The sequence below is a fragment of the Sceloporus occidentalis genome, unplaced genomic scaffold (genome assembly GCF_023333645.1).
Source record: "Sceloporus occidentalis isolate IW3139 unplaced genomic scaffold, rSceOcc1.0.p SCAF_2, whole genome shotgun sequence".
Lineage (NCBI taxonomy): Eukaryota > Metazoa > Chordata > Lepidosauria > Squamata > Phrynosomatidae > Sceloporus > Sceloporus occidentalis.
The window spans coordinates 102,900,967-103,189,324 of record NW_028316982.1 but is presented as its reverse complement, the minus strand read 5'-3'; the positions used below and the strand labels follow the sequence as shown (position 1 = coordinate 103,189,324).

General features: G+C 40.1%; 7 protein-coding genes and 1 non-coding gene across 29 annotated transcripts in view; 4 read left to right on the top strand and 4 right to left on the bottom strand.

Annotated features, from left to right (window-relative positions):
• The window catches only part of MYPN (myopalladin), a 112,391-nt gene extending 1,284 nt beyond the window's left edge, over positions 1–111,107 (top strand). Inside the window, exons 1-23 of one of the 6 annotated variants that reach the window (XM_089510507.1) lie at positions 2,509–2,595; positions 4,502–4,565; positions 10,899–11,092; positions 38,835–39,707; positions 52,566–52,741; positions 57,576–57,627; positions 59,071–59,197; positions 61,985–62,056; positions 62,900–63,041; positions 64,848–64,871; positions 68,679–68,795; positions 71,235–71,604; positions 72,698–73,312; positions 77,917–78,061; positions 85,668–85,760; positions 91,922–92,143; positions 95,140–95,289; positions 95,508–95,590; positions 96,089–96,215; positions 97,179–97,386; positions 101,012–101,177; positions 103,796–103,929; positions 105,294–111,107. In XM_089510507.1, the coding sequence (XP_089366633.1) occupies positions 38,836–39,707; positions 52,566–52,741; positions 57,576–57,627; positions 59,071–59,197; positions 61,985–62,056; positions 62,900–63,041; positions 64,848–64,871; positions 68,679–68,795; positions 71,235–71,604; positions 72,698–73,312; positions 77,917–78,061; positions 85,668–85,760; positions 91,922–92,143; positions 95,140–95,289; positions 95,508–95,590; positions 96,089–96,215; positions 97,179–97,386; positions 101,012–101,177; positions 103,796–103,929; positions 105,294–105,463 (4,065 nt within the window). In that variant the 5' untranslated portion in view covers positions 2,509–2,595; positions 4,502–4,565; positions 10,899–11,092; position 38,835 and the 3' untranslated portion in view covers positions 105,464–111,107. Of the gene's footprint in view, positions 1–2,279; positions 2,334–2,377; positions 2,596–4,501; positions 4,566–10,898; positions 11,093–24,372; positions 24,559–38,834; positions 39,708–52,565; positions 52,742–57,575; positions 57,628–59,070; positions 59,198–61,984; positions 62,057–62,899; positions 63,042–64,847; positions 64,872–68,678; positions 68,796–71,234; positions 71,605–72,697; positions 73,313–77,916; positions 78,062–85,667; positions 85,761–91,921; positions 92,144–95,139; positions 95,290–95,507; positions 95,591–96,088; positions 96,216–97,178; positions 97,387–101,011; positions 101,178–103,795; positions 103,930–105,293 lie in introns of those variants that run through there. The other 5 variants (XM_089510505.1, XM_089510506.1, XM_089510509.1 and 2 more) reach the window with 5 other exon arrangements.
• Positions 62,490–62,596, top strand: LOC149318810 (U6 spliceosomal RNA). The gene has a single exon (XR_016280343.1). It is a non-coding gene; the product is annotated as a U6 spliceosomal RNA (small nuclear RNA).
• A 2,910-nt stretch (positions 111,108–114,017) lies between the features above and the next one.
• Positions 114,018–114,467, bottom strand: ATOH7 (atonal bHLH transcription factor 7). Its single transcript, XM_089507886.1, has one exon. It carries the CDS (start codon positions 114,465–114,467, stop codon positions 114,018–114,020), a length of 450 nt encoding a protein of 149 aa, XP_089364012.1.
• Positions 114,468–152,867: 38,400 nt separating this feature from the next.
• Positions 152,868–168,109, top strand: HNRNPH3 (heterogeneous nuclear ribonucleoprotein H3). Of its 8 annotated transcripts, XM_089510496.1 has the most exons (11): positions 152,868–153,019; positions 154,704–154,805; positions 161,116–161,234; positions 161,748–161,886; positions 162,415–162,599; positions 162,950–163,036; positions 163,481–163,596; positions 166,709–166,844; positions 167,340–167,420; positions 167,501–167,590; positions 167,811–168,109. In XM_089510496.1, exons 2-11 carry the CDS (start codon positions 154,789–154,791, stop codon positions 167,885–167,887), a joined length of 1,047 nt encoding a protein of 348 aa, XP_089366622.1. In that variant the 5' UTR covers positions 152,868–153,019; positions 154,704–154,788; the 3' UTR covers positions 167,888–168,109. The 8 variants fall into 8 exon arrangements, with proteins under 8 accessions (XP_089366622.1, XP_089366624.1, XP_089366629.1 ...); XM_089510498.1 differs by lacking the exon at positions 154,704–154,805 and having other exon boundaries at positions 152,869–153,019; XM_089510500.1 differs by lacking the exons at positions 152,868–153,019; positions 154,704–154,805 and adding an exon at positions 153,197–153,218.
• Positions 168,110–173,832: 5,723 nt separating this feature from the next.
• Positions 173,833–185,367, top strand: PBLD (phenazine biosynthesis like protein domain containing). 3 transcript variants are annotated; one of them, XM_089510493.1, is made up of 10 exons: positions 173,833–173,921; positions 175,620–175,832; positions 178,600–178,699; positions 180,615–180,713; positions 180,802–180,911; positions 181,013–181,042; positions 181,995–182,083; positions 183,037–183,215; positions 184,621–184,683; positions 185,015–185,367. In XM_089510493.1, the coding sequence occupies exons 2-10, from the start codon at positions 175,749–175,751 to the stop codon at positions 185,125–185,127; spliced, it is 867 nt and encodes a 288-aa protein (XP_089366619.1). In that variant the 5' UTR covers positions 173,833–173,921; positions 175,620–175,748; the 3' UTR covers positions 185,128–185,367. The 3 variants fall into 3 exon arrangements, with proteins under 3 accessions (XP_089366619.1, XP_089366620.1, XP_089366618.1); XM_089510494.1 differs by lacking the exon at positions 175,620–175,832 and having other exon boundaries at positions 173,854–173,921; positions 185,015–185,364; XM_089510492.1 differs by lacking the exon at positions 173,833–173,921 and having other exon boundaries at positions 175,346–175,832.
• A 2,568-nt stretch (positions 185,368–187,935) lies between these two features.
• RUFY2 (RUN and FYVE domain containing 2) lies at positions 187,936–223,500 on the bottom strand. 7 transcript variants are annotated; one of them, XR_016280090.1, is made up of 19 exons: positions 223,320–223,500; positions 218,929–219,102; positions 217,526–217,643; positions 215,555–215,656; positions 213,534–213,657; positions 210,860–210,921; positions 209,864–209,929; positions 208,841–208,910; positions 207,394–207,495; positions 207,018–207,134; positions 206,716–206,883; positions 204,556–204,653; positions 201,099–201,218; positions 198,038–198,167; positions 197,169–197,263; positions 195,132–195,180; positions 194,003–194,080; positions 190,647–192,528; positions 187,936–189,839 (listed from the first exon to the last, which is right to left on the bottom strand). XR_016280090.1 is itself a non-coding variant. In XM_089510489.1 (18 exons), exons 1-18 carry the CDS (start codon positions 223,456–223,458, stop codon positions 192,385–192,387), a joined length of 1,956 nt encoding a protein of 651 aa, XP_089366615.1. In that variant the 5' UTR covers positions 223,459–223,500; the 3' UTR covers positions 187,936–192,384. The 7 variants fall into 7 exon arrangements, 2 of the variants coding, with proteins under 2 accessions (XP_089366615.1, XP_089366617.1); XR_016280091.1 differs by having other exon boundaries at positions 187,936–189,025; XR_016280092.1 differs by having other exon boundaries at positions 187,936–188,273.
• A 1,696-nt stretch (positions 223,501–225,196) lies between these two features.
• On the bottom strand, positions 225,197–253,935 carry DNA2 (DNA replication helicase/nuclease 2). Its single transcript, XM_089508357.1, has 21 exons — positions 253,829–253,935; positions 252,529–252,702; positions 251,946–252,129; positions 249,300–249,442; positions 247,384–247,527; positions 245,833–246,046; positions 243,776–243,893; positions 241,008–241,173; positions 240,085–240,276; positions 239,662–239,892; positions 236,809–236,925; positions 236,604–236,713; positions 235,154–235,263; positions 233,517–233,741; positions 232,230–232,423; positions 232,061–232,150; positions 231,781–231,973; positions 230,724–230,813; positions 227,404–227,586; positions 226,813–226,959; positions 225,197–225,962 (listed from the first exon to the last, which is right to left on the bottom strand). Exons 1-21 carry the CDS (start codon positions 253,933–253,935, stop codon positions 225,867–225,869), a joined length of 3,228 nt encoding a protein of 1,075 aa, XP_089364483.1. The 3' UTR covers positions 225,197–225,866.
• A 2,622-nt stretch (positions 253,936–256,557) lies between these two features.
• Positions 256,558–288,066, bottom strand: SLC25A16 (solute carrier family 25 member 16). 2 transcript variants are annotated; one of them, XM_089510487.1, is made up of 9 exons: positions 287,775–288,066; positions 282,668–282,760; positions 277,025–277,158; positions 274,562–274,625; positions 272,306–272,427; positions 271,468–271,534; positions 263,411–263,573; positions 261,558–261,626; positions 256,558–259,822 (listed from the first exon to the last, which is right to left on the bottom strand). In XM_089510487.1, the coding sequence occupies exons 1-9, from the start codon at positions 287,887–287,889 to the stop codon at positions 259,666–259,668; spliced, it is 984 nt and encodes a 327-aa protein (XP_089366613.1). In that variant the 5' UTR covers positions 287,890–288,066; the 3' UTR covers positions 256,558–259,665. The 2 variants fall into 2 exon arrangements, with proteins under 2 accessions (XP_089366613.1, XP_089366614.1); XM_089510488.1 differs by lacking the exon at positions 287,775–288,066 and adding an exon at positions 287,297–287,751.
• Positions 288,067–288,358: the final 292 nt, after the last annotated feature.

Below are 288,358 nucleotides of genomic sequence, written 5' to 3'. Positions count from 1 at the left end.
GTCAAATTAGGTAGAAGGCAGAGCAGGCCTTCTTTCAGTGTCAGTAAACCTTGGTGGAACTTAACTTATAACACTAACTAAGCCAAGAAAGACATACACTGAGATCTGAGTATGCTCACCCAGTATTTGCTACATTCCATGTATTGGTCTAATGGTAGTGCAAAACAGATAAATATTTAATTGACAGGACAAAGGTAGGAAAAGAGCATAATTGCTCTCTGGGGAAGACATTTGATTACTTCATGCCAAAATCTAATTAGTAGCCCCAAAAAGAATAGGCTCTGTCATTTAGACATATGAGAATTTGAGCTGACAGGGCAATATACTTCTGCCACAATTCATGGGCATTAGTTTAACTTGAAGGTATTATCATTGTAGGCAGAGAAGCCACTGAGGAGTAGTAGGCTGCCACTCTGTAATCACAGGGTCTTACCTTCAGTTTCCTATGTCCTTGTGTTGATGCAGATGGTAGCAGACTAGGAAAATGGGCAAGGTCATGAGTGTCTCTGGTTTGAATCAAGCCTTCTTGCTTCTCAAAGACCAAAATTCTGCAAATGTTCCCCCCCTCCCTCCACGAAACACACACCAGGAAATACCACCAGTACCAGTCCTGAAATGTAGGAAGGAAAGGAAGAAAAAGATAACACAAAGACACACTGATTCCTTTTGCGTACTAGTTTTACACAGCTACAGTACAAGAGGCATATTTTAGGAAACAACCACAACCCAAACCCAGTGGCATGGTAGCCTACTAATTCCTCTGGTTCTCTCTCCGCCCTCATTTCTTAAACACAATTGCATCTATTTTTTCCATAAAATTATCTCTCCAATGGTATATTACCAGTATTTCTGGCAAGGATGACAAATATACAGTAGATACAAAAATGTTGGATGACTTATAATCACCAGGTTTTACCCATCTGTATATAATTGTCATGTCTTGTGGTGCCACTGTTTTGGGATAGAATATCTGTAGAAAAGGGTAATGTTGCATGTCCAACTGTAAACATCACATGATCATTTTCACTATTTAACATTTTGGAAAAAAACTAAATTGTCAATAAATTTAATACTACAGGATGGAAATAAATATTATAATTTTAAATTTAGAACTACTTGGTATCATTTTGTTTACTAGGAAATAATTTAGGTTGTCTATTTAAGCAATGTAAATATAAACATCTATTTTAAAGTTTATTTGTTTGGAGTTTTATCTTACCTATTACCTCTTTTTAGTCCTCTGAGTTATGCAGTAATATTTTTAAGCAGCAGTGTCTTTGCTTGCAAGCAGAAGGAATCAGACTCATAACCTTACATTACAAAATTAACAGAATAATTACTGTCAGGCCAAATGGAAGCAAATGGCAATAAACCTAATAGTTGAACATTAGAAATAGTTGGCCTTAAGTAACCTGAAATGTACAGAATTATTAAAGACACACGACAGTGTCTCATTACAAGTCTACAAGGGATTTTTCAAGTCCAGCTAGGTATTGGCAATACTTTCATCTTCGGTTATTAGTATTGAATGAAACAAAATACTGTCAGTCCATGCAACAAAACAACAATTTTCATTCCTCAAACTTGAACATCAAATTCTTTAAAATATTGTAATTGTCCAAAGTTCCTTAAATTTAAGAACTGTATTCAGATTTAAAAACAAGAAAGTTCATGGCTGCAGGCTTACAAACTAAAATAAATGGCACAGCATAGAAAAAGGAGAAGAATTTTGTTTTTGTTTTATTTTTTTAAGTAAAGAAGCAAACTTGGGGCTAGATTGGAGCTAACACTAAAATCTCCAGCAACTCACTACTACCTATTGCTTTCAACACCTGTGAGGCATTTGCCTCAAAGTGCCTCATAGTGGGGCCAGCCATGGTGCAATTAAGGGCCCGAACAGACAGGCCCAAATAAAGCTGTTTCGGGTCACTTTGGAGGTATGCTGTTTAAATGATGCATGTGTCCTAAGGACTGGAGCGTTGGCTCAGCTTCTGGCCTCTTAAGATGTGTGTATCATTTAAATAGCATACCTCCAAAGTGACCTGAAGCAGCTTTATTTTGGCCTGTCTGTTCGGACCCAATGTGAAGAAATAAATGTCAGAGGCAGGGGTATATTAAGATATGGGCAAAGAAAAAAGAAAGATAGGGAAGTATGCCATGGAGCCTTATGAAAGCAAGGACAAGATGGAGGTTTGGATGGAGTCACAAGTAATGAGTGGAATAAGGCATTTGTTTCAAATATCTGTCTACATAATTATTTCTTTTCTATTTCCCCTTAGAATAAATGAATGCCAAAGTAGCATGCATTCCCATGACATTCCAAATGCTGTCCTGTAAGTAGATCAAAGTTTGACCACCATTCTTTTCCTCTACTCAGAAAAATAGCTGCCCAAAGCAATGCAGATGGTGCTGATTTTGAAATGACACCATGCCTTTCCATGGCACTATGATGAAGTACCCTAAAATTAGCCTTCTTACTACTTTGTCAAGATTGCATGCAGGGAAGCAGGCAGCCCACAGTGAAGATAGCAAAGAGGCACCGGAGAGGAAAGACCTGGGACACTCGCACACACAGGCAGGTCACGCCACTTTACGGTGAGCTGTGCTGGCATCTGTTCAAATTTCCACAATGGATTCTTTAAAAGTCATTCACTGTGTTAAAATGTTCTGGGATGGAGTAATGGAGGATATTATAATGAAAGCAGAAAACATCAGAGAGCAGCACTAAGAAAGGAAGAAGTTATTTTCACTGCTTGAGAATGAGTGGTGTGGGCTGTAAGAATAAAGCAGTTTAGCTAAATAGAAAGGGCAAGGTATATATCCTTTGATGTGTACTAATAGTTGCTGTAGGAGTGGTAGCTATTAAAATATTAATAGCATTGCATTCACTACAAAAGGAACAGAAGTGATTTCTAAAGAAAGGATTTTGTTTGAAAACTAGGTCAGCCTTAACTGGCTAAAGTCAGGTTGGTCCTCCAGAAATTTTGGACAATGCCCAGAATGCCTTAATACTGGCCATGAAGGCTGGGGCTTTTGGTAAATGAAATCTGAAACATCTGGTTCCCCATGGTTTGTCAGTTAATCAACTGAAGCTTTAATTGACTAACTGGTAGAGATGAAAGTCGAGGAGACACTTTTTATTTTTTGAATTGCCATGATTCTGATATGTGACCACAATAGGAAATAAAAATATAAAATGATTCTTTGTTTTTAACACTGAGTGCTTGTTAAACTGGAAATTACCTCATACCTCCTTCAGAAAGCATTCCTGTGCCTACTTACTGGAAGTAAGCCATTTATATCTCAGTGGGACTTACTTCTGAGTAGTCATGTACGGGATTGTGCTGATAGTATCTCAAAAAAGAGAGATATAGATTTTGGTGTATTTAAATATAATATTCTGCTCAAAAATAGGTAACTGACCAAATTAAAAAAAAATAATGGGTTGATAGTCCTAAATAAAAAGCAGAAGTGCAATTTGCCTTCTATTTTCTAAATACTGATTTTTCCCTCAGAGTCCTCCTCGCCCATCAAAGTAGTTATTGGGAGCTAATTACTGATTTTGAAACAAAGAGTGTCATGATAACACAGAAGCAGTTATATGTAAAATGAGAGGAACGAAGAGTGAGTCAGGCTAGATGAAAATAGATGGAAGTGTGGCAGAGGGAGGTGATCTGGCAGGAGGAAGACATCCTGAAATCTTCAGGAGGAAAAGAACCTTAGAATATTTGTGGAAAGACATACAGAAAGACAATTGTTGGGGAAGCTAGATGGTAAAGAAATGAAATAAAGAAAGTGGGGACCTTATCTACATATTGTAATTTTTTTTTCCAAATCTGGGTTTTAAAAAACAACCTTAAGACATGACAGGACCATGGTAATATTCTAAAAAGCTTCTAGCGCTGAAGGAATATGTTTCCCAGAAATGTCCTATAACCAATTTCAAAAAAGTATGCAGCAGGTCATTATATAAATATAGTTGGCCCTTGGTATCCCCTGGGGTTTGGTTCCAAGACCCCCTGTGGATACCAGAATCCATGGATGATGCAACCCCATTATGTACAATCCCACAGTAAAATTATGTGCCTTATATAAAATGACAAAATCAATTTTTACACACACACACACACACACACACACACACACGTGGATGGTTGAATCTGTGGATAGGGAGGGCTGTCTGTAGTTTTAACTCCAGAATTCCTCCAAGAATACTCTTTCAATTCTGTATGGTTCCATTCTAAGCCCCCTTAGGGCTCTTTTCTTATTGTCACAGAAATGAAAGAGGCATTCTTAGTAAACCTGCTTAGTATCTAAAAATTAATCATAAGGGAAAGGGAACTTTTGCCCCTCTTGAATATAGGAAACAGTCTAGGATACTTATGGACATAATTCCTAAGTAATTGAACTTTCATTCTTATGTAAGAAGGAAAAAGCCATATGTTATGATTCAAACAATGAAATGCTTTTCCTTGTTTTCACCTATTTTATGTCTCCAAAGGCAGGGCAACATATTCGCCAACCAAAGCCATGTTCCTCAGTTGATCTTGAGCAGTGGAAAACTGGTGAGTGGTCTATAACTTGTGCATCCTCACCTAAAATCTCAGTGGTTTGATGATGCTGTACTCTCCATTAGAAGTTTAGATGGCTGAATTTGCCATGTGCAACAACAGAAAGAATCAAGATATTCCATAGGTTATGATGACTGATCAATAAATGCATATTATTTCTTGTTCATTAGTGAATGAAATAAAGTGTTTTGTTTTGTATGTTCATATTATTCAACATGGGAGAGACTCTTCCTGCACTTCTGTACTGAAAAGGCAAAGTTTTGTGGAGGCAGTGTAGATATTGACTTGATACATAAACCACAGCAGTTACAAGGGAACAAATCTGCTTCCTCATCCCCTTCCTTCTTCAGTCCACATAAGAGAGAGAAGAGATTTTTGGTTTAGTTTTAAGATAAGTACAGTTATCATGTCATCCAAACTGTGTTTTCATTTTGCTTAATCTAAATGTTGTTTTAAGTATCATTTTTCCAAACAAGCCAAGATCAAAACACACAGTTTAAAGATAGTTTGTTTGGACAAACTACAGTTGAAATTCATGAATGAACTGAAAAATAGCAGTTAGCTGAAAACTCACAGATGCTAATCTCCTCCTCATATCTGAATGTGGTGGGGTGTGTGTAAGCCACAGACTCAATGAGGGAGTACAGTACTAAACTATGATTTAATATTACATTAGGACTCAGCCAGTGGCTAATTGCTGACATCTCACAGAACCATTGTTTGAATTACGGTAACTCTACTTTAGAATGCAAATAATAGTTTAAGCCTCCAAACATGTAACAGGCAAATCATGGTTAAGGCTGTTTGTCAGCCTCAGGCGCGTTACAGACCGCCCAGAAGGGGCGGTCTTGTGCTGCTGCCAGTTGCAGCGTGGAGGAGTCGCAGCAGCCAAACCGCGCGACTCCTCTGTGCTGCAAATAAGAAGCGCCAAAATGGTGCTTCTTCTTGTGCCCCGGATGTGATGCCGCGAGGTGCTACTCGCGCATTCGCAGCGTCATATCGTTGGCGCAACGTGCGGATGCTATGCATCCGGCATGTAATAATGGCGCTGCCCGTGTGTATAGGGCGCCGCCATTATTATGCCCCCGTCACGTGCTAGGGGTGAGGCCGGTGTGGACACTAGATCCTCAACCAACTCCTAGCACGTGACAGGGGCGCCAGAAGGGCCCGTCTGTAACGCGCCTTAGTTTTCTGACCTCTAAATACTCAGCACCATACTGTGCTGCATTTGTGAACAAACTATGTAATGCTTGAAAGAAATGGGCCAAATAAAGTGGCTTCTAGCCACTTCAGGGCATGGCGTTTAGACAACACATGCTGCTGAAGTGGCTGGAAGCCACTCTGAGACTGACAGAAGCAGCTTGAAACCACCAGCAAAAGGAGCAGCAAAAAGTTTCTCTTGCTAGTGGCCAGTTGGGGACCATGGCAGCATCCCACTTTGGGAGTGGGCCATCCGGTCACCATGCTCCTGTAGCAATCGGGTTCATAGCGGCCCCTGGCCTCTCCTTTTGGGCCATCTGCTTCGCCCCTGTGATGTACTTTAAGGCCTCAGATTTTGAAGGACCTCTAAACAGAAACTAAATACCCACTACCACCAATCTATTAAAATAATACACGTTATATGGCAAAGTTACAGAGACTCTTAATCTTGACAGCACAACTAATTTGGTCCTAGGTTCCTAAGTCTCCCATATGAATCAGCCCTAAGGTGAGCTTTAGAGGAACTCCTCTATTTCCTACCTTTGGTAGTGAATGCAAAAGGCAAATATCTTTCAGGATTCATTCATAAATTGTGGAAACCTGTCAGTTTCTTTTGCTATTTTACATTAATGTTTAATCCCCATCTCTTTATTGTTGTTTTTTAAACATATTGGCTGTATCTGAACTTTGAACTGAATTATTATTTCAATTTTGTCTGCATTTCTATTGTAAAATGTAATTTGGAAATGTTTGTTTTATGGAGGATTTATGGAAGATTTTTATTATTTGTTTCTTTAAATGGAAATATCAAAATATTTGCTGTTGCTGTTTGTGACCTAAGTATCCCTGTATTTCCACAAATACACTGGCCCACAATCCACCAGTGAATGTAGTGTGTTACATTTATGTGAATACTTACTTGGAAGTGAGCAGCATTAAACTCTGTGGGATTTACTTCAGAGTACACAAGTACATCATGCTGCACAGTGCATGACATTCCACCTTTACAAAAATAACCAACTCTCTAGATGAATCTGAACAGTCCATTAAAATTATGCATTGTAACTCTAAGCTGACCCCATCATCATCACCACTGATTTCCCCATTCTTTTTCTTGAAAGATTGCTGGTTCTATCCATTATAAGCACACTCATCTTCTTTGTGGAACTGTCTTAAATACTTACATAGCACATGAGAAAAGAAAGCCAAAATGGAGCGAGAGAGTAGCAGCTTCCTCCCTTCCAAGTAAGTAAGCTTTTCTGCATGCTGTTGTAGCATTTCTGTTCTCTTTCCCAAAGGAGACAGTCAAAAGGATACCTTTTGTCAAATGGATTTTTCCAGTACGACAAAAGAAATGCTTTTACAACTGTCTCTCTTGGGAAGGAGAACGAAAGTGCAGAGAGGCATAAAGAAAGCCGCTACTCTCCTGTTCCATTTTGGCTTTCTTTTCACATGTAATAAGGCTTTTAATGGTAATCATAGAGGTTTTGGCTTCAGTAATAAGTTTGTAATAGCAAAAATGTAGCCAATATGCAACTTGAATCAACAACACTACTTAGAAGTGAACCTAGAAATCAGGGTGTGAGTTTTTATAGCTACTGTTTTGGCTTCTCCAGATTGGTAACTTGTCCCACATTTGTTCCATAACAGCAAACTGCTGCAATCTCTCCAAATTTGTCCATTCTTTTTCATTTATAACTTTTGGCATCTTGCCCGCACACTGATGTTGCTTGGCCACACATATCCCAAATTTCATCTGTGGAATGTTGGAGAATATGAAATGATTGTAAAAAGTGATCTTTAAAATGCTGTGTGGACATTCAGCATAGTTCGGAATGTATATCTGACTTTACTCTAATATGTAAATGTGTCATATGATGTGTCATAGATTCTTAATAGATACTCATAACCTGTGTACAAAAATACATTTGACATCATCCTCATCCTCTAAATATGTGCTAAAACATTGGCTCCCACGCTCAAATTTGTCAAACCTCTACAGGAAGGCGTTCCTTAGTTGTGGAGTGGCCAGCAAAAGCAACTTTCTAAATTACTGTTGTGTCTGCATTTGACACACAGAGGATACTGTCAAGTGTCCAGCCTAAGTTGATCATAGAAATTGTGTGGGAATGTAAAAAAAATAAGATATTTATAGGCAGACTTGATGTAACTTACAAAAATCTGTCACCTACTTAGAATTTTAGACAGGACAGCTGTTATGTCCCACTAGTTCATACCAACCATCTTTCTTCATATTTCAATTAATTGCTTTTGATTAGTGTTTTTCTTTTGAATGGAAAAAAGTGGAGATAGGGGAACAAACTGGATGGGATTTCCATTTATTACACTGACGATTGTATATTCTTGTCTTCATGATAGATGGCTGTGCCATAGGAGATTATCAGACAGAGGGGAAATGCTGGGATAAAAGGCATACTCCCAGCAAAGTTGCTTGATCGTGCTGAAGATTTTCAGACACATCACGCTTATCCAGGACTTAACCTATGAATATCTAGGAATGCTCCAGCAACAAACTGTTCATGAGGAAGTCCCAGGAATGGTTTGTTGCTGGAGCATGGCTGTTGGAGGATAAGGCAAGGATGCTGCATAAAGCCAAGGTTAGTAGATAACCATATGAATGAGTATTGGGATGTAGTGTGGGAGCCAAAAAGAAGATGTGGTGAACTGGCCAAGGGAACCCCCATGAGGCTGGGGGATTAACTAGTGTCATGTGTGCAGTGTAAAGACGGTGATTATGAAATGTTTTATTTTAGCATGATGAATAAAATCTTTAAGACAAGGTGTTCATATATTCTCCAAATCATTTCTAAAAACTATGAGAGAATACAGCTGGGTCCATGGTGCCTGTTTCCCCCCCTACTAACCTTGGCTTTATGCAGCATCCTTGCCTTATCCCCCAACAACCATAATTAAAACTGAACTTGTCATCTCATCTCTACACCCACAAAGTTTTGCATTTCTATGGACACTCTCTCACACAAACTATTATATAGGTCTGTCCCTGGGCTTTACATTCCACTCCATGCATGGTGCTACAAAATTTCTTAGCATACTGATTTTAGAGACTAACATGGCTGTGTCTTTGAATGGAATCATACTGTTTGCTAAATGGGAGGTCCAGAATATTTAGGACTGTGTTGTTCCCTGTAGCTTATAGCAGAAACCTGTTTTGCACTCATAGAAGACATCTGATTAAATTATCAGCAGAACCTTTTGCGTGTCTGACACATTCTACTTTTTTGTGTGCAACTTGAGTGCCTTTTGTAGGGGTGGTAGAAAGAAAGGTTGTAGTTTAATTTTATTTATTTGATTTAATTTCTATCCTGCCTTTCTCCCCAAAAGGGACCCAAGGTTGCTCACAAATAAAAGTTCTAAAAACATATTACAATAAAACAAATAAAAATATCATCTAAAGCAATGTAAAATTGTAGATATTAAAACCACACTCAAACCATGATACCCACCCTATATAACAAACACCCAAGCCACCCCATTATTATACATCAAAAGCCTGCCTGAATAAAGCCATTTTTTGCTTGCCAATGAAAGTCAAACAAGGAGGGCCTTGCTTCTCGTGGAAAGGCATTCCAGAGGGCAGGAGCAGCCACCCAAAAGGCTCTCTCTTGTGTCCTCACCAGGCAAGCCTATGATGGTTGTGAGACCAAGAGAAAGTCTTCTCCTGAAGATTTTAGAGCTCTAGCAGATTTATATGAGAAGATATGGTCTCAAATAGTCTGGACCTAAGGTGTAGGGCTTTATAGGTCATGACCAGCACTTTGAATTGTGTCTAGAAGTGGACCAGTAGTCAGTGAAGCTCTTTCAGCAAGGGAGTTATATGCTCTCTATAACTGGCCCCAGTTAGCATTCTCACTGCAGTGTTTTGCACCTGCTGAAATTTCCAAACAGTTTCCACTGCTAAGACCCAGGCATCCAGGCTCACAGTAAAATCCAGGAGCACACCCAAGCTGCGGGATTGAGATTTCACAGGGAGTGTAACCCCATCCAGCACAGGAAGAGTCCCTATTCCCTGATCTACCCTATGACTTACCAGGAGCACGTCTGCCTTGTCTGGATTAAGCTTCAATTTGTTTGCCCTCATCCAGTCCATTACTGACCGGAGACATTGTTCAGTACAGAGACAGCTTCCTTGTAATCAGATGGGAAGGAGAGATATAGTTGGATGTCACCTGCATACTGGTGACACCGCACCCCAAAACTCTGGATAACCTCTCCCAGCTGTTTCATGTACATGTTAAATAACATAGGGGACAGAACAGAACCCTGAGGAACCCCAGAGGCCAAGGGCCAGGGAATTGAACAGTAGTCCCCCAACACCACCTTCTGAGTTCGCTCCTCCAACAGAGACCAAAACTACTACATAACAGTGCCCCCAAGTCCTATCCCAGAGAGGCAGCCCAGAAGGATATCATGGTCGGTGGTATCAAAAGCTACCGAGAGACCCAGTAGAACCAACAGGGACACACTCCCTCTGTCCAATTCCCTGCAGAGGTCATCCACCAAAGTGACATAAGCTGTCTCTGTCCCATAGCTAGGTCTGAAACCAGATTGAAATGGATCTAGATAACCTGTCATTCTACCAAGTACTGCATTCAGTATCACAAAAACCAACAGGTTATTGTTGCACTGGAATCAGAATAGTCCATGTATTCCTTTCTCCATCCATATCACTAGAAATGCCCTAACAATCAATTGACTAAGCACTTGCTGCCTTTTAATTTCACCCCAAATCTCCTCTGTGAAACAGCCACCTTACCCTGCCTAATGATAAAATCAGCCCTCCCTAAAGTAGGTTGCATCTGCCCAATAAACTTCCTTCTTTCTGAAACAAGAGAGAGAGAAAGAAAGAAAGAGAAGGGGACAGGAGGAGAAACAAAGGAGGAAGATACATATGTAATGTGCAAGATGTTGTAGGTTAAAGTTAAAGGTGGATTTTGATACAGAAAAGACAGAAGACTGTTAACAATAATGGACAGACAAGTTGAAGACCTATCCTGTAAAAGTAATTACTTCCACATCCTTCTCAGTTTTAAAAACGATGGGAAACATCTTCAGCTTTCTTCACACACAATGTTTCTTCCCCTCTAGGCCTCTCCTAATAGATTCTCCATAAGTAGTGGGAATCTGAACAAAAGACTTCAGTTATCACCACCTGGTGCCTTTGCATAAGAAATCAGCAGAAGAACAATTCACTTCAAAAATTATTTAAAAGTTACATACGCATGCAAGCTGTCACTGTGAGTGACGAACAAAAGGAAACACCTCTTCTTTTTTAATAGAAGGTAAAATACAATGCCATTTTTTTAAAAAAAAACCCTGCATTTTAAGATTAGGATAACAAAATCTTCAAGTTTCCTCCCAGTTATATTTTGTACACATTCTCTAAAGTTTATTTCAAAACCTAATTGGAAGGGTATAATTATTAATAAATATTTAGGACTGATTTCTAAGTATTGTTTGAATTTATAAAATACATAATGTAAAATGAAAGTGATATTATGATGTGATTGAACCTAATGGCACATATACATTTGTACAATAATCAGTTCCCTCAAGGCTAAATAGTTTCCTCATAAATAATTCGTGTTAATATTGTCTTTGTTTTCCTTTGCACCTTTTCTAGAATATTACAATTTTTCATAAATAATAAAATCTTAATTAAAAACATTACTCTTAAAGCCTTTGTTTATTTACAAAAGAGCAATTTTTTTCTAATAATTGGAAGTGACAGTTGCCAGTAGATTTTATGTTTTGCTTTTGTTTAAAAATTTCTAATACCTTTGTTAAAATTTAAAAGACTTACCCAAACAACTTCTTCTTTAAATAATTTGTTAGAAGTCTGTGAGCTTTATCTGCCCTAATGGTCTTTCTGGAGAAAAAAAAATAAGTGTGAGTTATCACTGGGAAGAAAGAGTTCATTTCATAGCTAAGGGGGTAACCAACATACTAATAACTAGTCTAAAAATGTTTGTGTTATAACATGGTATATTTTAAATGCTATGATTTATTCTGCTTAATCCAACTGGAATGAGTCAGCTAATAACTTAGCCATTAGGAAACTGAGTGCCTCAGAAAACTAATTTAAAAAGCACAAAATATTATTCTTTGTTAAATAAACAGACTTATACCATAACTTCCAGAAACATATCCAGGTGTAGCTGTGTTGGCCATGTAGCAAAGTATAATAACATTCTAGTTTGTCTCACTTTCTAGTGGTGGAGGAGTGTATAAGATATTTTTGTTTGTTTGTTTCATGAAAACCAAAGTGGTGTTTTAATTTTCTCACGACCAAGCATCTTTTTGTGATAACTGAAACTAGTTTTTTTTCAACAGTTCTTTGGTAGGCCTTACAGAGAGAAGCTCTCATTGACATCTAATAATGAAGGCACTCCTATCACCCCATATTATAAACAGATGGCAGCACTCCATTCTGAATCTCTGGGCTGCTCCAATTAGTTGTAGCCTTGGCACTATGTTTTCTATCCAATCTTCCTTCTTTGTACTAATATATCACTAAGGGCCCGTACAGACAGGCCAAAATAAAGCTGCTTCAGGTCACTTTGAAGGTACAGTATGCTGTTTAAATGACACCCACATCTTAAGAGGTCAGAAGCCGCTCCAAAGCTACGCTCTAGTCCTTAGGACTGGAGCATGGCTTTGGTGCGGCTTCTGGCTTCTTTGGACACATGCATCATTTAAACAGCATACCTCCAAAGTGACCTGAAGCACCTTTATTTTGACCTGTTGGTACGGGCCCTCATATAGCCTTCTTCATATATCACAGAATAAATTAGAGTTCTCTATCTGTTGACGTTAACTGAAGGCAAACGAAATTAATCAGCACTAGGGCAATGTTTCCTGAATAGATATAGCCATTTCTCTCACAAACATTTGTTTTCATTTGGTGCCATCGGCTATCTAGTTGGCTAAATGATAATCCTGCTGCTATTTAGAAAGAAGAGAGACATCTTTCTGTTGTGAGGGGCAGCATCAAAGCAATGAGAACCAGTGTGATAAAGTAGTTTGAGTACCGTACTAGGACTCTTGAGAGATCAGGGTTTGAACCGTTGCTCAGCCATGGAAACTCATAGGGTGACCTTGGACAATGAACATTGTCTCAGCCTAAGTAGCTTGAAGATGGTGCCATCTTGAAAGCATATAACAACAACAAATGAGCAGTAGCTGTCTTCAACTTTGATAAGACTGGTAAGAAAAATGTGCAGTTTTGAGGGCATCTCACGTTGTCTGAGGGAGCCAGTGTGATGTAGTGGTTTGAGTGTTGGACTATGACTCTAGACAGCAGGATCCGATCCCAGCTTGGCAGTGGAAACCCACTGGGTAAGTTTGGGCAAGTCACATTCTCTCAGTCTCAGAGGAAGGCAATGGCAAACTCCATCTGTGCAAATCTTGCCAAGAAAACCCTGTAATAGGATTGCCTTTAGGTCAGAGCAAATTGAACATAATGTGCAGGCACACACCGCCAGACTATCTGAAGATACTTTTTTTAAATATTGAAAATATTTGCTGGAGAACACAGGACTGAACCCTACTTTTTACAATCCTACTTTTTACTAATTCAGGACAGGAGTACAAGAATCAGGTTACTTAGGCTGGGTATGTTGCATTGTAGGACCCCAGCAAAATTAAGAAAATCATTTTTAGGCCTTACAAGAGGCCCATAGGACTTTTAATAATTGTGCCACGCTGCTCCTTTTTTGGTTTAATTGATACATTTTAATTAGTCTTATTTATAATGATACAGTAGTTCATTGTATTTAGCTTTTGTATATTTTCTTGACAACAATTTTCAATTATATCTGTTTTGATATTTGTAAGCCACTTTGATTCCCAGGGCTGGGAAAGAGGTGAGGGTTAAATAAAACAATAAACCACCACAGATGGGACCAAAGACCACTGTCATCAAATGGCAGGGGGACAAATCCCATCTGTGCAGAAAGACTCTGAATTGCTATAGGAGATCACAGATATTGTGTATCATAGGAGGTATAAGTATGTAATAAGTATCAACAACTAAGATGTACTTAGCCATGTATTAACATGCCCCAAACAAACACTGAAAATGGTGCTTTCAGTCATGAGTTCTGTGTGGAGATATGCATCATAGAGGTGTGTACAAGAAGCAAGTTGCCTACAAAATACCCAGTCCAATAAGGATCTCTCCCTTGATGGATGTGATTTTGCAATGATAGCTTTAGTCGATTCATTGTCTTCCCTGGCTTGGTTCACAAGCCACCTGTGGTTTTAGCATCTTCTCAAATAGCAAACAGTTACTACAACACTGGCAATGTCTAGTGTTTCTTGAACTATTGAAATATTTTCTTGTTGTAGTGTGCCTAAAATCCACAAAACGACGATACTTTATTGGACCAACAAAAATGCACAAAATACATGTTACAAGCTTTCGTAGTGGATATTCAAAATCTTGCAGCATTATTTTGTGCATTTTGGTTAGTGCAATAAAGGTATCCCTGTTCTGTGCATTTTGGATGTTATTGTACTTTGTTATATGGCCAACACAGCTACCCCTGGATATATTTAAATATTGTTAGAGCATGCTTGTTTCTTAGATTTATAGGAGTTATACCACTTGACTTTTTACATATAAATTTACAAAGTAGTGATTCAATAGCTTGAGAGAAGAATAAGAGGATTCCATACAAATGAATGAAATAATTATAGATAGAGAGACGGTGATGAGATCATGGAAATTTAGAAATGTGTGGGTTTGTTCATGAAACACTCATAATTATTTAACTGAAATGAGAAGAACCTGAAAATTCTTTAGAATGTTCTGTCCAATCTTAGTTCTTCTATCACTTTCACAAAAATAATTAACGAAGGTAAAAGTAAGCATTGCACAGTAATTTAATTTAATTACTGACTGGAGGTTTCAAGAGGTGTAGCAGCTGCTTAGGAACAGTAGAGGGAGTGTGGCAAGTAATCAGAAGGAAAGGAAAAGCAGTGCTGAACCTCTAGCTCAAATAAGGTTAAACCTAAAAATCTAGTAGCTCAGTAAATAACAGCTTTTTGACCCTGTTTTCAGTGCTTAGGAAAGCCAGTTGGTTTGGAAGCAATTACACTAAAAATGCATAACATTACCATTTTCTAAAAAGATACCTGTGTTAGTGATTTGTAGCAAAAACAGCAGTCACACAACACCTTAAAACTAAGAGTTTTATTATAGTGTGCTACAATAGATTTGTTAGCCTTTAAGATGTCACATTGTTCTGTTTTCTAATAACATAACGTTACACTAAAATGTTAGTCTATTTAACTATGACCATTTAATACCTTTAAAATATTGTATGTTTTTCTTTGGAATGATTAATGCTAATTTGGAAAGCCTCTATTTAAGAAAATAACTGTATATAAATGAAAATGCCCAGTGTAAAATATTTATATTTGATAATTTCTTCTCAAATGTGTTTCCTGGGATGCAATATTTTAAAATAATATTTCTAAAACATCTTTGGAAGGGCATGCCACCCAATCCTAGACAATCCAACTATTTTCTTCTTCGACTTATTTCCAGCCATGTGGGGGAGACAAGGGATATAGGATTAAGGGCATCCAATATGGCCCCAGTATAGAGGTCCAAAACATGCTGTAGAAATAATCCAGTTTGAGACCATTTTAACTGCCATGGCTCAATACTAGGAAATTCTGCGAATTAAAGTTTTGTGAGACATTTAGCCTTCTGTATCAGAGACCTCTGGTGCCACAATAAACTACAATTCCTAGGATTCCCTATTATTGAACCAGGGCAGTTCATTATTATTTCTTCAGTGGGTTTTGGAACTCAGACTCCAAGAAGAAGACACAATCTTCAAACAGTTTTGAAAGTAAGTTGTTGTTATTATTATTATTATTATTAACCTTTATTTATAAAGCGCTGTAAATTTACACAGCACTGTACATACAATCTTTCATAGTGTCTGTGCTGGACACAATAAGAATGAGAAGCCAGCAGGGAACTATGTGTGTGAATGTGTATGAGTGTGCAAAATGGGGAGAGAGAAGAGACAGAGATTTGGAAAAGTCAAGAGAGATGAACAGTGTGGGGGACACAAATCCACCTTGTTAGACTATAGCATCAGTGTTTATTTCATTTTCTGTGGCATTTAAGTCCATTAAATTGTTGGGAAGGGATACGTTAATACACATACTAATAAAATCATACTTACAGGTATTGTTTAGTTATGATGTGAAAAATAGAAATGATTTCATATATCAGCAGCAGAAATATTGTGCCCAATTCCAGGAATGGTATCAAGGCATGAGTCAGATGGTATAATTAATAACTGCAATCCACAGAAAGTACTAGGCCTTTCTCCCTCTCTCTCACTGTGTGTGTGTGTGTGTGTCTTTGGAGAACAATACAAGTATCTCATTGCCTTTTTTAAGCTAGAAGAAAGCAAGTTGTGGGGATCAGGGGACCACAATAGCAACACACATACGCCCTTTTTCTGATGCCACTGATGCTAAAAAGGCATGTTTGCTTTAAAACAAAGTTGCACAGTAAGCATGCTTTGTTTTGAAAACAACATTTCCAAGTGTTTTCAGGAATTTTTGGCTTCAAAACACAGTTTATATCCCACTTGCCTTGTTTGAAAGCAGAAGTGGGTAGCTGTTGATGGTTTAGGGTCCTATTTTTGTCCTTCTCTTTTCCTTTACAGGTGGTGTGCCCCACTCTAACTTCACTCCTTTGTTGTTGTTAACTGCCCTTGATTTGGGTCCCTGACTCATGGCAACCTTGTATATGGGATATCTCCAAATACCTTATCCCCCACTACTCTGCTTAAGGCTTGTAGATTCATCGTGATCTCTCTAATTGAGTCTAGCCATCTGGTATGTGGTCTTTCTCTCTTTCTACTGCCCTCCACCTTTCCAAGCATTTATGTGTTTTTGAGTGAGTCCTGCCTTCTCATGATGTAGCCAAAGTACAACAACCTCAATTTTGTCATCTTGGCATATAGGTAGAGTTCTGGTTTAATCTCTTCAAGGAACCATTTGTTTGTCTTTTTGGCTGTCCACAGTATCTTCAGCCCTCTTCTTCAGCACCACATCACAAATGAGTTTATTCTTTTCCTATCCGTTTTCTTCACTGTCCAGCTCGCACATTCATACATGCTGATGAGGAATATTATGGCTTGGACAATTCTAACTTTAGTGCTCAGCTATATGTCTTTACTCTTCAGGATCTTATCTAGTTCTTTCATAGCTGCCCTTCCCATTCCTAGTCTTCTTCTTATTTCTTTGCTGCAGTCATTATTCTGATTGATGTTTGATCCAAGGTACAGGAACTCTTTATTTCAATTTCTTCATTGAATTTCTTCTGTGCTCATTATTCTTGTTTTCTTTATATTCAGCATTAATCCTGCTTTTTCACTTGCATCTTTGACCTTCTTTAGTAATTGTTCCAAGCCCTCCTACCACAACTAGATTTTCAAAATTTGATCCCAGGAGATATGATATAGGCTGCATATTGTTATCACTGAGAGAATTATTTCACATAACCAAATACTATATATACTCATGTATAAGTTTAGAAATTTTAGTCAAAAGTGGCCCAAAAAATCTGAATCAGTTTATCCATGGGTCAATGTAAGTACTGTACCTTAACTCTCATAAAAATAGAAACCATTCCCTGGTATAACACAAGAGTATAATCTGTCCTGGAAGCACTGACCCCTCTCTATTCTTTCATCTACCCATCCTTAAGTGTGAACACAAACAGTTATGCCTCCTGCAGTTTTGTAAATTGTTTGGCATTGTCTTCCTTTGCTCCATCTTTTAGATCCTTTGTTACATGTCTTACTCTCAATTTATCCACGGGTCATATCAAAATTCATCATTTTGGCCCCAACATCTGCCCTCACCTTATACATGAGATCAACTTATAGTTGAATGTATACTGTAGCTGAAGTGGGAAACGCATACTGGTAGAAATGTGTAGAATTTCTGGACTGTGTGACTGGGATAATTTGAACTTGAAAAAGGCAGAAATATGTTTATTCTTCCTTTATAAAATTTCCTCAAACTGCAATATTTAAGAAGGATGGCAGTGTTCATCTGCCTATAATAATGATTTTGTTCATGAGCTGAAAGCTTAGGTAACCAAAAGAATTCCAGACAGATACTGGTTAGCTGACAAATGGCAAAGAAATTCAGGGGCTCAAAAGACCGCCCCTTTCCTAGCCACATCGGAGTCACAGCAACCTCACACCACTGCCCCGATCTGGCCTTTCGAGGGTGCAAAAAGGAGCCGCAAAAAGCAGCCCCTTTTTGCACCCTCAAAAGAATTCCACAGCCATGGCAGCATGGCTATATGGTGCTCCTTCCGACTGCATCATAGGAATGCAGCATCAGCCGTGTTTTTTTTTAAGTGCCGGAGCAATCCAGATCTTCGGTAGTGTGAGTATGCTACCGAATCGATCCAGATTGCATGGTAGTGGTACCGGAAATGGCGATGGCGCCATTTTCTCTCCAGTGGGTATTAAGTGTGAACAGAGGCAAGGTTTAAATTGCCTCGGGGACATAAAACATAGTGAGAACATTGCTCCGGTATTGCACTACCATGGAAATCTGGATCTCCGTGGGACACAAACGTGTGTGAATGACCCCTTCATTTCTCAACCTTTTCTTGACTATTTTTAAGCCCCTAATCATTCAAGTGAATGCCTATAACCTTACAACTTCATAACCGTAACTCTGTCTTCAAGAGTTTTGTGTTGAAGGTATTTAAATTATGTTTACACATTACTGTGTGACACCCTGATACATATTATAGGTTTCAAATGCTGGGATGTATTTATTGCTGTCTTTGTGGAGTGCTAATGTGCTATAATCCATATCAGGATTCCATGGTGGATTTAAAACCTCCGGAAGAGTTTGAGTGGGATTTTGAAACTCCTCAAGGGTCTGCAAAGCTCTGTGTAAATTGTGAGGATACATTTTTACAATAATTGTAAGGTCAATACATGCCCCTTGAACAATTTAGGGACATTTAAATAAACATTATAGGTCTTCTTAGGGACAGGAATTTTTGTAGGCTGCTAAACTAGTATTGCTACAGTAGCATGCAGTTTCAGGAAACTGAAACATATAGAGGCTACTGCAGCCCTGGAACTGAGTCCCATTATTCCTTGGTTGTGTTTCTTTTGGTTTTAACTAAGTTTTCTAAACTAAGTGGCTGCAGCAGCAGTTGGGGTAAACTAGCCAGGGCAAGAAAAGAAAGACAGGATTGCAAAGGAGCCCAGCTCACCGAACATGAAGAGGAATCCCTATGACAAAATATCTCAGCCCTAGTGGCCAGGACCAAGTTAATGGAAGTGAAGCATACACACAAAACACACACATGTTAAGCACCTATGAGGATGAAGAGGCCAGCCCTTCCCAAACTTCTGCTAGTCATTAACTCGGTTGTTAGGCAAATGAACTGAATTTTTTTTAAGCAGATAGACGCCAATAAGAATGTGAGAGCATTCCAGTTTATTACACTAGGTATCATTGTAGTTGTTAGCGTTCAAGTCATTTCCAACTTATGGCAACCCTAAGGCGAACCTATCGTGTGGTTTTCTTGGCGAAATTTGTTTAGGTGAGATTTGCTATTGTCGTCCCCTGAGGCTGAGAGCATGTGACTTGGCCAAGGTCACCTGGTGGGGTTCCATGCCCGCGTGGGAATTCAAACTTTAGTCTCCAAAGTCATAGTTTAATTCTCAAGCCACTATACCATGCTGGCACTAGGTATCACACGTGTGAGTAATTACCTGCTGGACCAACATCATGGGTGTATGCATGGCGTTATGAGCTCCTGGTTCTTAGGGAACCAGTTTATTCTGCGTAGGATAAAGTTGGTGATAAATAAAAATAAGACCTTAAGGGATAAGATAGTGGTGGTATCTCATTCTCAGCGTAACAATACAGCTGCTGTTGTAGAAAATGAGAATATTGAGGGGAAGGGGCATCGCTCCAAGGCGCATCACTACAAGAAGGAAATAATTATTTCTTTGATGGATTAATTAATGTTCTGTCATCCTGAGAATATCCCTGTGGGGCTGGCCTTGTAATACAGGGGGGTTCAATCATTCAAGACATAGCTGTTTCTGTGATGGCTCTATGATGGAAATGTAGACCGTGCAAACGTTGTGGACCCTGTACATTGTCTACATAGTCTGGCTGATAATGTTGGAGTGGAATTAGTAGTTGTGGTGCACAATGACAGTAATGATCTGAAGATGTCTAGTTATGAAGTCTTGAAATTTCCATCTTCTTAGTTGAAGGTAGAAAGCTAAGACCTCCTTTGGGCCAGTTGGACAGTTGAATTTAGGGGCCTGTTTGAATGGATAAGACTCCTTAGCTTTCACCTGGATAAGTTGGCCCTACACATGGAACGGGTAGCATTTCAGAGAACTGTGCTTTTAAGAGACCACAAAATAACATCACATTTTATTTTTGATGTATTGGTTTTAGCATTCACACATAAGCAAGAACAAAATGCACAAGTATTTACTGAATCACATAATATGATTGGCAAATGCAACCATTTTCTAATGGTCAATGTAGCAATGAGTTTTTGACAGATCAGTAAGGAGCTGAACAAACGTATACCGAATAATGAATATTTTCCAGAATGTTACTTACCCAGTTTTCCAGTACTGTCAGCCTGTATTAATAGCAACAATTTATACTGAGTCTGGAACATATTCAAGGAAAAGGTGCTACATACTTCTCAAAGCACACTGCACTGCAAACAATATCCAATAGCATCATCTGACAAATCAAGCAAAACCCCATACTTTGAATTCTTGACATTAGTTATGTTCAACAATCCCTTTTAAAGTTATATAACACTCTTTAAAAATAAAGTCTTCCTCCAAATTCTGATCTTGCAGAAATTTAGGGACACTAATATTTTCACCTAATGAGAATTTTAACTAATCATTTCTAAAAGAGACTGTTACGTAAACAGAAAGTGCCACACTCAGTTTATCTACAATGCACATGGAATTGTTTTACTTCTGTGGGGCTGGAGAATCTGTGGGTAGAGATGGAAATTCAATTTCAGATTCACCACAATTCACAAATTTCCTCATTTGGGTTGAAAAGAGCTTGAGGGTTTTTGAGACTTCTGTTGACCTCTGAATAAGGCATCTCCTCCAACACACTCTATCTTTGAAGAAGCTGCTCAGTTCCCACAGACCTAGGGCTGTGTCATTTTTCATTCTATCCATCTGGCGTATAGTCTTCCTCTCTTCCTACTGAAGAGTAGGAGCCATGGTGGCACAATGGTTAAATGCCTGTACTACAGCCACTCAACCATAAGGCTGTGAGTTCAACAGCCAGGGACTGAGGGTCGACTCAGCTTGGCATTTTTCCAAGGTCGCTAAAATGCGTACCCATCTTGTTGCATACGCATTATAATCCACTTAGGGAGTGTTTAAGTGCACTGATAAGCAGTATAGAGATGTACTTGCTCTTGCTCTTGCTACTTCTATCTATCTTTCTGAGCATTGTAGTATTTTCTAATGAGTCATGTCTTCTCATGACATGCCCAAAGTATGACAGCCTCAATTTAGTCATCTTGGCTTCTTGAGAGAGTTCAGATCTGGTTTGTCCCAAGACCTATTTGTTTGTCTTTTTAGCCATCCATGTTATCCACAGAACATCTCAGATAAGTTTATTTTCTTTCTATCAGCTTTCTTCATCGTTGAGCTGTCACAACCATACATTGTGATGGGAAATACAGTGGCTTGAAAAATCATCTCTTAGTGTTCAGTTTCATATCTTGGCACTTTAGGTTCTTTTCTAGTTCTAGACTGCCCTTCCTAGTCCTAATCTTATCCTGATTTCTTGACTGCAATTTCCATTCTGATCAATTATTAATCCAAGGTATGGGAAGTTTTTAACTACCATATACACTTAAGTTGACTCATGTATACTGTATATACGCATGTTTAAATCTAAAAATTTAGGTTAAAAAATTGACCCAAAAAAATTGAGTCAATATATCCACGGTCAATGTAAGTACTGTCCTTTTACTCATATGTTGTGTGTGTGTGTGTGTGTGTGTGCGTGTGTGTATGTACACACATATATGTATATGTAACTATCTCCTGGTGAACGAGGAAAATTTAATTTGTCCTGGAAGCACTGACCCTCTTCTACACTCTCATCCATCCAACCTTTACTATATGCACAAATAGTTATGCCTATAGGGTTTTTTGGTACTGTTTTTCTTTGCTTCATCCTTTACATCCTTCATTACATGCCCCTAAATTTTACCCTCAACTTAAACATGGTCATATCAAAATCCATAATTTTGGCTCCAAAACCTGCCCTTCACTTATACATGAAGTCGACTTATAGTCGAGTATATACGGTAAGTTGAGGGCAGGTTTGGGGGCAAAAATTATGGATTTTGACCTGACCTATGGATACATTGAGAGTAAAACTTAGAGGCACGTAACAAAGGATGTAGAGCATGAAGCTAAGGAAATCAATGCCAAAAGTTTACAAAATTGTGGCAGGCGTAACTGTGTTTTTCCAATCCGGGAATTCAAAAAAAGTCAGAAGTAGAGCCATGGCAGAGAGAGTAGAGGAGGTTAGTGCTTTTATTAGGTGCTCCTGGGATGGACTAAGCTCTTGCCTTTTGCCACTCTACTCAGAAAAAGGGGGTGGTTTCTTTCTTTTCTTTTCTTTTTGACCCATGTATAAGTCAACCTAGTTTTTTTGGGTCAAGTTTATTGACTAAAATTTCTAGACTTATACATGATTATATACAGTATTTCAGTTTCCTCATCACATTTCTATAGAACCTCCGTGGTCATTACTTTACTTTTCTCAATGTTCAGCATTAAATCTGCCTTGGTACTTCCTTCTTTGACTTTCCTTAGTAATTGTTCCAAGACTTTGTTATCTTCTGCGCTAGTATTACGGTGTCATCTGCATATGAAATGTTAAAATATGAATATTAATGAATGCCTGGATGAAAATACGCTCACTAAACAAACAAAATATTTTTTATTTATTTACTGCATCAAGTTAGAAGGGGGAGATATCTGCATGTAGATGTAGAGGGGATCACAAGGGTAATAGGTTTGAGAACCACTGGTGTATAGGATTAATCCATAGCCATTGAGCATGTTTTGGACTACTTCCAGTGAATCATAATAATTTCTGTATTTATTGTGTAATCATATGCAAAAGTCTTGATGAAAAGAACTTCTAACAACATGTCAGATTAGAGATAGCTATATGTATCAGGAATGCTATATTAACATGACATTACCATTTTTTGTCCCTTTATTTTAATGAAGGAATTGTATTGCTAATTGTAAGCCATTATCTGTTGACACAGCATCTACATGCCATTATATATTAATATAATTGAATTCTTCAGTTTTTGGAACTTTTCACATTTGTTTTCATTGTAGGTGCAACTTCTCCAATGTAGGGTTAGCCCTAAATTACTGACATTTTTCAGAACTATGTTAAAAGATGTTTTTCAGTATACAGTAAAATTCTTTGTTGTCATATTCATTTTGTACATTTATCCTTTCTGGATACAGATAAAAATGTACATTTAAAAATGAATATCCCTAAAATCCATATCTCCAAAATGCGTTTTCTCACATTTGGAAGCACACATGGGCAAGTATAGTAATTCTCAATGAGCACAGTTCATTGTACGGACTTCCCACTTTCACAAGGAAATAAAATATGCCATTGGATTCAAACCTCAGCTATTAAATACTTTAGAGGAAAAACAACTCTCACCCTCATTTTCCCATGCATAAAATGGATGCAACAGTTTTTTGCATGGACTGCTTATGAAAAATAAAAAACAAGTAACAGCATGTGTTTAAAGTACTGACCCAACAATTACATGAAAGACAGGAATTCAGTTCCTTGCCAGATAGCACTTTCTCCCCCGTGTTTCATGGAATTTGTCTGATTTTGAAACCTTACCTTCTTATTTGATTTCTTTTTTAAATGCACATGATCTTACAATATTTCTGCTTACAAAAATAAGTGGTTTTATCCTAAGGCATGTTTGTGCGTTCCAATTCAATTATATTTAAAACATTTGAGTTTTAATTTTTTTAAAAAAGCTTATTAATATTAAAATAATAAGGAAAAACAGGTTTCTTTATTATTGGTATATAAATGTTAGGCATCTTACATTCTGATAATAAGCTGCAGCTAAACAAACAAGGAAGAACTTAAATCTCACTATTTTTGCTTATAAAATAAATCCCCTGCTGTGATAAGCTTAGACACGGAACAACAAAAAATCAATTTTATGCTTTCTTATGAACGAGTCACGCCAAGAATGTGTAAGCATGTACTGAAGATATTCTGTGTGGGGAGAGAAAATGATGATCCCACCCTCTGTAGGTGCTATTGCAGCAATGGAATCCCTTTGCTCAATATTATCCTGTCCAATGAGGTGGAATGTTTCACAGGCACATGGTTTATGTGTCTCAAAATAACTTGGGACCTGCAAACTGACAAATGCTATTGCTTCAGTGGTGACAGGTTGTCCAGCTTGTTACAGCCATCTTCCCTAAAACGAAGGTTAACGCCTTCTCCCCTCTGCTGATGGACTCCAAGACACTTCAGTTCCAAAGGACCTGAAGGAGTACCATCACTTCGTACTTAGGATTCATTGTCACCGTGATTGTGTGCCAGAGTTGGATTTCAACATCTGGACAAACTAGAAAAGGTAACTTCTTCAACTTTCAAAATGTTACTGTGTTTTGATGACCAGGTGCACAGAGGGTCTCAAAGAGAGGGTGGTGGTTTGTGTTGTATTTGAATGCTCTTTATTGCTGATAAATCATATTACAGGAGCAAGTAACTTTTATTTACTGTCTATCTTAAATTACACAGTGGATTCAAGATTAAAGAGAACAGAATGATCTTCAGAATCATAAAGAGAGAGGGGAGAGGTGTTCCAAATTCCTTTTGTCCATGTTTAGTTATTCTAAGTTCACAGAAGACATAAGTATAAATGGCGTGGATAAGAAAGCTTCCATTTTTTATTCCCCCTTTTCAAAACAGTAGTTGAAAATGTTATATGAGTCACTAGCATTAAACCCACATTAATCATCTGTATTTCCTCTGCAAAAAAATAATAGAATCTAATTTAATAATGCCATGTATTTAAAATCTTTATTTTTCATAGTGTGTGTGGTGTATGAGTGTGCGAGAGAATATGTGTCATGTAAAATGATACTGCCAGCTAAATTTAGGGTTTGGAGATTTGCTACGTGGATTAATGTACACAACAGCTGCAGGAACAGTTTTGCTCGAAGGGCATTGCTCCCTCAACCCTCGCCCTTCTCTCTCTCTCTCTCTCTCTCTCTCTCTCTCTCTCTCTCTCTCTCTCTTACTCCCTCTCCCAAAAAATTTAAAAAACTTTTTTGACTGTCAGTGGCAAATGTTTGGCATACTGTATTGCAACATTAAGCAGTAATTGAAAGGGTGTAATGAAGCATAATAAATAAGACTTGAATAACATGAAACAAATTCTTAGATTATCTGTGTAGCCACTATTATTTTATACAAATTTTATGCAGAAATGCCATTCTCTTCAGATAAGTTTTAATAGAAATTCCTGGGTTTGTAAAGTAAATCCAAATAAAAATAGAAGAAAGGCAGGCGATTAACAGAAAACATTCTAACTATAGACACATGTTTAAATAATTCATAGTGGCTAAGGATAATTTTTGCCAACTTTCCCTTAATGAATATTTTCAGAAGTAAAATGTGGTCCTTACAGCCATGAAGAAACATTTCTCAAGGCACCTTCTGAGGTTTTTCTCTAGAGATGACTGAACAGCAGTTTGAGGACAACAGATCAGTCCTTTCAGGAACAAAACCTCATACATTTATAATAAATAGTATACCTTGGAGTAGGATGTACACACATACACACAGCACAGTTTTGTCGAATACTGCAACTGGAATTTTACTTAGTTGTAGTTTTACTATAGAGATAAGCGGTATTGCCCCAGCTTAATGTAGCACCAATATTATTTTTAATGAGGCAATATTAATGTACAAATTTTTGCAAAGTATTCAAATGTATAATTCAGGAGTGAAGATTTTGGCTGCATTAATAGGCAATTAATGACAACATTTATAATAACGGGAGATGCCAGAGTGGTTAGCAATTTGTGGCTACAACTTGAGCTCCCTTAAAAAAAATCAGTATACAGCAGTTTTTCTTAAAATCTGAGATTACAAGAGACTGTAGTCCTAAAGCGATTTGCTCAGTAGTAATTCTGTTAAATCATTGCATTAATTTTTTTCTGTGATGATTAGGCTGTGAATCTAAAGTAAGCTATTCAAACGTTAGTTCTAATGAAATCAATTAAACTTTTGGTAATTTGTAGTTTGAACATTACAGCTATGTTATGTTGGGAGAATCAATTATTTTATGAGATAGCATTATGAATTACATTATGTCTCTTTTCCCCCCCAGTTTATAGCAAAGGTCCCATAGCACTAGAAAAATATGCTTTTAAATTAAGCCAAAGCCTGTTGTTGTTGTTGTTGTGTGCTTTCAATTAATTTCTGACCTACGGTGATCCTAAGGTGAACCTGTTAGGGGTTTTCTTGGCAAGATTTGTTCAGAGGAGGTTGTCTTTGCCTCCCTCTGAGGTTGAGAGAGTGTGGCCTGCCCAAGGACACCGAGTGGGTTTCCTTGGCTGAGTAGGGATTCAAACTCTGGTCTCTAGAGTCATAGTCTAACACTCAAACCTCTACATCACACTGGCTCTTTAGCAAAATCTTACATGAGAAAAAATATAGGTAGACTATGGGTCATTGCATATCATACTCCATCCCCATCCCTGTCCAGTCCCATCCAAACTGGAGTATCTTTCTAATATATCAACATTAGCTCCTCTCTACTAAGCAGATGGTAGATTTAATTCTTTTCTCAGATCTAGCCAGGGAGTTCTCTCACTGTGTATAACTGTAACAGAACAGAAGTTAGTATAGAGATTAATGAAGATAAAACATAAAAGTAGCTTCCCTAGTTTTTAGCAGCCCCCCAAATGCCTCTAACTGCATACACAAGAAAGCATTGAGTAGAAACACTTTAGTGAGTTTTTTTAAAGCTACAGTGGAATGTGGTGTATGGCCTATATTTGGCAACAGTAAAAAAATGATGTAAAACAAGAGATGCATTTTTTCCAAGAGGCAATATATAATTTGAGCCGCATTCATTAGCCCTACAATCTGTTTTCCAGGCCAAAGTGAAGAACTAGAATGCAGCAGGTGAAATAGTAATGAATTAGATTGTATATCTCTTTATTATTATAGTACTGTACTGTACTGCCATTTAAACTGAGACAGTGCCATTGACTGATCTGTTTCATAACAACTTAAAGCATGCATTATTATTCCTATTAAAAATAGATATGCAGATGTATAGGACAGAATTAATATATTGTATTGGTATGTAGAGGAATCTTGCCTGCCAATTTGTTTCTTGCAGCCAAGTCATTTTCCCAACGAAGTGGGACCAATATAGAGGGAGAATGTAGACACAGTTTAATCTGAAATAAGAATGATATATTCCAACTCTCAGAATGATTTTTATAAAACTGATAAGGCCTAACCTAAGCCTTCTGAGTTAAGCACAATAAGTGACTGTTTGTATCTGCATGTTGTTGGGAGAAAAGAATGCTGCTATGCACATGTAGGGTGATCCTTCACAATAGTGAGTCAACTCAGAGTGGCCTAGTGATGCATAGGAAGTGGGGAATGACAGTCCTGTACAATCTGACCCCAAGCGCTCTCTCAGTCTTTCTGGTACAATAGCTCTGTGCAGGTAAGAGAAGTTCTTGCCTGTATATTAATATTTGATAACTCTGAACAGTGCCTGATGGTTTATATGTGTGTGTGTGGGGTGGGGGGGAGACATCAAGCACCACAAATGACATTTTTGCATCATTTCATCTCAAATACAATCCTTTTCAAAGAAGGTATAAACAAAGAGTGATATCAGTGCATTTTAAAATAAATTCTACAGCCCGTTACAGATGGGCATAAAATACGGACTGGGTTCATATTAGGGTTAGAAAGGGGCATCCCTTCCGGACGCCCCTAACCCTAATACAGACCAAGTCCGTACAAAATGGCAGCGCTCATTCCACACGGGGGCTGCCATCTTTACATAACGGACGCACTGCATCCGCACGTCACGCGACGCATATGACGGTGCGAGTGCGCCATTGGCGCCTCACGGCGTCATATCCGCGCCGCAAAGAGAAGCACCATTTTGGCACTTCTTATTTGCAGCACAGAGGAGCCTCACGGTTTGGATGCTGGGGCTCCTCTGCGCTGCAAATGGCGGCGGTGGCAGACCACCCCTTCTGGGCGGTCTGTAACGTGCCCTGGTTACCTCTGCTTTTTGTGCCTGGATTTGAATAGAGCATTTGTTGGGAATTGATCGACTCTTTTGAGATAAGCTGCTCAAAAAGAGTGCTGAGAATATTAGGGATCAAACCTGAGCTCTCCCTGAAAGCCAAGAGGACCAAATTGAGGCTGTCATATTTCAGCCACATCATAAGAAAAAAAATGACTCATTAGAAAAGACAATGATGCTATGAAGGGTAGAAACAGAGGAAGACCATGTGCCAGTTGGTTAGGCTTGATCAGAGATGCCATGGGCATGAGCCTGCAGGATCTAGTCTTGGAGATGTCTCATCCACAGGGTTGCCATGAATCAGGATTGACCGAAAGGCAGTTAACAACAACGATCAGTTGCATTCATTTTTGTACAAGGTGGAGAACCTAGGACACTCCATATGTTTTGGACTACAACTTTCATAATCCCTTACCATTTTCTATGCTGTCTGGGATGTCTAGCAACTGAAGTCCAAATAGCTAGAGGTACAGCAAGGCTGCATTATCAATGGTGCAATTGGAAGAAACGATCCAGGGCCATCAGTTTTTCTTCCTTTCTCTCTTGAAGCTCACTGCAGACTGGTAGCCAATAGCTCGTAGACTGGCTCCCGGTCCATGGACTACCACTACGAGTAGCAGTGAACTAGATAACAATTGTTAATGTGTTGTTTTTTTTTAAAGTAGGACTTAAATTCATAAATTATTCCTACCTACTCTTCATAGGAGAACAACAGACTGAAAATTATATCAAAAGGGTAATGCTCAATTATTTTTTTTCTCAGTCTTGGAGACTGGCATCTATGCCAAAGCTTTAATTAGGAGCTATTTTCATCAGAAGATTGTAAAGGGTTGTAAACGCTGTGAAAGGCAGGATTAAAACAATCTTGGAAAACCGGACAGATGTTTAAAAGAAAATACAATTCCAGTACTATACTCGTAAAGGGAAAGAAAATCAAATGTACATTTTTAGAAAAAATATTAATGTCCTAGCAGTCATTTTATGTAAAAGGACCCAGGGGATTGTAATTGATCACAAATAATAAATATGAGCCAGCAATGTTTTTGTCTCTTGTAAGCAGAGACTATTTTTGGAAGGCATGGCAGAAACTTTACAAGCAGGATGTGATACCCTCTAATCAGCACAAATCACGGTTAGGTTGAATATTCCATTGCTCATTCCATTCCTAAGAAGAGCCAGAATATTTATATTGAACAACCCCCCTGAAGTTTATTTGAAAATGTGCATCATTCAACAACCTTGTGCTGCATTGCAACTCTCATCATACCCAGTTGTGTTGCTCTATAACCTCCATTCTCCCTACCCTGTCTGACTATTGGTAAGTTAGGAGAGAGATCATGCCACAACAACTCTGGCTTGTTCCACTGTTGTGCCATATCTGCAAGCTGTTGCCTCAGATTTAACCTGAGTCAGGCCTTTAAAATGTGGCTCCTTCCTCAAAGTAATCAGAGCCCACAAATGACTTCACAGAATTCCAGCTGTTGTTGCTGGCTTGGTCCTAAACAAAAAGGTCTATGGCATGTGTGTCAGATACACTGCAGACAAGAAGACATAGCTGGGAGTATGTCTTTGATGTGGTACAACACACTTGCAAGTTTTGCATTTATGGATTAAATATACTTTCATTTATATCCTCTGTCATGGTCTCAGTGAACATGAATCCAGAAAAGCCGAGTTAAGTAACCAAGAAGAGCTGTGCTAGACATGATCACAAAGTCATCAAGTCTAGCAGTCTGTATCCACAGTAGCCAAACAGATGGCTTTGGCACAATAGAATCCTCCCTGTCTAATTTCCCTAATGACCACTATAGACATATTTCCTCTGGTGCTGGAGGGAATATACAGTATATCCATCATGACAAGTAGCCATTGAGACACTGTTCCCCCATGAGTTTGCCTAATCCACATTTAAAGCTATCCATCAGCAGCCATCATTACGTCTTGTTCTGAATTCCACAATTCAACTTTGCAATGTGTTCACAAGTATTTCCTTTTGTCTTCCTTGACTCAGCTTCATTGACTGATCCTAGTATGGAGAGGGAGAAGAAATTATCCGTGTTTACTTTCACCACACTTCATAATTAACACATCCGAATTCCTATGTTAGCAGAGGCACATAGAGTAGTTAATATCTTCCTTGTTGTCTGGTATACAATCAGCCCTTCATATTCACAGATCTTTTATCCACAGATTCAAGCAGCCATAGTCTGAAAATATTTTTTAAAATATATAAATTCCAAAAAGCAAACTTTCATTTTGCCATTTTTATATAAGGGACACCATTTTATTATGCCATTGTATATAATGGGACTTGAACATCCATGGATTTTGGTATCCATGGGGAACTAAACCCCAGCTCATACCAAGGACCCACTGTATATATTACTGTACTGAAAACAGTTTATTCTTTTTCTGATGGAGAGGGAACAGTAATTGCCACGTTTGGGGGGTAGCTTTAGCAGGACAACTCTGTTTTTGATAGGTGTCAAATGAGTAAATAGATGGAGCTTTTCCATCTGGTATGTGATCTTCCTTTCTTTTTTACTGCCCTCAACCTTTCCTAGCATTATTGTCTTTTCTAGTGAGTCATCTCTTCTCATGGTATGGTCAAAGTATGACAGCTTCAATCTGGTCATCTTGGCTTCCAGGGAAAGCTCAGGCTTGATCTGTTCTAGGACCCGTTTGTCTTTTTGGAATACTACTTACTCTTGGCTGCTAAACTGCAGTCCTGCTGGAAACTACAGCCCTGTTGGAGGGGAAAATATGGCAATTCTTGCTATGAAAGTTCCAATTCAGTAAGTGACAGTAATTCAAACTGACTCCAAATTAGATTTTTCAGTATACAACTGCCCTGACCTATTCACAGACTTTGGGGAGGAGGAGACATTTTCCACTTGTAACTTTATATGTTTTCCTGTAGCCTCTTCTACCCCCCCCCCCCTTCCTTTTTTCCTTTTCACAAAAAATTCTATTAAAGATGGGGGGGGGCAATGTCTGTACAATGGCTTTTTATTGGTAGCACTAGCAGCTGCCCACTTGAAGGAGATTAAAAGCTTTAGAGGGAAAGCATCTCAGAACATAATGCCTTGGATGCTAAGATAAGTTAACTTCCAGAAGCTCAAAGAATGTGTCTCATCCCCTCCTCCCACTGCAATCATTTCTATTACCATACAGGAGTGTATTACTGAGAGTTATTTAATAATGTTCTTCTATTATCCCAATGAGAGACAGTGTGATATAGCTGTTTGAGCATTGGACTAAGACTCTGGAGACCAGGGCTTGCTCAGCTATGGAAACCCATTTGGGCATGTCTCAACCTCAGTACAAAGCAAATCCAAACCCATTCTCAACCAATCTTGTCAAGAAATTCCCATTATAGGATTGCCTTAGGGCTACCATAAATTGGAAATGAAGCCACATCACAATAATCATCCCAAATACAGTGGTACCCCGGGATACGAATGCGCCGCCTTACGAAATTCCCGGGTTACGAAAAAAAATTATTTAAAAAAACTGTTCCGCGTTACGAAAGTTTTTTCGGGTTACGAAAAAACTTTTGGTGCTTTTCGGCGCGATTTCACACCAAATCGCGGCTTTTCCCCATTAGCGCCTATGGCAATTCGGCTTGCGAAAGTCTTCCGGGTTACGAAAAGGGCAGCGGAACGAATTAATTTCGTAACCCGGGGGACCACTGTATTCCTCTTTAAAACTGTTGCTGCTGCTGCTTTTGTAATAAGGCCACTTTTAAAAGTGATTTAAGAGAAGATAATTGTGCAAATCAGAATCACTCTGCACTATAGCAATAATATATGATTTCTGCATTCTCCTCCAAGGCTGTGTTGTTCTCTTTATAAAATGCAGAGTACCTGAATTGAGCCAGAGAATATTCTTTATCTTCTTCTAAATAAAGTTTGAGAAGTACAGCACTTTGATATTCAGAAAGAAAAACTCCTTCAGGCCTTATCTATTGTGTATGTACTCGGGCTGTAATCCTAAACATGAGTAATAAGGAATTGTAAGTTCCACTAAACTCAGTAGCTATGCTAGGGACTGCACAGTTAGTTGTATAGTGTACAGGATCTGTTGGCTAAATTCATCTTCTTTTTTTTTTACATTTTATTCTGGCACATCTTACTGACAATTTCCCCCTTTCCCCAACAAATCAGGGAGGGATAAATATTTCTCAGCATATTGTTTGGCTGCTAGCCCAATGCTTACTTACTAAATACAGGGCAAAAGAATCGTCTTCCAACACTAGCTGAGAATAGCAAGTAAAATTTGCTATGCTATGACCTTGTATGATCCACATTAAAAAATTAGTTTCAAGCTAAGTGTCAGACAGTAATGTTTCTGCATGTATGGGGAAATGCATTTTGTGAAAGCACCCCAGCCTCTTAATCTGCCTTAGATATAAAAACAACTTGGATTCCTGCAGCTAAACTATCACAACTCATAATCCCTTCTGGATTCATTCTCAATTTAATCTTCATTTGTTAAGTGTGATCAGACAGAGTTACTGTTGTCCTTGCAACTGATGCTTCTCAGTATCTTCGATGTCGGTGTCTGTCTAGTCTAGTTTATATTTTATTAATCTATGCAATATATCTTTGCTACGAATTCATCCTATGATCAGTAAAACTAGTAGGTTAATCTAAAACCTTAGTCAATTAATAAAAAGAGCTGGTTTCAATCAGCAAATTTTAGTTGGTGGAGTGAAAAATTAAGGAGGACTGCTGAATATTTTTAGAAGCTATTTTGTTTCTAGTGCGTTACTGTACAAGAGAATGAAAATATATATTAGCTCTGTTACTCATTTAATTGTAAATCAACATACAATTCCTACAATATTTCAAAATGATCCTTAACATTGTAATTTTCATAACAAGTAAATTCTTTTGGAGAGAAAGTGTAGTATAGTGGTTTGAGTGCTGACTAGAATTTTAGGAGATGAGGGTTTGAATCCCTGCTCAGTCATGATAATCCACTGGGCAGTCTTGGAGATGTTACATACTCAGAGGAAGGCACTGGCAAATCTCCTCTGAACAAATCTTGCCAAGAAGACCCTGTAATATGTCTTGAAATGACTTGAAGGCACACAATAACAAATTCATTTAATTCTAGTCAACTAATTTATGTGTTGAATTTATTATTCACCTCAGAATTATTTGTTTGAAAAGCCTGATATTTACCCATAAATAATCCTGATTATAAAACAATAGTGTTTAAATTAAACCAGGAAACATCCTAGAACCAATGTGGTATAGAGATTAGAACATAGATGGCATCTGTGCAGCTGTCCAGATGCAACTAGCCAGCATAAACCATTTATGCGAAATTTTGGTTGTGCAGTTCAGCAGCATCTGGAGCTGTACAATCCCTGCACCTGGACTAGAGTGTCAGAATAGGTTTTAGGATGCTTGTGTTCAGTTTTGTAGTCAACCTTGGAGATGATTAGTTCAAGCCAGTCCCCTTCTGTCAGCCTGGTTACCTTTATCATCACAATTGTGATGATAAAGTGATGCAGGGGGAACTATGGAGCTATTTTGGAAAATGGGGGATATGAACATACAAAATGAATAACCTGGCAGATCACTATCCCAGAAGAAGTCTATAAATATCAGTTTTATGTACCATCCTGGCAAAGTTAGACACGTTTTATGTCATACTGACTTCTGTGGACACTTAAATTCTCCTGAGGTGAGCCAGAAGTAGGACTACATGGTGTAGCCTCACAGCCAGTGGCATGCTTGCCTCATGTCCTCTCTCATTGGCATGTACATGGGAGGGGTCACTCTCAAAATTTACAGAGTGAACCCCAATATCTGTAGGGTGGACATCTTCTCCACAGGTGCCTAATAATGAGCACCAGCAGAAGACTAATATAACAAACACACCATTGGAAATGGAACTATGCAAAACAGCCCCAATACATATGTCTGCCTATACTGTATGTTGAATACCTGAACAGGGCTTCAAGCATGTGCTTTAACAATCACCTGCTGAAACAGATTTTAACATGCCTGACATCTTTGCTTTCATTTTACCTAATCTTTGACCAGTTGTGCTTTGCGTTGCATAGGCACAATTTTAGTCACTTGCAGCTTCAGCTTTCAAGTATATTCCACTCCCTAGATTCTTGTTGCTTTCATCCAAATGCCCTGGCACATCACATCAGGTCTCCAGTATGACAGATGAGAGATCTTTGCTAAGATGTGGATGTTCCTGAGGGGGCACGACTCAAGTTCTGATGCATGCTGAGTATGGCAGTTATGTATGCGACTCATAACGAAAGCTGTCTGGACTAAGAATATGAGAGCAACAAAATTACATGTTCACAGTGAATGATTCACAGCTTTTTCATTAATGTCTCCAATTTTCAAAGTATTTGAGAAAATTCCAAATTGATTCAGGGATTCTTGGTGCTGTAGTTGAAAAAGTATCTAAGCGCTCAGCTGACTGCTTCTCACTGAACTGCTCACTTGGCTCAAGAGTGCTTCTTTGAATCAGCAGTACTGGAGAGCTGTCAACATTTCTCATGCAGCTCTTATTCATCTACTGCAACTTTGCAGGCACAGACTGGCCATTTTGACACCCTTGGATAATTTAGGGGCATTATACCTGGATTAAGTACATTATTTTTCCAGAGTATCTCTAAACTTCATTCAAAAGAGCAAACAACATATTATTTTAAGTGTGTCTTTGCACTTCAGGGTTTGAGTTTAGTGGTGGTGTGTTGTTGTTCTTTTTAATGAAAATAGCACCAGCTAGGGTAGGACTGGGAAAGTTCCTTCCAGAAAGTATATAGTTACACTTATATTTCCAAAACTCAAGAAAGTAAATAGCTTCTGTGACCATTATAATTTTGAAAGGCTATTTGTTACTCTTCCAAGTTATCAAAAGCATCATTAATAGTTACTTCAAGTTACTTTTTGTTTTTCAGAAAGAGAATGCAACCAATTGTAGAGCTGTAGTACAACACATGTTCTCCCCTTTTTCATTTTCTGGTTGCCTGGATACCTCCAACAGAGTTCAAAGCCACCTCATGAAATACCATGAGCCAACACTTGAACCAGATAATCTTTGTCCTCCATTTTGTGAGGCCACACACTGTATAACTATAAAAAACCAACCAGAATATTACAGATGCACATCAAAAGGAGAAACGTTATCCCTCATTATATTATACATTTAATCATAGTTATTTGGTGAAGAATCTAATTAGAAATAACTATTTACTTCTGAGCCCTGAGGTGGGGATGAGAACACACGCAATAACTACCTTCTTCCTTGCTGTGGGCCTGAAGGGAAAAAAATTCCAAACCTAGTATTTGTACTGTGGGAGAGGTTTCCTTATGAGTACTTGAGATGAGAGATTTTCTTCAAGGGAGGAAAGAGTAAAGTCCTTTTCTGGTACCATTACTTATCAGGCTCACCTAGAGCTAGTATTAGTTGCAGTTTTAAAAGCAGGCATGTTATAATCAAAGATGTGTTGAACATCTTGTCCTCTGTGGCCTTCATTTTGTGTTAGGAAGAAATGTAATTCCTTTTCTCTGCTCCATCCCAGAATAAATTTGTGGAACTTCATATTTGCCCTTCAAGATCAGCTTTGAGCCTGCGGGTATCTAGGGCTGGCCTTACTATTAGAGATGTGTGGTCACCTCAGGAGACTGTTGTTGAGGGGTAGGGAAGGGGCAATGCTGAATGCGACCCACCCACTACTGCTGGCAGAAGCTGCCATCTCATCCCTAAAGCTGACGTAATATTTCGCTGCCAATGTAGTCAAGTTGTGCATGGTATGCAGAAGAGGCAGAGGGAGATTCCATCTTCTCCCTCACCTCCGCCAATGAAAGCTCTTGGGCTACTCTGCAGTTGCCCTGGGGATATGACTTAGGAGTGGGGATGGATCCCATGCAGAAACTTGATTTAAAGTGAACCCCCCCTCCAAAGTGGATTGTTTTTCACACAGTGTTCAGGGTTAACTTGAACAGAAATTAGAAATAACACGCAAAAGCGAGTAGTTTTTCAGACAACATTTGTATCAGTGAGAAATAACATGACATTAATCCGAATGCAAAGTCAACAAAACCCATCCCTTTTTACTTTCGGGAACTTCTGACCCATCTGAAAAACAACCCACAAAAGCAGATTTTAAAATCCCGTTTCTGCATGGGATTTAACCAATTTGCCTCAATGTGATAAAGTCCTTAGAAAAGTTACTTTGGAATACAACTCTCAGAATCCACCCCCTGAATGATGTTTCAAAACTCTGAAAACACATTCTTTCAAAGTCTGATTTGTACAGTCTGCCCTTCTTATACACAGATTTTTTTATATACGGATTCAAGCATCCACGGTTTGAAAATGTTCCCAAAAAGTATAAATTTCAAATATCAAAGCTTGATTTTCCATTTTTTATAAGGGACACCATTTTGCTATGTCATTATATTTAATGGCACTTGAGCATATACAGATTTTGTTATAGACGGGGATCTTGGAACCAAACCCCAGGGTTCACTGTATAACATTTTGTGTACCATCATCCAAAAGAGCCGGCATACAGGTTTGAGTGTTGGGCTACGGGTGATAGGAGTTCAAAGCTTCACTTGGCCATGGAAATCCACTGGGTGTTCTTGGTCAAGTCATACTCTCTCAGCCTCAGGAAAGCAAACGGTTCAGATGATAAAATTTCCTCTGAACAAACCTTGCTAAGAAAACTCTTCGATAGTGTTGCTTTAAGGTTGCCATTAGATGGAAACATATTGAAGGCACACAACAACAACCATCATGCATCTTAAGGCACTGCTGACAGTCAAAAAGCCTTTTAGACATTGCTAGTGTAGGAATCATTTGTTATGTAGATCTGGGATGGCCAGCTGCTTTTTATCTTATTTGAGTCCTGGCAACAGTGATATAGTAGTACATTCTCAAGTTTAGGTACTCATTATAACTATGACCATTTCCCATATCCAAGCCCTTGAAGAGAGTTAAAAAATGCAGGCAACTGTTTTGATCCATATCAACAAAACAGTGCTAGAATGTCTCATCTCCAACATGGGCAGGTCTTTTGTAAAGCTAATAGGTCTAAATTGCCAATTCAGGACCAAAACAGCTCAAATATACAGTGGGCCCTTGGTATCCACTGTGATTTGTTTCTGGGACACACACACACTCATGGATACCAAAATCCATGGATGCTCAAGTCCCATTATATACAATGGCATCGCTTATATAAAATGGTAAAACCAAGGTTTGCTTTTGGGAATTTATTTTTTTTTCAAGCCGTGGATGGTTGAATCCATGGATGTAGAAACCATAGATCTAGAGGGCTGACTGTAAGAGAGAGATCACAACAATATAAAGTGGGTGGGAAAATCCAGCCTTCCCACCTTCCACTACTATAAGGTCCTGCAGGTGGAATGATGGAGCCTGGAAGAGTGAGTGGCAGTTGACATTTTTGTCCCAGCTAACCAAAATATAATAGCCCTTTGTCACAGTGTGTCTCACATCCATTACACTACTGCCTGTCAGTTTTAATCACAGTATAGTAAAAAAAAAAAAAATTGTTCACGGTGATAGCCATGAGGAAGGAAAGGATTTTCAAAATAAAATAGATGAGGTGTGCTTTTGTTTTCATTACTTGTTGACTGCATACGCTGTATAAACATGTAAATAAGTAAATATATAGAACTGCATGACTTGTTTGAGCACCTGCACTCCTCAGATGTGGAACAGACACCCCTAAGAACAGCCATAGTTTAGTAACAGGATGTTCTTGATTAGGGAGGGGAAGGGAGAGAGCATAGTAGTAATGCTTTGCATGCAAAAAGTCCAGCAGCTAGTGTCCAGTAACACTAATTAAAAGGATCTCAGCCTGCAGGGCTGGGAATGACCTGTTCCTGATGCCCCTGACAGCTGCTACAATCAGAGTCAACAGCACTTGGACTAGAAAGATGAATCAGTATAAGATAGTTCATGGCACCAACTTTGTTGTGGCACCCGTAAGCAGGCAGCTCAAAATCTCTTAACACTCTCAGCTCCAAGACCATTGTTTGTGGAGATTACATTTGACTTCCAAAAATGAAATAATAATAATTGCACGCACGCACACACACACACACGTATTAGATTGTAATATAATATATTATAATATTATATATTGTACATTATAGTTTGCATTATTATCTTATATATTATACTAAATTTGTAATAGTAGTAGTTGTTGAGCTCAAGGCACTATATGGCTCCAGTCATCTTCTTTCCACTCTTTTCCTCACAATAACCCCTGAGGTAGGTCAGGCTGTGAGAAAGTGAGTGGCTCAAGACTGCCCGAGTTTCACGGCTCAGCAGTGAGTAATACTTGCCTCTTCCAAGCCCCCATCCTAGTCCCACATGTAACCACAACCCCCATAGTTAGCTACCCATCCCAATAAGGTTATGTCTTGATATTAAAAGAAGCTATTTGTCTAGTAGAACATCCCTGTTTTCTTCTTTTAATTCCATACCAGCAACAGACTTGCTATTGATGAGGTTATGGTCCTATTTGTACTCTTTGTTAACAGCATGCAAGACAATACTTCAGAAGCTTCCACTTCAATAACTCAACTGCTGAGAGAGAGCTATCTTGCTGAAAACAGCCATCAAGGGAATAGTGAAAGGAGTAGATCAGAACCATCTCCACATTCTTTCCATTGTGGTGATACTTCTGGGACTTCAGATGAGGTGCCTGGACAAGATGAACTTCCTGATCTCTCTGCTTTTTTGAGCCAAGAAGAGTTGGATCAAAGTGTGAATCTGGCTAGGCAAGCCATCTCTCAAGATCCCCTTGAGAGCAAGCCAGACGAACAGATTCATGTGTTTTATCCCTCTGAGTTGAAAAACTCTGGAAATACAGTTTCTAATAAACCACAATTCCAGCCTGCATCTTCACCAACTTTGGACAGCGGTCTAAAGAAACAGCCACTTGGTTCAGAAGCTGAATCCAAAAAGGAATTTCTCAACAAGGCTGCTGATTTTATTGAGGAGCTATCTTCACTTTTCAAAGCGCACAATTCCAAAAGAATCAGACCTAGGACATGCAAAAACTACAAAAGCAAACTTGAATCTAAAAATAAGGCTGCCCAAGAAAGCAGTTGTGTTTTTTCAAATCTATCTGAAAGTCGAGAAAGGCCTCGTGTTCCAGTACCTCAAGATTTAGATAAAACTGAGCACACACTCGAACACCCAGATAACCTTCAGCAGACAGACTTGGAAGCTGTAAATGCATTAGAAATTTCAGGTTTAACTACAGATTCATCAGCTGCATCTTTTGATTCTGAGGAGCCTGTAGGCCAGCCACCACATTTTACTCAAAAACTGAAGAGCAGGGAGGTCCCTGAAGGAACCAAAGTGCAATTGGACTGTATTGTGGTAGGAATTCCAACACCTGAAATCAGGTAACCATATCCCTCTTTTATTTCTGTAATTGTACCTGTACATAAAGGTAGATTAGTATAGTCAAAATAATCTCAAATGTGTACTCAGATTTTACCCTGGAAGCCAGGAGCTTCTCATTTATAAACTTGCTCCTTTCTGTGATCTTGGAAAAATGGATCGCTTGTGACAAACATAAGATGAGTATTTGGTCCAGCTGTGGAATGTCTTGGGCAAGAGATAAATGGGCTGATCCCCTGTGTGTGCATGCGCACATGCATGTGCATGCCTTCAAGTCACCTGTTAACTTACAGCAACCCTATGAATTTCATAGGGTTCCTTAGGTAAGGAAAATATTCAGAAATTGTTTCCTTCCTCTGAAATATAGCCTGTGACATCTCGTATGGATTGGTGGTCTCCCATCTAAGCACTAACTAAAGATGGCCCTACTTAGCTTCCATGATCAGACAGGATCTGGGTCCTTTAGGGTACTTAGGCCTCCCTTCTATGCATTCACCTGGCCTCTCTGTCTAGTCCTGATCTACAAGAGGATAAGATTAGATTAAAGGCAATGGTGTGTTTGAATGAAGGCTGCCCAGACTGGAACAGCAAGTGTTTTTGTGTGTAACGGGTGATTACAGCATCATCGGCCACAACCTCTAGCTTATTTGTTCCCTCTGAATTTTCCCGTAATCCCCTTGGTAGCCAGGAGAGGGTAAATGTGGATGTGTCCTACCAACAATATGTTGTGGGAAGCTTTCCTTTTGGAATGCCAAAATGGTCTTGAATGGGCAATTAAAATACAGTAGCTTAAGAAAAGTCTTTTTCTTGGCTGATATGAAAACTGTTCAGATTGGTTTGTTGATATGGATCAACACAATTGCTTGTATTTCTGGATCCTTCTTGAGGATGTGGCTGTGGGAGCTGTCATGGCCTGCGTTTACCACTGTACCACTGATTGTGGGTGCTTTCAGACAAGGCATTTCTTGTCCGATTACCCTGCCATGTTCACAAAATTTTTACACAGGATCCAAACATTATAGCCTTTCATTGGTGACCAACCCTCTTTTTATTTTCCCACCTCTTCTTCATTCTTGTTTGTTGCCAAAGAAATCTGTTGAGAAAGAAAAGACGGAATAGCTATATGATGCTTTTTGATTGGGAGTTGCCTACATCTAGAAACATTCTTTAGTAAAAAGACCTGGAAGACTAGGATTTAAATTCATCTCAACCATAAGAAGTATTAACAAATTCATTGGACTCTTTGGTTTTACCTGCTATTCCCAATTCCAAATATGATTTGAAGTGGCTCATCTCTTAGCATTGTTGTCAGTGTGATAGCAATGGTAAAATGCTTCCGTGCATTTAGAAGTGCTGTGTGTTACTTATCAGTTATAGATAAACCAGTTCCTAGGCTTCTCTTTTGGTAACGCTCTAGCTTCAGATCAGATATGGAATCTAGGGTAGGGCCATTCAGTTAGCAACAGGCTCCAGTTCTCAGTGCTGCTCATCATAGCATACTGGATAAGCATGCAGGAATCAGCAACATCTGGGAAAGCAGAAATACCCATCTCCCAACATGAAGTGGCGGGTGTTCAAGTGTACAGGACAGCAGTAGTTTTCTGCCCAGTTGTCTCTTAGCATTTTCATCCCTTAATAATAAATAAATAATAAAAGCTTTATTTTTATACCGCCCTTCTATCAATCAGGGCGGTGTACAGCATAACAACAACACAGAATACAATACAATAATAAAAAATACATTAAAAATCACATTAAAATACCTATCCAGCCAGTTCACTATTGCCGTCATGGGGGGGAGACTAACTAGGACTTATTTCGGGGAATGCTTGCTTGAACAGGAAGGTTTTTAGTTCCTTCCTGAACTGTGCCAGGGAGGTGGCCAAGCGGAGCTCTATGGGCAGCGTGTTCCAGAGGGTCAGGGCCGAGATGGTGAATGTCCTCCTCGCAGTGGAGGATAGTCTTGCCCCTGGGACCCTCAGTAGCTGCTGCCCAGATGTTCTGAGTGTGCGGGGCGGATTATATGGGGAGAGGCGGTCCTCAAGGTATCCTGGGCCCAAGCCATGTAGGGCTTTATAGGTTATAACCAACACCTTGTATTGCGCCCGGAAACGAATGGGCAGCCAATGCAGATCTTTAAGTACAGGTGTTATATGACTGGCCCTGGATGTACCAGTGACCAGTCTGGCTGCCATGTTCTGTACCAATTGTAGCTTCCGGGTTTGGTACAAGGGTTGCCCCATGTAGAGCGCATTGCAGAAATCCAGTCGAGAGGTTACCAGAGCATGTACCATCGTTTCAAGGTCCCTCTGGCCCAGGTAGGGACGCAGTTGGCGGATCAGCCGAAGCTGATAATAGGTGCTCCTGACCGTCGCATCCACCTGAGATGTGAGGTGGAGCGACGAGTCAAGGAGCACCCCCAAACTGCGTACCGAGTCCTTTATGGGAAGCGTGATCCCGTTCAGGACAGGTGGAACCACCGCCATCCCTGGGCCAGGTGAACCTATCACGAGCACCTCCGTTTTCTCTGGATTCAGACTGAGTCGGTTTTCCCTCATCCAGCCCATTACTGACTCCAGGCACGCCACGAGAGGAGAGACGCCATCCCCAGTCACTGCGTCAGTCGGAGACATAGAGAAGACTATTTGGGTGTCATCAGCGTACTGATAACCCCGCGCCCCATGTCTCCGGATGATCTCTCCCAGCGGTTTCATGTAAATGTTAAATAGCATGGGAGACAGAATGGCTCCTTGAGGGACCCCAGATGTAAGGGCCCTCTTATCGGAGCACACGTCTCCCAGCTGCACCATCTGGAACCTCCCAGAGAGGTAGGATCGGAACCACTGGAGCGCAGTGCCCCCGATTCCCACCTCTGCCAGGCGCTCCAGAAGGATACCATGGTCTATGGTATCGAAAGCCGCTGAGATGTCCAAGAGCACCAACAGGGACACGCTTCCCCTGTCGATGCCCAGACGGAGATCATCGACCAAGGTGACCATGGCCGTCTCAACCCCGTAGCCCGCCCGAAAGCCAGTTTGAAATGGGTCTAGATAATCCGTTTCATCCAAGATCGATTGAAGCTGGATTGCAACCGCCTTCTCGATCACCTTCCCCAAAAATGGCAGTAGCGAGACTGGCCGATAATTATTATGCATCAGGGGGTCGAGGGAGGGCTTTTTTAACAGCGGTTTTATAGTGGCCAATTTCAAGCTGGATGGAAATTGCCCGTCCCTCAGAGATGTATTTATAATCCGGTGTAACATTGAAGTTACTACCGGTCCCCCCTGAGCCGCTAGCCATGAGGGACAGGGATCGAGGGAGCAGGTTGTCTTCCGAACGCTTCCAAGGATCTTGTCCACATCATCGGTACTGATCGACTCAAACTGATCCAGTTTAATGGAGTCCACGGAGGCTCTGAATACCTCTACCCTAGGTTCTGCCCTAATGCCGGCGTCAAGACCTTCGCTTATCCGAGAGATTTTATCCGCGAAGAAGTTGTTAAATTGGTCACAGCAGGCCTTTGAAGGTTCAAGGATCTGGTTCGGGGCAGGAGGGAGCTGAGTTAGCTCCCTGACTACCCTGAACAACTCTGCTGGACGCGACTCCGCGGACGCGACACGAGCACCATAGAACGAATTCTTAGCTGCTCGTATCGCTTCTCCGTAGTCCTCCAAAAGGCGGTCTAGGAGAGCCTTGTCGGATAAGCGTAGGTGTTTCCGCCAGCGGTGCTCTAGCCGTCGCAGGACCCGCTTCCTCGCCTGGAGATCTTCCGTGTACCAGGGCTTACGTTTGGAAGCAGGCCTGAGAGGGCGCTTGGGAGCGATGCTGTGTATAGCCCTAGAAAGACTGGTATTCCAGATACCAGTCAGGGCATCAACAGAGTCGCCGTCATTTCCAACCATGTGCCCCTCTAAGGCTTCCTGGAACCTTTTGGGTTCCATCAGCCTTCGAGGGTGGACCATCCTAATAGGTCCGCCACCCCCGGGGGGGATCTGGGTGGAAGCCTTGATTTTTGCCTCCACGAGGAAATGATCCGTCCATGACAGGGGGGAAATATTAATTATTTCCGCCCACGGATTTTCCACATCCGTGCAAAAAACCAAATCCAGTGTATTACCCGCAAAATGCGTAGGACCCGAGATCAGCTGGGACAGGCCCATGGCCGCCATGGTATCCATGAATTCCCGAGCCGCACCGGATGGAATATAGTTGGCAGCGAAGGGGATGTTGAAGTCACCCAGGACTAGCAGCCTGGGTGTTTCCAACATCAGCTCCGCTACCAACTGTGTCAGCTCGTTAAGGGAGTCCGTTAGCGCACGGGGTGGCCGATACACCAACAGAATCCCTAGAATGTCCCTAGCCTTCAGGGTCAGGTAGATACACTCGATAAAGGAAGTTTGACGGATGTGGTTCCTGGTGAGAGACAAGGTGTTCTTATGAACCAAGGCAACCCCCCCCCCCGCCCACCTAACCTGGGCTGGTCCTTCACCGAAAACCCGGCAGGGAGGGCCTGCGCCCACACAGCATCTCCCTCAGGCCCAAGCCAGGTCTCGGTAATGCAAGCCAGGTCGCATTTACTATCCTCCAACAGCTCATGGATGATATGGGTCTTGTTGTTAACTGACCTGGCATTGCACAGGAGCAGCGACAGGGTTTGTGGCACAGTTGGAATGACCCTCAGGTCCCTTTGGTTAGGAGGGGGACCTGAAGGAGGGATAGATATAACGCATCGATCTCGCCTTCCTCTGTAACGCAAGTCCACCCTCCTACCGCCATACCTCCCCTTGCCCCACACTACCTCAATAGGAGCTCCGCTCATGCAGATGCTACCCTCTCCCTCCCCAGCCAAAGCATTCCCCACATCCATATCCTCCCCCTCCCCTTACCCAGCAACTAAAGGAGCAAAGGTATGACACAACCGACATCCTCTGCTCCAAAGCTGGCATGGACACAGCCTCCCTCCAGTCCCTTGCGCCGCTACAAAAATGCGCAGCTGCGAAGCTGCGGAGTCCCCAAATGCAGTCCGTGGGCGGCCTCCCCGGGCCGGTGCGCAGCTGCGCACCTCCGACAACCCGAGGAGAACCGCCCGGCAGCAAACGCAGGTCCCAGCAAGGTCCGGTGGCAGGGGAGGCGTGACGGAGGAGGAGACCAGGCAGCCTGGCTTTAAGCGTGCCGCTGCCTCGACACGCCCCTCTCTCCGCCTTCCCCCCAGGTGTCTGAGAGACTCACATTTTATTCCTATAGGAAAAAGTGCAGCATTGGCATTGGAGGAAATGGATAGCCTGGCCTTCAAAAGCAGAGGATTGCATGGGGATAGGATGTTTACAGAGAACATTTCATTTCCCCCCATAATTCCTAAAATAAATTTATATCCCCAACCCACCCTAGCAATTTGCTTGTAATTTATTTAAAATTGTCTTTCCTAAAACAGTATTTTTTTTAAAAAAAAAATCTAAATTAAGTCAACTCCTCCCAAGGTATCTTAATGATTAATATGATAACATGATTGGGTTGAAACCAGGCTTAGTTATACTTAGAGTGAGCCTAATAAAATGAATGGGACCAACATTAGTAATAACTAGTTTAGATCACATTGATTTCAGTGAATCTGCCCTGAGTAATCTGGATTTAACTCACTAATAGCTCAATCTTAAAAAGAGTCTAGTATGTCTCATAGAAGAATATGTGAATTGTTCCCACTTAAAAATCTAGTGTTTGATATCATGCCAAAGCATATGAAAGCTCCCCTTACGGTTTTGGATCAGTGACAGCAATTTCACACACACGAGTCACTACCCATGATGTCACAGTCAGTATCTGACGGTGTGTATGTATGATAGCCTTTAGGGCTGAAGAGCAGGGTATAAATACCACAAATAAATAAATAAAAATAAACTTGATTTGAATGATTACATCTGCATAGTCTTGTAAATTTAAGGCAGGCAAAAACTTATTAAATCTAGTGCATATTTGTGTGATCTTTGTATCCTATTGTAAAAGCAAATTCAGCTGGATTTAATAAAAAATAAATATATTTTAGAATGAGTTCCTTGACAGTTTCAGAGCCCAGCATCACATGTTGTGGATACTGTGACAGTGATATCTGAAAACACACAAAAATGCATGATGCGTAGAAGTATCAGTGATCATTACTTAAAATAATGAGTGATTGTTTCAACATGTTTAGACCAGCTTGCTCCAGCCTTCTGCTTTCCAGATGCTTTGAATGACAGCTTTCATCACTACCGTGCTAACTGGGGATGGTGGGAGTTGCTATTCAACAGATCTGAAAGGCAGAAAGTTGGTAAATGCCAGCTTAGAGAGTCTCTGAATCACAGCATGTAAAAGAAAATTTCCCCCGTGAATTTCAGAACCCAGATCAATAAACAGAGTGATTACAGTACTTTTTACCATTGCAGTTGATATGTACAAAATACAATTTAGGTACCAAGATAAGAGCCTAAATCATGTGAAGTCAAAGGCTTTCACGGCCAGCATCTATAGTTTTTTGTGGGTTTTTCAGGCTATGTGGCAGTATTCTGGAAGAGTTTATTCTTGATGTTTCTCCTGCATCTGTGGCTGGCATCTTCTGAGAATGGTGGCATGGAGCTGTGTGGGGTATATATATTGTGTGACCCTACACACCTCCATGCCACCAAAACACGGCCACATAGCCTGAAAAACCCCATAAAAAAAGCCTAACGCATGTTTGGCACTGGAAGTACAGCAGTATTGCAATGGAAATTCCTTCATTTATCTCCCCCTCCCTGATTTGCAGCTATCAAAGCTTCCCCCAAACTTTCTCTGGAAGATTTTGCAGCCCAGTGGGATACATTTTCAAGATGCACAAGGGATTATCTCCTCCTACTTCTGATGGATTATACTGTGCTATCAGTTGGTGCAGTGCTGGGTCCTGTCCACAATTTCTAAATAAAAAATACAACAAACTAAGATCCAAAACACAAAACAGTAGCTACTTAAAATATGCAGGCTTTTTTTTTCCTTCTCTGCAAGCCATGACCAAAGATGTATGAATATATCAGCATTCAAATGTGACTCTCAGAAGCTAAGAGACAGAGAACGAGAAAGAGCAGAGATTTTGTACGTAAACTTGTATTCTAAACCTAGGTGTAACTGAATATCTGGGGAAATTATCTGTTTTATCTGCCACAAAATTAACATAGGATTATCAGCATATAAATATTCCTGTCAGACTTTAAGAAATGTCACTCTTTCACTTCAAGGCATTATACAAAAATGTTCTTCTGAGGTAGATCATTCCTAAAATCTACTAGAAAACCATCCTATGAATGGAACCTGTTCATCTTAGGATGCTGTCTCAGTTTACTGAAACTAGCCCTGGGGTAGTTACATGATTGATGTTCCACTGAAGCAATTTTCCACACAAGAATTATTTGCAGACAGCTTCTCATGAATGCAGTATATGACGTCAGAGCTGGCCCATTGGGATGCAGCATGAATGTGAAACCTAGTAAGGCCAGTCTTAGGAACTTATGCATTTCCTCCATTGGTCATAAGTGACCCATATTTGTCATCTCTACTGAGAGGTGCCTGCATTTTTTCCACTCGACTTAGCTCACCTCTCTTAGATTAATGTTACCGTGGCTGGGTATGCACAGCTATTCTATAAGTATCAAGGGAATTTGAAGCCCTATAAACAGGTTCTGTGTCATTCATTTTCTATGAGAACACTCTCTAATACATGTATGTTAATGAGAAAAACACATTCTGATCTTACTTGGTTTGAGAAGCCAAATATTCCATGCTTAGACAAGTTTGATTTTACAGTCCTTGGGAAAACACACCCCAGAATCCATAAAACAGATTGGGAACACCCCAGAATCCATTAAAAAGGTCTTCTAAGACTGGAGGCAGATTTCCAACCCCTTTCCACACATAGAAAGGATCCCTCCTCCCTTCCTCATGGTAGCTGGTATTTCCCATGTCAGTAGGCAATAAATCTGCTCAGGGTCTGGTTTCCAACTTTGAGGGAGCTATCATTGATGCTGAATTTATTTGGGGAATGATGGAGTTTAGTACATTGGATAGCTCTAATAGAGTTCAGCTTAAAATCTGGAGTGGATTCAGTACTTCACAACCACCAGCTGCCACTGCCCTTCCTGCACAGAAACATGAATACTTCTTTTGGCTCTGACACTGACAGAAGTTAAAGATGGTGAGTTAAGAAAATCTAAAGGTATGCAGCATCCATAGGTATACAGACCTCTCTCGGCCTCCCAAGATGGGGGAAGGATCTAGACCAGTTTAGGAAGCTGGTTGAAATATTTGCTTCCCATTCCTGGCAAGATAAAGGATGGAAGGATAGATTTTTATTGTCCTACCACACGATAGTCCTATCCGTGCTCCATCTGTGCTGCAGGAATAGAAAAACCTTTGTCTGAATTCTTGGAGAGTCCAAGCCAGTGAGAAGATGCTATCATGGCTGGGGATGATAGATGTTGCAGCCCAACACAGCTGTAATGCATTCATTTGGGGAAGGCTGGAGTAGCCAGTGCTGGACCATATGGATCAATGCTTCATTTCAGCAGATCTGAGCATAGAGCCATGTTTGCTGGGGATTATAGTGTCTGAAAAGAACATTTTCAAGTTCTGTTATTCAGTCTAAGGAGATTATGGCACATATTTTTCTCCTGAGCTGGGCGTGGACATAAACTGCTTAAAAACTCTTTCGTGCCCAGTTCAGAGGCATTGCGTACCCAATCCGGACTTTTCCCGTTCTTTGTGGAGTCCAAGTCGGGTATACAATGCCTCCAAGATGGGCATGGAGGCATGTGAAAACATCAATTTTTAAGCGGTTTATGTTCATACCCAGCTCGGGTATGGGCATAAACCACCCAGCTTGAGAGAAAAACGTGTGACATAATCTCCTAAATCAGCTTCACGTGTTCCTAGACTACACTGTGTCTTTCTCCCAGCGGTGCAATGGATTCTCAGAAGTGACCTAGCAAAAGTGCTTGCAAATCCTGAGGGTCATCTTCCACTTGGGGAATGTATGGGTTGCTCTAATTTGCTTGGGGTGAGTAGGCGGTGGGGATTTTCTGTTCATACAAGTATTAGCAATGAAGCACACTTTAATTTCTCAGGGCCAGTTCCAATTTCATTTGCTGATTCTACATGAAAGGTTTGATATGATTCATGTTGAGTCTCCTTCACCTGCAATTCTGAAATCCGACATATTTCAAAATTCAAAACAGTTCATATGGGTAGCTGAGATGGTGACAATTTCTGATAGTTCAGTGTACACAGACTTTGTTTCATGTACAAAACTATTTAAAATATTGTGTATAAAATTACCTTCAAGCTATGTGTATAAGGTGTATAGGGAACATAAGTGAATTTCATGTTTAGACTTGGGTTCCATCTCCAGAATATCTCATTATGTATATCCAAATACAGTCAGACCTCCATATCTGTGGGGCATCCGTTCTGGACCCCCATGTGGATACCAAAATCCATGCATGCTCAAGTCTCATTTTTCTTAATGGCAGTGTGACATGTGTGCACCCGCTAGCATGGCTGTGTGCATGCAACGCCATTAAGTAAAACGAGGGCTTACCATCTGTGGATGGCAAATCTGCCAATAAGGAAAGTGGATTGTATTCCAAAACAAAAAAAAAAATACATTGAAATCCATAACACTTCTGGTCCCAAGATTTTCAGATAAAAGAGACTCAACCTGTATTTCCAAAATCTGTATTTCCAAATGCATCTGAGGAAGCAGGCTCAAGGCTACGAAAGCTCATGCTACCGACATCTATCTTTCAGTTACTCTCAAAGGTGCCGCAAGATCCCTTCTCATACTGATTTTACAGACTAACCCAGCTATGTCTCTGAATTCTTTCAAAACTAAGTTTGTTTCCTGTAAATCAAATTATGCAAATAGACCCCCTCTTGTGATATCGCATATAAGTATTTCTGGCAGTCATTCAGACATTCATTCAGGAATACAAAGCCTTGTATCAAAAATAGCCAAAGTGAGATCAGAATTAACAGGTTAACAATTTGTCCAGAAAAATCATATGCCTGCTTAGTCAAGAAATAAATTACTCTGTATTCAATGGCATAATTCCCTGCTAAGTGTATCAAAAGATGCAGTCCTGTACCCACTTATTCAGAAGTAACTTTCAGTGAATACAATCAAGCTGGCCTTCTGAACAGAGAGGATTTCCTTTATAATTGTTCGTGTTAACCAAGGGTGGCAATTCTGCCCCCACAGCAGGCCATAGTATGTCATTTTCAGCTACATAATGAACCATATATTCCAGCTTGGAAATCAGTTCCATCTGCAGTGTCCAGGTTCAGTAGCCAGTTTCAAAGAATTTGGGTGGCTGTGGGTTTATCCCAAATGGAATCCACCCATCTTGGATGCTTTTAGTATGAGCTTGTGTGCATTATGAGATGAAAGAGCGGTTTATTCTAGGTTTTTTTGTTTTTAAAGTGATGTATTCAGGAGCCAGGGATGCAGCGGGGGGGGGGGTCCATGGGGTCCGAACCCTCCCTTCCATTAGATACAATGAATGGCGTGCGCTGCTATGCCGCCATGCCCAAGCCCCATTATAATGGTGCAACTTACTCTGGACCCCCCTTCCCTTCCCAAAATCCTGGCTACATCCCTGCAGGAGTTTAGAAAGCTTCAGTGGCTACAAAAAGCCACAGGAGGCTGCTTGCATCCCACAGGCCATAAAGTTATATCATGAATCTCAGGATATGGAGCCCTGGTGGCACAGTAGTTAAATGCCTGTACTGCAGCCATTCACAAACACAAGGTTGTGAGTTCAATCCCAGAGACTTTAAGGTCCACTCTGCCCATCTTTCCATTGGCCACTAAAATGAGTATCTAGCTTGTTGGGGGCAATTGGCTTACACATTGTAAACCATGTAGGTAGGGTTGCCATAACTGTCTATCTCCAAACTGGGACAAATGTAAAACAAAATGTAGGACAAAATTTAGCCATAACTATAGGACATATTTTGTAAATGGAGGACAAGAACAACTAAAAAACAATAAATTAATAAATTCAAAAAGCATTAATATAAACGCATGCTTCTTAGACATGCTCAAAATGGAGGACATTTTGACATTCTTCCTGGATAGAGGTTTGGGATGTAGCTTTGTGTGGTGGACTAGGACTCTGGAGACCAAGGTTCATTTCCCTGCCTATTGAGTGACCTCAAGCTCAAGCAAGTCACACTCTCTCAGCCTCCTCAGCAGAAACCCCTGGCAAACCTCCTCTATACAAACCTTGTCAAGCAAACCCCAGGATAGGTTTGCTTTAGGGTCTCCATATGGTGTAAAACAAGTTGAAGGTAAACAATAACAAAGAATAACTGAGTACTGTACCTTTAAGTGCAATGGAGGGTTCAGCATGGTGTAGTGGCCTAGGACAATGGAAGACCAGGGTTCAAATCCCAGCTTGGCTATGGAAACCCACGGGGTGACTTTGGGCAGCAAGTCACACTCTCTCAGCCTCTCAGGGGAAGCTAAAGGCAACCCCCCCCCCCCGAAGAAACTTGCCAAGGAAACTGCTTGGGTCACCATAAGTTGGAAAAGAGCTGAAGGCACACAACAACAACAACAACAACAGAGGAGGGAGAAGGGGGGAGAAGAAAAATGAAGGAGAAGGAGAAAGAAGAAAAGGAGGAGAAAGCAGAAGAATAGGAAAAAAGATAAAAATAAGGGGAGGAGGAGGGGAAGAAGAGGAGGAGTAAGAAGAAGAGGAGGAGGAGGAGGAAGAAGGGGAGGAGGAGGAGAAAGAAGAGGAGAAGGAAGAGGAAGAAAAAGAGGAGGAGGAGAAGAAGAAAGAGGAAGAGGGGAAGAAAAAGCAGAAGAGGAGGAGGTGAAGGAGGCCCCCAACCCCCCTCCCCCCGCCACCGGAGAGAAGCCTATAGGCTCAAACTGGATTGTTTCTGCATTGTGTTTTGGACCAAATTTTATTATTATATTATATACTTTAGTAACTAGTAATTGTTGCCAAATTGATAAAAACATATTTTAAAAGTTTGTTAAAAATTAATAAATAGCATTAACTAAATGTTTATTAACTTTTTTCTCATGTGTTTTTGCATTTACAGAAACAGTAGACCTGAATACAAATTACAATATCATTAGAAAAGCATAAGAAACTGATACACATACTTTACCCTAGTGCCCTGGTGGCACAGTGGTTAAATGCCTGTACTGCAGCCACTCGTTCACAAACCACAAGGTTGTGAGTTTGATACCAGCCAAGGCCTCTGGGTCAACTCAGCCTGGCATCCTTGCAAGGTTACTAAAATGAGTACCCAGCTTGTTGGGGGCTATTAGTTACACATTGTAAACCACTTTGGAAGTGCTTAAGTGCACTGATAAATGGTTTAGAAATATACTTGCTACCCTATATGCATCTGTTTGTATATTTAGGACACTTTACCTTTCCTCCAGCAACCTCAAGGTAGCAAAGATCAAAATCCCAATATTTGATTCTCACAATAACCCTGCAAGGTAGCTTTGTCTGAGATATAAGCTTAGGTGAACCATTAAGCCTCATGGCTGAATGTGGACTGGCCCTGAGTTTCTATGGTTGTAATATAACACTCTAAACATTACACCATGACAGTTTTATCTTCTGTTATACAGTTTTTTCTAATAATCAAGTAGGACTCAAATGCTCCATTAATATTGGCAACTGAAAACAAAAGATGCCTCATCCTTTTGTCTCAAATGCCTGTGGGCCATTTCTGGCTGGGTTGATTATGCAGCTGTTTTTACAGCAGTTGTTGCAGACTGGTTCATCTGTGAAGTGGTTCTTATGGTGACAAACAATACTTTTGTTTTTCAGGTGGTACTGTGAAGGAAAGGAGCTTGAAAACTCACCAGATATTCAGATCACCCAGTCAGGAGACCTGCATTCATTGATCATCGTTGACGCTTTTGAAGAAGACACAGGGCGTTACTCCTGCTTTGCTTCTAATATCTATGGGACAGACTCCACTTCTGCGGAGATTTATGTAGAAGGTAAGGGTGGAAGCCTCTTTGGAACAGACACTGTTAGATACTTAACAAGCTAAAAATGGTACTGTGAGCTGAGTTTATATAGCTTTGCCCATTGGAAGGTCTGTGGTGGTATAATGGATGCAGCGAAGAAATTACACTTCTCTGTCACTATTGCTTCTGCACAGTGTTGTCCAGCAGAGCTGTTGTGAGTGGTCAAGGGCCTTTTATATTCTGGCCCCCAAGAAGAAAACAAAGACCACTCGAGAGCTTGCTGTGAAGAATTTGCAAGACACTTTGCAGACAAAATTTGCTCTGACTTGTATGATGTAGTTGACGCAGGTCCAGTGGATGTAATTATGGCACCTGCTTGTCCTGTTTTATTGGATAAGTTTTGATCTGTGCAGCCTGATGATGTGGACAGGATCCTTGGAGAAGTGAGGACCACCACTTGCATTCTGGATCCTTGCCCTTCCTGGCTCCTGAAAGCTGCTAGAAGGGGACTGGCCGAGTGGGTAAAGGGAGTGGTGAATGCTTCACTGCAGCAAGGCAGATTTCTATCCTACCTAAAGAAGGCTGTGGTGAGGCCATTACTGAAAATGACCTCCGTGGATCCCACCATCTTGGATAATTATCGGCCAGTCACTAATATTCCATTCTTCGGCAAGGTTCTGGAGCAAGTGGTAACTTCCCAGCCCCAGGGGTTTCTGGATGAAATGGATTATCTAGATCTATTTCAATCTGGCTTCAGACCTGGCTATGGGATGGAGATAGCTTTGGTCACCTTGGTCGATGACCTCCGCAGGGAACTGGACAGGGAGAGTGTGTCCCTGTTGGTTCTCTTGGATCTCTCGGCAGCTTTTGATACCATTGACCATGGTATCCTTCTGAGCCGTCTCTCTGGCATGGGATTTAGGGGCACTGATATGTGGTTCCAGTCTTTCTTGGAAGGGCGGAATCAGAAGGTGGTGTTGGGGGACTCCTATTCGACTCCTTGGCCCTGTCCCCCATGTTATGTAACATCTACATGAAACCATTGGGAGAGGTCATCCAGAGTTTTGGGGTGGGGTGTCACCAGTATGCAGATGACACCCAACTCTGTCTCCCTTTTCCATCTGATTCCAAGGAAGCTGTCTCTGTATTGAACCAGTGTCTGTAGTCAGTAATGGACTGGATAAGGAAAAACAAATTGAAACTTAATCCAGACAAGATAGAGGTGCTCCTCATCAGTAGTAAGGCAGCTCAGGGAATAGGGATGTTGCCTGTGCTGGATGGGGTTACACTCCCCATGAAATCTCACAGCTTGGCTTGCACCTTGGGTGTGCTCCCGGACTCCACTCTGAGCCTGGATGCCCAGGTTTCAGCAGTGGCCAGGAGTGCATTTGTACAGTTAAAACTTGTGTGCCAGCTGCACTCATTCATTGAGACATCAGATTTGGCTACAGTGACACATGCTTTGGTTACATTCCTTTTGGACTACTGTAACACACTCTACGTAGGACTTTCCTTTGGAAACTGTTTGGAAACTTCAGCATGTGCAAACCCTGCAGCCAGAATGCTGACTGGGGTCAATTATAGAGACCACATAACTCCCTTGCTGAAACAGCTTCACTGACTACCGGTTTGTTTCCGGGCACAATTCATAGTGCTGGTTATGACTTATAAAGCCCTATGCAGCTGAGGTCCAGATTATTTGAAAGATTGTGGCCTGTTACAGACTTCCCAAATAAAGCTGCTTCGGGTCTCATTGGAGGTATGCTGTTTAAATGATGCATGCATCCTAAGAATCCGGAAGCTGCACCAAAGCTGCACTCCAGTGCTTAGGAATGGAGTGTGGCTTTGGCACAACCTCCGGACTCTTACGCGGGATACAAACCGCCATATAGTACGTGTTCTATACGTACTAGGGTTAGGAAGGGGCGGTGCTTCCGCACCCCCCTAACCCTAGTACGTATAGAATACGTACAAGATGGCGGCGCCCTTTCCACATGGGCGCCCTTTCCATCTTTACGTACTGGACGCATAGCGTCCAGACGTGTCGCGGCGCTAATGACGTCACGAATGCGCCCTTGGCGCTTCGCGACGTCATCAGTGCGCCGCGGAAAGAAGCTCCGAAATGGAGCTTCTTTTTTGCTCCACGCGGGAGCCGCGCAGTTTGGCTGCTGCAGCTCCCACGCGGAGCAAATGGCGCTGGCGGGAGACCGCCGCAAAGCAGCAGTCTGTATCCCGCCTTAGGACCCATGCATCATTTAAATAGCATACCTCCAAGGAGACCTGAAGCAGCTTTATTTTGGCAGTCTGTAACAGGCCTGTATCTCCCTATACAACCCTGCTAGAGCCTTCTGATCTTTCAGGGAAGGCTTTCTCTTCATCCTGCCACCATTACAGGCTCGCCTGTGAGCAAGAGCCTTCTCAGTAGCTGCTCCTGCCCTCTGGAATGCCCTTCCATGGGAAGCAAGGCTGCCCCCTCCTTGCTTTCCTTTTGTTGGCAAGCAAAAATGACTTTATTACGGCAGGCTTTTGATGTATAATCATTGGGTGGCTTGGGTGGTTGTTATATAGGGTGGGTATCATGGCTTTAGTGTGGTTTTAATATCTGCAATTTTATATTGGTTTTAGATGATAATTTTGATTGTTTTGTTGTGATATGTTTTTAATTTTTTTATTTTTGAGTCACCAAGGGTCCCTTCAGGGAGAAAGGTGGAATAGAAATCAAATTTGAAAGGGATATGTTACGGCACAGAGCTTGAAAGTTACTTTTTAAGAATAATGAAGATAATAGCATGATGAAGCCATCCATAATTGACCACAGGTAGAGTGATGCTGACTGTTTACTCAGGCATGAGTAAAAGGCTGAAATTCATTCCTACATTACTACAATGAATATCTAGTACCTTTTGGATAATGACTGCAATATTATGACAACACACTTTTTCCTGACTGTGCATACTGGAGCAGTTTTCCTTTACATATCTATTTATCAGCATGGATATTTACATAATAATTTAAGAAGAAGAAAAATCAACATCATTCTACCTCTGGTCAATTATGGATTGCTTCATCATGCTATTATCTTCATTATTCTTAACAAGTAACTTTGGGTTTAACAATGTTTAATATTCTTAAAAGCCATTCTTTGAAATAATTAATTGGTCCCATTCCAATCCATCAGCGAGAGTTTGTGTCTTTCTTTTAACTTTTTAAAGATTTCCCTTAGGAGTTAAATTAACTACTAGACCATAAACTTGTTGTCAATTTCAATCTAGTGAGTTTCACCACTCTATTGACTTGTGGGAGAGATGGTGAAGCCGTGTCTGGGAAAACAGTGAATGACTTTTCCCACTGTAAGAAGGTTCACCTTTCCTTACGTTTGTAATACTTGTATGGTTACTGAGGAACAATCAGACTATTTCTTCAGAGGTTACCCCTCTTTTTGCCCTCTAACCAGCAGGAGGGGAAACTGAGAAGAAGCAGAACATCTTACTCAATCAATCCTAGAGTTGTTTGTCCTGCAGCAGCTGGCTAGATGATTCTGGGTGCATCTGCTGCCTTGCAAATAAAATTATTGGAAAATGTGATACAACAAAAGTGGTATCTTGATAGGATTGATTAAATGACTTATACTTCACCTTTTGATCAATCATCATCAAGGTACCTTAGATTATAATAACATGCATGCTCACACAAGCACATTTTAATTTATTTGTTAGTTATATTTACGTCCTACTGTTTCTTCAGGAGTTCAATGAGATATACAGCCTCCACCTTTCTTTTCTTATCTTCACAATAATCTAGTCAGGTAGGTAGGGCTGAGAGAGAGCAGTAGGCTAGCTTATGGGGAACAATACTAGTTAAGTCACACACACAATTCTGTCCTTCAAAAACTGTTCTATGTACCTATGTACAGAGAGAGAGAGAGAGAGAAGCTGTCTGTCTCACTTTGTCTAATGGTAAAGCTGGCCCTAGATGCACATTTATTACACATCAAAAATGGCATTATTGAAAATATCCTCTTGGTGTTTACCCAGATAATTAAATCAACATATGTCTAGACTCTTCTTTATGAATAGTGCTAGGCATTCTGCTTCTGTTACAGAAAACAGAAGTATACATTGCCTGAATGAAGCTGAGTAGAAAGCAGTGGAGTCAACAGTTCACCTGTGGCCCGCAACTACGGTAGCCTCTACATTCCAGTACAGTGCTACTCAGTGGTGATCTGTGGACTGATGCTGGCCTGTGAGCTATTAGTTGACAGCCTGCAGCAAATTTCCCAGAAAAAAGAAAGAAAGAAAGAAAGAAAGAAAGAAAGAAAGAACACAAATGGTGCCAGGCCCTGGCATATGGGGTGGGGTCAAATAGCTTAAGAAGCAGTGCTCTACTTGGCTCTTGTATTTGTATTTGCATTTGTATTTGCTTGTGGGGGAAATAGAACTTTCATAGTAATATTATAGAATAATAAAGTTGGAAAGCCATACCTGCCAGTGCAGGAATCCAGACTAAAGCATCCCTGACAGGCAGCCATCTAACTGCTGCTTTCAAATCTTCAAAAAAGGAAAATTCACAGTCTTCCAAGGGAATCTATCCCATAGTCAAACTGCTAGAACTATCAGGAAGTTTTTTCTAATGTTTGATCAGAATCTTATTGAATCTAAATGATGATATGCACAAGGTTCCTGTAAAAGATGCACTGCCTGAAGGAAAGAGTTCAGGATCTACCCCAACTACAAAATAGTTATAATCAAAGATTTATCCTGTGAAGAAATAGTTATCCAGAAAGAATGGCAATGTAAGGGTCAACATTGTTCTGAGATTTTTAAATATATATATATGTGTGTGTGTGTGTGTGTGTATTTTACAGGAGCCTCATCTTCTGAATCTGAAACTGACACCAGCAAAGAAGAAATGGATCAGTGAGTGTTGTATAGATGAGTGTCTGTATGAAACGCTGGACCTGCATGATCAAGTGCACTATTCATTTAAATTTCTTTTTAAAAATTGCTTTTCAAAACAATAGCCGTGCAAAAGGTGAGTTTAATCAGGAGGCCAACAGCATGAGGTTTGATTTTCTAAATTAAAGTCACACCACTGTCGGCTGCTATTTGCTATTTGTTCCATTAGAGAAAATTTACATATAGCTATGTGGATTCTGAAATTGAATAAAAAGCAATTTGTTTGGTTTGATTTTAGCTGAAGAAATGGTACAGAATGAAAGGGATGAATATCTCTGCAGCACTGTGGTCCTGTTTCAGTTCATACCTCACCATGGCTCCTTTTTTTAGAAGCAACTGCAGAGTGTATGTGAATTCAGAAGCAGTTCTCCAGTGTCTTTCCAATTTGGCACTGAATTCTTCTCATAATGCTTTTTTCCTGCCCAGAAGATTAACTGTGTGTTTGTGAGAGAAAGAGGTGTGGGGTAAGATATCAAGAAGTCAGAAATAAATCTCTTTCAGTACTGGTGACGTGGGATATCCTCCATGTGAAAGCTTGTGCTATAATAAACATGATGGTTCTTAAGGTACCATAAGACACTTATTTCTGAAGTAAGGGGATGTGCGTTAGAGAAGACATAAACTAACATGAAGTGTTCATATAGAAAAAGGAAAAATTTGTAAAGTAGTGCATGCAGTCTACAGTTATTTGCACTTGCATTATCATACAAACACATATTAACACAAGCACATTAATTGAAGCATCTTTTTAATCAACACAAAGGTTTTTAAAATTAATCCAAATCAGTTACTGGTTGAACTTTGTAGCCTTAACAAAATGAAACAAAGTTTGTGTACTTTGAACCATGAGAAACAAAGGTGTCACTATCTCATCTACCCATGAAAAAGCTTTCAATTTTGGAGTATTTCAGAGTTCAGAGTTCAGAACTCAACATGTATCACTAGAATTAAAAGCAACTGAAAAACATATCTATCAGAAAGCAAGACATAATATTAACAGTATAGCTCAGCACATTATTGAAAGCCATTTCCTTAAAAACAGTCATCTCCCAAATAAAGAAGTCTTCAAATGGGTGACAGAAGGATACAATGGTGGGACACCAGTCTAGTATTTCTGAGAAATGAGTTCCACAATAGCATTTGGATCTCCTTGCAAGAGTTGCTTGGAAGAAGAGAGAGCTGATGTCTTGCAGACCCCATGATCTGAGCATCAGCTACTCCACTCTTCCTCTCTTGGTTTTGTTAACCATCTTTCTAGGTGGAGAGTCTTGGAGTGCATGAAAGCTTGAATACTTTTTGGTTGGCCTAATAAAGATGTTACTCTATTAAAATTTTTGATTTTGACTGACATATCAGAAGGCATATTACTTCTTTGGTCAATTTACTTTCTCTAATGCTTTCCAGATATCAAAACCACACAAAGATCTCTTCAGTTGTGCCACCACCTCCTGTTAATACTACTATTACCCATCAAGAATCGCCCAAACCACAACCATCAATGATACATCCTGTGTCGATACCTGTCCTCCACGTAAGAGAGATGGATATACTACTTCATTCAAGGAGAAACGCAATGAGCTTGTATTTTCTGGACTTTATTTACATCCTAAGAATTGGCCTTCAGTTGTGACTGCCACAGTTTTAATTTTATTGCTGTTTGGGAGGAAGTTGAAATAACAAGATTAAAATAAAGAAACAAAATAGCCTTTTTTGAGAAATAGAATAAGAATATGGTTATTTTAGTGTCAAAAATTTAGAAAGTGGGGGAGCTCTGGAATTCTGTTGGTGTAATGGTCCAGTATTTTAATAGTTATACTACTTATTGTCTTTTGTCCCTCTGACTACCAGCAGTTTAGCAATACCAAAATGCCCTTTCCCTTTTCTAGGTTTGGCTGCCGACATCCAAAACAACAACCCAAAATCATAGGGGTGGAGTGGGGGAACAGGAGTAGATTTGTATGTAAAAGAATTAATGTGAGAGCTCAGTTCCTGGGCTGCATTACTCAGTATGTACTCACCCTTGTTGCTCAGTTTTGTCCACTTTTCTGAGCCACTGTTGTATACTTGTCAGTGAATCTTCTGGTCATAGCAGAAAATAAGGTAGATCCCATAAGTCTTACATCTGTGCAACCCTAACCTAAGCTTCATCTATTCACAATTTAGGATAAATTAAATTAAATAAATTAAGAGGGGCTATTTAAAAAAAATAAAAGCTTATCATCACTGTTTCATCACTAATCTCCACCTGTACTCATCAAGTCAGGAGGGAATAAAGTTAGGCAGAATCTAAGACAGTAGTGGTCAATTTGTAGTCCTCTAGATGCTGGACTATGAAACCCATCAGCTGTAGGCAACAAAATCAATGACGGAGTCTGTTGGGAACTGAAGTCCAAAAACATCTGGAGTGTCACAAGTTGCCCAACAGTGAGCTAGAAATTGGAAACATTTAATTTAATACTGCTGGGGAAAATGCTGAGTAGGTCTAACCTGTAGGCAAATGTTATAGGAGGACCTTGGAGGTACAGATGAGCATTGCTAGATGATATAGTGCTGTATGGTGTGCTTATGTAAAACCTCCATTTTAATTCACTTCCAGATAATTTTGGGAAAACAATACCTCTGCAGCATTAAAGGGCTGTAGTGTGTAAGCTGCCTTAGTTTCTGTGTCCTAGACTGCATCTACACTGCAGAATTAATGCATTTTGATATTGCTTTAACTGCCATGGCTCAGTGTTATGGAATTCTGGGATTTGTCATTTTGTGAAACATATAGCTTTCTCTGTCAGAGAGCACTGGTGCTACAACAAACTACAGATCCCAGGATAGTATAAGATGGAACCATAGTAGTTAAAGCAGTGTCAACCTGCATTAATTATGCAGTGTAGATGCCGTCCTAGTGGTGCAAGAAAGTTTTTCTGGCTGATCTCCCTATAGTGCTTTGCTTTGGCTAGAACTAGTTGGCTTAATATTTCTAAGGCCACCACTTCAAGATTTGCTGCCAACCTATGGAAAATGATGAATTTTTATGGGCTTAAAATATCCAAAAAGTGTGAAATGTCTCCCATAAGTAGCTCAGGTTTTTTTTTATGCATTCTTGGACAATTGCTGCAATCTCTTTGAATTACTGAATATTTGTGCTCATAGAATATAACTTGAAAGCTCATACATGAGGGTGGAGGTAGAGATCTCTCTATGGAGTTTATCAAACAAGGGAAATTGGAAATATAATCCAATGGCAATCTGAACGCAATCATGGGGTTTAACGTTATTGCATGATAGATTACCACATGCAATTTTGGGCGATGGGAAGTCAGTCCGAACGCAATCATGGGGTTTCACGTTATTGTGTGAGAGGTGATCACATGCAATTTTGGGCAATGACAAGCTATTTTCGGGCAATGAGAAGTCAGTTTGAACGCAATTCAAATTCACGTAAATTCGCTGAACTAGCAAATTCACGTAAATGCGTTCTGGCCCCACTTTCTTTTCATTCAAAATTAAGAGAAATTCCTCCCGCGTGATAAACTCCTGTGAGTTAGCAGCCTTGAAGTTGCAATGGCCACCTGGAAGGAATGTTCCTTTTAGGAATGTTAAACATAGGTGCAGTTAGTAATTTTGGACTAAGGATTTTAAGATTTTTTTTTATTATTTAGGTAATAATATGGAAAGGCTGCTTGTTCTGCTAAGGCTGCTGCCACACTGTAGAATTAAATGCAGCCTAACACCACTTTAACTCCATCCTAATGAATCCTGTCATTTGCAGGTTGTTGTAGCATTAGAACTCTCTGTCAGAGAAGGCTAAATACTTCACACAACTACAAACCCAGAATTCCATATCGTTGAGCCATGGCCGTTAACATTGGGAAATCCCTATAGTGCTTTGGGGAGCACATAGGGCTGGCTGCAGTTCACTGCAGAATTAATGCAGTTTACCATGACTTGATTCTGATTTAATAGCTTGAGAAAAAATGGCTGCTGATTTTTTTTTCCTGCAAAGTTTGCTTTCCTATGTAATGTATTTTGTGTCTGTATGTATGTGCCTTCAAGTCACATGCTGACGTATGGTGATCCCATGAAATTTTCATAGAGTTTTAGTTAGGCAAGGAATCATCAGAGGTAATTTTGCTAGTTTCTTCCTCTGAAATATAGCCTACAGTACCTGGTTTTCATTGGCGGTCTCCCATCTACTTACCAGGACTGAAGATCTTTTCTATTGTTCTTGTTCTAAAGAAACAGAAATGTCACATCAGAATTAGCACTTTGTTTCCCTGATACCAATCATGTGCCTGTACCTCAATTTTTGCTTTCTAACTTCCAGAGTCAAAGTCCCACTAATTATTTACAAGGATTGGATGGAAGACCCATAATAGCTGCTCCTGTGTTCACTAAGGTAATTTGTTTATATTATCCTTTCAAAATCAGAAACATTGGGATAGTAACTATATTCAGGATATTTTTCCAGTCATAAAATATCCTCTTAAGTTCATCAGAAATTACATTACAGCATTAAGCTTGGTGTTTGAAGGTTACTTGTCTAGAACGAATCTGTCTATCTTCAAACAGGCCTCTTTGAAAGCTTTGGATATTTTAGCTTTGGGGAACAAACAAAGGTTCCAATGTAGCATCCTTCAAAGGCATCTCTTGGCTGTAGTATAGAGAACCTGCATGCACTTTAAACCTAATTCAATAAAAGCTTTTTAAAAATCAGAGGTGGTCCTTGGCCAAGTTGGTGGGAGAAATGCATCATTCATTTAGAAGAGGAGGGTCTTCTTTCCAAGGAGATACCATTAGCACAAATCTTGAACACTATGGAAATGAGAAATGTTCTCGCTTCGGCAGCACATATACTAAAATTGGAACAATACAGAGAAGATTAGCATGGCCCCTGCGCAAGGATGACACACAAATTCGTTAAGCATTCTATATTTTTTAAAAAAGGAAATGCCAAATTAAAATGTTCATTTTGTTCAAGGATTCTAAACTTTATATTTTAATTATCTGTTGATTAAATGGCTGGCTTTTTTGTTGGTCTGCTGGTAGGAGAAATTTTATGCCTCTAATTTGAAACTGTAATATTGTATTTGTCTTTTAAAGTGTCACATACAGACTATCTTGTGATCTTAGTGGATCCACTGCTCTGTTTTTAAAAATCAGCAACACTTTGAACCCAATTATTCTCTGCTTTAATTCCAAAAAAATATTAAAACAACACCATGGTCTGTCTCTATGTTAGATGTTACAGAACATATCTGCCTCTGAGGGTCAGCTGGTTGTGTTTGAATGCCGTGTAAAAGGAGCGCCTTCTCCAAAGGTTGAGTGGTACCGAGAAGGCACGTTAATAGAAGATTCTCCAGACTTCCGAATATTACAGAAAAGTATGTTTGACAGCTAATATGAAGGTTTATTTGGAATGGTCAATGAAACAGAGAGTTGTGGCAAAGTTACAGTGATTTCCACATCAGTGGGGGAGTGAATCTGTTGTAGACTTTATTCTGAACTTCATAAGTGCTGTCAAAGGTGCTGATGTTATGGGGTCATGTCTTTTGATAGTTCTGCACCTGGATAGCTCCCTTAAAGTTCAGGTTAAAATGTAGAACAGATTCACAGGACCACTGACATGTGGGAAGACCCAGGACCAAGGAAAGATAACTCTGAGGTCACTGGAGAAAAGAGAAGATGTAAATGTAGTAAATAAAAATAAAGTAAATAAATAAATGTAAACAAAATTCAGTGAGCCATTTTGCTCAAGGATATTTTCAGCTACAGAGTTTTTGCCACAGTCCACAATATAATTTATGGCAATAGAAACTCTGATGATATGTAATAGTGTTGTTAGAGTGCATTTAAGTGTTTAAAGTGCTTACTATGTATTTTATTATAATAACCTTGAAAATTGTATAGGTGTTGTTACTGCCATATTACAAATGATAGCAGGTAAAGCAAAGAGTATAGCGACTTGTGAAAAACTCAGGGTTTTTGTTTTTTTAAACCACTGAGCTCTAATGGGATTTGCATGCCGGCACAGGCCAAGCCACCAATGGTGGAACCATATACAATGTGTAGAACCACCTGTGGTAGGCTGGTACTCAAAACAGAGGAGACTGAAAGTGCAATTGTAATGCATAGACTCTTCTGCTGGCAGGATTCTCTTATTCTGGTGAATCTCAAAGATCTGTTGACAGTGTTCTGCTGGCTAAGGCCTGCTGGCAGAAGAACCCAGTGAGGGACAGAGAAGGGGCCAGGCAACTGAGGAACTGGTTTATACCAGATCCATCCCACATTTCTCTAAGAGAAGCAGCCACAGTGCCAGATCAAAGTTAGCCCAAGGTGTGGTAGTCTTAGGCAACTCCAAATATCCCCCAACTAGGTGGGATATAGTTTCAGGGAAGCTTCAGATGGTCCACTGTCTGCTCAGCTGGCCCTTGACTGGTTAGCACTCTAAATCCTGAACTTCATACCATTCACATAAGGCTATATACTAACCTATGTAGATAGGAGATGCACCCAGGATGCACTCATGGATAGACCCAGGATGACATTTAGAATAACATATGTACAATTTCTAAGCTGCTCCAACACACTTCTGGGTTATTGCAGTCCAGTCCAAATAGATACTAGAGCAAGTTTTAGAACTGATTTTCCAGACTGATTCAATAGACGAAGCCACAACTCTGAGCATGCATGACCTGAGTAGGGCTGTTGCTGACCAGGGCTCTCAGATTGCTCTCATTCATAGGGCCACCAGAAATTGACATCATCTTGACAACATATCAGAATTCTGGCAAGTCCATTCAGAGATCATTATTGCAAGTTGCTTCTAAAGAGTTCCGTATTTTGCAATTAAAATTGTAATATAAGTCCTAACTATGCTATTTTCAATGTCTGTCTGAATCCAAAGGAAAAAAACACCCTGGCTTTAATAAAGCAAAGTTGGGAAATTTTGGGCTCTCCAGATGGTTTAGACTTTAGTTCCCAGAAGCATCAGGCAGTACAATTCAGGGCAAAAAATTATTGGAGTTATAGTCCAGAACACTGGAAGAGCAAATTCTCATTTCTGATATACAAAAACTAGCTGATATATATATACCCAAAATACATAATTTCCTCCTAGGACTTTGGAAAACACTCTGTATATTGAAATAAATATTGAATTGTGTAATGTTTCTCTTTCTTTCCTTTAGAACCTCGTTCTATGTCTGAGCCAGGTAGGCATATTCCTTTATTCTAATGCATGTGAACAATCAGTTATTTCATCTCACAAAATCCTCCATTGTGACCACAAATGAATGATATGGAACATTATGAGTCCTGGTTCATTTGCCAAAAACGTGCAGAAGGTGCCATGGCTAGCAATATGTAATGCAGTCTTACATATTTTTACTCACAAAAAAGCACTGCTGAATTCAAGGGAATTTACTCCCAGGCAAGTAGGTACAAGATTGCACCTTAAAACTTAGGAAACCTAACAACACCAGTGTTTTCTCTGAGTAAAGAAGGATTAAGCTTCCATTCATTTCTAAGATTCCCTATATTTCAGATCTGAGAATTCTTTTCCCAGGCCAGAAGTGAATGAAATAATCAGTATTAAGACCTTATTTTCTTTGGGGCCAAATGTACTCCAGATGATATGTTGTGCTATTTTTAACCAACTTGCCAGTTGGAGATTATTGTGTCACTCCTCAGGCCATGCCAGTTTTTCTCTCTTAACCCCTCAGCTCCCACCCTACTCATGAAATATGAGAGTACCCCTGTAGGCATTCCATCTCTGAAACTGGAGAATGCCACACTGAGCGTTCTACCCAGAGAGGTGAATTCTGACTCTACTAGATTTTTAGGGCCTTCAGGACCAGAGCAAACTATCTGCAGTCAGGGCTGAATGAAAAGACTCAGAGTGAGAGAACCCCATACAGTGCTCTGTTCTAGTGATCCATTTCTCTCTGCAGACTGAGAGATGGGCGAGGACTCAGGAAAGCAGGCACACTTGTTTGTACTTTATGTGAGAGAGCACCTCATAGAAGTGTCACAAACATACTACTCCTCCAAAACTGACAGATGATGTGCCACCTGCCAAAGAATGTTAAGAGCGCTCACCTCAAAGCAGACATTTTACTTTCCAATGAAAGCACTCAGATTTTCTGTCCAGAGGAGCTGGTCAGATTGAAATCTATGGATCTAAAAAGGGTTTAACCATGTATTAGATTACACCCCTATATATTTAGACATTGTTGCTGGGTTTTGTTTTGTTTTAAAAAAGCAGACAAAACAATATAGCTTGTGCATCTCTAATTCTTCAGTGGAAATTTCAAAATATTTAGAAGTCTTGAATCAGAAATAGTATCTTTGGAGTTTATCAGACAAAGAAATTGGAAGTATAATCCAATGGCAATCCGAATGCAATCATGGGGTTTAACATTATTGTGTGATAGACTACCACACATAATTTCAGGCAATGGGAAGTCAGTCCAAACGCAATCATGGGGTTTCACATTATTGTGTGAGAGGTGATCACACGCAATTTTGGGCAATGGCAAGCTATTTTCGGGCAATGGGGAGTCAGTTCGAACGCAATTCGAATTCACGTAAATTCACTGAATGAGTGAATTCACGTGAATGCGTTCTGGCCCCACTTTCTTTTCATTCGAAATTAAGAGAAATTCCTCCCATGTGATACACTCCTGTCTTATTTCTGTTCCCATTGTAAGGAAAGACATGCCTTTTTCCAGAAAATGTAAAGGACATAAAAACAATGTTGTTTCCCAACTCAAGAGGAATCTGAGGTCTGATTAGCGCAGGACAGCAGAAGTTCAGTGTCAGCTTGTCTGTAGCTGGCTTAATTTTTACAAAAAGACAAGCAAATAGATCCTGGCCACCTTATTTCAAAGCCATAATCCTTCCTGCTCTTCTGCAACCACCACCCAATGAATGTCCTATATATGTTTAATTTCGTTGAGGGAGAAGGAATGATGTGGTGATTTAATTAAACAGAAGTAATTAATCGAAAGGAACTTGATTTGGGAGCAAGATCTAGATAATGTGGTGTAAATTCATTTAATAAGAACTGAATTGAGTGATCTTGGATGGAGTGTACATTAAGAGGGTGAAATTTGAATTCAATTGATAAATTTTAAATTTGCATCTATGAAAGCCCACATGGTGTAGTGGTTTGAGTATTGGGCTACAACTCTGGAGACCATGGTTCAATTCCCTGCTAGAGCCTGAAAAGCCCTGGGTGACCTTGGGCAAGTCACACTGTCTCAGCTTCAGAGGATGGCAAAAATGGCAAAACCCCTTTGAAGAAACTTGCCAAGAAAACCTTATGATAAGTTTGCCTTAGGGTTGTCATAAGTCAGAAATGACTTGGAGGCACACAACAGCAAACAACAGAATTTGGATCTATACATACAGGTGTTGACACTTGTAAATTCTGTACAAATTTGAAGTCGAAGGCTTTCATCGCTGACATCCATAGTTTTTTGTGGGTTTTTCAGGCTATATGACCATGTTTTAGAAGAGTTTATTCCTGACGTTTCGCCAACATCTGTGGCTGGCTCTGAAGATGCCAGCCACAGATGCTGGTGAAACATCAGGAATAAACTCTTCTAGAACATGGCCACATAGCCCGAAATACCCACAAAAAACTCTGTACAATTTGTCTTCAGCTTTTGTCATCTTTTCTGGTAGTGCATAACCTACCTTGTTAACAAGGCCAACCCTAGATATGCTGCTGTCCAGAGTGGACAACAAGACAGCACCCTTCCTTTTTCATTTACAAAAGCGGATAGGACTGGGACTTGGATGTTTTTGCATTAGGACTATCAGTAGGAAAGCATCTTGCACTGTACTTGATGGTAGCCACTGTAGCCGGCTGTGTGGCATACAGCTCTCTTTTCTAATACCTAGCTGCTATCTCCCAGGGTCTGCCACCTAAGGCAACTGTCTCACTCTGGTAGGTCTGGCCTTATAGATCATGACCTGAACTACCTGCTCTGCTGCTTTCAAGAGTGATCTAAATTAGGCCCTTAACTGACAAGAGACTGGGCCAGCTTTGAAGGGCATAATAATTCTCTTCCCAATGTTTTACCATTTTCTTCATGTCTGCTACTTTCCTGTCATGCAATAAAGAAAGTGCTGCAATGTTGTCAGCTATGTGGAATTCTAAATCAAACAAAGTAAAACACACTTAGGGGAAGAGGGTGAGAGCGAGTCTGTGAGACAAAACTTACTTTATAGCATATTATGTGTGTACTTGCCTTCAAGTCAACTGTTGAGCTAGGGCAGTGATGACGAACCTTTTAGGAAACAAGTACCCAAACTGAAAGGCCTTCTACCCCTGGGTGTTACCTGGTGCAGGAGGCGGGACTTTTGGGGGGAATGGGGCAAGATTTTTGCCATCTGTTAGTGGGACTTCTGGGGCAGGATTTCTTCCCCCTGCCCTCCCAGCCCTTTAACTACATCTCTGGTGGCACCTGAAGACCCAGGAAGAGGAGGAATAGGCACACACCTGTTTCTCCTTATCCACCCAGACCCTGCCAGGCCTCAGCTGCATCTCTGGGGGCAGTTGAAGATCTGGGAAGAGGAGGAACAGGCAGTGATCTATTCCTCATCCACCTGAACCCTTCTGGGCCTTCAGCTGCACAGGACAGAGAAAGAGGAGGAACAGGCATGCCGGGAAGGAAGAGGAACAATCCCTCCATGTGCCATGAAAAATGACTCCGCGTGCCATCTCTGGCACACATGCCATAGGTTTGGCATCACAGGGCAACTTCATGAATTTTGTAGAGTTTTCTTTAGCGAAGAATACTTTGAGGTGGTTCTGCCATTTCCTTCCTCTGAAATATAGACCACAGCAACTGTTATTCATTGGCAGTCTCCCATCCAAGAACTAACGAGAGCTGAGACTTGTTAGCATTCAAGATTAGATAGGATCAAGCACCTTTAGGGTATTTATAGTTGAATGGATATGTCACACTTGATTTGAGAGGAAATGTGCTCTAATTTGTTGTTGATTTTAGAGGAAATTTGCACGTTGGTCATCGCTGAGGTATTTTCTGAAGATTCTGGGAGTTTCACATGTACTGCAAGCAATAAATATGGAACAGTCTCCAGTTCAGCTCATCTAGCTGTAAAGGGCAAGTGATTATTTTAATAACTCCTGTAAAATTATTTGGGACACATCAATGTGTAATCTCAGCATCAGATAACATGCAAAACATTTTAGATTAAGCATTTGAGAACATTTTGCAAATGTATTAATTCCACCTTGAATTAAAAAAAAACAGGCCTTTTCTGTTTGGAGATTATCACACCAGGTTTTATTGCAGAAATAAACTGTATGAAATCCAATGCTGTAATTTTTTTTATCATACGACATAGTGCCTGTCCTGTAGTCAAGCTGTAGTTCCCCTGTTTGCCTAGCAGATCTTTTCATTCATGGAAAGAACCTGTGAATTAGTGCAATATCGCAGCTTTTCTAGTAACAGTTCCTAATGCAATCATTCAGCGCATTGCAGTCATGATATAACAGTGACCATATGGTCCTAGTGGGCGTGGATTTCTCTCTCTTTCGGTGTCCTTCCCAACCTAGGTGAAATCATTCCATTTCTGGTACCTGGATAGAACAAAAGATGGCTTACAGCAGTAACTTTGCAAGTTATCTCTTTCCCAGTAATATATTTTTTTAAACGGATTTAAAAAACAAACTTGTGTGATTGTGCAAATTTGTTCAATCAATATTCCTCAATTTCTCATCCTCTGTTGTTCATGTGGATGGAATTCCAGAAGTTTAAAAAGGTTTTTTTAAAAAAAAAAAAACAACTACTGCACTTGTGCATCATATAGGCAACAGGAGGTGGGGCAGAGCTAATGCATAAGTGCAGTAAGTAGATTGCAATATTGTAAAAGGTTGATTTTGTAAAATTGCAAATAAAGTGCAATATTATACAATGCTATATTGAAATGCTTCCATGATCCTGTCTATCGGTTGAACCGCAGGTTATTCTCATTGGTATTGACAGTGTGATAATCTCCTAAATTCTTCCAGGGAACCTCTTTGTGGGATGTGTGTATGTATTTTATTTTTAACTGCTGTTTTTGAATGTGTGTGCCTGTTCAAAATTCTGTTTTAAATATTTTAGTTTTTAATTGTGTTTTAAATGTTGTTATCAGGTGTTTAGCTGATCTTGTTTAAGCTTTATGAGCTACTTGGTCCCAAACCAAGAAAAAGGCAGCATATAAATGAAACTGAATGGATTAATAGTTTACTGATACAGGCAAAATCCTGTAGAATTGTCTCCAAGGCCCCATACAGACAGGCCAAAATAAAACTGCTTCAGGTCATTTTGGAGGTACTCTGTTTAAATGATGCATGTGTCCTAAGTGTCCAGAAGCTGAGCCAAAGCTGTGCTCCAGTCCTTAGGATTGGATCGTGGCTTTGGTGTGGATTCCAGACTCTTAAGACGCATGCAGCATTTAAACAGAATACTTCCAAAGTGACGCAAAGCAGCTTTATTTTGGCCTGTCTGTATGGGGCCCAAGATACCAATCTTATTTAAGTTAGTATCCTGTAGAGGGATCCTAACCCCACTCAGCTATTTTTGGGCCCAAACAGACAGGCCAAAATAAAGCTGCTTCAGGTCACTTTGGAGATGGACACATGCATCATTTAAACAGCATACCTCCAAAGTGACCTGAACCAGCTTTATTTTGGCCTGTCTGTTCAGGCCTTTAGGAAGGAATAAAGCAACCCTTCTGCCAAAGGAAAGGAACTCCACTGATGGCTGGGATCCATCGTAATCTTGTCTTCTATTCCATCTTGGTAAATATAAGTCCCCCAAATTGTGCATTCTAAGGGTGCTCCAGAGCATGTCTGGGGTCAGTTGAATCACCTGAAAAAACTGGCCCCTCAGGTATGAACAGCTTTGACCCAATTTTTTCCAGAAGTGTTTTGATAAAATGACATGCTGCACTGCAAAGTATGGCAAAATAATTACCCTGGCCAGCACAAGCTACAGTGCTTCTTGGCGACTCCAATTATAGTACTACTGACAGGTTTTATTTATTTATTTATTTATTTATTTATTTATTTATTTATTTATTTTAATAAGCATCCCTCCCCTCTCCAAAGTTTCAAAAATCTGCAAACCTCGCTCCCCCTACAATATGACCTCTCTACATATTTAGAATGAAGCTTGTGGGATAACTTGAAGGTCAGACAGCTATAGCTGATTCTAATCAGTCATACCCGCCAAACAAGACATCTTTACTCCAGGTTCAAGCCTTAGAGCATTTCATGTTTCCTGAGCAGTACATTTAAGATGGCTTTGTAGTTCAGTTTAATTTGTTTGGATTATAGGTTGTACCAAAGGGAAATTGAGGGGAAACAACCAGTAGTTTGTCCTCCGTTTCCCAGTATTTTTTTATTTCAGATATCAAACTTGTTAGACAAAGATTTGTTTCCCCAAAAATGTATGCTGCCCCTTCTGTGCCTCCCCTCTCTATAAATTTTTTTTTTTTTTTTTGGAGTTGCCAGTGGTGTCTGTAATAAAACAATATAATGTTTGCTATTCCAGGACCTGAGGATCAGAACAATAATGCTGCTCTTCACAGTGTAAGTTCCATCAGTTTAGTTGCTACTGAGCAGCCACCTCCATCACTTGTCCCTTCCCTCCCATTGGTGGATCAACCACCAAAACCTAAATTGGAAGGAGTTCTTATTAATCACAATGAACCGCGGTCAAGTTCAAAGGCTGGTCTTCATGTGCACTTTAAATTACCAGAAGATGATAAAGGAAGTGAAGCATCATCAGAAGGTGGCAGAGGGCCTGGAAATCAAATCAGACCAAACAGCTTCCCAGACAAGATGAATGGACAGATATTTAAAATTCAAGAGCCAACTTCCCCTTCAAAGGAGCCACCTCCTGTGCTGGCTAAACCAAAGCTGTGAGTAAGAAGACGTTTGTAAAGTTTTAGCAATGTCAGCAACTGTATTCCATTTTAATGTTTGATTTGTTGTTTTTACATGCCTTCAAGTTTAACTTACAACAACACTGTCATAAGATTTTCTTGATAAAATTTATTCACAGGAGGTTTGCCATTACCTTCTTCTTAGTTTGGCAGACTGCAGCTTCCCTAGAGTCACCAAGTGACTTCCTCAAAGTCACCCATGGTTGACTAGGAATTCAATCCTAGTTTCCTGATGCAGCTCTCAAACCATTACACTATACTGACTCTCTAATGCTTAATTAAACATTTACAAAATGCAATATTTTACATAGATATAAAAATACTGTATTTTGAATTGCTGAATATACTGTTGTATTGTCTTGAAAAGTAAGAGTCAGGCATATTGCCTGGTATAGGAAAGCCCTGGGCCATTAGGAATTTTCCTTCTAAAGAAGCAGCCCAGCCACTCTCCTCCCCAGTTGTATGACCATTTTCTTTATAGAAATAGAAGGCCAAGCTATTCATCTTTATAAGACTAAGCTTACAATTAAGCAGCACAAGGAAGCAGATATTGGATGGTGAGCAAAAAAGTATGTGTGACAAACAGGCTTCTCTGCATCCCTTAATCTGCCTTTATGTGCAGTGGAGGACACTGCCTATTGATAGTACTGGAGTAAGATTCAACTGATAGTCTCATCAGATGTTGTACATGAAATGGAGAGAGGTACCATCTTATCCTTCACCATAGGCAGCTAAACATTTTGGGTCAGCCTTGCATCCTTGTTCCATAGAATCCTGTTTCCCTTTGCACATACAGCACAGAACAGCAGAGCAAAGACCAACAGAAAAGTTACTTGTACATAAATAATCCAACCCAATGTGTTGAGCCTCCTCAACTAGTAATGGTAACACCAATATCGTGAGTCATCGCCAACAGTGTGACAGCCTCTAGTGGGAGCCCGTTGACCCCCAGAGGTTACCTGCCCCAGTGTTATTTGGCAACTCATAATCTTGATCTGGTTTCAGAAGCAGTCCCTGCAATCTCTTTGATTATTCCCTTCTGGCCCATATTTTATTTTTTTGTGTACAGGGATCCTACCCAGCTAAAACAGCTGCACAACCAGGTCATGCTGGAGCAGCAGCAAATTCAGCAGCCATCTCCCCCACCTCCACGAGAGACATCATTCAGTTTTGCCACAATGAACTCTTCTACTTTGCCTAACCAACAGCAGCAGCCACCACCACCTTCATCAACAACATACAAGCAGAACAAAGCTCTTCCGACACAGACATTCAATTACACCCGGCCTAAACAATTCCTGACATCTCAGAATGCCCTTGCAGCAGTCAGCTCCCCTTCTAGCTCCCCAATGCCTTCTTTCGCTAATGTACCTCAAGGAACCCAGAGGACAACCAACAAGGAAAACTTCTTAGGATCTCCTCCACCATCCCAGACAATGTCTCCAGGAGGGCTGGTGATCCAAACTGAGCAGCCTCTTGCAAGTCCCAAAGAACCTGTGTTGCCACCACTGTTGCTTTCTGTTTCCAGCATGACTCAATTCCATCCCCAAAATGTGCCTCCTACACCTCTGTCTCCAACTGGTCGGATTCAGAACCCAGTAGCCTTCCTCAGTGCTGTCCTTCCTTCACTTCCTTCCACACCCCCAACGAATGCCATGGGTCTACCTAAAAGTGCACCAGCTGTGTAAGTGACTTAAATGCTGCATGTTCAGATCAATATGAGTGAGTTATTGTGGAAGAATCAAATAGGGCCAGAGGTTTTTTGTGGGTTTTCCAGGCAGGGTATGTGGCCATGTTCTGGAATAATTTATTCCTGATGTTTCACCTGCATCTGTGGCTGGCATCTTCAGAGGGTGGTGGCATGGGAGTATGTGGGGTATATACTTGTGTGACCATTGGTTGGGAGGAAGTGATTTACACAGAAAACTATGGACGCCAGCCATGAAAGCCTTCAACTTCATAAATAGGGCCAGGCTTGCTATTAGGCAGGCTGAGGCTTCTGCCCCAAACAGGGGATGTCAGGTTTCATGAAAAGGCAGCAAATTGTTCATTATATATTTCCTTCTTACTGTATTTTTACTGCGAAGTAGAGGAGAAGTAACTATGGGCATTTTCTACCTCAATTGCCAAAATATTTTGGCTTTTGTTAGTTTTGTTGTGTGCCTTCAAGTTGTTTTCAACTTATGCCTACCCTAAGGCAAACCTAGCACAGGATATTCTTGGCAAGACTTGTTCAAAGGTGATTTGCCTTTGACCTCTTCTGAGGCTGAGAGAATGTGACTCGCCTAAGGTCACTCAATAGATTTCTATGGCCCAACAGGGATTTGAACCTTGGTCTCCCAAGTCATAGTCCAGTACTCAAACTATTACATCCCATTGCCTTTGGGTACTGTTATGTGCCTTAATATGGATGGGGCCAGGGGTAGCATTTGTTGTTCAGGCAGCAAAATATTTTGCACAAGCGGTCACATACGAGAAGGTTTGTTCACAGAAACCACCTGTTGAATAGGGATTATGAAATCTGGTGTTTCGAATTCGTTTAACTCATCTTGGATTATGAATGTGTGATGATTCCTCAGTGGCTCCCTGAAGCTGTCTGGAAGCCTATGTGAAATATCACATAACATAATTTAATTTATAATGTTACTTACAGTGGCCTTCCATATTCACTGGGATTAGGGGCAATGAGCCCTGAGAAAGTGGGAGAACTTTTCTAAAAACCCAACTTTTATTTTAACTGAGAGAACACCTCCCTAAGAATCTCTAGGTCCTCCAGCGCAGATCTGTGGTGAACATCTGCTGGATGTTGACTGTAGAATTGCACTGGAGGACCTACAAATGCCTAGAAAAGTGTTCTCTTTAAAAATCCTTAGGTCATCCAGTGTTGGGTCTAGCAGATGCAAAAGGATTCTAAAGTCATGGTGGAGGATCTAGAAATTCCTAAAGAGAACATATTAATCAAATCTGCAAAGGTCAAAGCCACAAATATGAAGGGATGACTGTATTCAAAATTGTTCTACCACATCTCAGAACATAACCTTTAGTCCTCTTCAAAAATATAATAGGAAACTGGAGGATCTTTTGACTATGCATCCATGTTCATTCTATAAGAATGCTGTTTGTTTACTTTAAAGTTGTGAATTCCACATAGCTCTTTCAAATGAAATAATACCTTGTTAGTCTGGGCATATTCCTGTTTAAGAGGTGGACATCCATTACCTTTTTGTTCTCTGACAGCTACAGATTTATTATTTTATTTTATTTTATTTTTTATCACCTTTTAAAATTTACCTTTTAATGCCTCTGTAACACTTTGATCTCAATCTGATCCACTGGCTACTGAGATTGTAAAAATGGAACTCATGAAAAGAAGTACTTCCCTCCTGTGCTGATCTTTGTGGGCCTTTCAGCTGTTTTTGACACTGTGGTCTGAAGGCTTCTCAATCTTTGGTCTTCTAGAAGTATTGGACTTAAACTCCATTGCCAATGGTCAGGAACTCTGAAAGCTGAAGTCCCAAATATCTGGTGGACCAAAGTATGAGAACCCCTGGTCTACACTATTCTCCTGGATCCTTCACAACATCAGGTGGATGTGTGCTTGGGCCTAAACAGATTTGCTAGTCCCAACTGGAGTAAAGCCATTGCATCAATAGTAATGCAGTAAAAATACTTAAATAAGTTGTTTTGATTCAGTAAGTCTACTCTATCTGCAACTAATAATTAGTTTTAGACCTCGCTCTTTACGGGTTCTGTTCCTTTTTGTCCATTCAGACACAGAGGTAACGAGTTGGTCCTCTGTGCCTTTTTTCTAGGGGGTGGGGGCTAGGCCAGTGGAGGATTGCTACTGGAAAAGCCATATTAGTCCCATGATGAGAAATGGTATGTGAAAATCCCCTAATTTGGTGCTCTTGGAATGTGTTGGATTACATTTCCCATCAGCCTCTTACTGGAGAAGAGAGGTGTTATAGTTCAGTATATCTGGGAGGACAACAGGTAGCGGGAGATTAGTATACGTTATGTTGTAGAGTTCAGCATTTTCACTGGTGTCATTTATCAGTGGTAGATATCTTTCAGAGCTTTGGGGATGGGTGTTATTAGGATTATCTGTATCTAGTTAAGGCCCAATCCAGATAGGCCTATAGTGCGCCCTCATCACGTGCTAGGGATTGGCCAAGTTCGCACCGCCCATACGTGCCTCACCTCTAGCACGTGACGAGGGCGTCAAAACGGCAGCACCCTGTACAGATGGGCACCGCCATTTTGGCGCACTGTGGCATCATTATGGCACCGCAAAAAGAACCCGCTTTTTGCAGGTTCTTTTTGCTCTGCGAGGGAACTATGCAGTTTGTCCGTTGTGGCTTCCTCGCAGAGCAAAATAAAGCGCGGGCAGACTGCCCTTTTTGGGTGGTCTGTACCCTGCCTAAGTTAACTAAATTAAGCTAATAAGTTAACTAAACTAATTAAAGTCCCAAACAGTGGGGGCAGCATGGGGGTATGGCGTTTAGATGATGCACACCTCAACAACACCCCCTAGCCAGCATCACACTACCCGCCCAACCAGATGGTGGACAGCATTGTTGCTCCCTCCAGCAGTGTAGCGTTTATACACTGCATGCCTCAGGAGCACCGCAAACCTGTAGCGGTGGCTGAAAAGGTGCCCTTTTGCCAGCTCAAAAAGGAGCGGCATTTTGCTGCCTCTTTTTGAGCTGGCAAATAACTGGATTGGGGCAGCAGCGTGCGGATGCCATGGCTCCAATCCAGCACTCAAAGGGGCAGCTGTCTATTTTGGCCCTAAATCCTAAAGTTGTCATTGCTGGTTTTAACCATTATTCAGAAGTTGCCATCAAAGGAAGAGTCTAAAAGTAAATCAAGAAAAGTTGGAGGCATTATCCAAAAGTTTGGGAAGAATTAAATATGTATATTGATGTATAAATGGGATAAATTTACACAACTGATGACATTGATTGTTTTCTCATCAAAGCATCTTCTAAGCCCTATTGTTATCCTTGACTCTCGAATGGCCAAAGAGTGGCCCGCAGAGCACATGTGTCCCCAAGTAAGCTACCCCTTGACAGCCTCCTTTCTAACATAAAAAATCTCCACATGGAATACAATTTTCCTATGTTCCCGCCATGAGCTGTTAAGTCCTGGGTATGCTCTATTTAAAACCAGAAACAAAAACAAACAAACTTCATTTATATACTGCTTCATACCACCTAAACAGTCTCTAAGCGGTTTACAGCTGTAAGCTAATTTGCCCCCAACAATCTGGGTACTCATTTTAACAACCTCGGAAGGATGCAAGCCTGAGTCAAGCTCGAGCCCTTTTGCTGGTCTTGAACTCATAACCTTATGGTTTTGAGTGAGTGGCTGCAGTACAGGCATTTAACCACTGTGCCACCAGGGCTCCTAGAAAGGGTCTCTGAAAAAGTGCCACAATTGCCCATGCTCCCTGGAGCAGAAGTGGACAGCTGCTGGTGTTAAGAGCTGCGCTGAAAAGAACATCCACTTCACCCCTGAAAAAATTGAGATTTTTGCCCCAAACCCCAAAACAACCAACACTTGAGTCATTTCCTTTCAGAAAAGAGACCTCTTCTGGGCCTAAAACATTCTGGAGAAAGGGACATGCTAAAATTGCATTACACAAACTAGAGGGATTAGAAGAATTTTGCAGCAAATAAATAAATAAGTATGGGATGAAAGTCCAGGGGCACAAAGACATCCCTAGGGTTCCATATGGCCCACAGGTTGTACTTTCTTCATCACTGCCATATAGGGTGTGAGGGACCTTTTAAAGTCTAAATGTAAAAAATGAGATGTTAGGGAGCTGTGGTGGGTGCAGCCCTCTGAGGTCCAGGAGGAGTTGTATGCAGATCTCTAGAAGTTGCTCACTCCAATTTTAGAGGCTGCCTTACTATGTGAAAATGTGATTGTTGTGGTCTATAGAGCAGCTTTTTATTATTTCACAAGCTTTGCTTCTTTATGGAGGACAAGGAACTCTCCCTATCATAGTGCATGCTGATGTCAAGGCCTTATAACTTTAAGGCATTTGGCTTATACAGTATTATTCTTTAACAGACTTAGATTTTACCTTTTGTACAATCATTTTAAACAGAAGTTTGTAATCTTCTTTACTGCTTTTTAGTTGAGAAATGCAGCAGTGATTATTATGGTAATAATAATACTCATAAAAACGATAGTTGTCGTCATCATCATCATCATCAGTGTTGAGAAAATATAGTGATAAAAGTGATAATAAATAAATTAAAGCAACATTTTGTTTTCTAGAGGAAGTCAGGGAACAGTGAAGAAAAATCCCAGGATCTCCCAGTTGGCAACAGAGGATTCGATTAGAGATCACAAAGCGGCTGTTGTAAAAGATTTGGAGAAAAGACTGCACTTACGGGATGATATATTTCCACAAAGCCAGCAGGTAAAAGTGCTGCTATTAAAACTGGTAGTAGGCATGTTCCTCTTAGAACATCTTGGTGCTATTACAAGTTGTTTAGTACATGGACTTTATCACACAGGGAAAATTGGGGGTTTAAACAGCGATTATCCCGTGAAAATCATGCAATCATGTTTAAGATTTTCACATGATGTCACAATTAAAGAGTCATTATCCCAGGAATAAGCAGGCAATAACAGCAACAAATCATTCGTAGAGAAATCCCGTGAATGATTTGTTGCTGTTTATTGCCTGTTTATTCCCGGGATAATGGCTCTTTAATCGCAATGTGTGTGAAAATGTTGATCGTGATTGTGCAATTTTCATGGAATAATCACTGTTTAAGACCCCGATTTTCCCCATGTGATAAAGTCCTAAGCCTTCCTTTGCCAGTGCTTAGGGTAGGATTCTCAGATATGCTACACCTGCAAAAGGTCATTAAACATGGCATTGTGTCAAGGTTATTGTGTAATACATTATTTCATTGGTTTTATGAGCACATACACTGCTCTCGTATAACATTTTAGGATCAAGATGCTATTACATTTAGCAGGGTTGTTGCTGATCAGATTCTCTTGTATATATGTAGTCCTGGCAACAGCACCTAGAATGGTGAGGCAAACTCTGAAGAATGCATAGGCATATCCCAGAGGGCCTGCTACAAATTTTTTCCTCTGCTTTTTAATAATAATAATATTTTTTAAATGGCAGTGTTCAGCCTGGCACTGTGAAAATGAATAAGTACTGTATATCAGACAAAGCTGTGCCTGCCATCTTTATTTCCCCATCTCTGGGCTCCTGGACAAGATTTGCTATAGTTTCTTTATTTGGTACTTCTCTTTTCAGCACGGGACTAAATGCTGTCCATGCTGTTACTCCCTACTGCTTGGAAAACACATTGGAGGTGGTATCATCATATTGTAGGGTGCATGGGAAGCAGAAGACACCTTGCCCAGAGCCCCTTCTAAGATAGTACTGGGCCTGCATAAAGTTCCAGGGTTGCCTTTATTCAATCATATTTTATTTCTCAATAGCAACAATGGCGCAATACAGACCTCCCAAAAAGGGAGGCCTGCTGGCACCTGTTTTTCTTCTGCAGGGAAGCTGCAGCCACCAAACCATGCGGCTTCCCTGTGGAGGAAAAAGAACCTGTGAAAAGCAGGTTCTTTTTACCCTGCGGCGACAGTGTAAAGAGTGCGCCACTGGTGCACTAGGTACGTAAGTGTTATGTGGCGCTTACATAACAATGGCGGCACCATGTATACAGGGCGCCACCATTGTTACGTCCTCATCACATGCGAGAGTTGTGGGACATGGGCGCTCCGCCCCCAGGCAACCCTAGCACGTGATGAGGACGTCATAAAAGGCCCATCGGTACCAGGCCAATGTTTTACAAAGATCACAGAAAAGGGACTAATAAAGAGTCCCCTCCCCAGCTTTCAGTAGTGTTGTGTAATGAAATATTTACTTGGCAAGATTTAGTGATAAGGGTCAGGGCATGGCCAGGGCTATGTATCGTCTTCAATAGCATCTGAGTGCAGACATTGGTACCTTGCACATATAACATCTTCTGGATTTTTAAATTTAAAAAATATAATTTTCTACCAGTACTGTAGTTCTTAATGGAGCTTGGCTGGGAGGTGTGAGGGCATTTCTTGGAATGTGAGCTAAGATTTCCATTGATAAGGTGGTAGGACAAAGATGAGTAATCTGTGGCTCCATGGATATTGTTGGATTCCCACATCTCAGCCAGCATGGCCAGTGTTTAGGGATAAAGAGAGTTGTAGTAAATATCCAGAGAGCCACAGGTTCCCCACTACAGGGTAAGGTTTCAAGACCATATTTCCTTATTATAGGTACTGGATTCCTTCTTAGATCTTTGGGATGTGAACTTTCTTAAGTGATCAGCATGCCTTTGCGAGTAACTGTTACACCTACACAGCGGAGCATCGAAGCTTGTCAGACAGATTTCAAATTATGCTGATTTCTGCTAAACGTAATGAACTATCCAGGTTAGAATGGTACGTAGTCTGTTAGTCCATACACATACTTGGTAACTTTCCAAAACTGTTTTCCAAAGGAGAGAATATCAGAAAGTTTGGAGGCTGAGATTTTCCTCTCAGGAAAGAGCTGTGGAAATACATTATAGTCCTACTTAAAACAAGACAGTTGAATGGTATGTAACTTACTCATTTGGAGAGTAAGTTAGTTATACTGATTACTCAGTGATAAATGGGTTCTGCACAAATTATATTTTCATTAATTATTTTTTAAAATGTTTATTTTAAATATTATTTCACTTGCCCCAGATTTGGGACTTGTTGCTGAAAATAGATTCCAGGGCCACATGTGGTGAGGCAGGCCAAATTAATACTAGCCCTTGTTCCTAGAAATAGGCTGGCAGCAGTTCTAATTGTGAAATGGCAAGAAGGGAATGCATGGGAGGAGATAACAGAGAATGTTTTTCCCCTCTGCAAGTTTGGGGAGCTTCTTGTACCAATTTTGGGGTAGTTGTCATCTAGTGAATGTAAATGATCTCCCTGCCCCATGGTCAATGTATAGAAAAGGAAAAGGAAACCAGTGTGTATGGAAATAGATTACTTAGAGGCAACAACTAAAATTATACAATCTCTCTGGTTCCTTGATTGCTCTGGGGACATTTTCTCTGATGGAGTCACCTGTTGAATTTCTTCTAGGCAATCACAGGCATGTGATACTTTTTTATAGATGAACCCTGGATACTCAAGTTCGCACTGGTTGGAGCAGTGCGATAAATAGTTTAGGTAACTGTGAAACACATGCGGTCTTTTATATTAATGGCATGGTAACTTCCTCAGAAGCCACAGTGACTCTGTGGTGGTGGCAGAACTACCTGCTGATATTATGAGCTATTTATACACTGTGTGATTGAATGTAGACCCAAGAACGTTAAAGCTATGTTCTTGTGCGTGGTTACCTAGTAGGCCCACTGACTAAAGTGGGACCTATTTCTGCATAAGCAGGGATAGAATTGCATGATATGAAATGTCTGTTTTTACTCATTTTAACTGCTATGCTGATCAATTAGATCTTATCGTCATTTGTTTCATCAAAATATTTTCCTTGTTCTTTGTATCTATATGCAGTCCGCCCTCCACATTTGCGGGGGTTGGGGGGCAAGACCCCCATGAATGTGGAAAAACCATGAATAACTCCCTCTCCCCCCAGGAAGCCAGTTAAAGGGCGGGGAAAGAGGAGCAGGAGCATATGCGCAGTCCTCTTCTTCCCCTGCCCTCCTGTCCCTTTAACTGGCTCCCCACCCCTTTCCCAGGCAGATATTTTCCTTTCCTCATGCAACTATCCATCCTGGAATGCGGCATGGGGGTTGATCCTCCTCCCCTTTCCAGGACAGATAGCTGCCTGGGGAAAGGCAGCTATCCAGCCAGGAAAGTGGTGGGTTGGTGCATGCAGCCTTCTTGGCTGCTCCTTCCCTCCTAGGTGTTTTTTTCCCAAGGGGAAAGGCTCAGGAGGAAGGAGGAGGAGGCAGCCTTGACCTCACAAATAATAAAGACTGTGAGTGTCAAAGCCACAAATGTCAAGGGACGATGCTATATATTTTCAAGAATAGTCATCAGCAAGCTAGTTGGAATGGGAACTAGCGACTGAGGGGACTGCTATCATGAGGACTGTGCATACACAGGCAAACATGCTACTGGTGAAGAAAATAACAAAAAGGGGGGAGTAGGAAATGGCATAAAATATACCTGAGAGGAAGCATGGCTGGCAGGCCATTTCTTGAGACAGAGCCATTTTTTGAGACACTTCTGCAACTTTATCCTATACATGTCTTTATACTGGGTTGATTGGGACACACCGCTACACACTGTTCTTACAACTGAGCAAAACCACTTCCCTCCCTTGTAAAACATCTCTGCTTTCCAGAAAGGCACATGCATAACCAGAGTTGAAAACCATGAAGGAGCTTGCAGCACCAGCTCTTTCTTCTGGCTTCAGTCCTAATAGGACATTGATTTCTCTTCTGAGGGCAGGTGGAACCAAGAACATCCTGCATAATGGAATTCCCTTCCGTTGGGAAGGATGTGTTCTGCTAAGCTGCTGATGACTGCAAAGCATTTGCACTGAAACTGATTTGTCTTTTGCCAGTCTTATCACTTTGACAGCAGGAGGGGCTGCATCAGACAATTCATCAGGAAAAAAATTTATCTCAATGTTTATTTGAAAAGATTTATTTTTCAAAGTTCCTAAAGATGAGTGAACTCACAGGTTGGTGTCAGCTTTCTGTACTGATGAATCATCTTTAGGGTTTGCCTATTGTCATAGGAATTATTAGTACCATTTAATTAACAATCAACGTAACAGATGAATGACAAATCACTTGGTTAGCATGGGGAAAAAAGCCATAGGTCAAAGGGAATGGTCCAATGTTTTTGCATAGGTTTGAAACATTAGTCAGTTAAAGGGACTAATGGTTTGGAAAAATTACATGGTTTGGAAAAGTATCTAGACAGGTTGTTTTTAAAAAGGACACAGAGACAAAATGTTAAATTATAGTATTTAGGCCAGATGAACCAAAATTGAGTGAATGGTGTTCCTTTACCATCTTGGTTTTGGCAACAAATCCATGTGAGAAAGCTAACAAAAGGCTGGAGACTTTGAAGGAGTTAATGTGGAAAGGGGAAGAAGGGATATACAAGGGCTGCAAGATATTCTATAGGATGAGAATTTGAACTATAAGGAACTCCACCTGGCAATGAAGACTGTTTTAAGGACCAAATTAGATGTCATGTTACTCATGTCTTGAACCCTGGCATGCTTACTTCCTTTGTGCTTCGCTGATACAAGCAGTGCACTGTATGAAGACATGGGAGAGAGCCTTCTCATCTATACCACCCTAGAGTTCATTTGGCACTGCATTTGAGCTTCATTCCAGCACCATGTAAAAACTAGGTTTTTTTAAGTAAAAGCTTTTGAGCCTAATTTATTTATTCCAAATGTGCATACACTCGGCTTACAATAGTTAAACAAGCCAAAAGTATATTAAACAATATAAGAAGCTAAAATAGATTTTTTTTAAAAAGCGATAAATTTATTTTAACTAACTAAGGGGCAAAACAGATGGCCCCGAAGCAGCGGCTTGACACTACCCCTTTCAGTACTGAATTGGGGCTACAGCAGCCGCACGCCATGGGCCCAATCCAGCACTTTGCCAATCCTAAAAGAGTCGGCAAAATGCTACTCCATGGTGGCAGCTTTTCTGCATTTCTAAATGCTGTGCCAAAGAAATAGCGTGATGCCAGCATCGGGGGGGGGGGGGGAGCAGGGGCATTGGGCATGCGGTTACCACACCCCCACTCTACACTGATGCCAGCGTTTTATGCTGGTCTATTTAGCCCCTAAGTTATTTAATGTACTTTTAGTCTGTTTAAATTATTTTTATTCTTGTGGTTTTTCAATTGTTTTAAACTGTGTTAATAGGTTTTATGTGTACACTGAGACCCTATGATATATAGGATGGGATACAAATAATATTTAAATCATAAATTAATTCAATTCAATTTTTAAAATAAATAGCTAGAGTGAAGAGGTTAGTTAGCCAGATTAGAGATGTGATATGAGATAGGGGTATCTCAGATCTTTGTTTCTACCATGTTCCTAAATAGTTGTCTGCTATTTATATTAGGAGGAAAAGCTATTTAATACTTATATTATAAAATATATTTTAATTTTCCAAATTTTACATCATAGATTTTACTCAGTTATTTTATATTATAATTGAAGAGTTCTTTGCATGCTATTTGACTAAAAGAACTGTGTTGCTGATAACTGATGATGATACAGATACTAGCCAATCAATGTCCATGACCTTTATATTGCAGCATTCTGCACAACACATTAGATCAGAGTGGAATGCTCTTTCTGAGACTATGTTCAGAAACTCATTTAGTGTGTCACGTACAGGGAAATCCATAACATGTCTTCCTCGCAAGAGATATGTTTTTCCTTGGGGTAGAAAATGTGATCTGAATCCTATAGCATACAAGAAGTTGGTAACCTCTGCTTACTCCAAGTGTGAAAACAGCATTGGGATTCTCTAGACTGGCCAAAGGCCTTGGGATTTTTCAAACATTATATCTGTAGCTACTGGAGGAGGGGGATATTTCTGCTATCCATACAGTATTGGAACTGGGATGTGACCATAGCTACAAACATTTTCCACTTACCTTTTTTCCATTTCTTCTTTTCTCTTTCTTTCTGTTATAGTTATAGTGCTAAAGTGATATAGAGAAACATTTTTTAAAAACTAAACTTGCAATTCAGGAAAATGAATATTTGAGAAGAAGCATGGGAAGGAGATGTTGAGTTCATCTATAAATCAATCACTTTATTCATATTCTATCTTTTCCCCAAAACTGGGGTGCAGGGGAGTGGAGGGAAATCATGCTCACACCTTGGATTAAGGACACCACAAGTACTACAGAGATTTTTCCACTGGCTTTATTTCCCCCATCACATTTCTAGCTGAACATTTCTCTTTTCCTTTTTTTCTTTTCAAGCTATAGTGCTAAAATGGCATAGAATTTTAGCACTATAACAATAACAGTTGGCCTATCAGTGTAAGTTGTGCTAAATCCTGGCTAAAGTCACTAATTAAGTATTTCTTCAGGGATTACCTGAAGCAGTTGATGGATCATCTCCAAAACCTTATTATAGTTTCCCTTTTGATCCCATTAGATAACACACCAGGTCTAGTGACTCCGTAATTCAAGCACTTGGGTTAGTATATCATGACAGACAAGGAGGCATGAAAAACACATCAAATTATAGCATAGATGTTACTTTGGCCAAATGATAGGAGGAGGGAGATTAGAATTTAACAAGCTGGGGAGGATAAAGTTTTTATTATATATTCACTTATTCATTCATAATGAAATAAATAAACTTGTGACCCAGTGACAGTATCTTGTGATTGAAATGATTTTATCTGGGACAAATCACTGTATTTGTATTTCCCATTTGCCCCATTCTGAGGAATGACCATGTTTCTCTACTTTTATCTTGGTCAATTAAAATGTATTGCATTTAATTGCATTGATTCTAATGGATATATTTGTTTTATTTTTTTCAAATGATCAAACTTATCTGGAGATCCAATACAGTGGTAATCCATATTGTTTTTTAACATGCTGTTAGCTGCACCTCATATGAAGTTACTAAGTTTCTTGGAATTCAAGCGTTATGTCCCTGAGCTTAAAGCTGAATGCCTCTCCATCATGTGGTAGGAATGGACTGAAGGATTTTCTCCTCAGAATTTGCCATCCAGCTCTGTTTTAACTAAAGGAGATTTTTCAGTTGCTGTCACTAGGATAGCCAGCACCAGCAATTTATAAAATACTCTATCCTATCTTAATTATTTAAATATATTATACACTCCACTGATACATGATTAGTCTAAATCTAGAGTTTGTTTCACCTCTGAAACTCCTTTCTATATTCAGAATCATTTCTCCTTTTTGTAATTTCTTTCTTAATTTTGTTAAAATCATAAGTGTCATAATAACTTTTTCATCATACAATTACTTCCCTTCACCAGAGAACAACTTATGATGAAAATCTGGCTCGCAAGCTTCAGGGACCAAGCAATGATACCCCAGCCTTCAACTTTACAGCTCAGGATGTATCCAAGGTACAGCCATCCTAACCCACCCATGGTGCCCTCTTGGTAAATCTGATCACTAAAATTTGAACACCTAAAATTCACTCCTAGCCATTACTACAATACTGAAGGGAGCAGTACTAATTTGTTACAGAAAATAGGTCAGTAATCCTTCTTGAACATTAGTATTAAACATTACAAAGACAGCTACAAGTACTCAGAAAAAGGACATACTGCAAGGGTTTCTACTTCAGAATTACTCTATAAATTATTCTAATACAAAGAAGCTCAAAATACTAAAAAATGTTCAACCATAGAATGAGTGTAATACCATTATCATCATTATTAGCATTATTAGTAATGTTATTAACATATATACTCATGTATAAGTCAAGGGCAAGTTTTGGACCAAAATTATGGATTTTGATATGACCTATGGATAAATTGAGGCTAAAACTTAGAGGCATGTAACAAAGGATATAAAAAAGGATGAAGCAAAAGAACACAATGCCAAAGAATATACAAAATTCCAGCAGGCATAACTGTGTTTACCCTAAAGGCTTCATGGATGAGGAGGGGACTACTGTGAATTATTACTGTGCAGTGTGTGGGGGAGGCAATCAGGAGTGGACAGGTCTAAGCAAGCACTCACATGTCAAAAAGGATGTAAAGGCAAGAGTTAAGATACAGTATTAACTCTTATCCAAAAAGGAACCTTTTCTGAGTAGTGAAACATAAGAGCTTAGTCTATCTCAGGAGATGCTAAAAGAAGCACCAAGTCCCTTTACTCACTCAGCGCTCCTTTGAGGGAAAGTACCAATGCTCTTTTGAGGGGAAGTCACCTCAGCTATTTTCTTACCCAGGCATTAAAAAATCCCAGAAGCAGCACCACAGCAAAGAGAGTAGAGTGGGGTCATTGCCTCTTTTAGGTTCTTCTGGGGTGGACTAAACTCTTGCCTTTTGCTGTGGTTCTTCTTTTTAATAAAGGTTAAGGTACAGTACTTATATCATCCCATGGATAAATTGATCCAGATTTTGGGGTGTCGAAATTTTGACTAAAATTTCTAGACTTATACATGAGCATATAAAGTATTGTTGTTGTTGTTGTTGTCGTCATCATCGTCTATTTATATAATGTTGTCAGTGTACATGGCACTTTACATGAGTGGCTTACAATTGTTAATTTGATAGCTCCTTGCCCTCAGGCTTACAATAAAAAACATCAGGAATCACAAGGAAAAGGGGATGGCAGTTGGAGGGGGGGATTAAGTCCAGAAGATGCTGGCTGCTCTTCTCTCCCTTAGTGGCTACAACAGTGGTCTCTAGAAATGAGAAGGGGGCTCTCACTAGCCACTGACAAACATTATATGTTGTTGCTTTTTTAAAAAACATATAACTCATTTTATCACTAACAATAAAGTTAAGTAACAATATTCCCATACTTTATTCATCCAATATTAGGGGGAGTGATTTTTCCCAGTTTATAGATAGGGAACTGATACTAATAAAAACTGATGGACATGTTACATATCAGAAGGATACAAAAGTGTCAATTTAAGCAGAAAGTACATACATAATAGTATGAATTGGAGATGACCATGGTTCTGCCTAGAGCCTAGTGTTGTTTGACCTCTTTAGAAATGACTTGGATGCAGGAGTAGAGTCGGTTCTCATCCAGTTTGCAGGTTCTACTGGTCTGAGAGAGGTAGCTAGAGGTTGCAAGTAATGCATACCACAGCCCTTGACAGTGAAGCTTACTTTTACAAAGTATTTTTCCCTATCTTTTTCCTTTTCATAAGCACAAATATAAGATGAGTAACACCCAGCTTGGTAGTAGTGCATATGAAAAGGTCTCGGGGTCTTAGTAGATTAGAAACTAAACATGAGTTATCAAGGAGGGCATCAGCAAGGTGGAAAGTGTCCAGATGAAGACAGCTAAAATGATTAAGGGGCTGCAAATCAAGCTCTGTAAGGAACCACAGAGGGATTAGGATATTAAGCCTTGAGAAGTGAGATTTGAGAGATGATATGATAGATTCAAAGATTCACTATTATGTGGAAGATGGAGCAAGCTTGTTTTCTGCTGCTCCAAAGGATAGGATCCCAATGAATGGATTCAGATTACATAGACAGAAATTTCAGCTAAACTTTCTACTAGTAAGAGCCAGCAGTAGAATTATGTATGTTGGAAGGCGATGGACTCTTCTTTGTTGGAGGTTTTCCAACAGGCTGGTTGGTCATCTGTCAGGGATGTTTTGGCTGTGGCTTTCTTCCATCAGTAGCAAGTGGAGTAGATGATCTTTGAGGCATTTTCCAGTCTTTCAGTTCCATATAAATGTTGCACTTGCTTCTTGAAGACATGTTTCCATGCAATAAGCACAAAGAAGTGACAGGCAAGACTGATCTCCTTTGCCTCTGTTTACTGTAGGGGAAAATATTCATTAATACCAATAGGCTGTCATGCATATAGCTTGCCATTTATTCCCAATGATTCATGTTCAGGTTCCAGAAATCAGCACTGATGAGATATCGCACAGCATTTTCCTACTGGGCTGGGCATGGGATGTAACCTGAACAGAGTGAATGTTATTGCACAGCCCCATTCTCATTCAGTATTCATCCCACACTAGAACAGCAAAGGGTGTGCAATAGTATTTGTTGTCATCATGTTAACATAGTGCTATTATGAGTCAAATATGGTAACACCCTTTCCCCTATCCTTGGTTTAAAGAGTGTTTCTGGGACGCTATCAGAACATTATGGACGCTAGTGCGATAATGTCCTGAGTCTATAGGCTGACCTAGGATAGGTCCACTGGTTTTCTGAGATTCATCAGTATCCCAGGGTTGTTTTAAGTGTGCAGTCATTGGATTAGTCTGCTAGTTAGTGAACTAATGCAGATTTATAAATGCTGCATAGTGTTTTTTTTTAAAAAAACAAAACACTAATTCCTGTCCAGAGAGTGCTACTGGTGGAAGGTATAAGCAAGAAGCAAAGCATGCCTTGTGTTTATTTGGTTTCTTTCTTACTTTCTGTAAGGGAATTTTTGCAATCAGAATATCAACTGAAGTCCTCTCATTCAGACTGGCCTTGTTTTGAACTAGAGCTTAGGAGAGCTATTTCCAGAATCCCTACACCAGTACGGGAACCATCCATGGGATTTTGGGAGTTGACATTCCATTTACAAGCTCTTGTTTTACTATTTTGGGGGCAAAATCATAGAATCATAGAATTGGAAGAGACCGCAAGGGCCATCCAGTCCAACCCCCTGCCACGCAGGAAATTTAAATCAAAGCATCCCCGACAGATGGCCATCCAGCCTCTGTTTAAAGACCTCTAAGGAAGGAGACTCCACTACACTCTGAGGAAAGAGTGTGTTCCACTGTCGAACAGCCCTTACTGTCAGGAAGTTCCTCCTAATGTTGAGGTGGAATCTCTTTTCCTGTAGCTTGCATCCATTGCTCCAGGTCCTAGTCTCTCGAGCAGCAGAAAACAAGCGAGCTCCCTCCTCAATATGACATCCCTTCAGGTATTTAAACAGGGCTGTATAGCATTTGACTCATTTTCCCAGAAACTATTGCTCTGGAATAAATGCCTTCAGCCAGGAGTTATCAGAAGCTCATGCCTTTCTATTTTTAAAGGCATTCTGTAACAACCCATCAGAAGCAAGTAACTGAGATGGGAATTCAGCCTGTTTGTGTAGAGCTATTTGCTGACACATGCTACGTGAAAGAGAAAACTAAACAAGGTGAAATTCTATAAGCTGAGGTGTTGCCTGCCAGCTGGTTAAAATCCACAGTGTGTTGCTCTCCAAAGGACACTGGAGGCACAGTGACTCCCACCTAGTGGCTGGACTCACTGTTTCATGTATGTACTTATCACAGCTCTGTGCGCTTGTGAACACTACTTTTTTTTAAGTCTGCTTAAAGATCAAACTAGACATGAATCAGAAAGTCTGTAATTAGGATCTTGAAGGAAGGAAGGAAGGAAGGAGCAACACTGGGAAATGAGGGGTTTAAACTTTTACCCATTATATTTTTTCTAGTTAAAATTCCCAGCTCCAAAGCTATTTGCTCTGCAGAATAAAATAAACCAGGAACATACAGGTATTTGTTACATTTGGTCACCACCATGAAGCAGACATACTTTGTACAGGGACAGAGGACGAAAGTTTTCAGTTAGGAAAATGGCACAGTTGAACTCCCCTTTCCCCAACTCCATGGTCCTGATCAGTAAAGGGAGTGCCAAAACAGCTAGTTGTTATTTGTTATTTTAACCAGGTCTGTGATTAGGGTCTTGTGCATTGCAATGTACCCCTATCATTTGGCGGGATGAGGTAACTGCTTCTATCAGGCAGCAGATTTGGAATGTCACAAAAAAGCACACTGGAAGTTATTCAATATGTTGTTATTTGTGCTTTTACCCCCCACACCACACCATAGCCCAGGGAAGATATCCTTGTCTCCATTGTCAAAATAACTTGCCTGTCTTTAGAGAACTATGCATCTTGACTGCAGAGAGTGAAGGGGGGGGGGAACGGAACAATTTGCTGTTTTGATTCTGGAAGAAAATTTCTTTGGCTAGCCTTGCCACAGGCCACTTCAGACCCACATGTTGCTGACTTCACTCTTCATGGTGTGGAAGAATAACTGAGTTCATAGTTTACTTACCCTTAGATGTAATGCTCCATGCTGAAGCCTGACACCTTTTTTGGGCAACACTCACATCCACACACACTTTTAAAAGATTCACATGAATTCTAACAGGAACCCTTCCACACTATGCAATTTGCAGTAGGCTCTGCAGTTTAAAATTCTCAGTCAGAGAGCTCTGATGCCTTACCAAACTACAAGCCCCAAGATTGCATAGGATGGTGCCATGGCCATTAAAGTGGAATCATAGTGCTATAATTATGTAGTTTGAAAGGGTCCATGGTTTGTTAACTGCATGAAACTTGACATTAACCACATTAGATGGGCATATTTACCTCCCAGTTAATTCCACATAAGTAATTTCGTCTGGAGACACAGTATATCAAATTTTAAAATGTCAATTTTGAACTAAAGCCAGCATTACTCTATCAATAACGAAAGTGCAATTATGTAATCTATATGCATTGATTCTGCCACACCCACCCACACCTGTGATCTCTGCCATTATGTGGATTAAATTTGTTCTTACATGCCTTCAAGTCAACTCCAAGTGATGATAACCCTTTATTGTGTGCCTTCAAGTCATTTCTGATTTACGGTGACCTATCATTGGGTTTTTTTTTTGTTTGTTTGTTTGTTTTGGCAAGATTTGCTCAGTGGCCAAGAGAGTATGACTTGCCCAAACTCACCCAGGGATGGCTGAGCAGGGGTTTGAAACCTGGTCTCCAGAGTCATAGCTCAAACTATTTCACCATGCTAACTCATAGGACTTACTGCCAGGGAAATGTATGGAATTCTCATTTATGTTTCTGTGTGTCAGACCTGCCTCAAGCAGGGCAGCGGATTGGGAAGAACACCTGGACAGTGAGAACAAGAGACAGGACAATATGAATTATTTGTCCTTTTCTTGGGTGAGGTAACTATACCTTTGCTTCCAGATGGATCTTTAAGCATGGCAGTATTGTCATTAGGTCAGATAGAGGGAGACATTCTGGCTCCCTTTCTACCAGCCAGATAAGAGCACAAGACTGCCCTTAGGGTTTCTGCAGCTATGTAGTTCTGTGGTATTGTTTTATGGAGAGCTTTGCGACCTGGCTTAGCCTCCATCCCATTCATTGTGATAGTATTAAAAACAAAACTACATGATAAATTAAATACATTGTGTGCAGCTGAGACCTGTCTTCCCTTTCATGTCAGTACACCTGGTTTTAGTCTGAACTGGCACACATATGCGTAGACAGGAGAAATTTAAACCTCTCCTCATAGAATCATAGAGTTACAAGAGACCATAAGGGCCATCCAGTCCAATCCCCTGCCATGCAGGAAATCACAATCAAAGCATCTCTGATAGATGTCCTCATATTATCACTTTTTTCCCTTAACTTGCACCCTTTCATGATGATTAAAATTTATTAATTATAATGATTATAATTTCTTAGCTGTCTTGAAAGTGCTGGTTTCATAGAATATATGCCAAAAGATATTTAGAAGGTTGAAGTGAACTATCTAGAGATTTCTCCCCCAACTCTGTTTTTTCAGGAATACAAAATTTCCAGCTTTGAGCAGAGGTTGATGAATGAAATAGAGTTTCGACTTGAACGTACCCCAGTGGATGAATCAGATGATGAAATCCAGCATGATGAGATCCCTACAGGCAAGTGCATTGCTCCAATCTTTGACAAGAGACTCAAGCATTTCCGTGTCTTGGAAGGCTATCCTGCTACCTTCACGTGCAAAATTGTTGGAATTCCTGTACCCAAGGTAGGTGTTTCTCCTAAACCCAACACAAAAATTTCACTGTTTCCCCAACCAATTCCAAATTCCAAGGTCTTTGTGCCTTGGATCTTACATTCCTTTGTATGTAAACACCACTCGCAAGATGCTCCCACTGACAGAATCATGGGAGGTAATTATCATGTATTTCCCATTTTCTTTGCCACATCCTGTACTTAGGAATGGAAAAGAATTTTGTTGGAATTGAGATTGTCAGCGAAAGCACTCCTTTCAGAGCTCTCAGGACTTGTTGAAACACAAAGCACACCTTGCTTCAAAACCTCTCAAATTTGCAAGGCTTCGTAGTGCTTTTCAGAGAAATAAAATATACAAAAAACTATTATTAAAACATGAGTAGTTACAAATGCAGAAGTTGAAAATGTGCACAACCTTACTTCATTCAAGGAGAAAACAGGACAGAAATGTGTATGTGAGGAAAATAATGTATGTACATTTTTCCTTATATGTAACTTAGGGCAGTGGTTCTCAAATGTTGCACCTCACTGCTCAACATAGTATATGAATAAAAACTGTTTAGTGTGCGTATTTTCACTCACACATCCATGTATATTCATATTTTAACATTTGTAAGGCAATCGCTCTCCTCGTCTTCCCCTCACCCTCAGGCAGAGGCTCCAAGCACTTTCCTTATCTTTTTCTTTCCCTCAGGACAAATAAAATTTGTGAAGCAGAGGGGTGGGGATCAGGACCTCTAAGTATCACACATTCCCATGAGAAATTCTTGTGCCCCTCTGGGGGTCCCGCTCCACCATTTGAGAACCATTGACATAGGGAATAGACATATATTCTTCTTGCATTCCCCTGTGAAAAATTGTAAAAAAATTCTTAGTGCAAACTTCATTGAGTTTCTCTGCAGGAAGAAAAAACAAGGTCTTGCAATCTGATACAAAAAAAGGATGGGATGGGATGAGATGCAGGTGCTATTCAGAGAAGTGCAGTGAAATTTGGGCCAATATGGGCAAACAAGATCCAAGTTAATATGTCTAGTGTCCTTAATTATTCGTTGCCATGGATACAGTGTTTCAGAAGCCATGTTATTTTCTAATTCAAGCTTAAATTATAAGATTCCTGTCCCTTAGTAGGAACTTTGGGCTTCAGCAGAGCTAGTACATTTGGGCTCTTCTGTCTCCCCACCCAAGACTTCCATCCGCCCATCTTCCTTTTGTGCTCTGTAGGAAAATGGGAAGCATGCTGATGTTTGTATATCTTTTCATCATAAGCAACAAGATAAGCATTATTATTATTATTAAGCTTTATTTTTATAGTGCTGTAAATTTACACAGCGCTGTACATACAATCTTTTTAATTAGACAGTTCCCTGCCCTCAGGCTTACAATCTAAAGAGACACGACACAAACAGAGAAGGGAATGGTGGTGGGGAAGGGAATAAGCACTCTTAGGACATGACTAGAAACACTAAATAGACATGTCCACAAACAACCTTTCCTAATCAAATGCCCTTCAGATGTTTTAAACTTCAACACCATTAACCCTGGAGTGATGAGAAATGTAATTGAACATATTTTGAGAGACCAGACTAGGGAAGTCTCCTTGCTTTTCCTATGCACTTTATGGTTCTGGTTGCTTCTCTGAAAACAAATTAACCATCAGGATTAACTTAGAAGAAATGAACATTAAAAATGTATTTGTCAAAAAAAATACAGTCTCCCCCAGTTGCATGGGCTGTCCTAACAATGACTAGGACACTGTGTGTAGGGAAAACAAGTTTATCATTTTCTGCATGTTAACACTACACACTGAAATCAGTTTCAGACTAAGTTACTTGTTATAGCTTCCAATCAAGGAACCCTCAGGACTGCTATTCTGTGAAGATTCCAAAATTATATTTTTGTATTTCTTTTGCTATATTTATGCCCCACTTACCCTACAAGGATTCTACATTCTTCTGCCCTGCCCATAATGTTGTCTTCACAACTGTGCAAGGCAAGCAAGTTTGAAAGAGTGTCAAGATGGACACTTACTGAGATTGTGTCTCTGTGGGGATTTGAATCCTGAACCCTGTTAGCATGGGCCAAATAAAATGTACTCCCCTCTTCTGCTTGGCAGGTAGTCTGGACAATGCAGAGTCCAAAACCTGAGTCTAGTGAGAACAGTCCAGGCAACACTGAAACGAAGGACCTCATGTAACAGTGGGAGGTTGGGGCAGCTTTGGAGCTAGGATACTCTGGGCTGCTTTCAAAGTATCCTGGCCTGTGCAGAAATCATCCATGTCTCTTCATCTTAGTCTGACATGATACTCACTTCATCACACAGTAGCTTCATAATTCTATAAAGTCTGTAAGAAAGTCTTGGCATTTTCAGATGATCTTGGAGTTCTTGAGGGAAACCTTTGATTTGTATATAAGTTCAAATATCTAAGTTAAACATCTCAATTTCCAATAAGCTTCAAGATACTTTAGTTTAACAACCACCTTAAGTAATAATTTAGTGCTTATATAGTACATTATACATAGCACTTACTATATATACAATGCACTACATTAATCCAGTAAGTCCAGCAACAGTTTAGCTCATATTGTAGAAGTGTGGGTAGAGATGAAACTAAGGAGTATGCGTCTTCTGATCACCTAGCAAGTTAATTCCAAGTATGGGATTTGAACTGAAGGAACCAATCATTACTAGGTAAGCAAGAATACAAGAGTAGTAATGCATTCATATCTTGTTTGTGGGCTTTCCCTTCAGACATGTGGTTGGTCATTGAGGGAACATAATGCTGGACTAGCTCCGCCTTTGGCCTGTTCCAGCTTGGCTCTTTTTATGTTCATGTGAATGATTAGTACATAGATCTGTCTCATCTAGCATCATGTTACTCTAATCCTGTTTGCTAACAAGGAAATACCACTCACCCTAGTGGGATCTACTCCTAGGAAAGTACCCATAGTATTACAGCCTTGGCCATTATGTGATGTATACTAGTTTCTCTTGCTTTACCATCTCTCCAGGTATATTGGTTTAAGGATGGCAAGCAAATTTCAAAGAAAAATGAACATTTCAAGATGAGCAGAGAAGGTGATGGGACTTGCTCTTTATACATTGAATCTACTACAAATGATGATGATGGCAACTACACAATAATGGCTGCAAATCCACAGGTAAAAGTTCATTCCCCTTTTTAAAACAATTTTTCTTTCCCCCACCTGCAGACTTTGAGAAAGATATAAAGAAGCTTTGTTTTGTAAAGGCAAAGCATACAACTTGTTTGTGCAGTGTTAAATCCCATAAGGTAAAAGGACCAGAGAAGTTTAGCAGTGAAGGAGGAGATAACATATGATGAATAATGTTACTTCTTTTCTGTTACTTGTTCTGGCAGGGAAGAATCAGCTGCTCTGGTCACTTGATGGTTCAGACTCCACCATTGCGTAGTAGACTTACAGCAGCTGTCCAGACTCACAGGTAAACAAACAACCAGAAATCTGACACCTGATGTTTATTTACTATATGGATTGTGAATTCTACCTGAGTATACTTGGAAATGTGAACATGATGTGGGTTCTTAAGCAGGTTCTTATTTCTAAACTAGCCTTCTTCATTTAGCACCCTCCAGGTGTGTTGGACTACCCCAAATTGGCTGGGGACAATGAGGTTCCAGTTCAACATGTCTAGAGGGCATGTTGGAGTTTGTTGTGGCACCAGAGCATTCTGAAAGAGATAGCTAAATATCTTACAAAACCACAAATCCCAGAATTCCATAGCACTGAGTCATGGCAATGAAAGCAGTGTCAAAGTTCATTATTTCTGCAGTGCAGATGCAGCCCTAGTTGGGAAAGGCATCGAAAGTGAGGGAATCCAGGGCTCACTCTTTCCTGAAGACCACATTTTTCTACAAAAGAACCTATCCAATTATCTTAACACACACACAAACACACTCGTTCACATTTTTTTTAATTGCAGGGGACGGTCCCGCGTACCTGAAGGAGATAAGGAGCCCCTACAGGAGCGCTTTTTCCGGCCCTATTTTCTACAGGCACCTGGGGACATGGTTGCTCATGAGGGACGGCTTTGTAGACTAGACTGCAAGGTTAGTTGGCTTTCTTGGCTCACCAAGTTACATTCATATTTGTTCTGCTTTCTTGAGAAAATGTGCTCAACTTCCTATAAACCCGTCATGGCTGGGTTTAGTTGATTTAAAGGAAAAATAGCATGTGCCTTTTAAAAACACTGTCTTTGAAATGTAACTTTTCAAACCACACGAAACCATAGGCCTAGAGGGAGACCAAAGGCCATGCCCTTGAACATTCTCTATAATCTGCCTTTTCTCATATATCCAGAGAAATGTGTGACACAAGCAGTGCATAGAGATTAACCAAGATCACTTTACTAGGAATACTTGAAAAATAAATAAAAGCATAATGTGAATCAAAAATGTAATTTGAACAGATTCATATTTATGGGTTGGTCATTCTTGATGGGATGTACAATTCAGAATATCACAAAAAAAAAAGAGGGGCAAAGTGAGTTAGTTCCAGAGCCTGGAAACATTTCTTACAAGATTAAAAATATCAAAATGTCTCCTAGCAAGGAGATGTTACTAGGAGAGATGGGAAAATGGGAAAGAAGCAGGTATCAAATATAGAGTATTTTCCATGTAAGGTTTACATTTGGGCTGGCCTTAGACTGGACTATAACATAAATATAAGCAAAACCTCCACATCAGCCAAATATATATTCATTTTCCCTTATATCTAGAGTTATTATTTATTAAAACATTTTAATAAATAATAAATAAACATCTCACATTGACCATATTAACATAGCGCAACAGAGGCTTATGGGTGAAAATGTCTGAAATCCTTTGAGTGACCACTTCATCTGTAACAAAAGGAAGGTGTTCTTTTTCTAGATAAACTCTTTGCTCTTGTTTTTCCACTTATATTACACAAGGCAGGTGGAATTTAAAAAATACAATCAGCAATAAATCAGCCAATTGCCCAATAGGATGGTCACAATATCACTTACTTACAGCTCTTGTCTTATCTGTTAGGTGAGTGGCTTACCACCTCCAGAACTGATGTGGCTTCTGAATGGCAAGCCCGTATTACCAGATGCCACTCACAAGATGCTGGTCAGAGAGACTGGAGTCCACTCATTACTAATTGACCCTCTCACACAGAATGATGCTGGGACTTACACTTGCATTGCCACCAACAAGACGGGGCAAAATTCATTCAGTCTGGAGCTTAGTGTTGTAGGTGAGTTTGCTTTATATGTTTTAATACAGTGAGTACATAATTAATTGTAATGTCATGTTTCCTATCTTTTCATTTTTATGAATATATCTGTTGTTGTTGTTGTATGGAGATCTTTAGGTGAAGCCATCACAGGGTTTTCTGTGGCTGAGAGGGTATGACTTGCACAAGGTCACCCAGTGGGTTTCTGTGGCCAAGCAGGTAATCAAACCCCAATCTCCAGAGTCCTACTAGATTACCACACTACACTCTTATAGTGCTGCTATGCCACGTTTACTGCTCTATTGCCTCCTGTTGCATCCTGGGATCTGCAGTTGATGGAAGAGCATTTAGAATTTTCAACCAGAGAGCTCTTAGGCCTCACTGAACTACAAGCCTCAGAATGCAACAGGAGGCAGCCGGTAAAAGTGGAATACAGCGCTATAAGAGTGTAGTGAGGTAACGTGACTAGTCTTATGCTCAAAAAACCACACTGTGCTGGCCCTTGAATATATGTATACTGCACAGTTATATGCTATGCTATACCATTATACTAGTTTAATACCACTTTAAATGGCATGGATCTTAAGGTATCTTGGGATCTAGTAGTTTGATGAGGTACTTAGGATTTTCTGCTTGAGAGTGCTAGGGTATTTCCTCTCACCTAAGACCCCATAATAAGTTTGCCTTGGGGTCACCATAAGTCAGAAGCAACTTAAAGGTACACAACACAACAAATACTAATAGCTCTCTGGAAGAGAATTGTAAGAACCACACCAAATTACAAATACATAGGAAAGCAATGGAAGTTAAAGTGGTATCAAACTGCTATTACAGTGTTATGCAGATATAATCTAGATACACTGAGCACCAGTCATAGTTTATACACACATTACAGGAAGGCCTCATTGCTAGAAACTCAGTTGTAAGACAGTTATTCTTGTACAAATGTATTATAATAATTATTATTATTTATTTCTAACCCGCTTTTCCAGTAGATCAAAGCGGGTGACAAGCAGAGTGCAATATATTATGTTGCGTGAAAGTCTAAAGCAGAGGTAGGGAACCCGTGACCTCCAAATTTGATAGGAGGCCAAACCCCTTACTTTTGGCCATGTTGGCTGGGGCTTATGAGAGTCAGGACATTACTACATGAATGCTGTTCTTGCCTCAACTGCACCAGTTAATAAAAATGGAAATGTGCAGATTTCAGAGCAGCCATTATCGCATGCCTTGTCGTGCACCTGGGGCTGTTTCTGCCATAGTGTTCTCTTCTGCACTCCACTTTAACCCCACCTCCCTGCCTTATGCCCTACCCAGTATTCCTTTTGGGTTTCTTTTATTTTCATTTTCACTTTTTCACACAATTCCAGAGTTTTGCTAATGCAATTTAAGTTTTAAAAAAAGAAGAAAAGGAATAGGGAAAAAAATTGAAATCAGCCTGCTTGGGAATAGTGAAAGGGAGGAGAGAGGAGGAGACACTGACGCCATTTGAGTGCCAATATTGCTGTGAGCTTATTGATGGGTTTCCTCCATCAGTGAAAAGGAGTGCCCTAACCATATTTCAGAGACATAACAGCTATGGACTGGAGGCATCACCATGTCATAAGTACAGTGGACCCTTGTTATACGCTGGGGCTTGATTCCAAGATCCCCCGTGAATAACAAAATCCGTGGATGCTCAAGTCCCATTAAATATAATGACATAGCAAAATGGTATTTCGTATAAAAAATGGAAAATCAAGGTTTGATATTTGAAATTTATACTTTTTTGGAACATTTTCAAACCATGGATGCTTGAATCCGTGTATAAAAAATCTCTGTATAAGAAGGACTGACTGTACAATCCACCCTTGCCTTACTTGGGGGATCTGTTCCGCCCCCCCCTCCGCATAACGCAAATTGACTGTATGCTCAAGCCCCATTCGTTTGAAAGGGGTGCGCCTCTGTGGCGTGCGGCACGGCATGTACCACGGGTGCACACCCCATTTACCATATGAGGGCTCACCGTCCCTGTGACCTCAAGTCCACATATGGTAAGCCCATGTACAGCATGGGCTCACTCTATCACCAAAGATGCTTTGCTTCGACTGTACCAACTTGTGGTTTAAAAACCATGTGTAATAATCTCCTTGGAGTCCAACAAACTCTAGAGAGTTAAATGTTCTCTGCTTATGCTGAAAGGCTAGAGTGGATTGGGACCATGCAGCTTCTAGATATTGTTGGGCCGCAGCCCACATGGTCAATTGTGAGGCATACTAGGAGTTGCAGCAACATCCCAGCTCTAAGTGAATGTGCCTCTTCTCCATAGCTCTTTTTCATGATAGTAGCAGGAAGAGAAGCTCTGTCTGTCTGTCTGTCTGTCTGTCTGTCTGTCTGTCTGTCTGTCTGTCTGTGTGATTAAACCATATAAAAAAGTCCCAGAAATAAGCATTGGAAGCATTTGTTCACACAAGTAGGCCTTTTGGCAATGTGGAAGAGAAGGGAATGCAGGCTCCAGTTCCCACCCAAGGATTTTTAAAAGGAAGATCAATTCCCGTACCCTTGTGCCTAAATTGCAAGGGGTCCCAAGAGGGCGACCCACTTCTTGAATTCAACGGGGAAATTAATTTAACTCAATAGGGAGTAGTGGGAGTGCCAGGGTAACACTAGTCAGAACACAAGCCTATTTTTACCAGTTCCAGAAAACTAGAACTCCAGAATACTAAGAACAACTCAATTTTATTATTTGAACAAGAGGAATGTCAACATTCACACGAAGCACTTACACACAGATACACACAAACAAGAACTATTATATATAAAAAGGTGCTAGTAGATAGCAAATTAAAGTTCGAGAAGCCAGACTCCAATCTGGGAGAAAGCTGGCAGTTGAATGTGACTCAGTGTGCTTGCTATGTGGCACCAATAGCATTAGTGAGGGGGCAAGTTTGAATCTGACAGAGGTTCTACCTTATTTCAAACTGGACCAAAGTGGGAGTGCCCAGTCAGGTGTATATATGAACCAAATGTGACTTGAAGCAGTTTGAGTTGATTTTCCAGGAATCCCAGAAACAATGCGATTCCCAAGTGGTTGATGGTTTTAGGCTGACAGACCTCTTTGTCTGAGACCTTAAAGAAGAAATGCACATGGCACGGGGTTAGAAAGCAGCAATCCTAGCAGCCGTTAAGTTTCATGGACCCTTTCCGCATGCTTTCAGGTCTTATGTGACCACTCATGAAAAGTTCACTTAAAGGTCATCATGAAATTCCAGGTTCATGCTTTTTAGCCTCTCTGTGACTGCTATTATAACAAAATATAACAAACTATTTGTACCCTAAAATAAAGTTGGGTGTGCAGGATATGGTAGCACCCTTGTTCTTCAGTAACCAATGATTCTCGTGTAGGAAAGGAAGGGAGAAGGAGAGGCCTCCTTTCTTCTTCCTCAACAGGGTTAAAAATGATCATGTAGTGATTTCTCATTTCAGCAATGTCTGTCAAGGAAAATGATTGTATATGTAGCTGAGACCATGTCCCTTCTCCTTTCAAGATACCATTTTTCAGAGTCTTCTAGACATTTGTTTTTATTTGTTTTGTTTCTAGTGGCAGAAGGGAACTTGTTAAATAAGACTGGAGAATCACAACAGGGTTTTCATCTTTCTTTTTCAGCAAAGGAAGTTAAAAAGGCTCCAGTGATATTGGAGAAGTTACAGAACTGTGGAGTACCAGAAGGCCATCCAGTCCGACTAGAATGCAGAGTGATTGGAATGCCACCTCCTGTATTTTACTGGAAGAAAGACAATGAAACCATCCCTCCCTACAGAGAAAGGATGAGGTGGGTGTCAGCGTTTTGAAAATGAAATGATGTCTCCTCCTTTTATAGCTGGTAGTCTAAAGGGGACCGTGGGAAGAATTTTCTTGCTCAAAAAAGGTCATTTTGCATGCGACCTGACAAACAACAGGAAATTTGCCCTAAAATGAAGTCCCTCACATCTAGCAACTCCATTTTTATCCATTGAAGTATGAAACTATTATTGGGGTAGTTATCATCATTATATTTATTTGTATTCCGCCTTCCTCCCAAACTTGGGATTCAAGGCAGCTTACAAGATAAAAAGAGCAATACACCTAAAAACATACAAAAAATGAATATTAACATACAATTTAACTAGTCATTGTATTAAAACAATTCAAATCTACATTTAAAAGTATAAAAATGTTATACAAAGCTATTAAAATCAGTTGAATTTAAAACAATGCAGCATTCTTAATCTGTTCTTTAAAAAACAATGTATTTTAAAAGCCTGCCTGACATAAGAACAGCAGAGAAGAGATAATTCTGTCCTCCTCAGAAGAGAGCTCCAGAATCTAGGGACAGCCACCGATAAGTCCCTCTCTCAGCACCAGCCATACTCATGATGGTGGTAGAACTGAGGAAAAAGCCCTTCTTGAAGATCTCAAGGCCCAGGCAGGCTTGGGCTGCATCTGTACCGCAGAAATAATACAGTTTAACATTGCTTTATTCAATGCTATGGAATTCTAGGATTTGTAGGGAGGTTTTTTTTAGATATATAAGCTTCTCTATCAGAGAATTCTGGTGCCACATGAAACTCCAAATCCCAGGATTCCATAGCACAGAGCCATGGCAGATAAAGCAGTGTCAAACTACATTATTTCTGCAGTGCAGATGCATCCTTATATAGAGAAATACTGTCTGCCAGATGGCCTGGACTTGAGCTATATAGGGCTTTATATGTCATAACCAGCACTTTAAATTGTGCCTGAAAGCAAACAGGCAGCCAGTGGAATTGTTGTTACAGGGGAGTAGGTTAATTCCTGTAACCCGCACCAGGTTGCAGCTCTCTATACTAGATGAAGTTTTCGAACACTCTGAGACTTTATGATTTCTTTTTTATATGTTCTGTGTAGGAAGATTGCTAAAATGAGAATTTTCTCTAACAAGAGCTCAGATACATACAAAATTGTATGTACAAATACACAGTACTGCTAAGTTGGCCACATCCTCCCAGCACCTGTACATAGAAGCACATTCACTTTCATTGGACTTAGCGGGAGTTATTTCCAAGTATACATGCACAAGGTTATATTTGCAAGCTGCTTTATTTGTATACTATTTCCTGTACACAACAAAACTCAGAGCAGATTGCAACAAAACATCAATACACGTATAGATGCCTCTACAATTCACTGTTATCCACGTAGCACCTCTACACGTTTTAATAATAAACACCTAGTAACAAATCGCTCTACTGAAATGCAGAATGAACAAAAGGAACTTTTAGTGGTTATTGCACTAATTAGTCAGTCCTGTCATGGGACTCTATTACACATAACAATTTTAGCATGGTGAGTGTACTTTAACTGCCATGGCTCCATCATATGGAATCCTAGTTTTGCAGTTTAGAATAGTGATGTATTCTGGTCTTTTTCTCCAAGTTTCAAGTTAAATCTCATGTCTTTGCAAGACACTTTCAAATCAAGCTTCAAGTCTGGGAGCCAACATTTAACAGAAAAAAAGGATGCGGGGTGAGTTTCTCAGAGGGGGACAGCAAGCATGTTAAGCAATGGGCTTGAGGTGAGAGTTGAGGTCTGCTTGGCAGCCTATTCCCTCTGCACATAAGAAGCCTTTTAAAACTTTTCAAAAGTTTTTTTTCAAAAAGATCCTTCTGCCTCAAGACCACTGCCTAATGCATTTGCTGTTCACCTCCAAGAACTGCCCTCCTCTCTCTGGGGGCAGATCTTGCTTGCTGCTTGAAGTGAATGGTGCCAGCAGATTGAATGCTAAAAATATACAAGGTTCAAGTCGAGCCAATATGTCATTCATTGCCAAGTCAAATCCAAGTCACTGAAGCAACTTGAGTCCAAGTCAACTCACTCACGTCTATATCACTGGATTAGGAGGGGATACTTAAAATTCTTCCTTAGATTGCTTTAGTGCCTCACCAAACTACAAACCCCAAAATTGCATAGGATGCAGCCCTGGCTGCTAAAATGGAATAATAGAGCTATAACTGTACAGTGTGAAAGAGCCTAAGAGCATGTGCCAGAAAGAGCGAAATTCAGTACACCCCATTACATTGGAAGATCTTTCAGACCTGCATGGTATGAAAGTTTGTAAAATACCGTATATCAGAATTGCTTACAGCACCAATTTGGTTGCTGAGCATACACAAAAAGCAGAGTTGAGAACACAGAGGATGGTGCCTTAAAATAAGCCAGACCATTGCTACCAATTGGAAGCTGTCTCAACTCTACCTTGAGATTACAGGGAATGAAAGTAGGGTCTTCTGCATCTTCAGCATATGTCCTTCCATTGAGATATAACCCCTCTTCACATTCTGTTTTGATGTACTTTTCCTTCTATGACTATACTGTAATGTCAAACTGAGCTGCATATTACAGGAGGGCCATTTGTTTTTGTTTTGTTTTTAGCATGCATCAAGACGCTACAGGCTATGTTTGCCTTCTGATTCAGCCTGCTAAAAAAGTGGATGCTGGTTGGTACACCTTGTCTGCAAAAAATGAAGCTGGTATTGTCTCCTGCACTGCTAGACTGGATATATATGGTAAGCAGTAATGATTTAGTCAGAGGTCCATGTATGGTGTTGGTTCATGGATTGTGGGCCACAGTGAGAAAACAGCACTCTTGAAATTGGAAGCTGAGAGAAATTCAGCATTGGTGGGATTTGTGAAATTTAGCCATTAATGCCTCTCTAGCCCCCCAGATATCTCAGAAGGCAGGGGCATCTCTATTTTTCTAATGCAGCCTAGTTGGTCAATTGAAGTGGAGGGCAATAGGTGGGGTCCCACCAGCTTTGGGGGCTTTATTAGGAGCGGGGGTGACACCTGGTTGGGCTCTCCCCCTGCACTGTCCCTGCATGTGTTCCCCCATTCACCTTCCTTACAAGTGCTCCAACCTCCCGTGCCATCTCCACACTCCATTTCACACTCTCTCACCTCCTTCACAGTCCCCGTGCTCCCTGCACTCGGTCATATCCCCACACCATCCCCATGCTCCCTTGCACTCCCTTCCCCCATGCTGTCTCATCCAAGAGAGTGTGCATGTTCCCCTGCACACTCCTGGATGAGACAGCATGGGGGGAGGGAGTGCATGCTGCCCCTGGAACCCAGCCCTTGCACCGGATGACACCCAGTGCAGGGATGGCACTGCATAGATAACCTAATTTCTAAGCCTAATTACTACAGGGGAGAAAAGAGGGGAAACCAAGGGAGAAAGATAAATGGAGAAAGAGAAGGGGGAAGGAGAGACAGAAGAGTGAAATGTTGCTCCATGGCTAGTTGTATCCCCACATGATTTTGACCTTAGCTTCATTTGTTGGTGATTCCAGCCCCATCCATCCAAGCATGTGTCCCTCAAGAGTCTCCCAAGTGAATGTAACTCTCCACCAGCATTCAGAAGGACCTCTGGGGCCCTCAGGAGTTCCCTGCAAATGATAACCTTATAGCATATCCAGCTACAGTAAAATAGCTGGGCATGTCGCCACTGATTTCTCCTCTTTCCAGTGACATGGAAATGACTGTGTTGGGGAGAATGCATCACTTAAAAAGTGTATTGGGGGACAGTTTGGTGGTTGTGTGGTTGGCAACAAAAAAGTAAATTATGATAGGACTGACATTATTGTAACTCATTGATAAGATGCCAGGATGTCTCCCAGTCTTCAGTTTGGGATCATCTCATGTGAACTTCAACATGGAAAAAAGGTTCCATGTCCTTGAAGTGGTGTAACTTGACAATATTTTACAAGCACCTAGAGCTAAAATGAATTTTATTCCTGGGCAAAACACTGACTAAAGATCATGTTGACACTAGTTCTTAGATTTCCATTTCTGAACTAGCGGTAGACATGTCTATGGTTTTTATGTAAGATGTTGGAGATTTTGTCTTGTGCTTGTACTTTTGTTTCCTCAGCTCAATGGCATCAGCAGATTCCTCAGCCGATAAAGATTCGCCCTGGTGGCACCCGATACGGAAGTCTCAGCGGACAAGGACTTGACATTTTTTCTGCTTTTTCTGCTGTTGAGAATCCAGTGAAGTTTTCATCACCATCCCAGCCTGTGGTAGAAAGTGAAGAACTTTAAAAAAGAAAAAAAAAAACCTCACCTCTAATTCCAGTCCTACCTGCAAAAAAGGAAGCAATGCTAGAACTGTGAAAAAGAAAGGAAAGTATAAGCCAGGAGACTCAAGGTTTACAAGTAACGTGAATTTGTAAAGTAACTATAAAGTTGCTGAAATGCCTATGAGTAGCATTCAAGACCTTAGTTCAACCTCCTGCTGTGGAGCTGTGTTGTTTTTCCCAAGTGTTATGAAAGAAAGTGATCTAGTTTCGAAAGGTTAAGAGAAAATGTTCTACCACTTAGCGCTTCAGTTTAAAAGCTACTGCATCACCTTGAACAGGCAATGGTATGAATTTCAGGTGTTCAGCTGTAGTACCAGCAGAAGTACTGACACTGTGATAATTGGAAAGAAAGCAAATCATGTGACTTTGAATATAATTTCTAAAAAGTGACTGATAGTCAGCACTAGTCAAAGGCAAGAAAAATGCTGAAGGATCTGTTGAATAGAAGTAGATATAATAAACGACCTGACAAACCTGAAGTTAGATAAGCATAACATTTCAAATAGAAACTGCTATACAGTAGAACTTTTAAAAGTGTGAATTTGTTTCATGAAATGCATACTCACGGTGTACTCAATCCTGTTGTAAAACACCGTTCATATATTTTGGACATAAACACGTGCAATTGAGGCTACATTCCTATGCTTACTTTCCTGGTAGTAAGCCTCATTGAACTCAGTGGGACTTTCTTCTGAGTAGACATGCATAGGATTGTGATGTAAACAATTTTCAGCCCACAAAAAACATATTATGTAGGCATCACAGTTATCATTGCTATATACATTTTTGAAGTGTGCTTTCTTGTTCTTTTTCCATTTTAGGAATTCGTTATTTTGAACCAACAAATAGCATATATGTTATTTTTGTTTTATGGGGTTTAGGATATTAATTCCTTCCTCAGCCAGGGTTTTTGACCTGATTAATATACAGCACTCAAAATGGGGCATGATGCCATCCTTTTTTCAGATGGATATGTAACCATGCCACCTTTTCATAAATGAATCCCACTTCCCTCAAACTCATCCTAGTTGTCTTTCCTCCCAGTCTGAAATCCTTCACTTCAAAATCCCTAATTTTTCCCTCCCATTTATGGCATTGATTGTGTGTGTGTGTGTGTGTGTGCACGCACACACACACACATATACAGAAAGAGAGAGAGAGAGAGAGCACACACATGCATACTTTAAAGTAATTAGTTAAACCACAATTAGTTGCCTTAATTTTTTTGTGCAATAACTAAGCGATAGGTAAGTTGTATTACAAATGTAATGAGGGATAATGTCACTCCTTTTTTGGTATAAATGTAACTTTTGATAGTTGCAGGGTCTAGTAGAGGAGGAATATCACATGATTTGAGCAATGGTTCATGGTATGCTTCATGCTGCTGCCTCAGGCTCTCTTGTGGGAGTTGTGGTGGTGAAGAGATGGATGGGACAGGAGAAGAGTGTATTTTGTACTACAGGTCACAGGCTTGTAATATTCAGATTTTTTTAAGGAACTAAAAAATGAAGTTCCTTCTGAGGAATGGGAAAATAAAGAACTACTAGGAAGATTAGAATTATAACGGTAACTAACTAGCTTTTGAAAGCCTTGAAACTAGAATTGTAATAAACTACATTTTAAAGTAACTTTTATATTTTGGTATACACTGAGGAGGTACTAAACAAAAAGGAATTGTAGCCCTGTGCAATCAAATATATTTTAGCTTCATTTGGATACTGTTTAAATTTTGGATACTGCATTCACAATTCTAGGACAAGGCTTTAGCATGTGGTTAAAGAGCAAAGAAATGTTATTAATCAGTGGTAAAATGAAGTTAAGGAAAGGTATTTGGGGGGGAAGAATTTTACTAACGCATCACTTAACCAATTTTACAGTATTTTTATTTTATATCGTATTGTAAAAGGGGAGCAGCCCTTCAAGTGTCAGTGAACTACAAATTCTATTAACTGTATTGACTTGGATCCATGAGAACTGAAGTCCAACAACATCTGGAGGCACACAAGTTTGCCTGTTCCTGGTCTTATCTCCATGGCCAAAAGTCTTATTTCATCCCACCCCACCCCTATTCTGCCATCGTCCTGTTCAGACAACACACAGCCCAAACCCTCGTTCTGATGGAGGCAATCCAGATGATGTCCCACACATCTCACACCAGAACTGGGACATAACAAGGTTAAAATGAATTAAAATAACTTACCTGTTGCTCCAGGTCTTCCAGGAAAACCCAGAGCCCTCCATTTCTGCCTGAGCATCCCACTGGGCCATCTGGCACATCCACTGCCAATGTGGGTCACTTGTTCTGAGTGTCCATCACTGGGCACCTTATTCTGACCTCAGAACAAGTGACTCACAGAAGTGGCAGACACACTAGGTGACCCAGTGGGACACTTGTGCAGACAGCTGTAGCAGCACAGAAATAGTGGCCAAGGGCAGGGCAGGGCAGGGCAGGGCAGCTGTGGGGCCCGGATAATTCAGGCTGCCCACAGAGTATCCTGACCAGTACAGACAAGGCCCCTGTGCAAAATTACCCATACCTTTTCTAAAACAACTTTCCCTTGAGAGTATGATGTTACCAGTTTGTTTCTATTTAAACTACTGGCCAGTTGTGTTATCCTGACTTCATTACCAGGAAATTAACCTGAAATTCTCAGATCTTCTAAAGACCTCCATAAAACACAAAAGTAATATCACACTTAAGTAGTATTAGTATAAGACTGTCTGTTGCCGGTGTAATCTGTATCAAACCCCAGCCCTTTCCCTAAGTACGATAATTAATTGTAAACTGAAACCAGGACCTGAAGAATCTCTGCTTTTGCTCTAGTGCTAAACACCAACCCTCATCTCCAAATCCAACAGCATTAATCATAGCTTTCAAGAGAGGGAATGAAGAACTGAGCTCCTGGTAAGTCCATTGGTGATCCAGTGATTCTGCATTGCCCAACTGTAAGTGCATGGGAATTTCTTTGGGTGAGAGAAGAAAGAAGTCTCTGGGAAGACTTTGTAGGAGGAGTGAGTTCTAAAGGGAGAATACAAATGAGAGGCACACCATTCATTGAGGCAGAATGAGGTTCCTGATGTCACATGATTCAAAGACTTTGTTCAGTTGTTTCTGGCTGTGTCCTTCCACCAATGGAATAGTTACCCCCTGGCAGATCAGATTTTTTCTCATATATCTCTTGCCTGTCTACTTGGGAGATTTGAGGGATCCTTCAGAGCAGATTGATAGGGGCAAGGAGAGGAGGGAAGGAGAAGGATGAAAGCTCCATAACCAGACAACTGTCTGCTTGCATTACACTGAAGGCAGCTCATTACTAATTAATAATGTGCAGTCTAATCTCAAGAAAATCAGAATACAATGGAAAGAAAAATTACCGAAGGCTAAAGTCTAGACAATTTAAATGCACAGTTACCATGGCAGCTGTCTGCTGTCACCTGTACTTCAGTTCTGTCACCTGTACTAAAGCCACATTCCCATCCACCCCTTTTTAAACAAAAAGTTACTTGTTAGTCCTGACTAGAACAGACTCATTGAATCATTGCGATTTACCTAAATGTTGACTCGCCATTCGACACTTATGAGTGCATGGGAATAATCTACTTGCAGCTAAACAACAGGGTTCCAGCTTTAGACTATTTATTTGAAATTAAATTATTACTCTTGACTGTCCTTGATATACTATTACACACAAATGTGACTGTATCCTTGTTGCTGTGAAAACTGTTGTACACAAATGTATAAGATGTGTGAAGACTGCTTTTTTGAAAAACCGGGGAATGTTGTGGTCAGCTCTGTCAACAACAGAGACCACTGAGAAGATCAGTTTGGTCACTGAGTAAATGTGTTACAACGAATGCCCACAACTTTGATCAAACCTGACATTCATAAACATTCATATATAAACTACACTTGTGGTAATATATGTTGAAGAAGTGCAGTTACTCACTGGAAAACCCTTTATAGCCATGTCCTCAGGGATAGTCAAAAAACGCAGGGAGCTATGGTGATCCATATCAACAAACAGAAGATGTAAGTCTGTTGTAAAGTTAATGGGTAATATTTTCCCATTCAGGATGAAAGTGGCTGCAGATACTTGCATGTCAACAGAGGTAGCTCTCACTAAATTGCTGCTGAGAAAATCCATTTTTACTTCAGTTACTGTAAGGGCTGCAGCTAAGGTCAGAGGAAACCGATACCTGGAGGAGACTGCAGGTAACATTATTGTTTCTACTAACTGAAAAGTTCTGGATCCACTCTGTAACAGATAAATGCACCAGATAAAATTTAATTATGCTTGAAGAGTCAAATTAATAATCACTTAAATGTAATTGCCCTCAACCACTGAAGGGTAAATTTTTGGGAGCATTCTCAGTATTCACTTGCGTTATGTCAACATTCAGCTTATTTTGGACATTCGCTATATTAATGATCCATTTAAATACAGAACATTTCAGTTAATCCAGTTTAATCATCATGACTGACTTGCTTGTTTGTGCCAAATTTCAAAAGGACAGAATTTTATTGTTAACAAAATGATTCAATTATCCTGTAAGTCTTTACTTAGGATTTGATAAGACTTGCTGAACACACATATTAAGTACATATTCAGTTCAAATATAATACCCCTAAAATGAATGTGTAAAATCCATTTTTATCCATCTAACAGAATAGATTTCCTCTCCTCACTGCAGCTCCTTATGACCCCCAGCTTTTTTGGAGGGCTGCCTCCCCAGAACAGATCGGGGGCATGTGTAAGGAGCTGCTTTGGGGGGAAAACCAGATGTATGAGCAGAAGTCTAATATGACCCACACATATATTACCTTCTGTTATTTATTGTGTGTTTCTTAAGGTGGCAAAAGAACTAAGCTAATTAGACAATGCATTAAAAAATAGAATATTGTATATGAGAACACAGAGAAGTCAGAAGCCCTGGTTTGAGAGTGTTTCTTACACAGCAGTCCAAATCTTAGCTCGTCTATTCCAGCAAAAGGATGGCATTGGCAGTACTTACTATTATGGTAGCACAAGCACCAGAAACAGCACATCTTGGATGTGTGGCGGAAATATTAATGAATCTTTTTAACGTCACCAACACAGAGTCCCTGCTTGGTGTTTTTTCTGCGAAAGCAAAAATGAGCATAGCAAACAATTTGGGCACTGACATCCCTGTATTTCTGAACTGAAAACACATGTTTAAACAAAGGTTAACTGATCAATTGCCTGCCTCAAAATACAATTTAAAGAAGTGCAATATATAGTACAAATCATTAATTTTTTTGAAAGAAATGCAATAATTTGGCAGTTTTCAAACGCAAATTTCTAAAAAGAGATATCTCATACCTTCTATAAACAGTGACAGAATTAACAACACAGATACATTAATGAAATGTTAAATGAAATACTGTGCAGTCGATGGCCTTATATTCTACAGTATAAAGTTGATATTTTTCCATTGAATTTGAGGATTTTTTTTTAAAAAGTAATGATATATGAAGGTGCATACCTTCTTTAGGGGTCAGGGGGGTGGGGATAAATGGTACAATGTTAAAGTATATATTAAATGCTAAGGGGAAGTGTCACACTGTTCAGCAAATGTATTTTCCCTTGTCCATTAAATAAAGCTTCAGAGTTGCATTATGCATGTTTCTCTTTGACAATCTTCTCAGGTAACTGTTAACAAGCAAAACTCAGTGCCAAAGCTTCTGTCAGATTTGTCTTTGAGACAAGTGACTGGAATTCCGGGAGAATCATTTCTGCAAAATCTGGTGTGAAGTATTTGGGCCCATGACCAGGAAAGGAGATCCATGCATCAAATGTGGTTTCTGCACTCAGGCTGAGCCCTAAAACACTTTTTGTATCAGAAACTGCAAGTGCATTAGACTAGCTATACCTCTGAACATGAGACATCTTGGTGTGATTCCCTTTCTGCAGTGCATAATTTGGATGGAAATTTTCATCTGATGTGGCACCTACAAAAAAATGAGGCTATGGCAGCTGGTAGGAATAAGGCATCTTATAGACTTTGTTTTCTGCTGTGTTTAATAAATCAATATCTCTCAGTTCAATTCCATGCTTTGATCATGCTTTCTGACCAAAAGCAGCAAAGCATGTTGGAAGTCATAGTTTAAAGGGTGGTTAAGCAAAACCGTTCATCCCATGGTCTGTTCAAACCACTATAATGAAGGAGCATGGTTTCCAGTAGTGAATAATCTGAGTGGAGGGGGTGCATACTTGTTATTCTTAATGCATCTTTATGGGGGCCATTAGACATAGAAATCTGCAGTCAAAACCGAAAACTTCAGTGAAGTGTCTGATGTGGTTTCTGACATCCCAAATCTGAGATCCAGCTGTCCTAGGAGCTACTGTATGCATAGAAAGTGCATAAATAGGTAGGTCTCCTGTCACATCAGTCAACAAAACTAAGCAGTTGTAAATCAGAACTGCATAACATCAGCACTGCTGCCACACAACTGAAACAAAGCAATTTGACACCACTTTTAACTTCCACAGCTGAACACCATGGAATTCTGGGATTTGTAATTTAGTGGGGCACCAGAACTCTGACATGGAAAACTAAATATCCCACAAAACTACAAATCCCTAGATTCTATAGAACTGAGACATGGCAGTTAAAGTGGTGTCAAGCTGCTTTATTTTTGCCATGTGGCAGCAGCCCCAGGGGATCATAAACTACTACTACTACTTTAGTAGAAATGATATGGGCATTTGGGGTTTTTTTCCCCCCTGCGCTCTCTCTCTCTCTCTGCCTCTCTCCCCATTGGAGCAACTAGCATCCTGAGCGGTGTGATGAAGACTGGGAAAATACAGAAAGAGTTTTATGCCTCTAAGGGCACTGTCCTACTTCCGTGACCAAAGTAGCAGCATCCCTTTAGCTGCATTTAGTGGGGGGGGGGGGGGAATCTTAGCAATATGTATAGTTCAGCCAACATATATCTGTGGTAGGAACAAACATTTTCTGAAACTCCTAATATAGAACTCCCATATAAATACACCACGGTCATGACCCTCAGCCATTGGAGAACTGAGTAATAGAACACTGTTCCATTGCACAAGAAAGAATACCACCATGTGCATGTGTACTGTTAAATAGGCATATCTCTACCTTTCTGGGCTGAAATTTTATTGTCTCATGCCACTTCATAGCCCTCCCTCTTTGACTTTCTCTCTTTCAATCATTCATGAGGAAATAGACTTTAGTCTACGAAAATTCATGCTGCCAACTTCTTTCAGTTAGTCTCAAAGGTGCTACAAGATCTCTCTCTTTCAATCATATTAGTCTATCCTGACAACACATATGACGAAGATGAGGCAGGTCTGACTGAACTCATTTTGTTTCCTAAGGTAAGAACAAGGACACATGCTCTCTCTCTCTTTCTCTCTTTCTTTCACTCTCTTTCAATCATATACAAAAACCACCTGGGCTGGCAGTTTAGTTTTGTTCAACACTGGCTTAGAACAGCAATATTAACTGCACCTGAAGACAGTGGCCAGGCTGTGGGATGCAGAGCAGGCTATATGGCACCCAGCTCTCTTCAACACCTTCTTGCCTCTTGCCACTATTTGCCACCTGGGGCAACTGTGTGACTCTTTCTAATATTAGGTTTACTACTTTTTATAAAAAATCAGAATATTTTGTATGATAAAACATGTTTATTTATAGTTTACAAAATTTCTTATGGCTTCAAGGAAACAGAACAATGTAAAAAAATCAGCATAACTCTAAAATCACACACTCTAACAATTCAATCTCTATGCTTTCATGCAATTATTTTATCATTGTGTCACACAAACGAGTCTATCCTTACTATCAGCATAAAGAATGTATAAACATTCTAGATACACTATCTGAAATTAGCTCTGTTTTGAGCATACACCAGAGAAACTGTAGGTTGTAGTCAAGTTAAACCTACACAATTTGGTCTGGAAAAATCAATTTCAGCAAACTTACAAAGTTTAAAAAAGTTATTTCTCTGAGGACTAAACAGCATAATTTCTGTCTTTTATATCATGATATATAATTCATGGGGTAGGAATACACAACATCCTCAAAGTAGAAATTAATGAAGTAGTGAGATTATCCTTAGTTCTGTGATGGCTTCAATTGATTTAACAAGCAGCCCAGACACTATTCTATGTATCCAGTTTGACATCCATTGATCCATCATGTTAAAAAATGTAATGACAGAGTTGTATCAGCAATGAAAAAATATGTTTAAAATGTCAGGATGCAACACAAAATATGTCATGCACATTTCATGGGAGGCGGAGACAAATGTGATGCATTAACAACAACAAAATGTTCCAAATTGCTTTCTTCTAATGAGACAAGCATGTTACTGGCAAAAAGCAAGAAATACATCAACCAGAGATTACCTTATACAGCTGTCCTGTACCCAGATAGATAGGGAGATAGATAGATAGATAGATAGATAGATAGATAGATAGATAGATAGATAGATGATAGAGTCTCTGCCTTCGCAGTGTTCTGTCACTTCAGTAGTGGTCAGGCTGAAAGCTGAAAAGTCTCTGTGCATAAGGGTCAGCTTCCCCAGCTACTTTCTGTCCCGTATAAGCATGGTGGCAGTTCTCCTGGTGGAAATGCTCACAATGGAAGTCAATCCAGTCTTTCTCAGTGCTGTACCTCTCGGCTTCAGCAAGGATCCTTGTCAGTGCCATGATGTAACTGAGGGCCATCTGGAGGGTCTCATATTTGGAGAGCTTTTTGTCTTGTCCCCACTGGGGGACCACTTTGCGTAGGCGGTCAAAGGCTGTGTTCAGCCCCTGCATCCGTCTCCTCTCCCTGGCATTTGCAGCTAGCCTCCGCTTGGCAGCATTTTCCAGGCGTTCAGAGCCACACTTGGCTGCACAGGCAGTTCCATTTCGGCACTGGATGCCAGCTTCCAATCCGGAATCCATATTATTATTGAGTTTGCAGGGTTTCATGTGGGGATGTTTTTGTAATCAAACACACACTGGCAGAAACACGCAAAAAAGTTAAAATGCAGATAAGAAACGTGCTCGGCAAATAGAATGCTTTTAGGTTAGGTTATGCTTTTTTGAAAGGAGAAGAACCAGCTTCATCCAAGGTTCAATGAGATGGGCTTATCGTTAAAAAGAGCATCCTCCCAAAACTGACAACCAGCATCCGCATTTGAAATTGTTCCTTTCTTCTTAAATCGGAGGCTGAAATCAGAAATGTGCCGGACAATCATTCAGATGTTCTTATTTTTCAGTTCTTTCAGCTTGGCAACAAAAAGGAAAAACAGCATCACTCCTTTCCAAAGTTTAGACTAGAAATGGACCAAAAGAGGGAGACAGACAGGGAGAATGAAAAGACCATATAATCCAAAAAGTTGCTGTGCATAGCCTAAATAATATTTTGTTCGAATGCCAGTTCCAGTGGACTGTTCATTGACGTTGGACCAAGAGGGAGAAGGTCTGAGTAGCTCTCCTTCAGGACAATCGCCTGCCTCTAGGGATGCTGCGTTAGCCTGAAGCTAGGAGGAGGAAAATATTCTTGGTCCTTCATCAATCACTAGCACTGATCACTAAACAGAAGTTATCAACAAGGGAAGTCCTTTATAGAAACAAGAGCAAAAGCTGAACAGGTGGCAGCAGGTGGGTGGGCGGCTCTTATGATTCCCTCCCAGCACCATCACACCCTGGGAACTGCAAACACACACATACACACACATACAAAACCCCGTTCCAACAAAATCCTGACATTGCAGTCTTCATCTGTTGAGAAGTCTCCCAAAGCCCTGTCTGTCCAGCACTAACAATTTGCCATCTGGACTGGTGTCTGCCTGCTGGGCCCCCAAGAATCACGACAGCTAAGCAAAAGGTCTTTTCAGTGAATAACCTTCTGCAGCTCAGCAAAAACCTTTCCTGACACATCACAGCAGTGTTGCCTTGCCATGCCTAAAAGTGCTTGGGTGGGAAAAGGAATTGTTAATAAGGATAAACTAAACCTAAGAGGAAGAGTGTCTGCTTAATGCTACTATACAAGAAGAATGTGTACACCTAAGAGGAAAAGAGGTACTAGGAGGCACATGGCCAAGTTTTAAAATGTTCACATTTACCATGCCGTGCCAAGTTTCATAATACACCTAAGAACCTCAACAGCTTGAATTTTCATAAACAATTGGATTTTTATGTATATTTGGCTTAAAATATAGTTATGCAGATATAGGTGTAGATGTTCCAATTGCAAAATTAGATTTGGAAATCCACCAGACAGTAACTGGATGATACATAAGAACACAAACTGTTAATCTCCATCAAAACACTCTTTTTTTATAATAATAAAACAGGTACACGTTTAACAAAACGAATAGTGCCTTTATAGATAGATGGAATCTGTAATGAAGAGGTTCATTAAAATAAATCATAACAGGAGGAATACTTCTTTAAAAAGCCATCTAATCATCCTGTGTTAGCTTGTTATACTACTTAAAATAGTTAAGAGGATGAAAAGTTAATTTTTCAAAGGGTCCTTGTAACCCATTTTGGTTTTCTTTTAAAGGTGATTATTATGTTTTCTTGCTTTTTGAAAATATTCTGTGAGTCACAAAGCAAAATGATGAAGTTTTGTGTAATATCCAGATTAATTAAATTGTTACCGAGTATTCATGAACGAGTCATGTTTTCAGTCAGACTTGTAATATGGCATTTTAATCTAAAACTGTAGACCAATTGTTCCCATTATGACTCTAAAACCTCAAGTGGTTGCAAACAGTTGATTAATCCTTCAGAGAGGCAATGACAATGAATGAGGTTGGGTAATCTGAAGACAATGGGATGCAATTGAACATTAGTGGAGTCCAGCATAACAGATGTTAGGCGCAATCACTTTGCTCTTAATATTCTGCACCCTGAATGGTCTTGTTAATGGCTGGGTGGTAAGGCATCATTATTTCATTAGCAAAACATCTGATGCGTTTTCCATTTTTCCTTATATTATATTCTGATATCAGAAAGGTGCCCTACTTGTTCTTTTCTGGGCATGCTGGGATCAGCCCACAGCACTGAAAAAATTCTGCCCTTGAAATATTTCAGCACTGCTTTCCTAATGACCATTTCTGGCTGTAGTTAGAAGCGTGAAAACTGGCACAAAGAGGTCGATATTTTCTGATGACGAAATCTGTATATTTAGTCCTCTGAAAAGGCCAGTAAACAGTGAAAAAATTATTTTCATTTTGAATAAGAATTGCACATGCACCTCCAATTTTCACAAAGAATTATACATACACCTAGAGTGGCTCACTGAGCAATTTCATTATTTAAAATGTTGCATCTGCACCTTAAATACCACCTCTTTGGACAGGACTAGGATATTATGGCTAATCAAACTGCAACTCAGTCTTATTTACCCCCTCATGGTTTGCACTGTCTGACTCAGTTCTCAGGCTCTTTTATTACTTTGCTGTGGTTTCATCAAAGCTTTGCTCATGCTGGGCTGCTTGATCCAATTAGAGCTCATGGGAAACCAAAAGTTTTGTAAGAGACAGTGTGTGAATGAAATTATTATTATCATTATCATTATTATTATTATTATTATTATTATTAGCAGTAGCAGAAACAGCAGTAAGGAGGCAGAGCTTGGGGAGTTACTTTAAAGAAATATTTAATTATGTCATAGTTCCAAGACACAAAAAACATATTTATATATTGCAAATGTTACAGTTACAGTTATATAATTTGTAGTTGCAAAATTTAACAGCAGCATTACTTTTACTACTGAGTCATTAAAGAACTACTTTTAAACATATTTCCATTTCTCACTACATTCTTCCCGTGAGTTACTTTAAAGAAAAAATTAGTATGCTAGGAGCTGCTGGCTTTTAGAACAAGACATACTCTCTGCTCCCATCCGTCTTATTTGCCATCTGAACACTCACAACTGAACATTGGACAAGATCATCAAGCAGTACTTTAACCATGTGATATTCCTCCTTCACCATTTGCTGAAGCTTGTTGTTGTTGTTGTTAACTGCCCTTGAGTCAGCCTTGAATCATGGCGACCCAGTGAATGAGACATCTCCAAGACCCTCTGTCCTCCATTGCTGTGCTTAAGTCCTATAGATTCAGGCTCATGACCTCCCTGATTGAGTCCATCCATCTGGCATGCGGTCTTCCTCTCTTTCTACTGCTACCTTTCCTAATATGATTCTTTTCTCATGATTCATGCCTTCCCATGATGTGGCCAAGATACAACAGCCTCAATTTAGTCATCTTGGGCTCCAGGAAGAGTTCAGGTTTAATATGTTTTAGGACCCATTTGCTTGGTGGTTTTTTTGTTTGTTTGTTTGGATGGTTTGTTTTTTGGCTGTCCAGTTTCCTCAGCACTCTTCTCTATCACCACATCTCAAATGAGTTTATTTTCTTTCTGTCTGCTTTCTTCACTGTCCAGCTCTCACATTGATATATGGTGATGAGGAATATAATGGACAATTCTAACTTTAGTGCTCAGTTGTATATTTTTACATTTTAGGATCTTATCTAGTTCTTTCATGGTGACCCTTCCCATAACTAATCTTCTTCTTATTTATTGACTGCAGTCTCTGTTCTGATCAATTCTTGATCCAAGGTATGAGAAATCTTTAAATATTTTAAGTTTATCATTATCTAGGTTGAAAATTTATGTAGATCTTCCATGGTCATTATTTTTGTTTTCTTTATATTCAGCAGTACGTCTGCTTTGCACCTTCTTCCTTGACTTTCCTTAGTAATTGTTCCAAGTCTGTGATGTTTTCTGCTAGTACTATGGTGTCATATCCTGTTAAATATAAAAATGACTGTCAATTACGTTAGGCCAGGAAATGGGGGGTTTTGTCTGCCATTTTGCCTTATGCCATCTTGCACAATGGAACTGCTTGGTGTGTTTAAAAGTCCAGCTATATAGGATGCCCCAGCAAAGTCCTGCACCTTCTTGTTAGGTTCTGGGTGGAGGGCAGAGAATAGGAGACAGGAATATGGGACATTATCACACAAGGCTTTTAAACCAAAATTAAAGCTGGAGAATAGCATTTTTCCATCATATTTATCTCACAACGTTGTTTTTGAGTGCATCTGCACAGTAGAAATAAATCAGTTTGCCATCACTTTAACTGCTATTCTCCATCCTACAAAATCCTGGTATTCATAGTTTTCTGAGGCATTAGCACTTTTTGGCAGAGAAGGCTAAAGGTTTTATAAAATGAAAAATCCCAGGATTCCATAGTGTGGAGATACATGTCTTAAAGTCATGTCAAATTACATCATTTCCACAGTTTAGATGCACCCCTTGCTGCTTTGCCTTTAGAGCTTTGGTAGAGCATCCTTTTTAATTGACAGGAAAACCTGTCAATAATTTCCCATTATTGTTGCTTTCCCATCAGTCCTCAAACCTATAGTGGGAATGAATTATTTTGAAAAAGTAATTTTGTCATCTTTGCAAAAGTTGACTTATTGATATTACTAGTCTCAAGGTCAGCTCTCACAATTTCAGGCAAGGTTCTGTAGCAAGTGGTCGCCTCCCAGATCTTGGAGTTCTTAGCTGAAATGGACTATCTGGATCCATTTCTGTCTGACTTCAAGCCTGGCCATGGAATAGAGACAGCTTTGGTTGCCTTGATGGTTGACCTATGCAGTGTGAATGTGTTCCTGTTGGTTCTGCAGTGGCCTTTGATACCATTGACCATGGTATCTTTCTGGGTCGCCTTTCTGGCATGGGGACTGGAGGCACTGTCTTACAGTAGCATCAGTCCTTGGAGAGGTAAACTCAGAGGTTGGTGTTGAGGGACTCCTGTTTGACCCCATGGCCCTTGGCCCGTGGGGTCCCTCAGGGTTCTGTTCTATCACCCATGTTAAATAACATGTACATGAAACTGCTGGGAGAGGTCATCAGGAGTTTGGGGGAGTAGTGTCACCAGTATGCTGATAACACCCAACTTTATCTCTTCTTTCCATTTGACTCCAAGGAAGCTGTCTCTATACTAAACCAGTGTCTGCTGTCTATAATGGACTAGATGGGGGTGAACAAATTGAAACTTAATCCAGGCAAGACAGAGGTGCTCCTGGTCAGTCATAAGGTAGATCAGGGAATAGGGATTCAAGCTGTGGTGCATGGGATTACACTCCCCCTGAAATCTCAGGTTTGCAGCTTGGATGTATTCCTGGATTCAGATCTTTGCCTGGATGCCCAGGTTTCAGCTGTGGCCAGGAGTACATATGCACAGTTAAAACTAGTGAGCCAGTTGCACCTGTTCCTTGAGAAGTTGGATCTGGCTATGGTGACCCCATCCCATTTGGACTATTGTAATGCACTTTATGTGGGGCTGCTCTTGGAAACTGTCTGGAAGCTTCAGCTAGTCCAAAATGCTGCAGCCAGGCTGTTGACTGGGGCTGGTTACAGGGTTCATGCGATTTCCCTGCTGAAACACCTACACTGGCTAGTAGTTTGTTTCTGGCAGAATTCAAGTTGCTGGTTTTGACCTTTAAAGCCCTAAATGATTTGGGTCCAGACTATCTGAAGGACCGTATCTCCCTATACAAGCCAGCCCAAGCACTAAGATCAGCAGGAGAGGGCTTTTGCAGGTGCACTTGGTGAGGACTCAGGAAAGAGCCTTCTCTGTGGCTGCTCCCAGATTATGGAACCCTTCCATGAGAGCTTATGTTGGCCCCCTCCCTACTCTCTTTTTGCCTGCAGCTGAAGACGTTTTTATTTAGGCAGGTGTTTGGTGAATTACTTTTACTTCGTTGTACTTATGTGCTGTAAATGCTTTATGGTTTTTATTGGTTCTATGTGTTTTTAATTTATGTTTTATATCAATAGTATTTAATTATTATTTTTACCTTTTGTAATTAATGTTTTTACTTCTTTCTTTTAAAATTATTATAACCCACCTTGAATCCCATTTTGGGAGAAAGGCAGGGTATAAATCCTTGAGTAAATAAATAAATAAATAAATAAAATGCCTCTAAAATGGCTTAAAATGCCCTTTACAGGTTTTTTTTAGTAAGTAGCTATGTAGATGTAAACTTATAGTCCAGTCAGCCTCTGTATATGGAATGGAGAAATATATGCTGTCATGTCTTTTTAAAAAAATATATTCTTTATTTCAATATAGCATAAAATACAATGATAAATTGACATCAGTTGCTGTCTTGTCTTTTGAATCAGGGAGCAAAATATCTTAAACGATCCCTCTTGCTGAAGCAAGGCAATCAGATTAGATGGAAAAAATCCTACAACACAGAAATCAATAACATTAATAAATGACTATCTGGAGTGGCAGGGAGAATGAGGAGGGGTCCTGCAAGAGGCCTAAAGTTATTTAGAAAATACCATTGGGGGGATAGTCCTTACACTTGTTGTTGTTGTTGTTGTTGTTGTGTGCCTTCAAGTCATTTCTGACCTATGCCAATCCTAAGGCGAACCTATCATGGAGTTTTCCTGGCAAGATTAGTTCAGGGGAAATTTGCCATTGCCTTCCCCTGAGGCTGAGAGAGTGTGACTTGGCCAAGGTGCCCCAGTGGGTTTCATGGGTGTCCAGAGTTGTAGGCCAACACTCAAATTACTACACCACGGTACAAATTATTTAAATGTATAAAAATAAAATTTGGCAAGAAACCTGATTTTTATTTTTATTTTTTTAATTGTCCTACTCATCACACCAGCAAGAAACAGAAGAGTGAGACTCATTACATTGACTTGAAAGTGGCCAAAAGAATATACCGCTCACCAGGTTTCATCCAGCTGGACACATTCAGTTCTGGCAATGAAGAGATTGCCTTGCCTACCCAGTATGTCACAATGAATGTTACTCACCAGTGCCTCATTGTGTCTGTCTTGCCCAAGTAATGAAACCAGCACTTTAAGGCCAAGACCTTTCTTTTTTAAATTAGCAAGGTTCCCATAATGTCATCTGCCCTGCTCCTCCTCTTCCAACAAGCCTCCCTGTCCTGTTGGCTGCAAATCTCACAGCAGTGAGTGGCTGGAATGGATTCTATCAGGAACAATATGATGCTGTGAGCTATCCCTGTTGCACTGCAAAATATATTGGTGTGGCTTGGCCTTGAAAGAGCAAAAGACCAATTGGCTTTGCAAAAGACTTGCTCCTGTAGATGTGAAAAAGAGTGCTAATATTTTAAAATGTACACCGTTGCCTTGTAACTTTGCTATTTCTTGCTTTTAAATTGTAATATTGTTTAAGCTGTGGGTGGTGACCCAGTGTGGTGTGGTAGTTTAAACGTTGGACTAGGACTCTGGGAGACCAGAGTTCAAATCCTTGCTCAGCCATAGAAGCTCACTAGGTGACCTTGGGCAAATCACACTCTCTTAACCTCAGAAGAAGTCACTGGCAACCCCCCCCCCCCCCCCGTCTGAATAAATCTTAGCAAGAAAACTGTGATAAATTCACATTAGGCTAGCCATCAGTCAGAAATGACTTGAAAGTGCACAACAACAACAAATTGCAAGTAACAATATTACTTGTAACATGACTTCTAAGTTCTGCTTAAATGTCACGCTTTCAATTAGATCCATTTCCTCTGTCGTAGTTTCCAAGAGCCCTTGGTCTGTTGGTGGAACTAATTAACTGGTAACTACTCATCTCATAAAGATGAGGCAGGCACAGTGCTGAACCAACTTATTTTGCTGTCTGTGGCAAAGAGCAGGATGGTATCCCATGCCAATTGCATCCCAAGCCCTAATATATCCTGGCCCAAAGCTGAGACCTAGGGATGGCTTCTGGTGATGTCATGGGGGAAGACCCCACTGATGTTACAGTGGTTGACCCCTGGCAAAAGTCATTAAGGTGATACATAAGCACCAACAAAAGCTTCTAAAAGTTCATCATTCAATTTAAAAAAGCAGTCCACCAAATTAGAAAACATTTATGTAGTTGGAAATTACAGGCCTGAACAGATAGGCCCAAAATAAAGCTGCTTCAGGTCACTTTGGTGGTATGCTGTTTAAATGACACACACATCTTAAGAGGCCAGAAACTGCACCAAAGCTGCACTCTAGTCCTTAGGACTGGAGTGTGGCTTTGGTGCAGTTTCTGGCCTGTTAGGATGCATGCGTCATTTAAACAGCATACCTCCAAAGTGACCCAAAGCAGCTTTATTTTGGCCTGTCTGTTTGGGCCCTAGGTTTTCCAAGCTCATCGCTGAACAAAAACAACCAAAGCTATATTTTTAGCATTTTGCAACCACAGTTTGTAAGAACAAGTAGTTGTTAACTGCTGCCAAATCAACTTCAACTTATGTCAGTCCTATGAATGAGAGACCTCTGAGTCACCTCATCATGAACAGCCCCGCTCAGGTCTTGCAAACTCAGAGCCATGGCTTCTTTGATTGCATCTATCCATCTGCAGTGAAATCTTCCTCTTTTCCTCCTGTCTTCTGCCTTACCAAGTATTATTGTCTTTTCTAATGAGTCATGTCTTCTCATGATATGTCCAAATATAACAGTCTCAGTTTAGTCATCTAGGGAGTTGAGGCTTCTAGGGGGAATACAGGCTTGATTTGCTCCAATACCTGTTTATTTTTAGCAGTCCATGGTATCTGTAGAACTTTTCTCCACCGCCACAATTCATTTTTTTTCCTATCAGCTTTCTTCACTGTCCAGTTTTCACAGCCATCCATAGAAATTGAAAAAATTATAGCATGGACTATCTTAACTTTAGTATTCAGTGGAGTATCTTTACACTTCAGGATCTTGCCTAGTTCCTTCATAGCTTCCCTCCCAAGTCCTCTGGTTTTGTTTTTTTTTTACTGCAGTCTCCATTCTGATTAATGACAGCCAAGGAATGGAAAAACTTGAAGTATTTCAATGTCTTCGTCACCTACTTTACAATTACATAAATCATCTATGATCATTCTCTTTGTTTTATTAACGTTCAATTGTAAAGTTACCTTTGTACTTCTTCCTTCATTTTCTTCAGCAATCCTTCCAAGTCTTTACTACTTTCTGCTTTTAGCGTGGTGTTATTTGCACATCTTATACATTGCTGATGTTCCTTCCTCCAATTTTCATGCAGCCTTCCTGCTTTCCTCATTCTAACCCTGCTTTAGATATGATATGCTCAACATATAACTTAAACACATAGGATGATAAAATGCAGCCTGACCCCCCCCCCCTTGCCAAGTGGAAATCATTCAATTTCTCTATGTTCTGCCCTCACAGTAGCCTCTTGTCTTAAGTACAGGTTACACATGAGAACAATAAAATGTTGTGGCACACTCATTTCTGTATTTTCTTAGAACTGCACCCCAACCAACAGGGTATCCAGGCTACATTCCATGTCTGATACAGGAATATACTTTGCTGTTGATTAAGGAAAGCATCCAGATGTCATTGAATCCAGGAAGGAGGTGTGTTGGTGATTCAGTGATTTCCTCCTCCATCCAGTGATTCCCAGTATTTTATGGAGAGTAGAATGGTAGATTTTGGTAGTGCTGCAGGAATGGGGGTTATTTACAAAATTCCCCTTTCTCTCTTCTGCCTACAGACAGCTTTGATTGATGGAAGGAGGACACTAGCTGATTCTACCCCACTGTTTAACAAGTTCCCAAGGTGACTTAGGAAAAAAGTCACAATTGGAATAAAATAGATTAAATTAGACAATTAGAATAAAATTAGATAGAAATTTAATTTTACAATTAGAATAACATCATAGACTCATGGAGTTGGAAGTGACCACAAGGGCCATCCAGTCCAACCCCCTGCCATGCAGGAACTCTCAATCAAAGCATCCCCAACAGATGGTCATTCATCCTCTGTTTGAAGACCTTCAAAGAAGGAGACTCCACTACACTCCGAGGAAGGAGTTTGTTCCACTGTCAAACAGACCTTACTGTCAGGAGGTTCCTCCTAATGTTTAGGTGAAATTTCATTTCTTGTAGCTTGCATCCATTATTCTGTGTTCTAGTCTCTAGAGCTGCAGAAAACAAGCTTGCTCAGCCCTCAATGTGACACCCCTTCAAATACTTAAACACCTCTTAACTGTCTCTTCTCCAGGCCAAACATACTCAGCTCCCTAGTTCTTTTCTCATAAGGCATGGTTTCCATGCTGGCTTCAGCTAGTAAATTGTGCAGATTCTCATGTAAAACCAAGGTGATCTTGTGTACCTCCACTTTGCCCATTCCTTTCTAGGGTTTCACCATATAAGCAAATCCCTAGTCCATAGCTTGGCTCATCAACCAGTTGGCTGGTAGAGGCGTGTCGCCATCATGGTACTGTGATAGTAAGTGACATGGGCCCATTATTTTTTAATTCAGAGCTATTTTCCAGTGCAAGCGGGCATAAAATTCCGACCTACAACCCTTCGTTTCCCATTGATTTCCAATTGGCAGACTATGCCAGATGCTGTTTGGTCTAAGTGCTGCTCTGACTTCCACTAGTGACGCTGGCTGCCTTTTGGCTTTGTTGCCCAGTGTTTTCTCAGCAGGGAGGCTCCCAGCTTGCATAAAAGTCTTCTAGGGCTCCCCATATGTTCTACTGCTCCATTTTTACTACTGACCTAACTGGAATTAACTCCAAAGTGGCGTCCAGCGCTATGGCTGGAGCTGGCCCAGAAGAGGTTACAGATGGCTCCAGTCTCATTAAATATTTTGCCTCCTGCTGATAAACAAAAGGAAAGGAAGACAAGAAAACATCAGAAATGCCCAATTTCCCTGAGATCCTTGTTTAAGCAGTAAGACAAAGACAACCCTGGAGGTCAGTAATGCATGCTTTAAAGGTCTCTAATGGACCAAAGGAGTTACACAAATGAGACTTGATTATTTATTTATTTTGAATGGTGTACTACCAATTATCATTCAGACCAATGCACAATGGGATTCAAACTATCATCCTATAATAGCTCATTCAGTCTTCTGAGCACATGAAAAACAACAACACTATTGAATCCACAACGTTATCGCTTTCAGTGCTGACTTAAACCACGACCATGGTGTTTGGAAATGCATTGCCAATGGACTCAGATCTTGATAACTTACCTTCAAAAAATCAGTAAGTTACAATTACATTGACAGAGTCCCCCAAAGCAGCTATCTGTGATTGTAGTTGCAATTTTAAAAAGTAATTATTTCCCCAAGGAAACCAAGATAACAAAAATAGTTGCATTTTACTTATTTTAATATATATATATATATATATATATATATATATATATATGTACTGTAAACCCTTGTCCAAAACATACCTCTGTCACAAGGTCACTCTGTAAATGCACTGCAAAATGAAGTTAGCACAACTGCATTATAATCTATTAATACCTCAGTTATTAAAAAAGAATTAACAAATAATAATAATAATAATCCCGCCTAATCACGTAGAATCCGGGCGGGTTACAGCAATAAAAAGTACAAAATAATTCAATACAAATCAACAAAAATCAAAAGAAAAAATATATTACAATTCAAATAAAACTCATAAACTCATAAATAATTATACGTAAATTGTTACTTCCAAGATCTGAATAGGCATTTGTTGTTGCCGAAAGAAAATAAATCTTACTGTTTTGCATTATTTTCCGTATTTTTCTATTCCTTCAGATCTTACCCTTTCTTTCAAAATCAAAATATTCCAGCCAAATTTAAGCCCAGTTGAAAAAAGCATATAGTGAACACTCTCCAGTTGAAATCAATGGGATTTTTAACAGCTTGGTTTTAACTAGATTGTGCCCATTTCTTTTGACAAATTTTGAATAGGAAAACACTAGCAAGAAAAATCTATGTGTGTAGAACAAAGGTTTCATTATCATCAACCAGACTTAGAAGCAGACCAATATCATGGCAAGGCTTTGGTCTTATCTCTGTGTTTAACTGTTATCCACAAGGATTTTTTTTAAAAAGCATAGTGATACTTCACAAGTGTTTTTGACAGTACAGGAATTCCAGCATATTTTAGGAGATAAAAATATCCTTTGTGCCCAGGAACACTTGTAGATGCAGATACAAAGGTGTCCGTCCCATAGTAGCCAAATAGCCAGGGCCAGAAAACAATATTTCACCTGGGGCAGAACATTTGTTTTGCGTTTTGACTCCCTTTTCAGCATAATATTAATAATAATAGTTATTGTTGTTATTGTTATTGTTATTGATGTAGTAATTGACATGGTTGGTGTTTCTGAACAATATTAGCACTCTTTATTTCCACACACCCATAATGTCTGAATCTGAAAAATTAGGAAATGGACATAAACTGTGAGGTAAAACTGCTGTTTTTATATCTTTGCAGGAGGATCTAACATTCATGGGGTAATTTTCTATCCTGGTTACAAAATAAACCATGACTCTCATCAAAAGGCCATTCTTAGTGCCACTGTACAAACAACCAAAACATGTCACATGGAATTCTGCAATGATCTTGGCAAACAATTTTCCCACATTGTGTTCTCTGTTTGCTTATTTGCTTCACGGCTGAAAAAGCGACTGTGTGGTTTATTCAGTCAAATGACACCAACATACATTAGGAGCATAACTTACACTGTACAGTTATATTAGTCTGATACTATTTAAACTCTGTGCTTAGAAATCCCAATGATAGTGTAGTAAAATGATGTCTCTTATATACAACAGCAAAACCAAAGTTTGGGTGGGGGGGAAGTTGGAATGTTTTAAATATATATTTTCAAGCAGTGGATAGTTGACTCCGTGGATAAAGAATCTGTGGATAGTGAGGACTAACTGTATTGTCCATTTGTCCCTTTCAACATACTCATTCAATTTTAGTAACCAATATTCTTCAGTTTGTATCTCAGCATTATTCCACTTCTGAGTATACACAGTTCTCACGGCCAATATATAATCATATATTGTCTCTCTCTGCCATATTTTGTCTCCAATTGTTCCTCCAGCCTTCCTAACAAGTACAATTCTGGCTTCCTGGATATTGGCAAATAAAAAACGTCCTAGTCCCTCACTCAACTTCCATAGGAGCCTTAGCAATTAGGGTCATTTTGAACTGTTTAGTGTGGAAACAGTCCAGGTCTTTGATTAGCAGACTTTCTAAGCTAGTGAAAAATGTTCTCCTACCACATTTCATCTCAAGAGGAAATACAATTCAGCCAGTGTTATAATCACATTCAAGCTGAGCTGCCTGTGGTGCACTCATCACAAACATGAACTTCACAGTTGGGTCTGATTAATCCTTTGAGCTGTCTGAAGTTCTGTCTCATCCTAAAGTTCAATTTTAATTAATTAATTTATTTATTTAATAAATGTATTTACTCCTTCCATGCCTTACAGCTTGTGGAGCATGGTATGAGGAAATGGGTAAGATCTTTGGTGGGTTTCAGCCTATGCCTATCACATGTTTGCTTGATGCTTTTTCCTCATGGCTGATCGCTTATTTTGGGTGGAGAGATGACTGTGTGCAGGATCTAATGAACTTATAGATAAGAGACAGAGTGGCCCCAGCTTTCATAAAAGACCACTCCTGAAGACAATTTTTCAATTGGACCCAGCAGATTTTAATGACTGGATGGTGAATGTATATGATGGTGAACTAGATCTAGAATGGTGAACTAGATCCAAGCTTTCTTAGATAGAGTGATTTTCTAGAGTTAATTTCAGTATGAAATTGGTTTTGGAACTGACACTGTCTTAATTGCTTTCTGGGATGATATTTATCAGAAGAGAGATGGGCAGAGAAATCCTGTTTCTCAGTCCTCTCAGCAGCTTTTGATACCATTGACCAAGAGATCCATCTGAAATGGCTATGTGGGTAGGACTGACTTGTATTGTTTCTGCTCATCATCTATACCCCGCAATTTCCAGAAGATGTTTGTTGTTGCTGTGTGTCTTCAAGTTGTTTTCCAACTTATGGTGACCCTAAGGTGAACCTATCATGGGGGTTTCTTGGCAAGATTTCATAGAAATTTGCCATTGCCTTCCCCAGGGGCTGAGAGCATGTGACATGTCTAAGGTCACCCAATGGGTATAACAGGGGGATTTCTTTGCTTTAGGGACCTGCAGCGTTCCATCCTATCTCCATGCTGTTCAGTATCAACATGTAACACTTGCTGGGGACGAGGAGAAGCATAATCCAATGCATCTGGAGGGCAAGAGATTAGGGGAAGGCTGCTGGATAATTTTCTGTTGTTACTGTGTGAGTCCCTTTAAGCATAGTTTACCATGGAAAAGGTGAAGAAACAGCATTGCTAAATGGTGTCATTACTACTAAGGGTGATTCTGTGGAAACCATACTGGAAGGTGATGGTGTGTGATCAGTAGAATCTGAAATGCGGACATCAGTTGCGTCAGTCATGGACATCAGTACATCATCTGCATAAAGAAAATTCCTGTGCAGGAGTGTTGCTTCAGAGTGATTCCATCACAGTTAACTCTTTAAAGGTAATTCTTTCTTACTCTTCAAAAATGACTCAAATCACCACTCCTGTTTCTCAGTGGCAGGGTTGAGGCTACCTACTTCTTGACACTCACCACCTGAGTTCTTTATTATTGGGACTGGTATCTGCTCCAGAAGCTATTGTCCATTGCTGAAGCCTGTTCCCTAATTGTAAATTTTCAATCTTTTAGAAAGATTAAAACCAAACAAAAAGCAAAAGCTCAAATTAATTAGCTTTCCAGTATCTTGGAACAGAATGTTCAATGTGTCAGAAGCATCACTTGGCTTAAGATTGATGATGGGCTGCTTAGGTCATGTTTGTAAATACAAAACCATCTGCAAACTCTCCTGGGCTGGGGCCCGTAGCAGAGTAATTTTCCAAGAGCAGGTGCTCATTTTGAATTTTCTTTTCTTTTTCCTCCCTGCTTTCTTTCTGCTGAAATGGTTACCTTATCAAGGATATTTCTGGCTCATTATCGGCAATATCTTGCTGGTTCTTACTAGTGAATATTTAAAATTTGTCCCATTTGGAGTCTCTTTAGGAAATCCTTGGCAGGAGCAGTGGCATCCCTGGGGTTGGTGTCACCTGGCACGGGAACTCATGGTGCCACACAGCCCTCATTGACTTCCTCCTCCCATTTCCCACCCTACAGAATCCTTAGAAATGCTTTTTTGCACAAATGTTCTCCCTCAGTCATAATTCCCATATACCACTGAGTGTAACGTTAATGGTTGTGACATAAAGAACTTGCAAAATTAAAATTATACCTCCAAATTACAATATCATATGCATAACCTAAATGTATTTACATTTACATAGTGAAGATGTGGTTAAAATGTAATGCTTTTAAGGAATTTTATAAAGAATATTTTTTCCTATCAGGCACGAGCATACACAGATTTCCCCTTATGCAGGGGAATGGATCCCCCACGTAAGGAGAGGGCACACTGTATTACCATATACATCAGTGAAAATATCCCCACAGTTACCCTCCTCTCACAGGGCTCCTTTGAGCTATAATTTCCCCAAAAATCTATTATTATTATTATTATTATTATTATTATTATTATTTTCCCACCTTCCTCCTGGTACATGGACTCAAGGCAGCTGGAGACACTGGCATTGCTGGTGGAGACCCCTAACCCCCCCCACACCTTTTAGGGTAACATTACTGTGTTCCACTTTGCTGGTTACTATTTCAGAGAAGACCAAAGGGATCTGCAAGAAAATGTTGGAGTATATCCTCAGCCCTCAACAGGTGCGCCTGTAATCAAAGTGCCAGACGAACAGCCATGCTCTACTCCAGGATGTTATGAATTCTTAGGAGGCTGAAGCACTGGTGCCATTCCACAAGGTTTTCTTTTCCAGTTCAACATTCTGTTGTCACTGAGCACACACAGTCCTTATTGGTCTGTTTGGAATTCCCTCTGCTCTTCCTCAACTTTGCTTTGGCTTTAAAGATATTTTTGTTTTGCCTGTAATTCTCCAGATCTTGGGATTTCCACCACCATGCTGAGAACACCTTCGAGAGGGACAGTCACACTGCCCCCCCCCCCAGAAAAAAAACACACTGATGCACGTTCCTGCATGAATAGGCCATGCTGATAAGGACCACCCAGACACAAATAGGTTCTGTACACAGGATTCCTGTGAGTATCTGTATGCTGGGTAGATGTGTCTTTGGTCTGATCCAGCCAGGCTATTTTTACGCTCACAGATCCTGGCCTGGTGCCCAGTGCCTGTTTTAGTCCATGCACAGAGCTCCAGATAGATAACTGGCAGTCTTGCCAATCAGCTTCTAGGGGTAGTGATTGCAAGGGGACAGATAAAACTTAGGAGTACACAATTTGGGGGGCGGGGGGCTGAAGGCCACACCTGGGGTGGGCAGGGGAAACTAGAAGACATACATGCATGCGTACATTCACATGTACACACTTATGTGTATGCATGCATCAATCTTTCCAGTGTGGATATTTTCATCTGCCAAGTATCCAAAACACAGCTCAATTCTTTGCTTGTCTGCATTCAGAAAGAAACTCCAGTGCCACAGTGCTGAAGGGTCCTGTACCAGTAGAAAGGCAGAATGTATAACATATAATAATATAACATACCCTCTTCTCTTCCTATCAGCACCCCTAAACAATTGGATTGTTTTCCTCACAGGCTAGGTTTATTAAATAGCTCTTCAGGCTTGCAAAGAACTTTATCTCATTACTCTAAATGATAGATAGATTAGATAGATAGATAGATAGATAGATAGATAGATAGATAGATAGATAGATAGATAGACCAGGAGTTATTGATGATGTACCCTAGGATTACCCAGAAGCTCTTGAGGGCAGAGGTTCCTGTCAAGAGACACAAGATAGTGGATGTATAACTGTGGATATACTAGTGAACAACTCATTCAACCTAAGCGAAGAGGCAAGCTGAAGTCTTGGAGCCTCTACCTCCAATCCACTTCGCCTAAACCCTAGTCCTGTACTTGGAAAATGGAGATTCCTATAGGGCCAACACTCTACAGCTGGGTGCTTTGCTCATCCATGGCAGCCTGTCTGGCATGTGCCATATATTGTTGGACAGGTGAATACAATAAAAGGCAGAGATCTTCAAAACAGTAATGTATTCAAGTGTTTTATTCTAAGTCTCAAGTCAAGCCAAAAGTCTCCACCTTCAAGTCTCGAGTCAAGATTCAAACCCTTGTAAGACATTCAAGTCAAGTCACAAGTTGAGTTTCAAGTCTGGGAGCCAACTTTTAACAGAAAAAAGGAAGTGTGATCCAAAAAGTGGTGATTGGGTGAGCCATGTAGAATTTCAATAACTAGAAAATCAAGAAGGCATGCACAAAGTTAAGTAAAAAAATTAAATTCTCATAGGCAATTTATCAAGATTGCATTTTAGAAAAATGAGACCTACCAGAGGAGCCTTCTAAAGCTTTCCTAAGAACAACAAGCAAGCTTTACCCCATAGCACAGCACGCGTTTGTTGGAGAGGAACAGCAAACATGTTGAACAGTGGTCTTGAGGACAGGGTTAAGGTCTGTGATGAAGCCTGACCCTGCTGCACAAATTTTGAAAAAGTTTTAGAAGTATCCTTCCACTTCAAACCCATCGCCTAAAGCATTTGCTGTTCTCCTCTAAGAAGCATGTCTCACACTAAGGGGGCAGGTCTTGCTTACTGTTTAAAGTGAATAATGCCAGCAAGTTAGTCACTAAAAAAATACAAGTTGTGAGTCGAGTCAAGTCAGTGAGTCATTATCCCCAAGTCAAGTCGTTTAAGTGACTTGAGTCCAACTTGAGTCTGAGTCAATCAATTCAAGCCAACATCACTGTTTCAAAAAGTTATTTTGGATCACAGCTCCTGGAATTACCATGCAAGCCTAGAGGATTCTGGGAGTTACGGTCCAAACAATAACATGCCCATGCTTTGGAGGGAGACACTTGACTCCTCGGGATGGTATTTGAGAACATCCTTGTTTTCCTGCCTCCATTTCTGCTACCTCTTGCCCACCTACCAGCTTCAAACTATATTGGCTCATGACTACCAGTTTCAAGCTTATTGGCAGTAAACCAGCTGGCAGCTTTGCACCCTGAGACTTGGCTGGCTCCTCCTCATCCTTTGAGCATGAGGCCATGAAGATTCTCTGAAAAGATTGGCAATGACAGATGAGTTTCTCTGAACACAGCTCCCTCACCCCATGGGATTATTTCATAATTTATGCTGACAGAGTTTAACATCGGTAAACAGGATAGTTCCATTAACAGCAGCAATTGTCTAATTTTGAGAACTTGATCTTTCTTGGGTGCTTTCTGTTTCCTGTTGGTACTTAATATTTTGTTAAATAGACAGTTTACCCACAAATGAGGATATGGACAAAAACAAGTTGCCTTCCTTCTCTACATAAACTGTATAGATAGTGGCTCTGTATGACTATTTATGTATATGATTGTAAGTCCTATTACCATTGCTACTTAATCTGCATGGGTTGTGACTAGGTATTACTACTTGTGAATTTTGTAATTTTAAAAAACAGTTTGTGGTAATTAGTCTGTTATCAGCAAGCAGCAAAACAGGATCTGCCATAGCAACATTGTGTCATATTTATTCTATTGATTCATTAAGATCAAAGTGCAATTATATCAATCTTATTACTGTTCTAGCTGACTTTCTTGCCTAATTTGGCAGCACCATCTTCTCTTCCTTCCCCACCCCCTTTAAAAAAGAAAACCTTCTGCCCTGGGAAAATTGCCATTGTTAGCATAGGTTCCCTTTGTCACGTAATGGTGAGACAAAGAAATCAGTTAGTTTCTCAGCAATATTTGCCTCAGCTGTCACTAAACGTTCTGTTTTATGCCTTCTGTAAGCTTAGTCTGTCATTGACCTCTCACTGAGACCGCAACTTCTTTTATTGGTTTCTTTCCATTGCTGACAACTAGTTACTAATTTAGACATAACTTTTTCAAAATATTTATAATGCCTTCCACCAATTTTGCTTGATTGTAATGTCCCAATAACTTCCACATGCATATTGAAGGCTTTACATGTGAAATGCAGGCTTTTCTGTGCTTTTCTTTTACATTCTTTCCCAGTAGTCTTTATTTTATTTTATTCCCCCCACCCACCATCTCCATTAAGGGCAAAGTTATGCTTTCTAAGTCAGACATAGCCCTCAACCCTTCACCTGCCCATCAGTTTTTCCCTACAAATGGTCTCCAGGTGATTTTGGCCTCCTTTTTCCAGGCAAAATTTGAGATGGCAAGTAACCCTGACAATAGGAGGGTAGTAGGAGGCATTTGCAAGCATGATATAGTGTGGGAAATACTAAGAACCCCATTCATTCCCACCAATCCCACTCTCCCATATATGCTCCCCACCTGTACATTTTTGTTACCAAAGCCAGTGTGGGCTGGCATCCTATGCTTTCTGAAATAGCATGCAGGTTCCATTTACCTCTCCACAGCATTATACAGTGCGCCCACTCCATACGCGGGCTCACCATACGCAGCTACCACTTTACATAGAAGCTGCGCTGCAATTAAATGAATGGGACACGCGTCTGTGGTGCATGCGCCCTGTGCCGCCGTGAGCACAAGCCCCATTCAATAAAATGGGGCTTATGTGGAATTTGCCTTATGCAGGGGGGCGTCCGAAACGGATCCCCCACGTAAGGAGAGGCTCCACTGTATCTTGTGCTGTATATCAGATATGTTTTTTTCCATTCCCACTTCTGAATTGTGCCTCAAAAGGGTCACAGGATTTTACCACACAAGGCTATAAGGTGGGATTTTAACAGGATAGAAGTGTCTTTGGCCAGTACTTATCACATGACATCATGCCTGTCCTGTTGCTCTCTTGCATTCCACGCATATGCTGCACGTATTGCGTCCGCGGAGTCACGTCCGGCAGAGCTGTTCAGGGTAGTGAGGGAGCTTACCCAACTGCCCCTCCCCCTGAACCCTATTTTGGAACCATCCAAGGCCTGCTGTGACGAGTTTAATAACTTCTTCGCGGATAAAATCTCACAGATAAGGGCTGATCTCGACGCCGGTATTAGTTCAGAATCTAGAGTAGAGGTATCCAGAGCTTCCATGGACTTGGTTAAACTGGATCACTTTGAGTCTGTAAGTACCGAGGATGTGGACAAGATTCTTCGAAGTGTTAGGAAGACGACTTGTTCTCTCGATCCCTGTCCTTGATGGCTGACAGCTCAAGGGGGAACGGTTGTAACTAATATGTTGCACCGTATTATTAATTCATCCTTCAGGGATGGGCAGTTTCCATCTACTTTGAAGACGGCCATTGTAAAACCTTTGTTGAAAAAGCCCTCCCTGGACCCCCTAATTCGGAATAATTATCGGCCTGTCTCGCTGCTACCATTTCTAGGGAAGGTGATCGAGAGGACAGTTGCCTTTCAGCTTCAGGGGATCTTGGATGAAACGGATTATCTGGACCCATTTCAAACCGGCTTTCGGGCGGGCTATGGAGTTGAGACTGCCATGGTCGCCTTAGTTGATGATCTCCGTCTGGGCATGGACAGGGGGAGCATGTCCCTGTTAGTGCTCTTGGACATCTCAGCAGCTTTCGATACCATCGACCATGGTATCCTTCTGGAGTGCCTGAGGGAGTTGGGTATCGGGGGCTCTGCTCTGCAGTGGTTCCGTTCCTACCTCTTGGGTAGATTCCAGATGGTGGAGCTGGGGGACTGTCGCTCCGATAGGAGGGCCCTTACATCTGGGGTCCCTCAGGGAGCGATTTTGTCCCCCATGCTATTTAACATTTACATGAAACCGCTGGGAGAGTTCATCCGGAGACATGGGGCGGGGTGTTATCAGTATGCTGATGACACCCAAATATGTTTCTCTGTGTCTCCGACTGATGCAGTGACTAAGGATGGCATCTCTCCTCTAAATGCCTGCTTGGAGTCAGTAATGGGCTGGATGAAGGAAAACAGACTCATCCTGAATCCAGAGAAAATGGAAGTACTGGTGATAGGCTCTCCTGGCCCGGGTAAGGAAATTTTTCCACCTGTCCTGAATGGGATCACGCTCCCTGTGAAGGACTCTGTTCGCAGTCTGGGGGTGCTGCTGGACTCGTCGCTTCACCTTACTTCTCAGGTGGATGCGACGTTTAGGAGCACCTGTTATCAGCTTCGGCTGATACACCAGCTGCATCCCTTCCTTGGCCGGGGGGACCTTGAAACCATGGTACATGCTCTGGTAACCTCTCGATTGGATTTCTGTAATGCGCTTTACATGGGACAACCCTTGTACCAAACCCGGAAGCTTCAATTAGTGCAGAATATGGCTGCTAGGCTGGTTACTGGATGTTCCAGGTCCAGCCATCTAACACCTGTCCTGAAAGATCTCCATTGGCTGCCTATTTGCTTCCGGGCCGAATACAAGGTGTTGGTTATTACCTATAAAGCCCTAAATGGCTTGGGCCCAGGGTACTTGGAGGACCGCCTCTTCCCATACAAACCGCCCCGCACTCTCAGGTCGGGTGGGAAACATATTTTAGGAGTTCCAGATGCTCGCTATAACTCATCTCGGAGGGCATTTTCAGTCTCAGCCCCTCAGCTTTGAAACTCTCTCCTCCATGAGCTCTGTACAGTTACCACCCTTGATGGTTTTAAGAGGAATCTGAAGACCTTCTTTTCCCCCATGAGCCTATTGGTATCTTTTTTCCCCTGGCGATGTAATTGGTGGATTCCATCTATTCAGCCATTTGTATGGGGTTGTTTGTATGGTTTTAATTGTTTTTAAGTATTAACTGTTTTATTGTGATATGATATTGTGTATGTCGGGGGTGCTGGGGTCTGTGATATTTTAATTGTTGTATTTATTTTCTGTTCACCGCTATGATCTTCGGAATAGCGGTATATAAATAAATTATATTATTATTATTATTATTATTATTATTATTATTATTATATGTTAATACTAAAGTTTGGCACTGTAACTTGTAGTTGCATGATGCTGTTACTGTTCTTACACATTTGCTATTTATTTAATACAATTATTATCCCCTGCCATCTTAGAAACCAAGGAGGGCTCCCAATATATCTTCCATCCATACGCTACTTAACTTCATCCCAAGGCCAGCCCCTCTAATAAATTGGGGCAACCATCTTAGGCAGCAGATGCTGAAGGTCAGCAGTAGTCCCCCAACCATTGCCCTCTGTTTAAGGACAGAACAATGTATGCCATTTAGACTCTCTAGACCAGTGGTGGCGAACCTATGGCACGTGTGCCAGAGGTAGCACTCAGAGCCCTCTCTGTGGGCACACACACCATCATCCCAACACAGAGTTCACTAGAGTTTGTCACTAGAAAGCCAGAGGGATGCAGCACTTTGCGATAAATAAGTGGGTTTTGGGTTGTAGTTTGGGCACTCAGTCTCTAAAAGGTTCGCCATCACTGCTTTAGACTATCCTCCTGGCCTCAGGCACAGCCCAGGAAAATGCCCCACCATCCCAACCAAAATAAATTTCTCACAGCATTTTAGATTTTAATTGTATTTTGGTCCTTTGAAATGATTTCTGGATCTTAATGCTGAATCCTAGTTGTGTGTGAGAGAGAATGAACGAGTGAGCAAGTTCACATATGGAAGCCCAAGCTGTGGGATTAATTTTTTTGTTGCTGCAGCTGTCACTGTTTTACCATGGTTTGACTATTGTGTCTGTGGCATGTGAAGCGACGGTCTGCTAACTCATCAGTACACTGCACTGCACTGTGGTGATACTGCTCACTTAAGGAAACAAGGTGCAAAAACTATTCACTCTGGATTGGGACTGGGAGGAGCTGTAACTATCATCCCCTGATTTCTGCATTACCGAAGCCAGATAAAACACGGGCTCCAATTGGACCTGTGTATCGCCTTAGTTTTGTGGTATTTTTAATGCTGACAAGGGGGAAAAACCCCTAATGATGCATTAAAACAGGTCTTGGCAACTAATTAGCATGGTTGGGTCAACACTGTAATATTTCATGGGGAATAAAGTTTCACTGCTCAGAAAATGAGTGCTTCTATTCTTGCCACTCTCAGCAACCCAGGCCTTGTTTTGCCCACGGTTGCATGTTTAATTAGCAGTCCTTCTGTAAGTGTCTGCAATTAGCACGACGATGATTAATAAAATAACCTCTTTAAAGCTCCATTTAGCCAGCAGAAATGCAAAATCAGGGATAATTAATTCATCATTAATAAATCACGGCTGATTAACTAATCTGTTGATTACAAACACATTTAGAACTCCAGACTCCCACCTGAGCTCTGCTTGGTTTCCTTTCCCCCTGCACTAAACAAAAACGGTGACAAGGAAAAATAAATAAATTATACCAACAGATCCGCAGACACATCGACGAATGAAAAGTGCATTAAGCAGCAACTATATTGGTTCAGTCAGGAAGATTTGGATGGGAAGTGCTTTAAAAATGATTTTAGACTTGGTTGATTATTTCATTCCCCCCGGGAACAAAAATGGCATTGTGTATTTGTTAAATCTGGACAAGTGAACAGTAATTGCCTCCTTAATGCAGCTACAGGAGTCCTACAAGCATCTCACACAGGGAAATTATTGTCTATATGTCACTCCTGGGTAGGCTTGCTAATGCAAAGTGATGGTTTGTGACTGGTTTTGTGTTTCAGACCAGAGAGTCTGAACTAGAGGGCAGGCTCCAGACTGGATTAGTCAGCCCCATACAGGCAAAAGCCATACTTGGACGTACCTTTCTGAAGTATGAGTTTGTTCCCAACCACAGCCAGCCTTAAAAACCAAAATGCCTTCTTACCTCATTTGGAGACCACATTGAACCTCAACCTTTAAATCAGAGCGGGGAAACTTCCACATTGTCACACATGCGTCATTTTTCACGCTGAACAAAGACATGGGTTGAATCTGTGAGGCTTAGTGGGTTTTTTAAAATAAAAAAATACAAAGTAGATTAAAATTGATTACTTTCCTATTTACGTTTTATTTAATATTTTACATTTTCATTATTAAATAAAATTTCTCCTACTCAGTATTCACCACTAAAATCCTTCCCTTTATATTTTATTGAGTACTTTGAAAGATACTATTAATAAATAACGATCCTGCTCATTATTAACAAATTAAAAAACATCTGTAGTTGGATAATTGTATTTACATATATATTTATATACAAACGAACTTTACATGCACTTAAATTGACTTTAATATTAACTATATGTAGTGTAATCACATGACTCTGGACACCAGGGTTCAAATCCCAGCTCAGCTATGTAAACCCTCTGGGTGATCTAGGACAAGTCTCACTCTCTCAGCCTCAGAGGAAGACAAAGGCAAACTTCCTCTAAAGAAACTTGACAAGAAAGTCCCATGATAGTGTCACCTTAGGGTCACCATAAGTCAGAAATAACTTGAAGGCACACGACAACAACAACAACAACAACAAGAAATTGACTTTAATATCTATGATGATATTGACTATTTCACTGACTATAATCAATGAGTTTTCTTTGTTGCATTTGCTGACAAGCCAACCTTGGACATGTGGCTTTTAAAAATGCCATTAATGTTGGGAAATAGCACCTTTGGTGATACTTATCACACAGTGCTATGTCTGTCTCAGCTCCGCCTTTCACTCAAAGCATTGTTAGAATGCAGTTTATCATTGATAGGGAAAACCTATCAATAAGCTCCCAAATGCACAGCTGTATCCCTAGGTGTGATCAGTTCCGCCCCTGGTAGTTCTAGCATTGGGCAGTAACATGGTGTCAGTGTTTCCTCCTCTCCCGCTCATTATTCCCAAGCAGGCTGTTTCCCTTTTTAAAATATATATATTTATTTTTAAACAAAAATTATATTACTGTACCTCCAGAATTGCAATAATAATAATAATAATAATAATAATAATAATAATAATACTTTATTTTTACCCCATCTCTCTGTTCAGGATCGAGGTGGCTTACAATAAAAATCCATACAATTCAACAATAATCTCAATTATTCCCTCCCTCCCCTAAAACATCAATTAAGCATATTTAAGCATTAAAATAATCCATTAAAACAAACAGAGACAGGCAACGGGGTTACAGGATATTCAATGTGATGGTCGATACAATGGGTGGCAGAGTTTGCTATTCAGAAAAGGCCGGCCAAAAGAGATCCGTCTTGACAGCCTTTTTGAAGCTGTCCAAGCTTGTAATATGATGGATCTCTTCCAACAGGCCATTGCATAATCTGGGAGCAGTAGAAGAAAAGGTCCTCTGGATAACCGCAGCCAACCTGGTCTTTATAGGCTGTAATAGATTCTTCCCAGATTATGTGAGTAAGGTGGATTGTATGGAAGAAGACAATCCTATAGATAAAAATTTTAAAAAAACCATTTAAAAAACCCAAAAGGTATGATGGGTAAGGGTACAAGCCAGGATGATGTGGTTAGGGAGAAGTGCAGAAGACAGCATGAGAGCTCATTCACAATAATGAAGAGATGTGTAATACAGAATGCTGCCAAATCAGTATCTATCCTGTTCTTTTTACTAATGCAATTGCATTGAGAATGGGGCTTGTGTGATCCTACGGTGACCCTACAAATTAGAGACCTCAGGTGCCAACTCCAAAACACACAGGCATGTTCAGGTCTTGCAAACTCAGGGCCATGGCTTCCCTTTTTGAATCAGTCCACCTGTGATGCTGTCTTTTCCTATGACCTTCCACTTTACCAAACCTTATTGTCTTTTCCAATTAGTCACACAGTCTCATGACATGTCCAAAGTATGACAGCTCCAGTTCAGCCATCTTGGCCTTTAGGGAGAGTTCAGGCTTGATATATTTTATCTTATTAATAGTCCACGTATCCATAGAACTGTTCTCCAACACCACATTTCAGATGAGTTTATTTTCTTCCTGTCAGCTTTCTTCATAAGCCAATTTTCACAGCTATGCAATCAATCAATTAATGAGATAGTCAATTTCATAGTATCTTTGCCTGTGATATATTTAGCAGTTAGGAGCCAAAGCTTAGTTACAATCAGCAAGTGGCAAACACCTGCAGACTGCATTTTGTCGGTCTCTGCTCTAAATCCAATTTTCCAGAAGCTTGCCCAAAAGTACAAGCTTTTCTCTGATTTATCTAATTTGTCTCCAGTGACTGAGGCCTCTTAAAAGATGTGAAGTCTGGCTGAAATCTTTGGAACCACAAGGGGAAACCATCACATTAGCAGCTTCCTATTTTTAATGGCACCCCATGGAGTAATTCTGATCAATTTTCAAGCAACCATCATGTCATTTGGTGTATGAATTTGTAATTTTGAAGAACATGAAATATTTAAATGTGGGCTGGTGTTTTCAGAGCTAGAAGAGGTAGCTCCAAGCACAGCACTGCATTACATGGAAATTTGATGCTCCCACTGCATCTGGTTAATCTAAATGAATATAAATCTCCAGAACCAGATGAGCTACATCCAAGGGTATTAAAAGAACTGGCAAATGTAATATCGGAGCCATTGACAATAATCTTTGAGAACTCCTGGAGAACAGGAGAAGTGCCAGCAGACTGGAGGAGGGCAACGTTGTCCCCATCTTCAAAAAGGGGAAGAAAGAGGATCCCAACAATTATCGTCCAGTTAGTCTGACATCAGTTCTAGGAAAGATTCTGGAGCAGATCATTAAACAGAGAATCTGTGAACATCTAGATGGCAATTCCATAATCACAAAAAGTCAACACGGGTTTCAGAGAAAGAAGTCATGCCAGACAAATCTAATCTCTTTTTTTTTTATAAATTACCAGCTTGTCAAATGATATAGTATATCTTGATTTCAGTAAGGCCTTTGACAGAGTTCCCCATGACATCTTGCAAACAAATTTGTAAAATGTGGGCTAGACAAGGCAACTGTTATGTGGATTTGTAATTGGTTGACTGGCCGAACCCAAAAGGTGTTCAACAATGGCTCCTTTTCATCCTGGAGAGAAGTGACCAGTGGGGTCCCACAGGGCTCTGTCCTGGGCCCAGTGCTATTCAACATCTTTATCAATGACTTGGATGACAGAATTGGGGGCATACTTATCAAATTTGCAGATGACACCAAATTAGGAGGAGTAGCTAATACCCCAGAGGACAGGATCAAAATTCAGAATGACCTCAATAGATTAGAAAGCTGGGCCAAAGTTAAAATGAATTTCAAGATGGAGAAATGTAAGGTACTGCCCTTAGGATGGAAAAATGAAATGCACAGATATAGGATGGGGGACACCTGGCTGAATGAAACTACGTGTGAAAGGGATCTGGGAGTCCAAGTATACCACACATTGAACATGAGTCAACAGTGGCAGCTAACGAGGCCAATGTGATTTTAGGCTGCATCAATTGAAGTATAATATCTAGATCAAGAGAAGCAATAGTGCCACTGTATTCTGGTCAGGCCTCATCTGAAACACTGTGTCCAGTTCTGGGCACCATAATTTAAAAAGGATGTTGAGAAACTGGAGCGTGTCCAAAGGAGGACAACCAAAATGGTGAAGGCAACAAAAAAAGGTACTGTATAATACAGTTCAGCCTTTATCAGAGTTATTAAATAATTTTAGTTTTATAGGAATGTGAATGTCCACTTTCTACCACTTTAATTCTTAGGGAGGGGTTACAAACCGCCGCTTTGCGGCCGTCTCCTGGTGCTGCTGTTTGCTCCGCAAGGGAGCTGCCGCAGCCAAACCGCACGGCTCCCTTACGGAGCAAAAAAGAAGCTCCAAAATGGAGCTTCTTCTGGCGGCGCGCTCATGACGCCGTGAGGCGCCAATGGCGCACTCGCGACGTCATTAGCACCGCGCGACATGCGGATGCACAGCGTCCGTTACGTCAAGATGACAGTGGCCATGTGGAACGGCCGCCACCATTTGTTACGGACAGAGTCCATAACAGGAATAGGGGCGTCTGGAAGAGATGCCCCTTTTTTAAACTGGGACGTCCTGAGGACGTCCCAAGTGGCGGTTTGTAACCCGCCAATATTTGATTAATAGCGGCAGAGATTCTACAGCATTTTATCATAGCATAAATATCTGCCCACTATGTAATCCTTACTCTAAATACCACCATAGCAAAATGTATGAGAAATGATTAATATAACACCTCACTGCACAATACACAATGCGCATGTAGATTGACACATTACTGTATTGTGGCGTATCTGCAATGGCTTTGCTTAAATATGTATTCCTGCCAACACCTCCTGCCCTTGCACTGTAAACAGTCCAGACTTTCCTTTAAGAACAACCTGCTCTCAGGTATGACGACTACATGCCAATTAATAAAGATGGGAGGATTCCCAAACAAAGCTGATATCGTACCTATGACAGATTGCTGCCATTCTGAAAGTGTCTACGTTGAGATACTTTAGAATCCTGTTGGTCCAATTCTTTCTTTCTCTTGGAGCTACTCAAGTATGAATAAGGAGCTCTGACCATCTCTGAGTATACATACAGGTTCTCAGATGTACTCAGTGACTTGGATGATGAAAAACTTGTTGGCTTAGGAAGACTGCATCTGCACTGCATAAATAATCCAGTTTGACACCACTTTAACTGCCATAGCTCAATGCTATGGAACTCTGGGAACTGTAATTTTGTGAGATCCTTCTCTGTTAGAGACTCTAGTGCCAGAGCAAACTATAATTCCCAATATTCCATAGTACTGAGCCATGGCAGTTGAAGTGGTTGTCAAACTGGATTATTTCTGTAATGTGGATGCAACTGAAATGTGATATTTCTGCACTATGTGCAACTCTGATACAAAAGACATAAAAAGACTACAGCAAAATAACACATTCGCTGTGTAATGAACAACTGCACAAAAAACCCTTGTACAATATTTGCTCAGGAGTGGTCTGAATGGAGATGAGGATCCACCCGTGACTCTTTACAATTTTGCAACTTTCCAAAGGAGCACCTGCTGACTGACAGAAGTTATACTGAAATAATTGAGCCATGATCTCACCCAGCAAGGAAGCTCTTATAATTTTAAGCAAAAGTAAATACTTGGGATTCGTTGTCATAAATCCGAGATGCTCTGAGATCCTTACTTTGTAAATCTAAGAACACACCAAGCTACTATGGAGATTCTATTGGAAAAGATACCAGACAAGACAGTCAACCCAGCTCCACCTGTTTACAGCACAGCTGAGCAAAGTGAAAGCAAAACACAGTCTGCCTTACGTACAATTGAAAAGAGGTTTTTAAGTACTGCCATCATGTGGCAGATTTAAAAAATAGCAATCCCTCATTTTCTCTTCATTTTACTGCAGCACTCACTTCATGATGTGTCAGACAAATGGCTCCAGATCTCCTCCCATGATTGCTAGGGTATTCCTCTACTTTCTGTGGAGGAGGTATGTTTTATCTATAGACGGCCTTCTGAGCCACCTTGCTGAAACAAAACAAAAGGACCAATCATGAAGCTGGGGGTGAGATAGGGAAGGAGGGTATGATATGGGTACTGCAAAAAGGAAATCTGTGTGTGGAGCATTCTAATGGTGAAATTACTGCAGAAAAGGAGCAAGGTGCAGTACAATTCACTATTCCTGCCACACATCGCTGATTAAATGGTGGATCAATGTGATATAAAGGAGAAATGTGTTAAGGCCCTTAATCTTTTCACTAAGAATAAGGGCCGTTGGATGGCTATCTCTGTGAATCTGCACACATTTGCATGTGCAGTGCTTCACCAGGACAGGGCATCAGAGTAGAGGTGTGCCCATGCAGATGCCAGCAAGATACAATCATGCCCCCCTTCACACACCCCTTCACCCCCTCTTTGACTGCCTGTTTTGTATATGTTGTACTCATCTCCATGAGAGGTGTCACAGTTTCTCTTTTGGGCATTGCCAACCTCACTGCTAGGGTACGGCAGGTCTGTCCCTGTTAAATGTGCTGCTGCAAGATTGTTTACACACACAATTAGGGTTAGGGTTTGGAAAGAGTGTCCCTTTAGAGCCGCCCTGGCATCAATGCATTTATACATACAAGCGAAGGTGTGTACTTTCCAGGTAGAAGTGGAAAAATCCAGCTTCTTTTTAGTCTGGCTTTTCTCCCCACAGCGTGGCTTGGGTGCTCTTTCTGGCTGGCGTCAAGGCATGCATCATCTAAATACCCCACCTTGAAGCCAGTCTGAAGCCTATTTATTTTGATCATCTGTTTCACCCCTTAATTAAATGTCTAAGTGATATGAGAGAGAAATTCATCTTGTCAGAATAGACCGAATCAGAGTCCTAATGTAGTGGTCTCCAACAAACTTTTTCAGGCTGCCACCCACTTTCTCTTGGGTGACAATCCCAGCACCTCCCTGGATATATTTTTGATATCAGCTCTACTGCTTTACTGCAAATTCAAAACAACCAATCTCAATCGCTGCTCCCTTTGCACCCAGTCACCCTGGGAGCAGCAACTGAGCAGCGACTAAAGCTTCTTGTTTGTGCCAGTCTTGCATCAGACGCTGGCACAGGTGAGAGTCTTTTTGGTTGCTGTTTGACTAGTTACTCAGTCTCTGCTCCCTTTGTGCGCTGTCATCCTGGGAGTAGCAACTGAGCAGCTGGCTAACCAGTGACCAAAAAGCCTCTCACCTGTGCCAGCCTTGCAGCAAAGGCCAATGTGGACAAGAGGTCTCTTGGTTTTTGCTCAGTTGCTGCCCCCAGGGTGATCAGATGCAAGGGAGAAGCATGTTCCCAGAGAAGAAGGACTCTCAATCCTTCATCAGGACAGAGACAGGCAGAGCTAGTGTGTATGTAGGAGGTTTACAGAGACCACATACTCTGAACTGCAAACTGGTGTGGATTGGGAAAGGGAGAGATTTTAAGTACAAGAGCCACACCCAGAAGAAGGACTCCTTCCAAAAATTGAGGACAGATACTCCTTCCCTTGAGAAATCATCATTTATTTTCTTTCTACCCCAATCTTTAGAAATGCTCTCAGAGCGGAAGACATGTCTTCCCCACACAGCTTCAAGTGCCCACTACCCCACAAAAAACTGTTTCATCTGCTACATTTTCTCTCAGCCTGTTGATGAAAGAGAGCAGGGGCAGGAGTGCAACTCCAACCTATTAGCCAAGTCCCAGAAGAGCTGACAGAGCTTAAGAAGGCTTGCTCCATGGAAGGATGTTGCACTAGGTGGCTGTTGGCATCTCTTCCAGTTCTAAGAATCTTCCATTGTCTAGCTGGTATTTTAGAATTATAGTGTTGGCAGAGAATTTGAGGGCCTTCCAATGGAACCTGGAGGTGTCATGTAAAGATCCTGAGTGAAAACTGTGCTGGTGGATGGGAAGCCAGGATCCCTGAAATCACCTGGAAAGAAGGAGGCTCCGCCAGCCTCGAAGAAAACATCTTTTGTTGGGTAAGATCTCTTTCCATGAGGAAGTTCCTTGTGATGGTCAAGTGGAATGTGTTGTCAAGTGTTTGGAGCCTATTTCCCTGTTTCCCAATTTGTAAAGTAGGGGAGAGTAAACTCACTGTATTTTCAAAAGTATATCTCTTAAAATATGTGAAGCCATTTCCATGAGAGGCTGTGGATGTATAGGGAGTTCTACATTTGTAGGGCGTGTCCTACATTTTCAGGTCAGCCCAGATTTATAGGGCACATGCTTCATTTTTACATTGGTAGAGCCAGAGTTGTAAATCCCATCACACCAGAAGCAATTTCAATTTGAAACAAAACCACCATAAACCAAACACTTTCACATGTCAGCACAAGACCTATTCTTAGTGAAATCGATTGTCTTTGACGGTGCTGATGTTTCCTTATTTGGAGTTCTTTCCACCCTAACCCTAATCCTAACCCTAAACGCAAACCCTAATCTGAAACCCTAACCCTAACCCTAAAACCTAAACCTAACCATTGATCCTAACCCTAACCTTAACTCTAAACCCTATACCCTATACCCTAAACCTGAACCCTAACCATGGTGTGCTGGTGTGGATTTATAGGGAGTCCTACATTTGTATGATATGTCCTACATTTTTAGGTTGCGCCATCCTATCAGCTGAAGACCTATACCTTAATGATATTGATTCTCTTAATGGTGCTGGGGTTTCTGTTTTTGGAAGTCTTTCAACAGGGGTGGACAATCTTCAGGATAGGTGAATATATTTCTCCATGGAAGGATATAAACTAGGTGTCTGTTGGTATATCTTCCATTTCTAAGATTCTTTCATTGTCCAACTGGCATTTTTGAGTGATAGTGTCAGCAGAGAATTTGAGGGCCTTCCAATGGAACCTGGAGGTGTTATGTAATGAGCCTGAGTGAAAACTGTGCTGGTGGATGGGAAGCCAGGATGCCTGAAATCACCTGGAAAGAAGGAGGCTCCACCAGCCTCAACGGAATCTTCTGTTGGGCAAGATCTTCATTAGGAAGTTCCTTGTGATGGTCAGGTAGAATATGTTTTTAAGTGTTTGGAGTCTATTTCCCTAAACAGAACCCAAACCCTAGTCCTAACCCTAAACCCTAATCCAAACACTAAACCTAACCCAACCCTAACTCTAACCCTAATCCTAACGCTAACTTAACCCTAATGCTAACCCTAACTAAATGCTAACCCGAACCCAAACCCTAACCTTAGCCCTAACCCTAACCCAAACGTAACCCTGACCCTAGGCCTAACGCCAATGCTGACACTAACCCTAACCCTAACACTAACCCTAAACCATAACCATAAACCCTAACCCTAACTAAACCATAAACCTAAACCTAACCCTAACTAAACCCTAACCATAACCCTAACCCTAACCATACCCCAACCCTAATCCTAACTAAACCCTAAGCCTGAGCCTGCCTAAACCTAACCCTAACTAAACCCTAACCCTAAACCTAACCCAACCCTAACCCTAACTAAACCCTAACTTTAGCCCTAACCCAAACCTAACCCTAACCCTAACCCCAACCCTGACACTAACACCAACCCTGACACTAACCCTAATCCTAAACCATAACCCTAAACCCAAACCCTAACCCTAATCTTAACCCGAACCATAACCCTAACCCTGACCCTAACATCAACCCTGACCCTAAACCTAAACCTAAACCCTAACACTAAATCCTAAACCCTAACACTAACCCTAACTAAACCCTAAACCTAACTCTAACCCTAAACCTAACCCTAACCCTGACCGTAAACCTAACTAAACTCTAACCATAACTATAAGCCTAACCCTAAACCTAACTAAACCCAAACCCTAACCTTAGCCTGAACCCTAACGCTAACCCTGAGCCTAATCCTGACCCTGACCTTTACCCTAACACTAACTCTAACCCTAACCATAACTAAACACTAACCCTGACCCTAACCCCAACTAAACCCTAACCCCTAATGTTAACCTTAACCCTAACCCCAAACCCTAACCTGAATCCTAAACCTTAAATCCTAACACTAAACCCTAACTTTAACCCTAACTTTAACCCTAACCCTAAAGCCTAACACTAACCCTAAATGTAATCCCTAAGCCTTAACCCTAACCCTAATCTAATCCTAACCCTAACCTAACCCTACCCCGAACCCTTACCCTGACCTTAACACCAACCTTGCCCCATCCCTAACTCTAACCCTAACTAAACCCTAACCCTAAGGCTAACTAAACCCTAACCCTAACCAAACCCTACCATTAACCCTAAGCCTAACCCTAACTAAATCCTCACCCAAACTAAACCCTAACTCTAATGCTAACCATAACTCCGAAACCTAACCCCTAATGCTAACCTTAACCCTAACCCCCTAACCATAACTATAACCCTAACCCTAACTAAACCCTAGCCCAGGGGTAGGCAACCTGCGGCCCGTGGGCCGGATGCGGCCCGGCAAGGTCTTGGGACCGGCCCCAGCCCAGTCCTGCCACCGATTGCCACTGGAGCCTTTGGCCTATCAGGAGGAGGCGGGCAAGGGGGGGCAAGCGGCAGGCAAGGGAGCAAGTGGTGGGCAAGGGGGGCAATTGCCTATAGAAGCCTCCGAAACATGCATTTATATTAACATTTTTTAAAAAATCAGCAAATTTTTTAGCGTGTCCTCCATATTTTTAAAAAAGTGTCCTCCATTTGAAATTTTTGTCCTACATTTGTCCTGGTTTATTCATTTATTTATTTTTTTAAAACATTATTTAATTATTTATTTTTTGGCTTTGGCCCCCCAGTTGTCTGAGGGACAGCAACCCGGCCCCCGGCTCAAAAAGGTTGCCTACCCCTGCCCTAGCCCCTAACCTTACCCAAACCTGAACCCAAACCCTGAGCCTAACACCAACTCTTACCCTAACCCTAATCAAACCCTAACCCTAACTAAACCCTAACCCTAATCCAAACCTAACCTTAACCCTAACCCTGACCTTAACACCAACCCTGACCCTAACCCTGACCCTAACTAAACTCTAACCCTGACCCTAACCCTAATACTAATCATAACTCCTAAACCTAACCCCTAATGCTAACCTTAACCCTAACCCTAACTCGCAAACCCTAATCTTAATCCTAAAATTTAAACCCTAACCCTAACCAAAAATTCTAACCCTAATCCAAACACTACACCTATCCCTAACTCTAACCATAACCCTAACCGTAAAGCCTAACCCTAACCCTAACTGTAATCCCTAAACCTTAACCCTAACCCTAACCCTAGCCCTAACACTTACCCAAACCTAACCTAACCCCAACTAGATCCTAACTCTAACCCTGACCCTAATACCAACTCTGACTCTAACCCTAACCCCGAAACACAAACCCTAACATTAACCCTAAGCCTAACTCTAACTAACCGTAACCCTAACTAAACCCTAACCTTAACCCTAACTAAACCCTAATCCCAACCCTAACTAACCCTGAACCTAACTAAACCATAACCCTAACCCTAACTAAACCTTAACCCTAACCCTAAACTTAACGCTAAACCTTAACCCTAACCCTGATCCTAATCCTAAACCCTAACCATAACCCAAACACTAAACCTAATCCTAATTCTAACCCTAACCATAAAGCCTAACCCTAACCCTAACTATCATCTCTAAACCTTAACCCTAACCCTAACCTTAACGCTAAACCTTAACCCTAACCCTGACCCTAATCCTAAACCCTAACCATAACCCAAACACTAAACCTAATCCTATCCCTAACCATAAAGCCTAACCCTAACCCTGTCATCTCTAAACCTTAACCGTAACCCTAACCCTAATCTAATCCTAACCCTAACATCATAACCCTAACACCAACCCTGACCCTAACCTTAACCTTAACTAAACCCTATACCTAACACTCACCCAAACCTAACCCTAACCTTAACCCCAACTAGACACTAACCCTAACCCAAACCGAACCCTAACCTTAGCCCTGACCCTAACATCAACCCTGACCCTAACCCTAACCCCTAAACCACTGATGGCGAATCTATGCCACACATACCAGAAGTGGCACTGGGCACCATTTCCTCAGGCATGGGGCAAGGGAGAAGGCGGAAGAGGCACATGCGTGCCTGTTCCTCCCCTTCCCTGCCTTTTCCTGGCCTCCAGCTGTCTCTCGGAGACAGCTGGAAGACAGAAAAGGGCACTTCAGAGAAGGAGCCAGAGGAGCATGCCTCAGGCTCCTCCTCACAGCAGTCTCTCGGCCTCCAGCTGCAAGAGAACTAGAGGCCAGATTAGGTTAGGGTTATGGTTTAGGTTAGGGTTTGGGTTTAGGGATAGGGTTTAGAGTTAAAGTTAGGGTCAGATTTAGGGTTAGGTTTGGATTAGGGTTTAGTAACGGTCAGGGTTAGGGTTAAAGTTTAGTTAGGGTTAGGGTTAGAGATAGGGTTTAGTTAGGGTTAGGGTTCTGGTTAGCGTTTAGTTAGGTTTAGGGTTAGGGTTTAGTTAGGGTTAGGGTTTAGTTAGGGTTATGCTTAGGCTTAATGTTTGTGTTTAGTTAGAGTTATGGTTAGGGTTTAGTTAGGTTTAGGGTTAGTTAGGCTTCGGGTTTGGGTTTACGTTTAGGGGTTAGGGTTAGAGTCAGGGTTAGGGTTTGGTTTTGGGTTAGGGTTTAGTTGGGATTAGGGTTAGGTTTACGTTGGGGTTGGGGTTCAGGTTAAGTTAGGGTTAGAGTTTAGTTAGGGTTATGCTTAGGCTTAATGTTAGCGTTTAGTTAGGGTTAAGGCTATGGTTAGGGCTTAGGTTTAGGGTTAGTTAGGGGTATGGTTTGATTGGTGTTAGGGTTAGGGTTAGGGTTCGGGTTTACGGTTTGGGTTTACAGTTAGGGTTTAGGGTTAGGGTTGGCTTTAGAGTTACGGTTTAGTTAGGGTTACGGTTTAGTTAGGGCTTATGGTTAGGGTTTAGTTAGGTTTAGGGTTAGAGTTAGGGTTAAGGTTTAGTTAGTGTTAGGGCTAGAGTTAGAGTTAGGGTGAGGGTCAGTGTTAGGGCACCTCCCCTGTGACTGGAGTGAGGGCTCTTTCATCCCAATAATAATCTCTCTCATGCTCCATTCCCATCTATATATCCTGCCAAGGGTTGTCAGATCTCAGGGCTTGCATCCTTTTCTCCAGCTCTCAGGACAAGTGCGTGATAGGGAAGAATCACAAGGCAAGACCACTGCCTTGAAAGGTGTCTCTGTGCGTAGGTGGATATGTATATGTTTAAATGTATGTGTACCTATACATATTGTCCTATTTTGTTTTTCACTTGTTTTTGCATTTAAATACCATTATACTTTGTGCAACAGTGGTCCATGCTTAATTCCAAAGCCCTAAAAGCCTCTCCAGAGGCTGCCCTTTGTAACACCACTGGGGTGTGCAGACATCCTCCTTTTGTAAGGCGTTTCCTCCATGCCAGCTTTCTGTCCAGGAGGATGGTGCCGCCAGGACTGATGAACGAACCAAGCCAAGGGCCTCTCCTGCACTCCTGGCCTCTGGGGAAATGGGTAAGACCATTAGAAATACAGCTTCCCACCAGGGCAACTACAGCTGCCTTGAATACTGTTTCCTTCACGTAGCTGATAATGGCAGTGTTTGTTGCATGGAGGAATCTCCCTCCTTTAGTCGGTCCTTTTTAAGGATGAGAGCCTCCACACAAAAAATGAGCCTATAAACTCCGGAACGATCCCTTTGTTGGCTTTCTATTTCTAGAACCCGACTGTCGATGTAACACCACCTTCAAAGGGAAAGGGGATTTTACACAGGGGAAGATTCACAAGAGGGTTTTGTGTCTTCAAAACTTCCTCCCAGGACAGGCATTTCACTACTGTATTTTTAGTGTTGGTATTGTATTTTAGTATTGTATACTACTGAAATATATCAAGTACTGTATTCTAAGTTATAGCCATGTTGGTCGGTAGAATCAGTACCTAGAGAGGCCTGTAGCCCCTTTGAGACTCACTGAAAGAAAGAACTTGGCAGCAGGAGCTTTCCTAGATGTAAATCTACTTCCTCAGATGTATTGGGATATAATGATAGTAATAATAGAGAGGCCTTGTAGCCCTTTTAAGACTGGCTGAAAGAAATTGGCATGAGCTTTCCTAGACTTGAGTCTACTTCCTCAGATACATTTGGATATAACGTAGAGAGATCTTGTAGCCCCTTTGAGACTCACTGAAAGAAAGAAGTTAGCCACAGGGGCTTTCCTAGACTTAAAGTCTACTTCTTCTCCAGATGCATGTGAGGAAGAGGAAGCAGACTTTAGTCTAGAGAAACTCACTGTTTACTAATACCCCTGCTGCCAACTTACTTAAGTGAACCTCAGAGGTGCCATGGGCTCTCTCTACATACTTATGAATGCATTGTGGGAGCATGACTTGAGGCACTGATGTTGTTGGGGTTGTGTATAACTGAGAAGCGGGACAGAAATAAATATTATGGGCCTGTTACAGGCTGCCAAAATAAAGCTGCTTGGGGTCTCTTTGGAGGTATGCTATTTAAATGATGCATGGGTCCTAAGACTCCGGAGGTTGCGCCAAAGCCACACTCCATTCCTAAGCACTGGAGGGCAGCTTTGGGGCAGCTTCCGGTTCTTAGGACCCATGCATCATTTAAACAGCATACCTCCAAAGAGACCCGAAGCAGCTTTATTTGGGCAGTCTGTAACAGGCCATTGTTAATTATTGTTCCGTTTGTGAAGCAGGCGGCGCTGTGTAAACGCATGATGGTAATAAGGTTCTAGGTCGTTTTCCTCTAAACCAATTTCAGGAGGAAGGAAGTCCTACACAGCTTCCCTTCCAACCATCAATCAGAGCCGCCATTTTGTTTTCTCTCCCGCCCCTCGTCCCGCCGCGTCTCCCATTCGCTATCCAGCTGCGCATGCGCCGCCGCCCGTCGCTGAGCGACGGGAGTGAAAGTTCCCGTCAGGAGCGCCGAACTCTCGCGAGAGGCGGTTCAACAACGTCATCCTGCTTTAGCTGCGCAGTTCCTCCGCCCGGAGCTTCCTTATCCTTTGTCCAAGGGGAGGAGGTTGTTGAGCCGCCATTTTGTTTCCTCGCGTCTCTCGTCTCTCATTCGCTACCCCGTTGCGCATGCGCTGTCGCTAAGCGACGAGAGCGCCGAGGTCTCGCGAGAGGCGAGCCGACGACGCCATCCCGCTCGCTCGCCTGGGCTGCGTAGCTCCTCCGCCGGGCGCTTCCTTGTCCTTTGTCCAAGGAGGGGAGGAGGAGGAGGAGGAGGAGGTTCGGCGCTGCTCCCCTTGGGGAAGTGGGTGAGGTGCTGCCGGTGAGTGGGAGGGAGGCGGGAGGTAGGGCGGGAAGAGGAGGAGAGGACGAAGCGGCCGTTGGTGGGGCGCGCGAGCCATCGAAGGGAAGGCGCGAGGCTCCTCTTTCTCTTCGGACGCCATTTTGAATGCTTAGAAAGCGGGGGGGCGCTGAACAGAGACACCCGGGGAGCGAAAGAACGGGACGTCGTCGTCGTCATGGTGATGGACGAGGGGCGGGGTAACCTGAGGGAACGGAATGACTGGGCCCCAGTGAGGCTAACCAATAGAAAAGGAGGCGCGTGGCCTCCCCCCCCCTCTCGCGCCACTGCTGAGCGTTGGGCCGATAAGACAAGAGAGCCACACCCCTTTCGAATTCGTAGATTCGGCCACGCCCCCTCCTTTTCCACCGCCCTTTTGTGACATACGCATGCGCGATATAGGAGGCGACAGCGCGCGCGTCCGTGTGCGCATGCGTGCGCGGTCTGAGCAGGATTTCTTGCGTAGCGCTTCTTGTTGTGACGTGTTGTTCTACGTAGAGAGCGGAAGGCGCCTGAGAGAGCCAGACTGAGTCCGTGCTCCTGAGGGTCCCAGGTGCCCTTTTGTTGTGGCCCCAGAGCCCTCTTGACACGCCTCCTCCACAGTTGCGGATTTGAACATTAACGGTTTTATTAATATGTTCCTCTCTAGGGATATCTAGGTCCTCCTCCAGCGCAACTCTATGGCCAGCCTTAGCCAAAGTCGCACTGAAGGACCTAGAGAGCATACTCTACTAGTTCTATGGCCAGTGTCTGTCGGAGGTTGGCCAGAGAGTTGCCCTGAGTGAGGAGCTAGAGATTCCTAGGGAGATGTTCTTGTCATTTGCCGTTCTTCCGCATTCGCGGGGGTCCTGTGCCCCCAACCCCAGCAGATGCGGAGGGACAGGTGTAAATCTCAAGAAGCTACAAGCAGTGAGCCATAGCAGTTAAAGCAGGGCCAAGGTGGATTATGCCTGCAATGCCAGCGGGAATTATTTCCGACATCACTTACTTACATGTTTGTTCATTTATTTATTATGGTATTTATACCCCACCCTTCAGCCCTAAAGGCTCTCAGAGCAGCTTGCAATTGTTATTATTTTTAATTAGATGGTTCCCTGCCCTGAGGCTTACAATCTAAAAAGACACAACACAAAAGGAGAAGGGAATGGAGCTGGGGAAGAGGATCAGGTCCAGCAGTTCTTCTCTCCCTCTGAGGCCTGGACCAAGGCAGATGGACTGCAGGGAGGGCTCTGCTTCTTAAGGATAGGCCCAATGGGATAGGCCTGTCTTCTCACTCCCTCTCAGGCCAGATGGAGGGAGGCTCTGAAGTTCACAGAAAAACTTACATAGCATAAGGTTATGCAAAGGGTAAATCCCATCCGCTGTTCAGCAGCACAAGAACACTCTCCCAGATGCTGAGTAAAGAAAAAACTTCCTTCCAGCCCCCCATACAATGCCTCACAAGCAGCTCTTTATATCAGAATAGGTTTTGAAGCTCTATAAATGGCAAATCAATGCCATTTATACCAAGAAAGCATTTATTTTTTGTTCATACATTCGTAGCACTGCGTTACCCTTTTAGGCAATGCAATGGCTTGATGTGGTTGGCTTGGCTAATTAAAGCAAATGTTAGCTTTGCTCTGCAGTACAGTTCTGAAGTAGTTTTTGTTATTTCTTATACTGACAGATACCTTTTGTACATCAAGGACAGGCCTGATTGTGCAAAGAACTGAAGCCAGGTTATCTGAGAGAAAGCTTTGCTGCTGCGTGTGATGAAACCTAACCCCAAGTAAACAAGCGTATGGTTGTGCTGTTTGCCCTATTCTTAGACAAGCAAAAGTAGAATGGGATTCGATGTACTTGGATAACATATATTCAAGTTTATTCAAGCAGAAGGGTGCTTTGATTTTTGTTGTTGTTTTTATTCTGCCCAAGGGAGACTCTGAAGTTCAAAACCTTTGGTAGACTTCATGTGCCAGTGTTATTATTTAAGAAGAATGCTCTTAAATTCTTTGTGGAGCCATTCATCATTTGTCTCTGTTGTCATATTTGTTGTGTAGTTGTGAGTGTAGGAAAACCCTTAAATGTTTTTTTATACCCCCAGAGTGTGCTGCCAAAAAGGAGCTGAGAGAGGAAACTACAATCATTTTGCATACAGAAACACAACCAAATCCATTTGCACCCTTGACTGCCCTTACATTCGGTTCACTTATGCATCTTGCTATTGGCTTCAGGCTGGAGTACAGAATTTTCTTCTGGAGACTTTAATAAAGTCAAATATCCCAGGACTGATAATGGGAAAGAAAGCCATCGCAAGTAGAATGAAAGGACAGTGAAAAACGTACTCCGTGGTGCTTCCATTCTCTTTTACTGTATGTAAAAGCTACTGCAAGTAGGGCTGAGGATTCTGTGGACTAGTCCCTTTTGCTTTTTATTTCCCAGGATAAAAGTCAATCAGTAGGATTATATGTCTGTGTTTTCTTAAAATAGTGGAGATTACAGGTTATGGAACAGTGTCTCCCTTGACAGTATAAGTTCTTGCATGAATTTGGGCTCCTACCTCTTTGGACGCTTTTGTGGGGAGAAAAAGAAACATTGAATGCACTGTGAAGTTTCATGGTTGGTGAGAGAGCCATTAATTTCAGGAAGATGTTCATCCTTTGTCGCTTTCTCATTGGAAGGGCAGAACAAAGGTGACCTCCTCCGTCAGAAAATGTATATACATTTCTAATCCATCGAGTTGGCACTCTGAGAACTAAGATGTAGTGCAATGCGTGTCTGAAAGAATTACATTAAATAAATTCCAGTAGTTCAAAGCTGGGAAACCTGTGGCTCTCCAGATGGCCATAGCGGCTGAGTATGATATTGGAGTCCAACAATATCGGGGGCCACAGGTTCCCCACCCATGTAATCAATGCAAAAGAAGAGCACAAACTCCAGAGGCAAAGATTGCTGGGTCTAGGTTAGAATCTAGCAAACTAGAAGTATATCTCTCTGGAAGGATGAACAAAGTGTGAGGAAGAGAAGACATAAAGGATAAATACCAGTGTGAGGGGACTTTTGGAAAATTAGGGTCTTTTCCCCCCGCTATCAATATCTCATTTTTCATGCTAGTTTTACTTATATTTAGTATGCAAAGTGAAGAAAATGGCAGAGTAACGTTAGATGCCTATTAGTATCCAAAATGTTTTCACAGTAACCAACCTTAATTGAAGCAAGGCATTTGACATGGGCTGGAGAATGCAGTCAAGTGCACTTACAGGGCAACCCCATTTTCAGAAGTGACTTCAATTGAATTCAGTGGACTCCAGTTACTTCCATGGGAGTGGGTCTAAGTACAGCCCTAGTGTAATTTAAGCTATAGGTTTCACTCAACCTAAAGTGACGTTTATGCATTGAACAAAGTGTTATAAGTGCATTTAGGATTCTGTTGTTTAAGTTAATATTTAAACAGCTGTATTGGATTCTTGTGAATATTTTTTAATATGGAATGAAGGCATTGAGGATTTAGTGTACTGATTTCAGTATGTCTGGAAAACTGTGCTTCCTAGGGACTTTAATCTGGATGCTATTTGTATCTTTGACTTTATATTTCATTAGGATTGGATTCATTCCACTGACCTGAACATGATTTATATTGTTAATTTGTAATGTTACGATTAAACCTTTTAAAAAGTGGAAAGATTTCAACTCCACATCCCTGATTAAATGGAGTATAAACATTGTCGGTCCCAAACAGAATAGAGGGAGGAAAGATGGGGCTAATATCATAGGAAACAGCTATTTTTTTTTATTTTGCTTTTCTTTCTGTTGTTATATATTCATTTTTAAGAAATGTTTTAACTGTTGTATTTTTCTTTTATTGTTGTCACATAACTCATAGCTGCCTTGTGGATCCCTTGTGACCGAAAGGCTGGGTAAGAAGCACTGTAAACAAAAAAAACCATGTCTACCCCACCTCTCTCTCAGGGCTTGTGCAGGATAAAATACCTGCTTGCCCTGTCATAAAAAGTAAACTTCACAGTGACTTCGCATTTTCTTTTTCAGAGCAGTTTGCTTTTGGATGATCAAGAACTCTGTATCTCTGGCAGACTATTACTGCTCTAGAAAGTTTCTCTTTGTTCTGTGGAGGTTGCGGACTAGGAATACGGCAGTCACTGGTCTCGTCAAAGATTATTATAATACATTCAGCCTCTGTGTGACAAGTTAAGAAGAATCGGGTAGAATAGTTGAGAGACAGTATCCTACTAATGATCTACTTTGTTAGGTGAGGCCTTGCTGGTTTGTGATACAAAAAAGTCCCTTAACAGAAGACTCTTGTTTGCCAGTTACTAGGTTTAGTTAGCATTCCATGTTGTGTGGCTGTTAAGAAGTTGTTAGTCTCAAGCTCTTTTTGTTAAGTTTTCAGGTTGTCAGGAAAATTAGACAAATAAGTGTTGATGGATAAACTCCTTTGGGCAACTTCCAGCAAGAGCATGTGTGCCTTCTGCTGTGCTAAAGGGTTGATAAATAATCTCATTGGCTTTAAGTTCAGTTGTGATTTGAAGACCATATATATATATATATATTTGCAACTATGTTGGTAACTTGCATTGTGCAGAAACAACTCCAGTAGGTGGCTAGAAGTATTGAGGTTTCCTTGTTCCTGGTCTCCTCTGCCATCTTCGTGTCCTGCTGAAATTCCTTCTAGCCAGGTGCAAAGGGCATGCAGTGGATTCCTGCAGCTGCCTCCAAGTCCCTAATGACACAGGGGCAGTTTCCTTTAGTCCAAAGTGTCACCAGATCTGCAAACTCCACAACTAACAGGTGTTGCTTCAGCTCTCTTCCTAAGGCTCACTCATCACAACCACCATTTTGATCAGCATTTCTCTTCTCTTGTCATTTCTAGGCTGTTCTTATTCTACATTTGGCTGTCTAGCAAAACCTCACTAGGAATGTGTGCAGGACCCACTTTGTTATGATAGAGTGCCAGCTGTAGTTGAACAACTGGGGGCTTCTTGACAGAAAGCTGGCAGGTTTTCTCTCTAGAGCTGCGCTGTGGCCCTGTTGTCTTTTATAGTGATATTTTTTAAGTGGGACTCATCTACGCATATTCAGGGAAATAGAGTACTTACCACACATGAAGGGGAGTGTTAAGCTGCTTGGGTTGCAAGCAGAGAGCCTTTTCTCCTAAACTTGGTGTCGTCAGATTGTAGGTCTTTTAAATATATCTCTGATGTGTTTGGTGGTAAGGACAGATTCCCATAGGCCCACAAGAAACTACATATCCTTGTATAAATATAGAAATCAACTCAAAAAACTAGATTGACATACCCACAAGTCAATGTAAGTGTTGTACCTTAATTCTTAGAAAAAGGGAATCATGTCTTTCTCTGAGTAGAGTAGTGAGAGCTTAGTCCGTCCCAGGAAAACCTAAAAGAAACACCAACTCCCTCTACTCTCTCCAGTCTGGCACCACTTCTTCCCTTTTTGAATGCCTGGGGAGGAAAATAGCAGAGGTGGCATCAGCTCTTTGGCACTTCCTCTGAAAGGATCACTGAGAGAGTAGAGGGGGACAGTGGTTTTTTAGGTGTTCTCAGGATGGACTAAGCTCTCACCTTTTGCCACCCTACTCTGAGAAGGGGATGGTTCCTTTTTTGATAAGAGTTAATACTGTATTTTGAATCTTGCCTTTACATCCTTTTGACATGTTCATATGTTCTTAGCCCTGCTCATGCCTGGTCACCACCACCACCACCACCACCCCCCCAAAATGTCACAGCCACAACATACTGTAGTTCCTTCCTCATCCCTCCACTCTTTAGGATGAGCACAAACAGTTATGCCTCCCAGAATTTTGTAAGTTCTTTGGCATCATTTTCTTTTGCTTCATCCTTTACATTGTTTGTTACATATGAGTCACATCAAAATCCATATTTTTTGGCCCCAGAACCTGGTCTTGTCTTTAAACATGAAGTTGACTTATATATGAGTATATGCAACAATTGCAGAAAGTCAGAAGAGGTCTCTGCAGGAAGCAGCCATAAGGGGTAGTTTCTGATCTCCAGTATTACTGGCCTCTTCAGTTATGTTGGGAGAGGGGGCAGAACTACATAAGTTGCACTGAACAAAACTGAAACAGGGATAACTCAGGTGGGCACATAGTAAGACAAGGGGGGCTACATTGTCTGTTGACACATGTAGTAGGTTTGATGTTAAATATATCCTTTGTAAGTGTGGTACGTCCACCTCATTTGAGTGGTTCCATTTCATGTTTAAAGAAAGTGCCTTTTTTCTTTTTGGATGTGAGGTATACAGCATTGTGATAAGCTTCTGCATTAGTCGATGGGATTCAAGTTCATTGGGGGTGTGGATTTAACGCCTCCTGGAACAGTACTTACTGAGTTAGCCATATAGTCTTAGTCTTGGGTAGCCAAGACAAATTGTGGAAATCATATTGTTGTGGAAATTGTAGTTTTACCGTGAGACTATTATCTATCTCCTTCAGTGCTGTTTGTGGCTTTATTCTCTGCATTTGCATCTACCTATTCATCTTTGCCCATTCTTTCTTTGTACTTCCTTTTCATGGGTGGTTTTCTCAGCCTTGCTAGAGACAGTATATTTTATGAAAGTATAATGCTGAGCAAGCAGTTATGGTGTACTTATTCTTTTTTATGCTTCAGGTCTAGACTAGAGAAGTGGCTTCTTGCATGTGATCTGAGTCCATCAGTGTGAGAGCAGGCATGATAGTGTCCTTCTCCCTCTGCTTGAGAGGTTTTCTTCCCAGACTTGTTTGATGAGGAATAGAATCCTTTGTTATTATTATTTTTTCTCATGGCTCTTTGCCCTGCCCTATAAGGGGAGATAGGGGAAACTGTTTAGTTGGTGTACTGGCTAGTCTATAGAGCCAAATCAGGCAGGACCTTCTCAGGACAAAAGTGGGAAGGATCACTCCTCCACTATCTGTTCCCATGTGGGGAAAAACAATCTTTCTGCTTGTAAGAATAAATGGAATTATATCTCAAAGAAAACTGTTCTCTCCCACCAACTTAGAATTGCCAAATGAAAATAGTATAAAATTACCAAGTGTCTTACTGAGTAAAATTGTATTAAAGTTGGGATTCTCACATGCATCTCCAGTTGATAACTAAATAGGTTTCAGGCATCTCTGGATATACCAGTTTCAGTTGTTGAAATGGGAAGATGCTGCTGTGTTCTGTTTGGGGCACATGTGTTTGAGAGTCTATGTGCTCCACTATGGAGTTTATGCGCTGTTGTTCTGCTATTTTCCAGAATAAAAATTCATGTCACTCCTGATCCCTCCCTTATTAACTTACACTTGATTTTTACATTTAGTATGTTGTACATGTCACCTTTTCGTTTTAAAAAATAAATCATCTGTGTAGAAGCTTTCAAAATAAAGAGGAAATTATTTTGTTTGCGTCTCTCTGTCTGGCTGTCATTCTGTCCTGCTGGTGAAACATGACCTCTTGTGCACCGCCCTGTTTCCTTTTCCCAGTCTCCTAAATTTTACCCTATGCCTGTCAGTCCCTTCCCAAGATCCTGGTGTTTTGCTTCCCATTCACTACCTCACCTAGTTGTCAGAACTCCAGTCCTGTAGCTGGCACTGGAACAGAATGTGCATGTGGCTTTTATGTGGGCATAGGAAAGGTATGTGCACACTGTTCATGTGTATTGTTAGACAATAGCTTATAGTGGCTTTACCAGCCTGCAGTGTTATGAGTTAAAGTAGCACACACTGAAGTGATTGGGTGATTGTAGTGCATGGCTGGGCTAACTGAAAGGAATTGGGGAGATACTATTACTTTCTCAAGCCATAGGTGCATCTCATTTGAGGGCCAAAGGTGTTGAGGGTAGCGGTGTGGCAGGCTGCATGAGAAGGTCATGCTAGTTGTCATGTATGTATTAAAGGCAATGGCAGTTGTAAACTCTCATAGCATTGTGCTTTCAGTAACATCTGAGCAGCTGTTGCATTTTTTTTAATGTTTCAAGATATTGCTAATGTATACAGTCCTGCTTACAAAGGGGTGGGGGTGAATCATGATTCTCAAATGCTGAATTTGCTGTTTATGTTTTTTATGGTGTTTGATTTTAAACAGCAAAATGGACTGGGCTGGGAAACATAATGGTCCAAATGATTCATCTAGTGATGGAACAGTACGATTGCGTGGTCTGCCATTTGGCTGCAGCAAGGAGGAGATCGTTCAGTTCTTTCAAGGTAGCTCTAGTGTTAATGTCAAGTGACTTTCAGTGTTTCTATGTCTGCAAGACTGATATTTGAAATAGTTTAATTTTTATTAGCTATTCCTGAGGGGGGAGGGGGGAAATCAGTCTTTAAAGTATAGATTGCTAATTTTGGTATTCTTTATTAAAATACTGCTAAACAGTTAAGAGATACATTGGTAGTGTAGGCTATAAAATCTATACATATTTAGATATCTTGCTAGGAATCAGGATTTGGAGCATGTAGCTACTAGTATAGTATGTAGTACAGGTGGGCCTTTGTGATGTAGCTGTTGCTGTGTAGTCTGAACAGAAACAGTAATAGAATGTCTAAACCCATAAAGTTTAATGAAACATCTTTAGTGTGTGCATTTGGGTTAGGTGGGGGGGAAAGCTAAGCTATTTTCTTGCATTTGTGTAGATTTGCTTTAAGTATTTTCTACAAATGGGAATGTTTCAGACTTTAACACTCTTCCCCTTGATGGGGTTATTTGTCCTTGGGTTAAAGGGTTGGAAATCGTGCCAAATGGGATAACATTGACGCTGGACTACCAGGGGAGAAGCACAGGGGAGGCCTTCGTGCAGTTTGCTTCAAAGGAGATAGCAGAAAAAGCTCTGGGGAAACACAAGGAAAGAATAGGGCACAGGTGGGGATGGAGAGTTTGGGATGGTATTAAATCTTCTTTGGGGGGTTGGGGGTCAGTGTTGCTTTTGGGGGGTTGGGGAGAATAAATTAACTGGCTATTTTTTAAAAAAGAATCACCCTAAGTAACTTGGGAAGTACAGTAGAATTGGTGGGAGGGGGATTGGTAATATTATGTAGCTTCATAAAATTAGATTGTTTCTATTTGTGTGGAGGGTGTTCTGTGATAGCCAGATATTTTTCAAAAGTTTTTGTTCTGGGGTAGGGGGGGAGTGTGGTTCAGAGGTTTGTTATATTTAATGTGCAGTTAGATTGTTTTTTAGTCAGTATAATAAATCAGAGGAATGCTTGCTTTTGCATTTAAAATTTCTAAATGTTAAAGTGACACTTGGAAAAACAGTGTACACTTCTACTGAATGCTGTATCTAGCTATAGAATTCAGAGTATTTGTGCAACATGTTACTGTATTTTGTTCCAAATATCTTATATTTGTATTCTTACATTTGTACATTGTAAATCTTTTTTTACTCAGATATATTGAGATCTTCAAAAGTAGTAAGAGTGAAATCCGAGGATTCTATGACCCACCACGAAGAATGATGGGACAGCGACCTGGACCATATGATAGACCAATGGGAGGAAGAGGGGGTTATTATGGAGCTGGGCGTGGAAGTATGTATGACAGAATGCGTCGAGGAGGTGGTGGATATGACGGTGGTATGTGTATCTAATGACCACAGGCTCTTGTCATTTTCATGTTCCTGACATTTTGTCAAGAAATACAGAAATGACAGTAATTATAATACATACCAAGTCTGAAATCTGGATACCACTCAGTTTATTTTTACAAGCCGTGTGACTAAAGTTTGAAAAGGTATGGAAAGGCATCTGAAATTAGATTTTGACTGTAGAAAACTTGGTTTGCATGTCTTTGAGCCTGACCACATTTATGTACTGATATTTGTTTTTATATTTGATGTGAAGAAATGTTGATTATATGCATAATGTTAATGTCTGAAGCTTGCTTTTAAAGAACATTACATTATATGTCCACTTAAATCTCACAGGGTATGGTGGCTTTGATGACTATGGTGGCTATAACAATTATGGCTATGGAAATGATGGCTATGATGACAGAATGAGAGATGGGAGAGGTAAGATCTAAAAGCTGAATAATATTCTTCAACGACAGGTTGCCTCATGCAAACTCTAAGCAGAGAAAGCAAGGAGGTGTATTGTTTTGTATGAACAGAAATTCTAGCAAAAGTGATGATTGTTTATTTCTAGGGATTGGTTTTAATTCTTTAGTAGTAATGTTAAATTCATCAAAGCTGAAGGAAATGGTGTGTATTGCTACATAGTTGTAAGTCCCAGTATATGGTTAGATGAGGAAACTACTTTTCTTTTCCATTCTTCTTGAATGAAATGAAAAAAATATTTAGCCTGATGGGTACCAAAAGATGCCCAGAGAAAAGTAAACTGTAGTAGCGTATTTTTCAGTACTTGTTACTCCAGTCCTATGCCCAGTTTCAAGAGAGGTAAGTGTACATTGGATGTCCTTCAGTAAACCATACATTTACAGACATTTTTGTTTCTAGGAATGGGAGGCCATGGATATGGTGGAGCAGGAGATGCCAGCTCAGGCTTTCATGGTGGTCACTTTGTTCACATGAGGGGATTGCCATTTCGAGCTACAGAAAACGATATTGCTAATGTAAGTGTTGTGGACATACATCCTTAGTTGAAACAAAAATGTCTTTTCATACCTGGTGAATTGTTTTACTTTTGAAATCAGATGCATGCAACCATTTTAAAACTGAATAGAATGCAGCTACTGTATGGTGCTAGACTTACACACGCACACTGCTGCTTCCATTTTTTGTTGAAAGGTTACTGGCATTGGAAAGTAGCTAGCGGTGCATTCTGATTTGAACCAACACTATTCTTTCCATCGAAACCTAAGAAAGCTCATTTATTTCTGCACCATAGTCTGGTGCCACTTATCATCTGAAACACCGATCAATCAATAGCTATTCAATCTGTGCAGGATGGAATCATGCAACCCCTGAAGAGGCAGGTTTATTGTTTGTATGTACTGTCGTATTCAACTCTGGCAAGGAATGCATTTGCACAATTAAATCTAATGTGTTGGTCTGCTCGTTCCTGTCTGGTCTCGCCACATAACATATGCCTTAGTTAGATCTTATTTAGATTATTTTTACTGTATTGTACATATGTTTACTGTATTGTACATATGTACATACTCCTTAAAGAGTATATGACAACTACAGTTGGTCCAAAGAGCTTTGATCAGACTGTTGACCAGTTCTGATTACAGGTATTATGTAACCCCTGATAACAGCAGCAACAGGTCAACTTCTGGGCCAAATTTAGTATGTTAGTTATGGGCCTATAAACTATTCTCCACGATATGTCAATATCTTCATGGCCAACTTAGCTTCTTTAACCAGAAACCCAGAAACTTCTCCTCTACCTGAGATACATCTTCATAATTTGGAGTCATGGAGAAGATCCGCGCAAAACATTTCACCAGAGTTTCCACAACTTCCACCCTACAATCAACCTCAACCTGGAACTATCTACAGAAGAGGTTCCCTTTCTGGACACCACAGTGTAGCTACAAAATGGACATCTAAGCCCCACTGCATATTGCAAACCCACAGACCACCACATGCTTCCAGTTTCCATCCTAAATACGCAACCAGATCCATAGTCTGCAGCCAAGCCCTGCAATACAGTCACATTTGCTCAAACCCACAAGATAGGGATGTCAAACTCAAGGAATTACAACAAGCATTCCTAAGACTACAGTATCCACCACATGAAGTTAAAAAACAAAACAAGGCTTGTACCCAGGATAGCTATTACAGAACAGTTGGAAAAGAGAAAATGACAGAACCTCACTAGTGGTCACATACAGCTCCCAACTGGGACCACTCAGGCATATCATCAATAAACTACAATCCATTCTGGACAATAATACTACTCTTTCAAGGGCTCTGGGTGGCAAATCTTTATTTGCCTACAGACAGCCTCCAAACCTCAAACAGGAAGATACATAACACACATGACAACACAGGTACTAAGCCTTGTCACAAACCTAGATGCCAACTCTGCCTGCACATTTATCCAGGAAATGTCATCACAAGACTTAATGGCATCACCCACAATACTAGGGGGGCCTTCACATGCTCATCCTCCAGTGTGATTTATGCCACACTATATCATCAGTGCCTATCAGCACTTTACATCGGGCAAGCAAGCCAGTCCCTGAGACAGAGGATAAATGGACATAAATCAGACGTTAGGAATGGAAATACCCTCATGTTAACTGGATCTGCAGGAGCCAACTTTTTTTTTCTTTTCAGTTTTCTTTTAAACTCATGTCCCTGGCTTCCACTCCACCAAAAGCATCTGAGGAAGTAGACTGAAGTCTACGAAAGCTCATGCTGTCAACTTCTTTCAGTTAGCTGCTACAAAATCTGTTTAATATATTCCCTCATGTAAGCCTACTGAGACTTTGATGTTTGTAGGGAAGGGCTATCTTTTGGTTCCACTACCTTCAGAGGTATGTTTGGTGCAGGCACGAGAGGGCCTTTTCAGTGACTGTTCTTTTAAAAAAAAACTTTTAAAAACCCTGGGATTTTCTCTACCCTAGTAGCCTCATGGGCTGTGTGTCAATTTTATTTATTAACTCATCTGTCAAAATAAAGCTCACTTTGAGCTGAAGCAACACGACAGGTGAAATTTATTCCCTGTGGTCTATTCGACTCTGCGGTCTTTGCAATATTGTAGGTATTTTGGCACATAGAGTTCAAGGAGTCAGGATTCACAAAACTTGGGAAAAAACGATTAAGCCAAATTGTTTTTAAAATTAAAATATGGATGAGGGAGGAAATAAAGCACCACAGGACAGCTGACCTCAAAATTGTTATGTGGTTTGGATTTGTTTTGGGTTTTTTTTTAAAAGAAAGATGAAATATTACACACAGTGGCTGCATTCCATGCCAGACCTGTTAACATAAGAATGAAGTAACTTTTTAAAAAGCAATCATGCCTATTCTTGCTTTTTTCTTTCTTTTTTTTTTTTTTTTCTTCTTTTTAATCCTTCATGTTCATTGGTCTTCTGTAACCAGGTCTTTCTGCAGTTTTTCTAACCAGTTCTAGAGCTATGTATACGAATACATGATCTATAGTATAAATCCAGTCAGTTTGTACTTGTACATGCGGCTCATCCCAGTGTGAAGTGGATGAGGTAGTTGACTCACTTCTCTGAGATGCCATTTTGTCTCTGGCTTTATTCCCCCTCCCCAAGATACAGTTTTACAAATAGTTCGTTTGTAGATCTAGAGATTCTAAAGAGAATAAATCCCATGAAGCCTAATCCAGGCTACTGTAGCACCAAGATTTTGTACATTATTCCAAGTACAAAAATAATGTCCAAAAGGCTCAAAGAAAGTAGGTATGGGCAGCTGAAGTTGGGCTATGCGGATTAGGAAAGCTCATAACAAATTTGTGTGTTTTCTAGTAAAAGGGCTTTTTCCGACATATTTTCATTAAAATGAAAATAAATAAATGACTTCTCAATTATTATATACAGTTCTTAAACTGATATAAGAAATGCCACTTTTGCTTTTATCAGAATTTACAACCATATATCCATTTCTTTTAAAGATGTTAACAGTTTATTTTAACGGTTGCAGTTTAGACACTGAAGTGTGAAATACTGCAATATCTGGGCGTAAATTCGATTTGATGTATTGAAAATCTTCTATACTCATTAATATACAATTTTTCACTTTTAGTTTTTCTCACCACTGACCCCTATAAGAGTTCACATTGACATTGGAGCAGATGGTAGAGCCACAGGTGAAGCTGATGTAGAATTTGTGACACATGAAGATGCAGTGGCTGCCATGTCAAAGGATAAAAATCATATGCGTAAGTATAGCAAACAGAAAAATTAAATGATCAGAATTGGTGTCTTCTGGCTGATAGAAGTACTGTAATATGAGTTTTATTTTCATAAAACCGAAAGGCAAAAGCAGTATTGCAAACTGCATTACTAAGATTAATATAGACAATCTAATACCACACTTTTTACAGCTAGCCAGCATGAATACCTGAGGTGTAGACCTCTTGGATTGTTTGGAATACTTGCATACACTGTACATTTTGGAAGAGTATTGCCATTTCACATCTGTGTGATCTATTTACAGAGCCACACATGCTGATTGGCCATCTTTCTGTAGCATATGTGCTTGTAAAGGAAAAGGAGGTTATACATCTCCAGATTCTTTATTAATTATGATGGGCAAAAATATGTTTATACTTTTGTGTTACCAAAACGAAAGAAAAAAGATGCATATAGACTTTAAAGTCATCTCCATTAAATTTTCACTTATGGACTTGTATGTTTTGATTGTTCTTTTAAAGAGCATCGATACATTGAGCTGTTCCTGAATTCAACTGCTGGAGGTGGTTCTGGCATGGGAGGCTATGGCAGAGATGGCATGGGTATGCTTGGTTTCACATTTTAAATTCAAATTAAATATACACAGGATTTCTAAAGACTAACGGTGAATGCTGTTTTGCAGATCAAGGTGGTTATGGTTCCGTTGGAAGAATGGGAATGGGCAGCAGTTATAGTGGAGGATATGGTACTCCTGATGGGTTGGGTGGCTATGGTAAGTTGTCTTAGTAGTCAAACTATATTGTTACTTTACTGCTAAGATACTTGCTCTTCTTTAAGTACCTGTCACCTGAGAAAAGTAAAGAATGAAGTGTAAATTGTGTGCACATAATGCATGTACAGCTAATAATATAAATGATGTAAGCTATGGCTATGTAATGTTAATAGTTAAACAATATGACTGTCAAAATAAACATTCTCTTTTTGCTTCATAGGTCGCGGCAGTGGAAATAGTGGTGGATACTATGGGCAAAGCAACATGGGAGGAGGTGGATGGCGTGGAATGTATTGAGGAGCCACATTGTGTCTGCAAAGCATATTGGAAGGAGACAGTACCTGGTCTACTAGGCTTTCTTACAAAATTTAAATTTCTTTTGTATTGAAAACTTTATAATGACTGAAGGAATGTGTTTTCCCATTATTTGGTAAGCAACAGAGTGTGATGGGGAAATCTGTTTTCTGTAGGTTTTATTTGTTGCATACTCTGACTTTAAATAAATTTTTTATATTCAAACCACTGATGTTGATACTTTTTATACTAGCTGTTCCTAAAGGTATGTTGCATATTTCAGAACTCTGTTCATTTAAGAGATTCAAATCATTAAAACTGTTGTCTCATTATTGATACAACACTCTGTAAACTGAAACAACCATCAACTTGATAGTACATTTGTTGAGATTTGAAGCAAAAGCATAGGGTAGTTTCCTGCAGTTAAAGTTGTTATAAAATGCCTGCCAGGGAAGACAAGTTCTCATAGCAGAATGTCTCAAACTGTGCTGAGCATGACGGCTGTGAGTTAAAATTCTGGAATGACCTAGTGTGCAACTGTTATATTTTAAAAAGCCAGTTGATGTCTAAACTATGTGCATGACAGAAATCTCTTAACCCTGAAAAGTGTATATAAAGTATTGGTACAAATCTGTATCAATCTTCATATTCATATCCTTGGTAATCAGATTTTCAGAGAAGTTGTGAATAATATTATATGGGTAATAGAGGATATGAAGCATTTAACTATTGCTCTAGTGGACTAAAGTAACATCCATAGATTCAGTAACTGTCCTCTTAGAAATAAACATGAATTAGAGTTGGGGATACTGCTCCTATTGCTAAAGACAGGCATTTCAAACAGAGATTGGCAGATGATTAGATTACACAGATACATGGTCTGCTTGCTGTGCATTTAACGTGTAAGATGTTTGGATAAAATGCTGTTTAGACACTTAAGCATCCTCTGTATTGAAGAAAAGGTACTACATATTTATGGTTGTTGTTTATTTCCTTCATTTCAACTGCTTGAAGTCCTCCAAATTCTTCCTGATAATTTGTCAAGTGTGAACAATTACTGAAAGTTTGTTGCCTGTTTTTGCTAGTAATGTTATGTATGTAATAAATGTCTTATTGTGGGAGATAGCAAAATAGACTTCATTCTAGGAACTGTGTTGTGTCAATTTATCTAAAATGTATATAAACTGAGGGTCAAAATAATACATTTTAAAGGTTTGATTCTTTCCTGCTTTGCTATTAAAAGAACCCACAGGAAATCACCTTTTTATGATTAATCTATCAGAAAATGTCATTTGCTCATGTAGGAGAATTTAGGGTATATTTTTTCTATTAAAAATCACAGATTTTATCATAATTTGCTCATCAAATGCAATTCATTGACTGCAAATAGGCATTAGGACTTGATATTCAGGAAACAGAAGGCTATGAAGTGGAGAGGAGGAGGTATGAAAACTTAGAATGGGGCCGAAAGGATAGGAGACCAAGCAGAGAGACATGTAACATGCCATAATTCAGTAGCACCAGTGTTTGTGAACAAAACTCTAGTTTGCAACATGTCAAAATAGTTCAGCTGCAGCAGATGGATTAGCCATCCACTGTACCAGTATTGTCTAAGGATGCATCTGTGCTGCAGAAATAAGGCAATTTGACACCACTTTAACTGCCATTGCTCAATGCTGTGGAATTCTGGGGTTTGTAGTAGCACCAGAGCTCTGCCACAGAAGGCTAAATATCTCACAAAACTACAAATCCCAGAATCCCATAGCATCGAGACATGGCAGTTAAAGTGGTGTCAGTCTGCATTGTACATGTATCCTAAGCCAGTTGTTCTCAAGCTGTCAGACGCAGGGGGTGGCAGGTTTTTTTCCATTGTGCCAGTGACTGGAACCATATTTATACCCACTGACGAGTTGCTTTTTTTCTTTACTGGAAACTTGTCAGGGAATGGTAACCAGGGACTAATGCACCAGCAGTGGTCCAGGGACAACCATGTTTGAGTAGCACCACTGTAAAGTATTATTCTTGTATGTTTGCCAACCTTTAAAAGTTTGCAAGTTTTCAGAAGTTGAAGAGGAAGAAAGTCTGAGAAAGGCGCTATTGAATAACACAAGACAGGATAAGATGAAAAGTTAAAAGGTGTGAAGAAATGAAGTGGGAAGGAGAACTTGGTTTAATGAGGGATGTATAAGGGAAGGGCATTGTATGATAATAATGTTTCTCCCTTAAAATTTTCTTTAAATGGAGCAGAGGGAAGGAAAGAATGACAAGGTTTTGTAACTTGGATTTTTTTTTTTTAATCTAAGGCAGAGCAGTGTGATAATAGTGTTCTTGGCCTTCATGGGCTGTCCTTGGGTGTTTTAGGGAGTCTCTTGGTTTCTGTTGTCAAAGTTGCAAGGAGAGGCAACAAACTTATCTATTAGCAGAAGTAACACTGTGTTACTTGGTGATACAGTTGTAGGACTAATGTAATGATGAGGTAGTGCTCAGAGCAAGGAAAGGGGGATTCCAGTGTCATTGCCAAGTCTGTTAGGTGAGCAGAGAACAGATTAAAACCGGTACCTATCTACTCAGAAGTAAAACCTCTTAAATTCAGTGAATTGTAATTCTAGGTAAATTTATACAACACTCTAGCCAAAAGGTATTACCAGTCACCTGGAAATTAATGAGCAGAAAGAGGGTTGAAAAGCTTTGTTACCTCTTCTTTTAATACTGCTAAAAAGGGTTAGACTTGGCATGTCAGCCTGCGAACGTCGGACTGAAAGTGCTGCCTGTCAAGTCATAACTCCTCTGTTAACATGAGACATGGAAAATAGCACTTCCTCCACAACATGGTCCTATTCAAAATAGTCCCCACTAATGCTAATGTATTTGCTTCACCTTTGAACTAACTCATCAAATCCACTTTGGAAAAACCCTTTGGGGCATTACCTGGTCCAGTATCTGACAGCGTCTTTTACTTTGTATGCATCTTTGAAGCACTCTCTCTGAAGACTTTCATTCATCTAACCAGATTGGGGCTATACGACAGATTGGCACTACCGGCTGTCGCATATTTGCAAGCACCTGTGATGTTGCCAAAGAAATGTGCAGTTGTGCATTATGTTTCTGGTCTTATGCATGGCTTCTCAAAGTTTCCAAAGTGACACAATGTAATGGTCTATGTTCTTTGTTGCCCCACACTCAAGGTAATCAAGCAAAAGCCAACCCATAGTCATCCCAGAAGACATTCACCATAATCTGTGCTGAGTGCTGGCTTTTGAATTTCTTTTATCTGGGGAGTACCACCACTCCATACACTGATTCTAGGTCTCTGGGTCATATAGTTATGCCAGAGCAAACATTCCCCCCAAAAAGGTGTCCCTGGCAGGTTACAGACCGCCCATTTGGGGTGGACTGCACCCGCCCCTTTCCCCGGTGTATCGGGGCCTCAGTGTTCAGAACGGCAGCCGCTGAGGCCCCAATCCGCCGCTTTTCAGGCTGCGGGGAAGCAGCAAAACGCCACTTCCCCACAGCCTGAAAAGGGGTGTCCCTGGGGCTTCAAGCCCAAAGGACGCCCCGCGGCGGTGGGGAGGAGGAGAAAGGGGCCACTTGGCCCCTTTCTCCTTTGGTCCGCTGGGCGCAGCTGTCTGAAGGCTGCGCCCAGCGGACCAAACCAGGAAGGAGCTCCGAAATGGAGCTCCTTCCTGCTCTGCGCTAAGGGCGCACTAAGCGCCCTGGTGAGGACGTCACGTCCGCGCCGCCCTGTATAGAGGCGGCGCGGTCGTGACGTCCTCATGGCGGCAGCCATGTGGAACGGCCGCTGCCATTTTGTGTGGAGCGCGCACTAGGGTTAGGGGTATGTGGAAGCACCGCCCCTTTCTAACCCTAGTGCGCGCTCTGCGCGTATTAAAGTGCCCATTTGTAACGGGCCCCAGTGGCTTCAAATGCTGCTAACAGTTCCAAACACACTTGCAGTCTCCTTTCAATCATCAATTAATTGATGAGTACCCACTTGGTACACGCTTTCCTGTATCCAAAGTTGTAGATAATCTCCCTGACAACACTGTGATCACAGCCAAGTTCCTCAACAGTCTCTCCCACAATCATATGCTGGTCAGTCTAGTGTGTAATAGCATCACGTTTGGATTAACTGTTTCAGAGAAAATTGCACCCAGGGTTAATTTTGGTACAACCCTCACAGTAAGTAATCGCCTCTGCTCATCCCGTATGTGGTCCTACTTTGTCTTTGGGCCTACTTGTCTGGATCACAATGACAAGCAACTAATATACTTGCTGCAAAGTTAATATTGAACTTGTAAATTGGAAGAAATTGAATGTAAGTAACATCTGAAGGAATGTGAATTTATAGGTTCATCTATTGATGTGGATCATTATGTCAGCTGCCATAAATTGGCTGTTCTATATGTCTTAATTGCACTGAGAGTAGTAAATGTACAGCACTTTATAAATAAAGCTTAATAATAATACAACACTGATACACAACATTAATACAGGATTTCATTTCAGTATAAATGACCATGGCAAGCTAGAAATAGTTTAATATTTAATTTTCCAGTACATAAAACCATTTATTTTTGTATTTAAAATTACAAAAAAACCAAACCATTAAATCAATATTACCAAAGTTGCACTAGTACCTTCTGTGTCTTGGCACAGATAGACACAGGTAGACCACAGACGTTGTGAGCATGTTCAGAAATAATAGATGTCTGGATACAGGAACAGATTATGAACCCTTTGTTAAAAAAGAGATGAATACATTTCTGTTTCTAACAATTAAGTGTAGACCTGTGGTTGAGATGCTGGTTATGCAGCATTTAGAAACCCCCTTCCCTTATATCCTAGTCTCATAATAGTTATTTCACTACAGCTGCTGATGCTGGCAATAAACTGGATAACAGTAAAGTTTATTACAATGGCTTTTAAGAGTTTCGAATGTTATTACATTACAGTGAAACTGGATTTACCAATGCACGACAAAACTGCTATTTGACATACTAGTAGTTCACAGTTGTGAATTATTACAACATATACATTATTTCAGTTATATGGTTTACTTTTCACCGCACCTCAAATGAGTTGATTTTCTTCCTATCTGCTTTCTTCACTGTCCAGCTCTCACATCCGTACGTGGCGATGGGAATATGATGGCTTGGATTATCCTCGCTTTAGTGTTCACTCTTGAGTCTTTGCACTCCATGATCTTGTCCAGTTCTTTCATGACTGCCCTTCCCATTCCTAGTCTTATTCTGATTTCATAGAATTTCTTGACTGCAGTCTCCATTTTGGTCCATGTTTTAACCAATAACAATTTGAATAATGATAAACATAGATATCTTCTAAAACATGGCCACATAGCCCGAAAAACTTCCTAAAAAGTATGGATGCCAGCCATGAAAGCCTTTGACTTCACAATTATAAACATATCAAAGGAAAAATAATGACTGTGGAAGATTTGCTTAAATTCCAAATTAGACAATGAGGAAATTGAAATACAGATTTCTTGTAAATGGGATCAAATATTGACCAGAAGGGAGACTGTAGTCAAGAGATAAGCAGAAGACTGAGAGTGGGAAGGGCAGCCATGAAAGGACTAGATAGAGAAGATCCTAATGAGTATAGATACACACTCCTCCCTCCACATTTGCGGATTTGATTATTCACGGGTTTTATTAATATGTACTTTAGGAATATTTAGGTCCTCTAGCGCAACTTGTTGTTGTTATGTGATTTTCTGTATTGTAATGTTGTTAGGGGTATGCTGGGGTTTATGATGTTTTAACTGCTTTTAACTGTCTTTTCCACTGTTGTACACTGCTGTGATCTATGGAATAGTGGTATATAAATTATTATTATTATTATTATTATTATTATTATTATTAACTCTTATGGCCAACTTTAACCAAAAGTCACACTGAAGGACCTAGAGATTCCTAGAGGAAGCACTCCACTAGGCATTTGTAGCTCAGTTCTATGGTCAATGTCTCACAGAGTTGCACCAGAGGAGCTAGAGATTTCTTGAGAAGTGTCCTCTCAGGTAAAAAGTGTTTTTGTCATTTGCTGTTTTTCCGCATTCACAGAGGTCCTGTGCCCCTAACCCTGACTAATATGGAGGGACGAGTGTGTACCATTGAGCACTAAAGGCAGAGTCTCCTCCAAGGCATTGCATTCCCCATTATTGTATATGGATGTGAGGGGTGGTCAGAGATAGGAAGAGTTGTGAAGGAAGTGTAGTGCTTATGAGACATTATAGCTTCTCTGTCAACTCTGGGGCAGGGCTTGAGGGAAGGGGAAGGAAGAACCCCCGTGGCCTCGCGAGATTCAGCATAAAGCGCTCCCCCTTTTCTGAATCTCGCGAGGCCACGGGGGTTCCTCCTTCCCCTTCCCTCAAGCCCTGCCCCAGAGTTCAATCAGTTTTGCCCGTCCCCTCGGTTATTCAAAATGGCGCCCGGGGAGAAAAGGAGCCTCGCGCATTCCCCTCACTCCCTCGCGCATACGCGCGCGCACCAACCGCCGCTTCACCTTTCTTTGCCCTCCCTCCCCGTTCTAATGGTGATTCCCGCTTCAGTTTACCTTCAGGCCTTAGGGCGGGGCCTGTCCTAGCCGTGACTGCGCATGCGCTGTAGAAACAAGGCGCTTCTGACGCCACCCAAACTGTCATGGCGTCGTTCAACAGAATCCTGGGATTTGTTGTTTTTTGTGTGTTTGTGTGAGGCGCCAGGGCTTTTTGGTAGAGAAGGCGAAGGCGGAAAAAAAAAACACATACAAACTACAAATCCCATGATACCATAAGATGGCGCTGCAGCGCTTTTAAAGTGGTGCCAAAATGCATTATTTCCACAGTGTAGATGTGCCTTGTGAGTGACAGGAATCTTGGGAATCATGTGCCTGAGGGCTTCAATCTGAGACAAATAAATAAATAAATAATAAAACACATAGTAAATAAAATAAAGATGAAATACGCATAGTAAATAAATAAAAAATAAAACAGTAAAATAAAGATGAAACATAAAAATAAAACACACATAGCAATTAAAATAAAGATAAAACACACATAGTGAATACAATAAGAATAAAACATCCATAGAAAATGAAATAATATAAAAATATAACGCATATCGTAAATAAAATAAATTAAAAATTAAACACAGCAAGTAAAACTAAAACGCTCATGGTAAATAAATAAATAAAAATAAAACACACAGAAAATGAAATAAAATAAAAATAAAACATATAGTAAATAAAATAAATTTAAAAAAACACACATATAGGACTTTACTGGTCTCTGCATTTCTATATTGAGATGAATAAATGGGGGGGGGGGAATGCTTCAAAACTCCATGATTATGTTAATGAAAATTAATTATCCATCATTGATAATTAACATATATATATATATATATATATATATATTTGTTTTCATGTTTCCATACACAATATCATTATATATTACATATTGTACTTCAAAATGATATACTACCATGAACAAAACTTCAGTAAATCATACACATTTCTATACATCTATATAATAACCTCCTTTATGATGCCACATATTCCCTCCAGTACCTTACAACTGGAGCCCATTCTGTTTCTCTTTTTTTCCTTGATGCGCAGCCATACCACCTACGGCCATACCACCCTAAACACGCCCATCTCGTCTGATAATTAACTTTTCAATTGATTTTTTTTTCTAAACACAAGGCAAAATGTGGTAAAAAATGTCTTATGAATGCAGATAAGCTTGCCAGTCTTTTCTCTTGTCTGGGTTTAATATTAACTCAGACATTTATGCAACCGTTGGAGAGTCAGCAGCACTTTGCAAGAACGCCTTTTTGAAAAAGCGACAAGACACCAAAGGGAGAAAATGCAGATTTCTATTTTCACCATTGATGCATTTACAGATCAGCCATTTCGTGGCAATCCTGCAGCGGTTTGTCTTCTTGAAGATGTGAGTTTTTTACATTGGCCTTTACCTTAAATGTGACTGTTACTTAATAATATCTCTAATCTTTGGTTGGTGACTTGATGCTGGCTGTATTCATTTCAGTATGACTTTGACTAGTGACAGTTCAGTTCTCACCATACAGAGACTAATCGCCAGTACTATTTATTCACATGTTTGCAAATTATTAAATGAAGTATTTTTTAAGAGACTTATTGCACCGAGTTGCACCCCAAAGAATTGCTTGGGATGCCTGCATTGCAATGGCTGTTTTGATAGCCTGGTCTTATGGCATGCTATGTCAGTTACAGATGTTTATGACAGTGATATGGGGAGCAACAACAAGTAATTTGGTTAGAATTGACCCATCTCTCTACATTGCTTTGCCTTTTTACAAAATACATACACATTTGGTTTGAATTAACCACCCATCCCTCAAGGAACAAAGGAATGCAGTAAATGTAACCCTAGTGTTTCAGAGAGTTTGCAATGTCACCTAGATAACTTTGGCATAAACGTATAGAGCTGAGGTGACAACTGATAAAAATCTAACCAGCTAAAGTTCCCTTTGCCACCAAGAAAACAGTTGCCAACAAAGATCACATATTGTACCTTTATGGAGAGCAGAGGCAGCGACCTATGGACTTTGAGATGTTGCCATAATTCCTATCCAGCATAGGCTCCCATGCACTTCTAGACCTTCTAGAGCTAGGAAGGGCAACACTCAGATCACAGGTTTGCATGCCACCCCAGCCCTCAAGCCATAATGCCAACATTTATAGGAGAGGGGTTAAAATACCCCCCCTGGTCCTACCTAAGAGGTTATTTAGACAGTGAAAACAATCCAGATAGAATCTGGGTTGAATATTGTTCATGTGCATTTCAAGTGCATCCAATTAAGTTTTGGGTGGGACTGCCAAAAAACTCCTCTTAACCCAAGATACTCAATTTCAGTATTCTAGGTTTTTCTAAAAGATTTGCATCATCAACTGTGTGAATAACCAATGTGAATAGACCCAGGATAAATCAGGTTCAAACTCTGCATGCGATGAATGTGCTTAAAATACATTTGCATCATCAACTCCATCTTTATTTGAGCGCTGACACATATAAGTAGCAGAACCTGCAGGGATGTACATAGATGTAGTTCCATAACAACAAACCCGGACTGTGGGGAAAATTATTTGCATTGGGCCCATACAGACAGGCCAAAATAAAGCTGCTTCTGGTCATTTTGGAGATATGCTGTTTAAAGGCTGCATGTGTCCTAAGAGGCCAGAAGCCATGCCAAAGCCATGCTCCAGTGGCAATGAACTATGAAGGAGTCCCACCTGAAAACCTAGAAAGGTGTTGCCTGTTGACAGTTTTGTTGTAGGTGGAGTGACACTCTGATTCAATAAAAGGCAGCTTCTTATTTTCCTGCAGCCTGCTCTGTTCACTGTACTTTGGTAAGGGCACCCAAATATAAAGCAGTCCTCTGACACTAAAGTTTTGGAAGTACCCACCCACCATTTTTTATTTATAGGTGTCTGGGGTTAGATAACATGGCATAGTGGCAACTCTGGACACCAGGGTTCAAATCCCAGCTTGGCCATCAAACCCACTGGGTAGCCTTGGGCATGTCACACTCTCTCAAATTCAGGGGAAGGAAGGCAATGGCAACCCTCCTCTGAAAAAAATCTCACCATAAAAGCCCCATGATAGGTTCGCCTCAGGGCCATCATACGTCAGAAATGACTGTTACACTTGAGAATGTTATACAGTAGCACTTTTAAAATTGTATTAAAATTATGTAGTTTCCAATCATAGGTTGCTACTGGATAACCGTGCGTTTATAATTTGTGGTGCTCCAAGTCTTTCTTTCTTTATATATATATATATATATCGCTGTAAATTTACACAGCACCTTAATTCCTTACTCATACATGTTTTGGCAGTCCTTGATGTGTAACATCACATTACAGTTTTGTGGCAAATGAGGAAGACAAGTACAGAAGCTCCACTTCCCATACCTGGAAGTAAAAATAAAGTGATAAAGTAAACAAAACAACAACATTCTGCCCTTTCATGACCCCTGAGACTTTGTTCTCTCAGGCAGTTGTAACAGCAAGGCTGGTCCTATTAAAGCTTTATAGTCTGAGATGTTTATTCCAGTGTTTATTTCAATGTGCCAGAATTAAATTCCATATATATATATATATATATATATATATATATATATGAGAGAGATAAGCATTATATTTTGCAATTAATATAATTTAATTGTTCACTGGGTGCTATTAAGGTACTTCACGTATAGAAAGCACTGTTGGACAAGTCAGAGGGCTTGGTGCTACCATTGGGGACACTCTCCCAGGCAGCAGAGAGACCTACAGGTCATTTTTCTTTGTTTCTTCCTCACACAGACTCAGTGTTTTTAATAGGCTGCAACCACACTGCAGAAGTAATCCAGGCTGACAACACTTTAACTGCCATGGCTCAGTGCTGTGGAATTCTGGGAACTGTAGTTCTGTGATGCATTTAGCTCTGGTGCTGCAACAAACTACAGTTCCCAGGATCCCATGGCATTGACCCATGGCAGTCAAAGTGGTGTCAAACTAGGCTATTTCTGCAGTGTGAATGCAATGTAAGTTAAATAAAGAACTGAGAATCAGAACCATCTTGACCTTCAAGTCTAATTATGTTTTTTTATCAGGTAAATTTGATGGAAAATGTTTGAAAACATGTGTGAACCATTTTTACCATTGCCATAAAATGCTTTCTCCTCAATTAGGAACTGGAAGAAAGTTGGCACCAAAAAATAGCAAAAGAAATGAACCTTTCAGAAACTGCGTTCATCAGAAAACTGCAACCCACAGATGACTTTACCAAAAGTAAGACCTTTTCAGTATATTAAAATCAAATAATTAGTGCAAATTTTTTTCCCACTATCGGCTTCAGGTAAATATAGTCTTTACTGATTAATATTGAAGAATGATGGTGAATAGAAAAAAAATTTGAATAGAAAGGTGAACTGAAAAGGTGTTTTGTGACCTCACACTTATTATTCAATCCATGTTGAAAAGGAACTGTTCTAGTATTCTTTAACATAGGCTTTGAAGGATGGTAAATCAACCCATCTTTAAATAGGCTACCAATTTAGTAACTGAAAGTATAATCCTAACTCAACATGTGGTGCCTATAGGGGATTAAGAGGGGGCACAAGGCACTTCTCCCATTAATCACACTGATCCGCCAGATGAGTGATCTGATCTGCCAGCAGATCTACTCTGCTGTCTAAAATATGCTGCCTAAAGAGCCAAAAAACTGTGGAGAAGGATAAAATGAGGGAGGAGTTGAGTCACACCTGATCCAAACTTCCCAGGAACATAGCCACAATGCTGACACAAAGATAGACCAAAGTGGTGGCAGGTGTGAGTAGTTTCCTGCACCCCTAGGCTGGGAGTGGCTTGGATTCAGTGCTCCCTCAGCTGGTGTAATTTTGGCCCAGCTGGCCCTTGGCTATCTTGGCCTGTAAGGTCTGTGCTTCAATCAAATAACATAATCCTTAATATTTCCTTATGTAAATTGACGTATGCAACCTTATATACTGCAGAAACATTAAAGAAAGGAGACTTCAAAAATATTGATGGTTAAATACTGTGTAGAATAATTGGTTTAATATAAGGTATGAAAACATAGTGTAGGGCTTTGAGATGGGACATGAGAAACTTATAAGCTTTTCTTCTTTCAATTAACTATGAGGCAAAACAGACGGTCAAAATAAGCAGCTTTCCAGCCAGCTTCCAGGTAGGGCATTTAGTTGACGTAAGCCTTGAAGCCGCTCTCAAGCCGCCCTTCAGGGAGAAGAACCACACTAAAAAGGAGCTGAATTTTCTCACTTCTTCCTGGAAAATGCACACTTTTGCTCATACATTTAAATGCAGCACCGCTCTAAAGGGGTGTTCTATCCTAACCCTAACCCTAATTGTGCATATAAACACCCCGTTGCAGGAGCACATTTAAAAGGGACGGAGCTGCCATACCTAAGCGTTGAGGGTGGCAGTGCCCAAAAGATAAACAGTGACACCTCTCCTGGAGATGAGTATAACATACACAAAACAGACAGACAAAGAGGGTGCATGGGGTGAAGTGGGGCATGATTGTAGCTTGCCGGCATCTGCACAGGCACACTTCTGCTCTGATGCCCTGTCCTGGTTAAGCGCTACACATGCGAATATGTGCAGGTTCACAGGGACAGCCATCCAATGGGATGGTAGTCGCCAGAAGTTTGCTTCTGTGAAGGAGCGCAGGGATGGTGGGGGTGTGAATGGTAAAAAAAAGTACCCAGCAGCGTGGTTTGAAACTATGCTGTGTGGTCAAGACATGCGCACTCCAGTTGCTTTGAGAGTGAGCGGTGCGATTGGTGGGGTTTCAATGAAGCTTCAGAAAAGGCAACTTCAAGATGCTTTTTCTTGCCTGTCTGTTTCACCCCTGTGGCAGCCAGTGTGGTGGTTTGAGAATTAAGATTAGGACTCTAGGAGACCAAAGTTCAAATCCCCACTTGCCATGGAATGGGCAAGTCACACTCTCTCCATCTCAGAAAATGGCAATGCCAAAGTCCCTCTGATGAAACTTGCCAAAAAAACCCATGATAGGGTTGCCTTAGGGTTGCCATAACTCAGGAACAACTTGAAGGCACACAACAAGAACAACAACAAATGAAAATTTAGTTCCAGTCTTTTTGAAGGGGCACAATATGGCCTAAATTTGATTGTTATTTCTGACTCTCATAATGTCTTTTCTTAGGTTCTCGTTTTGGATTGAGGTGGTTTACACCAGCTAATGAGGTCCCTCTCTGTGGTCATGCTACCCTTGCATCAGCTGCTGTGTTATTCCATAACAAAAGTAATTAGCATTTACCAATTCATTATTTAATATTGGGAATACTTTTCAAGCTTATGTTACAATTATATTTTTCTGATTTTAAAAACAGAAAATGTGAATTCCACCCTCACATTTGTAACTCTGAGCGGAGAATTAAATGCCAGACAAGTAGACGATCATATTATCCTGGACTTACCGCTTTATTTCACCAGTCCACAGGTTAGATTTAAACAGCCCTTTTCCCAATTGGCAGCATTTCCACAAAGGGAAAGAGAAAAGCCACATATTACTTACATCTTACTTTCTTTTCTTTTTTCCAGAATGTTAAGGACACGGAAGAGTTAGTGAAGGTAACTGGCATGGTCTTCATATTACATTGTACTACTGTATATAGGAATGTGCTGTATTAAACCATCCTGTCTGTCAAAGGTTTTTGGCATGATTCCTCTCATTTTCCTGGGACAGTATGGCCTAGATATATCTGGCATGTCTTCATGATGCCCTCATTTGAGCAGTTGTTATTGACAAACAAGTGATCTGGCAAAATTAATGGATCACATACTGGCAATAAAAAGTGCAGCTATGGGATCTCAGACCAAACTGGGACCACACTGGTGGGAGGGTTTAAAGTCTCCATCCTCATCCAAGCTAGGATTCAATTCCAAATTGAGTCTCTTGTGCTTATTCTGAAGTAGGGTTGGACACTCACCGAACATCTGGTTGCCACACACACCTCTCACCACACCTCAAAGGATCATACACATCACAATTTTGTGTTTCCCACCCACATTTGGGAATGTGTTTTCTTAATTCAAATACCCCTGAGTCTTCTAGGGGAATGAGGGCATATTTGCCACATTTTTGCCTTTCTGTGTATATTTGACCTAGGAGATTCCTTTTTCAAAGATGATAATAACCAGAAGTCTTTTATGGTATTGAAAATATAGACCCTCAGCCTTAAAGCAGATTGAAGGCCTGATTATTTATTTATTTATTTATTTATTGGGCTGCAAATTGTTAGCTATGCCCTTAGAGGATATGCAGGGGCATTTTGAATGAAAACAACATTGAGAGCATGGGGTCCTCTTGGGCTCCCCAAATGGCTTTAGGAGCCACACTCTCTCACACCTTCACTAGAGTAATGGCATCAACATGGCGGCTTCATATGTTTCCTTGCCAAGGCTGCCTTTTTTAGAATTTTGCCTTTAATAAAATGGTGCGTGAAATGGTGCAATGTGGCAAGGATGTGTGAATATGACTTATAGTTCTTCCTGGCTTATTCTGATATATTTTTTTCACCAGGCAGCTGTAGGTGATATGAATGTTCAAGATGTTCGCTATTCTCCTGACACAAAAAAGTTCCTTATCCGTCTCAGTGATACTTACAAGAGGTACATGCATTTTTGTTACACATTTCTTTAACTGGCTATGTGTAAACTGATTGTGTCTCAACCCTCCTTCTTCTGTGTATTCTTCAATTTATTTGGCATTGAATCATAGAATCATAGAATTGGAAGTGGTCTCATGGGCCATTTGAGTCTAGCCTCTGCTCAATGCAGGATCCCCAGCTAAAGCATCCCCAGCAGGTACTCAGCCTCTTTGTGAAGACATCCAGAGAAGGAGATCTCATCACCTCTCTGAGCAATTGGTTCCATTGCTGAACCGCTCTCACGGTCAAGAAGTTCCTTCTAATGATAATTTAAAATCTATTTTCCTGAACTTTAAAACCATTCGTCCTAGTTTTATGCTCAGAAGTATCACAGAACAAACCTGCACCATCCACCTTGTTGCAATCCTTGAGATAAAGAGTACAATCATGTTACCCCCAGTCTTCTCTTCACCAAGCTGAACATGCCCAACTCCTTGAACTTTTTCTTGTATGTCTTGTTCTCTATATCTCTTATCATCCTTATTGCCCTTCTCTGAACCTGCTCCAACTATCTGTTTGTATGGTTCTCAGTACAGGCTTTTTTTTAGACTGCGAAGTCTCTTTTGTTGTATCTGAGCAAAGTTTTATGTGATCTTCTTCTGTATGGCCTTTCTCCTTCACCCTTTACTTTATTTTATTCTATAGATTACAGCCAATAATCTTTATGCGACAGGCTAGAGAATGTTGTTGAAATACAATGCCTATTAGCCCTCACAACTGGCTGTGCTGGATGATGAGAGATGTAGTCCAACAACATCTGGAAGGCCACACATTCCCTAATCATGCTGTAGAGATAATGCCACTACTACAGGCTTGGATTTAATACTTCCATCTTTGTCCCAGTTATCTGCAAGTGAAATACATGTCAGATTGTTACTGTTCTTAATGCTTCACATTCAATGCTTGAACATCAAGGTCTGATCTGGAGAAACTGAAAGTGAATGCTGAACAACTTCTGTTGGCTGAAAAGACTGGAAAAATAAAAGGAGTAATAGTCACACTTAAAGGAGATGGCCACGGGAAGCATGAAAGCTATGACTTTTACTCCCGCTACTTTGCACCCTGGTATGGTGTTTCAGAAGATCCTGTCACAGGTGTGTTTTTATGTGAGCTAAGAATGTTTGCTTGTGAAAGGAGAATGAACACTTCCTAGTTGATGCTTTGTTATGTAAAGATTGTATGTGAACAGCCACATTGCCTCCTGTGGAATCCTGGGATTGGCAGTTTAAGGAAGGGCATTTAGAATTCTGTCGGAGAGCTCTTAGGCTTCACTAAACTACAAGCCCTAGAATGCCACAGGAAGCAGCCATAGTAGTAAAAGTGTAATAATAGTGCTATAACAGTGTAGTGCAGTATTATCATTGGTAGTAAATACCTACTGGGATGGCACCAATAGCCTGTGGACACCTTCCAGATGTCTTGGCTGTATTGGATTTTGGCCATTATTTATAGTGAACTTTGACATAATTTGGGGTCTAGCGTGTGATTTGGAAAATAATAATTTAATAGAATTTGTTCATTAGTCAGGTACCTTTAGGCTTTCAGTATTTCATCATGCTCTTGTACGACCAACAAAGCAATCTTATGGTGGAGCTAGGTAGATAAAGAGGTGGATCTGTGCAGGTGAGATTTAATGCCCTCCCCCCTCCATGATATTCCTGAGCGCACCCTTTGATTTTTCCCCACAAAAGAGACTTCAGTTCATTTTATGGGCATATAAAGTACTACATTTGGGGACAACAGGGCATAGTGAGCTTGACAAAATCTACCCTCCCTTTTTACCTCTGGATAAAAAAAAAAGCCAATAGAAAGAAAATAAACTCATTTAAGATGTGGTGCTGGAGAAGAGTGCTAAGGGTACCATGGACAGCCAAAAGGACAAATGCATGGATTCTAGAACCGATCAAGCCTGAACTCTCCCTGGAAACCAGGATGACAAAATCGAGGGTGTCATATGTCTGACTCATCATGAGAAGACAAGACACACTACAAAAGGCAATAATGCTAGGAAAGGTGGAGAGCAATAAAAACGGGTAGGCCACACACCAGTTGTCATCATTGGCCATCCATCTGTCAAGGAGATCATGGCCCTAAGCCTGCAGGACCTGAGCAGAGCAGTTGAGGACAGAGGGACTTGGAGGTGTCTCATTCACAGCGTTGCCATGAGTCAAAGTCGATTCGAAGGTAGCTAACAACAGTTAAGCCCTCATTGGTAGGCTTTATGTGGGAGTGGATGGCCAGAGTTGGAACTACACCAAAAGCCAATGGACACGCAGTGAACCTGCAAGAGTTCTTGGCAGTACACTAGTTGTTGCTCTGCTCATTAGTTCACAGCCACTTTCCAAATGGTAGATAATAAGTCTTTACTTGCTTTTTCATGCTGTCAGTAATTTCTGAAATACTGCACATGGTGTGGTTTAAACACTCAAATGCTACATAAAGGCTTATTATAACTATTATTGCTACTCCAATGTTATCTTCTCTCTGTTTTCTTTGAAGGATCTGCTCATGCAGTTTTAAGTAGTTACTGGTCACAACAACTGGGGAAAAAGGAAATGTGTGGTAAGAATCTCTATTTGTAGCAATTTTATTTTTATATGAAACAATGGATTGCATCCAAAGAAGTACAGTCATACATAGTAAACTAAATATGATCTGGATCAAATCCAATGAAATCAATAGGTCTACTGAATAGGATTCAGTCTGGATCAGAACCAATGAGTAGATGCCTTTGTTTGATTGGCTCTGAGTAACACAGACCTATAATGGCTGCTCATGCCCTCACCCATCTGCTTCTCAGTGATGATAACAAAGTATGATGGTATGTTAATTTTCAAGTATAGACAGGAGAACTAGATGTACAAATACTAACCTCTCTGTTCTCTTTGTTTAGCATTTCAGTGTTCTGCCCGTGGAGGAAGGTTGAAGATTTTGCTCCGGCAGGACGGAAGAGTAGATATTGGTGGTCAAACAGTCATTGTATTAAAAGGCTCTTTGACCATTTGAAGAAAACAACAACAGCTTTCAATTTTTTAAAATCTATTTGTTCAGATTTTTATTGCTATAGATGCATATTTTACTTACCAGAATGCAGCTACTTAATTTTAAAGGGATAATATTCATAATTTGGAAGCTTGTTTCCAAATCAATAAAAATTAATTGTAGTCAATTAGATAATTACCCATCAATATATACCGGTAGTCAATATCACAGTATATTAGTCGCTAAAGTGACTTTAAGTATTGTAGTTCATTCATATATAAATATACATTTAAATATAATAATTAAAGTATCTGTGTGATTTTGTTAACAGTGAAAATATTCACAGGAATCTTTTTGAGACCTTATGTCTTTGTAAATGGACTGCAAGAATTAGAATTACACAGTTGTATAATATCAGTATCTGGCAGAAGGTTGCTATTACATTACTACATAGTAGAGCCAGCAAAAGTGTCTGGTGCTTATTGACCTGTGATACACATTGGTGCTTAGTGTGCATCACACATTGATGTGGATTGCATATTTGCCAGTGTCCCATACACATCTTTATAATTCAATAAATCTGTTTCTTATCACTTGTGCTACGTAGCTAGGTATATGTAAAGTTATATAACATAACAGGTCATATAGGATTCTGTCTGATGTTTCCAAATATTATTTACTAGTAATTGAACATGAAGGAGATTTTATTTTTTACTAACGATTAGGGGTTCTTTTATTTAATAACAATGAAGTGGGTAGCCTGAGTGGCACCCCTATTGCAGCATGCCATATTTGGAAATCTGGATGGCTGCAACACAGGAGGAAGCAAGAGTACCCACCACAATGAGATAATCCAAAGATATCAGTATAATCCTTTTGTCCATGGAGGGTGAAGATACAGTTCTGACCCGAGAGGTTGGTTGTGCATACACTAAGGGCTTTTTCCCAGTAGAATATCTTTGTCTGAGATATTTATGCCAATTGTCCAAACATTTCCTCAGTCTCCTAAACATTTTTCTTCCTTGGGAAGACCATTTAGCACCAAGGTAATCCATTCATTCCAAAGTGGTTTCCCGGGACATGATTTTAAATATAAATATCACTGCCTGAACACTGTCAATTCAGATTAGTCTGAAGCAGGACGGAACCTCTGTTTGACTTTTACTAGATTCTTCAATAAGCCAGCCACCCCACTTGCTGTGTTTGCTATTGAGCCATCTCTGTTCCAGATACCCCTTGATTGGAACCAAGCTTCAAGATTGGTACAGTATTACCATTAGCAAGGCCTCCGCTTTGCACCTTCTTTCACCTTTGCTTCATTAGCTCTTGTGTGTGCATGAGTGTTGATTATTTCACTAATAAACTACAAAACCTATTTGGAATTCCCTCTGGAGTTCTGTGTAGTTTGGAACGGATATACAAAGGGAAAGATCCCAGGCTGAACATTGCCACAGCCAAGGGATATTCTTATTTGAGCTATTAAAATTTTCCTAAAATATATTAATTTGTGGGTGCCCTCTCAGGACCCCCAGCTTTTGGGGTAACTTATATACACACAGAGATTAGCTCCCCTGATAGCCCTCTGCCTTACCAGGAACTTTTCTCAGGTGTGGTTGCTGGAGACTCATGCTTTGTTTCAGGAGTGGAATATATAACCCTCCTAATGTCCAACTTCCATCACCTGTAGTGAGCATGCCCAGTGGTCAGGTAGGGGACATCTGTAGGGCTACATGTTCCCCATCATTAGCTGGGTGATAAGGAAGTAGCACTTTATATATCCTTTCAACTAGATCTCTCTAAAAACAAAAACAAAAAAAAACCCCTTACTCAAGGATGTTCCAGAGCTGCGCATCAAGGCTACTACAAGAAAAGACTGTTAAATAACAAAGAGGACAGTGAGGAATAAATACCAAATAATTAGGGCCTTATAATGGAAGGACATTGCATGATGTCCCTTCACATCCCCCTTTTAAAAATAGTAGTAAAGAGCAGAAAGAAGAGAATCACAAGAAGGGAGGTTTCATGAACTCAGATGTTAGGTCCTAAAGGATATGGGTACTTTTTATCTAAAGGACATCAATGTGAAAATAGTGTTCTTGGCCTTAAGGACCTGGCCTTAGATATTGTAGGGAGTTTCTTAGTATCTGTCAAAGTTGCAAGATGGGGCAACAAGTCATCATCACAAGCTGTTATTTGATAATACGGTTAAATTAGGACTGCTGTGACAAAGATAAGATGTGGTTAGGTGATTCTCAAAGCAAGTGTAGATCTTATAATCTCATTGCCAAGTCTGTCGCTTGGTGAGCATAGAACAGTTTTATTTTAAGCAGTATCAATGCACATTAGCAATAAAATTCTATGTAGTGTAAATGTATACAAGACTTTAGCCAAAAGGCAACCTTGGAAATAATGACTAATAAAGTAGTTGGAAGGTTTCCCATTCCATCACGGCTAAAAAATTGTGAACTTGGCATGTTAACCTAGTAAGCAATCTCATCATCTGCCCATCTCACATATAGCCTACTTTATCATTATTACGGTTACATGGACTCTGTTCAGAGGATAAAGTAACATACTTGAACAAAGTTAATGGTCACCTTGCAAATAATAAGAAAATGAATGTATCTTCTGAAAGAATGTAAATTATCAATAGGTCAATAATTCACCCAATTTGAATCATAATGTCAGTTGCCATAAATTGGTTGTTATTCCATATATCCTAATTTCACTCATATTGGCATAATACTGACACACAACATTAATACTGGATTTAATTTTAGTACAAACCAAGGCAAGCTGAAATTTGTTGAATATTTTATTTTTTTCCCTAAACCACATGATTACAATCTTTTTGTATTTAAAGTTACCAAAAAATCCTCATGTTAAAGCATTATTACAAAAGCTTCATTAGTACATTTACTTCTTGGCATAGATATACCACAAACGTTGCAAACCTGTTCAGAAATACATTTTAGATGCAGGAATGGATTATGAACCACTGATGGAAAAAGAGATGAATCCACACAGTTTCTAATAGTTAAGGTTAGACCAAATGTAACACCTGTTGCTGTGATGCTGCTTATGCAGCCTTTAGAAAACTCCGTGATCAGATCCTGTCTTGCAGCAGGTAGTTATTCCACCACATGTGGCACACCAATGATAGTTGTGAGCTGCGGAAGGGATAGTCAATTTGTATTATAATATGTTCTGAGGTTTGGAATGTCATTAAATTACTGTACAGTGAAACTGGATTTACAAATGCACGTCAAAATTGTTATGTGATGGTCTTAATTATTAACTACTAAATAGTTCACTGTCATGAACTATTATAACATATAGTACATTCAGTTGTATGATTTTATTGACATTTGTTTTAAACTTTAAACTTGTCAATTTAGGAAGCCCAAGTGGCATAGTGGTTAAATGCCAGTACTATAGCCACAAGGTTGTGAGTTTGATCCCAGGGCTCCAAGGTTGACTCAACCTTCCATCCTTTCATAAGTTGGTAAATTGAGAACCCAGCTTGTTGGGGGCAATTGGCTTACATATTGTAAAGTGCTTAGAGAGTGCTGAGTTCACTCATAAGCGGTATAGAAATTTACATGCTGTTGATGTTTTGACAACGGAAGTAAAGCCTTTTCCAGTGTGTATAACCAAGGCCTTGAGATTCATATATCCATCCTAAATGTACTTTTGGCAATCTCTTTTATAAGAACATTGAAATGGACCATAGTTATAGTGATGCACTGCTGCAGGCATAATCCTGGAAAGAAAACTATCTGAAGAATTTGCAGGCAGGCACTTCTCAGGCAGCAAGAATCAAGATGGTCATAACAGAGAATCTGAGATACGAAAATGCAGGACATATCTCTTCCTGTAGTCTCAGGGCCCGAACAGATGAGCCAAATGAAGTGGCTTCTGGCTGCCTTGGAGAACAGATTTATTTTAAGCAGTATAAATGCACATTAGCAATAAAATATACAGTGCAATTTAATTAAGTGGGATTTAATTCTATGTAGTGCATATACAAAATGCTTTGGAGGTGTACTGTTTAAACGACGTATGTGTCCAAAGCAGCCCGAGGCCATGGCAAAGCCATGCTCTAGTTCTTATGACCAGAGCAAAAAGGAGCCAGGATAGTCCAACTCCTGGTGGCATTGGTTGGCCCCTGCGTCCACAGCCTGCCTTGGGAGCAGGCCATGTGGACGGTGGGGTTCCATCCCATTTCCAGCCGGAGTGGACCCAGGCTGCTCTTTTGTGCCCATTTATTACACACACACCTCAGTGGGAGGAATATGTGAAAACAAGGGTCCCCATTTTTAATAAACTATATATAAGTACTCTTGAAAACAACTGTAGTGGTTTCCAATAGGTTTAACAGTAGTGTATACAGTTTATTTCTGAGTATTTTATCAAATGGCCACAGGTTTCCATTTCTGCATGAAGTATCTTTTTTGAACTATAGCTAATAAAAATTAATGTTTAATTCTCTCCTCTTTCAAGTTATTTTAGGGGTAAGGAAGTGATCCATTACATCAGCTATCTGCACAGTTGTGCTTTTTACACGGTACACTCTATTCCTGATGGCAATCAAGTATTTTAATATCTACCACTACTGCTGGAGCTACAAGGCATGCACAGGGCTCCTGTGCTTTTAACAGCTTAGACGGCTGGCAGAAATTCAGCAAGTGAAATTGTGGCATTATTCAGGGAACAGTTTCGTTTGTTGAATTTTTCTATGTCATGACATAAAACATGAGAAGGAAATTAATACTTACTGAGGAGATAAGTTAGCAACCCCTTACCCTCAAATATTTTTCTATAACCATAGTTCTTATCACAGTTCACCTTTTCAGGTAACAACTATCAAAGCTAAGGTTAGGCACTAGTGGTTCTAGGCAGACTTTTTATTTTTAAAATGAAACAAGGTATCAAATTGGAGTTAAATTATGAGAAAAACGTTTCCTCTAATCCTTATAGATCAGATGAGCAAGTGAAATAAAATGTCCTAAATAATTTCATCTTTGTATGTTTCATTATGTTTACTGTATTAAAGGTTTTTTTTAGCTGTGCTTTGAAGTCTACAAGCAGCTGCTATTTCTGAAATGCTAATGAAAATATGTGGTTTCCTTATGCACTCAGTAAGTGTGGAAACAGGGGGTGGAAAAATGGGTCTCTAGATGCTGGACTGCAGTCTTACTATAGCTTTAGCCAGAACAGCCCATGGTGAAAGATCAAAGGAATTGCACATTATCTAACTACAGATGCTCACCACTAATGTATATGATATACACTTACAGATAATCTAAAGTAGCAGGTGGGAATCATATATTGCACTACAGCAACCAGCCTTCCCTACAACTGGCTCTGCTGGCAAAGGCTGCTGTGATTTGAAGTGCAACAACATCTGAAGGAATGTTTGATTTTCCCTCTGATGTAAAGGTAAGAATTCTGAAATGAGGCTGTATATATCTGCAGAGTTTTCATGAGAGCCAGAGCTCATAAAAGTTCTTTTAGGAACCACAAATCACAGAATCTCTCACCCAACTTGGCCGGTGCTGGAGTCTCTTCAGTTGCAGTAATAATTCTGGGAACTGGAGGCAAAATGGCAGTATTTCCAAGCCCTGATCAGACAGCATATGCATAAAAACTCTATAACAACAACAAAAATGTTTGACCAGACTTGTTTCTAAAATAATTACTTAAAGCAAAGTTTAATTACTCTTAAGAATTAGGCTTTATATACTCTAGTGTTTTTATCTTCCAAACTTCAGTAATTCATCTCTCAGTTACCTCTGTCATTCTGTATACACAATTTCCACATAATCCAACCCAAGGCACTCTGACAAACATGTTCTTACCATACTCCCCTTTCAGTTGGCCTTCTTGCTTAGTCCCTCTCCTGTACTCATCATGCAAATCCAAGGGTTCCTCTCAAACAATGCATTGACAGATCTCCAATACAAAGTCCAGTGATTCCTAGCTATTCAATATTCCCCTCCAATTGCCTGAACCTACCCATCAATCAAGTCAAAACACCTCCTTTCCTATATCAGCCACACACACAGATGGCAAAGAGGCTGAGATTTTTACCCAGGACTCTATTTAGGCAATTTGTTCCTGTAACATCCCTTTATGCTAGTGGTTGAAACTTCTATGGAGTCACATAGGACAAAACAATAGCAGCGGCTGAGATGCAATAGGAGAAGGAGGCTGTAGGCTCCAACAAACCACCTGTTTCTCAATGAATGAGAAGGCCACAGAGTTATGGAAGTATGGGAAGGATGGCTTGGAAAATCTTCTGTACCAATGGAGAGGCAATAGTCCCAGAAGACAAGAATCCAAGAATCAGGCAACTTGGAGCAGCTTCCTTCCATTGTGTTGCAATGAGCCTTTTTATGCTTCTCACCACCTCTGTCATTTTTTCCCTCCACTATCGGTGTAACAACATCAATCGAAACTATAGGGTCCTAGTATGGGTGGGGGGGACCTTCACTGTAGAAATAATGCAATTTGACACCACTTTAAGTGCCATGGCTCCATCTACACAATCCTGGGATTTGTAGTTTTGTGAGGGGCCAGAACTCTTTCACAGAGTCGACTACAGACTTGTAAAACTATAAATCCCAAGATTCCATAGGATGGAGCTGCAGCACTTAAAATGGTATCAAACTGCATTATTTTTACAGTGTAGGTGCACCCTAAGTTAGTTTTTTAGATATTTATAGCAGGGAGATTATGTATTTCCCCACCAAAGCCAACTAAATTCTGTTTCTGGTAGATCCATTTGCTTACTTTTTCATCTGCCCAATTAATTTTGACTCCAATTAAAGCAATTCAAATATTGGGATACTGCACATGATAGTGTACTTCAGTGTACAATCCTTAAAACCCCGTTCAGTTCTTGACTTCAAGGCTTCCTTGGCCACAGTCAACTTGTTCCCAAATTAAGAACTTGTAAATTATAAAATAATAATGCAGAATTCTACATTTTCTATTGGAATGGTTCTGCTGAATGATAAACATTCCTGCCTACTTCATAAAAGATGGATAATAAAATATGTTGCACAAGCAGATGCATATCAAACACTCACAAAACTTGTCATCATGCTGGTACTGCAGGAATATGTCACAATGGCACAAAAATTCAAGAGTCCGTATGTTCTTCAGATGTTTTTAACAATCCAAATATTGTATTGTTGCAGAAGTATGTATAGCGATATTAGAATAACTCATCCTAGTTGTAAAGTGACAGTTTATAAAATCTTCTTCAGATGACTCTTATGGCACATTAGAAGAACACCTCTGTATGAGCAGCGCATGACAAGAATCACAGACTCGTACAGGCTTCGGTGAAGATGGCAAAGGCAGTTCGTTGTCTGAACAGGCATTACAGAATATTTCACCACAGTTCCTACAGTGATGCTAAAAAAACATTTTTAAAAAACCCAAAAGAAATTATTAGATCAACGCAATCTGTGAACTAAACAACAGATAAGCATCTGAAAGTATATCTAAAGACCCTAAAGGCACTAGATCCCATCTGTTCTTGGAAGCTAAGCAGGATCAGCCCAGGTTAGTACTTGGATGGGAGACTACCAACAAATAGCAGCTGCTGTATGCTTTATTTCAGATTAAGGACCTGGCAAAACCACCACTGAAGATTCTTTGCTTAAGAAGCCCTAAGAAATTAATGGAGTGGCCATAATTCAATAGGCAACTTGAAGGCACATGCATACACACAAACATAAACATTTGAAATTAAGTATTTATTTGTGTGTAAAACACATATGAGAACCAGTGTGGTGTAGTGGTTTGAGTGATCAGGAGATCAGGGTTCAATGACCCACTCTGCTATGGAAACCACTGGGTGATCTTAGGTGAGTCATAAACTCTCAGTCTCAGAAAAAAAAATCTGTCAGCATCATATTAGGGTTACCATAAGTAGCAAACAATTTGAAGACATACAACAACAAAAACACATATGCAGATTTCCTTAAAGATAAGCTTTACATTCTTTGAGAGAAGTATACAGTGCACCTGTGTTATATGCGGGTGCATTTTACGTGGATTCCAGCATACACTGGAAGCCGCAACGGAAGTGAGGGAGGCGCATGCTGGAAGGAAACAATGGCGCACGCTCCCGCAGCGTGTGCTCTGTGTGCCGCTGCTGCACCTCCATGGGCATGTAGCCCCATTCATTTGAATGGGGCTTGAGCAGCCGCATTTTTTCCTTTACGCAGGGGGATCCGGAACGGATCCCCGTGTAAGGGAAGGGGCGGACTGTACTATCAAAGCCACTTCAAACATCCAGTCTGGGTTGTGGATGGAAAGTATAAGCAACATAATGGTTGTCTGAACACTGTAAGATTGAAGGTTTGCTCCAGGAGGCAATAAAACATTTGCATTATGAAGTCGAAGGCTATCATGGCTGGCATCCATAGTTTTTTGGGGGGGTTTCGGGCTATGTGGCCATGTTCTAGAAGAGTTTATTCCTGATGTTTCGCCAGCATCTGTGACTGGCATCTTCAGAGAAGATCTTCTCTGAAGATGCCAGCCACAGATGCTGGCGAAACATCAGGAATAAACTCTTCTAGAACATGGCCACATAGCCCGAAAAACCCACAAAAAACTATACATTTGCAATACTTTGTTACAATATCTATATAATAAAAAGTTTGAACAGAATAAACCAAATAGTTTGAGAGCATTTCTGTAGCACAGTTCATGGGTCTTAAGTAGGAAAATAGTGTTGCTATTTAAATAATAATGAATAATGCTTAGTCCACATGAACAAATCAAAATATAGATAATAATCACTATAAAATGGTATCCAATTACACAAGATTTTTATCACTCTTAGTAAATAGAAACAATACAGTTTGTAATTCAATCTTACCTTCCTCCTGGAAAGAGAAAACTCTATTTCACATAATTTGCAGTGAGTAGCATCTTTGTCCTTTAGCCATACTTGCCCCTAGTCGGGAGGAAAAGTATTCAGAGCTATTATTTATCACAAACACTAAAGTACCATTCAAGCTATACAGAAAGGTAATATTCTTTGGGATACGACTCTGTCACCTCCTAAAAGATGGTCTAGCAATCTTATAAACAGACACTTTTTGGGCCCATACAGAAAGGCCAAAATAAAGCTGCTTGGGGTCACTTTGGAGGTAGGCTGTTTAAATGACACATGCATCTTAAGAGGCAGGAAGCTGCACCAAAGCTGCACTCCAGTCCTTAGGTTTGAAGCGTGGATTTGGCACGGCTTCTGGCCTCTTAGGATGCATGCATCATTTAAACAGCATACCCCAAAGTAACCCAAAGCAGCTTTATTTTGTCCTGTCTGTACAGGCCCCCTCTCTCATTCTCTCTCTCACACACACATCTTCTTTAGATTCCATGAGTTTAATCTTCTTTAGATTCCATGAAAATCCCCAAAAGCTAAACAAATCATGGGCTAATGCTAATGCTTGGACAGTAATAGAATAGACTGGCTTGCTTCATATTTTATAGTTAAAAATGATAATACACCTTGAAATATATGTTACTCCAGGGCATAAGAATAAGGGTGAAAAGTTAAAATACAAGTAGTTTTTTAATAAGCCATATGAAGAACCGCTTAAGAAGCTGGTTATGTTTATCTTGGAGAAGAGGTGACATGATAAGCCTCTTCAAATAGCTTAGATGTCATTAGAAGACAGCTGAAGCTTGTTTCCTGCTGGTCCAGAGACCAGAATATGAACCAACAGACTCATGAGAGATGCCACCAAAACATCAGAAATAACTTTACTGTAAAAACTACACATTAGAATAGACTGCTTTGGAGAGTGGAGGACTCTCCTTCTTTGGAGAACATTAAACAGAGGTTAGATGCGCAACTTTCAGGAGTGATTTAGTTATGTATTCCTGTATTTGAGAGGGCTGAACTAGACAGTCCTTGCAATCCCTTCCGACTCTGTGATTCTATGACGAATTAATAACATATTTTATCTTGAGGTCTGTCCCCTTTATTCCACATTACTAACCTGTAAAGCTTTGTTTGCTTCTTTTATATCTTCTATTTTAAGCTTTGATCTGAATAGAAGAAACAATTTAAAATCAAGTGTGAATAATGATAAACAAAAGAGAAAATACTGTATACTAGTGCTTTCAGAGACTCAGCAATGGATTTAAGTGATGGAGGAACATACTCCTCCTTCAGCTTATCAGTAGAAGTGACTCCAGCAGATGTGTACTCAGTTAACAAGCACTTCCTGCCATTTTCGGCATCTTACCTAAATGTTCCAACTACATTCCCTCCTACCCTCCATGCACCTCAAAGTAGCATACATTTCATCATTCCACAAACAATTCTCAAACCAGAACCCCGGAAAATTACTTCAATCCAACAGTGAGGACCATATGATACTAGTGAAGCAAATCCCATCCAGTTCACATTTTTGTAAGGACAGGACTCACTCACAAATGCTATCCTTGAATTGAGACAGGAAATGTCCTCATGTCAGTTAAGAACATCTACAATGGGAAGCAGAGCTCTGGAAAAAATTAGTTAAAGTCTTTGGTATGCTACCCCATGTGAGGGGGCAAAATGTAACCCTGCAGGTACTGTTGGACTGCAATGCCCAGCATTATTTATTTGGGGAAATGGTTACACATGGCTTTTAAACTGAGATTAGTGCCAGAAAAAAGTACAGTGTGCCCTTTGTGTCCGTGGGGGATCCGTTCCGGACTCCCCTGCATAAAACAAAAAACGCCTATGCTCGAGCCCCATTTAAATGAATGGGGCTTGTGCACACGGTGGCATGGTGGTGCGGTGGCACACGCACACCACAGGCGCACACCTAATTCATCCCTATGGGACGCACCACCCACTCCTCCCTGTGCATACGCTGAAAGCCACATAAAGTGCACCCACGTATAACACAGGTGCACTGTATCTTTGGTGATACTTATCATAGGACAACACCTCCAACCTGTAGCTGCTGTGTTCTCCAACCACAATTCGGAAATCTCTTTTCACAGATGGGAGAATCTATCAGTGACCTCCCATTAACACTAGTTCTCATGTGCAAAATGTTGCTGCCAGGGTAATTGTGATGTTGGCATTCATGTGGTGCTAGTCTCTTTCTCTCCCCCATTCCTCATCCCTTTGCTATTCCTAAGCAGGCTTGATCCCCTCTTTTTCTGTTTCTTCTTTTTTAAAAAAAATCAATGGCAGTTGCAAAGTTCTGGAATTTCATAAAAAAGTTAGGGCAGGGAAGTGGGGTTAAGGCAGAGTCTGGAAGAGACTGAAATAGCGGCAGCAGCCCCAGTCGCACAATTGCAAAGATATGAAGTAATAGCTATTATAAAAACAGGTAACATTCGGCTTTCATTGACAGACACGATCACAGTGACAACGGGGCTCATGCGGTAATGTCCTTGTTTACACTGACTAGGCTTGAGGAGAGTGCCATACACAAACATCTGGAGGGCTGGCTTTTGCCCAGAGATGCTTTAAAATGTGAAGTGACTCTGGACATGTCAGGCTGAAAGAAACTCTGGATTCTGCAGATACATGAGCAACCCTAAGGAACTCAAACAGACTACAACACTGGAAAGACCCAACTCTGTGCAACCTCGGTGAACATGGAGACGTTTCTTGTTGGTCCAATTGTTTTTTGAGCAGACAATCCCTTTTACATAAACATCACAATATTCCCTAAAAAAATTAAAAGGATTTTTTTTTATCAGAACAGATAGTTAATTTAAACAAAATATTTCCCCAGCATGTCTTCCTCTGTCCATGAGCATTTTAGCATTCAATTAAAGGCACCTCCAGAGGCTGACATTTACGTGATGTGTTTACCATGTCCTCTGGTTGTTAATTTTTTATATACTAGCAATGTGGGAAGAACCAGGGAGTCAGAAGCAAGATTGTGCCAGAAAGAATGTACAAAGAGGGTTCATAATGATCAGCTAAAACATTACTCCTGCTCAAAGCTCAATGCCTTGTTTAGTAAATTCTTTATTTCAAGGGTATGCATGCCCTTCCCTTAAAAGAAAAGAAAAATGGGAATTACTCGCTAAGTTTGCCAGCCAGTTCTTGGAGAGTTTCTTCTTGGTCATGACAGAGATTTTTCAACTGCTTGTTTTTTTCCTGTAACTTTAAGAACTCCTTTAAAATAAGGAAATATATACATTAGATATAATATTCACTAAGAGACTTACACTGTTTTGACTACCATTTCCACATTCCCCCAGTCAACTTGGTGCCTCCCTTGAGACAAACCTCCCTTGATAAAGGAGCACATAAGCGAAGTGCTACAACCATAAGGTTCCTCCCCTACATTCAACACCCTCTTTGCTTCAAAAGGTTGTGGGACTTGGAGAATACAAAGATGATATAACTATATAGGCAGACTCTTGTTCTGCAATGATAAGGGCTGTACAGACCAGTCAAAAGGGCTGGCATCGGAGTGGAGTTGGGGGCATGGTGACCACACACCACACACCCCGACTCCAGCCCCAAGCCACTGTCACGCCATCTGCCCAACCAGACAGCAGGTGGCGTGAGTATGTTCCTGAGGCACAGTGTTTATACACGCTGCGCCAAAGAAATGGAGCAAAAGTGCTGCCGCCGCAATGACATCTTTTTGCTGGCTCAAAAAGGAGCAGCATTTTGCTGCTTCTTTTTGAGCCAGCAAACTGTTGGATCAGGGCCACAACATGTGGTTGCTGCGGCCCCGATCAAGCGCTCAAAAGGGCACTGAAAAGCTGTTCCAAAGGGGCCGTCTGTTCAGTCCCATAATTTAGACTAACTAGGAACTGTAAGGAAATTTTAAGTGCTACATTTTACTTTTCCCTTATTCCCTACAAAATTTTACTAGCTGAAAATTTACTATTTTGTTAAATCCATTAATGTTCTGTGAAATTTTGCTGCTGAGTTTACTTTTTTAAGAGTAATGATTTGTTGAGTCTCTGTCTTCAGGGAAGATGACATTTCTTTTTCCTTTTTAAGGTCTTCCTCCATGGTCTGTCGCCATTCACTTTCTATTTTCAAATCTGTTTCCAGCTGACACCTAAAAATATGGAATATTAAAAAAAAGTAATGGAAGCCAGAATCATGCTTCTAAAACAGTAACTTTTTAGTTATCCTGTTGCAATTGCTTAAATATCCCTTTTCAAATTCTTCAGCAGGAGGTTTATTCAATAGATGTACACATTATTTCTCAGAAAGTAATTTTTAATTACTCTGAATAAACTTTTGCAAAACTACATCATAGAAAATTAAGAACCCTGCTTATACTTTGAAAAGAAGATCAGATAGAAGGCAATCTTTCAATTTGACTCAGACAACACTAAAGTTGATGTACTAATTCCTTCCAAGAAAGCCTCAAGCAAAGGTAATAAAAGTCATACAGGAGAAATATTCCTCTCTCCCTGAAATTCAGTGTTCTCTTCCTAACAAAGGAGCTTGTAGTCTCACAAAGGATTTGAGACAAAATGGATCTCAAAGTCAGTAGCTTTTGGGCTTGCTAATGGAATTTAAAGTTTATTTTAAAGTTTATTCCCTAGACTTTTAGAATCTCCCAGTACCCACAAGGCCAGAAAGAAGAGGGGCCTGCCTGCATGGATATCCTTCCATGCCATCTGAATTGAGGAAAATAAACACAACATCTTGACAAAAATGCAGGCCTATGACTAACATCGTACCTTTTTTTTTCCTTTCTCCTCTATGAATTTTAACACCTTTGCCTGATGAAAAAGCCAGTGGAGCTTTGAAAGCTTGAAACATGTATTTTGTGCATTTTGGTTGGACCAATAAAGGAATCGCTGTTTTATGGGTTTGGGACGATTTTTTCAAAAATATTGTTTATCTTCTTGATGATTATATACCATTGATATTCAGTCTGGTTTTTTTTCATATTGGTTCTAGAAATTATTTTTATTTCTTAATAATAATAATAATAATAATAATAATAATGCATCTGTTATGGTTGTTTTGTTTTGTGCATCCTAAGTTGAGATCCTTCCCTTTTGTTTTTTGAAGCTGTAACATATAAGCTCCCAGTGCCAATAATTAGTACATGTATTCCACTATTTTACATCCGGGGTTCCACTTTCAGAAAGAGTACAAGCATTTGGATCTGTCTCACTAGGAAAGGTTTTTTGGAGGGAGGGAATTCCAATAGGACTTTGTTTTTTACCCTCTTAACATTAACTTTGCTACAAGCAACAATTTCATGTAATCAGATTCCTCACTTCAGTAATACTGACAAATTAGGCCCATATGAAATGAGAAGATGTGACTGCTGATATGTCAAGGTTGATATGTCAAGTCCACAGCTTTTTAGCAATGTTAGAATGGGAAGTAACAAAGCTTTTCACTCACCAATGTTGCCTTTAACTCTTTTTGGTTATATTTGTGAAGACATTTACCTAAAATTAAACCCCAATGAACCCAAGCAGGTTTACTTTTGAGCAGACTATACTGGGCTGCACTGCAGATTTTATTGCTAATCTGCACTGATAATGTTTAAAATGCAATCTCTGTTTCCTAGCAATGGACTGGAAGATCTACCCTGCCTGCCACCCTGGATCCACAGATTCAGGATAACATGTCCTTGCTTTGAGAATCACCTCGCCATTTCTTTACTGCATCAATCACACTCCTGTATTATCGAATAATACCTTGTGTTGACGATAAGACAATCTGTAGTCATTCTTTGCAATTCTGATAAATAAGTCTATACTCCATGTGTTCTTGCCAAAACAAATGCCAAGAAACTCCCTATAATAAGACACTTTACAGGGGGTCCCAGTGGTGTCATGAGAAGGGTGCAGGAGGTGCAGACCAGACCAGATGACACGCCATAGGAAGGGCAACACCCTGGCAGGGTCCTCCTCATGCACACCCCTCATGGTTTCTTCACAGCCCCAGGGCTGCAGAGGGACAAGTGCATCCAAATGTCTTTGTCGTTGGCCTGGCTCTCTCCCCGAGCCTAACAGCGAGGGACAGGATAAGCCACTGTCACTGTGGCCCCTTGTTAGCCCCCTGCACTAGGTGTCACCAAGCCTGGAGACGCCACTGCTGGGCCCTGGCATCACATTCGCAATATTGTTGTTCATCTTCTTTTTGACATCTTTATGGTTCTTTCCCCCCTCTTTAGGATTCCTTACAATCCAAGCCTGCTTCTTCACTTTTCCACTCTATACTGAGTGTCCTTTTTATTTTTGTTCCTTTTGCTCATCCTGATCTTTTTTCTTAATTCTTAATAGAGTTTAGGCTTTTGGAAAACAACTCTGGAATATTTTTCATTAGGTGGCCTTCAATCTGAGAGATATCCAGTCATAAATATATGTAGAGAGAACACTTCTCTTCAATTATAAGTGACCACATTCCATAGGTATTTGTGTGAAGAGGATATTGAGTTACAGGCTATGATTCCCAAGCAAAGTTTTATTAAAAGACAGACCAATGCCACCTATAAAGAGAGGTTAGTGGAAGGAGAGACATACAACAGACATATGAAGAACACAATCCTGCCTCAGCTCTATTACTTTCTTCCCTTTTCCTAATTTGGTTGGTGGAAAAACCATGCAAGATCCTAAGGTCTGCAAATGGGGCAAGAATATCGAAAGGTTCAAAGTACAGCTTTATAATGGATGGCTTTTCATGTCACCTTAGGTTCACACTCGCTTCCCCAAACTGCTCAGATGTTTTCCCAAACAGGAGTTTTGACAACAAATGTTGATGTATTTGGAATTCTGTCACCTTATATGAATCCCTACCTGCTCTTCCTTTCCATCTGTTTTTTTTTCTTTCAACCAACTGTTCTGTCCCTTCTATGCCTGTGTAAATTCTCTGATCAAAAGTGTACCTGTGGTAGCATCTCATCCCAAGATAGCTCAAGAAATTAATAAACTATTTTTATTATAATAGTCAACAATAAAAACATATATGTAAATATAAACATAATTGTACTTCTCCCAAAACGTAAATTACTTACACTTGCTTCTCCTTTTGGGAAATTTCTTTCTGGAGACTTTCAGATTTACTCATATAATCTTGTTTAAATTTCTTGTCCTCACTCTCTGCCTCCATTTGAGCCTTCTCTGCTTGCTGCAATCTGGTGTAATTCAAATCAACTTTGGGTAAAACTGAAGCTAGAATTTGGGTGTAAAGGGTGAAGAAGACAAATAAAAGGAAAAAAATGGGGAAATAGAAATATTTCTAAATGAAAACAAAGTTTGGGGTAAACTCACAAACTCAAATGAGAGACCCAGACAATGCCTAGAAATCCAGATTATTTTTCTCACTATAACAACAAAAACATCCATACATTTCTCTAATTTTTTTTTATTTGATGCTTGTAAGTAACAGATGCCATCAATGCAGAGCAATACAGATTTTATGATTCATGTATACAGAGTTTTGACTGTGCATTCTTGTGTTACTGTGAGCTTGATTTGTATTATTTTTTAAAAAAGCGGGGGTAAACCCTGTAACTAGTTGTGCCTTAACTACAGAAATCAATCCACAATACAAAATAAGAAAAAGCAGTGGTCTAAAATTCGGGACACATAGTGGAGTAGTGCAATCTAGGCAGCCAAAATAGTGTTGTATTAAAGCAACACACCACATGGCAAATAACACTCTCTGTCTAACATAGTGCACTTGGTAAAAAGAAAAACACACATATCATTTCTATTCTCATTCATAGATTTGGGGATGAGGACCAGATGGGGATGGGCCCTAATGTGCTCCTGAAGCTCTCAGATTGGTAGGAACTGCCCACCTTTATTAATCCACTTAAGAAGAGGCAGCTCCACACACCTGTATCTCTTTGTCCACAGGAAAAATGCCCCCTCCAAAGGCTTATCAAAACAAACAGGAGGCCCTAACAGAATGGTTCAATTACATTCATTGGACAGGATGTAGATATAGAAATGTGATCCACAAAAGATTCTCTTCAGCCTCTTTTGCTTTCTGTTCCAGGAATGCTTTCTTGATTCATAAAGACCTTTCTGTGCCACATAATGGCCAGCTACTAGCCTAGACTGAAAAACCTCTTCAGCTGAATGAAAAGTGGCTTTCAAATTTTACTAAGGTCAGGAGAAGCCAGATAAATATGAAGTTCAGCAAGCTGTACAGTTTCACTTATTACAGCAGACTCTGTGCAAACTAAATATAGTACAGGAAGATATTCAAACTAACCATGTTTGGAGTCTTTAAAAGTGGAGGGGAAGTTTTGTATAACTCAAAAGATTTTTTTTTATCTTTCTAAACTCACCCAATAAATAGTAATCTGGAATATTTTACCTACAAATTTCACTGAGTGTAAGAAAAATCATGCTAGCTGCTATCTACCTAATGTTTTTAAAAGTTGTAGCATCACATTTTTTAAAAAAAAAGATTGTTTCTAATTAGTAAGTGATATCTTAATGTTTGTGAAATGCGATCTTGTATCTTTAAAACAAAGTTGTAGGTCTGTGTTAGCAACACTGACTGATCAGAAAGCCAAAATGATTTTGCTACATTTATACTCTGGTCCACAAAGCAATTAAGCCAGAGTACATGGACAAAAGGCTAAAATCCCAGCATCATGATTTAAAATCTAATTTTTAAAAAGATTTTCTGGACTGATTTGTTTTTTTACTCCATTAAAGTTTTCAAAATGATATATCTTTAACAAGCTTGTACTGTTGCTGCCCTTCATTGCTGGCACATTTCACCAAGGACATTGCAATAGTCCTTGTTTGCGTTAACAATTCTTTGTCACTTCAGATGGGCAATGGACAAAAATCAAAGACAAATAAAGGTAATAAAAACATCCAAGAATGTAGAAGTTGGGATTAAGGAGAAAAGAAAAAGAAAAAGAGGAAAAAAGGATGTCAATAAAAGAAGATTCATGCCACTAACGCTTTAATATAGAATTATGTTTTTTGTTGTTAAGTAGATTGGAACTGAAAATTAAAACAATGGCAAGACATGTCAACAGCCACGTGATGAGGCTATGGATGTTAGCTTTTTAAACAAACAAATTAGAAAATGAACACTGTATGTTAAACGTATTGCTTCTGTGGTTGTTACAAAGTAAGTGCGCTACACATAACATTACATTTATAACAATGAACTTATGTCACATGTTATTTTTAAGTAGGTACAGCCTTAACTCAAAGAATTACTTAAAATAGTTCAGTTCTTGCTCATGGCATGGACAATATTTGATGTCTTTTCTTGAAAAACTATCCCAACCTGCTTTCATAGCACTTCAGTTTCAAGTGCAGTATGCTTCATGGGGAAGGAGAAGGTGTTTTTCAGGACCCACAAATAGTATTTTTTTTTAAAAATTGCTGGGAACATAGTGCTAGTTCTCTGGAACTCTATGTATATGAATTTTAAATGAAAGACTGTTTGCAAGTAATTTTTCTCCAAATGAAGAACTGTGTCACCAAAGACTCCAAAGCAGCTGGCTAGAGCCAAACTATATGAGGCAACGGAAAATCTGTGATCAGCTCCCCTTTATGTTTGGTTTTCTTTATCGTAGTGATAGATGTGAGACGAAACTTCCAATCTAACATTCCGGTACACACCATTTCTCTACCTATAGAAGGCACCTCCAACCAATTTGTGGGGAGGGTCCCCCTTCCCTTCAGTCACCAATGCCACAGGCTATCATATTCAGACAAACCCCCAACCTTCTATGTGCCATTTTCAAGAGAAAATGTCCACTTCTACCACTCCTATTGCATATGTTTAAATCAAGATCCTTCCCAATGCAATAACTATATATGGAGGTATGAAAATGTTGAGTTAGGACTGTATTTACTCTCCTCTTGTATGAAACATATTTATAACGTGTAAAGGTCAGCAGTAAAATTTACTTGATCTTTCTTTAAAATGGAATCCTATTTCAATAGCAACTACATGACACTGACCCAGTTGCATATAGCACTGAACCAAGGTTTAGCCTTACATATATAAACTGGAACAAACCTGAGACTCTGGTTCACAATATCCCCATTCTCTCTTCTTCTCCCATGCAGCCAGAATGACTTCACCAGTGTTTAATGTTGCTTCCACACAGTTTCATCTTCTCTTACATAAGAAACATAAACTGTGGTTTATAATTCTGATCAGTTTCAAACTATGGATTATGAAACTGGCTTATAATTTAACCAGTGTTTGTTACAAGCCTGGATACTGGCCTGAATGGCAAACAAAATCCCTCCAAACCTTTGAGATTCAGTGAAAAGAAAACTAAATGCTGCTAAAGCCTAATTCCTGGAAGGTTGGGAGAGGAGTGGAGAACATGGAGTCTCAAGTACCACTTGGGCTCCTTCCATCTATGGCACACAGTGCTAAACCATGGTTTGGTGTTACATACAAATGCAACCAGTCTGGCAAATGAAAGAAAGTAGAAATGAATGAAAAGAAAAACAAAATAAAACAAGATGCTGTACCTTTGCTCCAGCTGCTTCATAGTTGCATTAATCTGACTGGTTTTATCCTCCAGTCGCCCAATTATTTCATTCTTTTCTTTCATTGCCTCATCTGAAACCTATTATTTAAAAGATTAATATATTATAGTAGACTATTTTAACTGGGCACCAGCAACTAAGTAGTAATAAGCTCTACAACCTTGATGTATATAGTCTTAATTTCTTCCTTGTCTTAATGCTCAACATCGCTCCCCCTTGTTCAATATTGGACCATAAACTATTAAAAACCAGGGATGGGCAAGCTCTAGGGATTCAGATCCAGCCAGGAAATCCAAAAAAGGCTTTGGGGAACACATGATTTCCATCCCTGTTTTAAAGTAACTCTTAATATACTGCAAGCATAGGCTTGCCATAGCCCGCCTGTGGGCGGGACTTTCCCGGTTTTGGGCGGGTCCGCACGGTCCTGTCCCGGGTTGGCCCCGCCCCCGGGATTTCCCCCGCCCCCGGGCTTTGTTGCAAAGTGTGCAACAGCGGTGGCGGGAGAAAGAGAGAGAGGCCTCTGTAGGCCTCTCCTTTGGCGGGGGGGGCTTCCCTCCCCTCTTTGGCTCCGCTGGAGCCGAGGGAGGGAAAGAAGCCTCGCCTGCCGAGGCCAGACTTCTTTCCCCGCCCCCGGCAAAAACGGAGCCCAGGCGGGGGGAAAAAAGCCTCCCTGAGGGGAGGATTCCTTCTCCGCCTGGGCTCCGTCCTTGGTGAGAACGGATCCCAAGCAGAGAAGGAATCCTCCCCTCAGCGAGGATTCTTTTCCCCCGGGCTCCGTTGGCAAAAATGGAGCCCAGGGGGAAAAGAAAGCCTCCCTGGGGGCGGATTCCTTCTCCGCCTGGGCTGCGTCCAACGGAGCCCAAGTGGTGAAGGAATCCTCCCCTCAGCGAGGATTCTTTTCCCCCTGGGCTCCGTTGGCAAAAACGGAGCCCAGTGGGAAAAGAAAGCCTCCCTGGGGGCAGATTCCTTCTCCGCCTGGGCTGCTTCCAACGGAGCCCAGGTGGAGGAGGAATCCTCCCCTCAGAGAGGATCCTTTTCCCCCTGGGCTCCGTTGGCAAAAATGGAGCCCAAGGGGAAAAGAAAGCCTCCCTAGGGGGCAGATTCCTTCTCCGCCTGGGCTGCGTCCAATGGAGCCCAGGCAGAGGAGGAATCCTCCCCTCAGAGAGGATCCTTTTCCCCCTGGGCTCCGTTGGCAAAAACGGAGCCAAGTGGGAAAAGAAAGCCTCCCTGGGGGCAGATTCCTTCTCCACTTGGGCTCCGTTGGAAGCCCTTACTGAGAACGGAGCCCAGGCGGAGAAGGAATCCTCCCCTCAGCGAGGCTCTTTTTCAAATGCAGGACCCCCCCCCCAAAGGTCCTACATTTGAAAATTTTGTCCTACATTTGTCCCGGTTTGGAGGTCCGGACTAATGGCAACCCTATGCAAGCAGTATATCAGCATGCAGCAACATTAGTAACAAAACCAATAGGTGCTTCCTTTCAATTTACCCCTGGAAAATACAGTCATCCCTCCATATCCACAGATTCTTCATCTATGGTTTGAAAATATTCCACAAATATATGCATTCCAAATAAAAAAACATTGATTTTGTCATTTTATATAAGGAACATCATTTTACTATGCCACTGTATATAATGGGACCTGAGCATCCACGGATTTTGGTATCCACAGAGGGTCCTGGAGCTAAATCCAAGCAGATACCAAGTGTCCACTGTATACTAATTTACTAACTTAATATACTAAGCAAAAATATGTATCTTTGTATTTCTACTGTTCTTATAGCATTCTTGATGGATTACAAAAAGAAGAACAAGGAGAATCTTTTAAAAAGATGTGACAGGATATCAATGACTTGGGGCTAAATCCTGTCCACTTCCTGAGGATGATGGACTATTTCCCCTTGGACCTATTTCCCTGCCCCACGGAATGGACTTTCATCTTCCAATTGCATTCTTGCTTCTATACAGTGGAAACAACTGTAACAATAGCTGTCCTTAACTGACACTCAAAGCTACAGTTCTCAAAAGGGGAAAAGGTACCTCCTGGGAAGAGATGAATCCAGGCACTACTCCAAAACTAGGACTGAGTGGATATTATACAGTATTGAGTTTTCAAGTTACAAATACTGAAGCATTATTTTTACCTGAAGCTTTTGGTACATTTCTACATTTATTGCTTTGACCTCCTCCAACTGTTGCCGAAGACTTATAAGAGTGTCCTGTTTTTCATGAATATCTTTCTCCAACAACTTCATTGCAAGTTCTATCTCATGCTTCATACCAACTTGGACCATCAGCTCATTTTCTATATCCTAAAAAAAATAAATCAAGCTCCCAAGTATAAAATATGCAAAATGGTGTTGGCAAGACAGAAATCACATGTATATAATAGAAGAAACATTGCAATGATTTTACTGGAAAAATAACATATCAGGTGTACACTCACCTGTCTTAATTGTGATTCTTCTCGAAGCTGTCTGTGTGCCTCACTGTACATTTCATCCAGGCTTTGTCTAGAGTGTTTGTATGTCTGAAGTTCTGCATCAGCATCCACTTTATTCACCTACAAAGAAAATATGGACTCTATTCTACTGAAATCACTAGCCTTGAAAGAAGTCACAATCTTAATAATTTGCCAGAATTTCCCCCCTAAACCCATTATCACGGGACTATTAACCCTATACGGTATATGAGGATTCTTAAGCTGTTCACATAAGCTCCTATCTAATTTGAAAATTAGACATAAATGCCATAAATGCATGTAATAATTGGTCTGCCATTTGCTAAATTATATTATTCATGCTATACAAATTTAATCATACCTCTAGATGATGCTGTGTTTTCATTAAAATGAGTGTGTTTTCACTTCTTAAGTGATGGTTTTCTTCTTGAAGTTTAATGATGTTGTTTTTGGCTATTGCTAACTAAGGAAGAAAAAAACCAGAAATGCAATAATATTCAGGCAATCAACAACAAAGCAATATTATTCAGGTCTGGGGAAATGATTTACTTCTCCTTACCAAGCTTAGAAAAGTTAGTTTGGACTACACTTCATAGAAACCTCCCCGCAACCAATACAGCTATGCTGGATGGTGAATTCTGAGATGTATAGACCAAAAATACCAAACTTTTCAGATTATGTTCATATATACATATACTATACATATACATATATTAACACAGAAATCGCTTACATTTGCAGCTTCTAGGTACCCCATGCTATGGAAAAACAATCAAAATAACTGCCTTTCTCCAATCAGCATAATTCTTCCTTTGCCTTCCTTATCTTAATCACCACCCTATAAGGACATACCACCAAGCTCACTCAGGAAATTACACGGAGGAGCAGGGACTCAGATCTAGATCCCCCAGGTCAAAGTCCAACACTCTAACCATAACACGACATCACTGCAGACAGATGAAGTTCTGTGTGGACCACCATCAGCTGAGCAGTTTATGGAGCTGTTGTAAACATGCTTGATAAAAAATGTATAGGACTCTTATTAATCCAACTGTTGGTGAAAGGAGGGTGTATTGTTGTTTGTATGTATATTTAACATTTGAATCATTTTGATATTTTTTTTAATCAGGTGAGACATTATAAAACAGCGAGCCAGTGTGGTGTAGTGGTTTGAGTGTTGGACTGTGACTCTGGAGACCAGGGTTCGATTCCCAGCTTGGCTATGAAACCCACTGGGTGACCTTGAGCAAATCAGATACTCAGGGGTAGGTAATGACAAACTTTTTCTGAACAACTCCTGCCAAGAAAACCATATCATAGGGTCACCATAAATAAAAAATGACTGGAAGGCACACAGCAACAACAATGATAAAACAGCAAAATCTGCCAAATATTACTGCCCCTTTACCCATTTTTCCATGTTTTTATAGAAGAACACATTCTGATGCAGCCCTAGATGCACAATTTAATACACCTTTCATATATTATTTGTGGAGTAGTATTTGACAAAATCCATATATTTAGTTCACTGGATTAATTTCTCCTTTAGTAAATTATATCCAACTGGGAAGAACATGCAAAAAAATAGAGCCCCACTTCAGTACAGATGTCCTCACCAAATGGTCTGAAATCTACAACAGTTCTTCTCAGGGCGATGTGAGCGACCAGCAACTCCCCCCAAGCCTGTGGGGTAGGGACCAGCACTATGTTTGTGTCCACTGGCTGCAATAGGTTTTTTTTCTTTCTTAGAAAGAAAGGCCCCAAACAATACACTTCAACATAGTGCTAAATAGTGTTAAATGACGTACCTCTTCAATTAGTTTAGTGTTTGACTTTTCTAGTGAATCAACGCGTGTATGGAGGCTGCCGACTGTGCTACTGAAAACAATAAAAGAAATACTCATTTCAAAATGACATCCCAAATCCTGTAATTCCAAGTAGTACCATCCCATTTACAAAATATTCTAGCACTTTCTTAAAGAACTGATGAATGAATTCCCTCTCAAGATGATATACTGCACTGATTTTTGTTTGCAGTCATCACATTGTCCCTTCCCTATCATGAATAGCTATCATCCTGGCTCAATCATGGAAACCCATGGAAACAACAATGATATGCAGTATAAAAAGAAGAAATGCATGGACAGCATTTTTCAAAAGTAATGTATAGGCATTGGGAGACGAGGGAAGGAGGTTAAAGAAGCGTATCTACACACATCTATTTCTACATTTTACCTATCTATTGTGGAAAATGACAGTGTAACACAAATGTTTCTCCCAACTGTGTCTTGTGGGGGGTAGCTTTACTCTACTAAAAACAAATGTTTAATTTCCCTGCAAAGAAAACCAGGTATGATAGCATTAACCAATATATTAAAGTTTGTATCATGCTAACTTGAACGCATGTATGAAAGCTGCTGACTGCTACTGAAAACAATAAGGAAATACTCATTTCAAAATGGCATTTATTCTACTAAAAATAAATATTTAAGATTGCAGCCTTAGTCTCCCTGCAAAGAAAACCAGGAATGATAGCATTAACCAATATATGAAAGTCTATATTATGCTAACTTGAACTTGAACAGGCAGATAGTGATTGCCCAGATTTTAAAAAGCACCAAAAAGTTGTAATGGGCACATCCCTTGAAACACTGCCACTTTCAAAAGCACCACCCACTCTACCTTCCTCCCCCCCCCCCATCTACAACTATTAAACTGAATCAAAGATAACTACGGTGATTTCAGCACCTCCTACTATAAATAAATCCCACAAGAGTTTAATCAGACAAGGTTTCTGTATGTATTTAACAAGTGTCTCTATAAATACTTACTTCAGTTGTCGATTTAGTTCTTCAACATAATTCTTTTGATCCAATATGGCAGCAATATGGTCATTTCTAAAAAGATTTGTTAATATATTTAATCAGACATCTATATGAGCCTTGAACATGCCATATATGAGTAGAAGTAGTTCATTTTATCAGCAATTAATTTTTTTGTTACCATATAGTTAAATGTTTCCTATCATTGTGTGTGGTGTGGGGTATGGATCCTGTCTAAGAACAGAGGGATCAACTGATCACTATCTGATACCTTCCAGAAGTGCATCTCTTAGAAATGAGAGAATCCTTTAAAGCAATTTAAGATATTCCTCTTAACAAATATTCTAATCCCATAGTGAAAACACCAGGCTGAAGCTGCAGTCTTGGCACATATTCTGGGCCAGTCTCAGCATGCAGCAGGGTAAAGTGACTTGCTTCAGGCAGTACCACTGGAAATGTGGGAGTGAAGGAGGTAAAAAATGATGCATGAATGATAGAGAACAACCTTTTCAAATGTTGACTAAGCTAGTGGTGAGGGTGTCATTTTCTTTTTACTTCCAGAAGCAAAGTATTTTGTGTATAAAGCTATCTTGGCCCTCTGGGCATTAAAATTGGAAAACGTACCATGTAAATCATCAGGACTTGTTTTTGTATAAATATGCATAGGACAGAGCTGTCACGGTGCTATTTCTACTGTCTATCCTGTGATTTGCATTGATCTTTTTATTACTCTCCCCCTAAATATTAATGTTTAAATGTTTCATAATTTTGTCTCAATGCTGACAAAAAAGGCAAACTGGTTTATACAGATCTTTTTTCTATCTATAGTAATATGTGCTGTTATTTTTTTTATATTTCTTCCTTCTTAATAGTGATGCTTTTAATTCTATTGGTAGTTTAAATATATTTAACTCTTGTAAGCAGTCTAGGAAAAAAGCTAGTTATAAATACATTACTTCATCATCACTGTCATCCTAAACCCCTACATTCTTTTTAAAAACGCACCTTTCTTTGCTTTCTATATCATCTTCGTTCTTTAAGTACATAGAAAAATCAATCACACCAACCTAGGAAGAAACAGATTTATTAAAATGTTACAAAAAAGCAACTAATTTACTTCTATGAAAACATTCATGAGGGGGAATTCAAATATAGGTGGAGAAATATATATCAAAAAGTTATAACAGCACGCAGAATCCATGTTACTTCTGCTAAAAACATTCTTTAGTTAGAAGAAGCAAAAACTAGGACTAGAGGACCTTTCTACACAATCTGTGTTTATAATAAATGACAGCTATCTGTCATTGGTGAGACAGAGTGGCATAGTACAGTGGGCCCTTGCTTTACGTGGGGATCCGTTCCCGTTATAACCAATGGGGCTCATGTTCGCTGCTCGGCCGCGCACGCACCCCACAGCCGCACACGCAATTTGCGAGCCCCATTGGATATAATGGGGCTCGTGCTCACTGTGCAGCAATGCGTACACATGGGGTGCACGCGCATTTCCCAGGCGACTTCAGCATATGCTGAAAGCCGCCTATAAGGAGCCTGCGTATGGTGCAGGCTCACTGTAGTTTGAGCGTTAAACTATGACTCTGGAGACTAGGGTTCAAATGTCCACTTGGCCATGGAAACCTACTAGATGACCTTGGGCAAGTCACAGTCTCTGTGCCTCAGAAGAAGGCAAAGGGAACCCCCCTCTGAAAAACTGTGCCAAGAAAAATCCCATGATAAGATTGCTTTAGGATTAAAGGTAAAGGTAAAGATTTCCCCTTTGACAAGGTTGTTGTGTCCGACTGTATGGGTGTGTGTGTGTGTGTGCTCATCTCCATTACTAAGCCAAAGAGCCAGCATTGTCAAAGACAACTCTGTGGTCAAGTGGCCAGCATGACTGCACAGTACGCTGTTATCTTCCCACCAAAGTGGTACCTATTCATTATTAAAAAATTTTGCACTTTTACATGCTTTTGAACTGCTAGGTTGGCGGAAGCTGACACTAGTGATGGGAGCTTGCTGTGTCACGTGGCACCTGGACCTTGAACTGTCAACCTGGTTGATCTTGCAGTCATCAAAATCAGCCTCTTAACCACTGAGCCAGATTTGCGTTAGGGTCACTATAAATCAGAAATGACTTGAAGGCACCATATCAACAACATCTGTTATTGGTAAAGTGCATTTTACAAGTCTTCATTCAAAGTTGAATTAACTATGCAAATCGATATTTTCCAAGCACTTACTTCTTCCCAAATTTCACTTGTTTGCTACTGACTACATAAACTGTTTCTGAGGGGAATGTCACATCATCTCATAGTGGTTCTGGCCCAGATCTAACAGTGTCCTTTGATATCCAGCATCACAGTAATTGGGATTTTCTTTCTATTTTTCTTCATCCCACAGCAGTACTCTGTGGTAAGAAAACCCTGTTTCAAAGGCCTCCCCAGTATTCTAGAACAGGTTTTAAGTGTCTGGGAGGGGGCTGTAGGCAGAAAAGGAAAATACCAATTTTGAGAGCAGCAGTAGGAAATACAGCACTGCTGTTAGTTTTTCCTCCCCCAATTTGAAAACTATGTTTCAATGTTTTCTAGTGTTTAGGATTGGAAATATTAATAAAGCTCAATTCCCTCTACTAATGGCAAAGCAAAGATATATACTTCAAAGAGCAGGGCAGAGATGCAGAGATCACATATAACTATCAGCATCCTTCTAGCACCCATATGGTCTGCGGCTGATATTGTTCAAGGGCTTTGCAAGATAATCATATATATAAAAAGGAAACAAGACAATAATGGTTTACTTAGAAGTATTTTCTGACCAACCAAATGTTCCTGATCAAGAAGTTTCATCACATGAACTCCATCAATATTCTTGTGAACCAGCCCTTTCATTATGTTTTGAAGGAAGTAACTGTGGCTGGTACATACAGGTGGGAAGCAGCGTCCTGGCAGCGATTCTAGGGTTTAGGAGTGCGCAGCGACCACACACTCCTGAACTCTACTCCATATGGACGTCACGATCATGGTGGCCTCCCATCCACATGGGGGCCATGATGACACAAGCGCGGCGCAGCATCCGCACGTCGCACTGCTACATTCACATCATTGACATGCACCAGGGTGCCAATGGGCCCTTGGTAGTGTCACCGAAAGGAGCTGCATTTCGCAGATCCTTTTTGGGGCAGATTGTCGTCACAGCCGTGCAGTTGCCACAGCAACGATCCAGAGAAGAAATGTGTGGTCTCTGGCCGCCCTTTTCTTCTAATCTGTTCAGCCCCTGTTTTGCTTAGGAAATAACAAGCCTTCCAATCAACTAGTTCCATCCTAACAAGAAAGTTATTCTTCTCTTTTAAGGGATTTTAAGTACGTTGCATTCTGGTCTGTCAGCTTGGAGTTTATTCCCAATTACATTACAAGGGGAAAAAACTTAGGATTTAAGGCCAAGCAGTGGTTTGAGTGTTGGGCTACAACTCTGGAGACCAGGGTCTGATTCACCGCTTGGCCATGAAACCCAGTGGTTGACCCTGGGCAAGTCACATGCTCTCAGCATTGGAGAATAGCAAAGGCCAACCTCCTCTGAACAAATTTTGCCAAGGAAACCCCATGATAGGTTTGCCTTAGGGTCACCATAAGTTGCAAAGGCACACAACACACACACACATCAGCTGAATTATATTTCCACTTACTTGTGAATCCAAGTCTTCTCCTTTTACACACAGGTTTGCATCAATTACATTTAATCCAACAAGCAACCCAACGATAACTACTCCTTCTTCTTCCATCATCAGTGCATGATTTTCATAAAATTCACTGTAAAATGCATTTAAATACTTTATATTGTTACACTTTAAAATATTTCTAAAACTCCAGCCCATCCTGTAATTGGCTTTATTTTCAAGCCTCTCTTCAAAATTGCTTCATCATGTGTACTCCAAAAGGTTTAAAAGCTTAGCTCACCACAGCAAACTACAGAATATGCCAACTTAAAAAGAATCAAAGTTCTTTTTTTAAAAAAACCAGAGATCTATGGTGCTGGCAAGCAAGGCATTGAAGGATTACATGTCCAACCCTATCCTAGCAGCAAACCGTGGTGCAACCAAGAGTTGCGACAGAACCCTACTTCTGCCAGTTGCACAAAACCTTGTGGGTTTTGCCACCTCATCTCCATACCCAGAAGGGTTTGAATTTCAATTAACATTCTCTCACACAGTCGTCTGTCTCTCAACTCTCCACACCACTCTATGCATCTGAGGAAGTAAGCTCAAGTCTAAAAAAGCTTATGCTACCAGCTTCTTTCTTTCAGTTAGTCTCAAAGGTGCTCCTAGATAGCTCTGAATATTTATTCAGTGTGCATGCTCTAGCTGGACTAACATTTGGGCTTAGCCCATATGCTACAAGGCAACTGTGTACTTCATTTTACTTTGGGAAATTTTAGTGAAAAATACATATTCAACTATTTTTTGTGTTCTTTAAATCATCTATTTGTCAGCCTATATTTTAAGCTAGACATGAATAACCTGGCCTAATAACAAGAACATGAAGTGTTCAGATTTGTTGTGCAAAGAAATTGCATGTAATTTTTTTTATTCAACCAGTTGAAGAAAGATATAGCAATAGCAAGTACATTTCTATATGGCTTACCGATGTATTAAGCAGTTTACAAAGTGTAAGCTAATTGCCCCCAACAAGCTGGGTACTCATTTTAGCGACCTATAAAAGGATGCCAGTCTAAGTTGACCTGGAACCCCTGCCTGGTATTGAACTCACAACTTTGTGGGTGCAGTACAGGCATTTAACCACTGCGCCACTAGGGCTCCTGTGGTATACCTTTATGACAGTCTGTAAGTAACTTGTTACCAAAATGTTTATTTGTAATTAATTCTTTTTTCAAGAACTATGGCATAACTAAGGCTGCATCTGCACTGCAGAAATAATGAAGTACAGTGTGCGCGCGTCATACGCAGACACACTATACGCAGCTTTCAGCGGGGCGGCATGTCCCGTTTAGATTAATGGGCCGTGTGCCTGTGGTGCGTGTGCGCCACCACCACATGCACGAGCCCCATTATTTTCAATGGGGCTCGAGCATACACACTTTTTTTACGTGGGAGGGGAGCAGATCCCCCGCATAAAAAAGGGTGCAGTGTATGACACTGCTTTAATTGCAATGGCTCAAAGCTATGGAATTCTGGGATTTGTAGTTTTGTGAGCTATTTAGCCGTCTCTGTTCTGTTCTGTTCTGGTGCCACGGCAAACTACAAATCCAAGGATTCCATAATATTGAGCCATGGCAGTTAAAGCAGTGTCAAACTACATTAATTCCCTACTGCAGATACAGCCTAAGTTATGTCATGATTACAAAGTAACAAGCTTGAGTTAACTCCTTTTGTGATGTTACTGGAGTTTTACAGTTATCTCTATATGTTTTGACAATAGTTGTGGTTTCACTAATTAGGTGTGTTTGTACTATAAGCTAACAACCTGTGGCACTCCGGTAGGTTTCTTAGGCAAAGTAGTTATTTAAGTATTCTCTGCAGGAATGGAAAGAGGGTTTGTTTTTAAATAAATGGCACCAAGTTGAGGTGTTGGGGAGTGGGAAAAAGTATCTGTAAATAACTTTCCAAGCTCTGATCTTTACTGTTAAATTACTAAGTTGTAATTAAATATAAAGCAGCTGTACAATTCAGATAGCAATTACAGTACTCACCTAAGGAGATCTTTCCGGAAGATAAGACATCGTAGGTAGTCAGCCATCTTTTTTTGCATGAGTGCCAGTCGTAGCCATGCCCGAGCACGTCCTAATGAAGTCCTGATGAACGAAGGCAACAGCCCCAAAACACACTTGTTAACCAGAAGTACTGTTTAAATGTAACCAACAATTTTCGATAAAGAAACAAATATTTATTGAGTCATTTTGATTTTCAGTTTGAACAAATTCAGGATAAAGCTGGTTATGGTTTTATTTGAAGACAAAATCAAAGAGGAAATTGATAATAAGGTAAGATAGTTCAAAAAAATTGACTGTCATACTGTTCTTAACACTGTATCCACGAATACAGAAGCTAGAAATGCAGTATAAAGAAAATTTCCCAGTAACCATTTGCCTGATATTTTACAGCTATCCAAAATTATACTTTTATATCCCAAACAGTACACTTTTAAAGCACTGTGTTTTGAGAGTCCTCAGCCACTCCTTACCATCTTAAAAATGGGTGTAGGGGTCAAGCTTAGTTTTCAACATAAAATATAGAACAGTGCCCTAGAATTATACACGCTGTTTCATTACAATAGCCTGGTGTTTTGGGGAGATCCTGCTAAGATTTATTTTAAACTCTCCTTCCCCTGTTTGAAACTATGTGAAATGTTGAGTCTTTACGTGTAAACAATGCAACCAATCAAACAAACCACTTTAACAAATATGCATGTTTAAACCAAAGGTCCCATTTCACTCAGACAAGAAATAACATTTCTGTCTGTTTAAACTCATAATTGCTCTTTCGTATTTTCCAACTTACGGGAACCCTAAGGCGAAGCTATCACAGGGTTTCGTGACAAGATTCATTCAGAGGCAGTTTGCCTTTGCCTTCCTCTGAGGCTGAGAGAGTGTGACTTGTCTAAGTTCACCTAGTGGGTTTCCATGGCCGAGCGGCAATTCAAACCCTGGTCTTCAGACTCGTAGTCGAATGTTCAAATCACTATACTACACTGGCTCTCAAACTTAGAATGATCTTATTTATGAACTGCATCTTTCAGGGATCTAAAATTGATCAATGCACTGTATAATTTGGTGGCAGGGAAGGAATCACTATAAGATTCAACACAATCTCATAGTATTGGAACAGAATTAAGCAGCTAATTTCCTAAAATACTAAAATTCAAACAGTATGTGCTTTCACTTAGGGGTAGCTTTCCTATCATGTCATGTCATTTTGATGATCTCACATCTGCTATGCAAGAACAAATTGGATTCAGGACTCAGAGAGTCCACTCCCAAGCACTGTTTTGAATTCCTTTAGTGATGATAGGGTAACAGAAGGGGTCAGAGCCCTGCCCTGACATAATCTGACTCCTTAAATTGGTCTCAGGGTTGGACTCTCTTAATCCACAAGGTTTCTTGTCCCTGGTAAGACGAAGACAAAAGAGAGCTCTTTTCTCACAGGTTTCAGAGCTCAATAGCTAGGATAACAGTATTACCGCACTCAGAAAGAGTTGATATGAGAGAATCAAATCTCAGATGCTGCAACTTTAGGAATAACAATAGAAATTTTAGTTCTTAAAAGGTGTTGTTGTTGCTGTTGTTGTGTGCCTTCAAGTTGTTTCCAATTTACAGCGACCCTATCATGAGGTTTTCTCGACAAGATTTGTTCAGAGGAGGTTTGCTATTGCCTTTATTTAATCCACTGAGGCTGAGAGCATGTGCCTTGCCCAAGGTCACCCAGTGGGTTTCATGGCTGATCTGGGAACTGAATCCTGGTCTCCAGAGTCACAGTACAACATTGAAAAAACTGGTGACTCTTAAAAGGTATCCCTGCTTATTCACATCTCATGGTCTATATAAAGAGAGTGGAAAAGGAAGGTTCTATCCTTGGGAGGAAAGCATGATTATAAATTAAAGAAATAAATGAGTAAGCTTAAATAAGTTACATACAATGTTTATTTAATTGTAAACACAACTTACTTGAGACCAGGTAAGTCTCTAACACTGGCAGCAATTTCCTCAGCTTCTGGGTACAGTTTCTCCACAAGCTCCAGAGGGCCCCATATTGTTTTATTGTAACTTAGAAAAGATTTTTTTACTGGAAAGAAGAGAATATAACATAACAAAGCTTACAAAGGTTAAAAATAAGATTAGTTAAAAACTTGATGATAAAAATTTTAAAACACAATCAAACAATCCTCATATTAAAGTATAATTACATTGAAAAAAAGTATACAATAATTTTAAAAACAGACCACTAAAATTAAAAATACAGCACACATACCCTGTAAAAAGGCTCCCTGCTGCTAATTAAGCATTAAAAGATGGTTTGAACAAAAAGATCTTTGCCTGCCTGCAAAAGAAGAGCAGAGCCAGGAACCTAGCCTAATCTTCCAGCTTGGTAGCCACAGAGAAGGCTCTCTCCCATGTCCTCACCAGACAAGTCTGTTATTAAGCTGCACCTAATAACAGGAACATAAGAATCAAATGGGACTCCACAAAAGTAAAAAATCCCTGCAAAAATGGAGGCTTTCCAACTGCCCTCATTAATCTCAGTGTAAGCAAAATGCACCATTTCTGTCTTAGTTTGACTGGAGTGAGATAGGTCTACATTCGGTGTTCTGTATCAAGTAAGGCGACAATGAGCTTGTTGGTATGGGGAGCTCTATACTATGGAAATGTCCACCCATGGCTTTTAAACCCACAATTTCATGAGGAAAGAAGCAGCCTTGGTGACACTCATTGCACAACTACACCTCTGAACCGTAGCTGCCTTATCCCCTACCCAGTGCTTTTCATTTATGGGGGAAACACATGAATGACCTGGCAATCGTGAAAGTCCCCAAGTGCAAAATGTTGCTCCTGGAGCAGTTGTGAGCTCGCTAAACATGTCACTAAACGTGTCACTGTCTGCTTCGATATTCCGACGCACCATGATTACTTTTCTTTATTTTTTCTATTTAGTTTCTTTCTTACTTTTACATTTAGACTTAAAATGCAGCAGTAGACCTCTGGAATTGCACAGAAAAAGGGGGGGACAAAACAACCTCTAAAGGTATGCTGGGCAGGACATAAGGCAAGAAGTGGGACTTAAGGGAGAGGTCGGGAAGAGAGTGTGATGGGGCAACAGCCCTAATTGTACATCTTAAGAGTTGTGAAGATGCCTGCCACGAAAGTGGTATGTTACCATCTTATTATTACTTGTGTGACTGTTGCAAGAATGGGGCTTGTGTGAAAGAGTCCCACACCTCTACATAACGCATAAGCTTGCTTCTCAAAACAAAACACCCAGTTTAAGCTGGCACTCTCACACTACAACCCAAAAGACAATATTAGGATCCTCTAGTAAAAAGAAAATAATTTTTAATACAGTTTATTTTTACCTTTAAGGCCATGTTTCAGGCAATGCTCCATGACAACAAAGAATTGTTGCAGAGGTGGATAGTCAGAATCAAGAGTTCGTCCAAAGCTCAGAGCAGATTCAATTAGTCCCTTGATACTCAGTTTAGCCATGTTCAATAAATTTGCTCGTTCAACAGCTGTAGGGTCTTTCACAGCTTAGGAAAAACAAATAAATGAGAAAAGGAAAAATCAATTAATTCTTTATTGATCACAGCACAGCAATCTTGCCCATATCTCCATGTTAAAAAATGGAAAAGAAAAATTAAGGCAGCTATGATAAAATCATAATGCTGTGAAACTAATCATGTTACTGCCTGAAGCTTTTGCTATGGAGGAAAGACTTCTCCTACACCAGTGTTTCCCAAATTGGGCAGTTCAGCACCCTGGGAGTGGTGGAAAGATCCAGAGGGGCAGCAGAGAGGACAGTGAAAGAAAGGGGATGGCAGGGGGGCCTTTGGTCAAACCTTTAGAGCCGTGGGGGGGAGGAGGAACTGAAGCACGGGAGAGAGATGGCAGCAAAAAGGAGCTTTCATATTTGGGACCTTGCTTAAGCTTAGTGTGTTTTGCCAAGATTTGGCTAGCAGGCTGGAGCTGTACTGCTGCTCTTTCTTCCTTTTAGAACACAGCCTCATAGCCCAAAAACCCCACAAAAAACTATGGATGCCAGCCGTGAAAACTTTCAACTTCAGAGAAGAAACAATGTTTGTGTAGCCGGGGGGGGGGGGGATGACTTATGTCTGTCTCTGGGGAAGGAAGGGGAGGAGTATCCGTGCTTGGTTTTTCGAAAGAATCCTTACTCACCAGGGAGAAAAGTGGGAAACTGGCTGCACCCCAGTGAGAAGGAAACTGAGAAGCTGGGGAGAACTTTCTCCCTTTGTACCCAGTCACCTTGGAAGCAGCAACCAAGAAGTGACTGAGAAACCTCTGGCTTGCATTAGCCTTTGCCGCAAGGGTGAGAGGCTTCTTAGTCACTGCTCAGCCAGCTGTTCAGTTGCTACTCCCAAGGTGACTGGGTACAAAGGGAGCAGCAACCAAGATTGGTTATTCTGAATTTGCAGTAAAACAAAGAAATAGGCATTGGGAGTGCTAGGGCAGTCGACCAAGAGGGAAGGGGAAAGTATCCTGAAGAAATTTAGGGACCACTGTCCTACAGCATTAGCAGATGTCTTGTTCTAAATCAGTGCCAAAAGCATGTTTATTCTAAGACATCTAGTATTCCCTGGCATCTTCAAAGATGGATCACCATTAGGTAACCTGCTAGGGTTTTCTGCATCCTCTTTATAAAGAAGCCATCAATTTTTGCTATTCACAACCATGTAATGGATCTAAGATTAGAAACATTTCAGAATATTTATTAGAATGACCTTGCTTTCTGGAATTTTTTTTAGCCATTTCAGTGTATTGAACTGACAATTCCAGTAAGTGAACCACAATGACTCTGCAAGAGGAAATTCATGCATGTAAAGCTTACTTTTCCAAAGTGCATTTCATTTTCCACTTTCCATATTGAACACTGCTCTGTCTTCTACTTTTGCATTTAACACTACACCCAAAATCCTGGGATATATAGGTGCCAGCCACAGATGATGGCAAAACGTCAGGAAGAAACTCTGCTAGAACATGGCCACATAGCCCGAAAAACCCACAAAAAACTAACAACAAATTAACAATACTAAAGGCATGAAAACTAGGTTTTTGCAGCAAACAGTTGTCTTCTTTTATATATAAAGAAAAAACCTTAACAGATGTTCTTTTTTCTGTAGTTTGGATGTATGCCAGTACTAAACTTTATTTGTTAGCATTTCTCTCCAATATATATTTACAAAAGATAAAGCTATACCATAAACCAGAGGGAATGTGGTTGGCCCTTCAAATGCTGCCACACCACAACTTGCATCATTCCTCATCACCGGGGCTGTTGGTTGAGCTAATGGAAACTGCACACGTTTTCCACTGTGGCTATAAACCATTATGATATGCCAATTTAGTACATACCAGCCTCCTCCAAAGCGACACTGTCCAAACATCTTGGGCTATAATTCTGAGAAACCTATGCTGTCTGGGGCTGATAAGTGTTGAAGTCCAAAACATCTGGAGGGAATCAAGCTGGGGAAGGATGCTGTATTTCCAAATGTTAGTAAGAATATTGGTTCCTATGCCCCTAATCCCAGTGAACGTGGAGGACCCAATGTATTTCTTGATGTCAAAATGCTAAATGCAAGGTGTCAAGTAATACAGAACTCTTCTTCAGGCTTGAATCATGGAGCACAGAAATCAATCAAGCTGTCACCCTGTTAGACTGTAGCTGTTTAATCCAGACAGCTGCAGTTCAGAACAAAGTAGAGAGAATGGAAGCACACTATATTCATTAGAAATTGCTTTAGCTGCCCTGGCTCAGTGCTAGGGAATTTTGGGAAATGTAGTTTTGTGAGACATTGAGCCTTCTCTGTCAAGAGAGAAAGCTCTGGTGCCACAACTGGGTTATTTCTGCAGTGTGTTTTGGGACAATGGGAAGCCAATCTTTTCCACTGGGCAGGTCCTGCTTTGGTTCCTCAGGAAAAAGGCACTCCCTGTGTCTCTGGCCCCACAAACACTTGGGGCTGAGATTTTATTAATGTATTTATTTATCTATTTGTTTGTTTGTTTGGAGGAAGCCTTTCAGAAGAAGCCTCATCCCTTTCTGAGGGAAGCTCTTTTGGGGGGGTTTCTTTGGGCCACACAGCCTTCGTCATTTCCAGTTCTCCTCTTCCTCACGTGTCCTAACCGAATGTAGGGTTCAATAAAACCGCCATTCAATAAAACTGTAGGACATGAGGATGAAAACTAAAAACACTGATACAAACACGTATTCATGCTTCTTCTTCTTCGTCGGGGCTCAGAATGGAGGTCGATTTGGAACCCCTCCTTGGACAGAAGGCTTGAATGTAGGACATGTCTTGGACCAAAGAGGCCCTGTGTGCACCCTGTTTTTACCATGTCTTCCATTTTTGTCAAAGAGGGATCCCAAAATGTCCTCCATATTTGAGCCCTGAACGAAGAAGAAGCAGCAGCAGCAGCATAGATATATGTCAGTGTTTTTAGTTTTTAAATCTCGTCAAGTCCTACATTTTTAAAATTGTGAACGGCCTATATTTTTGTTGAATAATACACACACACACATATTATACACTCACACACATATACGTATATATATTTATAAAGGGGTGGTGTTTTGAGCTTTGTCATGTCCTCCATATTTATATTTATTGTGCATGGCCTACATTTTTGACAAATAATATATAGGGAGATAGATAGATAGATAGATAGATAGATAGATAGATTACACACACACGCACACACACACAAAATATTTATAAAGGGGTGGTGTTCTGAGCTTTTGTCATGTCCTCCATATTTATATTTATTGTGAATGGCCTACATTTTTTTATGAAGAATATATAAGGAGATAGATAGATAGATAGATAGATAGATAGATGGATGGACGGACGGACGGACGGACGGACGGACGGACGGACATATTATACACACACTCACACACATATATAGGGAGACAGATAGATAGACAGACATATTATACACACACTCACACACATATATAGGGAGACAGATAGATAGACAGACATATTATACACACACTCACACACATATATAGGGAGACAGATAGATAGACAGACATATTATACACACACTCACACACATATATAGGGAGACAGATAGATAGACAGACATATTATACACACACTCACACACATATATAGGGAGACAGATAGATAGACAGACATATTATACACACACTCACACACATATATAGGGAGACAGATAGATAGACAGACATATTATACACACACTCACACACATATATAGGGAGACAGATAGATAGACAGACATATTATACACACACTCACACACATATATAGGGAGACAGATAGATAGACAGACATATTATACACACACTCACACACATATATAGGGAGACAGATAGACAGACCTACATTCACACAATATTTATAAAGGGGTGGTGTTTTGAGCTTTTGTCATGTCCTCCATATTTATATTTATTGTGAATGGCCTACATTTTTGATGAAGAATATATAGGGATATAGATAGACATATTATACACATACTCACACAGACAGATTACACACACACACAAACAATATTTATATAGGGCTGGTGTTTTGAGCTTTTCTCATGCCCTCCATATTTATGTCGCTGTTGTTGTTTCTGGATGCCCTACATTCTGTGTCGCCTTGCCCTCCTTCTTGGCTAAGGTCCCCCTCCTGCTGCTCCCTTGCAAAGCCCACCCAGGCGCCCTCCCCTGGAGAGGAGCTGCAGCTCCCATCATCCCCACCCTCCCTGCCTCCCTTCTCACCCATGGCCAAGGAGGAGCAGCAGCTCCCTGAGCAGCTCAGCGCCGTCCCAGCCTTGGCGGCCTTCTTCTTCCTCCTCCAGCTCTCCTCATCCTCCATCTCTTCCTCCTCCTCTTCCTCCTGGACCCTCTCTCTCAGCATCCCTTCCTCCTCCTCCTCGGCGCCCCTTGTGGCAGGAGGACTCCCAAAGTGGGTGGGGATGATGGGGCGGGGGGAGTGTGGAGCCATTGGACCCAGCATTGATTTTCTGACACTTAAAAACATACCCAGGGAGGAGCCTTGGGAGGGTCTGTTGTTGTGCTACTGCAGTCTAAAGGAGATTGCTGTTTACTTCAATAGTACAACAACTACAAGGGTCTCTGTGGGGTGTGTGTGTTGGTTGCAGCCTTCCAGAGTGGTCCTACTTTTCCATCAGTGTCCTACATTGGTGTCACCCCCCCCCCCCTCCATTGACCTCCTCCTCCTCCCATTTCACACTATACAGAATCCTTAGCAATGCTTTATTTGCACTGTTACTCATGAATCTAGTTCCCATATGCCACTGAATACAATAATGCTAATACAGTGGACCTTTGTTACCTGCTGTGGTTTGGTTCCAGGACTTCCATAGATAACAAAATCCATAGATGCTCAAGTGCCATTAAATATAATGGGACAACAAAATGGTGTCTCTTATATATAAAATTTAAAGATATAGCCATGTTAGTCTGTAGAATTAATATGTATAGAAATTTTGTAGCATATGTAAATTCGGGTTGTGCATATGATGTTGTAATTTGAAGGTATAATTTTAATTTTGCTATCAAAAAACATCTAGGGGTAGCCGTGTTGGCCATATAGTGAATCCAATAACATCCAAACGTTAATACTGTACCTTTATTGCACTAACCAAAATGCACATTGATTGGTGCATTTTGGCTGGCCCCATAAAGGTATCATTGTTTGGATGTTGTTTAATTTTGCTAGTCGCTTATGTCAAAATTACAGCCAGCTCTCCTTATCCACGGGTTTTTTAATGCACGGATTCAAGCATCCACAGCTTGGAAACTATTCACCCACCAAAAGTATAAATTCCAAACAGCAAACCTTGATTTTGCCATTGTACCACTATGGAAAGCACCAAACTTAGCCGAATGAAGTGGAAATTCATCAACCTCTTCAAGAAATCTGCCCAGATACAGACAGGTATCTTCTTTCTCAACAAGTGCAAACAATGGGAATTTGTTCCTAAGGGAGCCCTTTGCAAACTATGTATCATATAGAGCTCACGGGTTCTACTCATGCTGACTGGGTCTGCAGTAGCCAACATTCATTTTCAGTTTCCTTCAGTTAAACTCTTACACTCCTGTCTGTCCCTGGCTTCACACCAGCTTGATTTTCTTATATACTCTTTTATATGGGAATATGCATGAAGAGAAAGGCATTTGAAATATACCATAAAGAAATAAAATAATTTTTTTTTGCCTGAAAGCTCACATATTTTCATTTTTTTAGCTCACTAACAATTTGGAAGTGACACAAAACAGGTTTTACTCCATTATAAAAGCATTCTGACTTGGTTGTCTAGCAGCGGTCTTTTACTCACCGCCAGCAACCAGGCTAATTGTACTAACAAGGGTAAAGTTACAGCTTGGTGTTAAATGAAAATGCAGTGAGTGTGTTTAGTTAGAATCTTCAAACTATAAATGCAAACAATATATCAACTTTATTTTATTACAACTTACAAAACCGGTTTAGAATTTTAAGAACTGTGTCAAAAGTATAAACATTTATACATTATAGAAATATATACACACACATACTTTTCAATCTTCAAATGCAATTGTGAACACTAGTGGGTAATAGTACCAAAACAATAATATGTACACATCCAGATGAATAAGTTAAAAATATAAAGCATGAGGTAGTTGTCTTTCAGAGTATCTTTTTCAGGGTGTTTTAACAGAGCAAGATGGATTTACGCATTTCTTTAAATCAAGTTAGCACCAGAATATATAATTTGCAATTTAGTTTATCCCTCTAAATAATGAACTAGTTATGGTATTATGAAATGAAAATGTGTTTTTCCTTTTAAAATTTAGGCACTCTTAATAAAGTGACATATAGTGTTAGAACTTCAAATTAGAGGTAAGAACAAAGTGTCGCTGGTTGTTTTTGTGAAACGTTTAAATCCTGGGGGAGGTAGGCCACAGACTTTGAAAGGAAAAAACTCCAGCAAGCTTACTGAACGACAATATTTTGTATTCACATGCTAACATTCACCAATAAAATAGGTTTGCTCAAGTTGTAAAACTACATACACATTTTCTTTAATATCCTTAAAGTAAGATCACTGCATGTATAATCCTCAGCCAAGATTAAATTATCCTTTCCACATCTAGGGAACACAATTCAGCCACTGTCAAGCCCTTTTGACATTCCAGTCGGGTATTAAGTCACTATTCTGCTCTGAAACCTTCCAGCCTTTAAAGAGTTGTGTAAGAGTCCTGACTGTGTCCAAAAATGTGCTAAAATTAAATTTATCTGGAAATATGTCACACATATAAGTTTCAACTGTAGGATGAAGATTTTGTCTTGATGTCTCCTTGTGACAGGAGGTTCCAATGGAAGACACTTTCACATGCTCCTAATGGAATACTGAAAATGTAAAAGATATTAAGGATAATATATTTTGCAACACTTGCAACAGGGAAAAATGCATCACGGTTTGATGGGGAGTTTGGACAAATTTGGAGTCTAGCATCTGAACTATCAGGGAGCCAGCGCAGTGTAGTGGTTTGGGCGCTAAACTACAACTCTGGAGATCCAGGGTTCAATTCCTGCTCAGCCATAAAACCCACTAGGTTACCTTAGGCAAGTCATACTTTCTTAGCCTCAGAGGAAGGCAATTGCAAACCACCTCTGAAGAAATCTTGCCAAGAAAACCCTATGATAGGTTCACCCTGGGGTCAGAAACGACTTGAAGGCACACAACAAACAACAATCTGAACTAATACCAACACACACTGTAGACCACCACAGTACAAAATGGGAGTAGGATGGGAATGAAGAGTAAGATTAGTTTCTTTTTACAATTTAATTACTAAGTAGCACTAAAGTAAGCCTCTCTTGATTGGATGAACCCAGAGTATTTGTGTTTTAAATTAAGGCTGGACAGTACACAGCCTATTGGTGGATCACCAGCTCATTTTTGACTCTCCGCTGCTATGCAAAACCAAGTAATTTTCCCTTTTAAAAGTTGGATAACATTCCTGGAAGAGTGATTCAACTTTAAATGTTTCCAACATGCCTTGTTTGAAAAGATAACTATTTGGTCTTGTTACCATATTGGCCAAATGTTGGTGATAAAACAGAAGATTCAGCAGTGATTGTCTCCAGTGGGCTCAGCGTGAATAAAGCACAGAAGTTGCCACTTGTATTACATATTAGATACTCTTAATGTAACCTGTTCATTTAATAACATAAGAAAAAAGATCCTCACAAAAAAAAGGATATCAAAGCTTCAGTTTTCAAGTGAGCAAGTAGCTTCTTTAGAGGAAGATACTGACAAAGGGATGGCACACAACCCAGCATAACTAATTTGTGTTTGGCTCTTGTAATGGCAACATTGAGACGTCTCCAGTCCTTCAAAAGTTCTCCAAGCTGTAAGAAAAAACAATAGACATAAGAATAAAAAATGTAACAAAATTATCTGTTTTGTACTTCGTAGAATATATTTAATCACTACTGGGGATTAAAAAAAAGTAATAGATAGAATTTTTCACTGCACAATCTATCTACAAAAACACTTTTTATGAATACTTCTACTCAAAATAGGATTTTGACTAGATCTCTTTTCTCTGTTTGAAAATGGACTTTACCACACAGTTCTAGGACATTTGTGCAGATTTGAAGTTCCTCTTGCTTATACAAAACTAATTCTGCAGTTATTTGAAACATTGCCTATATATCTTAGCAGATACTAGTGAAGTCAGTGTTTCCTTACTATACGTTTACTGTAAGTATTATGTAAGCATGACCAAAGTAGCAGCAATTAACTGACAGCATCTGAAATTTCAAGGTCATTCCAAAATACGGTCTACTTACTTTTCCATCAGTGTTACTCCTTACAAATGAAACTATGATTATACTTTTGTCTCTTCCTTGATACTTGTCCACAGTATTTACTTCTACCTTACTGATACACGAGCTTGTCATCAGCTCAGTGATTACTTTTAGTTGATGTCTGTATGGAGATATGACCCCAATATCTGATGGCTTACAACCAGCCTAAAAAAGAAGTTCCAGATATTAAATTATGAAATCTAGCAGATAAGTCATGTTTATCATACTGTGTTAGAAGACCTTTTAAGAAACTGGAATGCCACATTCACAAAATATGTAGGTGTGTCAAGCCAATGCAAAGAAAACCACAAAATTGAAAGTGCATGTCCAAATGTAAACTCTACTCATTCCCTTCAAACAACGTAGATATAAAAACAGGAGGTTTATTTTTAAGATGCCCAAACAATTAAATTTTGTTTAGGAATGAACACAGCTTGCTCATAGGCTAACTGTCTAAAAGATATCATCAGCAAAACTAATGGTAATGGAAAGGAGAAGGGGAGGAGAGTAAGACAGAGTTTAGAAATCAAAAACTTGGAAAGAGGCACATTTAAAGCACAATTTAAACAGCAAGTAAGCAGAAATATATATGTTAGTAGACAGGGATCTTCAGACAGGATAAGCATACGAAGGGAGAGTTGTAAAGCTGAGAAAGTATAAACATTTAAGAGAAAATTATAGACAAGTGTTTACAACCATAAGAAAACAAGTAAACTGAATAGTAAGAGGGAGCGAAGCAATTTAAAATTTTTTAAAAGACAACTATATCTGCAGTGGTTTGGTTCCAGGATCCCACGTGGATACAAAACATGCAGGTGTTCAAGTCCTTATTTTAAAAAAAGGAACAGCAGCAGACAATTCTGGCCACCAGCTGCACATTCTCTGGCCTTCCCCACCTATGGGGAGCCTGCCAGCACACAAGGTCCCCATTTGACTCTCAATGACAGCAGGCAAGAGGAAGACCACTATGTTGTGCCACATTTGCAACTTGGAAGCCATGGATCATTTCCAGGTGTCCTCCCATCCAGCAGCCACTCAAATTCAGGCTCCCCTGCACCACATATGTTGCAAAGTCCATTGCAGCTATCTGTCCTTTTCTCCACTCTGGATCCGCTCCAGTCCATCTCTCCCTGTTTCACATGGGACCACGGCAACCAGACACGGCAGTCCCAAGGCTGGCCACCACTGCGGTCCTGAATGAGCTCCCAGCAAGCAATGCCTTTTTTTGCACTCCTTTTTTTGGCAGCCCCGGCGTAGCTTTAGCCCAATCGAGGGGCATGCATCACCTGTACCCCACACCCCCAGATTGGCACTTTTGGCCTGTGTGTTTCAGGCCAAAGAAAGACTTATTCTTTTTTTACCCGAGGATACCTCTCTAGGAATCTCAAGGTCCTCAAGTGCAAATCTATGGTCAGCATTTGTTGGATGCTAACCATAGAATTGTGCTGGAAGACCTACAAATGCATAGAGAAGTGTTCTCTCTAGGAATCTCTAGGTCATCCACTGAAAACTCTTATAGGCATCGACCACAGAGTCACACTAGAGAGCCTAGAAATCCCTAGAGAGGACATATTAATCAAATCCATGAATAATCAAATCTACAAAAGTCAAACCTGCAAATGTGGAAGGCCGACTGTAATTTCCACTTAAGCCACTCACACACACATTGTGCCCGACTTCTTTGGGGCCTGTAATCTTGAAATCATTATGTCCCACATCCATCTTTGTTTTGTGCACCTCTATTTTTCAATCATCAGCTCAGAAGGGCAACTTCATGCAGAGAGAGACTAACTCTAAATAATGTTTTGCAGAATGTTCTTGTTGACCCCAAAGTTAGGCAGGGTCACATGGGAGTTAGTTTGGTTGCATTTAGTAAGATTTAGTACCATGCAAATATGCATAAGACAGCAACTGTAGGAAGAAAAAGCAGGGAAAGATGAGGGTGGAAGTAGTGTATGTGTAAAGCAGGTACCGTAGATACTTATAAAGAGCAAGCCTGTATAGGTTTACAAAGAAATAAGTACCAATGATTTCAGTAGGATTTATTCCAATGTAAGCATATGCAGAATTTGCGTCACACATTTTCTTAGAGAAGTTTCACCTCTGAACCCTAAGAGTTTGTGCTTTGTAAAATGGGTAGATGACTACTAAATAGAGATAAGCAACTGCTTTAGGCTAGGGCTGGGAGGAACTGCACTGGCCATCTGCTGGACACTTTTCGACACCTTCCTACTTGTATCTCCTGTCAGGATTTTTAATTTGATCAACTTTTTTCAAAAAAAGGTTTTCTAATACTGAACACCTCACCCATAGGGAGTATGGGGCACAATTTCACCATGCCCTCCAACTTGGCTTCCAGACTCTTATAAGATGATGCACAGCCTTTATTTAACAAAGAAATATACCATAAGTAAGCAGCCTAAATACTCAAAAGGCACTAGATTCTGTCTGATCTTAGAACTATGTAGAGTCAGCTCCGTTTAGTACTTGAATGGGAGTCTGCCAATGAATACCAAGTGCTGTAGACTATATTTGAGAGAAAAGAACTGGCAAAATCAACTCTGTGTATTCCTTTCCTAAGAAAACCCTGTGAAATTCATGGGGCTGCCTTAAGTCAACAGGCAGCTTGTAGACACACATACATAAACCTTATATCAACTTTTAAAGTTTCTTTCACCAAAAAAGTTCCACTTTTTAAAAAGGGCGAAATCTTCATGAAAGCAGAATTGTGATGTAGAGGAGAGGTTTTTTTTCTGTATAGTATTCTAAATAGGATAACTCAATTTCATTTGCAGCTATCTGCCTGAAAATTTGGTAGGATGGTGGGGAATTCAGACACAGGGAAGAGGAAGGCAATAGCAAAAAAACACCATGTTCAACCTAATGTTAAAATGAGCAATCTGCTTAGACACACGTCTCTTTTCACATGATAATTACAGAATCACAGAATCATAGAGTTGGAAGAGATCCCAAGGACCATCCAGTCCAACTCCCTGCCATGCAGGAACTTATAATCAATCACAATCAAATGGCCATCCAGCCTCTCTTTAAAGATCTGCAAAGAAGGAGTCTCCACCATACTCTGAGGGAGTGTGTTCCACTGTCGAACAGTTCTTACTGTCAGAACATAAATACATAATCAGGCTTTGATGGAGGAAAGGACATCAGGTCTACATACAACATTAGTCCTTTCTGGAGAAGGCCTACAAAAATGATAGTTGTTACTTAAATCCCAATGATTTCATAGCTGACTTCACTCTTACATTTTCCTCCCTTCCAAATAATAGAAACAAGATCAATACCTTTATAAACATAGATGTCAGAAATAGCACTAGTTTGGCTTCTGTCATGTTGCTCACACCCCCTTTTTCTGTCTGTTCTTGTGCTGGAACCTGTAAAGCAAAGGCAAAGTGAAATCTGAAATAATGCAAATTCCAACTTGTTTAGGAAAAAGGATGGCCTAGATTTTTTTATATTAAAAATGACAGCTTGCAGATGATTTGCTTATGCTAAAGAGGAGAAAGCCCACACTAAGAACTGAAGGTAGTCATGCTGTAATACAACTGTGACAAGGAGAAGGACTTTGGGAAGACAGAGGAGGCATGTCCTGGAAAAAGACAGCACCGATGGGAGACTACAAGGACCGACAGTCCCTAGAGTGAAAGGGGAAGGAGAGAGGCTCCGAGATGCGGCTCCTAAAGGGGAGGGGCTGGGAGATAAAAGAGGAAAGGGCGAGGCACGCACCGAGGAAGGCGTGAGCGGAAGAGAGACTGGTGAGGCGGTCACGTGGAGGGAGAAAGGTATGCGTTCTGGCAAGACTGGGGCCTTGGCCAGGAGGGGAGTTCTTCACCGGGGAGTGGAGGTCCCGAAGCTGTGAGGAGCCCAGGGGAAGAAGGTTTCCTAGCGGAGTTCTCCCACCCACACTCTTCACCACCGAGTTTGTCCAAGAGAGGTTTGAGGCTGGGATATTGGTCACGGGGAGCATTTCATTGGGACCTTCAGGGAAGGTACTGACCTGCCCAAGAGGAGGACCTCGACACCGAGGAGGACCTGTAGGACTTCCTAATCACTAAGGGTATTGGTGAAGTAACCAAGGACCCGAGCCCTGTGACGTAACAAGGACTTGACTGTTGTGTTATTAGTTATATTAAAAGTTCATCAGCATTACTTTTTGGTTGTTTGGAATTATTCATCATTATGGACCCCCTCCAAGAAACCTGGAGCTGGGGGCGTCCCCTGTGGCCTTGCTACAACAACATTTTAAATGAATTCTGTCTTCAGTTTTCTAATGAATAAAACAAACATGACTATGGAAGATTTTTCAAGGGGGAAAGGAAAAGGAGTGCAAATAAAGCCTACCTTCTCTGTGTTAAGAAAACAGACAGGGTTGTTTGGCTCAAGCGTTTCCTTTAACCATGTTTCTGAGGAATATTCCTCCTCCAGTTTCAATTCTTTTAAATTTGGCAAGTCAATTACAGCTTTGGCTATCCTCTCAGAGCCACTCTCCAGTTTGCCATCATATACCAGCTTGTTACTCAGCGACATAATTTTGCTAAAGGATTTTGAAAAGCAAATTAAAATCAGATTTGAAAACTTTCAACATATGGAGAAGAAACAGCAAAGTTACAGCTTTACACACCTGTTCATTCGGTACTGTACAGTGAGCTGCACAACAGCATTTTCATTTTTTCCCAGCCTCTTGAATAAACTTTCACCCATGCCAAGGTCTCTGTTACAAAAGAAATTAATCAGTGCCTTCCAGAAAGCTTGGCTGATATATTGTATAAAATACACTGTCAGCATCTTACCTAGCTTCTGCATTTTGTACCAGCGGAGGTAACTGCTGATGATCCCCCACGAGCACAAATCGAAGTGAATAGAAAAGTGGACCCAAGCAGATTGGCTGACTGATTTGAGAAGCCTCATCCACTATGCAAAAGTCAAATCGTTTACGAGCAAAAATTGGATGGTTTGTTCCCATGCATGTTGTTGCAACTACAGGCTGTAAAAACATTACAAAATCACAAATATTTTGAAACTGAGATTTGCAACTAACTTGTTACACATATGTATACAAAGGGATCTTATAGCGCCTTTGAGACTAACTGAAAGAAAGTTGATTGCATGAGCTTTCGTAGACTTGAACCTACTTCCTCAGATTCATGTTTTATGGCAGTGATCCCCAAACTGTGCTCTTTAAGGGATTTTGGACTTCAGCTCCCAGAATCCCAGAGTATTGGCCAACATGGCTAAGGCTTCTAGGGCTGAAGTCCAAAATCTCTTAAAGGGCACAGCTTGGGGACCACTGTTTTATGGGATACTGTGGATTATTAAGACAAATAAATGGGTATTAGACATAGAAGCTAAGGGGCAAAATAAACAGCCACCCCTTCTGAAACCAGATTGGGGCCATTGTAACTGCACACTGTGACTCCAATCCACCTTGAAGCCACCAGAAAAAGGAGGGTCAAAGAGCCTCTCCTTTTTCCAGTGGGAAAAAGGTGGCTTTGTCATCTGCACTGTGGCTGGAAGCCAGCTTCATGATGCTTTGGCGGCATGTAAATGCCATGCCGCCAGAGCATCATGAAGCTGCCCCGTGTAAATGGCCGAGCAATTTCCGGCCAGATTGGGAGTGTGCAGTGTGTAAATGTCACTCTCCCAAGCCACCCAGAAGGCAGCACAAAAGGGCTGTCTTTTTCGGCCTTAAGATGTCTAAACTGAGGCATCACACTTGGACATGTCATGAAAAGACATGACTCTCTAGAAAAGACAATAATGCTTGGTAAAGTAGAAGGCTATATGTAGGAAAAGAGGAAGACTGTATTCCATATGGATATACTCAGTAAATGAAGCCATGGCCTTAAGTCTGTGGGACCTGAACAGGGCTACTGATAAGGTGACTTGTACGTACAACTTTCACTCATAAGGCCACCATAAGTCAAAGTCAACTTCATGGCAACAAAGGGCTTCATAATCAAAATATAACTGTGAAAATAAGACACTCAGTGTGCTACTGACATAAATGGGTTGCTGCAGTTTCATTTCCGAAACATATATTGAGACATTTGGAAAGTTCTGAAAAGCATTTTTCTTACTTGACTGTTATATAGTGCCTCCAAATCAGCTACAGTTTTAATACAATTGGATCTGCAGATTTCTTCTTCTGTAAACTTTCGTATGTCTGGATGAATCTTCTGAACTCTACCCAGTCGCAAAAAACCTACTTTGAATCTTGCTAGCTTAAGGAGGATGTTGTCAACTGCAGTGTGTGTAAAACTTGTCAAGAGAACAGTAAAGCCACAAGCATAAAGAATTCGGACCTAAAGTATGGGGAATGAGAAAGAGGAAGACATTAAATAACACTGTCTGAAAGCTCCCCAACCCCCATTGTCATGTAGGAAGAAATTCTGGGTGGAGATCTTCTATATAAGAGGGGGGCCAACGGAATCCTTCTGCCTGCTTGCACTCAGAAACTGTGAAATGGAGGTTTCAAAACGGTGGAAACCAGTCCCACAATCTGATGACCACAACCACAAATCTACAAGCATTTGGCACATGCAGAAAACAGCTTTATATGTTTACCAACATTAGCACACTTGGATCTTCTACAAGAGTACCCTAGCCCAAGCAGGATTCCTTCTGCCCCAGATGCCATATAGTTGTGAACATGGACAGAGTCCCTTCCACTGTGTACTAAAAACATGGATGGTGAAGGCCATGTCTTTAAGATGAGAAAGCAATTCAGGGGTAGAATTAACCTGTGTGACTCCTCCTCAGGTGTTTTGTTATGTGCCTGTAGGCCATCTGAGGCCCACGCATTCACACAGCATTTAATCAGCAGTTCACATTTGGTAGTCGAATTCCAGAGTGTAGATCTGAGATTTCCAAATATTTTCATGAGGTGTCATGATTAATATCCAGATAAAACATGAAATGCTCAGATACAAAGATTTAAAAGAAAATTTTCAGACTTCACATTCTGGGTGCTAGACTAGTTAAATAACCAGGCTTAAAGTGTGCAGTCGCAAGCCCTATGTGGACAAAGTTCATGAATGTGTACATGGTTTTTCAAACATTCCTTCCTTGTACCTGTTTAGAAGATCTTTCAACATATTTAAAATAACTATTCTTTCCCACTAGCACCCTATTAAAAGTGTATATTAGCATGAAATATGCACAGTGCTCAGTTGCTATTTGATAAGATTAGGGGAAAACTTCAACTGTGCAAGCAAATATGAGACACCTGGGTTACTGTTCTTTAACCTACATTCAGCACTTTGCTCTTGCTATAATACATATGAACTTTAAAAAAAATTATTGCAGAATTTTGACCTCCAATCTAGTTAACCTAATAAAATAGTACATACAGTAGTTCTAACAACTGTTAATGTTTTAGAAAACATATTTCTAAAACTTTATGACAAGGGAAAAAGAAGAAGAGAAAATCTGATAAACAGATTTTATCCAGTTCCCTTTCCCCTTTTTGTATCTATGCTTGTTCGTAGTCCTCTCCTAATCTAAGTTTTTCCAAAAGGCAAGTGTGTAAAAATTATAGATTGGATTTACCGTGAAGATTCATTCACAGGATGGCATGGAGGATGACCAAAACTTTTGAAAAAAGGTTTCAAGAACTGATAGGACATCTAAGCTTACCTACCAAAGAGGTAATATGTGACAATCGCTAAAACCTCCTCAAACACATGCTGTTATTCATTACTATACAGGACCTTACCAGAGCACATATTGTAGTGGTCTTTCCTGTTCCAGGCATACCAACAATGAGAGTATAATCCTTTGAAAGAAGCACTTGTTTCATTGCTTGCTTCTGAGGTTTATTCAGGCCTTTAATTTGTGAAACAAAAGGAATTATTATTCCTACACATAACTGAAATCATGCTTACTTTCTTCATTTTAAACAATTCTTGGGGGAAGACTATTAATATTCCTATTTATTGTTTGCTTTATTTTACCATATCAAAATTCTGAGATCAAAATCCCAATAAGCTCTAATTAAAATATATAGAAACGATATACATCAGAGTCTAGTCTTATGCACATTCACCCAACTAGTTCTACAGGATTCTTTAAGGTTTACTCCATGTAACTGTGTATGGGACTTCTGTCTAAAAAAACGAGAGGAAAGGAACCCAAGACAGGGAATCACTTTCATGCCCTGTTTATGAAATCCCAAAGATTTCTACTACATCAACTCCTGTTCCATGGAAAAGCCCTGCTAGAAATTTGCTGGCTTCAAAACTCACAGACTACATTTTTTAAAGCTAGCTTGTAAAAACCAGTAAAAATCTTCTGTAGAGTGGCTCTGTAAATTACAAGGTACTTTTCTTCTTTCAGGCAGTCCTACATACAGGCCACAAATTACTAACAAAACTTATGTCTGTGTAGCCCCAAGAGGAATAAGATTTTGGCCTAAATTCTCTTTTAGTCCTGACTGGAGCAGACCCACTGAATCCATTAGATTTATCTACAAGTTGACTCACCACTGAACAATTGATTAAATGGGTCTACTCTAATAGGAAGTAATCTACAGGATGCAAGTGTCTGTATCTTTTGGGGACTTGCTATTTTACTTTAATACATAAAAATTCAAAGTGTTTGTTTAGTCCAGAAAGCTCCTTTGCATTAATTAACTCAACAGGTCTGTGTCAGCATAAAAAAAATTGCATTATCTGACTTAGATAGAGGCTCACTAAAAAAACATACTTGGACAACATGCACTAAGCGGAGAATTGCACTTTGATCTCACTTTAAATACCACTGCCAAACTGAATGGCCTTTAGTCAGCTCTACAGTTTATAAAGTATTACTTCTAACCTACTTCAGCAGGCTGTGATTCCTAAATTCTGGAGGTACTCAAGGCTATGAATATAAGACTGTATGAACAGTACTGCAATCCTACTCTGTCTAGCAACATAACTTTCCAGCTTGAACAACTGATCAAGTCAATATGACTTCCCTACCCCCTTTGAATGGGCCTACTGTTGAAAACACATGGGATCTGTATTTTCTGTCACAAGGTTTACAATTGAATAATATTATTATAATTATTATGCTTTATTTATATAGCGCTGTAAATTTTCATGCAGGAACACGTTAATTTACTGACTTAAGTTGATCTGGGAAGGGAAATTAGAAGTTGAATAGTAACCAGACTTCTACTGTACCTTTTAGAATGCTTGCAACTGTCTCTTTTGCGTCTGAAGGAAGGACTGAGCTCAAGTGTGGGACAAACTGTGGTTTGTGAAAGTCTATTATTAAATTCCGAAGCCGTTCACTAAGAGGGAGGGTTGAAAGAGGGATAAAGTCAAAATGACGCACCCATTTCTAAGAAAAATGTTAGTTATGGAAATAAAATCAATTTAAACAAACCTAGTAGGAGAATTTTCCATCAATTTAGAAAGATTTCTTAAGGGGCCATCTATGCCATAAGCTCCTTCATCATGGTCTAACCGAAATACAGTATCTTTAGGTAAACGTGACAAGTTCCTGGAATACATTAGATAGAAGTAACTGCTAGTTAACATTTGATCTACAATCAACAATTCAACAAAAAAAAGTTTGCACTATTTGTTAGGCAGTGTTATATGCCATCACTATTGAACTCGTTTGAAACAATAAATTCTAATACCACAAGGAACTCATTGGGTTCAAGTCTAGGGATTACTTTATTTAAAAATGCACAAATTTAGCTTCAACAAGGTAAGCACACAAAGCAATATATACCATAGAGATCTCTCAATGTCACCTGAGATGGGCTATTTCTTTAGGTGTAGAGACAACATTTTTTCCTCCCGTGGGACTTCTTTTAACACTGTTGTTATTATGTGCCTTCCAGTCATTTCTAACTTATGGTAACCCTAAGGTAAAACTACAACAAGGTCTTCATGCCAAGATTTGTTTAGAGGAGGGTTGCCTTTTGTAGGGTAATTTCAGGGCCCAAACAGACAGGCCAAAATAAAGCTGCTTCGAGTCACTTTGGAGGTATGCTCTTTAAATGATGCATGCATACTAAGAGGCCGAAAGCCACGCTAAAGCCATGCTCCAGTCCTAAGGACTGGAGTGCAACTTTGGTGCAGCTTTTGACCTCTTAAGATTCCTGTGTCATTTAAACAACATAACTCCAAAGTGACTCGAAACAGCATTATTTTGGCCTGTCTGTTTGGGCCCTTAAGTTTCCTAAGGCTTCAGCCATTGGCAAGGAAACAAAATATTTAAACATCAAAAAATGTTAAAGCCAAGCCTGTTAGGGCCTAGCTTTAAATTAGCAGAGTAGCAGAAGTGTGCTCTTGTCTAACTATGCTCTCCTAAGGACTGACTCCAAAAACAACACAAGTAGCTTGTAGTTCAAACAAAAGTTTACTAATGGCTTTAATCTATATTTACATAGTAGTTATATCCTAATCTAGCTAGTGAATAGTTCAGGTAGAAAAGTAATCTTTATCTCACCATCTTTCCAAAGAAAGTTGAGAGAAGAGGAAGATGAAAACACCAACAGTTCGGTTGAAATCTTCACAGAGAAAAAACGGTTAGTCCCAAAGGGGGAGTGACCCAAATCACAGGGTTAGTTTGCTTGAGAGAGGAGAGTTTGCATGCAGAAAATCCCTATCCATCTAAGGAGGGGCAAAATGAATGCAAAAATCTTCCAGCACCTTTGCTTTCCTCCAAGGCTGAGAAAATGTGAATTGCCCCAGGTCACCCAGTGGGTTTCCATGGCCAAGCAGGGATTCAAACCTTGGTCTCCAGAGTCATAGTCCTATGCTAAAATCACTACACCATGCTGGGTCTTTTAAAATTAAATGGAAGAAACAATTAATTTTGCTAAAGGCACAAATTTCACGCTTGGTGGTAGGGAGGTACTGGGGGCTGGATCAGCTGCCATAAACCGAACAGATCAATGTAATATGTTACTGTGACATCTGTAACATCTGCAATAAAACCAGAGCACTGGTTCACTTTCAACCTTTACTAGGATAACCTCTCCCGTCCTTCTTGTTTTGTCACCTGTCCCTCATCAACTTTTAGTGTCTTCTCAATCACGGCTATTTTCAAACTTCTAAATTTGACCTCTTCATGCAGAGTCCCAACTTCTACTTACGCTATTCCTAAAAAGTTACATACACTGATAAAAGTAGCAACATCTATTATGTGAAGAGATGGGCAGCTTAGGGTTTCTGTTTGTTAGCATACCCTGCATACCTTGCACTGTATTTTAGAGTCCCCATATTTCATATCTGAAGACAGCAGACTTGAAAGGGCGATGACTTTTCAGGAACACTAGGTCACGTTCCCAGGAAAAAGGTATGTGACCAGAGGCATGTGCACATCCAGGTAATAAGACCATGACATCTAAATGGATGTACTAAATGCTCCTTCCTTCTTCCAAGTCATCTACATTTCCTCTTGCACCTTGAGACAAAGTAACTCCTTACACCCAAAGCAGTAAGTCAACCTCTCTGTTTATCCCGTTGTGTTCCTAGCTAAATTTCCCTATCTATGCATCCTGGGGATATCTTGATTCAATCACTGTTTTTGCCACACTAAAATTAAAGCCATCAACCAGTCCAGAATCTCACTGTTCATTCCTGGGAAAGGACATCCAACTTTTGTTACCTAATGAGATAACCCACCATTTGGGGCTAGATTTTAACTATGGGGCTCAGAACCCATCTCTGAGACCATCTCTGCACAGTCTCAATACACTCAGATACAGTTATTCCAGGCTACCCTCCATGTATCTAACTGTGCTACCCTCAGAACTCCAAGTCTGAACCACATCAGTTTTCCATGGTCTATGCATCGGACAGGTAATTATCACCCCACTGCAAATCCCCCAGTCTCCACTATCCCATTTCCATATTTCCATTTCAGTAAATTCTATATGCTGTGTCTGAATTACCATCTTGTGTGTGTGATCGCATTCTTCATTTTTATAATAAAACCCTCTTAATTCATCCCAAACCTGGAGTTCCTCTCTGTTATTATTGGTATAAACAGATGCAAACAGTTCTAAAGGTTACCCAGACTCTTGCAAAAGCTAATTTCCCCAACAATTAAAGTAATATTGTCATATTTGGTAGGGAACACCATCCTCCCTAATTCCCCACCTTTCTTTGGGTAACATGTTGCATATGAACAACTCACAAAACACTTTCTCACAGGTGAAAGTTATTAGAATAGCTTACTCTACCAACTAAAGCACTGAGCATTTTTGCACTGTATTACCTATCCAATAAGCAGGAAATTTTCGCTCTGTTGACCTCTTGAACATAGCCAGTGGACAAGCCGAGTAAAGTGGTGTCTTCACCACTCACGACGACTCTGTCTCCTACCATCAGTATCGTTACAGGTATAGAATCATTTTTACGATGAAACCAGTGTAGATATTGTCCATCAGTCACCTCCTGTACACATTCCATTTTGATCAGATTTCCAATGCAGTCTCCATGCTTCTCTCTAGAAAAATTGAGAACAGTAAAGTATACAATAACATGCAGTTGACAGGATATACAGTTTAACCAATAGGGGAAAATGCAAGACTTTTTTTCTTTACTGCTTACTACAGTCTGGATATTTTCATTAAAATGACAATTGCAGTAACTAAAATGAAGAGTATAAATTACCCTAAAAATCATAGACAGTAATTACCTTTCTGCAGCAGGCATCATCCATATGTTTCTATGCCCCTTCCTTTCATCTTTGCCCTCTGACTCCAAAGTCAGCATCAGATACCAGAGGCGAAAATACTCCAAGTGAGAAGGTTTCAGATGCTGGGTTTCTTTTTCAACAATAGCAATCACATCCTGAGGAATTAAGGTATTGCTCTGTTGTTCTACAGACCTGAAACACAACTCAGTGTTAGTCCTCCTAGAAAACTGCTTATAATTACACCTATGACGGCAGACTGCCTGAGTTAAAGGTTTTTTTACTACTAAAAATGTTGTGGCATTAGTATTTAAAGATGCTTGTGCTAACTTCAGAGAATGCCTTACAAAGATTCAAAGTGGCATATTTAAGTCCTTACATTGTCTGAAATTCTATTTCTTGTCCCTTGCTCTCCCTGGATTTTGTTAAGAGGCTTTGTCTGCTTTGTGGAGTTATCTTTTTGGTCTGCTCCACTACAGATTCATAACTATATTTAGGTCATGCTAAAATTCCTGCTTGGTATGGTTCATAGCTGGGAAAATTAAAGCAGCAACAATATGGCAAGGTATAAATGCAGACTGGCACTATTCTGAAGCCAGCGTGCATCAGTAGATTATGCATATTAAATAGGTCAGCTAAATTTTGAGTTGCATCTACTATGGCTTCAATTTGCAAAATGCTAATTTTGAAGCACATTTTTAAAACCTATATTAAAGAAATTAATCAACTGTACCACATTTCCACTTAATATTTATTTCATACATTTTCATACTACACATTAACAAGGTTCTCTGTGTAATGAGAGATACATATTCCATAGAAATACATATTCTATAGAGATTGGACCTGAATTAAACCAGTCAGTTTATACTGGGGTCAATTTTCAGAGAGCTGTTTATAAACCAAGCACTTTAAAAAGGATTTACCTGCTATAAAGCACACAATTCTGCTGCTGAGAGCAACATCGACATGTCTGACTGTCACTAACCAACGGTGGCAAAGATGCAAGCTGTGTTTGTTCCTTCCCTGTATCGGATTTGCATACGCTGTGAAGCAAATAGAAGGCCAAGTGATTTCTTAATTTAATGAGTTCTGTGGGAAGGAAGAACAGAAACAGGGTTTTCTCCAAAACTTAAGAAAAAAAATTCAACAAAAACTTGATTATTTAGACTGTTTTAGATTTGGACTAGCCATTACCAATTTATCTCTGTGACCAGCAATACATGACAAAATGGAACTATCAAATTAATTTTCAACACATTTTCTCTATCTTTTCCTTGAAAAACTTTGATACATGAAGTCTTTCTATTAAATACAAAAATTTATTTGTTTAATAACAATATACCTCAATGTCTTCTTGCACTGTTAACGGATAACAGCTACAAATTAATATATGACAGCATTAATCTATAGCCAACAGAATGATCATGCAGAAATATCAGCAACCAGAGTAGGACTATTAAAGACACTTCTGTGTGTCATAGAGTATTTAGTTTTACTTCAATCTGGATTTGAGCTTGGTTTTAAAACAGATGCCACCTCAGTTGCCCTGGTAAACAAGGTCTATTATAGTAGACAGGGAGCAGGTGATCCTACTGATGCTCAATTCAGCTGTAGTATCCATCTAAACCAGTTGTATGGGACTAGAACCACACTCCATCCTTCCTGGAATATTCTAACAAGTAATGCTAGGATTCTTCTGTTTCACCCTATGACATTTATACTACTTCAAGGCTCTGTTCTGTTCTACACACTATTTACCATCTACAATAAAGCCACTGAGTGTGGTTGTTTGGGAATCTGAGATTAGATGCTATTAATCTGTTAATGACACCGAACTCTATTTCACCTTTTCATCCAATTACAGTGGCCTGGACTGGTATATGGACTCAATAAAAGGCTGCATGAGAAATAATAAACTAGAATTAATCCAGGCAAGATGAAAGTACTGATGTTAGATGATCTAACTAATTGCAAGTGGGAAAATATCCCCAGCATACCTCACAGTAAATTCTGTCCCCCCCCCCTTTTTTTTTTAAAGAATTTTTAATGGGTCTTTTTAAGGAAATTTGGAAAAACAAAGCCTTGGAAAGGTTGGTCACATTTTTCCCGGCCACCCACCTCCCTTCTAGAACAATACAGGAAGTATTCAGAGCAGAAGAGGCTGGTACACATGGCAGAGTTGTTACAGATTTCATTCCAAGGTTCTTCGTGCATAATCACACACATAACTTCCTTATATGGGGTAATCTTGATTAAATTAACCTGGTTTCCCTGTTTCAATTAACTGGTATTGCAGTTTCATTTCTTTCCTGACTCATGTACCCCTTCAGGAAATCTTGCTCCCAAACACACTTGATTTTAGAAACACACTGAAGCTGTGGAGGGATGTGGGGGATTTTCCACAACGCAAAAACAAGCCCTCGCAGCTTAATGCTAAAAGGAAAGACAAGAGGCTTTATTTGATTCTGTGCTTAGATTCTGTGGATATTCATAGAAAGCACAGAAAAAAGCTGGTGTGCTTTTCTTCCCCGTGTCCCACCTTTAGCTGAAACTGGGTGCTTGCTAAAGCTTTATGCTTACTGAGCATTCTGAGCAACTACTCAATGTGGAACCAATACAACCTACCTACAAACGCTGGGGCTGAGGAAAGGAAAGCGATTATCTCCACCACTTGCAGTTCAGGACTGAGGAAAAGCCCCGGAAATTATTTTGCTCACTAGAGGCTTTCTGAACATGAAACAATTTCAACTTCAGGTAGTACACTAGTCATGTCCTTCAAAGGAAAGTATTATCTTGAGAGTTTCCCAAACCACAGCAACTTCCATAGCATTACTGCAATGGGATTCGGGTGCTTTTAAAAGTTTGACTGGTTCAGAATATCAGCATGTAAAGAAATCATAAAAACCTTTGGGACTAACTGAGCAAAAGAAATTGTAGCATATGCTTTCATAGACTTGGTCTACTTCCTCAGATGTGTGGTTCTGAATATATTGGCCTTGTTATAAACTGTGATTCACTACATTGAACACATCCTCAAAGGTTTCAACATCTTAACTGGCTTATCGGTTATTCCCAGACAAAACTGAGAGGAGTAGTTGACCTATCTAAAACCTAAAGGATCTAGATTAGGGTGAGAATCCTTCAAAACACTATTGGACTGCCATTCCCAGCAGCCTTTGCCAACATAGGCAATGGTGAAGAATGCTGGGAGCCACAGTCCAGTAACATCTAGAGATCTGCACAATTCACACCTTGACCTAGAACCATGATACCTGAAGGACTGTCTTCTCCTACATGAACCTCCCCATTTACTGAACCCCTTAAAGGCTTCCAAGTCCCCACACTTCCAGAAACTAGGTAGATATCTACCAGAGAGAGTCTTTGCCCCAGCAGAACACAGCTTGTGAAATGCTCTACTGAACAATTTTTGCATCCTTTGTTTTTGATGCCAAGTTACATCTATTCTCTCTACCTAACATTTGGTTCAAGGCAGGTTAAATATTATTTTTCCTGCTATCTACAACTTAATTACTCTGCCTGTTCTTCCCTTATTTTTAAAAAAATTATTATACAGCTGTATTTTTGAAACCCAGTGTTGAGCACCTTGAAGGTTGTATAGCTAAAAGAGGGATAGAAATATTAAAATACTGTACACCTTTATTATATATGGAAGTTTACATGCATAGGTTACCTCTTCGATCCATACGATTTCCAAGAACAGGAAACATACTACCAGTTTTAAGATAAAGGAGCAGTCCAGCTTCAGGATCAGCTCTCCTTGCTTGGCACAAAAGAGAATACAAAACTACCTGGAAAGATTAAAATGGAAGCTTTAAGTACAGAAAGAGAAATGAATAAATTTGTAACACTTTACTTTAAAACAAGGCTTAAATCACTGCAATACATCAACCACCAATGTGCTTTTAAACTATATTGCTCACAAGTAGCCACAGAAAGGTTGCACAAGTACAGGTGGCAAAGGAGCAGCTCCACTAACACAGAAACATAATGATGGCATACCTGTATCATATGAGCTTCTGCTCAATCGATGTTACTCATTAAATTTTACACCAATCACCCTAATTATATAATGCAGCACAACACGGATCATAGCTGAACTAACTGTGCTAGGCTCTCACCCACTGTGATGTTCTTCCCTGTTCATCAATTTTCTGGTTTCAACAAGAGAAAAAAAACTTGCTTCTTAAAATGTGCTCTCCAAACATTGCAGAAAAAGCTGGGTTCTTCCTATACAGTAACCTAGTATTGCAAAGGAACAGGACTTTTTGGCTAATGTTAAGATTCAGAGGAGATCATATGAAAAAGATAATCTCAACTGTAATGCACAAAACCAGCATTTTGAAGTGTGCCCAAAAAGCAAAATGGGAACCAGTAGAGATTTCACAAAAAAGCATATGCTTGCTGCTGACCTTTATCTGTCAAACCACAGAAACATATTTCTGTGCCACTTGAAATTTCTTAACCACCTCCAAAGACAATTCCGTATTTTACAGGCATACAATCTAGAAGTTACAAAGCTGTGAATTACAACAAATAATTGTCTGTCTTTCATCCTCATTAGCATGCAAATATAGCAAAGTAATCAAAGCTGCTAAACATCTGCACCAACCAGGTCACCCAGGAGATAAAACTAGATCATCCCTGACAATCTGTCTAGGCCAGAAGACAAGTTAGAAACCAGCCTAAATTCGCAGAATCAGCAGGATCAAATTTAGTTTCTGAGACATGGGTTTCAATGCTGCATTCAAAGACAATAAGAAATACTAATACTCTTTCATGAAAGATTAATTAACCTCCACACTGAGTAGGGCAGAGAGGCTCTCATACTTAATTGTCATCAGCTAGCTGGGACCCAGAGCATCCTCTTACTGCTGCCCAGTTAGAGATAGTTTCAACTTATCATTATTTCCTTCATCTTAAAAATGATTTCCCAAGCTCTGCCAGGGAGGAAAAAGGCTGAGCAGGCACCCTGTGGCATAGACATTTTCAAGGAGTTAGTCAGAGTCCTTAGCCAAGAACAACTGACACTTATCAAAGCAACTGTAACTGAAAGAGAGCCAGAGGACTTCCAGTAGATCCTGAAAATCAGATGTCTCTCATTACATTGAAAATGTAAGACACGATCTGCTAAATGCTTAGCAAATAAGTCATAACAGACTACAGACAGTTCATAGATTCAGCAACAGAGGGCTTACAACAGTGATGGTGAACCTTTGGCACGCGTGCCAGAGGTGGCACTCAGAGTCCTCTCTGTGAGCACACATGCTGTCGCCCTAGCACAAAGTTTGCCAGAGTTTCTTACTAGAAAGCCAGAAGGACGTGGCACTTTGCAATAAATAAGTGGGGTCTGGGTTGCAGTTTGGGCACTCGGTCTGTAAAATGTTCACCATCACTGGCTTACAACATCCCAGAATATTTCTGCTCAACAGATATAGTGCCTAATAAAACCTTCTTCACCAGTATCACAACTATGGAATACTACATAGGTCTCCAAACTGGCTATAAACAGTACTTAGCAGGACTCATTCTAACCACTTTATTTTCATCAGTTACTTAATAACCAAGTACGGCCTTAGTTCTAATCACCTTATGCTAACTGCACAATTCAGGTCTGCACAGAAGGTGTCACAAAACTGCTGAAACAGAGTAATATAGGTACTCTCTTATGTAATTCCTTTTTAGTTTTCTTTAAAATTGCAATTCCATTTAAAAAAATCTTATTTGTACCTGACTCCTGTGCTCTATTGAGTTAGATTCCTTGCCACTTTTAAGCTCCAGTGGCATTATCTTGGACTGAGTTTTAGATCTGTGGTGAATTGTTACACCAACTGTAACATCAATCTTGCCCTTTAAGCCAAACCGAGGACACCAGACGTTCTCCTCCACATCCAAGATTTCTGTAACTTTGATATCACAAAAGGAGTCATCTTTATCTCTTGGTCTATCAAAAAACAAATTAGGTGTGTTAATTTCTATCTTTACCCCCCAAAATAAAATACTAACTTTCCAAAATAAGTGTCTGATGAAGAGGCAAAATGCACTTATTTATTTAAAGGACTTTTCTATAGTCTTTAAAATGAAAGCTGAAAAAATATGTTAATTTTATGAAATTGCCTCTGAACAATTTAAACTCTTACTTATTTACCTTTCAGGTGAGAAAAATGATTTCACTCCCCAAATAGCAAATTTGTCACACAAAATACTTCAGCCAATCTTTGTAGGGGAGTTCAAGTAACTGACAAAACCACCTTTGAGTAATCTTTGCTTAAGGAAACCCTATAAAATTCATAGGGTTGCCATAGGTGCCATAAGGTGATTTGAAGGTGAACTCACACACTCACCTACACATACAACAGACTGAAACAACTATGGAATGTGCAGTAAAAGACATAAAAGATAAATGTGTGAAAACATGAAGCTGGTGACAACAGAAACTGGCCATGTTATGTATGGAAAAGAGAAAGTTAAGCTACTGAAATATGTACACACAAATACTTTATCTTGGCTGGCAGCCAGTATCCTGCAGCTATAATAGACAAGCTGGAAAACAAATTTAAATATTAAAAATGGGAAAGTATATTTTAATTAAGCTATGACTACAATATTCCAAGCCAAAACAGTAGCATCATGCTACACTACTTTAACTTTTCAACTTTCCAAATACTGGTACAAACAGATTTGTCCCTCTTCTGCATTTATCAACGTATATGATTTAAGAGTCAAAACTAGCCCTTACGCTGAAGAAATGAAATTGCACAAAGAAGTAAAGGCAATAACATAATACACAATTTGCTGATCAGCTGAGGCTCTTGTAAACTTAAACAATTTACTCTTAACACTAAGGTGCTAAGAAAACAGAATTAACAGAACTGTCATAAAACCAATTTGGAAGGAGAAAGAAAATTTAAAAGTGAAGAATTAAAGGAAATAGTGGGCTGGATTCCTCACTGAACACCACTATCAGAAAAAGGGAGGTTTTTTCCTCAGTTCCATCTTCTCTCTCCACAACCTCAAGAAAACTGATCTGAAAGGCCAAGCGATCCCTTGGAATAGTGTGAGAATTTGTGTTAAGGATAACCAGCAAAAATGATTTCCAGCTCCTTTCCAACTACAGTTCTTTAAAGTTGACTTGGAATATTCAGAAGGAGAGGGATTAGATAGTCTAGCTTAGGGTAAGAAGCTATACATTATTTGCTTTCAGACATAATTTTTGAAACAGCTGATTCTACTCCTACAGTTCCAGTAAAACCACAACAACACACTGTTACAGTTTCTTACAATTTTAGCTGCGTTTTATGCTGAAAATTATGCTGAGTAGCTTGATGGTTTGTGTACATGAAATCTTCTGCCCATTTAGTAAAAAATGGAAGGTATTCCTGTATCTCCTCCATCACATCATTTTGTTTCAGATTTAACTGGTACCTTCAGAAATCAGAGGATAAAAGCATGTCAAATTCTTTACCATCAACAAGAGATTAAGAAAGGAGTCAGGAAAGCAATGGGAAAGATCCCTTAGGTGCAGAAAACTGTATTTTTTTTGTCCCTCAGAGAAAAATACGTATTCATGTTTAGGTATTTTTTTAATATATTCCCAGCTTTCTAACTACAGCGCGCCCTTCCCTTATGTGGGGTATCCATTCCTGACCACCCGCGTAAGGGAAATGCTGCATATGGTGGAGCCCCATTGAAAACAATGGGGCTCATGCCCAGGGCACAGTGCAGGCGACACAGGTGCATATACCATTGCCTCTTCCAGTGCGCGGCATTCAGCATATGCTGAAAGCCGCATATGGCGTGCCTGTGTATGATGCAGGCACAAGGTACTTAGAAATATACTTTACTGCTACAGTGAACTGGCATAGTTGCAGTTGTTATCTGCTCTTAAGTCAGCTTCAGGTTACAGAGACTTTGAAAGGTCTCTGTCAACAGCCTTTCTGGAACTCAGGGTCACAGCTTCCTTTATGGAGTCAATCCATCTGTAAAGTGGTATTTTTCCTACTGACTTCCACTTTACTGAGCATTATTACTTTTTCCAACAAGTCATGTCACCACATAAAGTATGACAGCCTCAGTTTAGTTATTTTGGATTTTAGGGAGAGTTCAGATTTAATTTGCTCTGATTCATTTATTTGTCTTTTAGGCAGACCATGGTAACTACAGAACTCTCCTCTAGTACCACATTTCAAATGAGTTCATATTCCTCACCTCAATTTTCTTCATTGTCAGCTTTCACAACCTTACTAGTACTATGGTATAGATTAGTGGTTCCAAAATGTTGGTCCACCAGATGTTTTAGACTTCCTGACCGCTGTGCTGTCCAGGGCTTCTGGGGACTGAAGTCCAAAATACCTGAGGCACCAAAGTCTGGGAATTGCTGGTATGGATGATTCTGACTTTGGTATTCATTCACCTTTGCACTTATCCAGTTCCTTTAAAGCTGCCCTTCCAATTCTTAGTTTTCTTCTGATTTCCTGACTACAGTGTCCATTTTGATTTATGATGATTGAGCCAAGGTATAGAATTTTTTTTTTCTGTCTTCATATCCACATCTCTCACTTTTAAGTTATATAAATCATGTGGTCATTACTTTTGTCTTCTTAACATTAAACTATAATAACTCTTTAACACCTTCTCACAATGTTTAACAGGAGTCATCCCAGTTATTTGCTATTTTCTGTTAATATAGTGTCCTTTGCATATCTTAAATTGTTAGACTCTTCCCCAAATTTTCATGCCTCTTTCCTCTGAGTTTAATCCTACTTTCTGTAACAAATTAAATGGCAAGGTGATAAAATGCAGTTTTCTCTGACTTTCTTGCCAGTTGGGAACTATTCTCTTCTCCATATTCTGTCTTCTCCACAGTATAGGTCAGTGATTCCCAAACTTTGGTCCTCCAGGTGTTTTAGACTTCAAATTCCAGACGACCTAGTCACCTTGGCCAATCATAAGGAATTCTGGGAACTGAAGTCTAAAATATCTGGGGGGACCAAAGTTTGAGAACACTGGTATAGGTTATGCATCAGAACAATCAAATGTTGAACACCCATTTATTTTAGTACTATCCATAGTTATTTATTATTGCTATAATGAAAGGCTTTGCTGTAATCTATACAGTGCAGGTATTAAAAAATAAAACAAAAAAAAATAGTTGACAGAACCATATACTGCTTACTCCAGTTATAGCTAGCACTTACAGCTCTTTTAGATACTTTGGTCCCTGAACAACTGAGAAGGCAATTTCTTGAAGTTTCTCTTGGGTAAAATTTGTTCCTGCTTTTTGGAAAATTTCATGCAGAAGGGTACCTATCAACATTGGACGTGAACCAGATTCACATCTCTGTAAAACAAAATAATCGGCCCAAAGGCCAAAAACATATTAATAAGTGTTCGTGCATAACAAATCATCAAGACATCAGGTTTATACAGTAGGAATGGTTTATTCTCACTTCTCTGCAACCAATAATTTGTCTGCAGTCCCAAACACACACTTATTAGGTAATAAGTCCTTTGGACACAGTACACAAACCTCCACTTTAAAGAAGCAAGAGATATTAAGTATTATTATACCATAACATAAGTTATATTAAGTAACATTAAGTAAGTTAAGAAAGGGAAATGCAGGCCCGGTACAGATGGGCCCAAAAAGGCAGGTTGGGGCCGTCTTTCATTGCGGCGCAGCAGTGCTGCGACAACCAAATTGTGCGATGCTGCTATGCAGCAAAAAAGGAGCGCTAAAAAGTGACTTCTTTTGCACTGCTGCAAACAGCCTGTGGCGGCGCAAACACATCACTGCTGCACTGCTCCATTTGGGCGCAGCACAACAGCGACGTCAATGCTACGCACACCGTCTATATGGCGCCGCGCAGCAATGATGTCCTAGTCACGTACTAGGGTTGCGGAGCATGTGAGCGCTCTGCCCCAAGGCAACCCTACCACGTGACGAGGGCATCGTTCAGGGCCCATCTGTACCGGGCCATGAACACAACAATCCCACCATTATTCTCACTGTTTTTAAATTACAAGTACAGTGGAACATCGCCTTACACGGGGAATCCATTCTGGATCCCCCGCGTAAGGCGAATTCCGCCTATGCTTGAGCCTCATTCAAGTGAATGAGGCTCATGTGTGTGGCGGCATGGCAGCATGCACGCGTCATGGGCATGTACGGCCCATTCATCTGAATAGGACGCACTGCTCTTTGCGCCCCATGCGGCTTTACCACGTATGCTTAAATCTGCATATAGCGCGCCCGCATATAACGCAGGCGCACTGTACTGATGCCCATATAGTAGCTGTGTGTATGACATAGGAATTATGGTATTGTTTGTAGTTGGCAGTGCACATCTCATGAGCTTAAAAGTGGCCATTTGTGAAGATATGCTCCTCAATGTTTGTATGTTATTCTAACAAGCCACTCTGGGCTCATACAGATTAACACACCATGACATCCCTTTTTTCACAGATAACAATGTACTTACTACCAGCCAAATGCATAACTATGTAAAATAATACTGAACCAATTCCAGAAAACAGTAGCTTTGACTATAGAAGGAAGAAGCCACCAAAAGCATGTCTTGCATGTCTTCATACATTTCCCAAGGGCAATGTTAAAAGGTCTCTCGGCCCGTTACAGACGGGCACTAAAGTACGGAGTCAGTCCGTACTAGGGTTAGGAAGGTGCGGTGCTTCTGCACCCTCCTAACCCTAGTATGGACTGAGTCCGTACAAAATGGTGGTGCCCCATCTACATGGGGGCCGCCATGAGGACGTGACGTCCTTGCTCCGCGCCAGGGCGCATAGTGCGCCCTGAGCACGGAGCAGGAAGGAGCTCCGAAACGGAGCTCCTTCCTGGTTTGGTCCACTGGGCGCAGCCTTCAGACGGCTGCGCCCAGCGGACCAAAGGAGAAAGGGGCCAAACGGCCCCTTTCTCCTCCTTCCCGCCGCCGCTGGGTGTCCTTGGGGCTTGAAGCCCCAGGGACACCCCTTTTCAGGCTGCGGGGAAGGGGCCTTTCCTGGGGCGGGTGCAGACCGCCCCAAATGGGCGGTCTGGAACCCGCCTCAATGATCATTATAGTGAATTCTGAACATATCTCAGAATATCTAATGCTTTAATATGTATGTCAGATCAAAACTGTAGTAAGAAGCTAATAAGGATACTGAGGAATAAAGTAACATGCTCTTGATGACACATCCATATCAAAAAAATTAGATCCTACATAGAGAACTGAAGATTTTGAAGATGATACTCTGTAAGACCCACATTGTATGAAGATTTCATTATTCTATCTCAGCACTGTAAAGCTATGACACATCACTGCCACTAACAAGAAGTCTCTCAGGCTGCTGCCACACTGCAGAATTAATGCAATTTGATGCCACTTTAACTGTCATGGCTCCATCCCATGGAATCTTGGGATTTGTAATTTGTTGGGGCACCAACACTGTCTCTCTGACAGAGAAGGTTAAATATATCACAGATACAGAAATCTCAGCACTGAACCATGGCGGTATAAACTGCGTTAATTCTGCAATGCAGATGCAGCCTTAATCTTTTTGGCAGATGAAGGTGATTAAACCAATCCTTGCCTTCATTACCTAATTGCCAATCATTATGAGGAACATAGCTGAAGATTTCAGGGTCTATTGCTGTAACAGTATCTATCATATATTAAACAACTGTAATACTAAGTGCTATACAAACCACTTTGAGATAGGTTCTGCTCAATGAGCTTAACAAAGCCTTTTGTGTAAACTAGGTTGTGTTTTAGGTAACATTTGAATAGGCCCTTAATTCTAAGAACCTATACATCAGGTTGTGCTGAATATTTTCTCCCACTTACCCTGAACTTTTCACTTAGTATAGCTCTCCTCATACATCGAATGCTATTAGATACAGTAGTACCAGAAAGAAGTATATCTGGATATAGAATTAAGTATCCTGACTCTGCATCTATTATCCAGACGCCAGAACTACACTCTCCTTCTAGATGAATGATATCTCCTGGTTGTACTGGAACAGAAATCCTAAAACAAAACAGATAGGCAAAATGACAACGCTCAGGGTGACTAGTATTGCCATTTTTGTAGTCTGTGTATTTGAAGTGTCCCAGGTGTAGAAAATTGCCCCTGAATTTTACAGAGAACTGGAAAATACCAGGAAACTAAAAAATAATGGTATATGGGTATATTTTATGAAGAACGGGGGGGGGGGGGGGGGGAGAACAAAAGATGATACATGGCCCACATATTTATGTATTAGGTTCCCATTCAAAGCCTTCATGCCCTCTACTTAAAATTCTTAGAAGCATTTTTATAAAGAATAAGTTGTTCAACTTTTTGACACAATTACAAACTATACAGTAATATCTTAAAGCACATAAACCCCACCATACAAAGCATCAATTACATGTAAACAGCATTTACCAGTCATTCCTAAGGATACATAGTTCTGTATCCAAGTTATCAAGCAGAGAAGAAGCTGTAATTGTGAGTCGCTTCTCAGCATCGCAATTTTCCTGGACTTGTAAAACACAGTATCTGTTGTTCAAACCTTTGCTGAGAACGGTATCAGAGAAGCCAATTGTTCTCCCAGGAAACCTAAAATTATAGATATATTGGAGATACAATAGTTATTAAACCACACAGTCTATAACAAAAAAGGTTTGAATGTTGTGGATAAGCCCATGAATTCTACGGTATGTAAAACAGACAAAACCAAGGTTAACATTACATTTCCTCCCTTGATCTGTTTCTGCATTCATGGCCAGTCTTTCCTCATCTGTACAGTTTTGCCCTGACAACAATATTGTAAGAGACATTAAATGGCCCAAGATCCAATGAGGAATGGGGAAGCATCTCTTGGGCCCTTCCTTTAACTCCGCACAAGTATAGTACTGATTCCACCTCAACTGCCATGGCAAGATCTTATCGACTCCTGGGATCTGCAGTTTATTTGAACACTAGAACTCTCTAAGAACTCTACATGTCCCTCTTTAAAATGCAAACCCCAGGTTTCCACAGGATGCTGCCTTCCCAATTAAAGTAGAATCCTGCACTACTGTATATATATATGAGAATACTTATGTATGTGTCTCTCTCTCTCTCTCTCTCTATATATATATATATATATATGAGCTTATGTGTCTATATATATATATATATATATGAGTTTGTATGTGTGTGTCTATATATATATATATATATGAGCTTATATGTGTGTATGTATATATATATATATGAGAATGCTTATATAGAGATGCATGCACATACAATACATATATATTATATATATGAGAATACTTGTGTGTATGTATATATCATACATATATGATAATGCATATATATGAGAATGCTTATATAGAGATGTACACATACTATATATATATATATATATAATATGGGAATGCTTGTGTGTATATATATATATATATATTATACATATATATGAGTATGCTCATGTGTGTGTGTATAGTGTATATATACTGTACTATATATATATATATATATATATAATATATGTATATATATATATATATATCATTATGTCATAATGCATATATATATATATACACACACACACACACACACATATATACACATACATGAATGACAATGCTTATAAGCTGAGAGAAGCCCCCTGAAAGGGGAGAGACCAAAGAGAGAGGCATTAAAAGGGAGGGAAAAGCCCTGCCCCTGATTCATTCCCTCCCCTTGAAAGAGCCACCTGGCTGCCTCCTCCTCCTCCTCCAAGAAGCTCCTTCCCATCAGTTCCTCCAGCTCTTCCCTCTCCTTCTCCTTCTCCTTCTCCTCCTGAAGCTGCGCCGCCGCCATTCCAAAAGACCCGCCAGGAATGAATGAATGGAGGAGGAGGAGGAGGAGGAGAGCTCCAGCCTCTCACCACTACTAAAGGCGGGGCCTACTGCGCAGGCGCCAAACCCACGCTGGCCTATGAGATGACGAGAGCCCGCCGCCTGGCGCTCTTGCTGCTGCTGCTGCTGCTGCTGTTGTTGTTGTCTGCGCGCGCACTGAGGAACCTCAGTCTTCTTCTTAGCTTCCCATCCCAATAGGCCCGCCTTTTGGAAGTGGAGCGCGCGCCTTTTAGAAGTCCCTCCCAGGCGCGAGCCAGGGGGAGGAGGGAAATGTGGCAGTTGGGCCTTGAAAAATGGAAGGGGCGGGGCTTAGGATCCCTGGTTTTTGTGGCGCCTCAGAAAACTAGCACTTTATATGTCTAATAAAGTTTATTTGTCTAATAAAGAGCCAGCAGCGTGGTGTCCTATCCTGCTTTGAATGTGGGTCTATATGAGACTCACTCTGGGGGTGACCTTGGGCAACAAGTCACACTCTCTCAGCCTCGGGAAGGCATTGGCAAAATGTGCCAAGAAAAAAAAAACACATCACAAAAGCACCTTAGAGTCGCCATAAGGCAGGATGACTTAGAAGGCACACAGCAACAGCAATGTGTGTGTGTGTATACAGTTCTGTATTTATGTATACAGTAGGATGAATGTGTCCAAAATGACTTGAAGGCACTCAACATCTCTCTCTCTCTCTCTATACACACACACAGTTCTGTAGGATGAATGAGCCCAAAGTGACTTTAAGGCACACAACAACATATATGTGTGTCTCTCTCCCCCCTTCTCTCTCTCTCTCTATACACACACACACACACACACACACACAGAGTTCTGTGTAGGATGAATGGGCCCAAAATGACTTAAAGGCACACAACAACATATGTCTATGTCTCTCTCTCTATATATATATATACACACACACACAGTTCTGTGGGATGAATGGGCCCAAAATGACTTGAGGGCACACAACATCTCCCTCTCTCTCTTTACATACATACATATAATATACAGACACACAAACACATACAGTTCTGTGGAATGAATGGGCCCAAAATGACTTGAAGACACACAACATGTATGTGTGTGTGTAATTCTGTAGGATGAATGGGCCCCAAGATTACAATAGGCCCCAAATGCTCCCCAGGAAGGTCCCACAGGATCAGGGAGATGTCATTTCTGTCACCCATAAAATCTATCTCCCAGCTGGGCCATGAAAACCCACTGGGTGACCTTGGGCAAGTCACACTCTCTCAGCCTCAGGGGATGGCAATGGCTTTTTTGTAGTTTTAATGTTTGTAATAAGGTTTTTTTTTGGTAACAACCAACAATACAAAAATAACAGCATTCAAGGTCTATATGTAAACTTGCATAATAGCTATCTTTTGTGGGGTAATATCAGTAACAAAAGTCCTAAAGACATCACTCAGATACAGTAGTTGATGAAGTTAGGATCAAAGTATCTTTCCAAAGAATAGCTTGATGAGGAGGAGGTCTGATAGCAAATGAGTTGGTATTGATGTAATCAATAAACACTGACCAATCATCAAAAAACGTGTCCGGTTTCTTCTGTCCATTACAAAGATGAAAAATTTAAGAAATGTTTGTAATAAGTTTTTAATGTGTTTTTATTGGTGAGCTATTTTGGGTCCCTTTCCAAGGTTACCATGAGTCAGGGATGGCATAAGGACAGTTAACAACGATAATACAGTGACCGGAGCCAACATGATGAGTGTTAGACTACACCTCTGGAGATCAGGGTTCAACTCACTGTTGTCATAAAAACCCACTGCATGATCTTTGACAAGTCAAAGTGTTCGAAACCCTGCTTGGCCATGGACCACCACTGGGTGAACTTGTGCAAGTCACACTTCATCTCAAAGGATGGCAATGACAAACCCCCTCTGAAGAAACTTGCCAGGAAAACCCTGTGATAGGTTAGTGTTAGGGTTGCCATATGCCAGAAATGACTTGAAGGCACACAGCAAACAGGATGCAGTGCACCCAAAGCAGAGCAAAGTGTGGCGAATCTTAACTGTGGTGAGTTGGTACAAGTCGATTTTAAACAGTTTAGAAAAGAGTCTGAAATCCAAAACACCTTTGGTCCCAATATTTTTGGATAAGGACATTCAACCTGTATTTTTAACAGGTGAAGGCTATGCTGAGAAAACTTTTTTGCTTGTAATAATACTGTACCTTTAAAAATTGATTGCAGTATGTTTTGTTCTAAAAGCAACCTTTAAAGGTCTGTTTATAAATTTATTAAACAACACAAGTAGTATGGGTTATATGCTAGTAGCTTGACTTAAAACACTGCAAAGAATTGCACATTTTAAAGACAAGGGTAGAATACAAGAATCAGTATTACTTACAAAGTATCTCAAAATTAGTAGGCCACAATAAGTAAGCAATGCTAAATAAAACACAAGTGCGATTCTAAGGATAAATTCTTGAAAGTAAATTGGCTCTAAATCAGAAGGATGTACAGTGCAATCCATTACATATCTCCTCAGAACTAAGTCTCATTGAGTTGAATGGGGATTTCTGTGTATAAAATAACAGGCTTGTGTGTCTTTTACACAATACTAGTTTTCCATGTTGCAGTCACATTTCTTTGGTTTACTCAGGATGTTTATAAACCACACTAACTTTAAAAAGTCTATAAAGCAAAGTAGAATTGCAGTCATTTTATTATCATTTCATCAACAACCTTAAAACCAATAATGAAAGGAAAGTGAATTCCAAACATGCAGTTCTAGAGGCTGATAAGCTTCGTCACAACATTATTTAACATATTTAAAAAATAAAACAGGTACATCTCTCTGCCAGTAATTATCTCAGATCATAAAGACATGTACATTTTATTTTAATAAAATAAAAAGTCAGACCACAGGGTTGAGATTCTATGCCCCAACAGCAGATCAGAAGCAATTGCCATTTTACAGCAGCTACTTTGGGTAGCATAACTGTTACCAGTTTTTTCATCTATATACAATATTTACAATTAATAAATTACATTGCTTTACTGTAAGATTATGAGAAGTATTTTTACAACTCAAGTTCAGTAAAATCAGAAATTTACCAGTGTAGATTCTGTGAATGAAATGAACAACTTGCTACATACAACAGGAAGTACACTCGAGGGATGAAAGAGGTTTTGTTCTATCTAGGCCAATCAATGCTAAGCTAGCCAAAGTGTGCAAGTGTGCAAGTGCATCATTTCAAACAACATGGGTAGGATAAGTTTCTCAAAGGACAGATCAGGTGGGGAGGCACCCATGTTGTCATCAACACTGTAATTGGAATATCATCATGTAATACAGACAGAATCTGGCTGAAGAGGTGAAGCTCACACAGCTGGGATAGCTTTATTTTTATTTTTAAAAAGAGAGATAGAAGGATTGTAGAGTTGGAAGGGGTCCTATGGACTATCAGGTCCAATACTCAATGCAGGATCGCCACCGAGATCATTAGCTGGTAACTCCAGAGAAGAGACCTCACCGTCTCTCTAGACAATTGGTTCCATTGCTGAACCACTCTCATGGTCAAGAAGTTCCTTCTAAAGTTCAATCAAAATCTACTATCCTGTGGAAGATTCAAACCATTAAACCTAGTTCTGTTCTCTGAGGCAACATAAAGCAAGCACCTCTTCTTTGTGGCAGCCATTGAGGTATTTAAAGAGTGTGATCATATCACTTCTCAGTCCATTTGTATCCAACTACTAGAAAAGTTGCAGCAGAAGGCATACAAAAATTATGAAGCTGTGTTCTGTGAGGGCTGCATAGGAAACACAGCTATTGAAAACAGTTAAGGCTGCAAATAAGAGGATAATAGTGATCCCTGCATTTAAAGCTGCTTCAAAATACTGGTGCTTTGGCATTGTCCTTTCCTTTGAAAAGAAAAAGCTTTTCTTTCTCCTCACAGAAGAGTATGCATCCTGGTCCACATGCAGTTTAGTATTAGATGTAATCTCTACCTAACCAAAATGAAACTCAGGCAAAGACACAACCCAGTTTACTAACATATATATGTTTGTATGTATTGATACTATACATTGTAGAATTACCTCAGCTTTCAGTAGTATGATGCATGCACACAGTATAAGAATGTATAATATCTTCTGACATTGGACCAATACTGGTTATTTGTTTGTTCATGCTTTCTATCACTTTAGAAATTCACCCAAAACCACAACTTAAGGATCATTGTTTTTCAAAATACTTTCCTAATGCATTAATCACACAAAAATACAGTGGGTTAGTCACTTTAGGCCAGTACTTCTCAAATAGTGGGGCGGGCCCCCCAGGGGGGGCGCAAGGCTCCGTAAAGGGGGGCGCGAGGCTCTGTTATGCAGAGGTGTACTTATAACAATTTTATAGACAAATGATACTTTTTACAGTCGCGCGGGGGGCACAAAATGTTTTCTTCTTCCTAGGGGGGCATGACAGAAAATAATTGAGAAGCACTGCTTTAGGCTATAATCTATGCTCAGGGAGATTTACCTCTGAAAGCATATATAGGATTGCACAGTGTCCAGTGTCCAAGCGTAATGATATTACCTCTCTGAGTCGCAAGGAGGCTTTTCACTTAACCTGAAAAGCAGTTCTCCATGCTTCATGGCAATGTTTTTTTAAATGTAGGGACAAACGGGAAACGATGTAAGACAGTGCCCTCTCCATACCTGGTATTAGCTGGGTAGGGAGGGAGAAGGCAGCAGTGGCTAAAAGGGCAAGCTTGCCTCTTCTCCTTTGCCATGGCAGTCAGAAAGGGCACGCTCATCCCGAAGCAGGAGGAAGGCCCAACCAGGTGTCACCTAATGACACCACTGATGTAAGGGATCTATAATGTATGGTTTGTTTGTTTTAATTAACTCCATATGGCTACCATGCATTTTCTCCTCCTCCATCCTATGGAGCTAAAAGGAGCTAGAGTAGGTTATGCAAAAGGACCAAATTTCTCTCTCATTATCAAAAAACCTAACATAGGCTCTCCTGCACTACAACTATTCCAAGACATAAGGGAATTTCAAAACCAATTAGGTATGAAGAATCAGTTATTCAAAGGAGGGGGAAGTCAAGTATTCCATTGAGCATGCACCATTTTGTATCCCAGCCAAGGAAGTCTGTATCAAAAATAAAGCATTACACTCTACATTCTACTTATTAGAAAATGAAAATAAAAATTAAACACTAACCTAAAAATGGTATTTCAGAAATGGATTCTGAAGTAAGTAGTTTGTGCAGGAGAGAATGATACTTTCACCCTAAACTCATTTTGTGTAATAATGAAGCCCAGTGGAAAGATTTGCCATGTGAATCTGCAAATAAACTCTATTACATTTTAGTTATGGTATTTAAGCAACTTTTTGAAAAGCATATACTTAAATCCATTTTAAAAAAAACCAAGGAAATTCTTAAAAATAGGATACAAAAATGCAAGTTTGCAACAACTATAAAATATTTTCCTTCTTGCAACCAGCTGTTACAAGTTTACTCAATTTATAGTTCCATCAAAGCTCTTTAGACATTGTATGCATAACAACTAATTTACCCAACCTTACTGAGCAATATCCAATTTACACATCATATTTATTAAAGAAAATGCTATACACACTAATAATTCCTCAGTAATAATTTGAAATTGAAAATTACTGTTAAATACAATATGAAAACAAATGAAGTATTTTTCAATTACATTTTTAGAGTCTTTAATTGAGGTGCAAAAACTGTTTCATAAGTTCATAAGTGGTGAAGGCAACAGCCTGTGAAGGAACACACCGAATGTAATTCAGAGATAATCCTCTATATAATCCTCTTCGTATTCCATGGTTTCCATAAACATACTTCAGTGTCTGTATCATTGTACTAGAAAGAGAACAAAGTGTTAATACAATTACATTGGAAGCTTTTGTAAACATTTGTTTTTAAGAACTTCATAAAAAGTGGGAAGCTATTCAGAATATTTTAGTTTCTTATACATGTGTTGCCATAAAAGATGCTGTCAGAAACAATTCCATTTTTAATGTTTACTGGAGGGAAAAAAGGAAAGAAAGCAGTGGGTAAATATGGGGATTACAAGTGGGAGATGCCTCTCTCCCCTCATAATATTTTCATGAATGAGGTAAAGTAATTTATGATAACAGCTTCATCTAGAAGCACTTGTACATGATTTTTTTCTGTATATGGCATTCAGGAAACTGGACACATATCACATATACAGGAGATGCTAGAGAGCTGTTCATGAGTTTCCAAAATTTTGTCAATTTGTGTGTTCTGAATCAGATTATTAGTTCATCATTCATTCGTTTCATTTTATGCCACCTTTCTCCCAGAAAGGGACCTAAGGCAGCTGACAAGATAAAAACATTTTTAAAACTTTACGATGAGAATTTAATTTCAATTAGACTGGAGCCACTATATCAATGGAACTTATATATGTTTTAATCTGCAGTTCTCATTGATTCAGTGGATCCACTTTTGTTAAGATTTCAACTTAATTTAGGCCTATGTATTCCTTTTTGATATAAACCACTTAGAAGAGAGAAAAACTGGTAAAGCCTAGATATTTAGTACTTTTGACTAAAATATTTCCCATTAACGTGGAACATAATCCACCAGGCAGCCTTTGTGTAACACCCAATGAAGTGAACAGCATTCACCAAAAAGGAATGCTGCTTATATCTGTTGCCTCATATTGTGTAATCCTTACATACATACTGAAGTTAGTCATTTAAGGTGGCCCCATCTCTTTAATCCATGGTGCACTGCTTCTTAAATCCATGAGAAATTACATGGGGGAGAGAGGGTTTATGTCCTTGGCCAATTTTTTTATAATAATATATGAGATGGATAAGGATTTGCTGAACCTTATCCACTTGTAGGGATCCTTAGCATGGTACTGCCTATGCCAATCCACTCCATTTCCCTCCATTTCCACCACCTTCCAACGTGTTTATCTAGTGGGTGAGAGCAGTATCAGATGGGAAGGAGGGAGCCATGCTGTCATTCTGTTCTATTTCACATTTTGGTTCCTTCCCATCTCAAAGAACCCTTGTCTGCTGCTTAAACCCAGTTTGGGCAGTGTCAGCAAGCAGTAGTACCAGGGAATCCAGTAGCATTGGCAAAACAGACAGAGACTCCAATTATTCAGTGAAGAGTATTGGGAGTGGAGATGGCAGGGCCATCAGGATCCAACCATGCTGTACTCCATCACAATCTTCCAGTTGCGTGGAAACACAAGTTGACATATCAGAGAAAAGACAAGACTATAGTGCTCTCCTCCATGCCATGCTACGTTTTCATGTGCAGGTTGCATCCTGTATTGAGATTTTGGAAAGAAGCTAAAAACTTAGGAGGATAATTAAGAGACAGAAACGTTACCTGTACATCATCCGACTGAGATACTCTCTCCCCACATATATTCAACCTATGGCTATAGAAGGTTGCTTATATGATATTCATCAGCATAAGCAACATAATTTTGTAATCAATATGTGATTCTTTGACTAAATAACAGGAGGAAGAAGCTAAAGGTACAGAATTAAAGAGGAAAATTAGGTTGGATTCCAGTTTAGGATTTAGTATGAAAAATTAAACTTACAGGCACTTCTCAGAATCTGGAAGTATTGCTCCTAACTGCATTCGTCTTCGTGTTACATCAAGAGGATATCTGAGGAGAGAGGGGAAAGAGAGTTGTTGGGGTTTTTTCCCCTCAGCACAGCATTGCAAGCATTTGTATTATGAAATAGAGATTAGCTAAGAAATATGTGGTACATATGAAGCTGCTTTACACTGGGTGGCAACAGCACCATAAGAAATCAGGTAAAGGTCTTTCCCTACCCACTAGGCAATGTTTTAATTTCCAAAACAGGAGATTCTGAGCATTAAGCCTGCACCTTTTTAAATGAAGAACATGTGTTTCACTACAAAGCCATGAACTTTATTAATGTAGAGTTCTTTTATAAGGAAAGCAAAAAACACCTTCAAGTATCAATAATACAATACTTAAATGTTTTTTCAGAATGATATGTCTCCTCCAATACAGAGATTAACCAGGAACTGTATATGGTAAGACCTAGTGGTCTGAATCCCACTGATGATTCCCAACTACAGTAGATCCACTGAATCTTAAATATCTGAAGGAATGTCAGGTATAAGATGCTGTGAGCTTGTTTTCTGATGCTCCAGAGACTAGAACACAAAGCAATGGATTTAAACTACAAGTAAAGAGATTCCATATAAGCATTAGGAAGAATGTTTTTTTACAGCAATAGCTGTATGACAGTAGAATAGATTGCACTGAAGAGTGGTGGATGTTCTATCTCTGGAGGTCTTTAAACAGAGGTTGAATAAGCATTTTTCAGGTATGCTTTAGTTGTATATTTCTGCAAGGCAGAGGGATGACCCTTGTGGTCCTTTTCAAACTGTATGATTCTATGAATCTAGTTAGTATCAACTACTGTAAAACCACAGAATCAACTGTTGACTGCTCCAGGTAGCACAAACAATAACATCCAGGCCATTAAAAATCTGTAGTTGAAAAACATCTGTGTCTGTGTTTGTCTGTGTAAAAGATATAAGACACCAAACCTGGGGTGTATTGGCTAAAGTAAATAAAAACAGACAAAATCAACCCAGTCAGCATGTAAATGCTTTCATTTCACTGACAGTTTTAAAAGTTATTTTCTCATTAATGACTATAGATCCTGAAAATGCTAAATATTGTTTTCTACAGCTCAGGGCTGGAACAGACCAGCTTGAAAAGCTGGCTTCCACAAAGCTTTTATTTTATCACTTCTAAAGTAATTTTGAATATCCTTTTTAAAGAAGTAATATAACTGATGTCTAGCACATTAATAGTTGTTTTAAATTTAAAATCCTTCAACTTTAATAGGATTCCCAGTGGTCTCCCATCTAACCAGTTGCTTGAATTCAGCAGAGTGGTAGCCTATGGTGTTCTCTGATTATTCATTAATCTTCTCTGACAATGGGCTTAACAAATACAGCTCAGCCCTCATCTGTTGCACTGTTTCCACCTTACATTTGAAACAAGACAGTATCCATTACAAGCTTAATTTAAATTGGCAAACTTAATTTAAATATAATTTCCACTGATTTCAGAGAAACTATTCACAGTGAACAGACAATATATAAATGTACAGCCCAGAGCTATAACCTTTCTAATTCCTCTATAGAATTCTTATATATGGTAAACAGAATCATAAAATAATACACAGTCTTTTCATTATAGGTATTAAATTCTTTTCTCCCCTGTATCTTGTGGATATATACCTAGTTCTTATGGTCTTCCTTCATAGCCCACAAGGATGTGGTTAAAGACTAAGATTATGATCACATTAGATTTTATGATTTCTAAGATGAAATTAAAGTTCCTAGCACAAACTATCCTAACAATACTTTAGCTTATTGCAGTAAAATACTAAAATAACTTACGATATTGTCTGTGCTATTGCTCCAGCTATGCCACCACACAGCAAATTTACATGAGTTTTCAAAACTAAGACATCGGGATTATCTAAGCAAGGCCTCCCAAGCAGGGCAGGCGCTTGGGCAAGTCCCACACTCTTTAAGGTACCAAAGGTAAAAAATGAGAAACCTGAAAGGAAAAAATTTAACTTTAACAGAAACATTACCTTAACCATCTATGTAAACACTATAACTACATAGACATTACAATCACAATCCATTCAAAAGATAATTGTACCTTTACACACATGTGTAACAGAGAGCTACCGAGTTCTCTCTCACTGAGGAGAAAAGCCAGTGACACTTAAGGGTTAAATCCAATATTAGTTCTACATGAAGGAGGTCCAATTAAATCAGTAGAAATTAAGTTGGTTGTGACTAATGATTCCCCTTGACTTCAAAGCATTTAGTACTATATTTTACTCTCAAACAGGACTGGACAACTGTGGAAGGCTAGTGGACTGCACTATTCCACCAGAAGTGCTTGAAGGGCTGCATTGCCCCACTGCCCTGGCCACCACAAAAATAAATAAATAAATAAATAAATAATGCTTTTTTTTAAAAATAAAAAATCCAATTTTTTTTTCACTCCAAGTGCCCTCTCGGGATATGTGAGACATTTCCCATCATTCCTTTTTTAACTGCAGTAAGTGGACGTCACTTACCATTTCAAAAAAGACTTCTTTGGGGTCTAAACTGGGCCTCCAAAATGTCCTACAAATGCCCACCATGTCCCCTAGAGGGCATTTTGGGGCAATCTTTTAAAAACATGGCAAAAATGCCATCCACAACTGCTAGAGCAAAAAAAGGAAGACCTTGAGACACTGCAACCAGCTGCCAGCCCCACCTTGCCCACCTTTGCTCTGAAGGCTTGGGGTAGCTAAATCCTAGCACATTGCTGTATGTCCTGGACTGGCAGGGAACAATTCCTTAAAAAGGACTACTATGTTCTTTTTAAAATGGCTGCTTTGTGTCTTTGTATTTATTTTCTCTGTCCCAATAATTATCTTTCCCTGTGAAATTCAAATGGAAAGGTTAGAGTGTATGTTCAGCTTTCAAAGCGTAATAGCCTTTGTGACTTGTGTTGTACTCAAATACTGTTAAAATCAGAAACCTAACAAATAATTCCAGAAACAATTTCTATTATTATTATTATTATTATTATTATTATTATTATTATTATTATTCCTTCAGACTCAAGGTGACTTACAACTTTAAAAACATTACAGCCAAAACATACCCAAAAATCAACATTAAAAAGGAATTTAAATTATTTAATTTAAGTTACACTCAAATACCATTAAAAGAGAAAAAGCAATTAAAACAGTTCAGTCTAAAACAACATAGCACTCTTAACCAATTTGATAAAAACTTTCTTTTTTAAAAGACTGTCCAGTTATAAAAGTGCTGGATGAAAAAGGAGGGATTCAGTCTGACCTCCCTGGGAAGGGAGTTCCAGAGTCTAGGGGCAGCCACTGAGAAGACCCCCTCTCGCGTCCCCACCAATGGTGCTTGCAATGGTGGTGGCGCCTGAGAGAAGGGCTTCTTTTGATGATTTCAGGGTTGGCTCATATAGGGAGATACAGTCTGCCAGACAGCTTGGACCTGAACTAGCTGCTGCAGCTTTTTGTAGTAACTGAAGTTTTCAAATACTCTTCAAAGGCATCCCCAAGTAGAGCACGCTACAACAGTACAAACAGGATGTAAGGTATATACCACTGTGGCCAGAACTGGTGTCTCAAGGACTGGGCACAATTGGCACACAAGATTTAAAGGTACAAAAATACTCCTGGCCACTGCAGAAACCTGAACCTTCAGATTCAGAGCTGAGTCCAGGAGTACCCCTAAACTGGTAGCCTATGTTTTCAGGGCATGTGTAACCTTATCTAACACAGGTTAATTGTGATAACCTGAACACCTTTTGTCTTATTTTAAGCTTCAATTTGTTTGCCCTCATCCATCTCATTACTGATGACTGTCACTGGTTTAGGACCAGGACAGCCTACTTGGATTGGAGTGGAAAGGAATAATAGAGTTGGATGGCATCTGGATATTGATAAGCATCCTAAAACTTTGTCTGACCTTTCTCAGCAGTTTCATGGATAAGCTAGATAGCATGAAGGACAAAGTAGAACCCTGAGGGACCCCACAAGTTAATGGCCAGTGGGTCAAACAGGAGTCCCACAGCACTCACTACCTTCTGGGTTTACCTTTCTAGGAAGGAAGAGAGCCGCTGTAAAACATTGCCTGCACATCATGTCCCAGCAAGGTGGCTCAGAAGGATATAATGGGTGATGGTATCTAAAGCCACCGAGAGCTCCAGCAGAACTAGCAAAGATACACTTCCCCATCAAATTTCTGGTACACGTCATCCACCAAGACAACCAAACTTGTCTCTGTTCGATAACCAGGCCTGAAACCAGACTGAAATGGAGCTAGATAATCCATTTCATCCAGGAACCACTAGAGCTGGAAGGTCAACAGATGCTCCAATATCTTATCCACAAATAATAATTATTATTATTATTATTATTATTATTATTATTTGTATACCGCCCTATGGGAAACCAATCCGGGCGGTTGACAACAGTAAAATATAAAATACAACAATTAAAAACACTTTATCCCTCCCCCCCTTAAGACAGTATTAAACAGTATAACATATTAAAAACACAATATCAAGCATAAAAACAACAATTAAAAACTAAAACCCCTGATATCCCTCTGTTGATCCTCAACCATCACTAAGATGGGGCCACGGGAGGAATGAGGGAATCAGGGAACCTGGGCCGGGAGGGTTAATCTGGAAAGGCCTGCCAGAAGAGATCCGTCTTGACAGCTTTTTTAAAGCTGTCTAATAATGTCAACTGACGGATCTCACCTGGCAGGTCGTTCCAGAGTTTGGGGGCGACAGCAGAGAATGCCCTCTGGGAGGTCGCCGCAAGCCTAGATTTTAGAGGCTACAGTAAGTTCTTCCCAGAGGACCGGAGAGCGTGGGGAGGATTGTATGGGAGGAGGCGGTCCCTGAGATAGCTTGGACCCAAGCCATTTAGGGCTTTAAAGGTGATAACCAACACCTTGTACTGGGCCCGGAAGCTGATAGGCAGCCAGTGGAGGGACCTCAAAACCGGAGTAATGTGATCCCTCCTAGATGTTCCTGAGACAAGCCTGGCTGCCATGTTTTGAACCAGCTGTAATTTCCGAGTCAAGCACAGGGGTAGCCCCATGTAGAGCGCATTACAGAAGTCAAGGCGTGAGGTTACCAGCGCGTGCACAACCGTCTCGAGATCCCTTACTTCCAGAAAAGGGCGCAGCTGGCGTATCAGCCGAAGCTGATAACAGGCACTCCTGACCGTCGCATTTACCTGATTTGTCATCAGGAGCGACGAGACAAGGAGCACCCCCAGACTGCGAACACAGTTACTGGAGGAGAGTGTGACCCCATCCAGGGCTGGAGGTTGCAACCCAATTCTTGGTTTCGGGGCCGCTACCATGAGCACCTCCGTCTTGTCTGGATTCAGTTTCAATCTGTTTTTCCTCATCCAGCCCATTACCGCCTGAAGACATTCATTGAGAGAAGAGATGCCATCAGAATTCGAGGCCGACGAACGAGACACGGAGAAATAGATTTGGGTGTCATCAGCGTACTGATAACACCCAGCACCATGACTCCGTATTATTTCACCCAGAGGCTTCATATAGATGTTAAATAACATCGGGGACAAAATAGCCCCCTGAGGAAATGGTATATTATCATAGAATCATAGAGTTGGAAGAGACCACAAGGGCCATCCAGTCCAACCCCATTCTGCCATGCAGGATCTCTCAATAAAAGCATCCCCGACAAATGGTCATCCAGTTTAAAGACCTCCAAGGAGGGAGACTCCACTACACTCCGAGGGAGTGTGTTCCACTGTCGAACAGCCCTTACTGTCAGGAAGTTCCTCCTAATGTTGAGGTGGAATCTCTTTTCCTGGAGCTTGCATTCATTGCTCTGGATCCTAGTCTCTGGAGCAGCAGAAAACAAGCTAGCTCCCTCCTCGATATGACATCCCTTCAAATATTTAAACAGGGCTATCATATCACCTCTTTATCTTCTTTTCTCCAGGCTAAACATCCCCAGCTCCCTGAGTAGTTCCTCATAGGGCAAGGTTTCCAGACTCTTCACCATTTTAGTCGCCCTCCTCTGGACACGCTCCAGTTTCTCAATGTCCTTTTTGAATTGTGGTGCCCAGAACTGGACACAATATTCCAGGTGGGGCCTGACCAGAGCAGAATACAGTGGCACTATTACTTCCCTTGATCTAGACACTATACTTCTATTGATGCAGCCTAAAATTGCATTGGCCTTTTTAGTTGCCGCATCGCACTGTTGACTCATGTTCAATTTGTGGTCTACTTGGACTCCTAGATACCTTTCACACATAGCCTCATTCAGCCAGGTGTCCCCCATCCTATATCTGTGCATTTCATTTTTCCATCCTAAGTGCAGTACCTTACATTTCTCCATGTTGACATTCATTTTGTTAGCTCTGGCCCAGCTTTCTAATCTATTAAGATCATTCTGAATTTTGATCCTGTCCTCTGGGGTATTAGCTATTCCTCCTAATTTGGTGTCATCTGCAAATCTGATAAGTATGCCCCCAATTCTGTCATCCAAGTCATTGATAAAGATGTTGAATAGCACTGGCCCCAGGACAGAGCCCTGTGCGACCCCACTGGTCACTTCTCTCCAGGATGAAAAGGAGCCATTGTTGAGCACTCTTTGGGTTCGGCCAGTCAACCAATTACAAATCCACGTAACAGTTACTTTGTCTAGCCCACATTTCATTAGCTTGTTTGCAAGAATGTCATGGGGAACCCTGTCAAAGGCCTTACTGAAATCAAGATATACTATATCCACAGCATTCCCTTCATCTAACAAGCTGGTAATTTTATTTTTTTTATAAAGAGAGAAATTAGATTTGTCTGGCATGACTTGTTTCTCTGAAACCCATGTTGACTTTTTGTGATTATGGAATTGCCTTCTAGATGTTCACACACTCTCTGTTTAATGATCTGCTCTAGAATCTTTCCTGCTGTTGATGTCAGATTAACTGGACGATAATTGTTAGGATCCTCCTTTCTCCCCTTTTTGAAGATGGGGACAACATTTGCCCTCCTCCAGTCTGCTGGCACTTCTCCTGTTCTCCAGGAGTTCTCAAAGATTATTGCCAATGGTTCCAATATTACATTAGCCAGTTCTTTTAATATTCTTGGATGTAGTTCATCTGGTCCTGGAGACTTATATTCATTTAGATTAAGCAGTTATTCCTGTACTATCTCCTTACTTATTCTGTGCTTAAATTCCCCTATTCTGTCCTCTGCTCCATTTTCCTCAGGTTGAGCACTCTTTGCCTTTTCTGAGAAGACTGAAGCAAAGAAGGTGTTGAGTAATTCTGCCAATAATTATCCATTACAGAGGGACTGAGGGATGGTCTTTTCAAGAAAGGCCTAATAACTGCCTTCTTTAGGCACGGTGAAATCTGCCTTGCTGCAAGGAGGTAATGACTACCCCTTTCACCTACTCAGTAAGCCCCCCTCTTGCCTCTTTAATGAGCCAGAAAGGCAAGGCTCTCATCCGTCCACATCCTCAGCTTGCACAAATTGAAAATCATCAAGTAACACAGGTTAAGCAGGAATTAAGGTTACTTCCATTGGAACAGTATCAACTACAGCCTCTAAGTCAGAGGAGATCTGGGTGATTTTATCTACAAAGTGATGAGCAAATTCTTCAAAGCAGCCTGCCGAGTGGTGTCCATTTTCTACTTGAGGATCAGTGTGTAATAAGCCTCTGACTACTTGAAACAGCTCTGCTGGATGGCTGTTGCTGGATGGTAGATGTAATGGTGGCAGCAAAGAAAAATGTGAAGGTCATGGAGTAGGCCTTCAAATAGGCTTTAGCCCATATTCAATGAGACTCCTGGAATGGACCATCCTAACAGCCCCCCCAACCCCTATAGAGGTTCTGAGTCCCAGCAAGTTACCTAACCAGGTAAGTATCTGTCCATGACAACGGAACTGCAGAAAGTTCCTCTAGACCAAGATCACCATCACACCACCCAGCACAGAAAATATTCATGCCAGTAGCATGAGTGGGGCAGCCACTTAGGACAGAATCACAGTTGTTATGGACGCCTTGAAGTCCCAAGCCACTTCTGATAGGCAGTCTCAGCATGGATGTTGAAATCCTCTAGCAATATAAGCCAAGAAGACTCCAATGCCAATCCTGAAACTATGCCAGATAGCTCAGGAAGGGGGACTGTTGAGCAATGGGATGGGTGGTACAAAATAAAATCCCTATTCTGTCCTGGCTACCTGCCTTTAAGTATATAGACTCGATACCTACATAGGGAATATTGTTAAGAAGATGGAATCACAATAGACCATTGCAACTCCACCTCCCCACCACTCAGTTCTTCTTCTTATTATTATTATTAAACTTTATTTCTATAGCGCTGTAATTATACACAGCGCTGTACAAAGTCGGTAAAATTAGGAGTAAATAAAAGCCTGCCCAAGGCGTACATTCTAAGATAATAACAATTAAAGAGGAATAGATAAAATTACCATATAGAAAGGAAAAAACAGATTAAAAACATCAAATATCAAACAAATCACATCACATCAAATATTGTCAAACAGCCAGATAACAATCACAAATTCCCTGAGAACGCTTCCCTAAACAATATGGTTTTCAGCTCAGCTTTAAAGCTGGTTAGTTCTCACCTGCTGCTGTACAGAAAAACCTGGATGGCAAAGCTAAGAGATATTAACCCTCCCCCCAAGCTTCATCCAGGCAGGTCTCTGTAATTTGATCTAAAATCAAATCCTGAGTGGCACCTGTTTCCCCATTTTTGCATGCTGTCAATGAAAACTGAGCAGTATTGCTTCTAAGGCTAAATACACACTGCAGAAATAATCCAGTCTGACATTACTTTGACTTTCTTAGCTATGGAATTATGGGAATTGTAGTTTGTTGTGGCACCAGAGCTCTCTGACAGAGAAGACTGAATAGCTCACAAAACTACAATCCCAGAATTCCATAGCACTGAACCACAGCAGTTAGTGGTGTCAAACTGGTTTATTTCTGCAGTGTGGTTGCAACCTAAGAATCAGAACTTGGACAGTGAATTTCTCCATGTAAGAGACAAAAATTCCATCTAAAAAGAAAGTAAACTTTGCATGGGGTAATACCACGCTGAAGGATTTCTGTAGTTTATGTACATTTTTTTAAAAAACTGGTGTTTTAAAGAGAAGAGCTAAGATCAAGGCTAAAGATGTTAATACCATGACAAGCTTTTCAGTTTACTTTGGTATAATACCATGTACCCTCACTCTAGAAGGGGGAGGGGAATAAACATTGAGAAAGAATATTTTCAAAACCTAAGCTTTAGCCAAGATCAAGGGCAGTAGGAACTAGACAACTTGTTGGAGCTGCATAACATAAGTGCTGATAGATTAGTGTAAAAAAAAAAGAAAAAGAAGAGAGCTTATATAAATACTGGATGCATAAAGTAAGTGCCAAAAACTTAAATAAAAAGTGTCGATAAGGCTACCCCATAAATTTAATTATTTTTTCTTGTTCATTTTGTGCATTTTGTAACAGTTATTTACAGCCTTATTTTTCATTTCTAGATTATATTTTATGCTTGTCAAACAGTTTAGGATAACTAGAGGATAAGAAGTAGCTGAAACAGAATACCTTTGAGATGGCCACAACAAATATATCCACCTGCTTTGAAAGAAATTCAAAGAAAAAACATTGGGAAAGACAGTAAAATAACAGAGACATCAAGCTCCCCAGCTGGTGACTAAAACAATAGTTTTTTTAGCAGCTTCCCTTTCTTCCTGTTATCTGAGCAAACCTTAAATGCAATGAAATATGTAATTTTTCTCTTTATGGGAAGCAAAGTGAACTGTTCTGGAAGCCAAAATTAAACAAGATTCTGACTGGGAAACAGTGACATTCAAATTCAACTCACCTGCATATGGAGCCATTCCTACTACTGTTGGTGTTAGCCCTCGATAAAATCCTTGCATGCCACCTTCCTTTTGAAGTAAGTCAGTGATAATAAGAATTTAAAAAAAAAGTATTTAATGACTTTGAGTGCCACATGTTACAACAATTATTTTGAAAAGAAAGGACCTTTTTAAAAATAAACCCTTTTGCTCACAAACTATGTATTATATGTCTTCACCAGCAAATACTAGGATCTGAGACAAAATTTCAGAGGCAAAGGGAACTCTGGCAGTTTAATCTGTACATAATCACAAGGTCTGAGTAGCAAACAACATCTGTATTACACATACCCCATTACAACAGCTTTAAAAGACAATATATTTTCATATTCAAGCTATGCTAACAATTTTCGCAAAACACTGTCCTCGTAGCAAATTGTCTCAGAAACCAAAGAAAAATATATTTGCACTTGAGATCATGGGGCCACTTGAGCAAAGACAGCAGTATGCCTTTTCTGTTTTAATCTACTTTAACTATATCCTGACTATATGTGCCTTAAACATTTCACCAGGAAAGATGATTCTTCCAATTCTTGTTATACAGTAATTCTTCCAGTTCTCTGATATTACAGATGGCAAACCAGAATAGGAAACTCACAGAAAACAAGAGCTGCTTCAAGGTCTTTTAAAATGTCTTGATTTGTTTACCTTCAAAAACTTAGACAAGTTGCTGAGCCTGCTATTCTGTTTCTCCTTCCATAAAATCTAAACTACTTTCCACCAACAAGTATTAAATATGATGTCAAAATACTAAGAGAAGCAGGTATCACAAAACAACAAAAAGGTAAAAAACCATATTACCTTTGTGTAAATGGTCTTGAATGCATGAATAATTCCAGTGTACTTGTCTTCCCCTTTTACTTGGAATGCCAAACGTGCTCTCACCATGTCAAGAGGGTATGTACAAATTACTGCAGTTATACCTTCCACAAGAAATAAAAAAGTCAGTTGAATGCATTAAATCTTTTTTTTAAATTTCGGTTTTTAAAATTCAACCTGGAGTTTGCACTCAAAGGATTTGTATTTTCATACTTACAAATATATTGTCTGAAAATCTATTATGGAAGTGACACACTGAAGTCAGAGGGAATACTGATATGGTTAATCTTCTATAGAACTTGTATGATTAGTTCATTCATGGATACCCTTGGTGCAGAATTAAGCCTGCTCTCTTAAAATCAGAGATATTTCTTTTTTAAAAAAATAATAATAATAATTCTTATATTTACTGTTTCATAATTTTTTCCAGGAAAAAAGTTGGGTGAGTTTTTTCTGTATTTTTTAATTATTTTTAAAACTTAAATCCCTTTGTTCTTAAAATGCCTTCCTATGGGAATGGTCAAGGAAAAGCACTTGTTTTTAAACAGTTGAAATTATGTTTTTCCCCTCTGCTTTAGACTATTTGTGTTTTTTTCCTCAGAGGAAACTGTCAGGCAATTACCCACCAATAGAGTGCTTACCACAGAGATTTGAATTACACAAGACTCAGGAAATCCAAAGCTGAGAGTCACCACCATAGCATTTAACACTGCCATCTCCAAAGGACGCATTACAATAGATTTTTCATGGTATTTTCCCTATATACTCCTCATACGTGCCCTGTTTGTGGAGGATCTTCCAAGCACTAGGGAAGCTTTTGTCAACATTTCTCAGTGATTTTAATACTCAAATTACATTGGCAGATAAGACTGGCTAAAAAATAAATAAATCTCCAGATCACACTTAGAACACTGTTTGCAAGTTTCAATCTCCTTTAATTTTACTTTCATATTACATACCATGCCACAACCACTCTTAAGCTCTATGCAGAAATGGGAAAACTGTTCACATTCTCATTTTACCTCTAATGCACCTGTTCTCAATTTGCACTAGTGTACTACCACTATTTCTTATTAAGAAAGTACAATTATTGTTCAGGATGGTCTGCTTTTGTTTTGGTTGTGCAGTGAATCTCCAGTTCTCTTTTCCTTTAATTTCCTCCTCTTGTGTATTTTTTGTCCTTTTATTTGTCTCTTTTCCTTAGTCTACACAGTTTCAAAGACATAAGTATGTAGTTTCTCAGGAAACTACTGTTGTGTATTGGCCTTTTGTATTCTATATAGAAAAGAAAGTCAGTCTAGCCGAAGATTTCACTCCACTCATCTAGAAGCATTTAAAATGCACCTTAGAACCATTCACAAATCTTATTTCTGGTGCTTAAGAAGTCTTGAATGCCATGGAGAGCTATTCCTCTCACAATTCAAAGTTAACACAAATGAAACATTGTCTTAAGTCCACTACTAAAAATGTCCTATTTTTGTTATTGCAATGTACTAATTGCAGCAAATCCTTCCTCATTTTATGGCAATGTGCAGCATGTTAGAAGAGTGCCAGCATAGAGCAGTGGTGTGAACATTATGACTGTGGAGACCAGGGTTCCAATCCCTGCTCAGACATGGAAACCCACTGAATGATTTTGAGCATGTCATCCTCTCTCAGCCTCAGAAGAAAGTAAAGGCAAAGCCTCTAAACAAATCTTGAGAAGAAAACCCTGTGAGACTTTCTCTTTAGGGTCACCGAAGGTTGGAAATGACTTGAAGGCACACAACAACAATAACAAAGTATACTAGAAGGTTTCTCATAGACATGTAGGTGGTCACGGATGAGAACAGGGTCCTATTTCTGATGGATTCTTCCTCCTTCCCATACCCTAGGAGTGGAAAATATGCAGTCTTCTAGATGTTGTTCAACTATCACTCCCAGCATTCTTCATCACTGACTATGCTGACTAGGGCTGGTGGAGTTGTAGTCCAGCAATATCTGGAACAGCACACTGTTCCTACACCTGCTATATAGCCAGTAACAAGAGTGAGACATCTCCCAAGTTCCAGTTTATTCAACCACTGTTATGCTTCTCTGATTGTGTAAACATTTTGAATTCTAATAAACACCATCTATTCTATTACCTTTTACATTATTAAAAAGAAAGACTACCTGTAGCCCAGGTGTTAATTGACTGGGACAGGAATACAAATTGACAAGCAAAGGACACAAAAAGTGTACAGAAGAAATAAATACCTGCCATGGATCCAGCCATTAACCGATGAATATGCCCAGAAATGCCAAGCTTCTGTTTAATAATCTATAAAAATATCAAATGACCAACATAAAAAAATGTTCCTTAGTTTACTTAAATGAATTTGATTCTACTGCACAATGCAAGTACAAACAATGGCTTAGCATTTCCAACCACATTTTAAGAACAAACCATAATACAGCTTTAAAATCATACCATTATTTTCAACAAGCAGAAGGTATGTCTATCTATGTAGGTGAATTGTACAGGAATCAGACATGTACTCCTGAAATGCACAGTGCAACAGCTTTCTAGGCCACATATTGGCCAGAAGTCAGTGTGCACTTCAACCAAGACTGGGAAACAATGAGATAAACCTAGCAATCATAATGTATAAATTTTAAATTTATAATAAAATATAAATTCATTACTATAATTATAAATCCATTACAATACATTATTTTAATACTGTAGAAAGGGAGGCCAAAGGACTAAAGAGTATTAGCATATTCCTCCCCATCACACCCACACCCAGGAATAAATCAGGTCGTTGATTGGACTGATCTTTCACCCAAATAAGAAGGAGCCACAAGGACCTTACTTTCTCTGCCTGCTGAAGAGTACAGTTGGCCCTTGACATTTATCGCTTTCATTTTTGAGGATTAAATTATTCACGGATTTGCTTAATACGCTCTCTATAGGTCCTCCAGCATGACTATCTTGTGCTGGAGGACCTAGTGATTCCTAGAGAGAACACGTCTCTGGGCATTGGTAGATTTTCCAGCACAACTCTATTGGGCAACTTCCGGCAGATGTTGACTACAGAGTTGGGCTGAAGGATCTAGAGAATCCTAGAGAGGTGTTGTCTCAGATTTAAAAAATGTGTTTTTTTTTGTTTTAGTTTTTTCCACTTTCATGGGGGTCCTGTGTTCCATAGGAACCACAAAGGCATCTAGATGTCCCCAGCTGGTGGACATAGTGTGGGATAGGAGGAGGTACTCACACTGGTTTCAGTAGTAGGGAGAAGAGGAAGCCCTCAAAATTGTTGGCATGGGAAGGATTAGTGGAAAACCTCACATGGTCATCCTCTGGAGTCAATTTCCAGGCACTGCCAAGACCAGGGGGAGATTTTAATGTGTGTACTAGACAAAACTGGATCTTGGCCATAAAGAATCTAAATTAGAACTGCTGGGAATTCACGTAGCACAATGTGGTATAGCAATACCCCTACAAAAATGAATACTAGAGAAAGTAAAACAAAGGAAGGAGTCAGAAGATGAGTATTTAATTCTCCCAGACAATAGGGTAAGAATTCAAGATGAACACTTTGTAAAAAGTGCTGCTATTTGCATATTCACTCAATGACCCTTTACTCAAAAGTGAGAACAGCGAACAAGCAGATTCTGTAATTTATATATGAGACAAGTTTATGAATGTTGGTGTGTTCGTGGGATAGAAAATAAAATGCAAGATACTTATTTGCTTGTTACATTATTAAGATTAAGAATTTAGTAGCCGTAAAACAAGAACAGCTGATATTAAAAAACATTAAAACATTTTTAGCAAATAACAAATTTATATAAGTGAGAACTAACTGATCTGTCTCACACTACACAATATCAGTACTTGGGCACCACTGTAACTGCCATGGCATCACAGTAGGAAATCAAGAGAATACTGCCAGAGAATACTACTACCTCTCCAAACAATAAAATCCAAGATTTCACAGGATGCAGCTATAGCAGCTGAGGTGGAATCATAGTGCTGTAACTGGGTAGAGTAAAAGAGACTAAAGTTTTGTAATACACCTCCAGCCCCCCGCCCCCAATAGGACCTAGCTAATTCAGAATAGCAGTTCTGTAGTTCTGCTCAGGGCTCTGAGAGGTAGGAGTAATGTTTTAGGATGAGGGCAAAAAAAGAAGAAGAAAGGGTAACTTTTATAGCTTTACCTTCTTTCTTGAAACTTCCCCCTTTGTGCTACATAGTACTGGAGGGCTCCTATTCGGGGAATTATGTGTGAGTGAACTTGCTCTTTCAAGAGTATGCAAAGATTACATTGAGCAAATAACCCCACTGTCCAGCTCTCATTCATACAGTGTCTATCAAATACTGTTTTGTTTGAATTCATTTTAATTTATTTACCCTCCTGTAAATGTATTCACCCTTTGGTTTTGTTTTTAATTGGACTTGCAAAATGTAAAAAAAATATCAGCTGTGTGAGGATACTGGAAAATACTTACTTAGATGGATTTAGATTAGTTGTAGAACTTTTAAAGCCTTTTTTCCCACTGCAAGATTTACTTTCTCATAAATATAAATACAGGTTAGGAATGCATAATTTACTGGGCATTTTGGGAAAAGGTTGGGGCAACTGGTAATTACTACAGAATGATCTGTTAAAGTCATTATATATGTTTTAAATCACCATTTGAAATATAAATAAAGAAAATATTAAATCGAATTACCTTTTTATATTGGCCAAACGATGTAAACTGAATTGCACCATATGGAAAGATTCTAATCATCATTGCTCCATTTCCTTTGTACAATCCTAGGTAACCCTCCTTTTTTGGTACAGCACATAATGTAGAAATTACACCTGTTAGCAACATAAAATACACATTTAAGAGGTATTAACTCAAGAATTACTAACTAATCCATTTAGACCTGTAAAATTCTATTAACATGGTAATGCCACTAAGTTTGAAAAAACTAAAAAAGTTTTAATTGTCAGAAATTAAGACATTTCAGTTATACATAATTAGCTTGAACTACAATTTTGAAAAAACTCAAAGAAATTGTATACCAAAATTCTGAAGACTTTCAATGTAACACAGAATCCAATCTTAAATCAGTTTGCACAAGTAAATAAGCACAAAGATTAATAATGAATACAGTGGCTTATGCTACATAATGCAACATGTCAACATATATTACTTACATTTCAATATACAATTCTTACAGTAATTTATATCTGGAAGTTATATATGATGTAGATGCTTAAGAAACATATGCTACTAAAGATTCAGCCATAATTTGTACCACAGTCCAGTTCACATGTCAGGATACGCTTGGGGAACCATGACTTAATAACTTACAAGCAGTGTGTTCATGAATGCTAACTGACTGCTCACGCTTTAAGATGGAGTGATTAAACAACCATTGACTTCTGTCAGTAACTGTTATATTTTCATCTTCAAACCTAGTATTCTGGCTTGTCTCTCCTGATGAACTACAGCCATAAGCTAACAACAGTCCACACTTTGTAACTGAAGTAAATGACCTGAAGTGAGTCTTCAGTCATTGTTTTTGCTAACCAGGGTGCATAAAGATGTATGCATCTATATTTCACTTTTTAACAAAAATATCAATAAAATGATAAATCCCTTTTTTTAAAGGACAAAAATACATTTCATCACAAGCATTTAAAACCTACACGCTTGCTGATTTAAAACAATTCACTTTAGTTGAACTACTATCTGACATAATGTCTAATTTTAAAAAAAATTATAATGCTCCAGAACCTCCAGAAGCATTTGCACTAATAAAATGGACACGGGTCGATCTACAGCACTGTCTATAGGTTTGGAGGCCTAGACCAGGGTTTGAGTTTCAAATCAAGGATAGTCTGAACTGATGGTTTGTTGCATTGTTTGAATCAATCTAAAACCAATGCTTCGGTCAGGAAAAGACACATTCTTTTCTGAATTCTATTCTTATACTCACTACAGAGTTCAGGTCAACATCTGTACCGCTTGGGGAAAAAACGTTTACCACATTTTGAATCTGAACTGAAAACATTCTTGTTTATGGACGCATTTCAGATCTTAGACAGGTGAGATTAAGAGTAAAGTGCTGCTCTACAGTTCACAGTTTTAGAGTTACTTGAGGGTTAATTTTATTTTAAAATTGTATGCTTTGTTATTTTATATTTTAAATGTAAGCCACTGGCAGGGCTATTTTTACCTTCTTTGTATGATTATGTAAAGCATCGTGTATATCGTACAGTGCTATATAAATAAACTTGAAAAATAATAAGTACCTAAATACCTTAGGAATAAGAGAAGGAAAAATTAACAAGAAAATTACTAGAAATAGGAGGGAAGGAGAAAGGAATTGGCCATGAGAAAGTGAAAGAGGTCAAAGAGAAGAAGGGGTGAAGAAGTGAATTTAAAAATGTTAAAAATAGCCCCAGGAAGAAGACAAGCAAGAACAAACCAACATAGCAAGGAAAGAAGAGATAAACAAGTTGAAATAAATAAGATTATGGGGAAACAGAAACAAGGATCAAAGCAGATGAAGGACAGAGTCTGAAGAACAGCTGGAACGGGGAGAACAAGAAGATAGGACAGCAACCACAATAAACAATTTGTATTAAGAGAAGGTTTTCTTGATAGGAGGTTGAAACATAAAGAGTGAACAATGAAAAAGGGAGGGATAAGAGAGTCAACAGAAACTACAATGTGACTGTAAGCAGGAGGCATACAGACATACAATGACATCTATTGTATTTCGAGAGAGTTGGGTAAAATGATTAATTGCATTTTATTCTTTTAATTTGAGGATGAATTGTTTTAATACTGTAAATAGTTTAGTACTATTTTTATGTTTCCTTTTATGTGTTTAACTGTATTATTCTTTTAAATTGTGAGTCACTTTGAGTCCCACTTTTGGGGGGAAGTGGGGATACAAATAAATATAAGGAAAAGTGGAGAAGAAAGACAGGTCTCAGATGCAAATCAAGGAGGGGGGAAGTGTCAGTAGCGGGGAAATCAGATGATTGAAGAGGAAATGGATTTACAAACAGTTAAGGAGAACTTTGCTCAAAACAGGCCATGCTGATATTTACCCTGCCTCACCTACTTTGTATAACACATGTTTCATTCAGGGACAGATTTAGGTGGAATTTTTATATATCTGAAACAAATATAAACTCGGAAAGCTAAAATCAAATGAAAGAAATTTGATATTCATTATCTGTAATAGCACAGGGGAGAAAGAGTAGGAGTATCTTTTCAATAGAATGCAGCAAGGGAAACTTTGAAATGGTTGACTTTAACAGGTAAAATGTACTTTTGTGAATAGACAATCACCTGATGAAATACATTTTATTCAAACTTATACCAATTTGAACAAGAACCACCATGTTCCCAAAGAAAATATTTCATTTTTAGTTGATATAGGCCAGAGGTAGGCAACCTTTTTGAGCCGGGGGCCGGGTTGCTGTCCCTCAGACAACTGGGGGGCCGAAGCCGGGGGGGGGGGAACTTCCACCCTCCAGGAGCTGGGCTGCGTGCCAGGGTGGAGCTTCCACCCTCTGGGGGCGGAGCCGCATGCCAGGGACGGAGCTTCCACCCTCCAGGGGCGGGGCCAGCGCTGGAGGCCTCCTCCTCTTTGCCGGCCCCTGTATTTGCATATATGTGCATAATGAGATATCTTGGAGATGAGACCCAAGTCTAAATACAAAACTCATGTATGTTTTAATACACCTCATACACATAGCCTGAAAGCAATTTTATACAGTTTTTAAAATAATTTTGAGCATGAAACAAGGTATGTGTACAATGAACTATCAGAAAGCAAAGTTGTCATGTCTCAGTCAACCATGAAAAACGTTTTGGTTTTGGAGTATTTCGGAATTTTGGATAAGGGAAGCTGAATCCACATACAGAAATAATCCAGTTTGACACTACTTTAACTGCCATGATTCAATGCTACTGAATTCTGGGAACTGTAGTATGTTATGGCACAAGAGTTCTTTGATAGAGAAGGCTAAATGTTTCACAGAACTACAATTCCCAGAATTCTATAGCACAGCCATGGCAATTAAAATGGTGTCAAACTGGATTATTTTTACAGTGTGGATGAATCTGCAGACTCAACCTGTATTGATAAAGAATGAGATCCTTAGTTTACAATTGTATTGAAGGATTTGGCTCGTTATCAACAGTGTTGTGCATACAAAATTAAACAGTGTAACTGCAATTACTTAGCCATCTCCTAACTCCCAGCAAAATGCTGTTTCCTTCCAGACAGAAGTCACCAAACATTATTACAAAATATACTAATTCTTTCTTTGGAAATAGACTTATCTCCATTCCTCTAACTGTTGGATCTTTATCTATCACTGTCTTGTTTGCTTTTGTCAGTGCAATCCATTTTATTTATTTATCTGTTTCCCAAAATAGACAAGGTTACTGCAGATTACTATAAGCCAATGTAAATTTTGGAAGAGATGAACTGGAGAACTAAAGAAGAGCTCTCAAAAAGAGTTCATTTTGTTAATGTCAAACAGAGTAGTTAGTAGAAGACTTTATGAACCAAATGAATGAATATCTGATGTTCTTTTACTTGCTTATTCTTACTGTAAGTTAGTGAACAGCAGGACCATGTATCTTCCATCTTCAGACATGGGGCAGGAGGTGTATTCATTCAAACCACTTTGACGTGAAGCGTTTTGAGACTTAGAATCTAATTTTGGAGGATATATCCCTGTTTCAGGAAATACTGAAGTTCAAGTATTTTACCGTCAGGTTTGCAACTTTTGTGTTCCTCTGGCTGAAATATATGACTCCACAACTCCTAAAATTGTAGTCTAAAGATACACTGCCAGTAAATGTTTTATATTTTATGAAGGGTCAGAATGGCACATGTGTGTTTGTTTTTAAAGTATGGGGAGAGAGTAGTTTGTCTGAAAACAAACAGAGAGAAATGCATGAAGAGAAGAATAAACTGATGTGATGGAAGATGACGACAGTAGCTGGGAAGATAATAATTATAAATCTAGAAGTGCTATGGTCAAACAGGCACACACAAGTGTTAAACAACACCAACAAAAAAAGAACAAGGGAATATTAGGAAGGATAGAAGGAGGTGAAAGAGGAGCATGAGTGCATGGGTGATTAACATACAGATTGTGAAAGACAGTTTAAATTCTAGAAAGAAGTTAAAAAGTACAAGAGAACTTAACACAAAGATGATGAATTATGGTTAAGGAAGGAGAATTTATTCCACAGACAATTGTATTCCTAGAAATTAGACTGCAACCCTTTACAGGGGCCCTTGGTATCCGTTGAGGTTTGGTTCCAGGACCCCCTACTCTCCTTGTGGATACCAAAATCACTGGATGCTCAAGTACCATTATATACAATGGCATAGTAAATGGTGTTGTTTATATAAAATGGCAAAATCAAAATGGGGGAATGGGGGGATATTTTCAAGCCATGGGTGTTTAAATCCGTAGATGCAGAATCAATGGATATGGAGGAATGACTGTATCCACTTCTATATGAATAAGGCACATTCAGATCAACGTGACTTACATACAGCACTACAGCATTCGGTAACAGTGAGTTTGGGCAACATCTGCACAAACACATTACATTGAAACAGAGACATGGAGAACTACATCTATGGTACCCATTGTTTGTACTCTACAGTAATAGCAGGTGGGTTTCAAATGAACGCAGGTGAGTCACAATATCAGCATTACATTATACAAATCAGGTTCATCTCATCACCTGATTCATCTTTGAGCTCAAAGAGGAATCCTAGAAAAGGCTGATCAGCATACAACAATTAACCCCCTCCCCTGATAGTTTTAAGGAACTCAAGCATCTTATCTATGTTTATTGGTAGTCACTGTATTAGCATTTAAACAACATTTGGAGTTCTTTCCTACATGGATTCACTGGCAATTATATGTGCAGTCATTCAAGATTAGGAATAATTAGACTGTTATGCTCACCCTATTGTTTAGCGAAGCCATTTTAGCTGTGAACACAGTGCTCTTTTATGCCAATATTGTCATTCTGAAGTGAACTTTAGAGAGAATATCACAGCATCTAAACACAATTAAGTCTTGAATTACTGCATTTGCTGAAAACAACAGCAGAACAACTTGAAATTTTCCTTGTCCCCTAATTTTTGTACTGTAATAAATTCTAAAGAACTCAAAGGTTTACGCCATTTATGTACCACTTTTGAAACAATTTAGTAGTCATTAATAAAAGTTATTGCCCATCTCTGATTCTTCGAAATGAAGTCTGCATCCTTCATACATAATACAAATTGCATTAGGTTCCACAAAGATACAGCAGTTGTCTTACCTAGATGTTTATAATGATGGTTATGAGCTTGCAATAAAATCTTTACCCGATCCAATGGTGCAATTGTTGTTTTGGCACAACATCCTGCAACACCTATCAAACAGACAAAAATGAACACTAATTACTAGATGTGAAATACCCTATTATAAAACATTCTGCAAGAGTTATTTTTAAAACTTTATCTGTTTGAAGTTCAGCCCACACCTGGTAAGCATGATTCTCTTCAGTCAGTGGTTATGACCTTTGTTGGCAAAATACTCCTGTATTTACTTAACCTCTGATAAAGTGGAATACATAATAAGAAAAAGTTTCAGCTCACAGAAACTGCAAAAATAATTTTCAGGGCATGATCCTGTCCTTCTCCAACATGGTCCTGTCCTTCTTCAAAGGTCTTTCTAAATCAGTTTTAAGAGACTGACCTTTCAAAGATTAGACCCTAGTGTAGTATCTAAAAGCAGGAGCAAGGCATTCCTGATTTGAAGCCAGGTCACTAACTTTCTTATCAGCCCTCTTGCCCATGCCTTTCAACACCACCTTAATCTACAAATAATCACGGTTACCTTGCCATAGAAAATGTCACCACTGACTTCCACAAAGTCCGGTAAAATGCATGGGAGCAGGTAAGCCTACTTTTTCTTCTGCTCATTTAGCAATCCTAAAGTTCAACCCTATGGCAAGTCATTACTCTCAAACTCATCCTATCCTCCATAATGATGGTATATTTTATACATTGTTTCACTAAAGATTACAGGCCTGATATAGATATCCGGGGTAGTAAGTGGCCCTGTTGGCCGCGTAGCAAAATCCAATAACATCTGAAATTCACAAAATAGTGATATTTTTATGGGGCCAACCCAAATGCACAAAACATGTTCCAAGCTTTTGAAGTTCCACTGGCTTCTTCATCAGACAAAAATGTTAAAAATCACACTGGAGGAAAAATATATGACAATGTTAGTCACAAGTCTGCATTTTGAAGATGCTGCTGTTCTCAGTTCAGGTGTTGTTGGAGACATTCATACAGGCAGGCCCCTTTTCCTTCTAGCCATGTGGGTATTTTGTGTATTTTAGGTTGATACAGAGAGAGCCAAGGTGCAGTAGTGGTTTAAGTATTGGATCAGGACACTGGGAGTCCAGGGTTTGAACCCCTGTTTGGCCACAGAAACCCACTGGACAAATCACATCCCTGCAGCCTTGGATGAACGCAAGGGCAAACCCCCTCTGAACAAATCTCGCCAAGAAAACCCTGTGATAAAAACCTTATGGTCACCGTAAGTCATAAATTATTTGAAAGCACACAACAAATAGTTATTTTTCCAAAAGAAATTGATAGTGGATTGCTGTCCTATCAGGTTAACATTAATATCCATATCAGTTGCTTTGTAACATGGGCACTTTTGAAAGTTATAATCACAGGTATTTGGACTGTAAAAATTGAACCATTAATAGAATGTTTATGATTACATGCTGCAGAACAGTAATAGATACTTTTTCCATACTCAAAACATCTAGTTATTTAAACATAGTATTTTAGATTTTAAGATGAACTATGAATGACTCAACATTCCATGCCCTGTTCCCACCTTTTTTAAAAATGTAATGGTCAGGATCCGATGTTGATTCCCCAAGAATCAGTCATCTTTTCCTGTGGCTGCAGCTCTCCTGTGCATGCCAAAAAACCATCCAAAGGGCTAGGAAGCAGGTTTTTTTGAAGCCATGGAAGGCTGGAGCTAGAGAGGAAGGGAAAGAAAGTACAGTATCCACTAGCAATGGATACTGAGGTATGCCACTGATCTTGGCCAGTATGTATAACGAATGTACAGTACTAAATATCCTGTTCTGGACAGGAAGCACTTACAACAGACTGTGTCTTTTGTGATTTCCAACAAAACCCCTTATCTTTGAAAGGGATTTCATAACTTCCTCATCTTTCCTCCAAAGTGTAAAAGACTTAACATTCCTGGGCGAGTGAAAACAACAAGGAGTCTTACAGGATAAATAATATGTAGTGCTAGAGAGCCACTCTTCTGGAAGCTGGGCCTGTGATTCAGCAACCAATTTTCAACAGGCTCCTGGTTCTTCCAAATATGCAGCTCCCTACACTACCCAGCCTCTACACCTCTGGAAAAAATGCCTGCCACCTAAACCTCATCAATTTCAGTCTTTCCATTCTGGAAATTTGAACAAGTTTTATTTTCCAGTCAAATTATGCCAGAGATCTAAACAGACACTATAACTTCTATAGCATGGTTTATCTTTCAGCTAATGTCTATAGCAACAATATCAAAACACTTAATTGTCTCCACAGCAGCATACGTAGCATCTGTACAATATTCTTCAAGCTCATAGTCAATATTATGTATGTACTGAACTAATGACAAACTATGTGAAATCTTGGAAGGACACAATATTAAGCTCTCAATTCTTCTCCTATGACTTTACACCCATCATTTCAAACTAATTTGTGCTTCCCTTCCACATTGATTCAGTAGCAATCTTGTGTCTAATTTTTTCAGTAACAGGCTATGTGCAGCCTATTGTTTATCAGAGCAATTTTTTGGCACAAACCAAGAGCTGTTCTAAAAGCTCTTATAACTCTTATCCTGGTTCAAGATTTCAACCGGTAGTAAACACACCCCTTTCATATGTAGGTTATAGGTAAGTATATGGAACTATTATGACACATGTACTACCTTCAAAAAGCTGCCGACAAGTGCTTATGCCATAATGATTTTGTTCTCCACTAAGGAGGAACAAAAGGAGGACAACTTGTTCTACCCTAAGGAGGATAACTCACCAGTTCGTCATTTACTCTAGACAGTCGGTGATCATATTTAGTAAAAGGTCAGGGCAGAAACAGAAAGAGCAGATTCACGTCCTGGATAATGAAAGCAAAATCAGGATTCATGTGAAGTCTAAAGCTTTCATGGCTGGAATCCATATTTTTTGTGTGGTTTTGGGGGGGCTATGTGGCTGTGTTCTGGAAGAATTTAATCCTAATGTTTCACCAGTATCTGTGGCTGGCATCTTCAGAGAATGCTAGCATGGAAGTGAGTGGTGTGTGCATGTGTGTATGTATATATATATGTGTGTGTGTGTGTGTGACCCTTGGTTGAGAGGAAGTGATTTACATGTTAATCTGTGTGGTGATGTCAGACACAGATGCTGGCAAATGTCAGGAATAAACTTTTCCAAAACATGGCCACATAGCCCGAAAACCCCACAAAAACTAAAACTAGGATTTGTTTCTCTAAGTTGGTCACCTTTCATAGCTGAGTAGAACAGAAGCTGCTGCTGGACATTATTTCCTTCTACCTCACAAAGACTATCCAAGGCACCAGAACCCTGTTCTCTCCTTCATTTGGCCTCTCTGTTCTAGTCAGGGATTCTTCTTTACGAGGCAAACCATGCCTCAGCTGAATCCTGAAGGAGCTAAAAAAATGTTAAAGCAGCAGGTACATTGGGTCCTTTGGTTATAGGTTTTGGTTCCAGGACCCCCATAGATACCAAAATCTGTGGATGCTGAAGTCCCACTAAATACAACAGCATAGTAAAATGGCATCCCTTTTATTAAAATGGGAAAATCAAGGCTTGCATTTTGGAAAATGCATACACAGACACAGAAACATATTTCCACATACATACAGCTCGGCCGTGTAAATCTACAGGCCGACTTTGGGCAAGTCACACAGTCTCAGCCTCAGAGGATGGCAATGGCAAACTCGCTCTGAAGAAACATGCCAAGAAAACCTCACAATAGGTTCACCTTAGGGGCACCATAAGTCAGAAACGACTTGAAGGCACACCATCACAACAAATATATATAACATGTTCAAGCCATGGATGGGATTGAGGACAAAGGATCTGTGGATAGGGAGGGCCGACTGTGCTTGAATAGACTCAAATCTTACCTTGCAACTATCTCTGCATTTACACATTTTAGTCCTCCAGATGTTTTGGATCTAAATTCCCAGAAGTCCCAGGATTTCTGGGAGCTGAAGACCAAAACACCTGGAAGATTAGTTTGAGAACCACTGGTTTCTGTGGTTTGGCACCCCTTTAAGCGCTGTAGATCCATCCTATGTAATCCTGGGATCTGTAAATTTGTCAGGTCTTTAGCCTTCTCTCTGCCAAAGAGCGCTGGTGTCTCGTCAAACTTCAAATCCCAGGATTCAGTAGCATGGAGCCATGGCAGTTAATGTGGTGACAAACTGCATTATTCCTAGATGCACCTTTATATCCCAATACCTAAGGCCCACAATGGGATCTCCAGGGTTGCATCCGCACTGCGAAAAATAATCCAGTTTGATCCAGGGTGACCAGATGTCCTGATTGCAAAGGAGAACAAGGCATGGCAACAAAATGTAGGGCATTCGGGGCAAAATGTAGGACCTGGGGGGGCTCAAAACACTAATTTGAAACCACGCTCCTGGGTCATGCTCGAAATGGAGGACATTTGGGGGTCCCTCCTGGACAGAAGGCTGAAATGGAGGACATGTCCTGGAAAAAGGGGGGAGCATCTGGTCAATGCACTTAAGCTGCCATGGCTCTAATGCTATGGAATCCTGGGAACTGTAGTTTATTCTAGCTCCAGATTGCAATGGCTGTAATGCTATGCAGTTCTGTTACCTGTAGTTTGCTGTGACACCAGATTGCAAAGGCTCTAATGCTATGGAATCCTGGGAATTGTAGTTTACTCTGGCTCCAGATTGCAAAGGCTCTAATGCTATGGAATCCTGGGAATTGTAGTTTACTCTGGCTCCAGATTGCAAAGACTCTAATGCTATGGAATCCCGGGAATTGTAGTTTGTTGTGGCCCCAGATTGCAATGTCTGAATGCTATGCAATTCAGGGAGCTGTAGTTTCCTGCTCCACCCAAGCGGAGCCCCAACATTAAACTGCAACTCCTCTTCCTACAATTCCTGGTTTAGCGAGAAGACACTATTCCCAAGCCTCCATCGCCACTGCAGTTATCATCATGATCAAACCGGGTTATCCTCGCAGCCCAGTCCCACAGAATACCCCCTCCAATTCCTTCCCAAGCGGAAGGCAGGCCAGGCCAGGGCCCCTTCTTCTTCTCCTTCTCCTTCCTCTGCTGGGCGTTTACCTCCGGCGATGAAGGAGCGGAGCCAGTAGAAGTCCCTCCGGGAGGAAGCGGAGGCCGGGAGGCGGGAACCCGAGGGCCCGGGAGGCGCCGCCGCCGCTGTGGCCTCGGTGGCCATCGGGGGAGAGGCGGCTGTGTGCGGGACCCCTGCCCCGGCCTCAGGGCCTCCGAGGCATGATGATGCCGGCTGGCTCTGTGGCGGAGGAGGAGGAGGCGCCTCCCCGGGCCCTGGAGGCGGAGCACACCGAAAGAGAGGCCCAGGGTTAGGAGGAGGAGGAGGAGGAAAGGCCGAGGCACCCTCTTAGGCCTGCGCGGCCTACTCCCTCCCTGAGGCAACGAGGCCCAGGCCTTGGCCGCCTCAGGGGCGAGGAGGGGGAGGAGTAGCGCCTCTCCTCCCCTCTCCCTCCGCCGCCTCTGGAGCCCCTTTCCTAATCCCCACAAGGAGAGGCCTAGGCCCACGCTCTGCCCTCCCTGGGAGTGGGAGGAACAGGAGGAGGGCGACGGACGGCGCAGGGCTGAGGGAGAGGAGGGCGCCACGAGACCTACTCTCTCGATTTACTATAGATAGATAGATAGATAGATATAGA

Excerpts from the sequence above, each read along its gene's own strand:
- ATOH7 (XM_089507886.1), bottom strand. The coding sequence starts at position 114,467 with ATGAAACCCTGCAAACTCAATAATAATATGGATTCCGGATTGGAAGCT.
- HNRNPH3 (XM_089510496.1), top strand. Across the intron at positions 161,235-161,747 it reads GATCGTTCAGTTCTTTCAAG|GGTTGGAAATCGTGCCAAAT; the intron begins GTAGCTCTAGTG and ends CTTGGGTTAAAG. Across the intron at positions 167,591-167,810 it reads TGATGGGTTGGGTGGCTATG|GTCGCGGCAGTGGAAATAGT; the intron begins GTAAGTTGTCTT and ends TTTGCTTCATAG.
- PBLD (XM_089510493.1), top strand. The coding sequence starts at position 175,749 with ATGCAGATTTCTATTTTCACCATTGATGCATTTACAGATCAGCCATTT. Across the intron at positions 178,700-180,614 it reads CACAGATGACTTTACCAAAA|GTTCTCGTTTTGGATTGAGG; the intron begins GTAAGACCTTTT and ends GTCTTTTCTTAG. Across the intron at positions 180,912-181,012 it reads TTTATTTCACCAGTCCACAG|AATGTTAAGGACACGGAAGA; the intron begins GTTAGATTTAAA and ends TCTTTTTTCCAG.
- RUFY2 (XM_089510489.1), bottom strand. The coding sequence starts at position 223,458 with ATGCTGAGAGAGAGGGTCCAGGAGGAAGAGGAGGAGGAAGAGATGGAG. Across the intron at positions 204,654-206,715 it reads AAATGTACCAAAAGCTTCAG|GTTTCAGATGAGGCAATGAA; the intron begins GTAAAAATAATG and ends TTTAAATAATAG. Across the intron at positions 192,529-194,002 it reads TTTCTCTTTCCAGGAGGAAG|CATCACTGTAGGAACTGTGG; the intron begins GTAAGATTGAAT and ends ATGTTTTTTTAG.
- DNA2 (XM_089508357.1), bottom strand. The coding sequence starts at position 253,935 with ATGGCGGCGGCGCAGCTTCAGGAGGAGAAGGAGAAGGAGAAGGAGAGG. Across the intron at positions 249,443-251,945 it reads TACTAAGTGAAAAGTTCAGG|AGATGTGAATCTGGTTCACG; the intron begins GTAAGTGGGAGA and ends TTTGTTTTACAG. Across the intron at positions 231,974-232,060 it reads GTACAGTACCGAATGAACAG|CAAAATTATGTCGCTGAGTA; the intron begins GTGTGTAAAGCT and ends AAAATCCTTTAG.
- SLC25A16 (XM_089510487.1), bottom strand. The coding sequence starts at position 287,889 with ATGGCCACCGAGGCCACAGCGGCGGCGGCGCCTCCCGGGCCCTCGGGT. Across the intron at positions 271,535-272,305 it reads TCAAGACCATTTACACAAAG|GAAGGTGGCATGCAAGGATT; the intron begins GTAATATGGTTT and ends TTACTTCAAAAG. Across the intron at positions 261,627-263,410 it reads GCAATAGCACAGACAATATC|ATATCCTCTTGATGTAACAC; the intron begins GTAAGTTATTTT and ends CTCTCTCCTCAG.